General features: G+C 51.1%; 4 protein-coding genes across 8 annotated transcripts; 2 read left to right on the top strand and 2 right to left on the bottom strand.

Moving 5' to 3' along the window:
* Positions 1-6418: 6418 nt before the first annotated feature.
* On the bottom strand, positions 6419-11935 carry FAM217B (family with sequence similarity 217 member B). Its single transcript, XM_024559852.3, has 4 exons — positions 11786-11935; positions 9725-9836; positions 9521-9606; positions 6419-8159 (listed from the first exon to the last, which is right to left on the bottom strand). Exon 4 carries the CDS (start codon positions 8153-8155, stop codon positions 7025-7027), a length of 1131 nt encoding a protein of 376 aa, XP_024415620.2. The 5' UTR covers positions 8156-8159; positions 9521-9606; positions 9725-9836; positions 11786-11935; the 3' UTR covers positions 6419-7024.
* A 105-nt stretch (positions 11936-12040) lies between these two features.
* Positions 12041-15817, top strand: PPP1R3D (protein phosphatase 1 regulatory subunit 3D). Its single transcript, XM_053926879.2, has one exon. The coding sequence runs from the start codon at positions 12431-12433 to the stop codon at positions 13328-13330; it is 900 nt and encodes a 299-aa protein (XP_053782854.1). The 5' UTR covers positions 12041-12430; the 3' UTR covers positions 13331-15817.
* A 6599-nt stretch (positions 15818-22416) lies between these two features.
* Positions 22417-71925, top strand: SYCP2 (synaptonemal complex protein 2). Its single transcript, XM_045195040.2, has 42 exons — positions 22417-22479; positions 24295-24438; positions 25290-25418; positions 26196-26300; positions 26599-26623; positions 28758-28843; positions 29302-29387; positions 29655-29689; positions 30739-30881; positions 30969-31021; positions 31808-31853; positions 32392-32487; positions 36125-36185; positions 38718-38866; positions 40030-40104; positions 40577-40723; positions 42578-42677; positions 43548-43705; positions 46006-46075; positions 46311-46368; positions 46858-46994; positions 47432-47859; positions 51726-51853; positions 52598-52634; positions 54685-54755; positions 54848-54905; positions 55543-55598; positions 56329-56386; positions 56871-57042; positions 59854-59891; positions 60646-60816; positions 62526-62724; positions 63785-63990; positions 67111-67201; positions 67457-67603; positions 68151-68275; positions 69153-69247; positions 69324-69423; positions 69780-69838; positions 69987-70062; positions 70174-70230; positions 71174-71925. The coding sequence occupies exons 1-42, from the start codon at positions 22456-22458 to the stop codon at positions 71255-71257; spliced, it is 4383 nt and encodes a 1460-aa protein (XP_045050975.2). The 5' UTR covers positions 22417-22455; the 3' UTR covers positions 71258-71925.
* Positions 71926-81131: 9206 nt separating this feature from the next.
* On the bottom strand, positions 81132-210287 carry PHACTR3 (phosphatase and actin regulator 3). Of its 5 annotated transcripts, none has more exons than XM_045194687.3 (13): positions 210156-210287; positions 130557-130718; positions 129129-129206; positions 122322-122504; positions 118583-118795; positions 116329-116503; positions 115448-115695; positions 105523-105676; positions 90553-90608; positions 86578-86639; positions 85222-85362; positions 83542-83618; positions 81132-81660 (listed from the first exon to the last, which is right to left on the bottom strand). In XM_045194687.3, exons 1-13 carry the CDS (start codon positions 210265-210267, stop codon positions 81645-81647), a joined length of 1677 nt encoding a protein of 558 aa, XP_045050622.2. In that variant the 5' UTR covers positions 210268-210287; the 3' UTR covers positions 81132-81644. The 5 variants fall into 5 exon arrangements, with proteins under 5 accessions (XP_045050622.2, XP_053783365.1, XP_045050620.2 ...); XM_053927390.2 differs by lacking the exon at positions 210156-210287 and adding an exon at positions 195558-196034; XM_045194685.3 differs by lacking the exon at positions 210156-210287 and adding an exon at positions 178877-179249.
* Positions 210288-286591: the final 76304 nt, after the last annotated feature.

A 286591-nucleotide genomic window follows, 5' to 3' on the forward strand; every position in this document is an offset into this window, starting at 1 on the left:
GGGGCTGCTGCAGCCTTAAGCTTTGACCTCCTGAACAACTAACCCAGTCCCTAGGAAGGGGAGTGGAGGGGAGGACACTGCCACCCACAGCGCCGCCTGGGCATGCAGGCATCACCGAGCCTGACCCTGGAGATCAGGGCTCGGCGGAACCGAAACCAGCATCTCTGGGAAAGTGGGGCTTTTCTTTCTTTGTTTGTGCTAAGTCTCCAAGTCGAACACCCCACTTTCTGTAGCAGGGTCCTTTAGGACTATTTCCTATAACCCCTCTCTTTTGTAACAAAAGATCTGGAAAAGAACTCCAAGAAAAGTAACTTCATTAAGGAAAGGAAGATGGAGAGAAGGAAGGAAGGAGGGAAGGAAGAGAAAGAATTACCTTTTCAGAAGGAAGGAAGGAAGGAGGTGGGGAAGGATTACCTTTTCCTTTCCAAAGCACTAACCATCTGCATCTGGACCATGTCTCAGGGCTCTGGGGTTTACAGACTTTTTCTACCAAAATCTCTTTTAAGCTTAGACGAGTGTGCCTTTTGGAGGTTGGGATTAAAGAAGGAGGGAGGAGAGAGGGGGAAAGGACTCCCCTGTGGGAGAGGGTCTCTGTGCCACCAGGGGTCGTGTCTGCATTAGAATGCTGGGAGGAAAGAACAAGCTGGGAACTCTAAGCCATCAGCACTGAAGGTTGCAGTGATAAAGTTTAAAGCGAAATCTGGGACCCATTCATGCTGATTACCTTAGTGTTTAACTGTGCTGCCGCATTTCCCTGTTTGAAGTAGTAAGCAGCTCTGGCCCGGGCCAGGTAGCTCTGTTGGTTAGCATGTCATCCTGATGGGCGAGGTTGTGTGGGTTTGATCCCTGGTCAGGGCACATACAAGAATCAATCCATGCGTCAATAACTGGAACAACAAATTGATGTTTCTCTCTCTCTTTCTCTCTTAAATCAATAAATAAAACAAATTAAAATAGAAACAGTTCTTTAGCAGGTGAAACGGGAGGTAAATTCCAGTTTCTTACTGGACTCCCTTAGCTCTATGAGATGTTGTAATTTGAATAGCTTATTATCTTAGTCTGAATTAATAGCTTATTATTGAAGAGGGTAACCAATGCAACTTTAAGGTCTGTAAATATTTCCTGTGCATAAAGAGTAGCAATAAAAATTACTGCATTTACAACTTGGTGCTCGTTTTTAAAGCGGATATTTTTATTCCATGGTGGTCTATTGGGAAACTTGACTGAATGAGGATCACTCAGGATTTATAGATCGGGTAAGCTAAACCACGTTGAATGTTTGGGGGAGTGGGGGAGATGCAGGTTGCCACCCCCCTTGCGAGAACAATGATGAGGATGGAGTCCTCATCACTCCAGGACAACATGGAGTGAGAAAGACTGTGTGTGACCTCAGGGATCACGGCAGGGGGAGGGGAGCTGGGGAATGCTTGTGAAGGGTTCCACTTTTCCATTTGCTGTGAGCGCAAAGAAACTGGTACATTAAAAAACAACCAAATTTTCAACATCCACAAGCGTTTAAAAAGAGCTGAGCAGGAAGCCAGTTTCCCACACGGCAACCCTTCTCAGTGAGGCTGTGACTCCCTCCACGGGTGACTCTGGGCTTCCTCGTCCGCCTGCCTCTCAGGTGAGACTGAACTGGGGGACCTAAAGCTTCCCTTGTTCCCGGGAAGCCGGTCTGGCGTCCCTGTCCCTAGAGCCGCAGTAACGCATTGCAGCCACAGGGTGGCAGCTCGCAGCTCAGTGTAAGCTGATACCTGGCGTTGATGGCTTGGGAGATAAAAGTGAGGGTGATGGAACGGGAGGCAAGTATGGGCTGCAGTTTGTTCCCTAGACTCAGCCTTCTCACCTCGGGTGTCCAGAGTGCCCGCCGACCGCCAGTTCTCAGTATTTTCTTCACAACGATGAACACGTCAGGCTGGGTGAGGAAGGAGGAGCTGGCATGGTGGTTCAGACCAAATGGCTGGAGGGTGAGGAACTGCCTTTGTTTCACCGGAACTAGCCTGGGAACTGACCCTTTGAAGTTTTCAGCTGGGCCTCTATGCCTGGAGATAAATAAATCCCTATAGAGAACCCTCGAAAGTCTTAGAAAAGACTGTTCCCCCCACATGGTCAGATCCCCCCACATCCAGCACTGCCAAGGCCGCCGCACACCTACAGCTCACTAAAGGACCACAGCATGAGTGTGAGGGACCTATGTGCGAGGTGAGCATGAGCAACCCCCACTGAGTAGCACCCGCTGGCAGCCCAGATTGTCAGAGGCCAGAGATCACTTGAGTGACCAGTTCTGGAGGCACAGAGCCAGCCCGATGCCTTCCAGCCCGGGAGAAAATACACACAGATGAGCGGAAGTCTCTGTCGGTGGCCAGAGCGTGAGGAGGAGACGGCCCCACAGGAGAAATGCAGTCAGAGCGGTCAGTCCCAACTTGCAGGTGTTGAAGTGCCAGAAAAGCAGGTTTCTCAAAATGCAGCCACCCAGGACCTGGCTGAAATGCAGACTTTGATTCTGTAGGGGAGGCAAACTTCTCCCTTTACCCTCGTGGGGAGGAAAGACGATTTTCCCTCTGCCCTCTGGGTTCCGGGCTGAGAGCCCCTCCCTGCAGTCAATAAAAGATCAACAGGAGAAAAGCCAGCAGCAGCTTAATAATGCGCAAACCTCCAGTCTACAAGGGAGAGACCCAGGGAAACTGCGGAACCCCAGAAACGGCCCAAGCTCGCCTTGAACACCATCTCCAGTCAAGACAAAAGGAGATCGGGAGAGGCGCCCGGGAAGAGCATCGAATTATTTATTGTGCGCTGAATTATTCATTCAGTACCGGAAGGTACGGCTGTTAGCCAGATTTCAGCCCTTGCCGGAAGGTTAGAGTTCCTAGCAGTTCCTGTACAGGGAGTCCCCTCCTCTTCCTGGGGCAGAGCAGACACCCTTCCAAGTGGAGATTTTCCGTGTGGTTGGAGAGGCCTCTCAACAACGGCTAACTCTACTCTGTTTCCAGAACTTCTCCTGTGGTTTCCGTGTCTTAGAAATAATCAGCCTAAAATAACCCTTACACCAAAAAGGCCTACTGTGGGGCAGCAAGCTCTGCTCCCCTTCACCTTTGAGGGCTCTTTTTGGGCCTGAGGTTTGGAGTCATAAGACAGATTGACAGGAGAAAAGCACCCCAACTTACCGAAGGCAAGTGTTACAGGCCACGGGAGCCTTCCTGAGGAATGGAGGCCCCAAGCACCGGTGGCACGGACTTGCTTTTGTGACTAGGTGGGGCAGAGGGGCCGTGGTGGACAGGAAAGCATGTGGTGGGCGAAGTGGGAGGAAGAGTGGATTTCTTGTAACAACTGAAATCTGCATAGACTTCTCCGGGTCTGGGTCTCAGCCTCTCGGCCTTGGTGATAAGGATGTGACTTTCTTTCTGGCCTAGGGACACCTTTCATATAGGGTATTCATCTGCTTTCTCTGTGCTGGAAGGGACGCTGCCCAATGCACACATCACTGAATAAAGCCAAGGCCTTTAAAATGTGCTCAGTTGAATTTTGTTTAACACACCCCCAAGCTGTAAACTGCCACTGTGTGGTGGGCTCTGAAGAATGCATGCCCTGTGGGGAGCGAGTTGAGAAGAGGGGCTAAGCCCCATCCCCCCCCCCCCCACCGATGTCAGGAGCAGTGGCCGCTCAACATGCCTTCTCCGAACTGGGGCGGGGCGGGGGGCAGGCACCGGTTTCCAGCTAAGGTGCCAAGCCACACACAGCCCGCCCTGGCGCCGTGGGTGTTGCTCACTCCATGTTTAGAAAGCAGTTGGCACGGAGTTTCCTCCTTGGCCCTTCTCTGATCGAACCAGGGAGACAGAGAGACCTTGAAAGAGAACTAACTGCGTGGAAAGCAAAGCAAAACCAGGAAAGTGCACCTTTCCACCACCCAATACTGATCTCAAGGAAGGAAAACTGCAGATGCACAGAGACTTCGAAGCATCGGTTTTATTGCGTACAGACCCAAGCACACGGTCACGGCCCCACAGCAAATAGCAAACATGCTGCGTGTTTTCAGGCTGTTTGGAATGGCACCCCGTACACGTGCATGAACAAATAATGAATAATGCCTCCCTGTCACCTTGAAACACACCACCGCCAAGAGTTCTGTTCCCATGTAACTGAGCAAGGAAGCGAGCGTAAAGGAAAGCGGAAGGAGGCAATATGCAGTGTATCGTGGAAGGGAGGAACTCTTACATCTTTTTGGGAACTAACCTCCCAGGCCTGAGAGGTCTCTGCCCCTGCAAACCATTTTCCCTTTAGCTGTTAGCTTCCATCTTTTCGTCTGAGGCCCCCGATGTCACCCCTGCCAAGTTAGTTATAAACCTTCAGCCAGTTCAGTCTATAAAGTTGGGAGAAACAGTCTAAGCCTAAACAGCTGTAGGTAATACTGGTATAGTTTGGTAGTTCATTTTCGTACATTTTTAAAACTATCCCCACTAACAAACAGATTCTAAGCCTGATGTTCTTCTGCCATTCTCTAAATGGTTTTGGTCATTATTTTTTTACACTCTGAGCTATTGTCCTTGGTTTAAATGCACCTTGTATGGAAACAACTCCCCAGAAATGAGAGGCACTTCTTAGAAACACAGTGGCCTCTGTGACCAGATTGGCAAGGGACTCAGTGGCTTAGACATGAGCTGCATGAGCTCACGGCTCCACTTTCCAACGTTGTCTCCCCAGAAAGGGCAGGGTTTCTCCCAACAGCATTGCGTGCAGTGCGCTGGGTCAGGCGTGTGCGAGGAATCACCCAGACTGTGTGTGCGTCCCCTGGTGGACCTGCACCAGTCATCGGCAGCAACGTGGGTAAAAGTAAACCATCCGCCTGAGGAAAAACGCAGGCAAGCAAAGTCACTTCCAGGCTTTTAAAACTGCCTTGCCACATGACCTCATGACTGTTCCCCAAATGAAGCAACGCCCTTCAATTCAAGAGCAAGGGACGAATGTCACATTCGTGGTGTTACCTCTGAATTTCTTAAGCATCATGGCCTTCAGCTCAGAAACACATGAGGCCTGCAAAGCCAACCACGTGGGCCTCACCCTGCAGGGGCCCCGAGAATGCCCACACAGATGGGTACCCTACTGGGACAGGCAGCAACTCGGCGTGAACCCTTCCGTATTAACATCAGGAGTGTGTATGTGTATAAAGGGCTTGCAGAGGCCCTATATCAGCCCGGAAACTTCTAAAGAGCTGTGTAGAAATCTGGCAGAGGAAGAATCAGGAGCTCGCTGCCAGCGTATAGGAAGGACTAACCCACCTGGGCTCACAAGGAGCAGGCAACCCTGGACATGTGGGGTGCCAGTCAAAGTACACAGGGAGATAAGTAAGAGTAGCTGTTTCTAGAACACAGTTCACATACCGGGAACAAAAGGATACTACCCTGGGGGCGATGGAAGTGATGCCCATACACATCCAGCCTTTGTCCCCACGGAAAGGTGTAAGACCTTAGGTAAGAGCACGCTTCCTCCAGCCGGGTGGGCTGGGAGGTACAGGATGTCAGACAGGAGCTGCGCATTCCTGAAAGTAGAGTCTGGGAAGGGAAAGGCTGCCGTACACATTTTATACATTGTTTCGTGTGATTGAAAGTCAGGTTTCAACACAGGATCTTAACATTTAACGTTGGCCCATTACTCTAATTATGTCTATCTCGTCCTAACGCTGTTACTCACAAAGTGCCCCGGAGGACGCTGACCGCTGGGTGACACGTCTGCCAGCTGTGATATATGTTCAAGTGAGAAGTGCCACGTTTTTCATTTGCCCCCAAAGTTGAAAAAAAAGAGAAACACATTGTATAAAAAAATAGAAAACAGGATAATCATTTAAACGGGTACAATCAGCTACATCATGAAAACACAGTATACAGCAAGAAGTAGTCCAGCAAAGGCTTTAAAGCTGTTCCGAGAATGTCGGCAGAAAGTCCCGGCACAAGCCCAGGGCCAGCTACATGTTACGTAACTGCAGTGACGGGAGGAGACTTCGGGACAGCCAGGACGCCACAGGGCCGGCTAAGGCCTCTGCAGACACAGGCAGGAACTTCGTGCATTTCCACCGCCCAGCCTGCCCCCAGCGAGGCTCTGAAACCCTGCTCATGCAAACTGGAAAGATCACTGTTTCCACTACAGACAGTGCTGTGATGCAGGTCCCAAATCAGTAACGTAGTAACTGCTCCGTTCAAAGTGGTTCCATGTGTTTCTACCATATGGGCTCTTTGTTTACAAACTCTGTGCAGAGGTTTTCCTGGGTGCCTCTGAAGGAGGGCTGGGGTGCCCCGGATTCCATGCTGCCCCACCGAACAGCAGTGTCGCCTCACCCCACGGACTTCCCCACCTGACAGGCTGCACGCTTCTGTCCCCAGCTTAGAGGACAACGATGAGCCGCCAGCTCTAAATTGAAGATGCCCTCTTTTATTTTTTTTTAACCCTCATCAGGGAAAGTATATGAAAACGTTAGATTCTGTGGTCTCTGTACAGTAGGTAGCTTTGTGATAAAAGACTGCTCAAAATACATGCTCCCCAACTTGAAGAGGAGCCAAACTTCTGGGACTGAATTGGACAGAGGCTCGAAGAGCTCCCGATGGGGACACAGGAGGCCTGCACACCTTGGACGCTGAGGCCCCACACGTGAAAACCGCAGGCGCTGCTTCCTGCAGGCACAGACAGGGAAAGTGGGAGGCAGCTGAAGGTCCCCAAACTGTTCTCCACACCCCTGCTGGTTCAGTGGAGGTGACTCTTCCCCCGGAAAGTTGTCACTTTGTTCCTTCACATGGCACAGACCTTGGTTAATTTTTATCCAAATGGCTGTCGTTTGCTTGAGATTGTGAATGAGGCCTTCCTGCAAGATGCCTTTTTAAAAAAAATAATCCGGGTGGGGGTAGGGTGGACTAAAGGACCAGTGGACTCCTTACATGGTGGTTATCGTAACATTTCCTAAAATTCACAGTATTGTTGCGTTTGGAGGAGCTCTAATACTTAGGCACCTGCGAGTCTCCGCAGTCCACCATCTCAGACGTCATTTGAATTTATGTGTGCTTTGCTTTCCTCCATTTGTTTTGAGTTTTTTCTCCCCAGACAGGGAGGCGTGAGCGCAGTTGTTTGCATTTCCCTTTTTCTTAAGATGTGCATGTGCCTGTGGTTTGCAGGCTTTGCGGGCCTCGGCGGAGTCCAGAGTCGTGGCGGACTGTTTGGGGATTCGGAGGTTGCCGCTGCTCTCCATGGTGGGGCTGCCGTCACCGCCCGCTAGGTGCCAGCGTGGTGGCCGGGGGCTCTTAGTGCATTTCTTCTTCTTCTCCTCAGTCCTCACATCGAGGGGCTGCTTCTGAGAACTCAGCCTGCTACCACTCAGTACCTCGAGGGGTTTGGGGGGAGTCTCAAAGCGGTAACAGGCTGGAGCTCCCTGTGTGCGGGGAAGGCCTTTCTTTCTCGCAGGGCCTGACCTGGGAGCCCCGTCCTGGGGGGGCCTGGACACAGTCCCGGCCGGGAGCTTGCCTCTCCCAGGGCTCTGCAGGGGTCCCCCTGGTGCAGCAGGCTGCCGGGCTTTGCTGCCCTTGGCCCTCTCGCCCTGGACAGTCTGGATCTGCAGCCATTCGAGCTGAAGCAGCCGGTCCACATACCTGCCCAGCAGCCCACCCGCGCGCGGCACGGCGCCCAGCCTGCGCTCTGCGTGCACAAGCAGGGCCATGCCCCGCAGGTCCCAGGAGTTATATGGCGGTGGGAGGAAGTCGGGGTACCGGCACTGGGCCCTCGCGTGGCCCTGACCCGGATGAAGGTCCAGATCGAAGCAGGCCGGGTCAATCTCTTCCGCTCGCAGACGGAGATCTGGAGGCGTGCGCGGCGAAGGAGCGATGGGAACCCGCTCTGAGTCGGAGAGGTCGCTGGCGCTGTCCTCGTCTGTGTCTCCTTTCAAGATCCCCATCGACCGTACGGTGAGAAACAGCTCGTTCCCCGGGGCCCCCAGTGGGCTCCTTTCAGCTTTGCCTTCCGGGGAAATGCTGCCTCCAGGTTCCTGGGTGGCCGGCCGGGAGGCACCCGCAAGGCTGCGCTCGGGCGCAGGAGGCACGCAGGGGGCTTGGGGCTCTCTCTGCCTTTTTCCTGAAGAGTTCTTCCCACGTGGCGCTTTAGTCCAAGATGGGCCGGCATCCATACCGCTGCGAGAAATAAAACTGCAATTCTTAGTACCTATGCCCACAGCTGGTCTGCCTCCCGTGACCCAGGAACAAGGCCCTCCAGTGCCCTAGCGTTAGAAAGGGGACAGCCTGGCGCCCTCCCAGAGCCAGCGGTTCCTGCAAGTTTCAGAGCTATGTCCACCCAGCACTCCAGCTAAGAAACACCCTGTTAACTAGCACAGGTGCCGAAGTACAGGCAGGGGTTTTACTTTATATCAAATGCCAGCATCGGAGGAGGACGTGAACATTTCTTCAAGTGTGCAGGTGGTCATCTCAGGCCACTATGTGGGCTTTGGAGAACACCAGTTGGGGAAGAGTCCTCCAGAGAACTCAGTCTGTTCTGTTAGTGCTGAGCCGTATTTAATTACATTCAGGAGTCAAAGCCACGGCTTTCTTTTATAGGCCTGTTTTCAAGGCAGTGTAAACGAGATGTCAAAGGCAAGTTTGAGAGAACGTACTAATGGGTGGTGTGATTCGGGCCAACTAAAGTCCTAATATGAAAAGGTGTAGCACATACCACCTGTACCTTCCACCAAAAACGTATGAGTGTTCTCAAACAGGGAACACTCAGGGGCACTGTCTTTAAAGGGACAGTCACGTGGTGTCCTGTGACGCAGTGTGGGTGAAAACCCCGGGCAGGTGCTGGCCCGGTGAACGGCGGGTGAAGGGAAATGCCGAGTGCTGTGTGCTGTCCTTCTGGCACCTGATTCTTTCCGGGGGAACTTAGTGGGAGGCAGGATCTCATACCTGAACTGAAAATGTTTTCTTTGCAATGGATTTACCTAGGACATGCATAGCATTTTACTAAGAATAATAACACTTCTCCATACCCTGGGATGGACAAGTCAGATGGAGGGAAGAAAAAAAAAGTCTGCTGAACAAGCTTTTTGGAAACCTCAGAGGTTCATTTATCCACACAAGCACATTTGAAAGTGTGTTACCTCTTGATTCATAAACAGGGAGGACAGGGAATCGTTGCCCATTGCATGCCAGCTGCTCAAGAGATGCTGAGCCAACGGCGGGAGGAACCGCCACTACTCAGCTTTCCTAACTAACATTGTGAACCTGTGACTTTACCTCTAGCTGTCCGACAGCGTCCACAGACGTTATTATCAGTTTCCTTTTTAGGGAAAAGGAAGCTGACACAGAAGGATGATTAAGGGGCTTGCCCGAAACGGACGATTCTGCTAACAGTGCCACAGTGACGACCTCTGGAACTTTCACCCCCTAGTAATGTTTAAACCACGTGCTCCCTCATCTCTGCCAGATAAAAAAAACCCGTCAACCCGTGACTGAGATAACCCGATTTCACGAGACAAAGCAGCTCTACGAAAACTGTTCACCTGCTTTTCTGGTGAGATTCATTCACCCCACTCCCTTTCGTGAGAAAATCACATGGCTGGTCATCATCTAGGGTTGGAGGGATTGTCTGAAAAACAGACAAGCCGTAATAAATAGCATGAACACATACACACACACACACACGAAGCAAACAAACAGAAAACAGGACAAATCTAAGGGAGACCCTCCTGCAAAGGTTACATCACCTTCTCTGCAGCGTCTGAAATACTCTTGCCCAACCCGCTGGAAGGTGATGACAGCTGCGGAAGTAGCTTCTTTATTCCTCTTATGTTTGGGAAGGGCTCCTTACCACCGGAACTGCAAGCAACAGAACGGTCAGTAAGTATTTTCTCAGTTGATTTTCAATCACAGTTGACCGGCACTATTACATTAGTTTCAGGGGTACAACAAAGCGATTAGACATTTTGTGACTTAGTGATCACTGCTAACAAGCCCAGCACCCCTCTGACACCGTACGGACACAGTGACTACGACGGTGTTGACTGTCTTCCCGGTGCTGCACTTTATATCTCCAGTGCTGGACTAATTTTGTAACTGGTAGTTTGTACTTCTTAATCCCTCCCCCTTTTTCACCCATCCCCCCCCAGCCGCCCGCCCTGCTCCCCTCCCATCTGGCAACCCTCAATTTGTTCTCTGTATCTAAGAGTTTGTTTCTAAAAATATGGAACACTTTGTTTCTAAAAATACGCAACGCTTCACAAATTCGGAATTTGCGTGTGATCCTTGTCTGGGGCCCAGGCTAACCTTCTCTGTACATCGGTCCCATCTGGGGATAGAAGCCTAGTCGGTGAGTATTGAATGCACGTGGTCCTGTATGCAAACCTGGGCTGGTTTTCACTGGCCTGTTCTTAAATATTTGCATCGCCTTAAAATATTGGTGGGGGAGATTGCCTCCTGTTCACAGCTGTGTTTTTTCCGCCGTGTTTTCACAGCGGACATTGGACACAAGCTCACACTACTGCACAAGCTGTGAACAGATTCGAGAGCACACGGTCTCCTGGGAGGCAGCACACTGAGGAGGCCGGCCAGGCTCAGGTCGGGTGTTGCTCCAAAGTGTCTGTATCCAGTCCTTCATTCATTCACAAATAAGGGCACAAGTGCCTAGAAAATGGCAGGACTGTGGCCACGTCCCGGCGCCCGTGGAGCTCCAATGCGGTTGGGGATGCTCCCTGTCAATTCCCACTATCACATCAACCCATTAAAAGATTACAAACATATCAGCACACATCATATCTCATCTCTTTGCAAAATGCCCTTGACTCAGACCTCTTACTGTGAGTGACCTAAAAGCACCCGGATTTGAAAGTGAATACTGACTTTGGGGATAGCCCCTGCCTCTCCATAAAATGAGAAAGTGGTGGGATTTACAAGATTTTTATTTTTCTCCCTGACACTTTGCTGTTACTTTTCACAATAATAGTCTGCCTTTTTGGTCAGTTTACACAGGATAGTGACAGAAATCCCATCTAGGCTCTCACAGCTCAAGCATTCTGCCCTCACCCACAGGCCTGACTGAGTTTTAGATACACAGAACGTTCTTTACCAACCCTCTTTCATTCGTTTGTTTTTCTTTCTGCTCTGGACAGTACAAGGGAACCCTCTAGAATTCCTGGCCCCAAACTGCTCCCTAGGCTTCTGTGTTTTCTGCACGAAGTTACCGAGATACAAGCCTGCAAGGCCCTGAGGATGCAGAAAACAAGCGCGAGTTTGGTTCCCTGATGGTTCAGGCTTGCCTGGGAAGAAAGCCCAAAGTCTGAGACTCTGGCTACAAAAATGTTGCCCAAGCACCGAAGGCAGATTAAGGGTAGCCGTGTAGTCTATCATAGGGTACTAACTCTTGTTCCCTCATCTTCCTCTCCAGCTGGGCGTCTAGAGAGGGACCGAAGCAGCACCCCCCTCCCGGCTTCCTCACCCCCAGGAATTGGCTGGCGGGCCTGGGAGGCAAAGCATTGTGGGTGATGCGTGGACCGGACGCTCCTCTATGCAGCGAGTGTCCCGGGGTCCGGCGGAGGGTCCTGGGGGTGGTGCACATGCCCAAAGAGCTAGCCAGCCTAGAGGCTTAAAATGAGCCTGGGGACCAGCTCCTGGAAAAGCCAGTTTTTGCACCCCCAACCCTCCCTGCCTCCGGTAATCCAGAAAACCAAGGACCCGCAGCATGCATTTTCCGTGTCTTCCGTTTGTGCAGACACCGATCTACGATCGAGAGGCGCGCGGGCCAGGCAGACGCAGACAGAAATTGATCAGACCTGTTTCTTGATCGCCGAGGACACGTGACGAGGCCGCCAGCCCTCCTTCCCCGCGCCGGGGCGGGAGGCCGTTCTGCTGCGCGCTGCTGCAGGCGCGCGGCAGGGGGCGGCGCGCAGCGGCGCGCGCCCGGCAGGACTCCCAGGCGGCGTTCCGACCCGCGCGAGCCCGCGCCCGCGCCCGCGCCCGCGCCAGGGCGGCGTCACGAGGGGCGGGGCGGAGGCTCGCCGGGAAGTTGCATCCGAACAAGTTGCAGCCATGTAAGTAACGCCGCGGAACAGGAAGGTGGGAGGGGCCGCCTCACCAACGCAGCCTCCCCATAAGAAGCTCTTTGGAGGCAAAAGGAGGTGTCACCCTGAGCTCTCTGGGTGGCCCCGAAAGGCTTGCCCTGGAGCCAGCACTCATCTCTTGGGAAACAGGTCCCTCTGGTTTCGCTGCAAGAAACGGAAGGTCTGGTGGAGAACTAGAGGGGCGAAGTGGCCGAGGAGCGGAGAGCGCAGCAGGCCCCAGGGTTTCCTCCAGGGTGCAGTTCCGGCGGACAGCCGGGGACCTCTGAGCACCGCCGGGGACGCCGCCAAGGTAGCAGAGGCGGGGTCGGAGGCTGCCCCTCGGATCCATACCCCCATCACCCGAGGGCCGGCTGGGCCATGTCCACAGGCTCGGGCTCCGCAGACCTGCCCCGCGCCCTGGGGTTTCGGAAGACCGCCCTGCGGAGCCTCAGCTGCCTCTCGGACCTGGACAGCAGCGCCGCCCCGGAGTGGCGGCCTTGCCGGCCCCCTGGGATCCGGGGGCGCGCGCCGCCGCCGCCGTCCGCACCGTCAGGCTGCGACCCCGGCCTGCGACCCATCATCCTGCGACGGGCGCAGTCACTTCCCAGCTCGCCCGAGCGCCGCCAGAAGGCTGCAGGCGCCCCGGGCGCTACGTGCCGTCCGGGCTGCAGCCGGCAGCACCGTGTGCGCTTCGCCGACGCACTCGGCCTGGAACTGGCCCAAGTCAAGGTGTTCAATGCGGGCGACGACCCGTCGGTGCCACTGCACGTGCTGTCGCGGCTCGCCATCAACTCAGATCTATGCTGCAGCAGCCAGGACCTGGAGTTCACCCTGCAGTGCCTGGTGCCCGACTTTCCGCCGCCCATCGAGGCCGCGGACTTCGGCGAGCGCCTGGGGCGGCAGATGGTGTGCCTGGAGCGCGTCACCTGCTCTGACCTGGGCGTCAGCGGCACGGTGCGCGTGCGCAATGTGGCCTTCGAGAAGCAGGTGGAGGTCCGCTACACCTTTTCTGAATGGCGCAGCGCGCAGGAGGTGGCGGCCAGGTGGCGCGGACCCGCGGGCTCCGAGGGCACAGAGGACGTCTTCGCCTTTGGCTTCCCGGTGCCACCCTTCCTGCTGGCGCTTGGCTCCCGGGTGCACTTCGCGCTGCGCTACCGCGTGGCCGGCGCCGAGTACTGGGACAACAACAATGGCCGTGACTACAGCCTGACCTGCCGCAACCACGAGCTGCACATGCCCCGCGGGGAGTGCGAAGAGAGCTGGATCCACTTCATCTGAGCAGCGGGGCCTGGGACCTGGCGCCTCCGCACCCCAGCCACACCTGCGGTGACCTCCTCGCTGGGCTCTCAGGGAGGAGGCTGTGGCTCTCACCTATACTCCATCTCCAAACCTAAGTCGGACCTCGCGCTCTGCTGCAAGGTCCCCTGGCGGTGGCCATCCTGTCATCTACTTGAAACGTCTGTGTCACTTGGCATAAAAAGTAGCCTCAAGGTGGTGGCCAGAAGGCGGAGTGTGTAACACGGTGGGGGGCGGTTCTGGGTGGTAGATGCGCGGGAGTGATGGGCCCTCTGGGCGGGGCTCTGGCTGGGTTTGGGGGAAAGGCCTGACGCTTTTGCATGTGTCGTGCTTGGGTCTCTGGGAACGTGGATGTTATTTATTATCATCGTGACACCGGGACTTGGACTCTTAATGGAAGCCTTCTCAGGAACATTCTGGATTTAATAAGCTAAGAGGAAAAAAAAAATCGGTCTTGTATATTTGTGCCCCGTGTAATCCCCTTTACGGTCCCTGGAGGCATTCCTGCCCTGGGACGAGGAAAACTGGAGACCACGTGTGTTGCCAATGTCTGTGGACCTCTCACAGCGGGAAACTATTAATAGGCAGGAAATTTATGCCTCATCAGTCATCACATAACCATTCCTAGGAGTTCAGGCTGCCCTGGTTAGGCTGAGCGCCCCCTGCATCGCAGCAGAGGCAGAGGGAGAAGCTTAAACCTTTAAACCAGCGAGACAGCCCCTTCTCTGCAGCGCCTCTTCTCACTTCATGTGTCTCTCTTGTGCGTGTTTGATGATAATGTATCTGCATGGTATCAGGCCATTCTGTTTAGGTTTGAAACTGCCTAAACATGATGAGAAACTCTGCCTTAACTTATTCAAATTTTCAGGCGACTCTATAGGATTTAAGGCAACTGTGTCCTTTTCAATTACCTTTCTATGATTAAGATGACGTCTCTTGTCTCCTTAAGTGTCAGGGGGTCCCAGCCGTCACCTTTCAGTAGTTAGGGTACCAAGTAGACGTAGGTGTTTTCAGCAATAGTCAGAGAGCACTAAGGAAAAAGAAATCACAAATATTTATTCTTTTAAATTATTTTAAATTGTATTTATACATGCCTGTTTTTTCAGCTACCTGCCAACTTCATTTGTGACTTCAGATCAGAGAGTTTCTAACATTGGATTGGTTTCCCAGTTTTAAAATGTTAAATGCTTTTCTTTTGTAAAAAATTGCCAACGGAGAAGTCAAGGCTGGTGTCCTCTGCAGAGAGCTACAGTGACTTAGAACTGCCGGCAAGGGGCCGTGATTTCTCTTGGTGCTGAGTGGTGGTTTTCTCTGACAGCAGGTGCTGGCGCTGAAATGGGAAAACCCAGCCCCGGGGTTGAGGCCTCCAACTTGCGAAGTTCAATTATGATACTGTTGAAGCCAGAGTGGTCAGTTTTGTGACAGCTGTCACCAGTGAATTAACTCTAAATTTTTCAATGCTTGTTGACATTTCTTAAGTCAGTATGTGAAGGATGTGTTTCGCCTTTTGACCAGGTTGTTCTTTTACAATGGCAACTTTTGTGTTTTTAAAATTCCAAGAAGGAGGAAGCTTTCTGATCTAGAGGGAGTACCTTCTGATTTAAGAACACTGACTTTTGATTTCGAATATTGTGATTAAGTTGAACAGCCTTTGGCTATTAGCACTGGGCACTACATTGACATGCAAGAGAGAGAGAAGCCTGGTTGCATTTCCTGTTGTTTAACAAGCTGTCCAATTAGGTCAGCAAGCCTGTGAGAGCCCTGGACGCTATGCCCTTGGCCCCAGCCCAGGGTACTAGACAATTATCCTGAGTATTCACATACAGAGGTGAGAGCTGCCAAATGTAGTGCTGTATAAAGGCACGTAGAGAATCTCACAATCCGGAAAGTCACTTACCAGAAAGGTTCTGCTCATGGGGTATAAAGTAAATATTGTATCGTCAGAATTAAGAGAACCTCAACTTGCCTTTAAAAAAACCAACATTTTTTATTTTTATTTAAGTGCTTAAATATACTTGCCTAGTATCATCAAGTTCAGCTTAACAAGAACTTCCACACTCTAAAACAGTTATATTGGTTAGATGTTAACATTTGGTAGTGGAATGTGAAAATTGTTGGGTTGCCTCCCCAGACACATTTTAATGTCTGTCATTTATGATGATTTCACCCAGGCCTACAATTAAATTATATATGCACTAATTGGTAGCTGGAGTGAGTTTTTCTTGTCTCCTTATTACAGAAACAAGGTGTTGGAAACCTCTTTGAATCATTTCATGGTTAAGTCTTATTCTTCCTACAACAGTCAAATTTAGTGCCTTGCCAAATATTTATATATACTATTTATAGATACATTTGACATATATATGTGGTATGCCGGTACCTCAGTTTCAATAGCATAGTGCATATGTCTTTAAGAAAGTGAAGTACGATCAATCATTCGTGCCAAGTCACATATGAAGAAAGCTCTAGTAGGGGTGTCCAACCCAAGGCCCGAGGGCCACATGCAACTCAGGATGGCTATGAATGCGGCCCAACACAAAAGTGTAAATTTACTCAAAACATGAGTTTGTGTGTGTGTGTGTGATTACCTGTCACAATGTATTTAATGTGTGGCCCAAGACAACTCTTCTTCCAGTGTGGCACAGAGATGCCAAAAGGTTGGACACCCCTGCTAGAGGAATGTAGGGGATGGGATAGTATTGTATTTCCTTTACATTGCTTATTGAATCACATGTATGGAGTAATTAGTGTCTATCTGTCTCCCCCCGATTGCAACTTAAGTATTAAAGGCTTGCACATTAGGGAAAGGAAACGGACATTTATTGTGCCCTCTCTTATTTGCCTGCCCACGGTGCTGGGTGCTGTATTTCATTTCATTTAATTCTGAAAATTATACTACCTGGTGGATAATATCCCCATTTTTCTTAGTTGAAGAGAGTGGAGCTCAGAGAGGTTTAATTCATTCACCTAAAATCCCGCAGCTGGTAAACAGCAAAGTCAGCATTCAAACCTACACCAGACACCAACTTTGATGATGATTGATAACATTTTTTTCAGCTAGCACCATAAGCTACAAATCTATTTTAAAACAACTCAAATTAAAACAAAAAATGAGTGATTGGCTTTTTCTCTTCTTTGTGATAGTTCAGTGATGTTTAAGTAAACAATTCCTATGCTTTTTGAACACATGAAACAATAAAAGGACCAACCTCTCCACTACAAAGTGGCAGGCAAGGTGAGAAATCACTATCTTTAATTTTTGAAGTATCTGCTGCCTCCATTTCTGAATTGCTTGTATATTTTACGCAACAAGTATCATTGCTTTTATCACTTAAACTGATAGTTCAGATGGAAACATTGTAAAAAGCCTGGAATATACCGATGATTCCACTCGGTAAGTACCACGCCCAGACGGTCTGTCTAATTTCCTCTAGAGGTCTTGAGTTCTGGCTACTGAAGGAGGCGGCACCTGTTTCTAGGAAAGCCAGGCAGCAAAGCCGCGGGGCACGACAGCTGTGGGGAGTGGCAGCCGGCACGACAGGGCGAGCCGGGGCGTGGCAGTTGGTTGGAGGGGGCGTGGTCGGCGGAGGGGGAGCTTGACTGACGGGGGTGTCTCTTGGCCGGAAGCCGGGGGCGGGGCGCGGCAGTTGGGCGTTGCGGTCAGCGGGGACGTGCCCGGGCATGACTCTGCTGCCCTCTGCGGGCCGGTAGCGAGGGACTCTATAAAGGGAGTACAGTCCTCGCGACCTCGCAGGTTCGGCTGCGCCTCCGCGTCACTCCGCCCTGTGGCCTCCCAGGCGGGCGGTTTTGGGGAGCCCGGGGGTTTCCTTGGGCCCGCAGGTCCTGTCTGGAGTCCTGCCAGGGCGCTCAGGCGCGTTCGCAACCACGGGAGGAAGGGAAGAGACACTGGCGCCTCTAGGGGCACGTCCGTGAGGAGCGGCCTTCACAGCGAGGCAGGCAGGAGTCAGGGCTGGGGGTTGGGGTAGGGTCCCGGACTCGGAAGCCCACTTTCTTGAGGATCCGAGCCACGCCCACCGTGGCACGCCTGGCTCGGGCCTCGTGCCACCCTGCGCACGCGACGGCACGGGGGCGGGGCTTGGCCGGGAGGCCTCACTGATTGGACGCGGTGCCGACCGCACGTAGTGCTGATTGGGCGAGCGCTTCCCGCCTTTTGTCGGCTAGCTCAAATAACCCAGCGGTCGCTCAGGGGCTGAGGCGCGACGCCCGGCGATCGTTGGCTTCGAGGCTTGACGCGGATGCCTCCCAAAAGCTTGCAGGTTGAGCCAGCCGCCGGGGCGGGTTGCCTCTGTCGGCGGTGCGCCCGGTGGGAGGCGGGCTGGCGGGGGGGGGGGGGGGGGGGGTCCGACTGTGAAGGAGGAGCCGTTGTGGAAACGTCCGCGCCGGCGCGGCGTCCGACCTGAAGGAGTGGGCCGCGGCCTGGTGTCCGAAGGACCGTGCGCACCTCGCGCGGGTCATGGGAGCGTGGGGCTGTGGGGAAACGAGGTGGGCGGTACGCACAGCGCTGGCCCCCGCCGGCATCCTGGGCGGGGGCGACAGCGGTCAGGAGATGGCGTGGTTAAGGGCGGCCGAGGACGAGAGCCCTCTCTGTCCGGGCTGTAGCCGGGAACCGCCACGCCGGTTACACCGCGCGGGCCGGCTTCGGAGGTGTGGTCGCTATGGTGTCCGGGTGGAGGGCCGAGGCGGGTTCAGGGCCCCTTCCCCGTTACCCACAGGTTAGCTTTGGAAACCGCCGGACTGTGCTGGAGGCGGGGCGGGACTCCGCGCGGCCCACCTTAGAAAAGACTAAGTCCCCTCGCACCTCCCCTCCTTGGCCTCGCCCCGCCCCAACCGCCCCCGGCCTTGGCCCCGCCCCGCCCCCTGCTTAGGCCCCGCCCCACCCCTCCTTCTTGACCCCACCACGCCCCCTGCCTCGCCCCCAGCCTGGCCCCGCCCCGGCCCCGCCCCTGCCCTCGATGTCGTTTTGTACCTGAGCTTGTCTTCTTGGGTTCCTCTTTTCCACTCTGTTTGATTCCCCCTGTATCCGAAAAATGATACAAATAAAATGGACCCGCATGCTGAATTTCAGGGGAGGGCATTACAAGTGTGTTAATAGATGTGTTAACATTTCCGTCGTTACAGAAAGTGGTGTTTCTCGCCTCCCCTTCCCCTTCGGTGAGCCTCTCATTTACCTTCGGAAACGTTAGACATCTGTTCGGCTGGCAGAGAGGACCTTGTATTGATCTCTTGCTGCTTGCATTCGTTCGGCTCCTGAGGGAATATGTGCCTCCCCTATTTGTCAAGTTGTTTAGTTTTTTTTTTAACCTTAGCCTTTTTCTGAGTGCATATACACGTTGGTCTTCTTGCTGGTCCTCTGTTTTGCCTGTAAGCAGACCAGAGCTCAAAACCTGCTTTTTGACACAAAGGCCTACCCTCTTGAAAAATTATTCTGTGCTGGGTTTCCTGGGTCGTTCCGCTGTCCCTGGTGCTGTGACACAGTATTTCGTAAGGATACTGGTCTACTCGTGACAGTGAAAAGATAAAGTGTTACTGGCTTGCTCCTAGAGGTAGCCTCTCTGGGGGGTCGCACGGGTTTGACGCTGTGAATGGATCGCACAGTGCTACGTTTTTGCCTCTGTTGAATTCAGCCTGGGGGCGGGGGAGGGGAGAGTGACTGGATTGTTCAGTCTTCCCACTTTGAAAGATCTGCTTGTGTAGACACTAAACTTCCCTTTTCTTCTGCTGACTTCTTGCATAAAAGCAGACCTAGAAACTAAACCAACTCTTTAGTTTTACGTGCCTCTTGGCTGTAATTCTTCTGTGCTATCTATGTATTTCTTGTCTCTGAGTACTTTGTAAACTACACTTAAATTCCAGTTCTTTCAGCTGTGAGGGCCTGCACCAACAGTTGCTGGCTCTAGGAAAAGAGTACTATCTAGTCAATATATTTTGAAAATGCCATTAAGTTGGGTCTTTAAAATTTGTTTTTATTTATTGATTTCAGAGTGGGAGGAAGGGAGAGACATATATTTATTGTTCCACTTATTTATGCATTGTGTTTAAATTTTTAATATTTTAAAATTATGAAATAAAGTGTTCTAGTCTTCAATCTCATAAATTATACCATCATTGCTACAAAGTAGAAAATATATGGAAAGCTATTTTTATGACTGAGTGTTGGGGAAATACCCAAGATAAATGAATGCATTTCTGGATACTTGGTGATGGACTGGTGAATTTGGATAAGTAATAAAATAATGACTTACATAGTTCAGAAATTAGTGTACCATAATTTTTTCATTTTAGCAAAATCAGTAAATATGTCATCAAGACTTTCACTTAATTTATGTTCTATTGACTGTGATTTAAGGATCAAAATGATATGTAATCATTCAAAATATATTAACTTGAATATATTTTTATCAAAAACATGAAATAAGCACAAAAGTATTTTTCTTTAAAATTCCCTGAAATATCAAAACTTTTTAAATTAAGGTAAAATAAAAATTATTATTGAACATTAATATAAATTGTTTTAATAACACTAAAATTATTTGTTATTGAATAAATCTTATTAAATATTTTTTAAAGATTTTATTTATTTATTTTTAGAGAGAGGGGAAGGGAGGGAGAAAGAGAGGGAAACATCAATGTGTGGTTGTCTCTCGCACACCCCCTACTGGGGACCTGGCCTGCAACCCAGGCATGTGCCCTGACTGAGAATTGAACCGGATACCCTTTGGTTTGCATGTGGGTGCTCAATCCACTGAGCCACACCAGCCAGGGCTTGTTAAATATTTTTATAAAAGTAAACAGTCACCGTTCTAGTGTTTGCTTGCCGTCTAACTGCCATTTTTTTTTAAAGAGTCAATATCATGTTCATGCAATTTTGTCTAGATTTACATAGATACAAATTAAAGAATAATAGGAATTACTTAGAACTACAAATATTCCTCAGTCACTGTGCAACTGTTGCAAATACTGAACACAAAGTTGCTAGTGCTTCCTGGACCACAGGTTGGAATAGGAAGAGGAGAAAATGGACCTTTGGCATTATTAAAAGCAGTTCTTCCTGATGCAAGAATCAACTGTGAACTCTGCCAGAGGAAGGATTTGACAGTTGATTACTGTCTTTTTCTCTTTCCTGAGAGCACTCAGATTGCTCAAACTGTAGCTTCATTCTGAAGCAAAGACTGAAATGTCAGTGTCAGCACAGCCTCCCACCTCTTGGCATTGTTTTAGCCTCCCCTCCACCCCTGAAATTCTTTAAATTTGTTTTTATTTGGGGAGATTTCTATCATACACAAAATAAACAGAACAGTGTAACTAACTGCAGTTCCCTTCTTTCAGAGGCACATGCATGGGAAGTGTTCCCCTGGGGCTGGATGGCTTGAATTAGGAGCATGAAGGTCTTCATGGTCCTAGGACATGCTGGGCTCTGAGTGACTAGAGAGTCCTTTGTGCTTCCTAATAAGATCGCGTGTGTGTGAGTGTGTGCAAGAGACAGTGATGTCCAAAAACTTCCTGTCTGTTATTTTTCATGATTTGTGCATTTTATGTCTTAAATCTTCCCATACTGTAAAGTCTGAGAGATATCCTCCTGTATATTCTTCTAATAGTTCTTAAACATTATCATTTTACATTAGGTAGTTAATTCATCTAGAGTATTTTTGTGGATGGTGGGAGTTAGAGGTATAATTTTTTTTCCATATGGTGAGTTAATTTCTCCATACCATTTATTAACTAGTTTGCTTTTTCCCCTTTGATTTGCAAAACCTTACCCATATGTGAACTTTCAGTATGTGCTTGGGTGGTATGCATTTGAATTGTTTTGTTTTATTGATTCTTGTGCCTGTTTTCTATTCTTAATACTTTTTTTTTAGTAATTGTGACTTTGTGATGTTTTAGTATCAAATGAGATGATTCTTCCCTTTATTTTTGAATAGTATTTTTGCTGGCTATAAAATTCTAGTTTTCACTTTTTTCTTTCACTGCTTTGTAATTTCTTGTCTTGCACTTCATAACTTCTTTTCTTGTAGCTTCCTTGCACTGACTTTGATATCACAGTAGTGATGCTTCTTAAAATGAGTTTGGAAGTATTTCTTCTATTTTCTTTTTTGGGGGGGGAAGAGTTGTAGGATTGGCGTAGTTCTTTAAATGTATGACAGAATTCACCAGTGAAGCCATCTGGTCCTGAGCTTTTTATTTGCTGAGAGGTTTTTGATTACTGAATTGATCTCCTTTTGTAATTGGTCTGTTCAGGTTTTCTATTTCTTTATGATTGATTCAGTATTAGTAGATTGGTTGTTTCTTGTAGCTTTCATTTCTTCTAGGCTGTCCAACCTGTTGGAGTGTAATTATTCATTCTAGTCTCTTATGATCCTATGCATTCCTGTGATATCAGTTGTAACGTCTCTTTTATTATAAATTTATTTGTGCCCCCTGTCTTCCTTTTTCTTGATAACTCTAGCTAAAGGGTTTTATGTTTTCTCTCTTCTCAAAATATCTGTTTTGAGAAGAGAATCTATTATTGATTCACTTGCATGCTTCTTTTTCATTTTGCTCTGGTGACTTAAGAATTTCTCTTTTATTCTTATTCAGGAATGTCCTCATAATGTATCTAGACATACTTTTTTCTTATTTATCTTCCTTGAAATTCATTGAACTCTTTAAATTTGTGAACATTTATGTTTACTTTGGGAAACTTGTTGGCTATTTAACTGTTGTCACCCCACTACTTTTTTTTTTAAAGAATTTATTTATTTACTTTTACAGAGCACAGAGGGAGGGAGAAAGAGAGGGAGAGAAACATCGATTGGTTGCCTCTCACACACCCCCAACTGGGGACCTGGCCTACCACCCAGGCCTGTGTCCTGACTGGGAATCAAACCGGCGACCTTTTGGTTCGCAGGCCTGTGCTCAATCCACTGAGCCACACCAGCCAGGGCACTACTTTATGTATTTTTAAAAAATAAGTAGCAGTGCTTATCTATGCACACAGCATTAAGATTTGTAAACTATAAATATGTAGAACAAACTGTAAGATGCAGAAAGTATATGTTTTCTTTTATAGGTGTTTGTTTTGACCTGCCATTTTAAAATAAGTCAAAATGCCAATAAGACCAGATCTCCAGGTATGTAGTTCTGGACCAAAAGCAAGTATTTTAGTTCCTAAAATCACTTTGTGTTTATTTACAGGCATTAAGTGCTATATTTTTGGGAAAGACAAGCTTTCCTGTTTTCATGAAGTGGACAAAGGAGAATAATTTAAATTAAAATGTTATACTTTCATTTTTTCAATAGATTTATTTTCAAATCTATATTAAAAGTATGTAAAGTATAGACGCTAATTACATATATCTATGTCTATATATCTTTTACATTGAAAAGAATAGTGTGCTGGTTCATGTGTAAAACTTATGCCTGGGTATTATCATATCAAGGTTTAAAATTGTAAGACTTCATTTAGGTAAAGAGTAAGTTTTAGCTATTTAACTTCTGTGCAGTTCACACCCAAGCCTGGTGATCTGATTGTAGTATGAAAATTCCTTATTAATGATGTTCACGTTAATACTAGGGATGGCAGATTTTATAAAGGTTACACAGTCAGGCGCTGCTCACTGACGCTTTCTGAGAAATGCATCATTAGGCACTTCTGTTGTGGGCACATCATGGCACTTACACAAACCCAGATGGGGGGCCTACGACACCCCGAGGCTACGTGGCACGGAGCCCGTTTTTCCTCTGCCATAGACCTATATGGCACGTCACTGTACTGCGTTCTATGGCAGTTATAAGACAGTAGTAAGTATTAGTGTATCTAAATATAGAGAAGGTACTGTAAAAATATGGCATAAAAGGTGGAAAATGGCACAGCTCTATAAGCACTTACTGTGAATGGAGCTTGCAGGATCTGGAGTTGTTCTGAGTGAGTCAGTGGGTGAGTGGGATATTACTGTATCTGCTAATGTAGACTTGATGGACACTGTACACTCAGGCTAGACTGAACTTGTAAATAAATAACTTGTAAATCACATGAGATTAAGTAACTTGTAAATCACATGAGATTAAGTCAGACATGAGAGAAAACAGTGCAATCAAGAGGTGTAGTAAATACGAGATGTTTGAAGCTGCTGCAGGCCTGATGGAGCACTGTTTCACAGCAGCTGTCTGTAAGTGGAAAGAGTTACTCTAAAATAATGACAAGCATAGTGTAGTAGATATATAAACCAGTAACATAGTCATCTAGTGCCGTTATCAAGCTCCATCTACTGTACATAATTGTATGTGCCGTAACTTTATGATTGGCAGGGTAGTGGGTTTGTTTATATGCCCTGCCTGTTATATGAGGTTACAATGGCTACGATGTCACTAGGCAACAGGAACATTTCAGCTCCATTATTTTATAGGACTACCATCGTATATATATGTGTGGTCATTGTTGACCCAAACCTCAATATGAGGCACATGACTATAAACCTGTAATACATTATATATATATAAATGCTTAAGTCTACTGGTTGGTGTAGTTTGTAAATAGTTCTTTTACCTGTCTTTATGCAACTTTTTTCTTTTTTTACTATTTAAACCTTATTAAGAAGTTGATAGATATGTTAAGGCTTTATCAATGGTATTATGGATTATTTACTACAATGTTTATTTTACTTCTTTCATTAACAGATTTTTGTTGAATTCAACATAATGATAACTTTCCAATAAGACATGAAGTGGAAATTAGCAAAATACATTTTTTCCTATATAGAGTCTTGTCAAAGAAACTTAACTAACTACATTACTACAAATTAAAGAGTGGGCAGTTTTGAAAAAAACTATTATATGAGCTCTTTTGGGAATTTTCATGTAAAAACAATTCTCAAACTACTAGATTGCTTAAGGTGACTAATTTTGGTTTTGATTCAATATACGTGCCATTATCTGTATTTCTCTAGCAGTTGGAAAAATGCATTGATGATGCCTTAAGAAAAAATGATTTCAGACCTTTGAAAACACTTTTACAAATCGATATTTGTGAAGATGTGAAGATTAAATGCAGCAAACAGTTTTTCCACAAGTTGGATGACCTTATATGCAGGGTAAATATTTATTTTTGTTGAATGATTGTTAAAATCATTATATAGCAGTCTTCTTTTGAGGAGGAAGTATCCCATTGGAAGACATGAATAAAAAGGCTTTGGCAAGCTTGCTTATAATTATATAAATAAATGCTTGTTTTACCACTTCCTTTTCTTAATTTTTTTATTCGATGAGCTCCAAATAGCATATTGGACCATTTTCTGAATATAATATACAAATAGCTGTGTTTACAGTTACCATTAGGAAAAAATAGGTTAGCTGTTTGGAGTTTAAATAACTTGATCTGTTCTCAAGAGAAAGAACTCATGGACGTGACAGCAGTGGAGTGACTGGGGTGGAGGAGGGTATGGGGGAGTAACTGGAAACACTAACATACAAATAAATAAACAACTTGACCTGTTTTTAATAACCTGTCAGCATATTCTTCATGTTCTGTGGACAATGCTTGGTGCTTACAAATATGTTTTTTTAATTTTCCAAAACCTTGGACTTGACTTACATATGTAAGGCAGTTTCATAGGTGAGAAATGTGATTATTGAAAATCAGTATTTGAGATTTGCCTTATTGTATCTGTTAGATACATGGAACTTTCTAGAACTGGAAGGTTAACTTTGCATCATAGTCTAAAGTTTCTTGAATTTATACAGCTCTGCATTTTTGTACTGAGTTTGTCATTCACTGGCTTTAGGCGTTTTTTAAACTATATTTTTGTCTTTTATCCTTAAAGATTATGATAATGGCTAACTTTTAGGATGTATGAATGTATGAGGATTATAAAGCTTCTAGCACAATGCCAGTTCCATACTATTTTGTGTTAACGGATGTTTAAATGTATGCTTTTCATTTTAGGAACTTAATAGAAAGGATATCCAAACTGTTTCAATCATTCTCATTTCTTTTGGGAGATGTGGCAGAAATATCAGTATATTGGGGCAAGCTGGACTTCTAACTTTGATAAAACAAGGGCTAGTCCAAAAGATAAGTATAGAATATTGTAACATTCATGTGAGAGAAATATGATTAAAGCTGGTCTTTCTAATAAGATAAATGGTATCAACTGTTGAAAAATAAATATAGGAGTTCATGTCAAACTTTGAGATAAATATCTGTATAACCTGTAACGTATGTTACAAAGATAAAGATCACAAGGAAACTGTGCACAGGCTCCTTGATAATCATGTGAATTTAGGGTCACGAGATCCTTAGGGCCCTTACTTGCTTTATTTTCTCTTTAGCTTATCTTAGTCACTAACTGACTTTATTAATTTTAATATTTATTGTCTGTCTGCCATGCTAGAATCTAGGATATTGAGTTTTATTTGTTTTCTTCATTGCTTTATACCCAGTGCCAAGCACAGTGTCTGAGATGCCTTTTATACTCAACTATCTGAATTAATTGAATGTAAAAAATACCAAAAATTTTCCCATAGTAACAATGCTAAAGTAATCTAACTCATGATAATTTATTTTCACCTATTATTTGAATGTAATTGAACTAGGTATTTGAAGGGAGAAATAAGGGTCTTCTATCCCTAGAATTAGGATTAACTTCATTCCTATTTAAACAATGGGAAAATATAGTCAGTTACCAAAACCCAAAACAATAATGATGTTTGAAAGCATACATTTATTTCATATAATAGTGGAATTTTTTATTTTTTGTTACTCCCTTATTCCTAGGATTACTATTTATACTGATAGATAAGTACATTCTCAAAATTGAATTCAAAGTGACTAGTATATATTTTTCTCTACATGGTTGCCTGGTTTGAAAAATCCAAGGAGATACTTCTGAGTCAAGGAAATTCAAAAGATGAAGCTCTTACAAATGTCATAGAAGACTTACTTGATCTTTTGATGGTAAAATCACATTGATTAACTGATGTTATGAAGCACATGTTTATTTAAAAACAATTTGTGTTCTATATGCCTTGAGCCTAAAAGTCACTGAAAGATTGGTTTGTGACTTAGTTGGATTAACCTGTTCAGATTGTATAAAACATTTATCCTGAGTAATGTAATTAAATAATTAGTTAATATGTAAAAGTTAAATAATTATATGATGAGTTCAAATTTAATGTTATTTTAATAATATTTATAATAGTTTATAATATAAGACAGTAAATTATAAATTAAATATTATTCACTTACTTTTCAGGTCGTATATGACGTCAATGATGAAGGTATAATAAACATTTTATTTCTGTGGAACAATAATTTGCAGTTAGAGTTTAGTATAATTTTGCAATTAGCATAGTGTTTTCCTAATATTAGAAATTCATTATCTAATTCAGGGGTCAATAAACTTTTTCTGTAAAGGGCCAGATGATAAATATTTTAAGTTTTGTGGGCCAAGAAAAATAGAGCATAACAAGAAAGAAAACAAATTTCCACAAATATTTTATTGATGCAATTCAAAACATAGTAATTGAGTACAATGTTTTTGTAATATGGCTATATTAACAAAGAAAATAGCACTCTTTTGAGGAGATGACATTTCACTTATTCAGGTGCAAAGTTAGTTTTTACTTTTGTCAAAATTGATTACAAATGTTCATTTGCTGATGCTTATCTGTGATGAAATTTTATTTGTATCGCATTAGAAAATGTCTTTTCATGCAGATAATGACAAACACTAATACCAGTTTGAAAGCATGATTTTTAATTGAACATGTTCATCACTTGGAAAGCATTTATAGAGTTACATTAGTTTCTCTTCTTAATATTTGCCTTTTAGAATGTCATTGAGTTGCAGATTAATCACTGTCGATTGAAGGTTAGGTGAAGGTCCTCAATTACACAATTAAATAGAGTTTGCCACAAGGGGCTTTTCTCTTGCACTTACATCAGTGTCCAGAAATGCTGCGTGGACCCATAGATGGCACTTGAAGAAAATACAGCCCCTGTCAACTCGTGTGGGAATGGAGATGTCACTTCTTGTTTTAACTCTTGATAACCTAGGAAGGACAGAAAGCAGCTTGGTATTACTTGCGATTTAGATAACTTTAGTTTCATTGAAACAACTTTACTGAAGTATAAGTTTCTCATACAGTGTGATTTTGCTTTGTAATTTTGGTATGCATTCATTGAAAACATTATCACGTCTGCAGTGCAAGCTATTTACCAAAGTCGTTCAATGGTAACTGATGATGACTAAGTTTATGAAAATGAATAAAATTCACCTTGACGCTGCTGGTTCAATAAAACATGATAAATTCAAATAATTTCACAGAGTACTTGCTAATGAATAATACAGCCATACAGAAACAGGCAGTGAGTTGAATTTAGTTCATGGGCCACAGTTTGCCAACCCTTGAGCTAAAATTTTCAATAGTCCACTGAGAATGTAGAACATGTTACAACTCTTCCTTTCACTTGTGGCTAGTCAGTATCTTGTGGTTAGCAATCAGTCCAAGTTATTTTATCTCTGTGTTGCTTAAGAAAGAATTACCTGGGATTGGTAATTGAGGCTGGTGAATTATTTATAAATAAAGAAACGGCTGCATTTTGCTGCTTTCAAAGCCAAAAAGTTTTAAAGATCAACTGCTTTCTATTTCAATAGTAATTAATGCCACTTTTTCAATGATTTCTGTGCAATTAGCATAACAATCTATTCTGAAATCTTACATTTTTAGGGGAAAAAGAGTCTTAAACTACCAGTGATTATAAAGTGATCAAACAGGGGTTTTTTTTTAAAGTAAATTATCACATCTTTTCCCCTAATCAAGTGATTTTTTTTTAAAGTGGTCACTTTGGAAGGTTCTGTTAAAGTATTGCCATTATTTAAAGTTTTTTTTTTAATTTGCATTATGGCATAGCATATGGAAAATTCCTTTGATTATGTTTAGTATTGATAGAGCCTAGTCTTTTGAGAATAGGGTTGACTCTTAGAAATAGCTCAAGGTATTTAGATCTTCATGAGTTGGAGAGAGATTGATGGCTATTATGGGGTTTTTGAGCATGACTATTAATGAGGCCAGTTTTCCAAAAACATCAATATAGAAGTTTCCACTTTTGAATTATATTTATTTCATCCACAAAAGTGCCTTATGTGCCTGAAAGGAGAAGCTGGATTTGGATTCCTTTTCCAGAATTGAGATCAGTCACATGTGTTGAATGTTTTTTTTTATTCGAAGCCACATAGCGAGTTAGTAGCAGAACCAGGACTGAATTTTATGCTTCCTGATGTCGAGGCTGGTCATATGGGCCTTCTAAACTGAACCAATACTTCCTTTATATTAACTCGTAAAAGTGAAGCTTGTCATTTAAAGAAATTTAAAATACACATTTATCAATAATTTTAACACTTTTACTCAGGTAAAAAGCAAGTAATGGAAAGTTTCATACCTCGAATTTGTGCCCTGGTTATTGACTCAAGAGTGAATATTTGTATTCAGCAGGAGGTAAAGTCATTTGTTAGATTTTCTTTTGAAACCTAAAAATGAGAAAGTGAAGAAAATTTGCTAGTAATTTATCAAATTGAGTAATATTTGTATCTTGGCATTATTTATCATGTAGTATATATGTACTCTTAACAATTCATTGCCTGACATGATGAATATGTTACCTAGTATTTCCTGAAAACTTATAACTGTATGGGTTTAGGTATACATATAGTTCATATGAAAATATATTATTAAGTATAATAATATATTTTTAAGTATAGAAATCACACTATATTCTTTTTTTGATATTGTTTCATGTTTTTTATATTAACTATTTAATACTTCATAGTCTTTCCTCTACCCTTCTCCGTTCCATGCATAAAGTGCTATGATTAAGAAAAAATAGGCTTCTAAGTTTATGTACCTAGAATATTTTTCTAAATATTTAAGGATTATCTTTTTTTTTTCTTTTCTAGACTCTAAAAAAAATGAATGCTATGCTTGACAAAATGCCTCAAGATGCCAGGAAAATACTCTTTACCCAAGAAATGTTAATTCTCATGTAATTATTTGTACTGTATTGCTTTAATAATTAGCGCTTAAAATCAAGAGTTTAAAGGATGTTTTATAAGGCAGTAAGGCAACTGAGTTGTATTAATAATTAAAACTGACACAACTGTTTTAGCTTTCTAATATAATTTATGGATATGTTTTCTGAAAATGTGTGATATTAGCCAATTGTAAATTTTAGTGAAGTCCCCCCCTAACATATGGATTTTCTCTTTAATTGATACTAGTCTAGTATATAATCTGTTATTTTGATTCATAGGAACAGTATGGGAAAAAGGATTTTAGATGCTGGAGGTAAGTTTTTTCAAAATATTTATGTTTGAAAGTATTACAAATTAATAGACAGTATCTTTTTAGTCAAAACATAATATTAACATTGTAATATAGTGAGATTATGTGAGGGAATTATAAACTACATAGTCAAGCAATTTTAATTACTTGAATAAGTAAATTATAAATATTTGTGGATTGAAATAACAAGCATGACAATAGGAGTTGTTAAATATAATTTGCACTTAAATAGTAGCATTATGATTATTAACTTCCAATGGATTTGAATTATTTTTGCCAGGAAGTTCCTCAAATGGTACTTTATGAAGTTAGGAGGTTATATATTCTTGGGATTGATAGATTTATTTTTAAATAATGTGTTTAATAAAAGAACTCAAAAATTTCCCAAGTTTTCTATAAGAAAATTTTGATGTGGTGATTTACGTATATTGTAGAATAAACCACTGGCTTAAAGTACTTTGGAATAACTTTAATCATATTTCACAAAAGGAAAACAAAGATTCTGTGATTTATAGACTATTATATGAGTTATTTTACAATTCACAACTCTGATAACAACGAAATGGCAGTCTTTGAATATTTAGGAATTTCTTTTTAAGTATCCTTTAAAAATTGTTTACTTCTTGTTTTTAAGATTTTATGTATTTATATTTAGAGGGAAGGGAAGGGAGAGAGAGAGAGGGAGAGAACATCAATGTGTGGTTGCCTCTCTTGCACCCACTACTGGGGATCTGGTCTGCAACCCAGGCACCTGCCCTGACTGGGAAGCGAACCGGCAACCCTTTGGTTCGTAGGTCAGCATTCAACCCACTGAGCTACACCAGCCAGGGCTAAAAAGTTATTTACTTCTGATAGTAAATTTGTTTTGTTATTTGGGCTGTATTCATTTCTATTATGATGAGCTAGTTCTAATTCATATGAAGAAAATGGCAAAAGGTGAGTAAATTACACTAATATTTTATCTTGCTTGTTCTAATACCTTATAAAATATATTGACTTTTATAAATTCTTAATTTTTATAATTTCAAATAACATATTACTTTTTTTTTAAGATTATGACTTACAAGTAGGTATCGTAGAGGCTTTATGTAGAATAACAACTGAAAAACAAAGACGAGAACTGGCATGTCAGTGGTTTTCAATGGATTTTATTGCAAATGCATTTAAAGGAATTAAGGACTCTGAATTTGAAACAGTAAGTGGTATAAAAAGAAAAAATTAACAATAGTTTTTGAAAATTACCATGGTTTGTTAAAAGTCTCTCTTTTTTTAAAAAAATTAGGACTGCAGGATTTTTCTCAACCTTGTAAATGGCATGCTTGGAGACAAGAGAAGGTAAATTTAATACAGATCATTTAATCTCAGGAATGAGCATGTAAGGATAGGTGACGTAAATTTTTATCACTTTGATAGTGACAGAAGAACAGAATATTTGCAGTGTCAGGCACCTCGTAGATGCTCAGGACACACTGGGTGGCTGAGTCCACATGTACTTTACTTACTAAGGAAATGAACCACAGGGTGAGGGTAAGCGCAAGGGGTCATACTGCTTGGATTTGAATCACAGTTTCTCTCCCCCTGTTCTAACCTTAAGCAGATTATTTAACCTTACTTGCTTCTGTTTCCTTACCTGTAATATAGTAATACTAATAATACCTACTCACTGTTTGTTGTGAAGATTAAGTGAGATAATTATATGGTAGTACTTGTAGCTGACCAAGGAAGTATTCACTAAATTCAGTCATTTTTATTAGGAGTATTATTCAGTTCTCTTCTTTTCCCATCTGAGTCCTGTGAGAACTTTCATTGTATTAAGAGTAAAAGCTAAAATAGGAATCTCTGCCCAGAGTCAACAGCATGGAATGCAATATGATACAATGACTTCAGTCAAAATGGTAGGTTGAGTAGTATCCTCAAAGTAATATGCTTTCTCTATAGAAACAAACTTTTATTAAACTTCTAAAAAGTAATAAAGAAGGACATATGATTTTATTTTAATTGTTATGACTACTTCCTGATTGATTTTCTTTTGATCCTAGATATGATTTGTATGGCTAGTCAATCTTATGCTATTGTAAAGGCTTATCAATTTATGTCTTTATCTCAAACTTTTTATTTCAGGGTCTTTACATTTCCTTGTTTATCAGCACTTCTTGATAAATATGAGGTAAGTTTTAAATTTAACATGTTTTAGTTATTGAGTGAATTTTGAGGGCAAGGGTCAAGTGAACTGCAGATTACAAATTGGCAAGAGCATTAAAAATAGTTATAATTATATCACACATACAGCTGGTCTAGTATCCTATATCTAAGACACATTTTATGACATGATGTATTTGTAGTTCAGAATAAATGAAATGCAAAGACTATTTCAAATCTTATCATTTCCTTAGTCAAGCCCATTATTGATTTATCATTAATGAATATATTCGAACTAATACTTTCAACCTTTATTTGCACTTGGAATATTTGTGATTGCCTGAAGCTAGCTAATTTCTGTCTGTAATACTAAACAGATTATTTTTATTCTTTCTAAATTGATTTAAATATAATACTTGTCTCCTTTACCTTCCCTCACCTTCCAGCTAGCCTCTTTTCAAAAAAAAAAAAAAAGAAAAACTCAACCATGAATATTACATGATTATAATTCTGTTGTCATTTCTGAGAGTATAGGATATATTACTTTTATACCTTTACTTTATTAGCTGCAAATACCATCAGATGAAAAACTTGAGGAATTCTGGATAGATTTTAATCTTGGGAGCCAGTCTCTATCATTCTACATTGCTGGAGATGATGATGTAAGTTTTATTCCCTCTGTACTATTTTTATATGTATGTATATGTATATATAAATGTCTTAATTCAGTTTAAGAATGTAGAATTCATTGTATATTTTTGTAGCTATTTTAATGTTTCAGTGTTATCCCAGCAATTTTGATTAGCATGGTAATGCATCGAGCTAATTAGACATGAAAACTATTTCTGATGTTTTATTGCAACAGGAAAATTAATGCTAATTTTAATACTAGTTGTTTAACATAAGCTTTTCAGAAATAAGTTACATGTTACTTTCAGATAAAATTTAACAATCACATGAATAAAGTGAATTGAATTTAGAAAAAATAAGTTACTCAAATATGGAGGCACTTGGAAATAATATTAATAGATAATGACAAATGGTCTTATTCATGTAATCTTCTGTTTGAAAACAGTGAGGAACTGACTCTCATGGGAGTAACTGGAAGTGAGTTTTAGTTCTTGTCCTCCTGTGCTACATTGTAGCTATGCTCAAACCCTCCAACTAGGTGGTATATTTTCTACTGACCTCTTTTTAACCTGAGGAAAATTCTTGAACCTTTGTTTTCAAATAGCTACTATTTAATATTTGGTATTTTGGGATACTTCTAGATGAAATTGTATAATCACTGTGCCAATATCTGAGTAAGAGTTGATCAGCATTTACTAATCCAATCGTGGCACCTGATAGTATAATGAAGCTTTAGTCCTTTTAGTTGATCTCTTATAAAATTCTGCTTTTTGTTCCAGTTCAACTCTCACAGATGAACATTAATCAGATGCTTCTTAGGATTGCCACATACCTTTATTTCCGTACATTTTATAGTGCCTTCTTAGACTGCTTAACTAAAATGGCGTTCCAAATACCAGCACTGCTTCTCAGGGGTACTGACAACTTTCCTTAGTGTATTTATTCCTGCAGGACTTATAGGAATATTTTTAACTGGATTTTATTCAGAAACTGGACTTCCATTTTGGGAGAAGAGGATAGAATCGGATTGATGTAGTTCCTGCCTTCACTCAGTTTGGTCTAATGGATGATTCAGACAAGAAAATAAGCAATTATAATATTAAACATGATTGGGCTAGTATAAAATGCATTTACAAGTATTTAATGACTATTGTGTTCCAGACACTGATGTAGAGATGCTGGGGAGATTCTTCTTCCCCAAAATATATATATATTTAGAATCCTCTCTCCTCTGGTTTCTGTAGCAATATTACATTATCTCTGTATTCTCTTACCAGAATCCATTCCACATAAAGTGGCTGCTTAAAACCCTTCTTTTGTCTCTCTGTCATGCCCATCTTAGGGCTCTCTACTTGCTGGTTCTTCTACGTAGGAACCGCCTCCAGTTCTTTGTGTCTTAGTTCCTTCCCATGTATATTTCAGCCTAAAGATTGCCTCCTTATAGCAGCCTTCTCTGGGAACTCAGTCTGAAGTAGCCCCCAGCCACATCGTACCACACTGTCCTGTGTTATTTTCTTTATAGTAGTTATTTATATTAAAATCACTACATTTATTGTTTGTTGTCTGTTTTTACCCCATTGAATGTAAGATTCATGAAATCAGGGACCCATCTTTCTCATTTACAGCTATCCATATTTATTATAAGAATGAATAAATAGAATATTCAAAGAACTGAAAGATACGTAGTGTGGTTGGTGCAAAGAGTGCAAAGGAGAGTGGAAAGCAGTAAGGCAGTGTGAATCCAAAGAAGGGTTATAAGTCAGAGGTAAGGACCACATTCATGTAAGAGAGTCTCCTGGTGGGGACATGCATTAAAAAGGGACAAACCTGGAAGCAGTTAGGAGACTGGCAGTCAGTCATGTGAGAAGTCATGGTGGCAATGGCTTTGGAAGGTTACAGTGGGGGTGGGTGGGAACGCGTGGGTTCCAGGAAGACTTGAGAGGAAGTCGAAGTGAGCAGACTTGGTGATTTGTTTGTAGTAAAAAAGAGGAAGGACTCATCAAACTGAGTAACTGGATGGCCCTGGCAGAGGAGGATAAGTTTTGTAGGGGAGAAATGATGAGTTCAGATGTGAGGGTTTTCATTTGGAGATACTTGTGGGATATTCAGCAGGGGGGTATCTGGCAGGCAGTTGGATATATCAGTCTGAGGTTCAGGTAAGAGAACTGAGCCATAGTGGAGATTTAGAAGCCATCTATATACATAGGACAAAATCATGGGACTTAATGAATGCCTAGATGACAGAACTGTGAAGAACACAGATTTATACAGGATAGGTAGAAGAGACTCTAGTCTGAATGAAGAATACTTGAAGAATCAGCCAAGAGAGACCAAATTAAAAAGGTATCATGTTATGGAAGGCAAAGGAATGGTGTTTTCATGAGCAAATGATCAACACTGTCAAAAAAGCATTATCAATGAGAGCAGTTTCACTGGAGAGACAAGGATTCAGGCATTCCTGGAAAGCCGAAATACATGGAGAAAAGAAGACATCAAGTTAAGGGAAAGAGCACAATAGCGAAAATGCAATGTGGATTCAAGGGAGGGATTTGTGTGAGGTTCTTTATTTTAAGGATAAGAGCTTTTTAAAATTGATGACTAGAGTGATGGAGAGGCTGAATAAAAATTGATGCCAAGAGGAAGTGGGTGTAATGCAGGGGGAGTAAGGGGTGAAGATGAAAGAAGGTAAGCACAGTATATTGGCGACTGTTTAGGCTAGGTAAACACACATTTTGGGTTTGTTCTATTATGGTTTCTTCTCTTAAAAAATCTGTTTGAAAATTTCCATGATATAAAAAAATTAAAGGAAGGCAATGAACCAGGTGCCTCCATGTACAGGAAGTCATTGTGAAGGTAGATGGCAACAACCAGTAGGTCCTGGCACATGCTGTACGGGCCTCAGAGGAGCCAGTTTTTTACGGAGAAACAGCCGCTCAAAGCAGTGGGGAGAGATGAGTCCAGCCCTTTCCTCCCGCCTGGAGCTTTTGGGGTATGGGGGAGCCAGCACCCTACTGAAGAGGGCTGTCAGGGCGGGATCACTATCGGAGTGCAGACTGGCTTCAATTCAGGGCAATTTCTGTAGAGTGAGAGTGAGTTGTCCTTGAACAACTAAAAAATTGGATCTGTTTTTCTCACAAGATTACTGGAAAGTTTTAGGATCCCATCTTTTAGGAATAGTATGTCATGTTTACTATGACTTTTTTGTGGATTCAGTATTTTATTCAGTTATACAAATTTTCAATTAAAATACTTAGAAGAGAAAAAAACATTTTAGGTTATTACTAATGTACATTCAATCTATGAATCTGAGGACAATAGCTGGCAATTAAGGAATATGTATTTCACAAAACATTTCAAAGAAAGAAAAGATAGGATTTGGTAACTTTTATTTAAAAAAGGTACCTTCAAATATTAATGGACAATCACACTTTTTTGGTCAAGAATAGGGAACCATAAAATTACTTCCATGTAATAGTGAACAAATAGATTAAATGTGACCTGTATAATGTATTATGCAGTCAATTGATGGAGCAAGAATTGTGTTATATCAACTGGTTACTTAGTAATAAATAACCATTGTTTGTATAACTGAAAAAATGGTGTTTAAAGAAACTTTAAAGAAAGAATAAATTATTTGTGTATGGTCAAAACCTGTCTTTAAATTTTAAGGATCATCAGTGGGAAGCAGTCACTGTGCCCGAGGATAAAGTACAAACATATAGCATTGAAGGTACGGATCTTTTCTAGAAGTCTCTTCTTATACCTCTGATACAGAGTAGAAATCGCATGCTTTCTGGGAAAAGAAATAAGCTAATGAAAGCAAAGTCACCATTCTCCTTATGTTCACCATCCTAAATTTGTTACATTTCCCCTTCCACAATCTCCCGTCTTCCTCCTATACGTATTTCCTTCACTGTCTGGTGTGAAACCCACGACCAATCACACTTTCTTGTTCCTATGTTCAAGGCTCTTGCTCTTCCATCCTATTTGTGTGATTAGATCCAAATATCTCAGTTGTCCACTCATACAGCTGGGATTGCACAACATTGCTGGACAGAACCATACAGCTGGGCCAACCGGTACCACTACAATTTTAAGTATCAAGACACACTGGTCACTTCAGTGGGCCTGTAGTGGTATATCATGATAGTTCTCGTTCGTGTTTCCCTAGTGACCGGTTAATGTTGGGCACTTTCATGTGCTTAGTAGCCATTTATGTATCTTCCTTTGCAAAATATTTGTTTAAATATTTTGTCCATTTTTTACTGGACTGCTTATTGCATTAAGTTTTTGAGTTCTTACACTTCTTACACATACCAGATACCACTTCTTCGACAGATACATGTTCTATGAGTATTTTTCTCCCAGTCTGTCTCTTGCTTATGTATTTTCTTAATGGTTGTTATGAAATGACCCTCTTTTGCCCATGGTAGTATTCTTTGCTCTGTAATCTACTTTATGTAACGTTAATACATATGTGCACGTCCTTCCAGCTTTGCGTTGGTTAGTTATAGCATGGCATATGTTATCTTTTAAACTTATTTTTGTGTTTGTGTATTTAAGGATCATCTATAATATATAGTGGGTTTCTTGTGGGCAGCATATACTGGATCTTGTTTTTTAAATGTAATTTGTAACTTGTAAATGTAATTATTCATATGCTTTAAATTTACCATCTAGTTCTTGTTTTTTCTACCTGCCATGTTTTTCTTTTTCTCTTTTTCCTTCATATTAATTGATTTTAGAATAATTTCATTGCATCTCTTTTGTTGGCTTTATACTCCTTTTTTTAACAGCTGATTTAGACTTTACTTGATGCATCTTTAACCTGATAGTGCATATGTTTAAGTAACATTATACCCCTTTATGTATAATATAAGAACCTTGTACTTCCAAAATAGTATGGAATGTTTCCTCACCCAATTTTTTTTATTGTGGTAAAAAAAATACATAACATAAAATTTACCATCTTAACCATTTTTGAGTGTATAGTTCAGATAATGTTAACCATATTCACACTGTTGTGAGACAGATCTCCAGAACTTTTGTCATCTTGCAAAACTGAAACTTTATCCATTAAACAACTCCCTTTCACCCCTCCACCCAGCCCCTGGTCACCACCATTCCACTTTCTGCTTGTATGCATTTGTCCTAAGTGGAACAAATAATCTTCTCTAAAGCCTGACGACTTAATGTTGAAACTCCTGACTTTTTTGTTTTCAAAAAAGCCCACCAGCATTGTCTGAGTTGGAAAGTGTTGCCACCGTGTTCAAGCAATTAATAATTCTTAGTCAATCAAAGGACATTACTCTGAAAGCTTTATGACTGTATAGTTGCAAATGCAAGCAAGACATTTCCTGTGTGGGTTAGCCTCACAAGAATCCGAGTACTCTAATCTGTCTGGGTGTTTGCCCTTTAAGTTAGGTCACTGAGTGACCAAAGCTTTTCCTGATGTAGAGACAAATTTTTCCATTTGGCGTGGCCCTTCTCCTTCAAGATGTTTTCCTCTTGCCCAAAATTATACGGGGGTGGGTGTGGGGCAAGTATAGAGTCCTCTCGGTCAACAAGAAGAGCACCACTTGCGGTGGGGCAGGGCCACAGTGGCCGTGAGCCCATAATACAGGCACCTTCCCTGAGTGCCAGGTAATCTTTTGATGACTTCTTGGAGTAAGGGAGATGAATGCCTCTAATAAACTGGCATTAACAGTGTTTTTCCCTCTGGATTGATAGTTTCATTGAAGGTGAGCATTCATTGTATTCTTACCTCACAGTTTCCCAGCACTCACGTTTTTATCACTTGTTTGTTTACTATCAACATATTTGTAGTAACTGTGGATTTAATAGAACTGGCACGAATGCACAGAAATATGGTTGTTTAAGGAATTAGCTATTTTTTGTTTGCTTCTTTTAAATTAAGAAAATAGTTTTCTCAGATGTGTTCAAGGAATATTTATTGAGAACCTTTTGGTGTCCAGAACATATTCAGGCTTTAGTTCATTAGTTATTGTATTACCCTATAATTGATAGATCAGGAAACTGAGGCTCTGAAAAATAAAATTCACCTAAAATTTTTTAAAAATAAATTTACTTTGTTTTTACACAGGTACTATTAGAATTAAATACTGTTAAATCCTAAAAGTTAACTTTATTAAGTTATTTTATTAATATGCTGTATGTTTTTCCTATTTATAATATACCTATAGAGTGGTATCATAGAAATGAATATAAAGCAATCTGTTTGTGTGTGTGTGTATGTGTACAGAGAGAAAATCAAAGAAGCTGCTGACTGTAATTCTGAAAAATATTTTGAAAATTAGTACAAGAGAAGGGAAAAAATTGCTTTTGTATTTTGATGCATCATTAGAAATCACTGATGTTACACAAAAAATTTTTGGTGCACATAAACATAGGGTAAGTGTTTAAATGTTTTTAGTAAAAATTTATTTTCATATTCTGGAAACTTTTGTTTACTTGGGTTTCTAAGTTTTTTTGATTTTTTTCTAGAATTCTTAAAATGACATGTAGATTTTTAGTTCTTTAAATTTGCATTGTTCCTAGTCATCAGGTTGTTAGCCATACCCTTTGATGTACTACCTGTCAGGGAAAATCTCAGATGACAAAATTAGCGGCAGAGACTCAAAACATTTAATGAATTCCTGCTAGGTGGTTTAAAACGTGAAATGAGACAAAGCCCTGTTTTCAAGATAAAAACATAGTTGGGAGAATTACAGGCTATACTTCCAAAGATGTAAATAAGTGGAATAAGGAAAATGAAGCATAGAAGTTGAGGAAAGAGAATATTTGTTAGGAATCAGATTTGAAGAAGTTGTAGAGATGGGGTTTGACTGGCCTTTGAGGTCAATGGATAAAGTAGGTCAGACCCTTCCTATGACTATGGAAGACATGAGTTGGATACTGTTTAACTGGGAACCTAAGGTGACAATTCATATTATGTTTAGGCAAGATATTCACTTGACAAGTCTGGATAGTTTATATCTTTGTTCAGGCTGCTAAAACAAAAACACCATAGACTGGGTGGCTTAAACGACGACATATCTCATAGTTCTGGAGGCTGGAAAGTCCAAGATCAAGGTACCAGCAGATTTGGTTTCTGGTAGGATCCCTTTCCCTGGTTCATAGCAGACATCTTGTCACTGGGTTCTCATGTGGTGGGTGGGAGTGGGGAAGGAGTTCTCCTGGGTCTGTATTATCGGGCACTCATCCCACTCGGGAGGGCTGTGCACTGGTGACCCAGTCACCGCCTGAAGGCCCCGCCCCCTACACCGTCACTGTGGGGTTTAGGTTTCAACATGAATTGGGGTGAGGGAGCGCGTGTTCAGTCTGTAATGACGCCAAAAATTTATGGTGAAGGGTAGCAGAGATGATGTGTGTGAGGGGTCCTTACCAGAATGGCATGCTAGGAAGTTCAAGTGTTCTGAGAAAGGCATTTATACATACAAAATAATAACGTGAGATGATTTGGCAATTTTGAAAGGAAACAGGTAGGAAATAATTGCATTACAATGGAAAGAACTAGAAGAAAATGACATCACTTTGAATTAATTTAATTTTAGGAATTTATCAGAAAACAGGGTATTTCAGTTGCCAAAACATCTGTGCACGTACTTTTTGATGCGAGTGGATCACAGGTATGTATCTAACTTCCTTGATTTTAATCATTGGTCTAAGTTTAATCCAAATAATAACACAAATAAAGTCTATGCTGGAGGTTAAATATCTGAAAAATAAATCATTTCAACATGGATAGTGCTTCAATGAGATGTATGTGATTTTTAAACATGTTATTAATGATAATTTATTTTAGTACAGGAGGTAGATATTTAGTTCTTAATCAAATACTACTGTTTTTTAAGTTTAAAAATTAGAAGTATAAGTCCTACTAATGCAGAAGCTTGTGTAGGGTCTGTTAACATTTGAAAAAGTGGATACTTTTAGTTGGGTTACTTTGTAAGACTAAAAATTCTAACAGTATGTGGAAGATGGAAAGAATTGACCATCAGAAGTGTGAGATGAATGGGTGCTTTATTAAGACATCTGATGGTTTTTGAGGACACCCTATGGTTTGCAGTTTTAAGTATTTTTTTCCACATTCTCCTACAGATTCTAGTGCCAGAAAGTCAAGTCTCCCCAGTTGCAGAAGAACTCGTTAGTTCAAAAGAAAAACATAACTCCCAAAAGGAATTTGCTAAACCTCAAAAACACATTGAAAACAGTACTCAAGGGGACAGAAAAAATAGTCAGCCTGAGGTAAATGCGGTGTCTAAACAGTTGTCCATTTAGAAAATACATCAAATTGTTGCTATGTATAATTACAGAAAAAAAGCCTCTATAACAGTTCAGAGTACTTTTCCTCCCTTTTACAAATAAAAACAGAAGATAGTGTTTTAGCAAATTGTATGTATGTGCAAGGGTTAGTACAGGGTATACTCTACGTCTGGAAATTCCAAATGAGAGATGTTTAGGAAATTACCACTTTTCCATACAACCTTTCTGTTCTGTTTCCCCCTCTTCCTGCTCCATCTCCTCTTGGAGATCTCCTCTAGGCTGCGTCCCATGGCAGCATTCCTCAGACGTCTTTGTCATAACCTGCGGTGACACTGGGCATTGCTAACAATCCTCTATGCCTTAGTGCCCTCTTCTTGTTAGTGTTTTCATTCTCCACCTCCTTCTATTACTGTATCAGAAATACTTGCTCCCCACCTCCTGAAGGTACATTTGCTCAAAAAAGCTTCACACCCAACATCTCTATGCCTTCTCCACTAGCGAGCTTCCTTCCTGTGCATAAAATTTAAGCTCTTAAAGTTCTACAGCTGCTTCTCCACTTACTGTTCTCATGTTTTCTCCATGTCTCTTCGAGCCCTTTCCTGAAGTCTGACAGCCAACTTTATCTTTCACCTCAAATTTTATCTGCCTCCGTACTTCCATAATGCACCATTGATGGTATCCTTGATTCTAGCCCTTCTCCCCGACACTGACCGAGGTGCTGGCCATTGTTTTCCACTGTAGCCCCCACATCCCACCCCCCCGTTTCCTTTCTGCTACTCAATTTAGTGAACCTCAACCAGCACAGGAACCTCTGAACTGGTCTTCACCACACTGTTTCCATTGACTTGTCTTAATATAGTTTTTTTTTTTTTTTTGCTCAGAAAACTGTGATCTATGTCTACCTTACTTAGTCCAAGCTTTGACTGTTCTGGGACTACACTTTTATTCTATCAAAATGTCCTTTAAGTAGGTTGGTTGCTTTACTGTGTCTTGGTTTTACCCGCTGACACTCCTGTCCCATCTTGTCTCTTCTTCTACTTATCTACTTCGGCGGCTCGTAGTGGTCATTCCAGGGTGAGGCTAAAGGGTAGGTCTTCAGTGGGGCCACAGCCTGTATGTCATTGAGCTTCTGGATTCCTGTAGCTACTTGTTATTCCAAGGGCAGTTTAGTCCTCACAGGGTAGTAATACAGTTTTTTAAATGTGAGAAAGTTTTAGACAATGCTTAACGTTTTGAAAGCTTTCACAAACAAGTTTATATAAATATGTATCCAAATATCATCTACATGAAATAGAATAGGAAACTGGGCCATTGGTTAACTAGATAAACCCAGCATCAATTTAAAAAGGTTTTTTACATTTCTAGATGTTCTATAAATATTCTTCTCTTTTTTTTTTTTTTTTTTTTTTATCTTTACCCAAGGGAAGGGAGGGAGAGAGACAAACACTGATTGGTTGCCTCTCAGCCGGCCATGCGCCCTGAAGGGGGACTGAACCTGCAACCCCCAGGCATGTGCCCTGATCTGGAATCAAACCCATGACCATTTGGCTTATGCGATGATGCTCCAACCAACTGAACCATACTGGCCAGGGCTATAAATATTGTTTAAAACAACAATCCTTACCTATTTTGGCTACTTGATCAATATCAAACATTAGAATAAAATCCTTAGTGAAAATTCAGCCAAAAACAAAAAAATTTCTGGATATCATGCTGTCTATGAAATGTTACATATCTTTTGTATATAGTCAAGGTAAAATGTTATGAATAAAATTGTAGGATATTTAATTTCAAAAGATACTGTGTATTTACTATGGTTGTTTCTCATGGTTTAAGATAATTACTCCTAGCAGAAGAAAAATGTCGGAAGCCTCAATGATTGTTACTGGTGCAGAAAGGTACACCGTGAGAAGTCCATTACTTTTAATCAACACACGTGAGTTCATGGTCTTAAAAGATTTCTAACAACTGTTACTGTATTTTAAAGTAGGCGTTTTTAAGTTCAGGGATATTCTGGACATAATTTACCTAGAGGATAAGTTGGGGATATAAAAATGGAAAACTATGAACCACAAATGTCTTCTAATTGTCAAGAAATTTCAAATGTCTAAGAAAGTTTTAATGGGTATTGACATATAAACATTATTCAAAATATGAATATCCAGCATTAACTAGTTTATTATAATTTAAGTGGGAGCAGCTTAACATAGTGGATAAAACATTGAATTAGTCTGGCTACTTGGGCTTGTTTCGCCGCTCCCGAGTGTGTACTTGGTACCGATCACCCTCTAGCTCATTTTAGAACCAGTTTCCTTTCTATGAAATGGAACTAAAGTTTGTCTACCTCGTCAGGTTGTCTAGAGGTTTAGGTAAAAATCACTCACACGACATTTGGACAGTACCTGGTACATACTAAGAGCTAAGTAGATATAATCTGATACTGTATACGAGTTGCTACAAACACCTTCTTATTTAATCGCTCTGACAATTGAATAGCTACCTTCTGTTCCCAAAATCAAGTTGCCTACTGGGCAGTTATCTAATGTCCAACAGGCTCCCCAAACTTAGCAGGTCCAAGAAAAATTCATCTTTCCACGCCCCACCCCGCCAACTCTCTGCCAGTTTTTTTCTCCATTTCTTACCCCAGTGAACAGTATCTACATTCACTGACTCATCTAAACCAGAAAACTGGAGCTCATCCTAGAACCTCCCTCATTTGCCTTCCTCATCTAAAGAGGATCTCAATAATAGCAATATGTAACTTTAGAACCCCACAGATGTACCAATCCTTTGTCCTCCTTTTCAGCAACACCACGAAGAGGAAGAATTAAACCACCACTGCAGATGATGAGTTCTACAGAAAAACCTGGTGTTTCTAAAACATTGGAAAATGAAGTGGACAATGCTGTATCACATCAGTCTAAATCACCTGCAGGAAGAAATAGAGGAGATGATACAGACAAAGTAACTTGATTTTGAAAACATTTTTTTAAATAAATTTTTATTATAGAAGTGCATATTACACTGACTTCTTTTACAGGCAGTGAGTGTCTCCCTTTAAGGCATTGCTTTTTTTAAAGATACCATTTGTTGTTCTTGAACGTAAAGTCATTGTCAGATACAACTCATTTACTGTGCTGACGATAAAATTTAGAAATATCCATTCAATGTAACTCTGATTTACACATTTGGTAGAAGAATGAGCTTGCAATCTTTTTTTTTTCTTTTTTCAATCCTCACCCAAAGACGTTTTTCATTGCTTTTGAGGGCGGGTGGGAGAGAACATCAGTTGGTTGCTTTCCCATACGTGTCCCAACTGGGGATCAAACCCACAACCTGGAAATGTGCCCTGACAGAGAATCGAACCTGTGGCCTTTTGGTCTATGGGATGACCCTCCAACCAACTGAGCCATACTGGCCAGGGAGTCATTCTTTGGTTATATAAATTTAGTGTCTGTTACGGGGATGGTTCTGGTATAGAAATATAAAATACAAGTGGAGGTTGTCAATCAATATCTCCAAGTCTACCGTGGGAATTAGACTAATTAATAAGATCACTGTAACATTGGGTGAGTTTTATCAGATGTACCTATGGGGTGCAGTAAGAACCCAGTGGAGGGGCTGGTGCCTACCCCTAGAGCTGGAGGGGAAGGGTGAAGGTCAGGAGTGTCTTTTTAAGGAGATAGAGAATGCATTGATTTTTGAAAGGTAAATGAAGGTTATGCAAATGGCTATTATGGACAAGGGACAGAGCAGGGAATGGATAAGAGGAAGCTGCTTCTGGGAGAAATAGGAAGTAATCAGAGACACAGATAAGTTTGTAGATAAAGAACACCCAGTAGTTTTTGTTTCCTCTGAAGTGTGAGGAGGGTGAATTTCTCTTGGGGACATGTTGACACAGAGGATTCAGGGACAAGCTAAGAATGAGTACAAGTGTTAGGCAATGTGGAGGGCCCAGTTTAAATTAGAGACTGAATTTTATCACAGCATTGGTTCAGAAATGTGTCATATTCTGTCAAAGCTCAGTGGCCTTGGCGTAAAGTACCATAGAATAGATGGTGATTTAAAAAATGTAAATGGTTATGTGGTGGAAAGATAAAGGGTGCAAGAGTTGAAGACGTTAGAAAAACAGTTAAAGTGATAGTTCCAATCCTCTAGTTGAGTGTTTCTTTCCAGGGGCACGTCAGTTTTGTGGTGTGGCACTGACTGCTGTAGGGCGGTAAACATGCTGGGCTTGTGCTTGCTCATTGTTGGTGGGGGCGCTTCTGTCCTTGCGACACCAAAACTGCCCGCACATCTTCCTACTGCTCCCCTGCCCCCCCCACCCCCCACCTGGTGAAGAGCCACCGGACCAGTTAAGTAGGAAAGAAAGCTAGGGTGAGGCAAACTGTCTTAGTCTAGAAGGTTTATGTTTCTGACAGTGACGGCAGATTTTTATTTGATCTGGGTAAGTGTCTGTGGCTATGGAAAGAGGGAAGCTTGCTATATATGTATAGGCAAGAAGTTACCTGTGTAATGGGCAAAACTTTACAAAACATTTAATGGTTCATAATTTTCAATGCCTTTATGCATATTAGTGAAAAGACAAAATAAATGCATGTTATCAGATCAAAACAATAGGAGATGTGCCTTGGAGGGTCTTAGAAATTGTCAGTTACACAGGAAGATAGAATTACTTTACTAGATATGGAGAGATCAGAAAACTTGTAGGATCTTCTGCCTCCTTTCTCTGCAGTGAAAGTTATTTTCTCCTAGTTTAGAAAAGGTAATATTCGAAAACGGGTATAACCTTAATGAGATACAGTTGATACTTGAACAACACGACTCTGAACTGCACAGGTTCGCTTGCGCATGGATTTTTTTTTTCATAAATACTGTAAATGTATTTTCTCTTAAGATTTTCTTAACATTTTATTTTTCTCTAGTTTTACTGTAATAATATAATATGTAATGCCTTTAACATACAATATATGTACTAACCAACTGCTTATGTTCTCAGTAAGGCTTCCAGTCAGCAGTGGGCTATTCGTTAAGTTTTGGGGGAGTCACAAGTTACACGCAAATTTGACAGAGTGATAGGTTGGTCCTCCTAACCACCCCCCCAAGTTGTTTTAGGGTCAACTGTAAATAGAAATATTATCCAGCTTTTAATAGCAAGGCAGATTGATGTTAAAAGTTTTACTCTTTAACACTCTGACTTTTAAAAGTTGTTTTCATGAAATACCTACTTCAAATTTACATTAACATGTCTCCTGTGTTTATAGCATATCAAAACTGCTGATGTTGTAGAAAAGACAGAAAATAAGGACACTGAACTCCTAAACCAAAATTTTAGTAAGTACTTTTTGGTTTAATCTCAGTGACTCTGATCAGAAATATATACTTCTCTCTATACTTCCCTTTTGCCTCAAAATATAAAACAGTCTGTTTCCAAGATGTTTGGGTTTGGGGGGGGGAGGCAATCAATTAATTTCTCCATCCCAGTATGTAAACCTTGATCAAAATCTATACCAATTTTACCTTGCCAATTGCACAAAAAATGAAAATACCATAAATTTGTTTTATTTAGATGAACCCCAGTATATTGTTCCTGATTTGCAGGCAGTAGGAAAAATAGACAAACCTACGTAAGTATGAGAAAACCCATCAAATCTTTCTGTGTGTATTGTTACTTTTAGACAAATGTAACAAGTTTAAAAGAAAAGGCCTTTATAGTCTTAAAATATGCTATTGCTTCCAGCATTAATAATCTCTCAAGTGTTAAGATAGCACATTGGGGAACAGTCTATGCTTTATCCTGATCAACCAACATAACTCCTTTTAAATTGAACCTTAAAATGAATGAGATTTAAAAAATAATAAAGTATGAATGTAAAGAAATTTAAACTAGTTTGGGAATATATAAATACGTTAGTGATAATGGAACTTTTTAATCTTTAATCTGATCAATTCTGTGGTAAATTTTAACTTTCATAATGACTTACAAAAACATTTTCATACTTGATTGTTAAAAAATTGTCATCAATTAACATTGATTAAACTTTTAAAAATCAAGGTCTTATGTCAGTCATAGCTAATGTTTTGTGCTACGTTAGGCAAATGAATTTATTTTCCAGGTTTCCTGGTGTTTCATGCAACAGCCATGGAAATAAAATGCCCTCTAAGTGGGCATGTTGGACACCTGTGACCAATATTAAGTTATGTAATAAGCAAAGAGCAAGCCTTTCTTCACAAGGAGACGCATTTAATCAAGGTGAGGCCTACAGTTGGCCCTTAAACAACACAGGTTTGAACTGCATGGGTCTACTTACATGCTGATGTTTTTCAATACATTTTGTGTTCCTCATGATTTTCTTGACATTTGACCCCCAAACGACATGGGCTTCTCTAGTAAGCTAGAGAAAAGAATACATTATATAGTAAACATGGCATACAATATATGTGTTAATCGACTGCTTATGTTGTTGGTAAGGTTTCTGGTCAGCAGTAGGCTATCAGTTGTTAAGTTTTGGGGAGTCAAAAGTTCCATGTGGACTTTTGACTCGGTGGGGGTTGGCATCCCTAACCCCATGTCATTCGGGGGTCAAGTGTAGTTTTCTCTGAATGCTTAACAATCTCTTTGGTTTTAACACATTTTATACATTATCAGTTTATTAACTTATTAAGGATTAGTTTCTTTTTCCCCACTAGACATTGCTATCAACAAAAAAGTTAAAAAACAAAAATCATCCTCTTCATTATCTGATGATAATTCCGAAGAAACAGAGAAGGTGAAATATAAGAAAGGAAGGATGCAGCATAATAAAATGGATACAGCAGAAGACGTTTGCAGAAGAAACAATCAACAACTCAATCACTATTCAGAGCAGAAAAATATTGAAAATACTGAGCAGAGTGATTGGCATATTGAATCTGAAACTACTTTTCAGTCAATTCTCCTAAATAAGACAGTTGAAGAATCTCTCATCTATAGGAAGAAATACATATTGTCAGAAGATGTGAATACTGCTACTTGTGATAAAAGCCCTTCTCCTAGTAAAGATGCAAAGAGTCATAGAAAATCAAGGAAAAGATTAATGTCTGAACTTAATTCCTGGGATTTGAAACAAAAAAAAATGGTGAGCTTTCAGTATGTTTTATTTCCACATACCCATAATAAGCCTACTTTATAACATAAGAAAGTGAAAGAAGCTTGACTGATCGCTGCAATTGAACATTTGTAACACCTTGTCCCTTAACACAGACTCAGAGCGAGCGCCTCCTGAACGCACGCACTGCACTCCAGGCCCAGCTCTGATAAACCGCCTGTGCCCGCTGGTGCACAGCAGGCGAGTACACAGGCACAGCATGAATGAGCCCTGTAGGTCGCTTTTCATTCTCTAGTTACGTTAAATTTTCTGTTACACATTTTTCAAGTTTACAGGTGAAATTAATTTTACTAATCCATATTTTTATTTTCAGTTACAGTTGACATTTAATATTATATTAGTTTCTGCCTTGTCTCTTCTTGTTGGGTCTCTCCCACTCTGTACCTCAGATTCTGAACAGGCACATAGAACTGTCTGTGCCTGTGCCTCTCAAATGGCGCTCACCTTTCTCTTTAATAAAGGGTTGTTTCTGTGTGATTTTTCCATTTTAAACTATTATTGTCAAGACTGTTTGGCTCAACATTTGTTTTACTGCATGGCCTAGCACAGCTTTGCACATAGCCCATTCTGAAGTATTCCTTGCAGTATTGCAGGAAAGTTTTACAAGGTTTTCCAGAAAGGATGTCAGTGGGATGGAGGGATACTATCTCCTACTATCACTGTGCTCATCCCTATCGGAGCCTCCACTTCTGTCAGCTCAGTCATCGGCAGGACGTCTCCAGGACCGTGCGAGCTCTTTTGTGCCGCACCCTGTAACCCATATCATGAGTCTTTTTTTTTTTTTTTAATGAGGTGGGGTGTCACTTCTATCAAGATGCAGATTAAGAAAACTTTTAAATGATAATACATTTCTAAGATACTGCCAATAATGTGGGGGTTTTTGTGAGGTTTTTTTGATGGGTTTTTTTTTTTTTTTTTTGCTATTCTTTAAGGACCCAGGTATATAGGCTGTCATGTCATTTTCATATATCTTCCAAAGTATTAATACCTGGTAGCCAAATTTCTAATTTCTAAATTTCTAAAATGTAAAATGTTCACATATTGTTAACATCTCAATGTACAAGTGAAATATTTAATAATTGGCAATTATTGTATGTAATTAGATATCACTTCATTTGTCTTGACCAGACTACTCTTCATTTTGTCTTTAATCTGCAACCTACTTTCTGAGCCTAATTTGTCTTCTTTTTCTTTTTCTATCCTCACCTGAGAACATTTTTTTTTAATTGCCTTTGGAGAAAGAGAAAGGGGGTGGGAGGGAGAGAGAGAGAGAACACTGATGTGAGAAACATTGGTTGCCTTCTTGTACACACTCCGACTGGGGACTGAACCCACACAACCTGGGTGTGTGCCCTGACCAGGAATCATGCCCCACGGCTCCAACCACGTGAGCCACACCGGCCAGGGTATCTCCTTCCTTCTTTAACCAAATCCTCTTGGGCTACTTTTTTCTTGGTTCTTTGTATGCTATTCTTCCTTCTTTCTAGTCTTAGCTGCTATTTAGTTCCTTTAGCCCCAGGGGAGGTAAGACTTTTTGTTTGGTTGTTGGTTTTGCTTTTTTTTTTTTTAGTCTGAATACTGATTGGGTTTTTTTTTTTTTAGTTTTAACTTTAAAACTGTTTTCTTTGACATTTAGAATCACTTCGCAGAATTTCCCTGAGCTAGTCATTCCTTTTTCCTGGAAGCACAAAACCCTGATCATCTAAACCGTGTTCTGCCTTTTAAAAATCAACTTCCTGCCCTGGCCAGGTGGCTCAATTGGTTGGAGCACCATCCCACACACCAAAGGCTGAGGGGGTTCAATCCCCGGTGGGTCAGAGTGCCCACAGGAGGCAACCTATCGACGTTGCTCTCTCACATGCCTCTCTCCTTCTTCCTCTCCCTATCTCTCCCTCTTCCTTCCTCTCTCTAAAATCAGTAAACATATCTTTGGGTGAGGATTAAAAAATTTTTAAAAGTCAACTTTGCATTTTCAGAAGGTCTCTTCAGTCTCTCATGGTGTCATTCCTTGTATTAGGCATGACTTCCTGCCACTCCCATGCATGGATTCCTCTCCTCTGAGGTCTGTCTCCATCCTGTCTTTCTGTTCATTGAATAAACCCAGAGAAATGGAACCTCTGTAGTTCAGTGGTACAGATTTCCCAAGCTGGCTCCAATTATACCAGAAGTTCTTAAATCATACACTGTCTTGGGGGAGTTCATTTTCGCTACACTTTAATCAAGCCAAACCTTGTTTTCATTATGGTAATCTTCAGAAGGCTAATAAGTAAAACTTTATTATATATATTAAATATATGAACTTAAAAAGGTTAAAATAGTAAATTTTATGTTGCTGTTTTTATGTTTAGGCTGTATTTTATTACAATTTAAAAAATCCATATGCCTGATTCCCAGAAAACTGAAAATAGTATCAGGAGAATTGAAGAAATATTGGTAGAGTTTTCTAAAACTATGCAGATAATAATTCTTTGTATTTGTTCCAGGTTTTTAAATATTAATACAGCTTTCTTAGAGAAGTTTTAGGTATACAGGTGAACAGTTTCTCCTATTATTATCTTACATTAATGTGGTACCTTTGTTACAAATGATGAGCTAATATTGACACATTATGGTTAAGTAAAGTCCATAGTTTACATTAGAGTTCACTCAGTATTGTTTGTTCTATGTGTTTTCACAGATGTATAGCAACATGTAACAAAGACAGTTTTATTTCTTCCTTTCCAATCTGTATACCACTTATCCTTTGCTCATCTTACTGCATTAGCTAGAATGGCCAGTATGATGTTGAATAGGAGTGGCGAGAGCAGACTTCCTTGTTGCTGATCTTAGTGGGAAGGCATCCAGTTTCTCTCCATTAAGTATGATGTTGGCTGTGTTTTCCGTTTGTAGAGGATGTTGCCCTGTGTTCCCTAGTTTTCTGAGAGTTATTATCATGAATGGATATAGGGTCTGGTCAGACTTTTTTGTTTTTCTATTGACATGATCATGATTTTCTTCTTTATCCTATTAATATGATGGATTACATTCATTCATTTTCAAAAGTTGAACCTTGCTTTCCTGAAATAAATTCCACTTGGTTATAGAAGGTAATTCTTTTAATACATTATTGGATTCCATTTGCTAATATTTTGTTGAGGATTTTTGCATCTATGTCCATGAGGTGATACTGGCTTCATAGAATGACTTAGGGAGTGTTCCCTATGCTCCCATCCCCTAGAAGACTGTAGAAAATCGGCATGATTCTTTTTTAAATGTTTGATGGCACTCACTTGTAAACTGACCTGGGCCTGGTGCTTTCTGTATTGGAAAATATTAATTATTGATTCAATTTCTCTGTGAGTTTCAAGGAACTGGTTCATTTAATCTAGGTTATCAAATTGTGGGCATAGAGTTGTTCATTGTATTTCTTTATTATCCTTTTAATGTCAGTCAGTAGTGATAGCCTCTTTCATTTTTGATGTTAGTAATTTCTGTCTTTTATATCTTTCTCTTTTTTCTTAGTTAACCTGACTAGTGCCTTGTCAATTTTATAAATCTTTTCAAAGAACCAACTTTTAGTTCCCTTTAGTTTTTTATATGATTTTTGTTTTTCCATGGATAGAAACTTTTAAAAAGTAATATCTACAGAGCACTTTGCACAGTTCTTTCTATATGTTAAATAAGACTTACCCTGACTTATTTTACTGCCTAACAAAGCCCAAACTTATTAAATAATTTCTGACCACCTTTATTTCCCTTTATGGTTATACATACAACATAAAAAATTTTTTTCAGCCCTTATTTTCATTTGAAGGTTAACTTGTTGAGTGTTTAAAGTAAATTATAAATTGTTTCAGAGAGACAAGTCAAAAGGGAAAGAACTTACTGTTGCAGCAGATTCCTTGATAAGCCAAATTAATAAGCGATACAAACCGAAGGATGATGTACAGTCTACAAGAAAATTAAAGGAGTCTTTGATTAACAGGTATGTTCTTAAATTTTAGACATGAATATTTTTCTGACACATAAAACTAAATTGTTTTATACTGTTTTAAGGTTTTCAACATGTTAAAATAATGTAACTTTCCAGTAGATAATACATATTTACTTTTATAAATAGTAGCTGTTTAAATTAGAACTAAATTTAACATTGGATATTTTAGTATCTGATTACATTTTATAAAGGATCAAAAACATCATATTTATACAGCATACCATTTCAGAAATAAATCTTTAGGATATAGACTTACAGGAATTTTTAATTGAGCCTACTGATTAGTAAAAAGAAGAATATTTAAATATATTGCTTAATGAATGAAATTTAAATGAGCTGAGTTACTTTCATATAGTAAATATGTATTCCTTGTTTATAATCTTTCTGAAGACTAGTTCTTTTCTTTTTACAAAATGTCTTTTTATAGGATGCCTGTTGATTAATTCACATTTAAATTTATTCCAGTCTTATTATGGGGCATGAAAAAAATTACTCTCATAACAGAACCGTTCCATTTAAATTGCTTGGCACCTCCTGCCACATGAATGAGTGAAGTATTATTGTTGCTATTTACTATGAGTGAAATTGAAAAAGTATGAGACATGAGACTAGTGCTGTCAGTTACTTACAGCATTTTGAATGTAGACTTAGTGACCTTATATGAAATGCCTTTTATGAAAAACATTCTACTGATATTTAATTGCTTTTATAATTGTGACAAAACTTTTTTTATAGTGGTTTTTCAAACAAATCTGATCTACAGCTCAGTAAGGTAGGTTTCATTTATTTACACCAAATATACATATAGTCAAACTTTATGATAGCTAGCTGACTGTAAACACTAAACTAGAATAGTGGTAGGATGGAATGAGGTTTAACGTTTTTGGCATATGGAAAAGTGGATTAAACTAATGACGTGTTTAGTGGCAAGTACTCAAAGAAGCCCTCTAATCTGCTTTTCAAAGCACAAGCTCCATTACATGTGCGTGTGATACCTTTACTTTTTTATGATTCAGTGTATCTCCATCATTTTCTAGCTACTTCTCTCTCTCCTGACAACTAGATAATTCTTAAATCCCTGTATTTGTTAAAAATCATTATTTATCCAGGCTTAAAATATCAATTATCTTTTATTTATTCCTCACAATTACTTTCTCCACTTAATTTCAAATTTTGAGGTTTACCTTTGTAAGTTCCTCTTGAATCTTCCCTCTCCTGCCTATTCCAGCTCCTGTTTTTCTAGTTTGAGTTCTAAATTTCTAATCTGTGGATTACTACAATAGACTTTATGTAAGTCATGTTGCCTCTTATAGTTCTTTGTGCCAATTCATTCAATACCAGCTGTTTTCTTTCTAAATTGCACAGCTGCAAGCTTGTCATTCATTCCCTTGTTCAAAACCTTTCTTTGATTCCTGTTGCTTATTGAATTGAGTGTGGAGAATTAGTCTGGTTCCCTAGTCCCTTTAAAAGTCAGTCTTGTTTCCTAATACTAGTTTCCTGGGCATGTTTTGTGTAGCTGAAATATAACTTGAGATTCCTTTAAGTGTTCATTTTCTTCTTCTTCCACCTTTGGAAAGAATTTGGAACTGACTCAGCAGGCTCTCACCTTCTTTTCTGATTGTGAAAACTTTTATTCCTCCTTGCAAGAATTACTTGAGTCTATCTTCTTTACAAAAAATTTCCAAGGTACCCTGATTCAGAATCCAAATGAGTAAGAATTTTGAGTCTGCACAATTTCTTTTACCTTTTTGATATTTTCCTCACTATTGCAGTTCTTTTTTATTTTGTGACACCTCAGTCTTTTACAAGAGTGTAACTGTTTAGTCATCTTGCTGTCTTGTACAACACCTTTGCTCATTCTTATATCTTCTGAAATACCTAGCACACACTGGCAGGCAGAAGATGAACACATGTGTCTGAACACTGGTAAAAATCATACGAAAAAGGTTAAGTCAGATAAAGTGATCAGAGAGGCAATACATTGAGAGAGAAATTTTTTGGAATAATGCAAATCTATATAAAACAGCCAAAATAAATACTAAAAATTAAAGATGATTATGGTTGGGTGGCTCGATTAGTTGGAGCGTAGTCCTGTGCACCAAAAGGTTACAGGTTTGGCTCCCAGTCAGGGCACCTACCGAGGTTGCAGTTTCTCCATCCTCGGTTGGGCACATGTGGGAAGCAACTGATTGATGTTTCTCTCTTCTTCTCTCCTCCCCCACCTTTATTCTCTCTCTAAAATCAATAGAAACATGTCTTTGGTGAGAATTAAAAACAATTATTTCATTAACATTTTATTTAACAACTTCTCTACCCTATTTTTTGATGAGGTTGAATATATTTTGAACAGCAGGCTACAGGAGTAATCTTACACATATTTTTCCCTAACAGTCCTCGTTCATTGATGTAATTTTGAGTCTTTTACATCAGGTTTTACATACCTTTACCTTAGCCTCTCCGAAAGTTTTTCTATTTAAGAAGTTAAAGCAAATGAGTACAAGAAACAAGTGCTGTGTGTGTGATTCCACAATCACCAAGATTCGGCTTGTCGAGGGCCAGTGAGGTCATTTTACCTATGTACAAGAAGCTATTGGATTTATACTTTCATTATGCTTTTAGTTAATACTGAAGTCCTCAATGTTTTTAACTATGGATGTTTAATACTTTTATTTAATTCACATTAAGGATACTGTTACAAGTGTAAAATTTATGTTAGTGGGAAAACTAGAAAATAATGTGAAAATTTAATTGCATATGTTATTTATTTGCTGAGTGTAGGAATGTACAAGTTTGAATGGTCTTATGTAAACTTCTGTATTTAGGAAAAGGTTCAGAAAAAAAGTTATAGACAACTGAAGACTACTTTTGTTAATGTTACTTCTGAATACCCACTGTAAGTAATTTTTCATAAAATTTATAATTTTCTTCATATTAAAAAATAAAGTTATTATATAATGGAGTTAATGTTTCTTCTCATTTTTACAGGAATGATGTTTACAATTTTAATTTGAGTGGAACTGATGAGCCTATTATAAAACTTGGAGTAAGCTAGAAATCTGTTTTTATATTTACTTAATATTTATTTTGTATTTATCATGCAGTTACTAGAGTGTATTTCTTTTATTTCCACCCTTGTAGATATCCTTTAAAATATTTAAAAATATACATTCTATTTTTATTAAATATATTGGAGAAACATTGGTTAATAACATTACATGAATTTTAGGTGTGTACAACTTTGTAATGCAACATTTGTATACTCCATTGTGTGCTTACCACCCAAAGTCTAGTCTTTTTCCATACAGTTTTAAGTATTTTTAAATTTCTGTGGTACTGACATAGGTGTATTTAATTTCCTTTCAAGTCCTCTGGACTGAAGTAGAGAAAAATGAGTAATTGGGACACAGAGGAACTCAGACTACTTCATCAAGAAAATCACTTTTCTAAGATACAACAATTTAAGTTTTTTACAATTGTTTTAAAATTTTTAAACAATTACCAATTTTTAGTATATTTTACAGTACTAGCTTTCTTAAATATGAAACCATTTTAGTAAGCTTAGTTTTCTGGTTACATCTTATGGCTATATGGCGTGATAGAAACTATACTTGATTTTTTTTAGTTTTCGTTTACCTTATTTTGACACTAAAAAAATTTTTTAATGCTTATTCACAATATAGATCCAGGAATTTCAAGCTACAACTAGAGAAGCCTGTGTGGATAAGTCAATAAAATTGTAAGTGCTTTATTATAATTAGTTTAAAATACACTTACCTCAATTGTTCTTTTTCTTAAATACTTCCTCCCAGTTTATCTGAGAGTTTTTAATATATGAAAAGAGTGAATTAAATGGCCATTGTCATGATTACTCCCATTATGACCCTGTTCTTTCAGCATTTATAGTTGGCCCTTGAACTACATGGGCATTAGGGGCACCGACCCCCCATGCAGTTAAAAATTTGTGTATAACTTCTGACTCCCCCAGAACTTAATTACTAATACCCTACTGTTGACCCAGAAGCCTGATTATATAAATAGCTGATAAACACATATTTTGTATATGCATTATAGACTATATTCTTACAGTAAAGGAAGAGAAAAAATACAGTATTTGTTGCAGTATTTATTGCAGTATTTATTGAAAATGATCTGTGTATAAGTGAACCTGTGCAGTCCAAACCTATGTAGTTTAACAGACAACTGTACTTCTAGATTTAATAATGCAGACTGTGCACTTTTAATATTAGTTATATATCTTACATGATAAAGCCAAAAGGATTTACTAGTAATTTTATCTAACCTTGTAACTTTATAATTAACTGAGGTCAGAGAGGAAAAGTCACTTAGCCAGCATTACATAATGAATTAGTAGAGTAAGGCTGAAACCCAGGTCTAACTGTTTAGTGCATGCTACCTTAGGAAAACAGGTACTTAATAAAAATTAATGAATGCATTTTTTATTTAAGGGTTGGCTTAAGGAATCATGATGAACTTGAACCATCTCTCAAAACAAAAGATAAAAGAGTAAGTTATAATATCCTGATATGTCTATTAAAATTACTATTTCTTTCAATAATTTTCCAATACCAAAGTTTATCACAGAACTGCAAAACAGAAATAACTGGGCCACTTGTTTCCCTCAGAGGTTACGTGTTCTCATTATGACTTTTCTGCATGGTCTGTGAGCTGCTGTAATCACCTAGTGATGCATGTGACAGCTTCGCCTTCTCTGATGGTGACTGAATGTTTCTGTAGCAGCAAGCTGTTTTGATTTTACCTTTAATTAATAACAACACTGACAACAAAATACAAATCTTGCTCTCTGATCAAGATTTCTAAGTGACTTTCTTGAATAGGTCCCTTAATGCCAGGTAGATTAGTATACTTAAAAACATGCGACATTAGTTTTTCTGGGTTTTCGGTGGACCTTTTTTTGGCTGATCTTACTTTACATGACATGTACGACACATTTCTTCATCCTTTACAAGAATTCTTTTTTTTTTAATAGATTGTAACAAGTCACAAAAAGAAAAACCTCTTTAGTGATACTGACACAGAGTACAGATGTGACGGCAACAAGACCGACATTAGCTGGCTGACAGAACCAAGACCAAAGCCACAGCTAACGGTGTACAGCAGAAATAAAAGTGTGAAGAAGAAACAGAAAAGTGGGAAGCCAAGTAAGAAATCACTTTATAGAGAAATGTTGCAGATGATTTTCCTGTTTCAACTACATGAAGTGCTGCTCTGTTGATTGATAAGTCTGGTTTTGTATGTGGACAGTATTTTAATGACACACCCTTATGAGGAGAAAAAAAGTGAACACACACACACACTGCCATGGCTGTGCTTCTTACTGCTGTAGGTGATACGGTTATATTTACATCACTTTTTTACAATGGGGCCTCAGGGATGTCAGCTCGGATTTCTCATAATCTTCAGTTCACAGCAGACTCTCATCATTTGTCTATGTTTGGCCTACTGTTTTGCTTTATTGTGATGAATATATTAAGTACTTATGAACCCAACACCCTAAACAAAATCAAAGCTTGGATAATATCCCCATTCCCTGCCTCACTGACACACATACTTTTTAGGAATTCATATGGATGCAGTAAAAATATACTGAAAGGAAAACAATTTTCTTGCAGAAATATTTTTGCCTAAATCTTTCACAAAATGTTTGCCTAGCAAATGGCTTCTGCTTTCTCTAAGCAAATCTCTTGATGTAGTTGGATGAGGGTTTGAGGTATGAGTTTTGGGCTAGAAATAATGACCTTTTTCATTGCTTAACATTAATTTCAATGTTTAATAAAACAGATTTTATATATTCCACTTTTAATAGAAGACAATGTAATTCTGCACTGTTAAATTTATACTTATTTTAAAGAAATCAGCTTTTTTATTTAAGGTTCTCTTTTTCAATTATAGTTGACATACAATATTGTATTAGTTTCAGGTGTACACTCTAGTGACTGGATGTTCTATAACTTACTAAGTGATCATGCTTATAAATCTGGTACCCGTCTGACACGACAGTTATTAGAATAGTATCGACTGTATTCCCTATACTGTACTTTACATCCTCGTGACTGTTCTGTAACAACCAGTTTGTACTTCTTAATCCCGTCCCCCTCTCACCTGTCAACATGTTCTTTTTGTCTATGATTCTATTTCTGTTCTGCTTCTTTGGTTGTTTTAGATTCACTTGTTGTTTGATATGTATTTATTGCCATTTTATTTATATTTTTCATCTTTTTTTCCTTAGAGAAGACCCTTTCTCATTTCATGTAATACAGGTATGGTAGTGGTGAACCCTTTCGCTTTTTCTTGTCTGGGAAGTTCTTTATATGTCCTTCAATTCTAAATGATAGCTTTGCTGGGTGGAGTGACTACTTTGAATCTTTCTTGCCAATCCTTTCTGGCCTACAGAGTTTCTGTTGAGAAATCAGCTGACAGTCTTAAGGGAGTTCTTTGTAGGTAACCAACTGCTTTTCTCTTGCTGCTTTTAAGATCTCTGTCTTTAACTTTTTGCATTTTAATTATCATGTGTCTTGAAGTAGGCCTCTTTGTGTTCATCTTATTTGGGACTCTCTGTGCCTCCTCAACTTGTCTGTTTACTGCACCAGATTAGGAAAGTTTTTCTCTCATTATTTCTTCAAATAGGTTTTCAATTTCTTGGTCTCTTCTTCTTTCAGCATCCCCATGATGCAAATGTGGTACACTTGAAGTTGTCCCCGAGGGCTCCTTACACTATCTTCATTTCTGGGGATTTTTTTCTGGGAATCAGCTTTTATTTTATTTCAGGATAAAAATAACTAGTAGTGACCTGTGGGGTGGGGGAGGAGTGATGGCTTAAAAAGAAAAATAGAGACATGGAAATGAGCTTTGGCATGTGTTTAGAAATGAGGCTGAGTCTTGAAAACAGATGAGAGGCGAGTCATATATGCATGGGGAAGAGAAGCAGAACTATCATATGTAAGAGAGACTGGAATATGAAATAGCATAGTGCTCAGGGAGTGCTCAAGAACGTAGATTAAACTTGTGGGGCAACGTTCAAAGATGCAGCTAGACGCAGTCATAGTAAGGGACTTAGACGCACTGGAGAAGCAGAAGGTTCACATGCTCTCAGGGAGCTTACAGTCTAGTGGAAGAGTGTACAAATAAAGGCATTTTTAACAAAGTAGAAGTAATCAGAGATCCTGGAGCGACATGAAAGGCTAGAATGCTATAGTCAGTGAGCCCTTCTGAAGTTGAACTTCTGAGTGAGCTGTTTAAATGTCTGAGTGACGACAATGTCCGAGCTGTCTCACTGCCAAGACTGGGGGCTCTTTCTCCTAGAACCTCATTGCTTCCTTTGCTTGGATAATCCCACTTCTTAGGCTTCAAAAATTTTTAGGAAGTTGAAATTGTGCTTGAAGGGCAAAAAAGGGATTAAGGACTAAAGCTGCTCTCAAGCATGTGGATAAATCTTAGAAACATAATGAGTGAAAAATAAAGCAAGTTACAGAGCATTACTTATGACATGATTCTGTTTTACAGAGTTCATTATATTGTTTAGGGATAGGTTTCAGTGAATTAAAACTTTCTTTGAGATCGAGTGACTGAGAAACAGATTTCAGGATAATGGTTACCTTTCAGCAGAGGAGGTATGGAGGGTCACATAAAAAATACAAAAATAGATTCAACATTAGTCACATTCTAGTTCTTATATCGAATGGTAGAACCAATGGCATTAACTTTATAGCTTACATTACATATTCTCTTGTATGTTTAAAAAGTTTTATATGGAAATTGGTAATTCATATAAAATATTATAAAGTTATCAATGTCAATTTAGCCTCAAATCATCTTGAAATTTAAAGTTTCAATGAGTTTAAAGATGTATTCTTATTTTTTATGATTTTAACATATGCAGAAACATTCTAATAAATTTTAATGCCAGTTTTTATACACTTGAAAAAATTTAACCTTATTTTCTTGAATTGCAGGACCATTTTTGGAAAGAGAACGACCAAGATCTAAAATGGTAAAACTCGGAAGTTTGTGTTCAGAGATTCATTTAAATACCATTTTTCTCCTTGTCATGAAAAAAATTGTCATCTCATAGTTTTATCCTTGTTATCAGTTACTCGTTTCCCATAACTGTTTCTGTATCTGCGCCCTTACTTTTACCTTATGCCTGTTTGAATGTTAGCCTGCTTTAGGTCTATTTTATCCTACATTGATAGGTGTATTTCATACCTTTTTTTTTTTTTTTTTTTTTACTCTCTCTCCTCTTTTTATACATTAGGACTCTCAAAGCTTTAATGACAGGGATAAAAAGGTGATAGAGAAGATATTTGGAACGGAAATATAAAATCCAGTCCTTTTTAAAAAATGTGTAACTGGAAGTTTGTGCCTTTTAATTCCCTCGCCTTTGGCAACCATCAGTTTGTTCTCTGTATGAGCTGCTTGCTGTTCTGTTTTGTTTCTGAGATTCCACATATAATAGAAATCATACAGTATTTGTTTTTCTCTGTCCAACTTACTTCGCTTAACATAATCTCTAGGTTTATCCATGTTGCAAATGGCAAGATTTCTTTTTTTTTTATGGCTAAGTAATATTCTGGTATATACCATTTTTTAAAAACTGTCTCTCCAGTCATTTTAAAAATATTTCATGAATCTTTTTATTTCTAGAAAGTTTATGTAGGTGTTATCACAGTTTCAATTTTAGAGCAAATAACTTGTACTTGTATCTCAAATATTGATATAACATTCAGGAAATTTTTTTCCCAAAGATACCCAAGAAAAACATCACCAAAAAGGCAGATGAGATCATTCCAGATGGGAGAACCAGACATCCACGAAGAGCAGCAAATACCAAAATAAATTATAAAGATCTCTCGAATTCGGAATCAGAATGTGAACAAGAAGTTTCACAGTTATTGAAAGAGAAAGTGCTAGTAAAGGTAAATAGAAACAATTCAGAGTAATTTCTAAAATACTGAAATATAAATACTGAATATAAAATATATCTTTATAAAAATGTTAAATTTATCTTTTCACTTCTTTTTAAGATTTAACCCTCTATTGGAAAACTTATAAAATTCTAAAAATTGATCCTTAGGCAATATAATGTTAAAATTTGTAATAAGTTGGCATTCCTGTTATAAAACCGATGTTTGACTCCAGTAGAATTATAACTTCAAGAAAATATCCTTTTTTTCCTGGCTGGTGTGTCTCAGTGGATTGAATGCCAGCCTGCAAACCAGAAGGTCGCCGGTTCCCAGTCAGGGCACATGCCTGGGTTGCAGGCCAGGTCCCCAGTTGAGGGTGTGCAAGGGGCAACCGATCAATGTATCTCTCACACATCGATGTTTCTCTCCCTCTCTTCCATCCTCCTTCCCCCTCTAAAAGTAAATAAATAAAACCTTTAATAAAAAAATAATAATAATATCCTTGAATTAGAGAAGTAATGGATCTTTCCAAAATTATGCTTCCAGAAAGTGCAGACTGTTAGGAAACTGTGGATCTCTCTTGGCTGAAAGTGAAAATACGGGATTGAGTTCTCACACACACTGCTCTAAGCACAGACAGCGAGCGGTCCTTGAACCCTACCCACCTGTGCTTGAAAGCTTTTCTTAACGAAGTTTAAAAAATAATAGTGTTAATAACGTGCCAGGTACTATCTTAAGTGCAGACAGTCCTCAGCTTACAATGATTCAACTTAAAATTCGACTTTATGATGGTGCGAATGCAATACACATTCAGTAGAGGCCATTCTTCCAGTTTTGAATTTTGGTATTTTCCCAGGCTAGCAAAATGTGGTGCGATACCTTTCCCATGAGGCGGACAGTGGCAGCGAGCCGCAGCGTCCAGCAGGCACATGGTCACCAGGGTCAGCGGTCCACACTGCAGTGCACTGTGTGGCCAGTGTCTTTTGGATGTTTGGTTCGGAACACAGTTAAGGTAGACTAGTGAAGTTCAGTAGGTTAGACGCAGTAAATGCATTTTTGACTAAACCATATTGTCAACTTACATTGGGTTTATCGGGACCCTACTTCACTGTTAATCAAGGCGCATCTGTACCTTACAGATTTGACTTTTTAAAAGCTCATAAGTATTGCAGGTGACTGTGCTATTATTGACGTCTCATTTTACAAATGAGAAAATTGAGGCTCAGAGATGAAGAAACTTGCCCAAGGTCGGCACAGGTAGGAAATGGTGAAACAAAGGTTTGAACCCAGAGAGTCTGGCACTAAAGGTAGGTCTCTGGACACCACGCCGTTCTGAGTTTAAATCATTAACCCTCTGTACCCCCTCGTTGGAACCTCTTGCCACCCCTGTTGGTGCGCGCCTCTCGCCACTCTCCTTTCCGGACCCTGAGCCAGAGAACCCAGAGCCCTCTCTCTGCTTCCCCTAAACAGAATGTCATCTCCTTTGAACCCTCAGTGTTGGCTTGTATCTCATGTGATATTCGTAGTATAGCGTATGTATTATACTTCTTGTGAGTTTCCAGCATGTTAGTCTTTCACCGCTCATGTTGTGTGCCTGCCATGCTCATATGTAGTAACAGAAGACATTTAATAAATACTTCGATGTAATTTAAATTGTTTTATGTGCCCAAGTGTAAACCACTGCTATTCTAGTATAATTTGAAAGTTATCAATACATTTAGGAGGAGAATACCTATTCCAGAAGCAAAACTGTGACACTGCCAAAGCAAGAGCAGGACGCTTTCTCCACCGAGACACAGAAGGATGTTTCAAAAGAGAGGGCAGGCGCACCTCTTCCAGAAGACACGGGAAGAGAGAATGGCCTTGACTCGTCTCCTGTATCCTCATCCGGGAGTTCACCGTCTATAGAAGTAATGAGATGTCAGTACCTTTTTATTCTTTAGTTGAATATTTAATAATTTTTATTGTAATTCTATATGAAAATATAATTTGAAGGCTAATTTGGAGGGATGAATTAAGATTGTAGGTAGTCAAAATTTTGTTTTAATTAATGCTCAGAACTTGGTCTTTGCTAAGTAGATTTGGGAACAGTGCTGCTATGACACTGAAATTTGCACTTGTTCCATCTGTCAGTTCCTTTTGAGGGTGTTGTAGAGCACAGGTGGCAGACACCAGGCCTGCGGGCCGAACCCGGCCCTCCACCTTGTTTTATCCACCCGGCACCTTGTTTCTACCCTGAGGCAGCGCCGAGCTCTCGCTTAACTGTTAAGGAGCAGTTACATGTACACGGTCCTAAAGTTACATTCGGCCCTTTGAAGGCAATCGCTAGGCTGATGTGGCCCCGGTGAAAATTAGTTTCACACCCCTGTTGTAGAGCATTTCTAAGTTTCCATAATTTCAGTTAACATTCAAGACTTACACGAGTTAACACATATACTTCCTCTAAAGTAGCTATTCTTTTCTAGAATATTTTAGTTGTGCTTGGTACCACAGTCATCTGAGACAAGCCCATACTCAAAGACAGGTGCACATGCCTTGATTTGATATGAAAACTGTCTGAAAATTCATTTACATTAAGATTTATTAGTCATGAATTTCCTCATCTATACATGAAGCGATTAGAGCAAATGATTTCCTGAGCCTTTGCAACCAACGCCCTGAGACTTTGCTACGTGACAGCACCGGTTGTGACAGTGGAATACTCAGCTTGCTCAGTACAGCGCAGCTCACACTACAGATGGTTTTGTTTGAAAATGTTTTGAATGTTCTTATAGTTACAATTACATTTTAAATGGAGTCATTTTAATATTTTTAAGTCTCACACAATATTTTAAACATAATTTGGTCTTGACTTAGTAGTGAAAGTTTATCCTTTTTAAATATAGTCAGACCTGAGGATTTGATAAATCACACCACTTCTAAAGCAGACATCAGTAACCCCTGCCATCTCTGTTTTTTGTGTGTTTTGTGAGGAATACAGGTGAAGAGGAAGTAACAGACCAGGATTTCACTCAGGATCATGGCTGCATAACAAAAGCTCTATCACCTAATGTGAAAACCTTACCACCCGAGTCCTTAAACAGTAAATATGGTGTTGGAGATCCAATCGAGTTACCGAAAAACAGTGAAAAAAATTTACTGTGTGTAAGAGAAAGTTACTCACCCATTCCACAATCCCTCTCTTCGGTAAGATTGTATTTTTCCTTTATCAGATATATTTGAGGAGGGCAAATCATTTTCTCTAATCAAGTGCATATTGCTTATCTACGTAGCTTAAGGTTTTGTGTCTGGTCTGGAGAGGAGGGACCTACTCACCAGTAAACAGCCCCAGGGAACCCCAGAGACTGGCTGCCGCTGCTGTGCACGAGGAGGGGGTGGTCTGAGAACACGGGGTGCCAGCGGGAGCCCTGTGAGGGGACGGTGGCTTCTCGTGAGGTGCTGCGTGTGTTTGCACATCAAACCGCATCGCTCACTTTCTAGATGTGAATCGGCTTGAAACCAGCACTGCTTTTGGATTTTACCCTAACTCAAGTCTGCAGCCTATAGGGTTGTAAGTCACAGGTTGACAGAGCAAATTGATAAGAACTGTAGTTGAAAACAGTAGGACTATAGCATTTGCTTTAGAGTTTTGTAAGGAACTTTGAAACTAGTAGGTGAATGGTATGAATGTTAAATTCAATATATTGAAAAATTTATGTGTTGTTATATGTACCATTTCTTAATAAAATATGTAGGTAGGCTCACAAGTCTTTAAAAAAGATATTAGAATTAGGAATGAATTATGGGTTAAAGTGAGAGAGATATGTAAAAATATAACGTCTCCAAGGAGTAGATTTGTATTGAATTTTTTTTTAAGTTGTGCATACTTTGGTACCAATTTATAATTGCCCCACCTGTTTTTGCTTGGGTTGTATTGATGGCTTAATTTGGAGAATTTTGCAGTAGTGACAAAGTTACAGAACTGCTCGCCAAGATAACAGAATTCACTATAACTGGACACAGCTGAAAAAGATGTGGGTCAGACACCACTACATTTAATCCTGGCCCCACTATTTGCTGCCTGTGTAACATTTTACAAGTTGTTGATTCCCTCTGCATCTCAGTTTTCCCATCTGTAAAATGGGGCTGTGAAAAATTAAATAGGCTTATTATGTAAGCATGCTACCTGATGCATTATAAATACTCAAATATTTTCATAGTAAGTTATCTTAATGTGTACTAACCTCTGTATACAAAGATGTTTCCCCAGCTTTCTCTTTGCATATGGAGAGTGAATTAGTGCAACATCATGCTTGGCATCCCCCTTCCTCTGGCATCATTTATAATGTTGGTTTGGTTACAGCCGTGGAAACCACTAGGTCTGCTCTGATACTGGCCAGTAAAACCCCAATATACTACATTGGTGCTTTAACTAGTGTAGGCTTCACACTTCCGGGAGTCTCCCCACCTCACCTCACCCGGTCTTGCTCTTTTACTTACAAGTTCTCTTGGCCCTTTACTTGTCCACACAAATTTTAACACTAGTTTGTCTAAGGAAATAATTGCCATTTCGACAGTATTGATATCGAGCTTTCTCATCCACATATTTCGTTTTTCTCTCTACTTTTTGGTCTTATTTCCAACAAAATTGTACCAAATCTTCCACAGAGAAAATTACACTACTTGTTAGATTAATCCCAAAGTGTTTTATGGGTTTCCTTTTTACTGTATTGAAAAGAAAAACTTAAAAAACCTGTTTTCTGGGTTTACTTTTTGCTTTTCTGGAAAAACACTACTGATATTTTGTATCTCCCACAACCTTGACAATGCTACCAGAATTGCCTGCCTAGATTTTCCTGGATTTTGAACATGCAGACAGTTATAACCTGTTATTCACAATAATTCTGCATTCCGTTCCACTCTTTATACTCTCCAGTCTCTTTATGGTTGAGGTGACTATGACCTCTGGCAAAATGTGAAATAGATACCATAAGATCAGACAAGCTTAGCCCTGGTTTTTTGGTAGATGCTTGGTATCAAATTAATGTTCTAGTTGTCTACGGGCTTTTCTTTTTCTTTTCAGTTTTGAATAGGTGTTGAATTTTAGCAGTAAAGGAACTGGTCCCTCAAAATTTAAGTAGTTTCAGTTTAATTTTGGGAGGCTTTAATTTTTTTACTTTCTTTGGATTTCTCTATGTCTTGTTTATTCATAGTCCAGGTATACTCCTATTAAGAATAACACTATTGTAAATAGAAAAAAATGTAAATTCTATGGTACTTTTTAAAAAACCCACAAATTGCATTAGCTATTCAGATGTAAGCAGTTACAGTTCAGAAAAAACTGTTCATGGAAATTAAACCTCCAATTATCAATTAAAATTATATACAAAGCAAAAGGGAGATACTATGATAGCATAGCATCAAACTTTCTTTAAATTAAGATGGTCTGATAAGAATCGATTCCTGGCCTGTAATAATTATCATAATATTTTAATATTTCCAACTGTTATTATCCATAAATGTGTTGTTTAAAATATGTAGGATAATTTGATCACAGAAAAGAGCTGAAATTTTTTAAATGGTAAGTAGCAAGGTCTTAAACAGAGTAGGAATACAGCTGTGAACCACCTCCTTACATATTTGTAACTAGGACTTTCTGGCTTCATGATTATACAGGAAATTGGTTGAGCTTTTTGTCACTGACAAAGGTCTATCACTCTAACAACAAAATATTTTAATAATCTGTAAAACACAGAAAGTTAAGAGTATCTCATAGTACGGAGAGGGCAGGGTCCAGCCCAGCCCGAGTGGAAGGGTGGGCACCTATAGACTAAGTGGACAAAGGACAGTAATTTAAGTAAAGGAGGGGGACTGGAGTGGACACACATTGTTATGAAATGGGAAAAGAGCTACTTTGAGTGGAAGAAAGAAACCTGTATGCCAAAACAGTAAAACATAAGGTTAGATGAAAAAAGATGTCTTAAAGATACAGCTTGAAAGAAGAGTTTAGACTTTCATTTTCTACAGTTCCCCATTTTCTGACTCAAAGAAATCAAAACCCTAGTGAGGAAGAATTGAAAAGCAGGGGTAGTCACACAAAAGCTAGCTGAAAAGTGTTACTGAAACTTAAGACTGAGATTTACCAAAGAATTGAGGTTACTACCCAGTAGTGTCAAAGATGAAAAGGGAGGCAGAGAAACAGAACAGTCTGAAAAAAGAATTGACAGCGTTTGCAATGTACTGACTTTAGGGCTTGAGAAAGATGGTCAAAGGTGAGTCCAAGAGTACTTATGGTATTTTTCCTTCAATTTTTGATGTGTATTTTAGGAGACTCACTCAGCATCTCCATTGTCCACGTCCAGTGAAGGAGGAGAGAAGACAGGGTGCGATCTGCCTGCGGGCTCTGCTCACGGATCTGGTTGGTGCTCACAGCATTGCTTCATTTTTCAGTTACTCGCTGGGATGCGCTGACTTTTCGCCTAAAGGAGTTGTGTGTTTTAAGCCACACTAAATTGTTCAAGTTAGTTAATGTCAAAATGAAAATGAGGAACTATAGATTTTAATGCACAGTTGTCTAAAACGATATAAATAATTAAATAAATGCTTTTTAAATAAAAGAACATATTTTATATTTTAATCAAGATTATAGCATTATTATTTAACTGTTCCTAAGGCCCGACACACCATCTTTGTCGCAAACGAATGTACATAGAAGATAATCTAATTAATCCTGACGAAATAAGATTGGAAGAGGACCAGGAAGGGAGAGCAGACTTGCTTCCCCAAAAACTGGCTAAAATTGAAGATTCAGATCACAAAAGTAGGTATAACAAATGCATGTGTCAAAATGCAATTATTTGGGAAGGCAGTTTCTTAGATCTCGAACGACTCCATCCACCAAACAAATCCCTTTGTGAAGACACTTGGGTTAGACCCAAGGAGGAGGATGCTTTGTCACAAAGTTGATTTGGTGTGAATGATGCAGCGGGGCTCTTTTCATTCATAAATGTCCTTCATCTTTCTGTCACTGGTGACCTCGTGCAGGTTGTGGTACTAGATTATGAACTTACTCAGAAATTAGTGTATTATTAAATACTTGAGTTAATACCATGAAAGTAGCTAAAACCAGTTAAAAATAACCTAAAAATGTTCCGTTTTCATGTTACCATTACTGCTTTAATACCCAAAAGGTTTTTTATAATTCAACTATTTTTAAATTAAAAAATGTTGTCTGTGCCTTTGATTTCATAATCCTTAGATTACACATAGAACCTGAAAATAAGATTTTGTTCTCAGCCTCATGACAAGTAAGGATAAGTTCATAAAAATGAGTATTTTAATTTTGGATGATTGTCTTCATTTTTTAGTGTCTAAAAGTACATCTTCATTATCAACAAATGACTCTTCTTCCGGGAAAAACTGGGGAACTGAAACTTCAGATGTAGGCGTGATGTGTGAGCAGTTTAATGCAGAATTTAAGAAGAAATTTAATGTGAGTTATTTAAATTATACCAAGTAATGTGATAATATACCATACTTTCTGCCAGACTATCCACTTGTTTGATATTTTGGCAACAAAACACCCATTCATGAACTCAACTCCCCTCACGTACTGGTGAGAACCTCACATTTCATGAGTTTCTCTTCCACAGTCTGTGCATTATCCCTCTTTCTTTTTCTACAGGTTCTTCTCTTTGTCCTATTTTCCTTTTTAATTTAATATTTTGACTCTCCTGTGATTTTTTTTCTTTTTGATCTCATGGAGGATACCGCTAGGGAGGGAACTGAAAGGCAAGCGGCCTGAGCCAGAGAAGCCCATCTGCCCGTGTCTAAGAAGCCCTGCACTCAGGCGTCCTCAGTTCCTGAGGCTCCGGTGTGGGCGTGTTTGGTTTGGCCAGGGTTGGCCTAGTCTGAGGAGAGGGGCCCGGGTTCCTGTACAGGGTGGGGCAAAAATAGGGTTAGAGTTGTGAGAGAAATAGTGTATTCTTGTGTTATTTTCCATATGAACAACTGCAAACCTACTTTTGCCTGTATTGTTACGCATCTGCTAGGTGTGAATGAAATATGTTTTTGTGGAAAATGATAGTAAGTAATTCTGACTTTGACTTTGAGGCTGTGTTCCTGAAGAGAACTGTAATCACTAGCATTTTTAAAAAGTATCGTAGAGTGTGGTGTCCTTATGAAAATAGTTACCATTTCAGCTCTCAGTCAAAGCCTGCTCTGAGCTTGCTTAGTACACTTTGGTTTCAATCACTGAGTTCTTAATTTTTCCCTTCTCTACATTCTTAGTCCTTTACATTTCACGGAAAAGGCTTTGTTCTTAATATAGTCTTTAGATTATTTATTTTGTAAGAATGAGTATTTTTCAGATCCACCAAAAATTGATGGATTATTTCACTAAGCAGTCTTGGAAAGCAGCTCAACAGCATCTGAAAACAATGAACCATCACATTCAGGAATATAGGTATGTAATCAAATCTCTTCTGAACACAATTTGCTGAGTGCTGTGCTTTTAAAAATAAACTCATTTTGTTTAATAGGGTCCAAAAACTTGATAAATTCCAGCTCAGCATCATAGAAGAGTTGAAGAATTTTGAAAAAGATTCACAGACTTTAAAAGATTTGGAGAAGGAATTTGCGGTTTGTGCTTTTGAGAATTTAAAAATAATTTTAAAACCTCATTTTTAAAGAGTTACACATAGGAAAACCTCTAGAGACCTTCTGCTTTTAGAGCCTCCATACAGATCGGTTTCATATAAACGCACTTCCGTTGCAGACTCCAGTGTAGGATGGATGCCTATGGCAACAAGGGAGAACTCACGAGAAATTTCACCTTCAGTATTTTTATCTTAACAAGTTTATGACATCTGGAATATTCTTAGCACGTAGCCCACTTATTTATTTAAATTAGAAATAAGAGGAATATAGTAAATTCTACGGTTAAGTTTGCGTTTTTAATCATGTTAAAGTATAACTAGTTTTGTATTAAAATTTAGGACTTTTGGGAAAAGACAGTTCAGAAGCTCATCGCCTATCAAAAAAATGAACAGGAGAGGTTAGTATGATATCTTTCATGACTGGAATCTATATATTTCAAGTTAACAACTTTATATTACTTAAGATTTTTAAATTACATGAACTAGAGCAATTTAACTTGAATTCCTGGTAAATACAAAGGTAACGTCTCACTGCTTCACTTTCAGGCTTCACCTTCTGAAAGCCTCACTGGACACAAACGTCTTCACCATCGATCAGGAAGAAACCATTTGTGCGTCTGAGGTGCGCATTTCCTATTTTCATGTCATTTCTCTCAGTATTGGTGAGTCTGTATCTTCACCGTGAAAATTTTATAGTAAATTTCATGGGGCAATATATATATTTATTTTACAGATGTGTTTCATGAAAGAAAACATGAAAATTCTACAAGACAGGCTTCTTAAGGAAATGGTAAACCAATTGTCCAGTCTGGGTTTTTCAAATGGAATCATCAATCATGCTTTCTTTCTTTTAATGGGAAGTTCTTTCACAGGTTTTGTTTCTTTTTGGATTGAGAGGAGGCAGTTTTAGCTCAGTGATTTGTTATTCAAATTAAACTAATGGGAGCATGTTTATGGTAAAATAATAGGGGTGATTTAAATAGTCCCTCATAAGAAATAAAAAAAGACTATCAATTTGCCAATTGAACAGTTCTCTAGAAGAATGATTTCTTTGTACCATGGCTAAGCACCACCTTCTCAAGGAGAAGGGTGTCAGGGTGCCCGAAGAGAATTATTGTGCACTCGGACAAGACTTTGTTTACATAGATTTGGGGATAAAATTAGTTGATTTTCCTAAGGTCTAGCAGAGCAGCAGTGCTTTCTGGGAGGAAAAGTACAGCTGTGTGGGGTTGGAAGGCACCGCCCTGAGGGTGTGTCTTTGGCGGTTTCCCAAAGGCACAGGTGTTTCCGTGTACACCCGGGCTCTGCCCTTTGTATACGGGACCTATCAATGTCCTTAATTTCAATAGAAGCTCAACGCACTGAAATAGTTGAAGATCAGGATGTTTAGCTTGAAACAGACTGGCTAGATTGATCCTTGTTGAAATTGTTTTCTAGACGACACTTAGTTTAGTATTTTCTTTTAAATATTAAATCCAAATTCCATGAACTTGGGATTGAAAAGACTGATGGTCTTCTCTCAGTCGGGCATCTGGAAGATCAGTGATGACCAGGGCTGTGTCCATACCCAGGACCAGGCCCTGGGGGACGGGCCAGAATGAACACCACTACACGGTGGCTTTATAGGAGGGGTGCTTCCAAAACCAGTCCCTGATGATAGCTTCATTTTTTCCCTATGTTACTTGGTTTGACAATGGGCATTTAAAATGTAACTTTCTTTTTCTTGGCCACAGCAAGAAGAGGAGCTTCTTAATGTGCGCAAAGGGCTGTTGTCATTATTCCTGGCTCATGAAACAAACGTGGATGTGGAGATCTAGCTGTTAACCACGTTTTACCCAGTTCCTTTTTGTATATACTGAGGAACTACCAGAATAGCCCTACAAAGAAAAAATACATGTCACTCAGGCAAGAGTACCTTTGACCTCTGAATTCAAGGAAATGTCTTATGGATGAGCAAAATCATTGGCTCCAAGACCCTGAAACGTGTCTGTACAAACCACAAAAATGGAATTGCCTTGTTTTTGTAGTAGTGTTTGAATTAGATAATTATTACTGAGTTAACTATATTAAACTAGTTTTTAAAGTATAATTAAATAAACTAAAATTTATCATATAAAAAGTATTTTACATGAATACAGTTTGGACTAAACTATAAAGTATTATTAAAACTTGCTTACTAGTTCAGAATATCTATACATAATAAAAAATTAAGCCACACTTGGAAGTCTTTGATTTAAAATATGTCAGTGTAAACTGGTACTTTGGCACACTGTGGGAGAGTCTATTTATTCAGTTATGGCTTCCAGGTACTAAGTGGCCTGAAACAGTTACTGTACTGTCTCTATTTCAGTTCTACGTAGACATCTTAACCCATAGCAGGCTGTTGTGACAAGTACTTATTAAGCTTTTATTCATTGTAGTAACTTGCAAGATTACTTTATAAAGATGAATACACAGTTTGCTTTAATTGCATAATAAAGTTCAAATAAATGCTCTATCATTTGGATAAATATATTACTTCCTAAGTTATTATTTTCCTATCTTATGAACATTGGGTCAAACAAAATATCCTTCTCCAATCATATCTGATATCCAAAGTATAGACCCACGCAGCCTTACTCAATCCCGCATGCCTGCTGGATGGTGGCAGCGTGTACGAACACTACCAGAGCTTAAATTCGGTGCCGAAGTGGCTTGTTCCTAAGTCAGCTGCGTTCACTTACTACCATCAGCCAAGACTGACTGACAGGGTAAATAAGCAGGGCCTACTTCAAGGGACCCACAACTCAGTGCTCTAACATTCAATGCTGCTCAGGAGTGACTTTCAGAGCCCTATCCAGGCATGTTTACCTTGTCCTTGGCCAGACTTACACGGCCCCTAACTCAAACGTCACACCTACCCCCTTTCCACGCCATCTGTGTAAGCCAGCCCAAGTTCCCCTGCCCTGCTGCTGTGACCATGGGTGGCCGCTCGGAGTCTCAGTGTCCAGCGTTCTTCCCATGCTCCCTTTCCAGCTTTCCAACCTGCTCTCCAGAGCAGGCCCAGGCAGTGCGCTGTGCCTGCGCCCTCCCCGTTCTTCCTTCTTTCCCCATCCCAGACTCCTTCGTACAAAGCTACACTCTCGCCCTCTCTCCTCTCCTCAGCTTTCCCCACTAATTCACGCTCCTCCTTCCACCACCTGAACACCCCCGGGGGAAACTCACACCATCAAGCTTTACTTCTACAACCACATGTTTCAAATGGCTTCCCAGCACGGCTTAGCAACCGCAAGCTTACTGCATTTTCAGAGTGTGATTGCATATCAATGCCCCTTCGTAATTCTTCACCTTCCGGCTGTCGGCTTCTTCTCCAAGAAGTCGCCATGGTAGTGAAGTTGCCGCAGTAGTAACAGCTCAGTGAGACTCCAGCCCGGCAGACCTGCCTCCGGTTCCGACAGCCCCCTGCTCTGTGTGCTCCGATGCTGTGGTCTCCGACTTCTCTCTAGGGGTGTGGGTTAGGGTCATTTTTTAAAGCCCTCTAACCGCTGCCCTCCCTGTGTAATTCTCTGCTCACCTATTGGACATGTGGAATTCTCTCCATTGCTGCCTCAACTTACACACTTCTTTCTGTTCGCTCCTTACCTCCCCGGTCCTGCTTCTGTCCCCGCACTTGAACTGAAACTGCTCTGATCAAAATCACCAGTGATCTTACTAAATCGCCTTCCTAAACGCAGCTTCTTGGTTCCATGCCCCCGGGCTGGCAGGAATTTTCCACTCCTGGTATGTTTTCTAGCTTCCGTTTTACCTCTTACTCCGAGGCTCCTTCCTAGTCTTTCACTTTCTCCTAGTAATTTCATCGGGTCAAGTCACTTTTGCGTCCTGATGACTTTCAGACGTGTGAAAGTTCTGACCGTTCCTCTGGGCGTCACCACTGCTTCACTGACGGTGCTCACAAGCACCTCAGTTCTCAAACCAGCCTTGATTTCTCTGCCTCCATCCCCTTCCCATCACCAAAGAAAAATAAACCCTGTTCTTCCATTTCAGTAAATGTTACTTTTATTCACCCAGTGACTCATGATGAAAACCTGGAATTCGTTCCTGATTTCTCTTCTTCCTATGGCCAGTTAGTTGATCAACAAGTCCCACAGACTGTACTACCAAAATATGTCCCCATGCATTCTTTCTGTCACTTCACCACTGTCACTGCCTTTGACAGTGCCAACGTCATTCCCACACAGACAACCGCAGCAGCCCCTGGCCTTCGAGGCTGCCTTTCCGTAGCCCTTCACCCACTGGCAGCCGACCGGTGCTCGCTGGCGCTCAGATCGCGTGGGACACTGCTCCCTTCAGCTCCCCAGGGATGACGACGCACTCTGATAATCAGTGGGCTGAGGGAGAAGTCACAGGGAGATTAGAAAGTACTGCAGAACAGACGAAAATGACATACTGAAACTTACGTGATGCAAAGCACTGTTCACAGGGAAATGCACATACCCTCAAAGTGAAGAAAGCGCTCTCCAATCAGTAACCTAACTTTAGACTGTAACTAGGAAAAGATGAAACTATGATATTAAATACTACTCAGGAGCTGCAACTAAGATGTCAGAAAGAAAATAATAAATATTAGGCTGTTACTGTACAAAATAGAGAAACAACAGAGAAAATCAATAAAACCAAAAGGTGATTCTTAGAGAAGATCAAGACAATTGACACTGTTAGACCGACTAAGAAACGCTTCCAGATGAATAGAGGAGGAAACACTTCTAACTCATTTTATGAAGCCAGAATAACCTTAGTCTTAACTTGGTCCCAAAGCCAGATAAAACATCACAAGAAAAAAATAACAGACCAGTATCCCTTATGAATGTACATGTAAAAGTCCTCAGAAAATACTAGCATACTGAATTCAGCAGAGTATTAAAAGAAATTTAATGAAGGGAGGTACAAGATTTGTACAGCAGGACCTCGAGGAACATTCTGTTAAATGGTTCATTTTACTGATGAGATGTCTTCGGAACTTCACTCTGGTTATGTTAATTAACCTATGGTAAAATTGGTTTTATCGCTCCAAGTCATTTCACTGGAAGTCATGAAACCTTATCAATGACATTGGGGATTTACTATACACTTAAAACGACAAAACGTGATGGAAAGAAATGAAGGAAAACCCAAGTAAGCAGAAAGACATCCCACGGTCATCAATTACAAGACTTAATATTGTTAAAATGGCATGAAGCAAGCCACAGGTTTAATGGAATCCCAATCAAAACCCTCACTGGCCTTTTTGCAAAGTGAGAAAGCCATTCCTAAAAGTCACATGGAAGTGGAAGGGACCCTTCATAGCAAAACAATCTTGAAAACAGAATAATAAAGTTGGAGGATTTATACTTTCCAATTTAATACTGCAAAGCTACATGAGAACAGTGTGGCACCTATGGGACAGACTCTGGCCAATGGGATGGAACTGAGAGTCCAGAAAGAAGTCTATTTGCCTTTGGTCACTGAGTCTCATCAAAGGTGCCAAGGCCATTTGGTGGGGAACGAATAGTTCCTTCAACAAATGGTTTGGGGACAGCTGGAGAGCCACATGCAAAACAACAGGTTTGTACCCTTACCTTACGCCGTATATAAAATTAACTCCTAAAGGATCAGAATTTAGAAATAAGAGCTAAATTATAAAACTCTTAGGAAGAAACATAGAAGTGATCTTTATGACCTTGGATTTGGCTATGGAATCATCAACAGGGGGAAAAAAAGGTGAATCAGACTGAATCAAAAATGTAAAAAACTTGTATGTCAAAAAATACATTCATAAAAATGAAAAAACAAGAATGTGAGAAAATTATTGCAAATCATGTATCTGATTAAGGTCTAGTGTCCAAAATATATAAAGAATTCATACAACTCAACAACAAAATAAATAATCCAATTTAAAAATAGGCAAAGAACTTGGGCATAAAAGATACGCAAGTGGCCAGCAAGCATGCAACATACTGGACATCGTCAGTCATCAGCAAAACACAAACCACCCCCATCATGAGATGCCACTTCACACCCTCCAGGACGGAGAGAATCAAGAAAGAGAAGCTCAGTGTCAGCAGGACGTGCGGGAGCTGAAACCCCCGTGCACTTCTGGGGGATGTAAATCAAGCAGCTGCTACAGAAAACTGCCGGGCCCTCCAGAACTAAACACGGAATTACCGAGTGACTCAGCAAAGAGCGTATAATGAGTGTTGAAATTTGGAACAGATTTTGATGTTAAAAATTTTTAAGCTTATTTATAAACAAAATTTAGTTGTTTTACTTCTGCATAATTCATTTTTAACATTTTGTTCTTTAAACATTTTTTGAAAACGTTTTACAGGAGTTGGCAAACTGTCTAAAGGCCATACAGTAAATGTTTAAGTCTTTGGGGCCGAAAGGTAAGTGTGAGGCTGTCATGTAGTTATTTGTATAAACACAGCAAATGTAACCATTTAAAAATGTAAGAACCATTCTTACCTTGCAGTCCATTAAAAAAAAAAAAAAAAAGTGGACCAGATTTGGTTTGTGAGACCCAGAGTTTAGAAAAAAAAAATTTAAAGATCGTATCTCTGGTCTTTATTATAAAATTTGTTCCTCAATTCATCATACTATTTAACAGAAATAGTGATTTAAATCAGCTTTGCATTAGCAGAGGCTAAAGATTGTTAATGAATAAAACTTCTTGATTTTCCCTTTTCAAACATTTAAAAACAAATGGTCGCTGCAGCTACTGACTCCTCCTCTTACCTGGACCACGGTTTCCTGCGAGGCTGCTATAGTTTACCGCGCTCCATCGACCGCACGGCGCTGAAAGGGGCACCTGTTCCAGAGGAACGCGTGGAAAAAGGCCTGGGAGAGAGAAAATTGTGCGGTGTGGGTATAGCCAGGCCGGAACGCACATATCGACTCTACAGACTGCTGCAGAGACCCGAACGCCACCAAATCCTGACCCGGTGGGCGCCCAGCAGAGCCTCCGGCCGGGTGAACACTCTGGTTTTCACCTCACGTTTAACTCTGGGTTAAGCTGGCCGTCCACACTGACGAATTCTGCCAACTCTCAGCTCGGGGCCTAGGGCAAAGCTCCCCGGTTGCTGGCGGTCGCTCTTCAGCCACTCTGTTTGTTACCACCACCTCCAACCAGTGAACAGTCACGGTCACTGTTCACGAATTCACATTCACTTCTAAGTCCTTAACCCATCGGACTCAGAGACAAAGTATGGAAGGAATCATAAATGCTACAAATAAGCAACTAAAGTAGAATTCTGAGCAAAACAACCTACCAGGAAATACTAGCAATGAACTAAGGTATCTAGGAATGTGAAAAATGGAGCAAGTTATGTTGGTCCCTGAGACTGGGCCTTGTGCAACAGGAGCCGCTGCTGCCGCCGCTGCCGCCACAATGTTCCTGGGGTGGGGGGAATGGGCTGGGGGTGTGGACCTGTTTTTTAGGGCACACGCCTGGATTGCAGGAACATTTTTAGTATGCGCATCTTTGAAAAGGGAGAATAAATTGCATTTAGAAAATAATGATGTATAATAAGTGTCTTCGACTTTAAGAATTATTAGCATGTATGTCGCATCCGGAAATCACCGCTTACTGTCAAGAAACTGAGATTTTTCAGAATTCCCCTGTCCATATGAAAGGAGATGCATGGCTGCTACGGAAGGCAGACTGCCCTGGCCGGGCGGCCCAGCTGCTGGAAGCGTCATCCCGCAACTGAAAGGGTGCGGGTCCATTCCCAGTCGGCACACGCCCTGGGTGCGGGTTTGCTCTCCGATCTGGGCGCACACGGAAGGCAGCCAGTCAACGTTTCTCTCACACCGATGTTCCTCTCCCTTCCCCTCTCTCTAAAAGCAGTAAAAAATGTCCTTGGGTGAGGATAAAAAAGTAAAAAATGAATGACTTTTTATGACTGTGAACATAAAATACCATCGCTTTCACAGCACTACGGAACAGGTAACTGGCAGCTTTTCCGGTGCTCATTCCGGAAAACCATTGTCGAAATATGGACTAGTGATACTATGCTCCTGCCATCAGCACTATACTCAGAAAAATAGGTAGTTCAGGTTAGTTCACCCTTGAAAGTACCTTCCTACGTTTAGTTTGACTTTCAATTCGTTCAGTTGCTTGTGAGCACCTTCTGAAATGCCTCTTTCACGTGAGAAAATCCAAAAACTGGGTAAATGGATATTGGGAACACACGGGACTAAAAATTTTAACACTGCAGTTAGAATTTCACATTTCTGGACTTGAACTGGTTGAAGAACTGTGTATGTAGCTAAAAACTCCACCTCCAATATATGCCGGAATAAATTTAAACTTGTAATTATCACACATGTCCACAAGATGGAGCTCTTGCTGCTGGATGCTCTTCCTTATCCATTTCAAGAGTCCAAAAATTACATGATTTCAAAGTACCTTTACAATTTTTAAATGCACTTTATAAAAAGTTGTGATCGACTGTTTCCCCATCAGTTTGGCTTAAACTTAACGGACACTCTTAGAAGTCGTTTGTCTTTCACAAAATTGCCCATTTTTCTTAAACTTTTAAAAATCCTTAAGGACAGAATTTCTTTGATGACTTAATGTTGTTACATTAATAGTTCATATTTTATTTTGTGAAAACAAACAAATGAGTTGTAAAGTCAATGCCTAAAAACCTCACTAATGACCACTAGTATCAGTGAAGAATCCTCATTCAGATACTGTATCCGTTACTAAGGCAGAAATTGTTTCTTCAAAGCCTTCCAACTCTAAGTATAAAAACTCTCTCTTCAAATGTACGCAACACAGGTAAATTTTCATAACATGCATGCAATTGCCTGCACGCCAGTGGGACCACTAACGAGGGCAAGGGGTTCTGAGATACCGTGTCGAATACTCAGCCAGTTCAGGGCCGGGCAGACTTCCTCGGCGCACAAGACGTGTACTGGGTTATGAGTTTTAGTTTGTCTCTTAACCTCCACAATACCTGGTAAGAACAGGAAATATGGAAATACAATTTAGAATACTTACTTATGAGTAACAGTACAATGGTAGAAGTGACATACTATTGCTAAGATTTTTTCATTAAAGTGGTTCTATAATATCTTAAACCCTGGAGTCTGGACCAAACCACACCCCTCCTCTGGGTAGCCTGTGCCGAATCTTCACTTTCCATGTTACTTGTCCGGTAGTTGTGGGACTCGACCCGCTCAGAAAACCTAACGTGTCCCCCCCGCCAGCTCATCTCTGACCGTGCGTGCGGCTGAGCGCTCTCCTGGGCCTGACCAATCCCGTTCGCTTTGGGGGCCAGGACAGTTTCCAGAACACAGGCACCCGCTTCCCTCGATTCGTGGTCAGCATGCAGACATCTCTACGCGAGGGAGGTTGACATGTAGTTTTACATCATTGGAGCTCTAAATAAGTAGAAAGCTGCTACCATGTAGCTAAAAATAGAAGAAAAACTTCAGTGTTTTGGAGGTTGGCCACAAATAATTGGTTATGAACAAAATGAGGTACATACATAGGTATATATTAAATATATAATATGTACATATGCATAAATGTTTGTAAAATTAAGGACCTGCCTTCTAGTTAGAAAGGGTTAAATATCTCATTCCATAGACGAAAAAACAGACTCAGAGAAGGCAAGCAATCCATAGAGGTTCACACAGCAAGTGAGAGGGAGAGAGCTGGAGTTTTTCTCCCAGGACAGTGATTTCATATCCAAGATTAATTCAACATCTGCATCCAGGAGTGATCCTAAGTCCCTTGTGACCAAGGACTAGCACAAGGGTCAGGCAGTTCCCACAGGCACCTGACCCACTTATAGCAGAGCAGGGAAGGTCACGGAAAGAAGTTGGGGAGGACGCTCAGGGACTCCAGGCTAAGTGGCAATCTGGCAACTACGCCAGCGGCTCCCATTTATCAGATCCTGGGGGTGTGCTGGGTGCTGTGCAACCAACACTTTACCTCCTTTTGTCACCTTGAGAAAAGTTGCTCAGTACCACTGACCACCAGAGAGATGCAGATCCAACCCACAGCAAGCTACCCCCCTCGCGCCTGCCAACAGCCATCGTCAATAAACCAGCAAGTGCTCAGGAGGGTGCGGAGGAAAGGGAGCCCTCGAGCACTGTTGGTGAGAATGCAGCAGACTGGTGCAGCCGTGGTGGAAATCAATATGGAGGGTCCTCAAAAAATTAACAATGGAACTGCCCTGTGACCCAGCGATTCCACTAATGGGAATGCATCTGAAGGAATCCCAAACACTGATTGGGAGGAACATAAGCACCCCTATGTCCATTGCACAGTTATCTACCATCACCAAGATCTGGAAACGGCCCAAGTGCCCACTGGTAGATGAGCGGATAAAAAAGCTGCAGTACGTTTACACAGTGGAATACTACTTGGCCGTAAAAAGGAGGAAGTCTTACCTTTTGTGACAGCATGGATGGACCTGGAAATTATTATGCAAGTGAAATAAGTCAGTCAGAGAAAGACAAGTACCACATGATCTCATTTACACGTGGACTCTAACAAACAAAATAAACTAAACAAAACAAAACAGAGGCATGGACGCAGGGAACGGACTGATGGCTGTCCAGGGCCGGGCGTGTGCGGGGCCAGGCGTACGAGGTGAAGGGGCTGAGCAGTACGAACTGGTAGCTGCAGAACAGCCTCAGAGGTACAGTTTGAGGCATGGGGAACAGTCAATAGAGTCAAGGTAACGGGGTGTGGGGCCCGGTGGGTGCTTGGGGCGACAGGGGACCTCTCTGTGGAGTGTGGTTTCCCAGTCACTCTGTTGTGCACCTGAGACCAGCGCGGAACGACACTGAGTCCGCACTGTGGCTGAAAAACAGCGGCATCGGAGCCGTGCGGTCAGACAGACGGGAGCGCTCCCAGAGAGAAAACGACCGCCCGGCTGAAGGGGCAGACCTGGGTCCGAGTGTGGCGGCACTCCGCCTCCTGCTGTCCTGGGCGGTGCGGGGCGTCATTTTGTGAGGCACATTCAGAATCTACATGAACGTCTCCTCTGGGGAATCACAGGCTTTGACATGTGCCCCCTTTGTGCTGCATAAGTTTCCTCCCTGTGATCCCCACTCTGTCTAACCTGTTGTCTCTCATAACAGTTTTTAATGTTTTTAAGTGCGCTCAAAAAACACCCTTAAAGAGGGTGGCATTTTCATCGTGGCAGAATTTTTCAGCAAGCTAGCACCTATTTCTAGGTTTGTTACTTAATGATACATAAATTTAAATTAACTTGAAAGAGAGAATTTGATTTTCCCAAGACACAACCATACACATTAACAATTTATAAAACAAAAGACAGAGGCCCTGGTTGGCAGCTAGTTGGTTAGAGCACTGTCCCCATATGCCAAGATTGTGGGTTCAATCCCCACCCAGTCAGGGCACGTGCAAAAATAAACCAACAAATGCATAAATAAGTGGAACAAAAATTGATGTCTCTTTTTTCTCTTTCTCTCCTTCCCTCCAAAAATCAATCAATAAAAACCCCCCACAAAGAGTTGGAATTTTCTTTTATGTATTTGGATTCTGATGGCTCAAAAATAATAAAATTGGCTTGTTTCATAGAACATTATTCAAACAAAACTCTTATCCCAACCCCAAGAAAATATAAAGCCCGCAATAAGTAGTCATTTCCTGCAATAAGTAGTCATTTAATTAAAGAACAAAATTAACAGGAATCAAAATGTCGCAGCTGTATTTTTGTTAGACATTATATAAAAAAGGAAAAGTATCATACAGTAAATCATTTTGTGTAACATGAACTTAAAGAGTTCTCAACTCAATCACAATCAGAAGAAAAATGTCTTTTGAACGTAATCCTGCGTGACGCCACATCGAGGGTCCCTCGTGTCTGAGGCCTGGGCGTGCGGAGCCCATGGGGGCACGGCGCCCGCCCTCTGTCGCCCCGCAGAACGGAAAACGGGGCTCAAAGGCAAACGGTTTTCTTCCGGCAGGTTCTCTGGGTTGCAGCCGACTCGGGCAGTTCACTCCTCGGACACAGAAGAGGGGCGGGGCGTGTGTCCTGGTGTCTCGCCGATCCGTGTGTCGCACCCCTCCTGCACCTGCCGCCTGGCCTGTCTGCTCCACTCGCGGCAGGGTGGGGAGTTGGGTGGAGCTTCAGGAAAGTTCCCTGATGAATGTTCAGTGTTGGTATCAAAAATTAAACACAAATTCTTCTCAGAAGAAAATCTCTATGGCCTGTGGAATCTAGAAATTGTTTGGAAAAAAAAATATAACAAAGTATAAATTTCTAAGTTAAAATTGCCAAGACCTTTCACAAAAGAAATCTGTTGCTAAGCTTCTCAGAAGTCCACCTTGGAAAACCTGCTTCGGTTAAAGTGTACGTCACACCTCAGAGGGCCCCCAACTCTCAGCCCTGTGTCCCCCAAGAAGGAGAGACATCCTCAATTCCTAAGGCCGCCTAAAACTTCGTTTGAAAGCGGCTGGTAAACACTGAGTGCGCAGGCGCAGCGCCCAGGGCTCGGGAGGCCCGCAGCCCGGGGCGAGACCCGCCACCGGGAATCACGCTGAGCTTTCGGATTTGCCTGTTGGTGCAGATGTGTTCGTGGTAATGTTTCACACACTTAAGAAAATCTCATCTGACTAAAAGTAGTTTCCACTTTTAAAAACTGACAGTAAATCCTAAAACGTGGTAGTATAAAAACCTCATCATTATTTCCTAACAGCCAAGTATCGGGCTCACTCCCCAAACGCCGTCATCTGAGTCAGCTCTCCAGGACTCAGGAGCGAAAAATACACATCCTCAGTAAACATCTCTCTTAATAATGTAAAACGGGAAAACATACATAACCTTTTGTCCATACATAGAATGTGTACGCATCATATCCAGTTTAACACAGAGTGAACGTTAAATATAAGTTTGAATGTTTCACTGGGGGATATTTATTTCCTAAACGCTTGGGTGTTTTGAACGATGGAACACACGACGACCCGCCCCTTCCTAAATGCACGCGGCCACGAGCAAACTTCAAAAACGTCCGACAATGTCCTGACTCGCGTCGTTCTCTCCCGCCCCTGCAGCCTCCTCTTCCTCCCTCGATCTCTCCCCCATTTGATCTCTCCCCCATCAAACGGCCACGTGGGCGCAATTCCGCGGCACGCTGTCTCAGTTCCATACCATGCCGTCCGTACAGTTAATCCCTAAAGGACCACGGCCGCGGCCACTTGATGACCGACAGAAAGGAAAGGACCCACTACGTCAGGTTAGGGCAGGGTGTCCTCTCTGTTTGTACCCGGGGCTCCAGCATCTTGAGACCAAGGGAGAAAGGACAAAGCGCCTGCTTTGAAGTCAAAAGCTCACTGCATCCCAGGCCACCCTTTGGGATGAAAGGCACACGAGAACTTCAAAGGATGACTACTTGGCACAGCCACGGAGGAGGGGGCAGGTGCTGACGGAGTGTGCAGCCCAGAGAGCCAAGGGAGGAGGCCTCCGCTCTCCACCAGCAAGAAAGCGCGGGGCAGGGAAGCGGCGCTCCCTGAGGGGAGGTGAGAGGTCCTCATTGGGAAGAGTCAGCCAGTCCCCCCCACCCCCAGCACGAGCACCAGAGAGCTGGGAGCCTCCTCTGCCTCAGCCCTAGAACAAGCAGGCATGTGCCCAGGTGTTTGTAGAGGAGACAAGTGCCCTTTAGGCCTTGGGGCGGTGGGAGCTTGGGGTAGAGATGCAAACAGAAATTCAAACAAGATGGGAAAAGGTGAAGCAGAGGGTGGAGAGAAGTACAAACGGGATTCTGTAAACAGGGAATGTGTGAATATTGGAAGAGGGGAATTAACTATAGAAGCAAATTACTTTCATTGCCTTGGGACTAATTTTCTTAAACATACATGAACCACGTGGCTAACCCAGTGACCCGCACAAGACTGTTCTACACAACCACCCTTCACTGGGCCCGGAGAGAGCTGGGGGGCAGGCAGTGTGTTTAAGGGGCGCACATTCTGACTGCTCGATCCGGCTCTCTGCAGAAATGCTGAGTTTGTTCACCGGAATGCGTTGCTCTTTGTGGCACTTTCCTTTTTTAAGGAAATGCCATGTTCTGAGTGCCATGCAAGTCACACAAATAGAGACCTGACCTTGTCAAATGCTTGCTCGACGCGTGCACCTCCATCTCATTGCTTTTGTATTCGTTGAGCTCCTTCCGGATCGCCGCCTGAAACGTCAAAGAGTGCACCAGTTATGGGACATGTAAAAGTGAGCACCAGAAATCACAGCCACGGTCAGGGATTGACCACCGTCCCGAACACTCACTGACTTTCATTACTCCGTCATACATTTCAAAAGAGAAAGGAAGAAACAGCTTTCCGTTTGGCACTGAGACTCCGACTCGTCTGCGGAGTCCTGCCCAGCTAGCGTGTGGCTGGCACTGTGGAAGGGCTCCGTGAATTTGCTGGCTGTGGGGACGGGGGGAAATGCCCACCCCACCCCGCCACGATGCCCTGCAGATCGACTGAGTGCACGCTTAGGGCTCGCGCCCAGGAGGAACGGCGAGGTCATGAATCAAATGCAGCTTTCGGTGCGCTTACAGAGACGTCCCTCTAAGTCCAGCGTGCGTTTACGTCTGTCATTTGAAAACGTGGTCCTTGCACGTGGGGGCTGCGTGCCTCTTGTCTGGCTCACGCTCCCTGACCGCCTCTCTCTCAGGTGAGCCCTCCCGGCCAGGTGACCCAAGAGCAGCAGGCAGGGCCTGGCCTTGGGAGCGAGGGAGGGCTGAGTCGAGGATTTCGGGGGGGTGCCGCTCCCACACTCCCTAGCTCTGCCGCCTGCACTTGTTCTTCAGCCTTAGCATCCCTGGGAGCACATTGCCTGTGGGTGACCGACAGGCAGCCCAAGCACGTGCCTGTACTTCTCCACGCTGTGCAAAACCCATGTGCATTCACTGACAACCTTCTCACTCAGCACAGGAGAACACTTCGCGACCCCAGCAAACTCACTGGCCAAATGTGTGCCCGTCCATCTCTTCCTAAAGGCTTTCAGAGCTCGGGAAGACCACTCGGGCCGGCGTGCGGCAGAAAGACCAGACCCTGCCGCTGGGCTTAAAGCCTGCCATGCACTCCCCAAGGCACCTGTCCAGGGACCACAGCAACACCTCTCCTATGGGGATTATTTTGAGGATCACATGAAACAACAGCTGCGAGGCAGGGTTCAGCACTGGGCAGAGGAGGACATGGTGCAGTTCGCTCTCCCCTCAGCACCAGGCCCACCGCCTCCTAGCTCTCATCCTGCCTCTCTGGCCGTGTGGCACAGACAGCTCAGGAGGGCCCAAGGACAACTCCACTGGATGGACCAGCATGGACCCCTGAGCCACCTCCGTCCCCACTGCAGAGGCTCTCCCGTCCCTGCCCCCACCCTCACCATAGCCCCCTATCTGTAAGTCCGTGTTGCCTGGCCTCTTTCTGGCCAGCCCGGCCTACCTGGGATTCATCCCCCAGACCAGCTTCGCCAGCTTCTCTAGCCTGGGCCCTTCGGACTGGAGGGTTCTCTGAGCCAGGCTGTCCCGTGCACTGCAGGGTGCTGAGCAACACCCTGGGCTCCACCCACTAGAGACCAGTAGCAGCACCCCCACAGGTGACGCCAACAGTGTCTCTAGGTATAGCCACATATCCCTGGGGCCAAACCGTCCCCAGCTGAAAACACGAGCCTGACCCGCATTATCTTCAGGAGACCCACAGCTGGTCAGGCAGGCCTTCACTTCACAGCGGGCAGCACCGCCATCTGGGGACACGCCCACCGGCAGGCTGTGGTGTGGCTTGTACCTTGTCTGCAGCCGACAGCCTCGTCCAGGGCTTGTCCGCCCGCCTGTCGTAGTCCTGGGCTTTCGCCACCTCCACGTAGTCACTGAACCGTATGAGGATTTTTCTGTCTCTCAGCTCATCAACTGTGGGCCTTTGATTGAGCTAGAAGAAAAGGTCCTCACCATTAGGTAGGTGTCACGCGCCAAACTGGCTCCCTTGGAGTTCTGGGAACACACGGCACGTTTCTGTAAGGACATGAAAACTCTGGAACTGCAAAACGCGGGGTCTGGCAGAAGTGACGCCTGCGTGAGTGTGGTCGGCAGGGTAATGACATGGGTATAATAATGTAGTTTTAATTTGAACATTTCACCTACAACGTCATATGGTGTGCTTGAGTGTGACATGGTTATGTTAAAGGATTCCATGCTTATGATTTTGTACTAAGATTTTGTACTAATCAAGGGGCGTTATTTAGGCTGGACCCTGTATGGCCCTAATGCAAACCACCTCGAGCGTGAGAAGGACTTAAATTTTGCACCTAAAAGCCAAGCCCGCCCCTTCACACACACATTATGGGGGGTCACGCCTCCCGCACGTGGCCACATACACGGAGCAAGGGCTCAGGGACAGGGTGACACATTTACTGAGACACATTTTAGCGCAGAAGCTGCTGCTTTTCAACGACCGTTAGGCAGGCGCTCTAGGAAAGCTTGTGACAAAGCTAAAAGGCTGAGTGCGAGTCGCACTCCCAGTCTAGCTCCAGCTCAGGAGACACTGATTCTCGCCAAACAGGACCAGATTTTACTTATTATCATGGTGATGGTGACGAGGAGGATGAAGCACAGCGGAGGCCCCGGAAAAGGAAACACCTCATTCAGAGACAGCCGGGCTTTAAAAGGCAGCCCAGCGGCAGGGCTGCCACCCGGACTGGCCGTACACTAGTGGTCTGAGGTGCACGCACAACCCCGGGGCTGATGAAGCCTTCTGCCAGCAGCAGCTTCTAGACGAGGCGAGGCTCCCGGAGAGGCTGAGAGGGAGCCTACGCCCTGACATCCGGGTGTGCTTTCGTAGGCTGGGTGCTACGGCCCGAAATAAACAACAAAATGCTCCGTTGACACCGGGCTTCCTGGAAACGCAGGGCAAGGCCACCAGCGGCCCTGCCACGCCAGGCAGGTCCTGCGCTGGGGGAGGCCCTCGGCTGCAGCCCAGTCCCAGTGGCCTACCAGTGGTGCATTTGGGGGGTCTGGTGAGCGAGGGCACCGCGCCCAGGGAGGTGCGGAGTGATGTCCTGCATCCCCCCCTGCTCCAGACCAGCTTCTCTGCCCTCCCCCTCCTGTCCCTTAACCTTCAGGAAGTAAGACGCTTCCACGACTGCACCTTTCTCGTCAGCCTTTGCTTGATCTCCCGCCTTTCCTCCTGCTCCGTCTGATCGTTCCTTTCTGAGAGGGTGAAAGGGGAGAAAAGGGAAAGAGTGGGTCAGCAGGTCATCCTCCCTGGGGGGGGAAGGGGCGTGCACTCAGGACCCCTGAATCTCTGGGAGCTGGAGGGGTTCGCGGGCCGCCTTGGGGACAGTGCCTTGCCGTTTCACAGTTTCTTTTCCCCATTTTGTCGGCAACTGCTCAGGACACTGCAGTCTCCCTGAACCCCAGAAGCACCTGCAGAAGGGGAAGTGCGGCCAGCTGCCCCGCCCCCTGCAACGAAGTCCCTCATCTGTGCGTGTCAGCTTGCTCGTGGGGACACAGACAGCGGACAGAAGCCATTGTGGGAGCCGTGTGTAAAACGCGCATCCACACGCGTGGATGAATGAGTATTAGCAGAGCTCCTTGTTTTCCTTCCCCATTCACTAGGTAGACACACTTTTATTTTTAGCCAGCCAGCGTAAGCTAAGGAACACCCTCTTTAGACTGTGGGCAACACATGCTCGCCTGGCATTTGGATCTTCAGGGTGTATTTCCAAGGCAAATACACCCGTGAACCCAGCTGACTCTCCGCGGCGGGAGCCAGAGCCCTCACCCGACACCACAACACGCCTTTTCGCGGAGGCCGAGTCTCTCACCAAAACTGGCTTGGCTTGTGCACTGTGATGATTAGCATTCAAGCAGCGCTCACACCTCCTCTTAGGAGCTAAAAATAGAGCAGAACGCTGAGACGGAGTGGAAAGCCTGTGCTGCGCCCTGGGATACGAGATGATGGATGCCCTATTTCTGGCGTTGCACTGCTAAAGAAAGCCTGTCTCCCTGACCCAGGCGGCACTGCACGCTCCTTCCGCGGAAAGGGGCCACCGCCGCCTCCGCCGTCAGCATCAGCGCTCCTGGGAACGCCCCAGTGCCCCAGTTTCGGGAAGGGAAGCCCTGCTGCTTGCGCTTAAGGTAATCTCTCACTATCTGCCTTTATCTAAAACAGGCGTGTCGGACTCATTGTCACCGGGGCCACATCAGCCTCACTGTGGCCTTCAAAGGGCCGAATGTCATGTTAGGACTGTATACATGTAACTGCTCCTTAACTAGGGGCAAGGAGCTCGGCGCTGCCGCCGGGTAGAAACAAGGTGCCCAGCCGGAGAAAAACAAGGCGGGCCTTGTGTTTGCCACCTGTGCTTTAAAACATTTCAGGCCCAGGACAGGCAGCTCCGTGGGTTAGATTAGAGCATCATCTGATACGCCAAGGTCAGGGCGCGTTCAAAAAGCAACCGAGGAATGCATCAATAAATCGAAGAACAAGTCGGGGTTTCTCTCTCCCTCTTGACGCCTCTCTCTCTCTCTCTCTCTCTCTCTAGCTTCCCCTCGCTCTTAAAAAACACACACACAATAAAAATTTAAAAGATATATAAATAAATAATTCCAATGAGCGCATCGGGGGACCAGGTGGCCGGGCGTGTAACACATTAGCCCTTGGGCAGTCCATGATTGTCTTTAGAAAGGAGAAGCCATCCCACATCTGTGTGTTTTATGAAGGGAATCCAAGTAACAGACCAGAAAAAACCAGTTACAAGCCCTGATAACAAAATTAGGACAAAAACGGGTAAGTACCGGGTACCAGGCCAACCCCGAGGGACTTCCATGACAACAGGAGACAACTCTCCAAGCACAGCCTCCGTGTGAGGACACCAACAGGGAACTGACCCTTCCTTCTCCCGCCATGAACTTGGGCAGCCCAGCATCAAGGCCACGCAAGCGCGGCGGGTGCTCTGGAGAGCTGAGCTTTGGAAGCGCCGGCCGGGCCTGCCCTGGGCCCAGCGCTCTGCTGTGCACCAACTCCAAGCCGCACCCCCACCCCCGGGAGCCTGAGCCACAGCTTCTCTCCCTGAGCTACACTGGGCGATGGGTTTGCAGGTCTCTGACCCCCAACCCAGGAAACCCTGTGCACGGGGCCTGGACAGTCCCACACACATCTTCCACCAATGGTCAGGGGCGTGTTATCCCTTGCAGCGGTCAGGGCATGGACAACGAAGTGGGGGGACGTGAACTTGAGCTCTGTCTCCTTGCCAGGAGTCACGTTAAAAAGTCCCATGACCCCGGCTGCGTCCTCGCATCCTCCGAGGCAAGTGGGGACAGCAGGACAAACATCATGACTTCTTGGGAAGCGGAGGGAGGGAGCGCCACGTTCAGAGCCATCCCACGCACTGGGTCTGTGGAGCCTCACGCTCACGTACCCACGAGTCCTCTGGCCGAGCTCGCAGCATGCCTGCCTCAGGTCACACGCTCCCAACTCAAAGGAAAGCAACGCCATGGGGGCCTTTCTCAGAAGGGTTCTGAGCAGGTTGAGCCACAGAGCAGGGGAGTCTGAGGCCTGTGTGGGGCTCACAGGCTGGACAGGGAGCACAACGTACACACACCACAACCAGCAGGGGATGCTCAAGGCCCCCTAGGGATAGGAGGGGCCACCAAGCTGGGACATATCTGCAGAAGGGCCTGCCACAGCCACACACAGGACCCCCATGCCTTCCTTGCCTGCTGCGCACTGAAGGGCAGTGTGGCCTGCCCCCCGCTGTCTCCAGTCACCAAGCACCGTCCTGTTTGAAAGGCTCTGCGATGACGTGCCGAGACCAGCACACTCAGAAGTGATGGCCGGGGGGGTCCCTGGGCCGGCCACCACCACAGGGACGGGTCACCATGGCCCGGAAGAGCAGCTCCCCAGAGAGTAACTGCCTGAGTCTGGTCCTTAACTTGTCCCACTCACGTCTTAAACTATGACCTTCAGGACACCTGTGACTTATGCTTTATAGATTAGTGACTTCCATTTTTTAAAATTCAAGTATTTGGTAACGTAGCTTGACTTGTCCACCTGTCCATGTGAGTGAGCATATTGCCCATGCAACGCTTTTCTTTACACCCCCCACGTGGCCCATGCACACAGCAGAGAAAAGGGTCGTCCTCTCTCAAGTTTAAAAGGTAAAACAAAGGATTTTTAATCTTCAGGTTAAATATTTCCAACGGCCTATAAAGGGGGGAACTGCTTGAGGCAACGGAAGGGGAGTAGCCCCGCTGGGACTCACACCCTGGATGGCGGCTCTGCCATTCGCTCTCGGGCCGATAGGCAGCCTGGGTGTGGGAACACGTCATGGGGCAAAAACCAAACCCAGGGAGCGCCTGCAGAGCTCCTCGAGTAAAGAAGGAAGTAAAAATACTTTAAGAATCCAGTCTTAAGATGACACTTTTTGCAGAAAATGGTTTGAAAACTAACGCCTGTTGACCAGGTATGGGAGAGCCAGCTGAAACACACTTCCACGACCTGAATGAGACAGGTGTGCGAGATGGGTGTGCTCTCCGTGCCGGGGAGGCTGCTGGCGGGCACCTATGTCCAGGACACGGCAACACCACGTGCCTAACCGGGACACCAGCCAGCAGGTGTGAGGCCGGGAGGGGTCCTAAAGGCATCCCCAGGCCTCACTGTCCCTCTGAGCTGTCTGCATGTCCCAGGGGCGGGACATGTCCACCAAGGCAGGGCTCTTGACCCTGACCACACCCTCCCAGCCTGTGCCGTCTGTGGCCCTGGGGACGGAGACCCACTGGAGCTGCCAGGAAAATCTGCCTGGAACCAGGCACCCAGGGACGATGTCGACGCAGCTCCCGTAGGTTGACGTACAGGATGGACCGATGGCCACCGACAGGGACATCGTCAATGGTGTCAGGGGGAGAACCCCACTCCCCGTTTTAAAAGGGGCTGTTTCTGAATACACTAACTTTCCTGTGGGGCTTGCTTTCCCAATCGCTCGGCTGCTGGGACACCCTGGGGATGCAGACAGAGCTGGGCTGTGAGGGAGCGGGCAGCGCACCAGGGACGCATGGCCGGCTGCTCAGCCACAGCCCCGCACACGTGCGTGCGGGGGCACCAGGGCCATCGCCAGCTACTCACGTTTCAGGATGTTTCTCCTCTCCAGCTCCTCCACGGCGGGTCTCTGGCTCAGCCGTCTGCGGAAAAACACCAGAATTACATTTTGCACCATGGTGGCCGCCTGCGAATTCCACCGGTGTCTGCGGGGTCACAGGGGGCTGGAGTGCCCCTCAAGATCGCTCCCCAGCAGCTGCAGGAGGAAGGGGTCCTCTGCTGGCCGCCTCTTCCCGGCAGGTCGAGTCAAGACTCCCTGTGGGAGGGAGGCCCCCCGCTGTCACAAGGCTCTGGGGGCGGCAGCGCGGGCAACCCCTCTCCACGGGCAGCTCCTCATGTCCGGATCCACGTCCAGCCTGGCCGTCTGGAGGGTCTGGGGCCCCACGTTTGCGCAGCGCAGAGACCGGCTCAGGGACGACAGCCTGCCTGGCGGAGGGAGGGGCGTCGGGCTTGGGCTTCTTCCTCCGGAGCTGCGGACCGCGCCTGGATCAGGGACACCCGCCAGGCTCCCGGAGGCTCTGGCTGCTCCTGCCGCTGAACCAGCCTCCGGCGCCAGCGTGACTGAGCGCGCCCCGCCTCCCCGCCCGGAGCCCCCAGCCCTGGAGGGAGGGCGCCCACGACAATCGGGGTCTCCTGCTGTGCCCCAAGCCCCGCCCAGACCCCCATGTTCCTGCAACCTGAAGACAAACTATGATTTCCTTTCAAATGGCTCCTCAAGGAGGGTGTTGGAGGATGCATTTTAAAAATACATAAACAAACAAAGGGCTTGTCAGGAGAGGGAGGCATAATTAGCCGAAATTAACGCCAAGCTCCAACTGTTTTTGTAACTCAAATAAAAGTGTCCTTGGGTCCCGGCCAGACACCTCCCAGTTCCGGATCTGGTCGCCACTGCAGGGAGAGGACAGGGCTGAACAGGGTGCACGCCAGAGCTGGGGGCGTGATGTTCTGCCCCAAAGAGGACGCTGCCTCCAGAACCCGTCTGCTCTTCACTGCCCCTATCCCAGCGGGAAACCCAGGGTTTCCCCATGACACAGCCGCTCCTCCCTCTGCACTCAGACGGGACAGCTGGCATTTGTCCCCTTGGGGCTCTGTGTGTTCACTGGTTCTGTGGGTGGCTGCGATATCTCAAGAGGACAGGAACCTGCCCCCAGACTGTTGGCTGGGACCCAGGGGCCGGCCCCACCCACCCCACCATGACCCAGGCCCTGAGTACAAAACTGGCTCACGCACTGGGGCTCCCTCAGCCTGGCCCAACCCCCCAATGCCACTCACTGTCACTCTGTGGCTGGGAGTGTGTGCCTGGTATCAGGCCTGTCCCATGCCCCAGGGCACAGTGGGGATGCAGAGAAGCCCAGGAGGGAGACAGACAGACAGACGATGCATGAACAAGATCGACCCAGAGAGAGGCCAACGCCACCAAGGAAATAAAATGGGGGGGGGCAGAGACAAGTGAAGGGGCAGGGACGCAGGTGAGGGCCCTGAAGGGAGTAGCCAGCCAGGGGACGGTCGCACCTCTCCACAGTGTCTCCTCACTGCACACAGGCTGGGCTTGCAGTGGGGGGTGAGGGAATTGATCAAGGCAGGCTTCATGGAAGAGACGACTTTCAACGGAGTTGTAGAGAATCCGTAAAGGACACCACCTGGCGCCCACTGACCGCCAGGGGGCCAGCAGGGGGGCCAGCAGGGAGACCCGCGGGGACACAGGAGGAGGGAGACCAAGAGCTTCCTCAAACCTCTGAAGTACCCTGACCCCCTGCCAGTGCCTCTGAAGACCCACGTCACTGCTCTTCCATGAAAGAGGCGGCACGACGGCTCCTCCCCAAGAGTGAGGCTAAACGAGAGCACACGAGCGTGTCTGCTGCACGCGTGACACAGTGACTTAGTGAGAACCGACTCCAGAGGCCCTGGCTGAGCAGCTCCATTGGTTGGAGCGCAGTCCCCGAACACCACAAGATTGCAGGTTCAATACCCGGGAGGGTAGCCTATGAGCACAACCAACCATTGTTTCTGTTACGCCGACGTTTCCCTCTCTCTCTAAAAGCAATGAGAAAAATATCCTCAAGTGAGAATTTTAAAGAGACCAAAAACTAAACGTCTCAAGAAAACTCAACCTGTAAATCATCCGCTGGCTGTGGAGCGCGTTCCCAGGGAGGCATCATCATCCGGTTCCAATGTCTCAGGTTCAAATGCCCATCTCACCACCAAAATCCATGCCACCAGCCAGAGGGGTGAGGGCAGGCAGAGTCCCACTGCCCAGTGCAGGTTCAGCGGGCGGCTATACCACCCCCCAGGCTGAGAGCTCGAAGGGGCAGTCCTCTGGGGGGTGTGGTCCCACAGTTGTTCACAGTGGGGAGCAGAGCCAACTGGGGTCCTGCTGGGCTGTCACCAACCTGCCTGGCACCCAGACAGGGCTCAGGAGCCCCAGGCTGGCTGGAGGAGAGGACCCTCAGTCCCAGGGCCCAGCACTGCCCTCTCCAGAGGTTCTTTCAGGAGAAAGGTCCGGTGTCACCAGGGAAGTGGGAGGGGCTGGCTTTCAGGGAAGCGCCCGAGTCCTGAGCTCCCATCCAGACTCAGTACATCCCAGGAAGACCACCCTTGACCCAGGAACTCACTTCACGGAGCTTCCAGCTCCTGCCCTGGGTTAACCTGGCCCCTCCTAGAAGTTTAGCGAGCACTGATGACATCCCTCACCTGGGGGACACGGCAGACAGAAGTCAGGGAGCACAGGTTCTGGGGGCACAGACACTCTTATCACATAGTCCCCTGGGAGCTGCCCTGGTGACGGGTGCAAGGAGGGAGAACCCAGCCACACTGTAAGAGTTGGGCTGGGGTGCCCCCAGCAGGGGAAGCTTGAGTCGAGATCTACAGAAGTGGGGACCACTCAGCACTGAAGGGAGGGAAGAGCCCGTGCAAAGGCCCGGGAATCTGAGGGCTCTGGAAGCGCCATCTGCCACAGTGCCGGAGCAGAGGCGCACGTGGGCAGGAGGGCTGGGGAGGGTGGGCCAGGCTTGGGTCCCCCTCAGAGGCTTGCTCTGGACCCTCCAGGTCACAGACCAAGCAAAAGCAGAGCAGAACCAGCCACCAGAGGCCAGGGGCAGCTCAGGGCCACGACCCCCACCAAATAAGAAGGGCAGGCACCCCAGGCCCGAGGCGCAGCCATAGCCCCTACATGGTCCAGGCGAGGGGAAGCTAGCAGTTCCAGCCTCAGGACACTGCAGACTCTGGATCTGCACCCGTCAGACTACACACAGAACCCACAGCGCGTAGTCTACTCGCTCCCTGCAGCTCAGCCCGCTCGCCGCATGGGCAGCCTTCCTGCAGGCCAGGCAGCTCCACGCCCACGGGGATGCCGGGCTATTTCGGCAGCTTCCTCCTGGAAACACCATCCCAAAGCAACACCAGCCTGAGTCACCAGGGATTCCCCCGGGATGGCCCTGCCACGGCCACTCAACGGTGACTCTTCCGCCACTCATACAGGCTGCAGGCTGGGCGTGGGGTGGGCAGAGCTACTTCACATTGGGGACCAGCAGCATCCCCCAAACCAAACCTTAGCCCTCTTTGTTCTGCCACTGTGCCCAAGGACAGACATCAGCCTGCTCAAGGCTCACGTGGGAGGTGTGGGCTGCAGACGCCCACACCAGGGTGACCCGCCCCAGCAGCGCATGACCCCAGGCACTGTGCAGGCGCATACTGCTCCTCCTCATCCTGAATCCAGTCTCGGGGCTCCACTGTCCTCTGGCCACTTGCCCCTGGCCCCTGGGCAGCCCTTTCTATCCTCACCCCCAGCCTCCACGGGCCAACACCTCCCCCTCATCTGTCTCCCTCTCTCCATCCCCGCCGCCTGAGCCCAGCCACCCTCTTCCCACCTGGTAGCCTGGGACAGCCTCAGAGGATGCAGCCACCCCTGGCCCCTTCTACCAGCCCCACAGCAGCAGGCTGGTCTTTCTGGGACTTGACCCCCACTCCCGTGGTGAGCCCGAAACCTGGGCCCCCACTGAACTCAGGACAACACCCAAGGGCCGTGAGGCCCGTGGGTCCACAGGGACCCCTTCCCAAACACTGTGCCCCCACACTAAGCCTCTCACATCATCCCCTGGGGCACAGACACCTGGCTCCAACTCAGGGGTCCCCAATCCTGCCACCCCTACCCTGCTCTACAACAGCAGTTCCGTCGCACGCCCTCCCCTGCAGCATGCCTGCCACACTTTAAAAACCACCGGGCACCCCAGCTGTAACATCAGGAGGAAGGCCAGCCGCTCTAACCCAGTGACCGTACACATTCGACGTGTGCGTGTTCAGACAGCAGCGTCTGAGCTACGTGGGGAAGGTATTAAGCACACCCAGCTACACAAACGATCCCTGTGACAACATCAGCTACCAAGGCAGGGTGTGGGAGTTGGAAGATTTGGCGGGGTAGGGGGGGATCCAGGGGCCCCCTACCGGTCACGCACAAGCTCTGAGAAACACTGCTTCATGGGAGCCATTCCCGGAACCAGCGATTCTTGGGGGGGCTGGAAGTAAGCCAGGTGACAGCTGCTGTCAACGTCCCAGGTGCCCGCGCTGGGGGCCGCACCCAGGGATACCGCCCTGGCCCGGCCCGAGGGTCACCGCACCTCAGGTGGAGAGTGCGTAACTCGGCTGACCTGCCAAGCCTCAGGGCTCCTACATATGCTGTTCCCTTTGTCTGGACAGCTATTCCCCCAGACCTTCCCATGACAGCCTAAATGGCTCCTCTTCCAGGAAGTCCACTGGAAGTAACCAACCAGCTTATAGCTGAAGTAACCAACTCTTCTCTGCAGCATTTGCTCTCAACTGCGTATTTTTTGTTTTGAGGCCTTTATGGCCTGAAGGCTCCAGCTTTTCCTGAAGGCCCGGCCCACAGACCCTGGACCCGCCCAGCTACTCTGCACAGTTTCGCCTAAGCCTGTGCCTGCGATACCTCTCTCTCAGCCCTCCACCACTGGCTCCATCTCTCTCGTGTCCTACCCGCACAGCCCCCTCCTCTGTAAACGAGGATGACGCTACTAGAGCAGCTCTCAAGTGGTCGCGCTCAGGCCACCCCAGGCTCACGAATGGGCCCAGGCCCCTGGAAACCAGAACCTGACGACCACACTTGGCAGGCAGCCCCTGCCCCGGTCCGTCCTCCCCGGGGAGCTGTGCCCGGACAGGAAGAGGGCCCTCTGTTCCCTAGCCTGTGCACCCCAGGAGCACCTGTCCTGTAATTAGGTGATTCAATTAAAGCTTCTGCATGTCGATCAAATGATTTAATGTGGACGTAAAGAAAAAATGTTATTTCTATAAGAACCCAGTGGGATGCTTTGGAGCCAGTCACAGCAAGAAGCTAAAACACTGCTGTCGGTTCGTGGGGGGGGGGGGGGGAGAAATACAGGGCGCGGCAAGGATGGCCTCCATGTGCCTTTCAAGCCTCACTTGTCTCAATGAGCAGACACCAGAAACCACCAGAAACCATAGTGATGGCCCCACACACGGCGCTTCGCAGGAGGGCGCTCCCCCAGGGAGACGCCCCGACCCTGACCCAGAAGACAGCCATCCTCTCTCCGTGCAGACAAATGTTCAGATGTGTTTACAACTTCTCCTATTCCCCAGCTCTCTAACCACCCAGGGCCACCTGTGGAGGAGTGGGGGAGTGGGGGAGTGGGGCCTGCATCCCTGAGGGGATGGTGGCCCCTCCAGGTGTCAGGCTCAGCCCTGAGCAGGGCCTGCGGCAATCGCTTGGTAAATGGGTAGTGCACACTGGTGACCTCATAGTCATTTCCACAGGTGAACGGCCCCGAGTGGTGACAAAGAACTCTGTTCATAACGCAGCAGCTGCTCTGGGCGCAGGGGTGGGGGTGTGGGATCACGGGTTTGCTTTGACCACGAACACCTGTCCCTTACTAGGACTTTAAAGCTTAAAGCAGCCTGTGATGCTGGCCACTGCCTGCCCCCGGCACCAAGACCACTTGGCCGTCTGGCGCACACACGTTTGTGGAGCACCCTCTGGTCCCTTCCTCCTCCCCCCTCCTCCAGAGGCACCTGGCCTCCGCCCCCCTCCGCCAAGAGGCTCCCCCCACTGAGCCTCACAGGGGCCCCACCTGCCCTCTCCAGCAGGGGTGCAGGCCAGTGTCTCAGCCCAGGGCTGGGGCCCAGCAACCCCGGGGTGAGCAAACTGACCCTGGACGATGAGACACTGAGGCTCAGAGGGACACACACTCCATCTGCCCTTGATTTCAGAGGAGGAAACAGTGTCACCTACCCACCACCGACTGGTGAAGAGCACAGACCACCATGGGTGCCACTGAGGGGCAGCAGAGCCTCAGTAGCCTGGCGAGGGCAGACTGGTGACCCCTGGAAGGAACCCAGGGCCCCAACAGCACCTGGGCACTGTGGCCCACTAGAAGCACGTCTTGTGTCCACCCCACAACATCCCACCTGTCCCCGAGTAAGTCACACATCCTCTGGCTTGGCCTCTCCCGCCATGGCACGCAGAGGTGGCTCAGAAGTGTCCTTGAACCGAAACATCGCATCAGTTACCACAGAGGAGGGAACAGCCAACTGTCCATATGACCCTCGGGGTGGTTAGAGTTACCCTCCCCCGCTTCCTAGCTTCCTGCCCCCTGCCAACCTGCCCCAGCCCAGCACTGGATGGCCAAGAAGACGGGCCTCTGGTCATTCTCCACATGGCCGCCTCCAAAGAAACCGCCGCTCCCGACAGGAGGAGTACGTTTCACTCACTCGCCCATCTGTTCGTTCATCCCTGTCTCATACTTTCGATCTGTCCATTCACAAAGTTGATCTGAATACAAAAGGACCAGAGACTGCTAGTTTCCAGCCAGCCTCATTCTCTGTAAGTGGCACCAGAAAGCTGTCTGTATTCAGTGCAGCCCCTCTGCCAGCTAGGATGGTCACATGAGGAGGCTGTGACCAAGTTGCTGTAGATAGAGGTACCCTGAAGAGCTTCTGGGGAGGGCCTTTCTGAAGTGCTGCCTTAGCTGAAATGTATGCAGCTTCGGGACTTGAATGTGATGCCTGGTGCTCCTGTAGCCATATTGGACCATGGAGGATAATTGAGCAGGGAGATAAAGGAGCCTGGGTCCTCGATGACTGTGGAACCACCATGCCCGGCCTGTCTACGACTATCCCATGAAGTAGGGTGATTCCAGTCCAGCCTCCAGAACCAGCCAGCCTGGGTCCAAAGACTAGCTGTGTGACTTTGTACTCTGAGCATTTACATCTCAGGCTTGAATGACGAGGCGAAGCGCAGCCCCTGGCGCGTAACGGGAGCCTGGTCAATGTCAGGGAGCTATCACTGTGTTAGCATCACTACCTCAACTACGGACACAGGAGGAGCCCTGAGCAGGGTGGGGCAGAGCCAGAACCCTTGATCCCTGCAGCCCGCTGAGCCGGCAGGCGGCACACGCCCAGTTCACAAGCTCAGGGCAAGTGACTCATCTAGGTGCACTCAGGCCACAATACCAGCGGGGAGACCTGCAAACCCTTCAGACCACCTGCTCCCCTGGGGTTGGGAGTTGTGTTTATCGACACTGAATGGAGACTGATGTTCTCTTTCATTTTCTTACGAACCAAGCTGTACCTTCCTGGACAGATTCCCAAGAAACCGAGGAAAACAAACAGCAGCTGAGGTCGTGTGCTGACGTGAAGGATGTGGGCTCACTCTGAACCCACCCCACAGGGACCGCGGAGCCCACCGCATGCTCACCCTCCCTGCACACCCGGAGACCGGAGACCAAGGCTTGCACTTGTGTCCTGAGGCTCAGATTCCATCCGATCCGAGTCAGAAGTGCTGTTCCCTGTTGCTTAGTTCCCTCCCTCTAAAACCAGATGTGCAGGACCCACACTACCCATCCAGGACACTGCTGGCCTGGCCTGCCTCCCACCACTGTGGAGGTCCCCTCCCCACTACGTCCCCCAGGCCCACGCACAGCCCTGTCCCTTGAGTTCCTTCTGCACTGTTGTAATGACCCCTACACGGTGCCCTGAAAATCCCGGCACCCTTCCTGACCCTGGGGGCTGTGTGACAGTGGCGGGCAGGCCTCTCCCCACAGCGACAGCAGGCAGGGGGCACCAAGCTGGGTCCCGGGGTGTGGGTTTGTCTGGAGACACACCTGACCTCAGTGTGCCCTGAGGTTTCTAAGCAGAGAACCTGAAGGCCTGGTCACAGCCGGACGCTCGAGGGCTTGGGAAGCAAGTCAGGTAAAATGCGCTTCTTCACAAAAGGAGAAACTGCTGAACACAAATTGTCTTTATTCCTAGGACCTCAGCATCCAAAGAGCTGGACATGCTGCCCACGCCAGCCAAGGGGGAGCGACCCCTCAACATCGCACCAGGTCGCTACTGCCCTGCCCTGCCCTCAACTGCCTGCTGCTGCCGAGCCTCCCTTTCTGTCTGGCAGGACTCCTGGCTCCTGACCTGGCTGAGAGGTGGCTGCCACTTCCTGGGACCCGGTTTCCTTGTGCTTCCTACGAATCAAAGACTGGACGTTAGTGCTCGTGATGAAGACGATGAGGAGGAAGGGAAGGAGGAGGAAGATGGCGAGGATACGGAGGAAGATGACAACAGTGACACTTAGGAACTTCTGGGACAGGCCTTACATGGAACATCCCCTCCGCCCTGGTGACCACTGCAAGCACACCCACGTGGCCTGGGTGCTTCTCAGGGCCTGGGGAAACAGCTAAGGAGTGAGGGGCTTCTTTTGGGGGTAATGAAAATCTTCCAAAATTGTGGCAATGGATACACAACTCTGTGACTGTGTGAGAAGTACTGGATTGTGTGGGGAAATCTCCTATATTCTAAAAAGGCTGCCATAAAAACATATCTCTTTATTAACTTTCTTATAATAAAATTGAGAAATAGATATATCACATATAAAAAATATACTCCATATGCAGAAAAACAAAATTGAGAAAACTCAGGCAAAAGGCACACAAAAAAAGGTCGAACACAGGCACACCCCCCAAATGATGCAACAGTTGCCACAGGTGGCTGCACCCTGGGCTCTGAGCTTCCCGATGGCCAAAGCAAAAAGTGAAACCCAATTAATTACAAAGTGTACACTGTCAAGATGCTAACAGGCTGCTGTTACGCAGAAGCACAGATTATTTAGAGACTCAAGCCACAGAAAACAGCCTTCCAAGGTCCTACACATGGCTGCCCAGGGCAGTACACATGGGCAGCTACACTCGGGAGAGCAAAGCTCTATTGAAGGACAGACTCCTACACGGGAGACTGTGAGTGGGGTCTTGGAATCTGTGTCTGTACAAGCTCCCTGGTGATGTGGGCACAGGGTCGGGTGTGGGAACGGGCGTGGACCAGGTGACCAGAGGGACCAGGGACCCACTGCACATCTCCTGCTGCGTGAGCACGGGAAGGCGACTGCCCGGCTCTGAGCTGGTCCTCCTTGTCTGGGAAGCAGGACAGGAGGAGCACTCAGCAGGGAGCAGCGTACTGGAGACGCTGCGTAACTGTCAGCCACAACCACAAATACCAGCCATGCTTCTCTGGCCCCTGGCCTGGACAATGCCTGGGGGACTGGATTTGAGTCACTCTGCATGAGCTGGGATCCCGCCCAGCAGAGATCGGGCAGGGGGAGTGGGGAGGGCGGTGGCTGGCTGTCAGCATGTCATCCCATGCCCTGGGCAGTGAACCCCCACACTTCCCCAAGGCGTGGCTACCTTTCTGGCCATTGAAAAAAGTCTCTATTTTCCAGACTCTGGGTCCACAGGACTGAGACCCTGGCTCCACACCTCAGCTTTTCTCGAAGCTTCACTTGGAAGAAGGAACAGAGTCCAGTGCTCTGGGCCTGGCCCCCCACGAAGCTCTGCCCATTCCCTTCCCGCCCTGCAAAGCAGCAGGTCCCCTCCTCGGAACTCTGCAGACTCAGGCGTCCTCAGCAGACGGGTGGGGGTGGGGCAGAAGCCCACGACCCTTTCCCCAAGGAACTGGTGTTGTCACGCTGGCCCGAGCACAGTGGCCTGCCTGTTCCAGACGCAGAACAGAATGTACGAGGAAGGGACAGGCTGGAGTGTCCTCTCACGCCTGTGCTGACATGCTAAGCACCTGCTCCTGAAGGATGCTCCTAAGCATTAATCAGCTCCTCAAGATGCCACCGGGTCCCGGAGAGAAGAACACCCCCAGGTAGAGTTAATAGAAGGTTTGAGCATCACACAGGGCCCCTCCCTCCTCTGTCTCCAGGCAAATCACACACCAGCCCCGAGTAACCACCACCCTGCCCTAACTGACAGACCACGTGAGAACACATGAGCCTGGCCCCCGGCCCCCCGAGCTGTTCCCAAAGCAGCTCCCTCCACCCACCATCCTCCCTAAGGGTGCCGCAGGGCCTCCATTCGGCACAGTGGCCGCCTGCCTGGGGCTGTGGGGCCGGGACCAGCACAGCAGCAGCCCCGCCCCAGAGCGCCTCCTGCCAGAAACACCCTTTCGTGCGCTTCCACAGGGACTCACCGGGAGCCTCCCAAAGGGCCCTGGGCAGGAGGGGGGTGGGTCACAGTCACCGTTTTGCCACCAGAAGGGAGATTCGAAGGTGGCAGTGTTTGCACAAACTCACACGGCTGGGGTGGGAAGCCCAAGCTCAGCCAGGAACGTTGGTCTGGGCACCTGTACTGGCCCCCCCAGGGCTCCCCGCTGGGGGGCACAGTCATCATTTCTGGCCACCGCCCCTGGCACGGGCACAGAGCACCTTGCACCCAGAGGCCCAGCGTGCTGGCTGGAGGTCTGAATGCACCCTGAGGAAGCTGAATCAATGCGAGAGATGCAGAGCTGTGACCAAGATAAATGGGGGTGGGAGCGTCCCCACCAGAACGCTGCACTTGAGGCCAGGTGGCACTCCAGGGGCTGCCCCGCCTCCTGCCCGCTGCGTGACCCTGGGTGGGCAAGTTCCTTAACCCCTTGTTAACACTTCATGTCCTCACAGCATGTAGGATCCTGGAGAAATCAAAAACATAACTCCGGAGAACCTAGCAATCCCACTTCTGGGGGTTCATCCGAAGACACCCAAAGAATGAATCCAAAAAGATGTGTGCACCCCACACTCATCGCCAGGACAGGAGAGCGGCCCAGCGGCCCTTGGACAGACGCACACTCGGTCATAAAAAGGAAGAAATCTCGCCACCTGCACCAGCATGGGTGGACCTAGAGGATATCATGTGAGTGAAGTCAGTCAGAGAAAGACAAGTGCTGTGTGACGTCACTTATATGTGGAATTCAAAGACCAAAACAAACAAAACAGAAACAGACTCCTAGACTCAGAGAACATTCTGGCAGTTGCCAGTGGGAGATGAGGCTTGGGAGAAAAGATAAAGAAATATGGACTGAAGGTGACTCGACTTTACTGGGCCCCCAGGTCCAGCACAGAGGGTGTCATGGGGGCGGGTAGGAGGCACATGGAGTGCTGTGACCAGAAGGGCCCGGGGAGTACCCAACGACCGGATTTTAAGGGTCTGAAAATAAAACAAAAACATTAACTACCCTTCAGGACACAAGGGAAAAGGGTATGTTGCCATGGCAACCAGAGACTGAATTATTCAGCAAGTGATGGCAGAGGAATCTCCCTAAAGGAGGCAGAACAGACAAAGGGACCCAATGAAAGCATTTCCGTAGAGTGGGGAGGCCTCGCACCCGGGGCCCGGTCTCTCACGGCGTTGAGTGTCTGACTCGGCCGTGTCTCCACGTGTAACGTGGTGACAGATGCCCCAGGAGCTGCTGCTGCTTCCCAGTCCAAGGCCCAGGGTTAGTCCCAGTCGCTGCGGGTGACGGAAGAAACCGAGGCCCTACCGGCTCCCCACCGCCCACTCCGCCTGCAGGCTGGCCGGGGTCCCCAGGCTTCTCTGCATCCCGCACCGCCACTGCTTCCTTTTATTTTTAACCGCAGATATTGTCACAGTGGACTTACTATTCATTCTTTAAATCAACTCACTGAACAATACTTTATAGGAGAGCTTGGTTTCTCTGTCAAACAGAAAACCGTCACCCACTGGCACCATGGGAAGGCGACCACAGCAGCAATTCCAGGAGTAAATGTTCTTGTCACCTGTGGGGGGGAGGTTCTCTCACACGGCAGAGACAGTATGAGCCGTCCACTGGAACACAGTTCTCCGAAGGCCTGTGTTCGTGAATGAAGTTTTATTGGCACGGTTCCTCAGGACATGCCATCCACTCGTCCCGTACCACCTACAGCCGTGGTCGTGCTGGAACAGCAGAGCCACGTGGTTATAGGAGACACACGTCCACAAAGCCACCCAGTCATATCCTGGCCCCTCATGTGACAGGGTGCAGCCAAGAGGGGGGCCCCAAATAGGGATTTGTAATGGGGTCCAGAACTCAGGGTGTCCAGGAAACATTAGAAAAATATATATAGGATGTCCTTACCCCCCACAAGCCTGAGCTGGGGGAAGGGACACATGGAGCAGGGCCATTCAGAGCTGTTTTGTGTAGCAACAGCTGTGCAGCTAACCCCTGGCACAGTCATTTAACATATCTCTAACCTTTAACTGGTTTCACAGATATGTTGAATAGCTGTGGCCGTGCTTTGAGCCAGGGAGATGGCAGTGACTTCCACCCAAGATGTAACTGGGAAGCACTTCCCCCTGGTTATAGCGCCTGCCTGAGAGCTTGGAGAAGACTGGCTCCATGCCATGGGGCCACACCTGCCCGGACTTACTGTGGCAGCCCAGCAAAGCTGGAAGGATAGGGAATGCTGGCAGGTGTAACTGATTGTGGGAGGAGTCAGAAATGGGGCTGCAGGGCAAGACGGGCGCTGGGATTTAACCCCAGGCGCAGCAGCCATACCAGAGAGAGGACCACATGGCTTTGGCAGAGAAGGGAGAGAGGACCATGCAGTTTTGGGGGAGAAGGGAGAGAGGACCACGCGGCTTTGGCAGAGTGGGGACCTCATGGCGGCGACACAGCTGATGGTGCCGGGAGTCTGAATCACGGACTTCTACTTCTTTTCCTGAGATCCGGTACCCCAGACTGGGCAGAGGGAGAAGGAAGGACTGTGCATCTGTGGGTATTCTGAAGGACTTCAGTATTTTAATGAAGACATTAAGTCATTACTCTAAGTCTGTATAACTTTTAAATAATTCCTTTTCACCAGTCTCTGGCATTGAGAGATGTCTTTCCTCTGGCAGCGGGCGAGGCGAACCTAGTAGGGGGGGACCCCCGGAGAGAGAGGGGAGGTCCTTTACGTAATAGTATATTCTCCTCCCCCCCACCCCGGGTCTGTTCTGTAACGCTCATAGCAAAAGTCTGCTGACGCCCAAAGCATGTGACTGGTGACCCACGGCACGACCTTGAAGGTGACAGACTCTGCACACGCACGGAAAGTGTGGACAGAACGGAAATTCAAGCCTCCCACAGGCAGGGCCGTGTAACCCACAGAACCAGGAAAGGGTTTGGAGACCCCACTTCCAAAGCAACCTCCATTGTCACCACAATGAAGAAAACTGCAGGTAAAGGACAAGAGACGAAGAGACCAAAAGTTTACAAACCCTGAAGAGGACGGTTGCGCTCTCTAGAAGCGAGAAATGACATACACTGAGCCTCACGCAGTCGCAAGCGTGTCAGCGAGACCAGCCACGCGGCACTGAGACAGGTGGGCGTCCTGACGGGTCGGGCAGCAGAGATGCCAACCAGCACCAAAACTTCGAAGGCCACGTAGCCACACCTGTGAGGGCGGCAGCACGCTCTGTGACACCGTTCCCACCAGGAGGGGACCCCGGCAAACGCTCCCTTGAGGACGACAGCATGAGAACGTTCATTTCACTGCTGATGTAAAAGCAGAGACTTCGAGGGAAAAAAGAACTAAGTGTCAGTGGGGGATGGGCCCCACAGTGGCCCAGAGACTCTCCTGAGATGCCCGGGGACGGGGGCCTCGGAAAGACAATGCCTGTGGGGGGATGGGCCTCAGTCTTGGGGAGCCCTGTCTCACTTTGGGAGCCACTTCACTGGCCACCACGGAGCTCCCAGACAGCAATCTGTGCTGCAGGGGGCCTATCCACACAGAGTCCAGGCAGGAAGGTCCTGGGAGGACCTGGTTGCAAGCGGGTGATAAACTAGGTGACCAACCGCGTCCTATTGCTAAGCGTGAGACCTGGCACGCACCGCCCATGCCTGATCCCCCCTAAGATGCATGATGGGGCAGGAGAGTCAGTACCCCCTTTACAGATGAGAGAACCACGGGCCAGGGAGCTCTGGATCCCTCTGCTCTGGGTCTTCAAACTCAACCCAAAATGATGTCCAGGAGCGAACCCATCCCACCTTCACCTCCACCCCCCCGCCCCACACTCACCACCAGGTGTCTGTGTCAGGGGCACAACTGCATCCCAGCTGACCTTGGCACTAGGGTGCACACTGCATGTTATCCTGTCCCACGGCACGAGGGCCTCCAGTCAGGGACCCCAGGGACCGCCTCGGGTACCCTTGAGGGCTGTGAGCAGAGGGTGCTCACTGGCGGGCCCAGCTCCCTGCCCATCAGTGATGGGCTTGGCTCAGTGCACAGAACGCACCCCAAACACACAGGATTCTAGCTTTTCCCAAACACTCAGGACACGTGGTGACACGGGATGCACAGTCTCGCAGGAAAATGACCCAGTGTCAGTGAACAGGGACGCTCACCTGCCCCTCCCCCAACAAGGCACGCCCTCCCCACCTTGCCACAGTCCCTCCCAACTGCCACCGCCCTTCCCGCCTCAGGCCCTTGCTTCGCTCCCAGAACCAGGGATCTCCACCGGGGGCACAAGGCGCCCTCTGGGGGCGGTCTGGGTCGCCACAGGGGGATGTAGCAAGTGGAGACCAAGGATGCAGCTGAGCAACAGCACCCAGGATGACCCCCATGACAAAGGTCCCACGTGGAGAGCGCTGAGACTGAGAAACCGCCATGGGTGCCACGTGGGGAGCCCGGGGATGAGGAGATGGTGCAGGGGCCCGGTCCGCCTCTGCTTCTGTGCCTGCGCAGCTACTCACTTGGAGAGCTTCATCTCAATCTGCTGCCGGATCTCCTGCCGTTCTTCATCCGTCCTCCTGGGGAAAATATTCCGGTCCTCTAGCTCCTGCTTGCTGGGCCGGTTCCTCAGCCGCACGGCCAGCAGCTCCTTCTTGCATTTCCTGGGCAGAGTTCCTAGGGGAACGGGGAGGGGAGGGGGCCGCAGAGAGACAGGTGTTAAGGAGGCACTGGCTTGTCACAGCAGCCACCCCCCTGCTGGAGGGGACTCTGCCAGCTTGTGCTGACCTCCAGGGGACAGTGATGGTGCCATCTCCTGTGACCTATGGTTGGGGGGTCAACCACACAGCCCAGGTGTCTGGGGACAGTGCTGGTCGAAACCAGCTGCCCCAGGGTGGCTTACTAAGACCACCCCATTTTTCCTTCAAGAGTGTCCACATCTAGATCACAACTTAGTCGTCTGACCCACGGCAGTGCTCCCTGCTGTCTGTTGGCCTCTGCCCAGGTGGGTCTTTCCGTTCCTGGGACGTCCCACCTCGGTCTGTGCCCGTATCTGTCCTCAGCCTGGACCATCTGGGGTGGGCCTCTCACTGAACCCTGCAGCCAACCTTGGACCATCTCTGCAAACAGGCCCCACAGGGCCTGCCATCTCCACCACGCCCGCCACCAGCTCCGCCCCCACCAGCTCTACCCCACCCGCCTCTGTCTTCTTGGTTTTATTCTGTCTCCTCCACTAGACTCAGTTCAAGCGCAGCCTGCCCTCGGGGTGCTAGGTCAGTGTCGGCAGAGGTTGTGGATGGCTGCTGCTGTGTGAAGAACGGGGGGAGGCAGTGTTGACTCAGGGTCCAGAGCCGGTGGGCTGGAGTCCAAGGCACGAGTCAGACCTGGGGGAGCAGAACGCCCGCAGACTTGGAGTGGTCTCAGGTGTGGCCACTTTCACAGGTGGAGAAGCGTCCTTTGTCAGCGTGCCAGGAACTGGGGGTTTGGTAACGGGGGCTCTCAGAACAGTGGTCCCATTGCCCTCCCCCTCCTCTCCCCCCCCCAGAGACATCGACTGGGGGAAGTGCGACCTGACTGCAGGTTTGGGGGGTGGGGCTGCCGAGGTACAAGGGGCACACAGAGGAAAGTCAGCCCCCCCGTGTGGGAGATGGAAATATGCAAAGTGAGAAATAAGTCAGACAACACGACAGTTTAGTAGAAGGTCTTGGGATAAAGACCCAAGAAGCTGGACTCCGCTGAGGCTTGAATTTTGAATTCAACTTGTTTCATGCGGAAAAGAAGAAAGTGGTTCCAGAAACCAGCTCAGCAGGGGCTCCGGCCTGCGTCTGTTCTAACCGCTCCATGCAGGACAGAAGCCCTGTGTTCCCAGAATTGGAAGGAGCCTCAGTCAGTGGGTCCTGGCTGCACGTGCTGGGGGCACTGAAAGCTACACGTCAGGCGTCTGAGAGTCAAGGGCATGTCCAGGGTCTCGGGACCTACCCACTGTGAAGGTCCAGGCTCAACTCCTGGCAGGAAAGGACTGCCACTTACAGAGAGCTGAGATCTGTCCAACCACAAAACTGTACTGAGTGCAGTTTAAGTGGCCCTAAGCCTGCTGCATATGTCTCAGGCCTGTCGTTACAAAATGGGATCACATCTGTCCTTTCACCAGAGATTTCTAGATGGGACTGGGAATTCACTGCATGGGAAAGCTGGGTGTGGGGCAAGCCCTCCCCTGCCCATCACCCAGCCTCCATGAGCACAGCGGGCCCACAACAAACACATGTCAGGTCTTTCTCCCAGGCACCAGGAATCACCGGGCTTTGCCTACTTTAAAGTCAGAAAAGGAAATTCCCAGACAGATCACTTAAAATGAGAGCTTTTCCTGAACTTGAGTGGTGCATCTCTCCAAAGGCTGATGGGATTCACCCACACGAGCACGCATTCCCAAGCGGGACACTGTGCACCTGGCAGCGGGGAACCAGCATGCGGTGGAGCACTGGGCAGGTGGGACGCCGAGGGGCAGGCCGGGCTGCCCTTCTGCCCAGACCACAGGCAGCTAGCAAGCCTTCCTCCCAAAGGCCCCCAAACGGCATGTTGTCCAGTCTTTTGACCCAGAAATTCTGCTTCTAGGAGTCCGCCACCCAGAGCAACGGGGGTGGGCACGCACAAAGCATCCAGCCTCATCTATGGCATTAGGGACTTAACAACCTGGACACCCAACAAGAAGGGCCTGCTAAATGGTGGGGCACCAGCGCCGCCTGAATTTTGTGACCTACGGAGACAGTGGCCTGTTCTTGGGGACAAAAGGACAGTCACAATGTTGCTGAGAAAAGCAATGTGTAGACAAATACATTATACAAACAAATACTTGTGTGTGTGGCTAATTTTGTAAGTGTGCATAATCTTACTCCCTACTGGCGTAGTAATGCCAGACATGCGTCATTTAAGTTCCTAGTGTTAGTTTGTCATATTTTTTATCCTAAACATGGTTTTCTTAAATAATTGTTTAGAGTATAAGGAACTGTAAATAAAGAGACACAAGTAGACTGAAAGTACACAGGGAAAGAGATTCCACTCTAAGACGAGTCCAAAGAAAGCGGAAATGGTCTGTGGACATCAGACAAGGCAGGTTTCAGAGTGGAGGGCTTGTCCGGAACAATGTGGGGGTCCCTGCTAGTGGTGACGGGACACCACCTCAGGAGGGCAGAACGATCCACGGTGTTCATGACCCTCTTAAGAGGGCCAAGCACGTGACGCAGAGACTGGTGGGCCTGAGAGGGGAAAGAGTCCGTCCATAGTCCCAGCTGGAGGTTTCAGAACCTCTGAGCAACAGGCAGACACGCAGAGCGTCAGGGTCAGGGAGGCGTGACCACCGTTCCCAAACTGTATGACCAGCACTTACAGAAACACGCTGCCCCCAAACCAAAAGACACACATCCTTTTCAAGCACACGTGCGACATCTGCCGAGAGAAACCACATTCCGGGCCATATGGCAAGTTTTAGTAAGTTTAAAAGCACTGAAATCATGCTCTGTATGGTGTCTGCCCGGAGTGGGATTAAATTGGAAATCAATAATAAAACGATCTCTAGAAAAATACCAAACTCTTTGGAAATGAAATGAAGAACTCCTGAACAACCACAGCTCCCAGGAGTTGCCGAAAGGGGAATGTGGAGGCACTGTGAGGTCAGCAGAACCTCAGCCCGCCGAAGGCACTTGGGAGAGCACTCAGGCACTGAGTGTCGTCCTTGCAGGGAGGTCCCCCATCAGCGTCCTGACACCCCACCTTAACTAGGAAGGGAGAACAAAGTAAAATCAAGGAAGAAGAAAAAACAATAATGATCAGAGCCGAAACCAATACAACCAAAACCAGAAAAACAATGAAGAAAATATTTGACCCCACAAGCTGGTTCTTTGAGGGGAGCGGTAAAATTGATCAAGCTGTAGCTGGATTTACCACGAGGGGAACGACCAACGCCTGGAGGTAGAGGGGCTGACGTCCATCTGAGCCTGGACCAACGGCCAGGGCTCATTCAAGAGGAAACGTGACCGGAACTCACCTGTATCCACTAAAAATGTAACTTAGTTAAAACCTTCCTGCAGGGCCAGGTGGACGTCCTGATACAGTCTATGAAAGGCAGTGAGAGGTAAGTAATACCAACTCAACACACATTTTTCTTGAAGATAGGAACGAAAGAGCCACTTAAACTCACAGCAGAAGTTTACTGTGATGTCAAAACCAGAAAAGACATTTAAAGAAAACTAGACTAACAGCTCCTACGAACACTGATGTAAAATTCTAAACAAAACCTTAGCAAATCAAATTCGACAATTTATGAAAGTGTTAACCCACCAAAACCAATGGGGACACAGGTGATCTATCATATTTAAAAAGCCACCAATATCATCTGCCAAATTAACAAACACAAAAGGAGAAAAATCACAGGATTGCCTCAAGAGACTGCCCTTCGACTGCCTGACATTCGGGGCCAAGAGGGCCCCCTGGCTCCCCCCGGTGAGTTAGTGAGATGCACAGTGAAGTCCCCTGAGCCACAAGCTCGCCAGGGTCCCAGCTCAGACCTGGCTCAGAGGAGCATGATGTCCCACCCGCTACAGGAGCTCCTACACAGGCTCACCACCTACAGCTTAGGGCCAGCAGTGGCAGCAAGGGCCGACCCCTCCCCCCACCCACATCTCACCTCCTGACCCTCTGCCCAGTCTCCTCCCAGACCTGTGTCCGCAGGATCCACAACCCGCCTGACCCCCTTCCCTGCCTGTGGGCTCCCACTGCGCCCTCATGCTGTGTCTGCTTTGGGTTCCAAGCCCGAGTGAAGGGCCCCATGCTTCCCTTCAATGGTGATACATTCTCCCAGTGTGGGCGCCCCAGTAATGGACATCCAGGTGGTGTCTGTTTCTGCCCTTTTAACTAAAGCTGTGGGGACTGTCCTCTGTACTTCCCTGCACACATGACTAGTCCCATCAGCACCGTCCCTGGAAGGGGAGGACTTGGGGCCAAGACTGCTGCCTATTTTAGGTCCCGACAGGCGCTCCTGGCCTTGCTGCTCCCCATGCCCTTGGCTCGCTGGTGCTTACACTATCTGTCCTAGGCACCCTCCAGGGGGGGGAGGGGTAAATGTAATGGTCCCGTACAATTGAGGACAGGAGGCTGAGGCTCTGGAGTTAAAAATACTCTCCACAAGCTTTTTTTTTTCGATTAGTCCCACTTCGGGCTTCATTCGAAGGATAATTATGGAGATGCAGGAAGGCTTAGCTGCCAGGTGCCTGTGTATCTCCACATTGCTAAGGCAGCCGCTTTCCACCCAAAACAGCAACCCTGGAACCGGGTGCACTCGGACGGCTCCACGTGGGCTCACGTGCGAGGCTTTGACGTTGAGTGCAAGGATGGGGGTGGGGGCTGGGCACCGAGAGAGAGAGAAGGGCAGCAGGGTTCCACGCCTTGTGGGGGCCACAGAAGTCCCCTGTGAGCCTGGTCCCACAGCCCGTCTGACAGCAGTAGTGCCATGGGGCCGCCTACAATTGGCCAGGAAGTTCTCACTGCGGAGATTACACTCTAACTCTAGAATGTGTACTAGGCTCTCTCCGAGAGTTTGTTCCTCTGCTAAGGTCCTCCACCTATTCATCTTGTCCTGAAAGACCCCAGACACACACGAGGGCAGGTCTGCTGTGCTTCTGAACAGGACCCTTACTCCAAGGCGCTCTCCCTCCTTAGCCCTGGCCTCTCTCGGGCTTCAAGACACTGTGTCTCAGGGAGGTCTCATCTCTGTCTGGGCTGGACCCCCCACCGCACACCCCTGACCTCGGGGCTCACTATTCAGCTCCAGGGGTGCCGAGCCCTATGGCATTCTGCCCCCACCAACAGAACCGCCAGGCATGGTTCCGGGGCCCCTTCCCACGGCTCTCTCTGTTCCAGGACCCTGACCTGCAAACTCCAGCCGCCTTGATGGCCCAGGTGCGGTCTCCACCCAGTCTCAGCGAGACCACGCTGCTTGGAGGCCACACCCTGCACCCCAACGGGGGGCTGCAGGTGGAAAGAACAGCCAGCTGTGGGACTCACTCTGTGCATCCCATCTCTCCAGGAGGACAGCCCTGCACACCTGTTGCTCGATGCCTCCCGACAGCGGCCCCTGCTTCCCGTCCAGGTCTGTGTGTGGTTTTAGCAGGAGGGCAGCTGCCAGAAGCAGCGGGGGCTGACCCCTTCTAAAAGCAAGCAACACTGTTCTAGAAGCTACCCCCAGACTCAGTGTGTGACTGATATTTTCTGAGTGGTTAATGAATATGATGGTGACAGGGAGGGAGGTTGGGGATGGGGAGAAGGGATGGCTGTGGTTCAACGTTTGCTATCATGGCAAGAACGTTAATTGGAGCAGGGACCCTGGAGGCTGAGCAGGTTTCCTGGGCAAGGGGACAGCACTGGCTTTGGTTCATGTTAGGGGCAGCTAGGACTCTACAGGGACACACAGGCTTCCACGTGAGCGTGCCTGGGGACAGGGACACAGATTTGGGACCGTCCACTCACAGGGACACATGGGGACAGTGAGTGGGATGAGCCAGAGAGAACGCGCAGAGCTGGGGGAGGGAAGAAGCTAGAACTGGGGGCACACCCCAGTGAGGGCAGGGCAGCGAGAGAAGCTCCATGCAGGTGGGGGAAGGCAGAGAGAACCAGGCTCTATCCTGGCTACAGGGCCAGACACCTGGGTTCAAAATGTACATGTTCATTACCCTCTCTTGGCCTTGACTTCCTCAACTGTAAATGAGGGACAGTAGTAGTACCTGCCTCACCCAGCTGCCCCAGGGGCTAATTAGGTAAGATGAGGCATGAGAAGTGTTCAGCAAGGCTCCTGGGTCCACAGCAGTGACTCAAAAGAGAAAGCAGCTCTGTGTGGCACCTTATCCCCAGGCCAGAGTCCCCCTGCCACAGCCCTGCTTCTCCATATCAGCAAGAACCACCCAGACCCCGATGACAGGCTCCCCCAGGTTGTCCCAGAGGCCAGGCTCTCCAGAGCATCCCAGTGACTGTTGACAGCGCCACCTACTGCCCATGGGGGGAATGGCCAGGTTTCCAGTTAAGTTCCGCCCCAGAGCCCCACCTTCATGCCGGGGCACAGTGGTGAGGACAGGTGAGGAAGGAGCTGGGACTGCTCTGTCATCACGAGGCACTCACACCACCTGTGAAGTGGTATGGTGTTAGTTAAATGGGGACCTGGGCAATGAAATAAAAGCAAACAGAAAATTCAAAAATAAAAAAGTCAACCTTGGTGTATACATGTAGTATGAACTCCAGGGCAGCCACTAAAATGGTTTAAAGAAACTATAACTGCTATGCCCAGAAATAAAATAAATCATGTAAAATGCTCAATTAAAAGCCCAAAGGGTAGAAAAAGGGGGGAAAACAGAGTAATAAAAACAGTAACAAATACGGTAGCAATGACCCCAACTGCGCCAATGATCACTCGGAGCACCGGCGGTCCGACTGCACCAGATGGAAGGCAGAGGGTCTCAGAGTGGACGTAAGACCAAGACTCAGCACCACGCGGTCTGTGAGAAACCCACTCCACACACAGATCCTCACAGACGAAGAGTAAATCGATGGGGAAAAAACATACCCTCCTCACCAAAGGAAGCAGAAGGAGCTACTTTCACTTCAGGGGAAGCAGACTTCACTAGCAAGCAGAACAAGCCCATTTGGGAAGGCTGCATGCCCGTGGTTCCAGCTGTGACACTGGAAGAGGCGGGGCAGTGGGGACCCTGGAGAGGTCAGTGGTTGCTGGGGCTGGAGGGGGAGGGCTGAACAGACGGAGTGCAGAGGGGCCCTTGAGCAGTGAAAATACCCTGGGTGACACTGTCACGTTAGACGCCTATCTCTATACAGTCGTCCAGACCCACCGAGTGAGCCCAAGGGGAACCGCACGCTCGGGTGACGATGACGTGTCACCTGGAGTCTGCCTGCTGTAACACGTGTGCCATCCAGTGAGGGGGGGGGTGCTGGTGATGGTGGGAGGGCGCTGTGCAGGTCTGGGGCGGGGTACATGGGAAATCTCTGTACCTTTCACTCACTTTTGCTATGAACCTAAAACTACTCCATAAAACAAAAATTTTTTTTAGAAGTTGCCTTGATGGATGTGAGAACGTCCACCAGATGGATTTTCTGCCCACCCCACTTTACCCGGCACCTGCGGCTCACACATAAAGGTGCTGTGTGCGTGGGAGCATGCGTGCACGCTGCAGTTCCCGGTGCCGCACCTCTCCACATCGGTCAGGACATCGGACGTGCCCTGCATGGCGCCCACCTGTCGCCCTCCGACTGGCACAAGTGCGACTTCACCACAGCCTGGCACAGTGGGTTCATGGGGCCAGCCCTAGCCCCAGAAATTAGACTCCAGCATGGATACGTATGACGCTGTGAGGGAATTCCGGCTGACAAAACGATGACAGAAGTCACCGTGGAGTGTCCACGTGGGACAAGACAAGGGCCACAGAGGCTCTGCCAGCAACACGTTCAGCGGGAGGAAATAGAAGCAAGTGGCGGCGCAGTCTCCATGATTCATGACAGACGGACGAGCGCCGGACGCCTTTCGGCGGCAGCACCAGAGACCCTCCAACAACGAAGCAGCCATGACGGGGGGACAGGGTTCGAACTGAGAGAGGCAAATGCCTTCCAGTCCTTGCCAGGGTCCTGCTGGCCAGGGCGGAATACTTTTGTTGGCCTTTCCTACTGTGAGTAATTTTTCCCTGAAAGTAACAATTTATAGACCTTTTCTAGAACCAATGTTGCATCTTTTCCTCCCAGGACTCTCTCTGACATTCTTGACTACGAGGGACTTACTGACACAGAGAACCTGCCTTCCATGCTCGGCTGCAGGTTCCGGGGCCCCAGGCTCCACGGGACCAGCGCTCAGAGGCTCGTGTACAGAGGGCAGGGCTCCCCAGGCAGGCCTGGGAGTGGGCCTAGCCTCAGAGTGACGCTGTCCAGGCTGAGTGCGGGACTTCGACCTTGAGCCCCAAACACGAAAGGCTCCTGGTGGGGAGGAGGCTCTCCTGGGAGTTTGCTGTCACAGAAAGTGGCAGTAAGCTGGGCGCAGTGGCCACAGCTGAGCTTCTATGAGTGGACCCTCCCTGTGTCCCTGTCAGACCACAAGCTCTGTGTTCCATTAAGGACATCAGGTTTCAACACACAAAAAACCCCCAGGAAACTCAGGTTTGACCCTGGGAGAAGTGGCTCCTTTTCCACGGCACGGCCAGGACAGGGGCTCCTGGGTGACACTCTTCCTACTTACTAGGCTCTGTGTCCTCGGACGCCCCTCAGGCCGTCCGCACGTCCAGTGCAGAGTCAAGCGAGCGCCCAGTGGCTCCAGGCCTCGGCAAGGTTGGAGGCCCCGTTCACAGGGACGGAGCATAGACCAGGCTTGGAGACAAAGTTCCAGCACTCAGATCTGAAGACAATCCTCCAGCCACACCTACACCCACACCCAAGACCTCACGGGGATGTGCCCCTCAACAGATGGATACCCGGTGCTGGGGAGTCAAGGGCTGGAGGAGTGACAAGGGCCCAGGAAGGAACGGTGCCGGCAGACGCTGGCCCTGCCGTGTGCAGTCAGTCAAGTGATGAAGTAAGAGGGGGACAGGCAATAGTCAGATTACGACAAACGTCAGTGTAAAACAGCAGCTGTGTCAGAGTTATGAAGGGACATGCCAGTGCTGTCACAGAAGCCCAGGAGGAGGACACGGAGATGACACCATGGGGACCAGGCTGCCCAGGTCGGCCCCTTCTGAGCCAGGTGCATTGGCTGCACTGCAGAGAACCCCAGGCTCTGTCCTGGGCTATAATGGTCCTGAGGAAGAGCTTCCAGGAGGAACAATGCCCTTCACTCCATAACAGTGGACCCCCACAAAAGGCCTACGGCTGTAGCCACCCCAGACTCCTGCCTACGAATGACATTGCCGTGCGGCACAGCCTGCAGCAGGCATGCAGGGGCCCTCTGCGCTCCCTGCTCCTGGCCTGCGCCCCTTTCCCCTTATTAAGGGGTGTCTACAAAGCCCTGTCTTCCCCAGTCCTCAAAGGAAGGACAGGACCGTCACTGTGACCTTGAGAACACATCGTGAGGGCAGATGCAAGCTGGACTTCCAAGGGCCTTGTGATGCCCGGCCCCGGCCGAGCACAGACTGTCTCACAGCCACCACGCCTGGGTGGCACAGGATCAACACCGACTGCTCCTCCTCCCATCAGGCCCTGTCTCACTCTCCCATCAGCGCTACGGCCACGCTTCTGCACCCCGGGCTTCTGAGTACACCAGGCATTACTTTTTGCCATGTCATCCAGAGGAGTGAGCCTGTTAAAGTCACCTGGTGAGATAGCGTTTACCTTCTCAAACACACATGGAGTTAACATGCGCTAACCCAAATGAAACAAGTCCCCTGGTGCCTCCGTGCCTGGCTGCGACCCGCTCACCGGAGATGATGGAGTCGTTTAGCGCCTCCTCGTCCTGGTACAGAAGCAGGTCATCCTTGAGCTCCGAGCTCATGAGCAAGTTCTCCTTGTTCTCCTCCGACTCCGTGGCCGCCGTCCGCTTGCTGTCCGAGGCCCCGTCGAAGCTCCAGGCCTCCTCCCGCTCCTTGCCCCGCTCCATGCTGGACGTTCTCGACAGGCGGACGTCCATCCGCTTCTTCGGGGACCCTTTACTGTCCCTCCCTTGAAAACTGAGTCAGAAAGGTAGATTAGGTCATACATTGTCCCTTTCACCTGGGAATACAGCAAAACTGACGGGAGGCCTATCATGGACATTGCAAAGGTGACCCCCGAATACAGACGGACTTAATGGCTTCTGTCCCAAATCACAAGAAGCACCAAAGGCACACACACGGCTTCGAGTTGCAGGCACGCAGCATAGAGGGAGGACACGTGGGTCTGAGCAGCATGCACACACACCTGCCACCACGAGCACTTCAGCGTTTCCACCACGCCCTGCATGTGTCTTGCCACCCACTCAGTCCACCAACAGCTCGCTTCTCTGTCTCACACTCTGAGCCTTGGAAACAGGCTCCCCTGTGCTCCAGCCTCTGCCCTCAGGGGCCTCTCTGGTGATGCCCCCCACCCCGCCAAGGGATCCTCTGAGGAAAGGCGGAGGCTTCATAGCCCGGTTCCCACAAGCCCCTCACAGAACGTGGCAACCAAAACCAGCTGCAACACAGCTGCAGAGCCCAGTGCCAAACCCAGAGGCTCAGCTCCTCGTTAGAGAATGACAGAGAATTGCAGGACAGTGACACGGTGCAGTGAGCGCAGCCTGGAGACGGGCCTGGCTGGGAACCCTTGAGGCCAGGCCCCAAGCCTACCTGTCCTGGCGGTGCTTGGTGGCCAGCGCACGGTGCAGCTCCTCAATGACACGGCTGGGGGGCAGCGGCCGGTGGACAGTGGCAGGATGCGGAGACCCCGTGGGCGTGGATATCTGTCCTCGGACAGGAGGGTCCATGTTCTTCCCGCTGGTGTCTTGGAAGAGCATGGCCTGGCCTGGGGCGAGAACCGTCAAGGGCGTGAGTCCGCGGGGCCAGGGCGGTGGAGACACAGGTGAGGAACAGCCAGGATGCCGGCCTGCAAATGTTTGCCCAGCTCAGACGCCACCCAGGGCCCGGGCACCACTGTCCCCTGTAGATACACTAAAGAAATGCCACACAGCTGAGCACTTCACCTGCCCAGGGGACCTTTTGTCACTCCTCAGGGAAGGAAACTGACATTCAGAAGCCATGTCCAGGTCGTGTACCTCCAGGGCAGGGACTGGAACCTGGCACCCAGGCAGTGACCCCAGGGGCACTTGGCAGAGGCCAAAGGACCCCATACCAGGAGCTGGCTGTCACCCAGCTGGGCAGGGCCAGGAGAAGCTTGCCCTGAGGGTTAAGTCTTGAGTCTCCATAGTCCAGGCAGGTGAAGCATCGGGGTCAAGAGGCAATTCATGCCCCAGGGCAAAACAGGAGAGGCTGCCCATCCTCCCGGGGCTGTTAGATGCCATGACTTCTGCCCTCACAGCACCCGGTCAATGCGCCCCGCCCCCGCTCCAGGACCACTTCCTGACCAAACTCCACAGCCTCACACACTTTGCCAGAAAAGCCACAAATCTAGACTAAAGATAAAGTTTTCTTATGTCTTTATACATACTAGTACCTAATACTACAACACACTTTAATTATGTTTTAATTGTTGGCAACCCCGTTTAAAATTAAATGCCACGTGGGCCCAGCACAGCAAGGCTGGGTGGGGCCTGGGGTGGGCTGGGCATCCCACACAAGAAGGCGCCTGGGGGGGAGACTAAACTAGGGGGGACTAAACTGGGGGGGACTTCCCCATGCCCCAGGTAAGCCCAGGTGAGGGGCCTTTCTCCTCCTCTACCGCCACCTAGTGTTCACAGGATGAAGCAAACATTTCCCCAAAGAAAAGGAAAAATGGCAGTGAAGAAAAAGACGGAACTCCGAAAGGGAGTCTCGGCTGTGAGAGATCTGGGCCAAGGCCCAAAGCCCCCTCCTTTCCCTTCCACTCCCACTCCAGTCCCCGCGTCAGTGGGGGCACATCCGATCAGTGCCCCTGACACTTGTCCACACGGTGAAAGGGCCCAGTGAATGCTGGCAGGCCAGGAGCGTGAGGCCACGGGCGTCTGGCCAGGAAAGGCTCCCAGAAGGGGGTGGGGGTGCACTGACCAGGCGACCTGAGACGAAACATTCCAGCAGGGAAAGCAGCAGGGCAGGGGGTGCTTCGGGCCCCAAACGGGGTCCCCATCTTCACTAGCTGGGGCCCTGGACAAGTGCCTGGAACCCCTGAGCCTCAGTTCCCTGCAGTGGGAATTGGGCGCCTGTCCTGTCCCTTGAGGACTGTGAAGGGCCGTGTGTATTCGGGGTTTCTTGGGGTGCCTGGGGCTGGTGCACACCCAGCAGGTGGTCAGTAGTGTCGTGGGTGGCGGCCAAGAGCTCTTCACTCCCTCTGCCCTCAGGGGCAGCATGTCAGGATTTTCCTCAATGCCCGTCTCAGTCAAGGGGCCAGCTTTTCCCAAGACCAGCAGTGTCCCCGACTCTGGGTCTCAACCACCTGGGGCTGCTCAACCAGCATCCTAAGCCCCAGGAGTGAGGCCTTGGGGGGCCTCTGCGTGGCCACGCACCCCTCTCTTTCTGAACCCACCCGAATCTGCCCGCCTGGACTGAGCTCACCAGAGGAATGACTGGTGAATGAAACAGAGATGAGCAGAAACAGTGAGAAACTGGCAGGGGGTGGGGGGGAAGCAGAGATAGAAAAGGAGATACAGGACACCCGCACACCAGGCAGACAGAAAGACCTCATTCTGGGTCTGGCTGTGTCTCCTGCTCCGCAGACCGCCCGCTCCACATGCTGGAGGGAGCCTGAGCGGGCTGTGACTGACAGCTAGAGCCTCGCTGAGAACACCCCTCCTGCCCCCAGCTCTGCTGCCTGCACCAGCCCAGAGCCTGCAGATGCCAAGAGAGAGAGCTGGCCCCTGAGGCCTGGTCAGGGTGGTGGAAGCACTGATGGATGGATGGATGGATGGATGGGAGGGAGGGAGGGAGGGCGAGACAATGCGCACAGACCCACCTGTGATGCTTTTTGTGGCTTTGGCGACTGCCTTGGGCAGTGGGGTGGGCAGCAGTGGGGGACTGGGGAGTTGGCCCACAGACCTCTCCAGGGTTCTGGGAGGACTGTCCAGGGAGTCGGACCCAGCTAAGGCTTGGGGGGGCTCATCCGTGGGAGGCAGAAAGCCGCTGGCAGCATCTGCTTCTTCACCTCTGGAGGCTGAGGGTGTCTTGGCTGGATTAAAAGCAAAACAGAGAGTTTCCAAAGCATGGTTCCTCTGACTGGGGTGGGGGCAGGCAAGGACAACAGGGGGTGGGAGGGACGGCTGACAGGGAACCAAACACAAGGAGGTCACCTCACACATAGACTTGACTTCCTCTGCGTTCAACTGTCAACAGAACTGCCCACCCAACGCAGAGAGGAGGAGGAGAGGGAAAACTTAAGGAGCAGGAGCCAGTCCCTGTTTCACCCGCTAGGGGGTGCCAAAGCTCCCACCTGGCCTGGGCGGGGGTGGGGGGGGGGGTGGGTTCCACTGTCACAGGTTGGGATCAGACACACCTGGGCTCCAGCTGGCCCCTGTGCTTGCTCTGTGACCTTGGACAAGTTACTAGGCCTCTCTGCACCTGCGTTTACACTTGCGTTAATTGTCAATGACCTTGGACTAGGACTAATAAAGGGAGTCCCTGTAGATGAGGTGACAACGAGGTGCGGTGCATGCCTGGCACTCCTCTCAGCCAGCAGGCAGTGATGTCACACCAGCCAGATAGGCAGTGGGGAGGGAGGAGTCAGCCTGCCCGGAGCCCCCACCCCACCCACTCCTTCCAGCTGCTGGTCCAGGCTTCCCCAGAACAGCTCCTCCAGACCCTTGAGCACCACCCTGTACCCTGGCACACCTCCACTTTCAACCCACCCACTCTCCCTACCCCTCCCCACTTCTCTACCCAGCTCAACGTCCACCAACCAGCACAGCTCCCACCTCGCCACATCCCCAGGCCTCTGCCTCCCTCTCCACTGAACCAAGCAAGTGTCCCATCTTTGGATGAAGCCTCCAGCACCCCACCCCCGTGGGGGTGACATGGAAGCCCCAGGCCCTCAGCTCCGCCTGCAGCCTCAGCAGCTCCACATTCTCACCTCCCTCCTGACCTCCCTCCTGCTGGTCAGCCCCGCCTGCAGCCTCACAGGGGAACCAGAGGCCATCGTATGGGGACGCTCCTCGATCCCTCTAACACTGTCCCCGACACCCACCTCCTCCCTTCCCGCCCATGCTGACATGAGAGGCAGCCTCCTATCCCTACACCTCGGGACCCCCGCTGCCCAGGCCTGGGCGAGGCCCTTGCTGTCTCATCTTCCCACCTCCCCCCACCTAAGGGATGCTAACACCCAGAACCACCTCGCCCCGCTGGTCCTGAAGTCGGGGTGAGGCCAGTCCTCCAAGCACCGGAACCCAGTCTGGCAGCCCCCACCCCCTGCATGGCAGGGTGCTGTCCGTGTGCTAATGATGCATGCCTCCGGAGCCCAGTGGGGCCCCTGCCCACGGGGAGCGCCCCCAGAAACTCAACGAAGTATGCACTGTGAGCCCTGGGGTTCCCTCACTCCCCACTCTTCAATCATTTTATTGTCAGTGCCTCTCACCCCCAGCACCACCCAAGGGGACCTTGAGCCAACGGGGAGCATTCCCCCCCTGCCCTTCACAGGGGCCACTAGCCACCCATGGCCGCTGAGCGCCTGATGGGCGGCTGGTGTGACCAAGAGCAGGACTTCAGTTTAAGTTTTAATCAACAGCCACACAGTGGTGACGACAGGACAGTCAGTGGTCACAGCCACACTCACTCAACCTGACTGACCACAGCAGGGATTTCTGCCCCTCCCCAGGAGCCCAAAGTGGAATGCGGCTTCCTGCTTCTGCCCTGAAGGCCCTGGGACTCCGCGAACCCACAGCTCACCTCACAGCCCTCCTCCTAAATCTCTCCCCCATGTTCCCCCCACGGTGGCCCTGACCTGAGGGGTCTGCACATCACTTTCTAAGCCCAGACCTCCTCCTGCATTCCACACAAGTGCCTGTAGCCACCACAGTAGTTTGGAACCCCTTTGAAGCTGAAATTTTAATATCCCTCGAAATCTCAAATGCTGTACAGAAAAAAAATAAATGTGGATGACAGTGTGAGCTCTGCACTTGCCCTGATTTGGGGATCCTTCTTTGGGGCTCCCTGCCTCGCCCTGACCAGCAGAGGTCGCTGCTCCCCCACTGAACACAGCAGAGGCTCCTACATGGCCACAAAAACCCCTGGAGGGGCTCAGGTCTGGGAACAGGAGTCACGGAAGCGCACCTTCTCCCACCACTCTGGGAGATGACCCCCAGACTCAACAGCATGCCCCACCCACAAAGGTCTGTGATACGAGTTTGTGCTCCAGAAACCGCAGGTGCAGCCCTCAGAGGGGAGCAGAGCGGGCGGCAGGCTGGGGCCAGCGCCGTTTCCAAGAGCCCAGGGGGCGGTGGTGCTTCACTCAGCCACCAGAACCACACCAACCTCCACCCTCCCTGACATCTGATGCCCAGAGGGACGGCAGGACACCAGTGCCCCAGGAGGACCACTGAGGACAGGACTGTCCATGGCCACGATTCTTCAGACCCCTAACTCCTATGGTGTCCCATCAGGTGACACTGGAGAGGCGCAGTGGGCCCCTGTTGGCAGGTGCCTACCAAGCTGGAGGGACCCTGGGGACAGGGCACAGCAGTGAGCAGCACAGGTGTGCGCCAGGCAGGAGTGGGCCACGGAAGACAGCTGCCCACCCAGTTGTGAAGCTGAGCCCCCCTGGGCTGTCCTCCTCGACGCCTGGGTTTCCTACCTCCCACAACTATGGGACCCAGTTCAAGTCCAGCCCCCACACTATGCCTGACACGCCTACAGCTGCGACTTTACTGAGGAACAGGCTCCCTGCTCCACAGGGAGGCCGCCTAAAAGATTGCTGCATGGATGCCACTGGCCTGTCGGAGAGCGCAGGGGGACAGTCACCTCAAAGCATCTGCAGGCTTCTCTGAAGGGCTCATGCTTTCCTTCCTCCTCACCCTCCCAGTTGTCTCCCTGTTCCCCTAGCTGGCAACCATCTCATTTGATTCAACCAGAAACCACCCCCCACCCTCCTGCTTCATAGCCGCACCGCCAATTGCTCAAGGAGGCAGACCCTGGGCCGAGCCCTTCGCTCAACATAGGCCCATTTCAGGGAAGGAAGGAGACATGCTTGGGGCACTGCACCAAGCATGCCTGGTGGAGAAGCAGTGAGAAGCAACACCCCCGCCCTGGGGAAGGTCCCCCACCTGTGTGTCTCAGGACAGGCTGGGCTCTGCAACAGGGGGCAGCCCCTGCTGTGGGACTCTCCCCACCTGCACCCTACCCTGGGGTCTTGCGCCCAGCGAAGATGCTGCCACTGGACGCTGGCCCCTAGGGCAAAAGTCTCCCGCTCCGAAGCTCCCTGGGAGCAGGTGCAGAAGTCCAGGAACCAGGGCATGTGGGAGGGCTGCCTGGGAGCCTCATGTGCAGCACCCCCACTGGCCATGCAGACTCGGGGGAATGCAGAAGGGAAATGCTCCAGCCACACCTACACCCAACCTCGGGTCACAGTGTGGTGGGCTCAAGCCTGGGGCGTGGCTGTGCCTCTGAGGACGGTCTTCTGATGGCCCTGGCTGGGGACCCTGGGCACCGCCCAGGTCGATGGCCACCCTGGGAGCAGCAGGTCAGCCCACACAGTTGCCAGCTGATACCTGCATCATCCATGTGGCTCTCCGAGGACAGCGGCTGGTCCAGGGAAGCCTGCTCTGTCCCGGTGGCCAGGGGCCTTCCCGGCTGGGCATCCTCCGGAGCCTGGGCCTCCTGCCTGGGAGCGGGCGGCTCGCTCTGCGTGGCTCGGGGGCCTCCGCCAGGGCTGCCCACCTTGCTTTCAGCACCTGCAAAGAAACTTGGCTGTCAGCCTAGCCCGTCCGCCCTTCCTGCTTCCACAGGCATGCCAGGGCCTCGCCAGGCTGTGTCCCTCCCTGGGTCCCTGGTGCACCCCTGCGGTCCCCTCGGCTTCTGCCCTCATGCCTGCCTGTGCACTTCCCCCAGCCCCATGGAGACTGGACATGGACCGCCAGCTGGATCTGTCTCTCGGGGTGCCCCTCTGCCCCATCCCTGCACTCTGCTCTGAGGCTTCTTCAGTCAGTGGGACGTCAGCAGGTTTCAGTGGCTTCAAAAGTGTTTGCATACTCCTGCCTGCTGCCCCTGCCCCAAGGACACACCAGGGCATACCTAGCTGGCCAGCTGGGGGACAAGAGGCAGGTGGGGCAGGGCTGAGCTGCCCCCATCCTGCCAGCCAACACCCCCAAGGTGCTGGGGTGTTTGTTAGGTGACATCATTGTGGTCACAGAGAACACATTCAACTCTGCACCCACCTCCCCACAGCAGTGCCCTTACGCAAACATTTCTCAATAACCCACTACACATCTGGCACCTGAGACCCTAGGAAGGCAGAGAGGAATGGACCACGATCCTCACCCATCATGAGCTCCCACTCTGAGACTCATGAGCCCGGAACAGGGGACTGCCAAGGGCTGAGCGTGTCACAAAGCAGGGTGTCCCTGGGTGCAGACAGGTGGACATCCCAGAAAAACAGCACCAGGCCCCTGGCAGGGCTGAGAGGGGGACCTGGGCTCCCCTCATTTGGGACTCAGCTGCTAGAACCTTTGAGGGTCTGACCCTTGATCCCTCAGGGTCGCATCTCACTGATAAGGAGACCAGCACTCAGGAGCTTAACAGCAGGTTCGGATCCCACAACCACAAGGTGGCAGGTCCAGGCTGGGAGATTCAGCAGCTGATAGGGCCCCCCACCCTTCTGAGACACAGGTCCCCTTGCAGGTCTCTTTCAGTCCCCACAGCTGGTTCACCAGGACACTATGGGGCAGAAGGGCCATATGACCTGCACGAGTTCATGCAGCCAGCAGGCAGCGGCGTAGGGACACCAGCTGGGCTAGAGAACTGCTTCCATGCCGCTCCCCTCCACAGTGGGGAGCAGGGGAGAAGCCAGGGGCCCCTCTGCCTGCTGTCCTCAGGCCCTTCGGCAAGGCGTCCCTCCCACCACCAGAGTGCCATGACGGGACAGTAAGCGTAAGGTCACCCCAGCCGTCCACAGTCCCTCCGCCTGCACAGCTGCAGTGTCTCGTGCCCACACAGCGCACACCTGTGGGCCTCAGTCTCCTCCCCACAAAATGGGCATAAAAACAGGTTCTTAGCACCTGTATCCCCGCAAAGGCGTGAAAATGCGGTAAGTTAATGCACACAGCGTGCCTGCCCTGAACACCAGACACGTGTGTGCAGCTGTCACTGCTGTGGACGAGAGTCTGCAACTGGGAGGCAGTGGTGAAGGTCGGTCTGCCAGGCCCCGGCCTACGTGCCCAGGTGAGAACAGACTCCCTTAACAGGGCCGACGCCACACCCAGGGCTCAGGCCAGGCCTCCGACGTGTGGCCCCCCTGTGCTGTGACCGCTGCTGCACCCGTCTCCTTGGGGAGGGCAGAAAGGTCAGGCCAGCGGTCTGCAGCTTTGGGGCTAAAACGTCTCGTCGACACAGCATGTCACCTGACTAGGGCCCAGGCCAGGGGCCAGCCACCTTTTCCTAGAAAGGGACAGACGGCCAATGTCTTAGACTTTGGGGGCCACACGCCATATGATGTAAGCTGCATTTGCTTCCTTGATTTTGTGTTTTTACAGAAAGTCCTTTGAGAGTAAGAGCCGCTCTCAGCTCAGGCCCCGTGGGAATGGGCTCCTCTGGCCAGTGGCTCACAGCTGCAGTTCCCAGGCCAGCCAGTGTGTGACCGAGGAAAAGGCCCAGGCAAAGCCCAGAGCACTCACCCCAGGGACATCGGACACCAGAGCCCCAAACCGCAGTTCCTTGGACCCTCTCTCACGACTGGCTCCATCCTGATGCCCAGCTGTGACACCCTGTGCCCCCAGTGCACCTGGTCGGCTTTGGTAAAGAACAGGGGTGACAGCCAGCACCGCATGAGGGTGTGTATGCTACTAGCCATGTGCACAAGCACCATGCAAACACTGTCCCACCTGGACCTCAGGTGAGGCTGCACTGCCACTCCCAGACGTGAACCCTGAGTCCGAGAAGGCACAGGCCATCCTGCTGTGACCCTTGTGCACTTTGTGACAGCGGTCCCTCCACCTCATCAACTTGCACATGGGGAAAGAGTTGGTGGGGACACGGGGCCTGGAGGACCCCGAGGTCTCCAGGTTTCCCGGGACTCCGCAGAGCTGCCCATGGCCCAGCGCAGGCCCTGACTGCCCCCCACCCCTGCTTCCTCAGCTGAGCGGGCGCAGAGCCGCAGCCCTTAATCTTGTTCAATGAAAAGTTACAGTTCCCAAAATAGCCCCAGTGGCAGGGTGGTTGCTAGGAAACGCTGGTTGGGGTGGAGAGCTGTGGGTGCAGCCCCCCCCTCCTGCCCGGTTTCCACGCTGCCCTTTCCCTCCAGAGGGCTGGGCCAGGCCACAGAGGGGGGCACGGGGCTGAGCCTGTGTCGTCTACAGAGTGGCCACACACTCACCACACCTGCAAGCACACCCATGCACACTGCCCCCAGCTTCCCGGCTGCACGGGAACCAGACAGCCCCACTGCCACCACCCCATCCCCCACAAGGAAAGCTGCCTGTGTCTTGGGTCACCAGGCACAGCAGCAGGGTGACAAGTCTCTGTCAGCCAGTGATGGGGTGTAAACTCCTGGAGTTGTTCGGGGAAATGCCACATGGGAACAAATGGAGTGATCCAGGAACGTGCAGCATCTGGCAAAGACCCCTGACAGCTCTTGCCCTCACTCACAGCACTGGGTGGGGCGGCACGGAGAGGCTGGGGGCCAGCCCTCAACTGTCACTCATGTCAGACAAGGATGGCCACAGCCATAAAGATAGAGAAAAAAGGGTCCCCTCCCCATGCAGACCTAATCCCAGCTGGTCTGTCCACAAACAGTCCTTTCTGGGGTTCCAGGAACCGATGGTGGGACGTAAAACACAGGTGTAAATGTGTCATAAAACCACCCCCCACAGAGGGTGGAGAGCAAACTGTGCCCTGGACAGACCTCTGGGGTCAGCTCCCACGGTCACGCTGGTGACCACTGCACAAACTCCAGGGTGACTTAGACGTGAGTGGATGGGACAGAGAGCCTCCTCTCCTGGTGTCTGTCCTGGCCAATGAATCTCAAGTTCGAGGTCTTGGGGCTGGCTAAGGACCTGGGCAGCTCTGGGAGGGTCTGTGGCCTGAGACTGGGAACTTCTGTTGTCTGCTCAGCCTCCAGGCACCCACGCTGTGTAGGGTCTTAGTGACAGCATAGTGACCACAGAGTGGCGGGCCTGGTTGGGAGCAGGTGCTGCAGCTCAGGGGGACCCCGTAACCCAAACCCAGAAAACCACAGCTGCCTCCTGATGGCTGGAGGGGGGGGCACGCAGAGCTGGGGAGCTATGTTCTCACTCAGAGCTGCCGCCCACTGGGGTGCCTAGGTGCTTGCCTCCCATGCCTCCTGGCTCAGGGCTCCAGAACCCTGTCACCCAGCAGGACCTGTTGCCCCAACACCGATTCCTGTGAGGGGTACCCAGGCCCTGACCTTGAGCTTGGTTTTGTCCCCAGCGAGAAGAGGCCTTTCCCGAACAGGTGCACAACAGGAATGGCAGAGCAAGGAGGTGTCCACGCCGGGCGCCAAATGTGCCCACAGGCCCTGTGGCCAGGGTACGCCCACAGGAGGTGACACATAGTAAGAATTTGGCAGTACCCATCCAGGCTCAGCGCACCACCCTCCACTCCGCTCCCCGACGCCAGGGCCCTTCAGAGGCAGTGCCTGGGACCCACCCTCTAACACGCTGTCCAACTCAGCAACGCACTGGGCAGGCTGCCTGCAGACCCCCTCACCGCCGGCCCTGGGGCCACCCTGAGCTCCCGCCGAGGCCTGGAGGTGCCTGGCTGCTTCCTGGAGACTGTGACCATCTTGACTCCAGCCAAGCTGGAGAAAAGGGACAGACGACGCGATGTGCTGCTGGACCCCGATGCTGCTCCCTCTCCCAGTTCCCAACCTCATGCACCCCACCCACCTCCCTCTCGGTTCACTCCACGGGGCACCCCGCTTCTTCCCACCACAGGACCCTGCTCCTCGGGGCTACAGACACACACTGCTGCCCGGACTCCTGCACGGCAGCAGCTGGGAGGGTCAGAAAGCGTGGGAGCCACTGCACAGCACTTCGGGTCAGAGCTGCCCAGGTGGCCCTCCTGTGCAGCACACGGCGAACCCTTCGGGCAGGCGCCCATATCGCGTCCTCTGGGCACCACAGGCCTGGGCATCGCCATGCTCCTCTCCCCTGGGATTCTGAAATGCCAGAGCGTGTCACAAAGCTGCGCTCATAGAACTCCCTCCCCAGTGTCCGACCCCTGGACCAAGTCACAGACACACCCCTTTGCTTTCCATCCCCGCCGCTATGCATCCTGGGAGGGTGGTATGTGGCTCACCTGTTACCCTCAGCAGTGAGCACAACACTGCACATACAGCAGGTGCTCCTCCATAAAATGTCGGAGTATTAACTAAAAGTGCATTTGCAACGCCCGAGGAAAGACACTGCATCTCAGGCCCCTCTAGTTCCTGGTCCATAATCACTCAGAAAGAAGCGGCTGCCAACCTGCCCCCTGGGAGCGAGGGCAAAACCCAGCCTACCACCTGCTCCCATGCCTGAGCAGAAAACAGACCCTACATCCTCACACAGTTGAAAAAGTCAAAAGAAATCTCATAGTCCATGAGTTACACAAAATCCAAACTTCAACGTCCACAAATAGTGCCCTGCGGCAGCCACGTCCACTCTGCTGCGTATGTCAGCATCTCCTTGCCTATGGCAGAGTCAGCAGTCGTGACAGGACCCTGTGGCCCCCAGAGCCCAGAATACGAACCACCTGACCCTCTGCAGGAAAGGGTGGCTGACCTGCGTGGGCATCAGCACACGTGCAGGGGCCAGGAGCCTCCGCAGCCGCATGGCCTGGCAGTCACCCTGGCACTTGGGCTGCTGCCACGGTCTGTCCCCAGGTCTCTGCTCTCAGCCTGTCAGACAGAGCCGTTAAACAAAGGTTTGGTATTCAGGAGATGTGAGCTGCTCTTCTAGAAGCTCCTTCCTTCAGTCGTCCCCCTCCCGGCCTTTCCCAGGGGTCAGTCCATACCCTCATTTAGTCTCCAGTCACCGGCGATCCCATTTTCTATCATGGCTGATAAACGGACCTCAGTTCTGTTTTCATTTCCCTTCCCCAAGATCCAAAGTCAGGTTTGCTGGCAACACATTCAACATGCCCCGAATCTGCAGGACGGTTGTCCCGTCCAAGCTGAAACAGCCCAAACCTCTGTCTCAGCAACAACATCCCTGCAAACCCACGTCTGAACATCTTTCCTGTCATGCGCGAAGTCTGTCAGTACCAAGTATGTGTCTGCGTGGGCTTCCTTCCCCTGAAACAGCATTGTCAAGATACCCCAGTCCTGGAATCTGAAGAGATGGGGACAACGGCAGTGGACTGCATTGGTCTGCGAGCAGAGGGCCTGGTGGAGCTGAGTGCTTCACAAACCCGGATCCCTGGGGCTCCCGCTACAAACACGCGGCCCACAGTGGGAGGCTGCGTGAGTGGGGGGATGGGGACTTTGGTAGAACTTCACCCTGCCCCCCAAAGGCCAAGTTCCTTCTATCAGAGGGAAGAGTCCCCGTCTGCTCCAGGAGGGAGGTTTGGTGAGCCCTGAGTGGTGTCAGGGAACTCCAAAAACCACCAGGACCCACGTCCTGGGCCTCAGGCCTTCGGGACTCACCAGGAGAGGAAGACAGGGACATCAAGAACACCATGAATTAATTGTGCTATGCATCATAACCAGTGTTTGCCAAAGAGGCAGCTAAAGGTGGCTGCACACACACCACCACCACGATCTCCAGACCAGGGACTGAAAGGCGTCTCCGTCCTGCGGCTGTGTGACCTTGGCCCCTGCCTCCTGGACCCCCACTTCCCTTGTCTGCACTTGGGGACAGGGGTGGGTGGGTAAGGACATGCTGGCCAAGGATGCTGCAAGGACCAACAGGATGAGGAGGGGATAGCCCCCAGCCCTTGGCACAGACCCAAGGGGACAGCAGCAGTAGCCACAGTTGGCAGTACAAGTAACTCGCCCAGATCAGGGACTAAAAGTGTGAGCGTGACAAAAACAAAGCCACCACTGCCACTGCTGGGGCGGGTCGAGCCACCAGCTCATCGTCACCCAGGTCAGTGGGAGGGGTCAGCTGGCCCCCCGGGAGCTGACTGTTCTGAGCTCTGTGCCCCACGGCAGGTGGCCCCCAACTCCCTGACAGGCTCTCAGAGGCCCTGGGGGGCTGAGCCCGTGGGTCATGACTGGGGGCGTTGCTCCCACCATGGGGTCCCCCACACAAGGGTACTGGACTTCCCCAATTTCCATTCTGCCTGATGGCTCCTGGACCCAGGGGGGCCTCCCAGGAGAGACTACCTACTTCCCAGCCCCCACTACCCCTGCCCCCCCTTACCGTGCTCCACCATCTCGAGCAGCCCCTTCTTGATGAGCTCTTCCCGACCTTGCCGGCCCGCCACCTTCTTCTCCAGCACTGCACACACGCAGCCAGGGGAGCCAGGGTGCAGCGTCCAGAAGACACAGAGAGGCAGCAGGTGAGGTGGGGTCAGGGACCTGGTCCCCAGGGAGGGCTGTGCTCAGCAGTCCCAGGCCTCCTCACCGACCCTTCTCCTGGCAGGCCCCCACTGCCCCCGGCTGCCCTCCGCCACACGCTCCTTAATCAAGGAGCCCCAGACCGGCTTCCCTCTGCCCCCAGTCCCCGGGGCACTCTTCTGCGGTTCCTATTATCGGCTGCTGAACACATCCTGACCACTTTCTGTTCATGATGCAGCCTCTGTGCAGCCATTCACCAGATCTTCCTCCATGACCCCCAGGTTAATGCTTTCAAAGAACTCACCAGGTGCAGGGAAGGGAGAGGGCCAAGTCCTGCCCCCCAGACCACAGTGCAGGCACCAAGGCTCCTCCCTGGGAGAGCCCTTCCTGCCCCCGCTGGTCACCCATGTGTACAGGCAAGCACTCTGCCCGAGCTGGCTGCAGGGGCACCAAACAGAGCGACCCACCTGTCTCAGCTTCAAGTTCAGCAGCAGTGGATGAACAAGTAAGGACAGGACACTGAAGTCAGTTCGTTTGTTTGCAATTATTTACTGAGCACCTACTATGTGCCAGGTGCTGAGCAAGTACTGGGGGTACTCACTGGGGAGGAAAATCAACTCAGGACCCCTTCGGGTGGCTCTGAATGTCCTCTTGGTCAGAAACAGGTCATCACTACTGGCTGTTGTGGCCAGTTCACTGCTGTCACCATGAGTCCCCTACTGTTCAGCCTAACGGTCAGTTCCCAGCACGGACTGCGAGGGGCGCAACCCAACTTCCCCCAGAGCTGGGACAGCCAGATGTAAGGAAACGGCCAGAGGTGAGTGGGGGGTCCCTTGGGGTCCTCCGAGGGCGGGCGTGGGGATGCAGGGTCCCTGGCTGGAGCCCCTTTAAGAAGAGCTCAGACCTGAGGCCTGACCCTCCACATCACCAGCTGCTCTTTGGGCCCCAGGGCCCAGCACCAGAAAAGTGGGCTCTCACATGGGGGCAGGGGGCTTGTGACTCGAGTGGGGTTGGCCAGGAGAGCTTGTAAGAAGCCAGGGTCTCAGTGCAGGTGGCCCTACCTCTTTGACGGGGTCCCAGGTGACATGTGTGCCCTTAGGGTCTGGGTGCTGACCTGTCTTGGCCAGGTAGGTGGGACCTGGCAGGGCCCTAGGGAAGGAGGTGAACCTGAACTGAGGTGGCTGAGCAAGCTCCTGGCTGCCACAGGCCACTGAGTGCAGCCTGCCCTCTGGTGCGGGCCAGGAAGACAGTGCTGGCCACAGACACACCACGGCCTCGCCCTCATGCTCACCGGACGTTGTCTGCTTCAGTTTCTCATTTTTCTTTTTCCTCCATTTCCAGGGTTTGAAGATCCTGCCCAGGGTGGCCAGCTTGCTGTTCCTCCTCACGGGGGGCGTTCGTGTCCCTGAGACCAGATATTCCGAGCGTGCTGGGGGGGCGGGGTCCATCTCATCTGCAGGACGGAAACCGAGGATGACTCAAATGACCACCCACCCTGCACCACTCCCTGAGGAGCCACCCTGGTTCTCCAGAGCCTGGGGCGCAAGAGGCCCTCAGAGGCTTGTGCAGTCAGGTGCACCTACAGGGGCCACGTACCAGCTCGTGAGTGGGTGGCTGCAGTTCCCTCCTGTGAACCCCCTCTAGCCCATTAGAGGCCCTCGCCCAGCCTTACCCTCAGTCACGCCGTCTGAAGAAACTGAATTCTGAGAAGTCCCTCCCACCCCAGCACCTTTGCACATGCCACACCCCCTACCTGTGCCCTGCAAACTTCAGCTGCTCCACAGAGCCTGCCTTCCTCCACGAACCTGTCCTTTCCTGTCCAGATAAGGTCCAGCCCCTGGCCCTCTGCTCCTAAGGGAGCTCGATGTGGGCCCCCCACCCCCAACCCCTGCTCAGTGCCAGGGCACACACCTGGCCATGCCCCTCAGTGGGCAGCTGCAGAATAAGTCCCTGAGCGGAGTGAAGCCACTTTGGATTCCTTCCTTGTTCAGAAAACAAGGCCATTTTAAACTCTGTGGGGTGCAGAGAGACAGGGTCCAAGGAAGTACACAGCACAGGTGCGCCCCCAGGAGACTGGCAGCAACCTGCTCACCCATCGACAGGGCACTGCAGGGTCACCGTCCTCTCAATGCGTGACCGCTGTGCGTGGCACAAGTGGTGGGAAACAAGGACAACGCAGGTGAGCAGACGGAAGCCCAGCTGGGGTGAGTCGCTGGGTGGGACAGTCAGCACACAGAACACACAGCACGTGTCGCAGGTGGGCGGGGCCGGATGCATGCACCTGCTGGCACACCAGGGAAATGTCAGTGGGGCCCCCAAGGAAGGGGATGCCCTGCCTGCTGCAGTCCCAAGAAAGAGGGTGGCGTGGGCTTCCCACAGGACATATGTGAGGTGTACTTTTTTTTTTTTCAGCGAGAACGGAAAAAATGTGACGAACAAAATGGTGAGGTGCAGACCCGTATAAAATGGGGCAGTGTGGTCTGCCAACTCTCCTGACCCCTACCCGACGGCCAGAGCTGGGGCCACAGTTCAGACACAAATGCCCAAGTGACACCCCAAACCCCTCCTGGGCAGGGGCAGTGAGGGGACCCGAGTCCCCTACAGGCTCTCAGATCGACACCCCCAGCATCATGCAGACGAAGGTGGCCACTTGCAGTCGGAGGGGTCAGGGGCCTGTGACCCACACCTCCAGGAGGTGCTGCTTCGCCCTCAGAGTGGGTCTCCAGGGCAGACGCTGCCATCACGTCCACGTTACAGATGGGCACGGTGGGCAGTGAGCCGTTTTGTTAACTATCACCGAGCAAGGAACGCTGAGGTGAGGGGCAACCTCAGGCAGCCTGACTCCAGAGATGGCTCTGCAACTCTAAGCTGCTTCTAGGGTGACCACATAGATTTGTCACCCAGGTCAAGATGCAGTGAGGGGACACCAAGACATGAGTCACGAGCCAGGATGGACCCAGGCCAGCCAGGAGGTCTGCCTGCTCGCTCGCTCTCAGGCACGAGCGGTGTGCGCGGGGACTGGGGCCACAGGCAGCCCACGGAGGAAGCCCTGGACAGAGGCTTTCTCATCCAGGATGAGCAGGGGGTGTCTTAGCTCAGAAATTGTCCCTGGAGACTCAGCAACCAGGAAGACACCGAGGCAGCAACATTCCCTACTTGCTTCCCACTGCAACCCTGACACCCGGCACCCAGTGTGTGTGTGTGGGGGGGGGGGGGGCACGTGAGGGAGTGACCGAGCCAGGGATACCCATAGGGGCCAGTCAGGATCCCTCCTGCCCTCATCACCCAGCTCCACGCCTGGCGTGCGGGATGAGGCCAGTCCTCCCTTCCCTAGGCAGTTTACCCCGATACCCTCGCCTTTCCTTCCTGTGCCCATGGATGCCAGATGGAGCGGCACGGCCAATGCCACCTGTTCCCAGGGAAGCTGGCTGTCCTAGAGGCATTTGGGATACCATTTGCCAAGAACTAGCCTGGTCTCCCCAAGCCTCGGGGCTCGTCTGACAAGACGAAGGCCCGCAGAGGTGAGTCTGGGGATGATGGGGTGCTGCCACAGCATTCCTGCTTCACCCCTCACAGGGCTCCATGGAGGGTGGGGGGCCATTACGAGAAACACGCATGCCCCACAGGACAAAGTCAACATCGGGGAAATCTGGATGGGGTTCTGGACGGGGCTGCAGCATCTTGGGCTAGAGACCTCATGTGGGTGGCAGAGGAGAGCCCACATGTGGCTCTGAGCTTCCTGGCAGCCAAAGAAAAAAGGAACAGCACACAGAATAAACGACAGGTCAGACCACAAATCCCACCCTATTTGCTACCTGCATTGCTAAGACCGTGACCCAGGTCACGAGAGAAAGGAAGGGGGAGATCAAGGGCTCGGAGAAAGAATACAGTGGGTGAGGACCATGGATGTGGCTGGGAGGCAGGCAGAAGCTTGAACTTGATTCAAAACACAGCAAGGAGCTCTGGGGTACTGTCAGTATAGAAAGGCTGATTTGTTCACACCCTGAATGGGCAGCATGTGCAGTCTGAATGACCCCTCGGGGCTGCTCTCATGGGGAGCAAAGACCCCCAAGCCCAGGGGCAACAACCTTCAGAGGCCAAAGGAGAGCGAAGCCCCTCCCCTTACGTCCCCGGGTGGCTCAGGCCCAGAGCCAGGCCAGTGAGGGCCTCTGAACACTATGACATGCGACCTAGGAACAGAAACTTCAGGAGAGAGGCTGTGCCCTTTGGTGAAGGGATTATGTATAAACACCTCAACGGCACGAACGTGTCACCAACTGTGTACGTGGGGGTCTGAGTGACCAAGAGGTGGGCATGGGTCCTGTGGGCATGGAGTGGCCCCCATACCCTCGGGGGTGACTGAGTGTGAACATGCATGCGTGTACACCTTCAACGTGGGTGGGTGTGTACCTACACGAGTGAATGGGTATGTACATGAGTGGGCATGCAGGCACCCCAACGCATGCATCCGCAGAGAAGGGTGGACTGGGTGTGCCTGCCAGCCTCCCTCCAGCTCCAGCCTGTGGAGCTCTGAGCCTGGAGCTGCAGAGGAACCCCCTTCCCACCCTGGGAGGAGCCGAGGTGCCAGCACATTAGCAGGTTGCTCTGCCCTCCGGGTGACATAATGTGCGAAGCCACCTGTGAGACATTAGCGCTTCATTAATGAAACAGTTTCCTCACGTGTATGAGGCGGCTCAGCACACAGGGGCAGGGCAGGCGGGGCCTCCCAGGCTCCCAAGTGAGGGATGGGGCAGGCGGCGCCCTGCTGACATGACACCCCTGGAGCTGAAGGCATGGGCTCCAGCCCCGCCCAGCCCCCCAGGCTCAGGGCAGGCTGTGCACTTGCCCCCAGTACTAAACCCTGCCTCCCACCCCTCATCGATGGGTCCTGCAAACCCGTACGTCAAACCCTGACGTATGTCAAGCACATTCCAGAACAAGGCAGTGAGGATACCGCTCCGCTCCCAGGTGTCGTCCCGGGGTATATGGTTTATTGTCATCATCTGTCTTCCCTGCTGGAGTGGACATTTGCCCCATGAGCACAGACACTGTGGCTGCCTTGTCCAGCACTGAGTCCCTGGCATCTTTACTGATACCCTGCACCCAGGAAGGGCTCCAGCAGGCACCTGCCCAACCTGTGAATCTGGGATGCGGAGCTGCCAGGGCTGCAGCCAGGATGTGGCCCCGCACATGTGGTTCCAAAGTCCACCCCTCAGTGACGCTTGTCCACTGGCCCATCCCCGTCTTCTCCTTCCACATCACCAGGACACCTTTGCCCTAAAACACAGTAAAAGGAAAGCCCCACCCTCACTGGGGCGTGAAGTCAGGTGCCGGGTGCTGCACGCTGACTGGCCGGCCTCTGAGGAAGACAGGCACCGTCTGATTCAGACAGTGCTGGACCATGGCTTTTGCTTGCCTCATTCATTCATTCACAAGCTCGTTCATCAAGCGTCGGTGGAGGCCCGCTGGGCGCCAGCCCTGCTCTAAGGCTCCTGTGCAAAGCTCACCTGCTTCAGAACAGGCAGAAAATAAGGTGGTAACTTCCAAATGTGGCACAAGCTAAGCCAGAGGCAAACCAGAGGCTGGGATGTGGGACCCCAGAGCACAGCGCTACTTCTTCCATGAGCCCGGCCCTGCCCCAAGGAATCCGCCTGGCACTAGTCACCATCTTCTGAGGACAGAGCTCCAGGCCAGGCCTGAGGCGGAATGAAGCAGTACCAGACATACCCTGCTGACCACAGAGAAAACCATGGCGCAAGGAATAACCAGGAAGAAGCCAGACAGAGGATTATAACTGCAGAGGCAGCACATCTGGTTTCAAAAACTCCAAGCAGGCTCCTGTGGTTGGGCTACTGGAGCTGGGCCTTGGGGACCCAGCAGGAGTTGAATGAAAGGTGCAAATTGGCCAGGAGGGAGGGAGACCACAGACACACTGCTCATCGTGGACAAAGGAACTGGTGTCTGGGGCGTGGAGCAGGGAGGGAGGGAGACAGAAAAAGGGTTGACTTCTCTGAAGGGAGAGGACTCTCAGGGGCGGTGGAGGCCTTCCCAGGACCTCAGCGGGCTCTTTCTGGCAGTTCTGAGAGCAGCTCCATCAGAACCCATGACCGATGATGGCCCTGATGGAAATGCTGCCACCGTCCTGGGGCAGAGCGAGGACCAGGACCTGAGCAGCACCACCCCCTCCTCCTCTGGCTCCCAGCACCACGCTTGGCACGTGGAGCAAGGACCGAGGGCTGGAATGAATGAATGAACAAGACTGATCCTGAGATACAAAAAGTGAAACAAAACTCCAATGCAGGTCAGTGGTTACCAAGGGTCACCACCGTGCTCCTCACAGGCAGAATTGTACTTCCTACACTGGCCCACCCTTCACCTCCTTCGGCTGCCACCTAAGCAGCTCTTAATACAGACGGCACCTCTCTCATTTCCCTGTTCATGTGTCACGGTGCTGGGAAATGTAGAGGAGAAACATAGACACAAGAGCCTGGCTAAGCTTCACGGGCTCCAGGCCCCAGACTGCTGTGAGTCCGGTCCTGCCGACACGGGGGTGCAGGCTGTTGAGAGCCCCGGCAGGGCCCCCAAGTGCTTCGGAGTGCACAAACAGCCCCAGGAGGCAGCAAGACCTTCTCCACTGCGTGTCACAGCCGGGAAGTGCCTGCGAAGGGCAAGGAGCCCACGGGCGAAATATACAGCTGGCGACCAGGCTCCCTGAGCCAATGTACACCATCTGAGCTTGGTGCCAGTAGTTCCCAGAGCGTGTTCCCTGGAGCCCTAGCATGGGAGATGCTTTGTGGGTGGAAAACACTATCTACATGAAAAGCCTTCCCTGAAGGGTCCCACCAGCTACTACCACAGCCAAGGCTCTGGCGGGTCCTGTGGTGAGCACTCCTGTGCAACCGTCGAGCCAGCCTTTCCAAAACAGACGGGCCAGGCCACCCTCCTCATGCCTTGGCGCCACACAGCAACCACTGCACAAACGCCGTCGGGTGGAGGAGGAGCACATGCCCGACATGAAGCAGGGTGAGCCTGCTCCTGTCAAGTGCTGGCAACGGCCTGCAGTTTGGGATAGAGAAGTCTCCTCCCCAGTACCTGTATTCCAAAGACAACAGGACTGTAAGATCTTAGCAGAGGTTGGGATTCAAAATTTCCCGAATCTCTAGGCCCCTTCCAGCTGTCTGAGGCCCTTCCACAGCAAGGACACTTGACACTGGGCCTGGATAACGGTGTCATGCACGCCCCGGACACCAGCAGAAAAATCAAGACGTTATTAAAGTGGCTCTTTTTCCTCACACGTACAGTGGAAAAAACAGCGCGGTTCCCTAGAAGGCCCATCTGTTTCATATCAACCCCATAGTTCTGCCAACGGTCCCCGGTGCCTGCCAGACACATGGCCAGCTCTCCCAGAGAGAAGGAGCTTGGCACAGTGCATCAGGGGGTCTGGGCAGCGGTGCGGGAGTGCAGCATGACAGGTCCGGGGTCGGGGAAGGTGCAGGCGGAACCTGGAGAGGCGGCTGCGCCCCGGCCTCGTCCTGGCCCTTCGCTGTTACGAGCCTTGGGAGGGCACTAAGTATTTGCACGTGTGGAAATTCTTACAAAAATGCTTTGCAAGACACTCGGACTTTGCAAAGATGAAAAGCTGTTTTTGGAGACATTCTTCTAAAGATCCTATTTGACAGGGGAGAGAAATGAGTGTTTTCCGAGCGCAGATAAGCCGTAAACAGCACGTCTGGAGACGTCAGGGAGTGGCGCCCGCTCAGACCAGCCGGTGCCACTCGTCAGCTGCAAAGCCGCATCCCGGACTGACTTTCCGAAGCTAACAGCGAGGTGAGGTTCTTCTATGATGTGTGAGTCAGGGCTTAAGGACAAATGTCAGTTTTTTTAAATATGCATACTTTAGCATTTTTCAGAGGAATTAAACACATCTAAACTGCTGGGAGGACTCTGAGCCAACAGATTTGGATTTTCAAAAGGTGTCCCACATTTGGTTTGCTTCCATCAGAAATAGGTGGATGTTTCCTGGAAAGGGCCCAATAGCAAACACCTTAGACTCTGCTGGCCACGCAGCCTCTGCCACACAACCTCCCTGCTCTGAAGCTGCAGCGGGGAGACAGGGCTGCACTTGAATGCTTTTTATTTCACAGAAGCCAGTGGTAGGTGGGTGTGGTCCGTGGGCCCTCGCTGGCCAGCTCCTGCCTCACATGGTCCCTTCAGAAACGTCTTCAGGGAGAAAGGGCCAGCGGACACTCCAACAGAGCGAGGGAGAGAAGGAGCAGTCTCTCGCCCTGATTCACTTTCACACCCATGCCCATGTTAACTGGGGGCCCCGGCCAGCGTCTCCCCACCCATTCTGCAGCTGCTAACCCTGCCCCACCGCGCAGCAGGGCCTGGCACCACTGCCATGCTTGATGCCACAGTGGCTGTCAGGATTAGACGCAGAGCCCCCCTGTGACCCCAGAGTCCTGATCTCGGCTTTCTTAAGCGTATTTCACACCATGTCCCTCCCCCATGCTCCAATTCTGTTTCTGTTCTGCTCCTGACTCACCAAGCTCCCTCCCATGCCAATCCCTCTGGAGGTAACACTTTTCCTTGACAAACTCCTATTCATCCTTTGCAGTCCTATCCTCCATGCCCATCTGTTAGGTTTCCTGTTATTTTTTTCTCCACCCTAGTCTTCAGGGCAGTTTATAATTAGCTGGCGACTTGTGTGTTCATCACTTTAACATCCGTCTTGGCTATCTGACCAGGAGAGCAGAGACCAAAAGCATCCCATGTGACCGGGTCCCCAGGCTCTAAGACAAGAGTCCAGGTGGGCCTAGCCAGGGTTTGGCAGGTGTCTGAGAGCTCAAAGGAAGGGGCACTGTCAATTCTTCTGTACTCATGTCTCAGCCCCCATGCACGGGGAGTGAGTCTGGGCTGGCCTAGGACTGATGGAGCTCCCAGAACAGGGCACGTTTCTCAGGCTGTGTGACACTGGATCGCCCAACACTTCACCTGGCTCTGCCTTCTCCTGGCCCCTCAGGAGCTGGTTCGGGGCTGCTCACTGATAACCCACACCACAGAGCAAAGGGCATCAGGCTTGAGGGCCTGCGGTTGCCATCGTGGCTGCTTGCTTTGGAGTGACAGGCCCTGTCCTGGCCCTGGCTCCTCTGGTGATTGTCACAGAAGCAAAGACTGAGGTGGACACAACCCCGCACGCCGGCGAGTCTCCACCGTGCACTTTATGGGAACAATCCCTGCCGGTGCCAAGGGCCGGTCCTGGGGGACCTGGCCCTGTAGGTGGAATCTGTCGCTCGCAACATCCCTAAAGGCCCCCCTGCTGTTGGGGTTCAGCACCCACTGCAGCGTCCAGGCCTGGAGGCTTCCCTCCCACACTTCGCCCCAGCCCTTTGCAGAACTAGGACTCAGGGGTCCAAGGAGCTGGTCAGGATGCCACACAATGACCCATGCATACATCAGGACCATGAGTCATGCAGATTTGAATGAACCAGAAAAAAACAAGTCTCGTGCAGTGTGCCGACTTTGAAACCAGCCTCAAGTTAGGGGTCTGGAAGTGTGGCCCGTCTCGCAGCACCTGGCTGTGGGAAGTGTAAATGGGGCTCCTGCGACCACTGCGTGCATGCACCAGTGTTACTGATGACTAAAGGTTGCTGTCAGGTCAGAGCTTGTCAGAAACTGCAAACTCTGGATGAGGTGGTGGCCTGTCCTGCAAGGCAGGATCAGGAGGCCCAGGCAGAATGTGGGATGTGTGCTGACCTGTAGCCAGCACAGGACGCTGGCCTGAGCTGGCGACCGACATGGCACAACAGAGCCCAGCCCTGGCCTCCATGTGGGACAAAGTCTGAGGGGCTGCTCACACCCCGAGTCCCCTGAGGACCAGACTGCAGTTGCCCCCTGCAGCCTCACCCTGGCCCCTGCCCCTTCCCTAGTCTGCCACCAGTTCTTCCCGGGAGCACTTTTTTATGAGTTACTTGCCCTCTAACTCTCAGCCCGGGGTCACCTGGCAAAAACCCCGAACTAAGACAACCCGCTGCTCTGTGCAGGGTGCTGGGGTGATGCAGGTGAGCAAAACTAGACTTGATACCCAAGCTTGCTGAGCCCACCACCCACCTGGGGTTGGACATCAATGAACTGCCCTTTAAAGACGAGAAGAAAGCGAAGTTCACCCCAGCGTGCAGTTTGCCCGACGGCACCTTAGGGAGGCCCCTTAGTAATTTTTTCATCTGGCATTACTGAGAGCTAACAACTAATTGATTAAAAAGAAGCCCTCCTGCACTGCACTTTGACATGTTACGTTTCCACAGGACATGACGGGGTCTTATCTAGAGGAGGAGTGGCCCTCATGAGCAACAAGATCCCTGTCACTTTCGGGGTGGAAGGGGCTCTCTGGTGATGACAGGAGGCAGGACAGGCCAAATATGGTGACTTCACCACAAACAACTGCTTGTAGCACATGACAGAAACACAGACGAAGGACGCCAACATGCTTTTTAAACCACCGGCTGTGTAAAGTGCAAATGTGCGTGCTCCTCTGGTTCAAGTAAGCGTGTTGTGTTAGCGAGGACCCCTGAAACTGCCCACATCCGCTGTTGCTGCCCTGCAGAAACGCCGGTCCTGTGCAGGCCCGCCCGACGGGGGTCATTCCCAGACCTTCGTGTGTGTCTAACAAAACAAAGACGAGAGCGTGGCTGGGGTTGTTTGGGGGAGGCTTTTTCCTACATCCTCACACCCCAACCCAAGTAACACGGGTGTCATCAGGCCGCACCTGGCCTTTCTTTCTGCCACCTTCAAGCACCTTGCAGATGGTCCAGGCAGGTGGGCCCACAGACCCTGGGGCTCAGTTCCTGCTGGAACTCCGCCACCAACACAGCACTAGCATCCCCCTTCCCGATGGGACCAGATGGGAAAGCTGGGCAGGAGAAAGCACTGGGCTCCAGCCTCCAAGGCGACAGCAACGCACTACGCTCTGCCCTTAGTAACAGAGCTAATGGGTGTGGGGAGCACCATGCAGACCCCCCGTCCCTCTGTCCCTCTGGAATGAGCCCAGAAAGTCAAGGGTTCACAAGGCTGTCCTGAGTCTCTGAACCTCAGGAGTCACGTGGGGACTCGACGTAGAGATGAGTCACGGCACAGGCCCTGGACAAAGTGCTGCGGGCTGTCACTGACTGGCATTCAGGGTTGACTCCTTGGGAAGGGGAGGAACTAAGTATTTGGGGACTGGCAGTCCAGCTTATCTCAGACTAGCATTGTTCACAGATGCTCAGTGCCTATCCTGGGGACAGAAGTCACACCCCCACCTTGCTGAAGTCAGCTTGTACAGGTGACTTGCTTTGACCAAGTGACTGAGTGAAGGGACACGTGCCACTCTGGGAGGGCACTTCAGGAGCCATGGCGCAGTTCTCCGTGTTCCTGTTTCCTGCCTCCAGGGCCCTGGAGGCACGTGACAGGGTGCAGCCTCTGCCAAGCTGGCTGTGATACACAGGGTCCTTTTGCTGTCCCTTCATCAACACATGGAATCAGAGAGGCATGAAGGTCACGGTTGTGGGCCCCTTGAATGTTCAGGTTGTTACAGCAGCATGAACCCCACTAATCCTGACTCATGTCCCGCCCCGCTGCCCCCCCCACCATGACCCTGCATCTAGACACGTGACCCCAAGCCTCACCAAATCAGAGTGTCACCATCACTGGCCACAGTGACTGGCTCCAGGCCCATTGAGACTCAGGTGGGACTGACGTGTGCTTTCCCACATGAGGACGCCTGGGCTCTGGGAGTGAGAGCCTTGGGCCCTTCACAGCCATGTGCTGCCTTGTGGGGAGTCTGCTGGGAGTGGGAACCAACCCAGATGCAGGGCAAACTGCGGAGGAGATTCCTGTGCATGTGGCCTGTGCCACGGGCTGGACACAGCGTCCACGCGACACCCTGGACGCGGTTCTGCGAACCCATCAGAGCCTCTGCTTTCACACTCGCCACTCAGACTCATCCCCGCACCTGTGACCAGACACGCAAAGATCCCGCGTGCTTCATGGGAAGAAAACAGGAGGCAGCTCTGGGGGAAGCGCCCAGGAAAAGGCTCTCCAGATCAACACCGACACACTCAAGAGCTAGGCCCAGGAGCCAGGCAGGGATGGTCCCCTGTCTGTCCAGCCTGGGTTCCCAAACAGAAGGGCCTCTCGTTGGTCTGGCTATCTGTGTGTGCTTGACTGTGCGCCCGCATTCTAAGCCAAAACAAGCCTGGAACAGGCACAGCAGAACAAACGCTTCTTCCCCCAATTAGCAGCTCTGGGGAAATGGCTCCACTGCCTTTCCAGCCCGGGCAGGACAGCCAGTAACGCTGATGGTATCCAGGCAGGAGCCCAAGGAGCACCAGCTTCTGGGAAGCGGGCCGCTGTCCTCTGCTCAGGGAGGGCCAGCTGGCTGGGGTCAGCAGGCCATCGTCACCACACCCACATTCACAGAAGCCTCAGGAAAGACAGTCCGTGTGCTCAGAAGGGCCCAGGAGGAATAAATATTTCAAACATGCTACAGTTCTGGAGCCTCGCTGTATCATTTCCTCGTAATGATGTAAAATCATAATTAACACATAATATACAAGTGCGTACTGAGGAAGACTAGATAAATATGTAACAAACCTGTAGTTACTGAAAGGACAGACCCAGATAAATGAAAGTCCAGAAGAACAACTAAGTATAAACAAGAGAAGCACGTGTACTGTGAAACACGCATTTCAAAACAGTGGCACTGGACTATTTACGGGATGGGACTGAGTCTCTGACCTAACTCAGGACAAAGGTAAAGAAAAGAAACCGAGAAACAAACTGGAAAGCACTAGTGGGCAGCTTGTGTATCTGGCCTGCTGACGGGGATGCCCTTCTAAGTATAAAAGCAATTAACAAAGCCTCAAGGGAAAACACTAGCACATGTGGCCTGACACTTTTTAAAACTTCTAAACATGGAAAGACACCATTTAAAAACACAGGGTGCTACTCAGTGGAGAAAATATTTGCAACATAAACAACAAGACTTCATCGGTACCCCAACACTGCTCTTAAGGGGGGATACACTGAGGAGTCACTTTATTCTTTGCTGATGAGATCCAGGCTGGGCACCTTCTCTCTGAAGAGTTGGTTGGCAGAAATGTATAAAAGCCTAAAACAGCCGGTGCCCGTCCACCCCAGAACCCCACTCCTGAAGACGGACTGCGAGGCAACAGTGAGCGTGGTCTCAAAGACCCTGGTCTGCGGCGGGTGTCCAACAACACTTTTCACACAACTGAAAGACTTCCGCTGTTAAGAACTGTATTTTCAAAGAAATCTTTTGAAAATGAGGAATTTAAAAGAAAAAAGCAGGACGTAAAACTAAACACAGAACTGAACAACATTTTGCTCTGAAAGATAGGACGCCAGCACGCCCAACTAGTCCATTCCGTTACATGGCCCTGGGCGTCTTCCCGGGGTGGGCACAGGGGGGCGTGAACGAGACAGGTGGGGGTCTGCGGGCTGGAGTTTACAGTCTTAACAGGATATCACTCACACACACACACACACACACACACACACACACACACACACACACGAAGAAAAGACACAAGGCTAATGACATTTGAAGAACTCTGGGTAGCAATTTTCTTCCTTACATTTATGTGAAAATGTTTCCATCGTTCACTTGTCCTATTTTCATCATTGGAAATGAGACTTTGGTTAAAACCTTCACCACTTCCCACCTGGGACATGGGGAGAGACGCAAGCACCTCCCAGAAGCGACCCTTCTCCTGGCCTGCCTGGGCGCCACCCAAGTCTTCTCTCCCTGCAGATCACTTCCTTTGTTAACAGCAGGACTGGACGAGGAGAAAGAACCCGAGACGAAGGTCCATCTACTGCACTTGGAAAATCTAAATGACCTTTCAAAAGGCTTGGACTGAAAACAAATGCATGCCTCACAAACAAGTGATTGATCCCACATGACTAAACATCCTCATAAAAATACCTTCAAAGTGTCCCAACTGTGGATAATTCACTACACCAGGAAAAGGCCATTCATGCCAAGTATCAACAAGAAGACACAAATTTTGTCAGTAAATTTCAAGACCAGTTCAAAACAAACCTACCTACCTAGGGCGCTGATCTGCCCCTCGGGATTAGAGGACAGAGACACTTTCAAAGGTGAGACAGACAGACGGGAAGAAAAAAGACACAGAGCCTTTAAAAAAGGATCCCTTTGAAACTGATCCTTGTGACCTGTTTGTTCTGTTCCATAGGGAGGGAGAGGGGGATGGACACACGTCCTGGTCCCACCCAAGCTGCCCGTGGCACAGCACACGTCACCGACGCTGCGCTCTTGTCTCTTTCCTTGTGGATGAATGTGACCAAGCACAGAGGTGAGGTCATCAGGGTGATCACTAATTACTTCACCCCACAGTCAGTCTGTGGGCCTCTGCACCATGTGGACCCCAGGTGTCTCATTCGAGGGCTAGGGGATGTGGCCAGCTGCGGTCCCTCCCTCTGTGGGGAACGGATGACAAATAAGCAGACGGGATTGTTTCAAGGAGTGAAAACGCGGTAAAGGAAATCAGAACAGGAGTCTGTGGCTGGGGGCATCTTCCTGGAAAGGGGTCAAGGAGGGCTTTTCAGAGGAGGTGTCGCTTGAGTTGCAACCTGGGCAAGGAGACTTGGGTTAAGAGCTTTCTGGAAGGCGGGAAGGTGGAGCACACACAGGTGCTGAATACAGGACCCAGGGTATTCTTCGGGAGAACTGAAGAAGCTGGAGCAGCCACGAGGGAAGGGGGGAGACAGACTAGACAAAGCCAGGTGGGGGGACGGGAGGTGGGGGAGGCAGCAGCTCCGGTCATGGGAACGCCAGGGTGATGTTCCAGGTTCAGTGAAATCTCCATGTGAACTCTAACCCCTTTGAAAACATAAAGAGGCCACATGCCAAAAATCATAAGCAACCGATTTTTAGGATGCGAAGTCCTTGAACAGGTAAGGGGGCAAGCTGCGATGCCTCTAGATAATGGATTATTATTTTTCAGTGACAAGAAAAAGTGAGCTCTCGACATGCAGGAGGACATGAGAAAAAGGCGTATGGCCGTGCAGTCAGTCTGAAAAGGCTTCACTCTAGACGATTTCGACCACATGACATCCTGGAAAAGGCGGAACTACAGTGAAACGACAGGCAGCTGCCAGGGGTTTGGAGAGAGGAACGGAGGAGGGACCAATAAGGGTGCTCACAGGACTCTCGGGGCAGTGACACCGGCCTGTGTGAGACCGCAAGGTGGACACATGATGCTATGTTCATCAAGACCCAGTGAACGCACGTCGAGCACAAGCCCTCACGTCACCCGCGGCGTTCCGTCAGAAGTAGCGCACTACGCGAGGTGTTACTCAGGAGAAACTGGCTGGGGGAGATGTTTATGGGAGCTCTACGCTTTCTGCAAGTGTTTTTTGTAAACCTTAAAACTATTCCAAACATAAAATTTTTTTTAAGTTAATTTGATAGTTTGTATAATCCATTTGGATCTGTCCTGGTCTTTCTAAATCCCACCAGGGCCCGTCTACTAACTAGACACCCAGGGTGACCAGTGCCCAGAGCCCAGTAGACGGGGGGGCACTCGGGGGCAGCCACCAGGCAAAAGGGCAATCAGTCAGAGGCAGTGGGACCCTTTGTTCGATGTCTGGGTTCCCTGGTTCTGCCACCTACTTTGTTTCTCTAAACCTTGGTTTTCTCATCTGTGAAAAGGAAATAAAACTATCACTTCCCAACCTCACAGGGAGCCTCCAGGAGGGGAGGGAGGTGACCGAGCAAGGCCCTTGTCTGCTGCCTGCCACTCCATGAGCTGGCACTAAATGTGAGCAGCAAGGTTAAAATGTATCGTAATTAACTGCCCACACTTCTATGGTGTGGGTCCCGTGGTGAAACTGTTGCGCATCAGACTTGAAAAGGCCTGTTTTTAAAATACAAGGAAACGTAACACTTCTAAGCAAACGGGGTCAGAAACCATGGCGCGCCGGGACCCAGCACCCAGCTGCTGGCACTCCAGGGCGGGCCGGTCTCTTTACTGTGCTCTCAGCGGCCTTGCCCTGCTGCAGCACTTTGAAGCAAATGAAAGACATCATTTCAGCCGCAAATGTGGCTTTAATCTAAACCCCAAATGACTTCTGCTTTCAAGCACTACTCTTGTTGACACATTTTTAAAAATTTGTAATGACCCAGCTTGGTGAGGGGTCCAGAAAAGGTGTCCTAACTAATTTCTGTGTGATTATAAATCGGTGTAAAACAGTTTTAGGTCAATTGTTTACATCTACTCAGACTCAAATTGCACCTACCTTTTGACTCAGCAGTTACATCCATCAAAGCATATGTTTCAAATAAACCTGAACCAGAGAATAAAGACGCCTACACGGGTAAAACCTCATTCACGGGAGAGCCGATCTTACTGACACATTTGGAACCCTCAGTCCCCCCAACAGGGCAACACAGAAGAATGCTTTGCAACATGCTTTCCTTAGGCTGCCAGGTGCCGAGAAAGGATGAGGAAGCCAACATGCACTGACTGGGAATGACCCGCAAGAAATCTTGGCAAGTGATAAAAGGTGTGCACCAGCGTGCGCAGAAGGCCCCCATCAGTCAAAGTGGGGCACACAGGCACAACCACATGTGTGTACAGGAGGTAAACATCTGCAGGGAGTCACGAAACAGGGACTCTCAGCAGAAGCTGCCTCAGGGACAGAGAGATGGCCAACTGTAGAATAGGGCTAGGAGAGACTTTCCACCGTCCAATAGAAGTACATCTTTCACGTTGGCAATGTGCACCTTCTCACACTGCTTAATTATTCACCACAGGCGTGAATTATCCATTCAAATTTTTTTTTAATAAATGTAAGGATGGGGGGAAAAACATTCGCCAGAACAAATGTAATAGCTGGCTCCCTCCAGAGACTGGGAGAGGAGCCCTAACGAGAAGGAGACAGGAGCCAGCAGAACCAGAACAGCACGGGTAACAGCACTTGGTAACAGCACATGGGGCGCTGGGGGTGGAGGAGTGGCCTTCTCAGATCATGAGGAGGGGCTGAGGGCTCCGAGATCCTCAGCAACCAGTGACTTCTAGATTTGAAGTCACTGCCTTGGGGGCCACGTTCCCTGCCCCTCTTGGCCCTGAATTTAGAGGACACCATGCTGGTCCCAAGACCTAAGAGAACACAGGAAGCCCTGCTGTGTCCTGGCAAACCCCAGCGCTGGGGACAGGTACGGACGGCAGCCCCTGGGCGAAGCCCCCATCCTTCCCAGACTTGGTTTGAGATGCTTCTCTGTTCTTGGAGTCCTTAGGGCCCATATAAAAGAAGGAGGGGCATCTCTTTCTACATAATGCCCCAGGAATTTGTTTTCATAACTCAGACGTGGCCTTGGGAAACTTTGGACCAGCAGGAACACAAGCGTAACCTGGGACAGTTGCATTTCTGCATGGACTTAGGCCCAGGCGCCGTGGCTCTGCTCGCAACATCCCACAGCTTAGATGGGCTGGAGTGTGACAATTTAACTCTTACCAAACACACAAGGAAAAAAACATTGTCCAAGACTTACTCCATTAGAGGATCCATTTGTACGCCAGTAGTGTATGAACTAGCACCACGGACAGCTCCTTGGGCCCAGCACACGCCAGGCAATTAATGAAACGTTCTCCAGGAGGTTAAGTCAGAGCAGACCTTGACCTTAAAATATGAATCGGCAGCTGTCTAGCCTTTTCCATCTCCCTCTATGCTCCTCCCCAAATACATCACTTTTAAAGATATTTCTCAAATTTCAGAATAGTTTTTGAAAATTAAAAACAGCATAGGGGAAGGTATATTACACCAAGCAGGCAGTGGGTAAGGCTGCTGCATGCCTGGGGGGCGGGGGTGTAATGATACATGTGCTATGTGTAAGATGAAGCACTGGTAACAAACAGGGCAAACTCCAACACCCCAGGGGGTGGCACCTGTCTGCCCAGCCCGGTCCCTCTCGGGTGCTCGCTCACACTCCCCCTCCTGCCCTTCCTCACTCCACACTCGCAGGATGAGTGTGACATGACTTAACTGGGGGTTCAGGTATGCAAACACGCTATCACACTGCACACACTGCTACAATCTGCTCTTGCCATAGAGATTCAGTTCACTGCTTTCAACCATGGGACAGTGTCCCAAGGTAGGGACGTACCACCTGGGCCCTCACCGATGGCCAATCAGGCCATGTGCGGTCGTCCATGAGCACACACGACACCCTGCTTGTAACGATCACCCAGCATGTGCCTCCGTGCCCACTTCCACCTGCCTGGAAATGGGCGTGGGCAGCCGGCACCCTTCCAATGTTACCTGAATTGCAAATGGCTAACTCACATCTGTAAGGTATGAAGCTGTTGCCCCACATTTTTGCCAACACTTGATATTGTCAAGTTAAAAAAAAAAATCAAGTCCTCATCTGAGAATATGTTTGATTTCAGAGTGAGAAGGGAGGGAGGGAGGAGGGAGAGAGACACATTGATCAACTGCCTCCTGAATACATCCCAACTGGGGATTGAACTTGAAACCTAGGTGAGTGTCCTGACTGGGAATCGAACCCATGACCCTATGGTGCACAGGACTGCACTCCAACCCACTGAGAACCTGGCCAGGGCATCTAATTCAAATTTTTCTTGGAAACTTCTTGGGTAAAAAGTGTCCTGCCTTCCCCCCCGCCCTCTTCCTTCTAACCTTCGCTCCTCTTTGGCCTCAATGCTGGATGATGACGTTCCCGGTCCTGGTGGGTCCCTGACAGCAATGGCCACCACCTGAGGCCGAGGCAGCGTGGGGGACTCAGCAGTCATGCCCTGGCTAAGACAGGGTGGAGTGGGGTAGAGCCACGTCTCTGGCTCCCAAAGTCCTCTCACCCACCACCGATATCTGCAAGAGCCTTTGTCTGTAAGGACAGGGACAGAGGCAGCCAGGGCCACCAGGAAAAGAGCACACCTTTTCGTCTTGCAATGACATCATGGCGGGTCCCTGAGGTTCCTGAACTGGGGCTCCTGCCGCAATGAATGAAGCGTGACATCACACACTGAGGAGACTGCCAGGAAGCTACCCACAGGGACCCCCATGCAGCATCCCTGGTAGCTGCATCTGGAGAAGCCTGCTGGGCCCTCGACCCCAACTCTCAGAGCCTCCGCTTCATAACCTGAGAACCAGGCCGCACTAACCTCCCAGGCCCCAGCGACAGTCCTTGTAACTGTGCTGTCACTCACCGCGTTTGTTACCCAGCCCCTCCACCCCCCTCTGCCTGAACACCTGGGATGGGACCCAGGACCCTCTCCTCCATTCTGGGTCATTTTACTGCATTTACTGCCAACAGATTCAGCATTCCTCCACCTGGTGAACCGGAGACCAAGCAGCGGGAAAGCCTGACATGCTCCCACGTCCCAGTGTTGACTCAGGGAAAGAATGCGGCTGGGAGAGAACTCAGTGGCCTGTGAGGTTGCCCACAAGCACAGCCAGGCATCCTCAAGGACAGCTGAGTGTCCCGTCAACCCCTAGTGACCGAATGCTGGCCAGCCCTCTTCAAAAGCTGTTGGCTTGCAGTCTCTGTGGGCAGCCGCCCAGGCAGCCAGGCACCGCTGAGCCAGGGCAGTGGCAGCTCCTTAGTAGTCACCACGTCGCTGCTGGGCCCCTCAAAGCCAGGAGGGCCAGCACACAAACACCCTGCCCATAAATGCGCAACTCCGCCGCGGCAGGAAAAGCACCCTGGCGAGACAAGGGAACACAACCCACCCGCACAAGTGGACCCCCGCCACACGCAGCCATGTGGAAGAGTGGGTGGCCCCCCACCCCAGAGACACACCAGCCCCCAGGAAGGTGGCGTCTGGGAGCAGCTCTCCACTGATGCTGGTGCCGCTCTTCAGGGGCCCTGGGAACCGGTGGCATGTTCAGTCAGGCAGCCCATCGGCTGGTTTCCTGCCAGCCCCAGTCACACGGAACACTTTGGGGATCCAAAAGAAGGCCCCGCTTTGACCCCCAACATAATTTTGTCTTCTGGTGGCACCAAAGCATTCGAAGCACTTCTTTCTGCGAATGGCCTTCCCAGTAACCTAGCACACTGCCCTTCTGAAATACACGCACCTGTATGAAAACTTAAGAGCTGATGGTTACAGAGCAGGGTCAAGGGCATCCAACCATTCCCAGGTCAGTGCAAACAAAAAAACAAACACCCCCTCAGATGCAGACGTCACAATCACCCCTGTTTTCTACACAGAAACTGAGTTCAAGAGGGAAAACGAAGAACACCGGCCCCAGTGATGTTTGCTTGGTGAGACAGTCGTACAAAAACGCTCACAAAGTAGCGTCGGGTTCAACACAAAGGCTTTGGCATGAAGAGCGTGATTCCGACTGTGCTCACGGAACTGGCACGTGCGCACTGGAGAACGTGTGTGTGGGGACAGTGTGTGACGAGCCGACCAGGACGTCTGCAGCGCTGGGCTCTGCGTAGTGGGCTTGTGTCTCATGTTTCTGCTGTCACTTGTCTACGTCCTAGAGGGAAGCTGTGGGCAATGGGTGACTGTCATCCCCTCTATGGAGCTGTTTTCTCGTCCGTAAAACGGAGATAAAAACAGCACCTCCTGCAAAGGGCTGTTGGGGGCTAAGGGTTAATCTGTGGCGAGTGCAGGGAAGGGCACCAGGCACCACAGTCCGAAATGTGAGTTGCAAGCATCAGCAGCATCCCTTTTAGCCTGCCGTCCCTCCTAGAGGTCACGGAGACCAGGGCAGACTCATGACCAGGCCACCCAGCCTGGCCTGCAGCAAGGGACAGTCAAAATCATCACCGGGCAGTTGGCCAGAAGCTATTATCAGCCGATGCTCACTCAGGGCCAGCACACTCAGGACAGCTCCGGAGCTGGACCAGGGGTGACCTTCTGATTCTCACCCAGTTCTCTCCGTTGCGATTCCACTCCCATGGACCTGCTGGGCAAACACTCGTAAGGCCTTTGTTCCTCAGACTGGATTTCATGCCAATCACTTGCTTGCTCAGCACCAAGCCCCGGGTCCTTGTAAGATTTCCTCCCAAGTTCAGTGGAGCCAACCCCTCTCATAGAGCTTCCTTCCGACACTGAAACAAAGAAGCGGTGTTGGCTGCGTTGTAGCTTTACTCAGAACATAATAGCAAAGTGGAAATCCGGGCCGAATTTCCCAGCTCCCACCTTTCCTCTAAAAGCAACACTGCAGAAGGAGGTGCTTTGACTTAAAAGATCAAACTTGAATCACAGGGAGTACACCAGGTCACGTGTTGATTAAACGCCTCCTTGGCAGTGGGAAGAACAGCTTCAGAGCTGGCGGCTCTGGCTGAGGAGCGGGGATCTGGGGGGCGGGGAAGGAATGTGGGGGATTCCTGGTTTGTCACCACCACCAGCTCACAGCGCCACTTTGATAAAATCACTGTACTCTCTAGAAAATGGAACAGAGAGAAGGCTCTCTGAGCATCCTTCCAGATTGAAATCCAGAAATTCCTATGATTAAAATCCTGCCAAAGTCACCAGACGCTAGGAAGACATACAGTAGATAAGCTAGCATTCGAGTGAAAAAAAAAAAAAAAAAAAAAAAACAGAAAAGGAAGAAGGAATAAGGGATGAGGAGAACAAACTTCTTTGTTACTACAACATAAAACAGTGGTAATTTAAAAACATGGGTTTGATGCAACATAAACAGATTTCAAAAAGGAGGGTCCCAACACAAATCTGCACTCACACGGGATTTAACGTGTTTATATAGAAGGCTGTGAAAACCCAGAGAAGGCGGGCTTGCTCCCTAAATGGAGACGGGACAATCGGCAGGAAACCGGAGTAAAAGCAGGTTGGATCTGACCACTACATTCAACACCCAAAAAATTCCAGATTCATCAAAGCCTTCAACATTTAAAAGAAATGAAAGCATGAAGAGTAAAAGAACTGAGAAAGTAATCTTGAAGGAGAGAAGGCCTTTCTAACTATGACATGAAACTCAGAAGCCATTGAGGAAAGAACATCTTGATAAACTCACATACGTAAAAACAACAATTTCACTGCATGTCAAAATATGTAAAAATGACAAAATACACTGCAGGCAAAGTTGAAAGACTAACAGCAAACCAAGAAAAAATATTTGCAACTCCTGCCTCCGGGAAGAGCAAAGCTCCTCACATGTGAGCATACAGAGTTGCGGGAGGTGGGGCGGAGGGCGGGCAGGGGAGAGAGGAATGAGCGACAGAGGGAGCGAGGTGAGAGCCACACCTGCTCACACCCTAATCGGGTGTCTGACAGGGAGAGACCAGGCTCTGCCAGGACACATGGCAAGGCCAGATGGACACTGCAAAGGACCCCCTCATGGGAGCAAGTCCGGTTTTCTTACCCACAACGTCCTGACCCCAATTTGTCCCCCCAGCAAAGACCACTGAGATACCCCGTTGTGGAAGGGCCCCCTTTCTGGCAATATCCAATCCAGTTCCAGCTTTCACTTCTCTTGTTCCTTCTGGAATCATCCAGCTCATGCCCTGACCCCAGAAGAAGCCCCTCCCAGCCCTTGTTCCTGGGACGCTGCCAAGAGCCCCCCGTCCTCCCACCGTACAGCCAGCTAGTTGAACCAAACTGTGACTATGGGAGCCTCACTGGTGGCCTCTGGCCACATGACCCATAGCAAGTCACAAGGTCCACAGCGGTCATTAAAGATACTGGCTCAGAGACCCTGATGGCAACCGAAGATGGAGCTCTGGCATGATGGACCAGGGAAGGGACCCTGGATCCGAAGCTCCCCCACAACAAGAGGCTTCAGTGACCCAAGAAGGAGAAAAAGGCCATTTCCTGCTTGGATCTCCAAACAGGAAGCCATGGTCCTCACATAGCCTTGAGGCTCCACCTGCATACCCCCACCCGGACTGGCTGCACCCTGGGAGGGTGCTGTGCTGAAGGCCCAGACGCAGGGGCCTGGAGTGGGTGAGCTGGGCTCTCAAGGAGCCCACAGCCCCTGCGGGTGAGTGCCAGAGCCACCCAGGACCCCAAGGCAGACAGCAACAGTGTGGGGTGTCCCAAAGGACCAGGAGGATAGGATGTCACGGGGCCTGGTGAGAAGTGATGCTTGAACCTGGAAGGGCCGGCAGGACCCACCTGGGAAAGACCTGATCCATACCTGCTGCAGTGGGAAAAGGCCACAAGTTCGAGGTCCAGCGCAGATTCTAACCTGTGGCAAGGGCCCAAGGCTGGAAGGGCTAAGGGGTGCTGGGGGGGGGGGTGCCAGGCTAGGCCGGCCTGAGGAGGAAGTGGGGTGTTTCTCATCTTACAAGTCACAAGTGGCCCCCAAGGAATTTCAGGCAAGACGAGAACACAGGAGGGAGCGGACAAATGCTGCCGCCCTGATGAGATTTGAGGTTTTGAGAAGAACGCTCCAATTACCCAGCAGAAAGGGTAATTTATTTATTGGTTACCAGAAAGGGTAACCAATTACCCACCAATTAGGTGGGGCTGCTGGAGGCAGAGGGGGTGGGTCAGGTTGCGGCTACACCCTCCCAGCGTAGGGCCCAGGGAACCTGGACCTGCTGGTGGTGGAGGTGGAGAGGTGGGCGCCCAGGGGTGGGGTCTGTAGGACGTAGTACACTGCAGGGGTGCAGGGCAAGGAGGGAAGTGGTGGAGGCAGCAGAACCCCAAGCTTCCAGGTTCAGCGGTCAGGTGGAAAGTGCTGTCACCCCCAGGGGACACTGCAAGGGATGAGTGCGTGCTCTCAGTGCCCTTCTGAGCCTCAGTTTCCCCCAGTGTCGAGGGAGGGGCTGGGTGACTGCAGGGTTTTCCAGCTACTTTCACCAGGTAAGTGGCAACTGCAAACCAGTGCAGAGTCCGGCTGCCCAGACACGGCAGATGAGAGGAGATGGGGGTGGAACACTCAGGCTGGAGCACGTGGTGTGGCCAGTCAATTCTGACTGGGCCCTTGGGGAACCTCCACGAAACTCTGAAAGATCCCCAGACAAGCGTGGGGGTGGGGGGGAACCAACCAACCAGGACTCAACAATCTCGCCAGCCCCCGCTGCCTGTGTCTGCCCTGCTCTCCCATTTGACAAACCCACTGCCTCCTGGCCCAGTTGTCCCCCAGCCTGGCCTCCAACCTGCCTGTCCTCCAGTGGATTTGGCCTTCTGGCCAGTCAACAGCCCTGAGGACCATCACCAGGGCCCAAGGTCTGCCTGCTGGGGGCCGGCACACAGGCAGCGATCAGAGTGGTGGCCCCAAGGACTCTCGTCTCTGTTGTCAGCCCTTCGAACTCTCCTGGTGCCGTGGTGAGCCTGAGCCCCGCAGAGTTGGCTCTTAAGACATGCGTTTAAAAATACCCTGGATGGTGTGGGTATATATAGAGAGAATGAAGCCAGGCACCTCAGCCCACACAGAATGCAAATATGTGCCTTGGAGAAATCTATGTTGTATCTTAAACACAGGCCTGAGATATGAGCACAACCAAATAACAGAAATCAGCGCTCAGAACACCCTTGGCGTCACCCAGCCCAGCTTCAGAGAACAAAGGCTCGCGCCCCATGGCGTTCTGATCACTCCCCAGTATCTGCAGTCACGAAGCTGCCCCAACGTCGGTTTGCGGACAGTCTCCTCATTCTCCATTCACTCAGCACTCATTCGCGACCCCCGCCCTGCTCCAAAATGGGGGTAAGGTAGCTCACAAAAATGCTCCTGGCATTAATAAAAAAAAGTCAAGGAAAGGTCAGAGAATAAACAAGTGGAGGAAAGAAATGCATGACTCCACAGCTTAAGTACACACGCAGCACATGCGTCAGGGTCTGTGCGGAAGTCGGCGGGCTGACTGAAAGTTGGACACCAAGCTTCCTAGCAGCCCTGGTGAAAAGACAAACACGATCAAGTTAAGCCAGCCTCAGAATCCAAAAGACAGAGCAAAGCACGCCTCCCCAGGGCTAAGACGAGCGTGTTCCTGTGGCTTCTTCATGCTGTCCCACCAGCAAACATAGGGAAGGGGTCCCACAGCCCCAGTGAACCCCAGGCTCCCATCCCCCTCCCCCTCCCCACCCTGCCTCACAAAGAGCCCTCTGCACACCTGTCAAGAATCATGTACCACTTTCCTGATTTTTGTAACATGTACACAAGCAGCTGCATGATACGTTATACTTTAGTTCAACTGACTTTATGCACTTAAGTCAATTTATTGGTTAAAAACTTTATACCTCTTTCATAAAAATGTCAGAATCAATTTCCAGAAATGCTAAGTGACCACAAAATAAGCACGGTGGTAACAAGTCAATGTAATTACATTCTGGCAGACACCACACCCTTCAAGGGCTCCGAGCCTGACGCTGTTCAGTTGTCACAAAGGGGAGACCAGCCAGCGCCTGGCATCAGACACAGCAACAGCCACAAAGCAACACCTTCCCCCTGATACACCTAGCCAGACACTGAAAGACTCCAAGGGAGACTTCTGTCTGACCACAGGATTCCGTGACTCTTGAAGCCCCTGTGAGCTGCATGGAAACAGTGGCGCTCACAGGTGACCTGGTCCACCACCCACCCGGGAAGTGTGTGCAGCAGGTGGCAACCAGGTGAGGATTGTCCCAGGTACCCACCCACTCCCATCCTGCCCCTTAAGATATAAGGGTCACAGCATTTCTCTCCACATTAAAGGATCATTTTGTGACAGACTGAAGTTGTAAAGCAGGTCCTGCTCACAGAGGGTGTGGCATGCATCACTGGGAGACCCTCTCTGAGCCGCCGGGGCCATGCCCACACTCCGGGAGGGAGGTGCCCCGCCAGCACCTCGGCACATCTCAGCTTCAGTGCAGCCCCCGAGTCTGAACACACCTCCTTTCGCTGGCAGGCATTCCCTGTGCGCTTACTCGCTCCTCACTGACTCAGCATTTTGAAACCAACAACAAAGCATTATAACGATCACTGTCACTGTCACCTTCATCAGTATCATCCCAGCAGTTCCTGCTTACAGAGCAAACACCAGGTGCCAGGCACCGCCACCGTTATGTAGGACCGCTTGCTTGAACCTTCCCCGCCGTGTCCAGATAGCTGCTAACTCTCACCAGTCCCACTTTACAGGCGAGGGGACCAAGGGACGGGGGATATGACAGCTGAGGTCATCTGGACACTCCTCTCAGCCCCCACCCCCACGCATCTCATTCCCAACACCGCACTGTGCTCTGTGAGCCAGTCCCTCAGCAGGGGGTCTGCCACACGGGGTGGAGATCGGACCTTATAAATTCAGAAAAACCCTCAGACAGGAAAAGCAGGGTCGGGATGCAGGGTCGGTGATACTGCCCCTCACACCACGGTTCCCTGTCTGAGCGTGTGAGCATGCGCGCCTTCCATCCTTTTTTCGCTGTACCCCACGGGGCGTCACCGGCAGCCTCTGCTCTAGGCCCTAATGGTGGAGGAAACAGCCAGCAAAGCTGCCACCCTCCAGATGGGCAAATTCTGGCCCCAGCAAACCACACACCAGCAAACAAAACCACTGTGGGTTGCGACAGAGAATGTGGGATTGGGGGACCCACTTTAAACGAGGTGTCAAAGGGGGCAGCTTAGAGGAGGTGACATTTAACCTGAGACCCAAAGGACAATGGACTGACCAAGTGACAAGCCAGGAACAAGTGTTCTCGGCCAAGGAGCAGGAGGAGCAACCGTGCAAAACAGTCTGACAAGTTCTAGGACATGACATAAGGACAGAGTGGCTGGGAGGCTTGGGGCAGCTGGGAGAGAAACCAGGGCAGCAGGGGACACCTAGGGGGCACCAGCCCTGTGCCCAGCAGGGCCCTCCTGTCTAGACTCCTCTGCCCTCGGAGCCACCTGTGAGGCAGGTCTTTCCACCACCCACAGCTGATGGATGAGGAAGAGGAGTCACAAAGCCGGCCAGTAGAGCGGGAGCGGGGTACATGCAGGTGGTCTGGGGTGCTGCATCCACACTCCCGACTGCCACCCAGGAGGATGAGGAGGAGCCCAAGGAGGGACCTCAGAGGCCTGGTGGGGAGGTTGGTTTTTCACCAAGGGCCCTGGAGGCAGGAGCAGGAGGAGGTCTGACTTGCACTATGAGCCTCCCACAGCTGGCGGCAGGAAGCAGCCCCCAGAGGGCCAGAGTGGGACGGGAACCCAGCAGGAGCCAAGTGACAGTGAAGAGCAGAACCATGACCTGGGGGCAGAGACGGAGGAGGAGTCAGGATTTCATAGAACGGGGGTCCTGGATGCATGGGCAGGACTTGGAGAGCGGGAAAGAGGGGAGAGGCCGTTCCCCCAAGGCACGGGGGCTGCGCCCCAAGTCAAGCAGCCCTCCTGTGATGGCAGGCCCTCTCATCCACCCAGGCACGCCTTCAACGTTTTCAGAACGTCCCCCGCACACCTGGGCAGGGCTGGGTGGGCTGTGACAACAGGTCACAGACCCTACCCTCCTGGGGCTCTGGCCCAGGAAGCTTGGGGACTCCCACAGGAGACATCGCAGGAACAGCACTACGTACATGTACAGCAGGAAGGGCCTCGGAGAGCCCCAGTCCCTCCCGATGCCCAGGGGCCCCAGTTCCATTCAGCGACTGCCCTCTCCTGCCACACTGTGGGTGGACAGTGGACAACATAGGTAGTTCCCATCTCTGGGCACAAAATGTGGGTCACCTGTGCCTGTCCCCAGGTCACCCACAATGAGAAGACTCTGCAAGGGCCCCTCGGCACACAGGCCGCTCCAGGCCAGGCCACCCTGAGGCCACTCTGCAGCTGGGAGTCTGGGTGCTGAAGCCAAGAGGTAGCCAGGGCTCTGCAGGCATTCGAGGGGAGCCTGCCTGCACATGAGGGGGCCTCGATATGCAGACAGGAAGAAACAACCAAGGAGAAAGACGAGGCAGGAAGCAGATCTTTAACTGAGAAGTACACGCCCCACGAAGCGTGCCCAGAGGGGAAGTGTGGGCTCAGATGCAGCTGAAGGCTCCCCACCTGTGCCCCCACCACCACCCACGGAACCCCCGGGGGCACACTCCAACCTTTCTTGCCAAGGCCGCCGTCCTCTCAGTCCGTTCTAGAACAGCGCAGTCCCTGTCCGTGTTCCTGCAAATTCCAGTGTGACAGTCTTTCAGAAAACACAAGATCCTAAAGTGAAGCCACCTGCTGGCAGAGGGTCCAGCGGACCCCACGCTCTGTCATCCCGCACGCCCCATCTGTCGGCTGCTCAGCTCAGCTTCTGCCCGGGGCCGGGCACCAGGCTCAGCGTGGTCAGGAGGTTGTGGGGGTTCACAGACCCTGCGCAAAGTAGCAAGTGTCAGTCCCTCCCCAGGTCCCCTCGAGTCTTCCAGAGAACATGAAGGGAGTTTGGCACTATGACGACACTGACCCCCTCCCCGAATACGTGTGAACCTTGAGGTTCTAACAAGCAGAGAGGGCCCCTCTGGGCCCAAACCTTCGGCAGGAGTCCCTGTCTAGTTTGAACTGAACTTTTTATATTCGTTGTTCTTACTTTTACAATTACCTTATACTAAAGGTAAGTGATCCCGTTTTCCACTGAAGGCCCCAACAGAAGATTTCCTCCTGAAATGAGTTTAGGTAAAAATAAGCAAACTTGGATTACAATACTCCCCAAACAATCCTCAAGGGGCAGACAAGTGACTGAGTGAGGGAGGACACATTCGCTGACACTCAGTTGGCGTTCTGACTCCCTACCAGGCCTCTGAGGTCCGCCGCCCTCCTTGGGGCCCTCCTTGGGCTCCTCCTCGTCCTCCTGGGTGGTGGTCAGGAGTGTGGATGCAGCACCCCAGACCGCCTGTGTGCACCCCACCCCCTCGCCAGGTGCCAGCCTCCTGTAGCCAGCAGCCCATCTATCCACAAGGACATCTGACAGATACATCAAGCTCAACGTGGCCAAAACTGACCTTCTGTCCCCCTTAACCTACTCTACCCAGGCCTGCCTGGATAAAATTCTGAGAGCCACCCTATGGTCCGCTGTCCCTTCCCTTTCCTGTCCTTGCCCCTCAGCTGACGCCACTGGCTCCACCTTCTACCCTCACCTACGTCCACCGCCCTTCCAGTGGCCGTCTCTGGCTGGGACCAGCGTCTCTGGCTGGGCTCAGCAGTGACTTCCAGACCAGTGTGCCATGCCCACACGTGTTGCTGCCAGGGGGCGGGGCACGGTGCCCAATCCCACACACTGGAGTGCGATTCCCCTAAATGTGAGCCCTGCAGCCTCCACTCCGGTCACACACCCCTCCGGGAGCAGGACTCTGGCTGGTACCTGGTCCAGCCTCCTCTCGTCCCCAGGCAGGTTCTAGGAGGTTCTCCTGCCATGCTCCAGGTCCTGCACAGGTGGAATTCTGTTAACTAAGGACTTAATTCACAGGAAGCAGGGAGCTTATACTTCAGAAAAGAAAACACAATTTATTTTAGATTTTACTTACTTTTAGACAGAGGGGGAAGGAATGAAGAAAGAGAGGGAGAGAAACATCAATGTGTGGCTGCCTCTCGTGCGACCCCAACTGAGGACCTGGCCCGCAACCCAGGCGTGTGCCCTGACTGGGAATCGAACTGGTGACCTTTCAGTTCACAGGTCGATGCTCAATCCACTGAGCCACACCAGCCAGGGAAGAATCCACAAACTTTTAAACCCAGCTCCAGGAGAGAATGTTATACCAGGAGCAGTGAGACCAGCCCTCAGGCACACGGGCCAGGGGCATAACCACATGGGAGCACTGTCCCTGCCGATGACCGACAGCACACCAGAGCTGTGTGTCCGCATGCCATGCAGAACACACCGGGGCTCAGCCCTAAACCCGCACGGTGCGTTGATTCCCTCACTTGTATCACGCGCGGAGAGGAAATCTGCACCCGAAGCCCCGTAAGCATCTTTAATGCCACACGACTTTCGAACTTGCAGAAACGTGTTGATAGTGTAACACCCAGGGCTCGCAACTGTCACTCTTCCGCCCGCTGGGCGTCACGGGTGCACACACCTCTTCTTATAGACTGGCCTGCTCTCCGGTCTCACTGGCAGGCATCTGAAGCAGAGAGACTTCACCTCTGAAGGGTGGAGCCTTCATCCCACTGAAGCAACACGGTCACATGTCACACCATTAAGAATAAGGACTTTGACAACCTAAGAAATACCCAGCCCCTATTATTAAGTAAAGGTTTTATCCAAATTTCAAATTTCTCTTCTAATGAAATTCACCTTCAACCACATGGACACAACACACAACCCACCAGAAACCTCCCCTCCACCTCCTGAAGACATCTGAGCTGACCCCCAATACTCAGACCATCTTCTACCCCCGAGTTTTACTGATCCTGCACAGGGACTGCAGGAGCGGGGCGGGCCAGCGGCAGCCCCTAGGGACACATTGGAGATGCAAGTTCTCACTCGGACCCCAGACCTGCAGAATCAGAAACCCCAAGGGTGGGCCTGTGATCCCAGGGGACGCTGAGGCAGGTTCTCCAACCCTGAGGGCCAGCAGCCCAGGGAGGAATGTCCCTCCCCCCCAGCTGCCCAGGGCCCACTGGGGGCATCAGCATACACAGGAGAGAAGAGATTCTATTTTGCCTGCACCTTTAGGAGTTAACTGGTAATCTCTCAACTTCCTGCCTGAGTAATGACAATGGGATGTGCTCTGGGGAGGACTGTTTCTGCCCCCAAAACACAGATGGCGGGGCCTCTGCAAGCAGACAAGATTCAGCTATGACATGTCAAATTATGTCAAGATCCAGGGGCAAGACAGGGCGCTAAAAATAGCAGCACACAGCTCAGCACCCAGGGCCGGGCTCAGCAAGCCCAGGACCAGGAAAAAGCTGCCCGCGGCCACACCTCAGCTCCCAGACGTGGTCCCTAGGTCACGTGTCTGCGTGCCACAACCTTAGGCGTGCAAAGCCTAGGACTCCAGGGGAGGCAGGAGTGAGCAGGTTCCTCCTGAGGAAGACATTTCATAGTTTAAAAATAGAATGTTCTGCGTGCATGCCTTATGATCAGTCACCCCGCAAGCAAAGCTCCTGCCTTATGTAACAACAATGTGATGAAAAATCCCACAAAGTCACAGGCTTCTGGTCAATAATATGGACTTGGGGCTCAACTGATTAGCAACCAAAAACATGGGGCTAGGGGGAATCTCTATTCTTTGTAGACAGAGAACCACAAACAGCTGAGCTCCCAATGGGTGTGGCTGAGGGATGAAGGATGGAAGGTCACCCGTGGGACAGATTTTAGTTGGCCTGGGGAAAATCGTGAAAATTAAACGGCAGCCAATTTGCAGACTGTCTTGCTGGAAATGTTTGCTCCCGTCATGGTGGCACGTAGGTGACAACTATAACGATGGCTGCAGGACAACTGTCCCTGCTCCTCTCCTCAGGGAGACAATATACCCTGGTTATTTCTGAATGGACAACAAGCACACTGTTTTTTTTTTTTAATGGGGCATATGCATAATCCTGTCACTCATCCTCGAAAAATAACAGGACAAGGACACTCCACAGAAGGGCTGTTTGCTAAGTGACCACCTGTCCTTTCCCCTTGAGACTCGAGCAAACATTTCAACGGAAGGGACCTGGCGTTCAGACAACTGCCCCTCCCCGATTCCCTGTGATCCAGAATCACCGTTCCCTCTCGGTCCAGCACAAGCAGCTCAGAAACACAGCCAGGCGCCGTCCGGTCCAAAACCAATCTTGCTTCCTAGAAGCTCAAGTGGCCCATGCTAACCCCCAGAAGCAGCTTCCCCATCTGCCTCTTCGGCCCCACCTGCAGATGTCCACCCCCCACTTGCAAAGCATTTTTCAGAACTAAAACTCCACCAGTGATCCTAAAGGCAAAAATCAGAGGAAGGTCCGAATGTACACCCCTCCCCACCCCCAAACCAGGAGTCTGTGGTGAAGACTCCCAAGGGATAATGACCTGAGACTCGAGTTCCTTCCAGACACTAAATGAAGGCTTCAACCTCTGCTGCCGGAGACCTCCCCAACTTCGAGTTTTTACAAACCTGGCTTTAGAGTAAGACCCCATGCAGTCAAAGGCACAGTGACGACAACCTATTGAGTCCCGGGAATCACCTTACAAACTGGCGATTAAGGAGCATCCAGGTGGAATTTTTATTTTTAACATGGAGTAATAGGTTAAAATAACATTCACCTGAAAACAAAGACTTTTTCTGGGCTTCTGGCTCCCCCTCCCACCGCCCCCTATCCCAGAGACTAGAGGCAGGGGAAGGTCCTACTCCTCACCCCAGGCCCCACTGTGGCCATTTGATTCAAGACGGGAAAAGGCCATTCTCCTTCTGCCAGCGCTGCTGCTGTGAACATCTGCAAGGCCTCTGCCTTTAAGAGGCCCCCAAAAGACCCTCAAAGGATATCCCCTCCCCTCCCTCACCCAGAGAGAGGGGCCTGGAAGAATTCCACGTACCTTATGATGAAGGAAGGGTTCAGCACGAAGGTCCTCATCATTCCAAGACGGTCTGCGTCCTGGGGGACCCTACACCCTATCTCCGCAAACCTCCCCCCAGAGGTCGAGTCTGGCAAAGAGCCCCTTGGGCGCTCAGGGCTCGAAGAGCTGCGGGAACCACCCCAGCCCTGCCCAGAACTGCAATTGTCGGGAAGCTCCTGTCTGCCTTTCGGGGCTGAACACCGTTATTATCTGTAAACGTTTTTAAGTATAGACGTTGCAGGAGCGCAGGGCTGGGGTGGAGGTGAGGAGAGCCACCCAAGGCCTGAGGAGTGAGCCCAGGGGACTGACACCCCACAGAGCCCCAGCTCTGCTCAGAGCCGCAGACCAGCAGCTGGACGGAGCCTGGCAGAAACTGCTGGAATCAAAGCCCTAACCCCCCTGGCCTCAGGAAAAGTCCGTTAAGTACAAGGGTGCTCCACTCCCCTGTGCCCCCTCGGGGAGAGGGCACCTCGGCCCCGCAGTCGTGGGGTGGGTGCTGCAGTCGCAAGCAGGGCGGCTGCCCGGAGCTAAGGCCCAAGGGACCGCAGCGGGAGAACGGGGTCCTGACCCCAAGCTCAGAACCCAGTGTGCGGACGGCCCCTCACCGCACCTGCTGTCTCAGGCCCAGGATCCGCAGAGGCAGACGGCGAGGTCAGGCCCGTAGGCCCCCCCCCCCCCCAGTCCCATGTACTCCAGGTGCCTGTGGTCGGCTCAGGGGCAGGAGCACGGGTCACCCAGGGGCCACCCGCCAGGGGGCGCCCGGGGCAGCGTTCTCCGCCTCGGCGCCCTCTCCCCCGCTCCGCACACTCCCCTCCCGCCGCCCGTCGGCGACCCGAACGGCTGGGGCTGGCAGCACCCGACGCCGCAGACGTCCCGGGGGCGGACCGCCCCTCCTCGCAGAGCCCGCGGAGCCCGCGACAGTGCGGGCCTGAGGCCCGGGTCTGAGAGCCGCCCCCACCGCCCTAGGGGCTGCGCAAACGCAGGGAAGGGGCCCCACCTCTCCGCGCCTCAGACGGCGCTCCGCACGCGGGCGGCAGGCTGTCCAGGCTCAGCCCGGCCGGGAGGACTCGCGAAGCTCTCGCACTAACAGGCGGTTGCGCTGAGCACCCGGAGGGGCCCAGGTCCTTCCCGCGGGTGGAGACGAGCTCCAGGGACGGCCTGCGCTCCGCTCCCACCACGCCGGGACGGGGCCTCCCGCGGAGACGCCCTCAGCAGGCGCCAAGCTCCCCGAAGGGGGCGTTTGCGCCCCGGTCCATCGTCGGATTTCTCCCCCAGAAACTCCGGAGCTACCGCTCCGCCCGGCATTTCCACCATCAGGTCGGACCGGGCTCGCCCCGGAGGGAGAGAGTCCGTCCGCGTTCTGCAGAGCGGGAAACTGAGGCCCAGAGAGGCTCCGCCCAGGCAGCAGGTGGAAGGGAGGTCTGACCTACTTGGGAACACTCCTGCCCCCGACACACAAATCGTGAGGTGACGAGTAGTCGGCATTGTCCCAGAAAACCCTACGTTCACTTAAACCCATAAACCACACTGCTTTGGATGCTGGGGAGACGTGGGGTGCCCCCCCGACACCTCACAACATGCAGCGACAGACCGGTCTGACCCGCGGTGAGTCCTCGGGTCAGCCGCCAGGACCTCGGCTTCACCCCGTCCTCGCCAAGCCCACGGTGACAGTCTAGTGACCCACGCTCACCTTGGGCCTGGAGCCCAAGCGGCCTCCGCCTAACTCCCCACGTCCGTGCCAGCCACCTGGATCCACTCACACGGTGTGGGAGAATAGGGGGGACGCGGGGTTGAGGAGCAGGGATGGCGGAGCGGGAGAGGAGAAGCCCCTCTGGACTGCAAGGTGCACGACGAGGGAGCCGAGGACCGCAGGCTGAGCTGGGTGTGACAAGGGCCACAGGACGCAGCTGCCCACAACCCCGCGTCACACGCGCACCGCTACACGCCCGCCCCCACGTATCTACAGGTCTTCACGTGCCTGCCCCCACGTACCTTTACGTCTTCACGTGCCCGCCGCCATGTGCGCACTGCCGCGTGCCTGCTCCCACGTACCTTTACGTCTTCACGTGCCCGCCGCCATGTGCGCACTGCCGCGTGCCTGCTCCCACGTACCTTTACGTCTTCACGTGCCCGCCGCCATGTGCGCACTGCCGCGTGCCTGCTCCCACGTACCTTTACATCTTCATGTGCCTGTCCCTGTATCTGCACGTTTTCACATGCCCCGCCCCATGTGCCTTCGCATCTTGTGCCTGCCCCCAAGTACCTTCATGTCTTCACGTGCCCACCCCCACGTGCCCACCCCCGCGCATCTTTCCCGTCTTCACGTGCCACGTACTCCTGCCGTCCCGGGGGCACGCGCACGCGCCCGCGCCCTCGCCCTCCCTGAAGTCCCGGTGAGGAAACGGAAGCTCAGCGAGGTCAAGCCCCCTGCCGAAGCCGCAGTGAATGGGCTCCCAGAGTCCAGGTCTTAACCGCGCCCACCGCCCAGGAAAACGAGAGCCACATCCCCGACTGCTTGTCATGTCCCTGTGCCCAGGCTGTCTTATCAAGGACTGCACGCGCCCATGAGAGGTGCTCATTCTCTTTGTCCCCCATGTTAGAGGTGGGGAACAGAGGCTCCGAGAGGCGAGCAGACAATGGCGCCCCGCGTCTCCCTCCGCCCAGACCTGCCATCTTCCCACCTGGGGCCGGCCTCTGCCACTCCCCCGCCTCCCCTTCATTTCCGAGCAGTTCGGCCCGCCCCACCCCCACCTGGTCCGTGTGGCCAGCTAGCACGAGGGACTCCATCACTCCCGGGACCCGCCTGTCCGCGCCCCATCACCCACCTTTCTCATTTCTGCTTCCGAGCAGATTATCCGCTGGGGAAAAGACACGACTCCGTGCCCCACGGAGAATTCACCTCCTTGGACGGCCGCTGGTCACTCAGCGTCTCCAGGGCCAGCGGGCTTTTCTGTCCTGTCTGCCCATCCCCGTGGGGTGCGGTGGAGCCACGCAGCCTTGTGTGGCGCTGTAAATGAGCACACCCCTTCGGCGTGGCGATTCTGCAGTATTTTTCCACAGACTTAGAGCATTTCAACATCTTCAATTCCCGTGTCAGAACCTTCGCTGGAGAAAGAACCCCAAACGGAGAGGGCCCACGTGTTACGAAGGCTTTCCTGCTTCCCCGGGAGTCACACTGAGCACATTGAAGCGGGGAAAACATCCAGCAGAAAGAGACCCGGCAAGTAAGTTTTACCGAAGTGTGTGTTCTATGGAAACATTGCTTATGCCTGCAATTTTGGAAGTGAACCCTCAATTTAGACTGCTTGAAATGAATCCTTTTATTTGATTACAAAATAAAACAAAGTGAGCCAGGTGCAGAAGAAGCGCGTTCTGCTCTCGGGGTGGGAGGCAGAGCGCCTGCACATAACGCAGGTGTGAGAGCCAAGGACGCAGGGTGGCCTAGAGGCGCCTGCATCCGGACTGCGATGGTGAATGGGGCACTCTGTCCCCCCGATGAATGAGGGCAGAGGCTTCGCGGAGAAGGGTGGGTTCCGGGCGCTGACGCGTGGAAGACGGCGTGGGGTGGGGGTGGGGGTGAGACGTGAGCCAAGGTCTTCACGGGCTTTGCGATATTGGGATGCACGGGAGGATGGGCAAGCAGCCCTTTGGCCCTGGCTGAGGCTGGGAAAGAGGATAAAAGCTGATCAGGTGATTTGTGCCATCAACAGGGGCCAGCTCCTCAGCACCAGGAGAGGGAGAGGGATGCTCGGAGGCTGGAGACGCAGGCTGCAGGTCAAGGCTGAGATCCAGGTGTCCAGGCTAGGTCAGTGAGGACACTGTGCTGGGGCATGGCTAGCAGCCAAGGAAGAGGGGGGCTGGGGGCAAGATCACAGGGGGATGCGAGCCGGCAGGACTGTACCGGAGAATGGGCTGCTTGGATTTAACAGTGAAGGAAGCACTGGTGCGATGAGCCGGGCCACGGAGGTGCGCTGCTGGAGGGAGGAAGGTGGCCGCACTTCTGACACCTGCCAGCATTGGACGTTCTGGTCCTTGGCCTCCTTTGTGGGCTTCTCCCTTCCTTGTTCTCTTTGGGGCAGGGTAGGGGGGAAAGGATGTATCTTTTTCTTATTTTATCATTTATCCACCCACCCCCAGTGGCCCAGACTACCAAACAGTGTTTCCTTGGTAAATAAGAACCTACAGTTCAGTGGGGCTGTTCTCTCCTGGGTGTTGAGGAGGCGAAGCAGCTGCACCGGAACACAAGCACCTGTTAATAATTTGTAATAAAGAGTAAGGTTCCTGCAAGGACCTGTTAATAATTTCTGCTAAAGAGTAACGTTGCTCCAAGCCCCGTATAATCGTGGTATTGGTAGAAGATAAAATGCGATCCTTACACCTACTTCCTGTGTGAAAAGCCAAAACGAAACAAAACCCAGACGGGCTCTTCATGGGGCACTTCCAAAATCATGCGATCCTTTCTACACCCCAGTCCTCACCATTTATATCTCCGTGTCCCAATGATGCTCAGAGGCGCTTAGAGGCGTCCCCGTGGCCACACGGCTGCAGAATGGGGCCAGTCGGTGCTCCAAGCCCAAGTCAGCAGGGCCCAGAGCCAGGCCCCCGCTGCACGGCCTCGGGCGTGGCGCAGGGGGAGGGCTCAGTGGCCATCATGCTGTTGAAAGTATACAACCTTTGTTTGCTGAGCCGAGCCAATGGTCTACACATCAGTTTTACAGAACAGCTTTCACTTAAAAAGGGTCATTTGTTGGGGCAGAGGGGGGTGGGGGAGAGAGAAGGTTAACCTCAGGAGACCTGAGGCTTTTATTTACTAGGTTCGGTCATATTGCCTGTGCACGCACCAACATGTGTCCCTGGTCCAGTGGCCCGGGTGGCTCTGTGCCAGTATCCACCTGTCCTACACGTCTACCCAGTGCTCGAGCAGGAACCCTGGAACCACCCTTAACCCCTCTGGTCTCCAGGCGGAGGGCGCAAACGTGTCCCCAAAGGTCATGACTGATGGAAGCTCACGATGAGGCCTTATTTTGAAATGGAGCCTCTGCAGATGTACTTAGATAAGTTACAGTGAGGTCACCCTGAGTTACAGTGGGCCCTAAATCCAATGACGTGTCCGTCTCAGAAGAGGAGAGAACACAGAGCCACTCCCAGGGAGCAGCCCATGAAGACAGCAGCAGAGATCACAGTAACACAGCAATGAGCCAGGAAGGCCAGCAGCCACCGGGAGCTGAGGCGGCAGGAGGGACTCTTTCCTGCACCCTGTGGAGGGGACACGGCCCTGTCCACACCTGGATGTCACGCTCCCAGGTTCCGGGACTGTGAGGCAGTACGTGTCTGCTATGTTGTGGCGGCCCCAGGACTCTCATATGCTCTCCTCCCTCCTGTCAGTTCTGCCACTGAGCCACACGAAGTTTGCCTCCTAAATCACTCTGGTTACTCCAAATCCCCCACCCTACTCTGCACCCCCAGCCCCAGGCAGGCCCCCAGAACCTCCTGCTTGGGTGTTCAAACAGGCCCCCCTTCCCACCAGCCCCTTCTGCAGAGGGTTCCCTTCAAGATGCAGATCTAATCATTGAACTCCCCGACTTGACACCCTCCGACTTCTTTCCCCTGGTTTTTGGTATAAAGTCCACACCCCTTCGCACACAGATCTCCCTCCTTCTCTCATCTCCCCCCTCTCGCTCCTCCTCTGGGAATGTCACTCCTCTGGGGAGGTGGGGGGGTCCTCCGTGGAAAGGCTGCTTCCCCAGGGAAACCAGCTTAGCTGGCCCCTGCCTCAGGCGCAGTCAGGTCTCCCTGCTGTGTCCAACTGTCCCCTGAGCTGCTCCACACACTCCGTGTGTCATTTCTCCTTCAGTGTCTGTCTCTCCCTCTAGACTGCAAGCCCCTGTGGGGTGGGACTGTCTCCTGTTACCCCCATAACCGCAGCACCATGCACAAAGCCTGGAACCCGGCCGATGCGCCATGCAGTGGGGTGAGGGAAGGAATGAATGAGAGAGTGAGTGATGACTGTCTGCAGACGCACACAGAAAGCCCTGGGGTACACGCTGATGTCTCCAAAGAGTCTCCCAGGCAGCGCCGAGTATAGCAACCACCACAGTTCCCTTCTCCAGGGGTCACAAGAAGCGGATTCAACCCAAAGCCATCCAACCAGGAGACAACGGGTCCAGAGCATGCAGGACGGTGGCCACCGGTCACCATGTGGGCAGGGGAAGCCAGGGCCGAATGGGTTTTTTGCATCATCTGACTGCCAAAGCCAGTCGTGCATACAGGCCAGATTTCCATCTGATTAGACAGCCTGACAACTCCCAGGGAGAAGCAGGTCTGTTGCTCGGTGGACAGCGTGGAGTCCCAGGGAGCCAGGGCCACAAGCGTGTTGGAAATGACACGTGATGGCTTCTTTGGCCACAGAAAGAGTGCCCCATGGAAGGTCAAGCTGGACACGCTTCCAACGTGGTTCAGAAGATTCGGCCAAACATATTGGCTGACACATGCTGCAACCCCGGGAACCAGAGAACAAAGCCCTGACGTGGGGACCCTGGAAGCTGCCCAGGGAGCATGGTGACAGAAACGGCCACTTGGACTTGTCCTGACACAGGGAATGACTTTGGGACCTCACACCCGATCACACAGCAATAAAACAATAGTCCCGCCGGAAGGGCGCACTCCCTCTCGCTCAGACTTCCTCAGGTCAGAGCGCAGTCGTGGCACCTGCTGCCGCAGAGGATCCCGGCCCTGAACCCGGTGTTCTTTCGTAATCAGGGAATGAGGGGCTTGAACACTGGGACAAGCCACCGCCTGCTTTACAGTTTTGAAATTTGACATCAGGAAAATGAGGGCCACAGTAGGAAGAGGTTCCATCAAATAGACATTCAAGCTGCCACTTCCTCTTCCTTGTCCATCAAAATATTGAAAAAGTCACCCTGGCAGTGGGCTCAGTTGGTTGGAGCAACATCCCTTACACCAAAAGGTTGCAGGTTCCATCCCTGGTCAGAGCACATAGAGGGAACAACCAATTGGTATCTGTCTGTCTCTCTTCATGCCTCTCTCTCTTCCCCCCCCCATCCCTACCTCCCTTCCCCTCTCTAAAATCAATGAGCATGCCCTCCAGTGAGGATTAAAAAAGAAAAACGCTTTTTCCGGAAGGGAAGAGATGATCTGATTCCCCTTCTGTAACTTTAACAGCAAAGGCAATGACTTTTGTAGTTTCCCCCTTTTACAAAAAAAAAAAAAAAAAAAAGACTAAATTATAGACGCTTCATAAAACAACTCACTCTCCAAGAGAACGCTGCCCTTACTGTGGATATGCAGTGCTTGCATATGACTAACATCGGCATGAAATCTGGAGTGGAAATAGTGACGAAAAGTATTATTTAAGGAGCGTGGCAGCTGACTGCTCTCACCCCTGGTGGAGTGGAGAGGGAAGTATAGGAAGGAGAAATGTGCTGCTGTGTTAATTACTTTCTGATGGCCAGGTGACACAGTACAATGTGGGCAGCCCCAGCCACAGAGAGTTTTTCCCCACTGGCGACTCCTCCCCACAGGTAAAGCAGCAAAACCAAACAACCCCTAAGACACGAAGTGCCCAAGTGAAAGGCAGCAGCCCTCAGAAGGTGGGGGGCCGAGGATGCAGCTCAACAGAAATCCATCCTGGACACTCCAGGTTTTCAGCTGATGACATCTGGGTCGCAGGGGAGAGCTGGAGGAAGCCCCTTTGAGGCGTTGCCAGCTTTCGCCAGGTGTAAGAAAGTTGCAAAGTCTGGAAGCAGAGAAGCAGGGAGACGGGCTCTTCCATGGAACATACTCTCTGACCCCTACACCTTCTGGCCAGGCTGCAACGTGGAGGAAGAACTCTCAGGGGTCGGAAAGCTGGTACCAAAGATGCAAAGCACAAAGAGACCCCTCAGGGCTCAGAGCCCACGCCATGCTGAGGGAAAACCCCGACCCTGCTTTGAAAACACTGGAAGCTAGTAGTGAGCTGAATCAAAGTATATATATACACACACACACACACACACATATATATATACACACACACATACATATATATGTATATATAGTGGTATATAGCAATATATAGCAATATATAGTGATATAACTATATCTATCTATATCTATATCTATATATATTTTTTTAAGCCCAGACTCAGTTCAACAACAGGCAAGATTGACTCAAGGCTCTGCTCTGATAGCCTGAATGAAGAGGAACATACTGGTACATGATACAAAATTTCTGACATGTAGTAAAAAAATTATATAAGATGCATGAAAAGGCAATAAAATGTTCCAGGATCAAGAGGAAACAGGAGAAGACCCCGAAATAGCCTCGCTATTAAAATGATAGATAGGGACTTTAAAATAACTATGATAAAAGTTCTAAAGAATGGTGTGTGACAGGTGAGCAATGTGTCTGAAGGGATGGAGAACTGAGATACATAGAAAATACAACAATGATCCACGTGGAAATGCTACAATGAAAGGCACAGTGTTGGAAATGAGCCATTCCTTATGTGGGCTGAATTACAGACTGGGAAGAGCATTGGAAATGATTGGTGAACCTGAAGACCGGCGTAGGAGGCTGGTAGATCCGTGATAGCCATAAGCTAAAGAGTAGGTCAGCTAATTTATCAACAAAAGAGACAGCTAAGAATAGCCCTCTTGGCCTTGGCCTCAAAAAATAACTTTGCAAAGGAACCAAACTTCATCGAATCAGGCTGTGGAGGAATTTAAGCCCCTAGACATTTTGACAATTGCAGAGCAATTGGCTGGCAGGTAATGGAGCCTAACAGCTTGGCAGAATAGCAACAGAGGCAAACAGATTGACAGAGAAATTAGGAAGAGAGACCAGCGAAAACCTCCACCACCTCAGGGTGACTCTGTGCACCTCCAAAGCTGTAACTTCTGAGACTTCACACCAAGGGCACCACACTGTCGGGGGAGAAAACCATAAAATCGCCAATCTAAGTCACAAAACGTGAACAAGAAAACAGTTAAGTGCAAGGGAAGGGAAAAATCAATATCCAGTGTTGCTGTAAAATAAAATGTGTAAACAGGAAAATATGACCAATTCATAAGGAAAAAAGCAGACAACAGAAACTGTCTATGAAACAGCTCAAATGTCAGGCTTATCAAAGATCTCAAAGCAACTATTATAAATATGTCCAAAGAACTGAAAGAAACCATTCTTTTTTAAAGATTTTATTTGTTTATTTTTAGAGAGGGGAAGAGAAATAGAAAGAGAGGGAGAGAAACATCAATGTGTGGTTGTCTCTTGAGTACCCACTACCAGGGACCTGGCCCGCAACCCAGGCATGTGCCCTGACTGGGAATCGAACCAGCAACCCTTTGGATCACAGGCCGTCACTCAATCCACTGAACCCACCAGCCAGGGATAAAAGAAACCATTCTGAAAGAGGAATTGGGAGGTATAATAACAATGGCTTATCAGAGAGAGACTACCAATAAAGAGATAGAAATTACTTTTTAAAAGCCTAATGGAAATTTTGGAGTTGAAAATTACAATAACTAAAATGAAAAAGTCACTAGAGGGGATCAGCAGGAACTTTGGACTTGCAGAATAATCACCAAACTTGATGAGAGATCATTCAATCTGAAGAACAGAGAGATAAAGAATTTTTAAAAATTGAGAAAAATAAACAGGCTCAGCAAATTTTGGGTCACCTTCAAGTGCTTCAAGTGCAGCAACAAACGTGAATCAAGGGAGAACCAGAAAGTACAGAGGAAAGAGCAGAAAGAACGGTGGAAGAAACAATGGCCAGAACTCCCCAAATTTGACTTAATTTACATGTCCAAGGAGCTTCATGGGCTCCAAACAGGATAAATCCCATGAGATCCAAATCCAGACACAGATGTTGAAAGAGAAAGACACAGAAAATCTTGAAAGTAAGAAGAGATGATGACCAGTCACACAGAAGGGAAACCCGAGAAGACAAACAGCTTCCCATCCGAAACAGTCAGCCTTCAAGGTGGCAGTGGGTGCCATATTCAAACTGATCGAAGACAAAGCCGTCAACCGAGAATCTAATATCCAGCAAAACTATCTTCCCAAAGTGAAGCTGAATTAAAGACATCCCCACATAAATAAAACAGAATTTGTTGTTGGCAGACCTGCCTTATAAGAAATGCGAGGAAAGATTTTCAGGCTGAAAGCAAGTGACATTAGACAGTCATTTAAATCTACACACGCACACACACAACACCCACACGAGTAATTATGTGATTATAAAAGCATGAATGTGTGTTACTTCTGCTTTCTTCTGTTAACTGATTTACAAACCAACTGCCTAAGACACAGGTGGCAAACACAAGGCCCGTGGGCCGAATCCGGCCCTCTGCCTTGTTTCTACCCCGCGGCAGCGCCGAGCTCCTTGCCCCTAGTTAAGGAGCAGTTAACGTTTGTACAGTCCTAACATGACATTCGGCCCTTTGAAGGCCACCACGAGGCTGATGTGGCCCCGGTGACAACGAGTCCGATGCTGCTGGCCTAAGAGGACACAAACACATATGTACACACGTGTAGTACTGGGCCGATAAAATACAGAAATGTACTGTGTGTGACAGTAACGATACAAAGAGAGTGTGTGGGCACAAAGCTGCGTTTGGGGTAAGGACTCACACCAGATGGCAACTTGCATTCACAGGAACAAATGAACAGAACCAGAAATGGTAAATTTTAAAAAAGGCAGTTAATATAACAAGCTCTAACTGTACAGTTACTAACCTTTATTCTCTTAGCTTCTTTAAAAGACGTAAATTCACGTAAAGTAATAATTATAACTGTAAGTTTGCAATACATATATATGTAATATGAGCTGGTAGCCTAGCAATATATAATGGTGACCAATTATTTTGAAAATACGTTGAAGGCATTCCTTCTTATAACTCTGACATCTTTCAATCAGTCCTGGTCGTCACTCTGTTTGGCATGCAAGTAGTGCCTCTTACCCATCAGGAAATCATTCAATGTAATTCCTATATTCTTTTGACATAACCCCGTTAATTTTGGATACTGTCCTTGCTTTTTAGCCTAATAAACTCTTCCCAACTAGGCATCACTCATTTCTCCAATGGGGAGAAATGACTGGGGAGGCACTCTGCTCCCCGGCTACCGGAAGTGGTGTCTGGTGCGTGAAATCTGGGCAGTTGTGTGTCTGTTGCTATATTGCTGCTTCTAGGCCTTTTCAGTGGACAGAGTCTACAGTAAACATTTTTAAGAGCAAAGAATATCATGAATTTAGACCGTTATTTCCAATCCAAATTTAAGGTTAAGCAATCGTGATTCCTAACATTACTATATTCCTATTTGCTCTCTCCAAAATCATTCATAGAACAATGTCAAAGTAACAATATCAATACTATAGCTCAGACCACTAATGAATGGGGTTTTGGGTTTCCTTGTGTTATTTACATGTGTGTGTCCTTAAACTACTCTCCAGTAGGGACGGGCAGTGACAATACTGGGTGGTAAAGTCGCTGGAAGAAATTCTCTCTCCAATGTTAAGCTACCAACTGAGGTTCAGTTTCCCTATCTGTTTCAGTTTGTCCCTTTTTTCACTTAACTCTTTGAATATGTAAAATAGTTACACGTTTCAAAAACTCAAGGTCATGTAATAAAGTGCGGTCACAGACATCTCCATTTTAGGTCTGGGCTCTACCCTGTGGGCTCCCTTTCCTGTCCACGAGCATTTCTCTTAGTTTTTGCTTTATGTTTCCAGTGTGGCTTTTGGACAGTAAGTACACAATGCGCATGCGCATGCACACCTCCTCCCTCCTCCTCACACAAGCGGCAGGGCACCACCAACACGTCCACCCGTTGCTGTTTCCCCCACTCGACGGTGCCTCCTGGAGTGCATGCACGCAGCGGGGGAGCGTGCAAGCCCTCCCCCACGTGTGGGCATACCATTGTTTATCCCACCAATCCACTCTTCGGGAACGTGGGTTGTCACCGACAGAATGAGAAATTGAATAGCCTCGCGTATGTGCTGTTTTATAATTTGCCAAGGTATTTTGGGATAGATTTCCAGAAATGGGATTGCTGGTTCTGAGGATAACTGCATCCGTAATTTTTGCCAAACACAACCAAATTTCCTTCCCTAAGTTTATATGGCTAGTTTGTAACGACAGTATAACATGGTGTTTTTAATTTTTTAAATACCTATTTTTGTATTTTTTACTGATTAATACATACTGGCAGGATATTTTGGTGACCAATTATGGAGGCAATACAATAGTTCATAATTCACTACACACTCCCGTGGCTTGGTGTATTCTAGCCTCTGATGTAAAAAAACAACTGCACTGCTTTAAAGATGTGACCGGAACGGGTCGATTTTTTAAAGTAATGCACACGCACAGAAAGTAAACATATGTAACCAGCAGCCAGAAGGGGCGAAGCCTAACCTCTGGACACAGCTGTGCAGACGGGTGTTCATTTTGTTGAAGCAGCAAACATCACAGATGGAGTTAAGCCCCAGGGCAACCCCAGGAGCCCAGTCCCAAGTCCCACCTTGTGCAGAGGCAAAGCCTGCAGCAACTGAAGGGCAGCTGCCTGCCTGCCTGCCTGCCTCCCTTCCAAGGCGATGGCCTCGCCCGAGTTTTGCTGTTGAATCCCTGCTATGAGAAGCACCCTTGGGTTTCCCCTGGGTGTGATTTTCTCCAGGGCGACGGCCTGGATAGGTATCGCGGGACTGCAGTGATTTGAATCCGGTAGAGACACCATATCGCTCTCCAAAGTGGTCGCACCCTCTTACGCTAACATGGGCGGTGCATAAAGCTTCCATTTCTCCAAACTTCGCCAACCCTCGCCAGGATTATATGCTTTTACTTTTGCCGGTCTGATGTGTGGAAATGGTATCTCATTTTAATTTGCATTGAATGAGATCCCATTTTAAAACAAGCATCTCTCTTTAATGGTAGAAGTTGCTTTCAATTGGCTTTTTAAAATTAATTTTTACTCCCACAGGAAAAATCAACACAGTGCAAAAGACAGAGAACAGCTTTCTACATTCATTTTCTTCCCCAAGAACTTAGCATCTTCCTAGCTGCTACTTTTTATGTAAATGTTAGGTGCGTGCCAATATAATGCACACACTTTATTAATTTTAGAGAAAAATGCAGGCAGAACCAGGCACACCCACTTGGAATTCCCCCCAGTTGGTATTTGAATTGATGACTCTCTCGATGTTTAAATGTCTCTTTGTTTTCCATGTTTCAGAGCTGAAACACGGGTTTCCGCCATCCCTGTCTTAGAAAATGCGGCTGAAAACTGCTCCACGTTTTGCACTGTGAGTCCTACTCTGTACCCAGAGCCTGACGTATCTCCCTCTTCCTAGTGCGACTTTTGTACGCTCGCTTTCCAAAAGGAAATTCCTCCCCTGCCCCTATATATTTCTATACCCATAAAAAAGAGGTGTATATCTATAAATTATTCAACTATACTTTGACATGTGCGCCAAATTTACCTTTGACCTCCAGGGGAAATACTCAGTATACAGGAAAATACCACGTGACTTTCAACACTGAAAAAACTGGAAATCTGCCAGTTAGCAAGTGCGCAATAAAACCTCTGAAAAACTCAAGTCGATCAAATGAAAGCTGACGCATAAAAGCATGTTCTCACTGCAGACAAAGGCAATGTGGAAAGCCACATTAGGAGGATTTTGCTTCTTATTTTTAACATGTGAAGGTAAATAATGATCGGCGCTTAGGGGGCAATTTGTATCTTGTAACGGAAGGTACTGCAGTTTATTGGTGGCACTTCTATCCTACAAGAAATGTTGTACTATTAAATATTACTGAGTCGTGAACTGTAAAAACTCTTCAAAACAATCAATTTGCACTGGCATCTGAGTTTGTAATAGGAATAAGCACTTCTAACTTTGATTCTAACAGAGCGATGCTTTTTAATAGGTTGAAGTACAGAGAAATTCTTTAAACCCAAATAAAAATAAACAAAGTAAACAAAACTTCAAATATCCATTATAGTACCACAAAAGCCATCTTGTCTAATTGAGCCCCTAATTTACAAGAAATACATGAAGTTAGTTCTCACTTCACATCACCAATAGCTTCTTGGAAACAGCAACTTTAAGGAAAACGACATAGAAGCCAATTTGACCACAGGTTAACGGACAAAAACAAGAGTTAATCTCCTACAGCTCATTCATGGTCATAGAAACACCACCAAACTTCCAAATAATCTCCCAAAACGCTCCTAATATTAAACATTGAAATCAATGTGAGTTATACATCCATTTAGGAAAGATTCATGAAGACAAGTAAAATTCTTTTCCAACCTGCTTACTCCAGTTCAGCTCCAGTGTGGGTGACCGGACCCTCTCCCGGCATCCCAGGAGACAAAAGGGACCCACTCTGGAAGGGGCACCCTTCCGTCCATCACTGGGTCACGCACACCCACACGCACTCACACTGGGACGAGTCTGACACACTGGTTCCCCTAGCGTGCACATCTGCGGGCGGTGGGAGGACACCCACGCGGGCACGTGCGGGCACGCAACGGCACACAGATCACGCTGACCGAAACGGCGTTGCTTCAGGACCTGCTGTGCTGTGTTCAGAGAAAGAAGGCACGAGGCTGCTGCCTGTGGTTGATCCTTTGTCCAGTTCCCACCATTCATGCACATGACTGTGTACGAGAGAGACCCTACTATAATGTGCACCTTGAAACATCTTTTAAGAAAAATACATTTCTCTGTCTTAGCTGGATCTCTATAACCGTCAAGCGTTAAATAGGGTCATTTTGCTCTAATCATGGCTATAATAACTTTTATAACAATTTCATAGATGGGTTATTTGCTATTTGCTTTTCCATATGCTTACCATAAAATTTCAGTCTCATTAGTCTGTTTTTTTAAATGTGAGGCCAACTCATAGAAATAAAACTCAGAAATTAACTCAACCAAGTGAACAATTACCCAACACATAGTAAACTCTGGGGGGAGATCATCTGATTCTTTATCGTACTCCTATGTCGACGACGCTCAGCTTGGTGGAGCTGGAGAAACTGGAGCTTCAACGTCCACACATCATGGCTTGTCATTTCAGCACGGGGCTGGCAGTCAGAGGGACGTGAGCTCTCCCAGGGACTAGCAAGTCTTCAGGAGGAGGGAAGGACCAAGTCATCCTCCCGGGGGCAAAGCGGCAGGTCTGCCCACACTCGGAGAGTGAGTGGCTCTCTCCCCCTCCCCCCAGGATGCAGAGCACCCAATCCATCACTTTACTAATCCAGTGTGTCCTCTTTAATTGGTGCCAAAAGGACGTGACAGTGACGGATGCTCGTGAGCTGAGGAGAGGACAGACTCCGCATTCAGCACCAAGGTCAGCGCAAGCTTGTTCTGGGGCAGGGACACGGATGTGTCCTCAACCCCAGAAGGTCAAGTCTTCCAGCTCCCTCTCCCCACACCCCAGCCCACACTGGCCCTGGGCTCTCCAGTCCCAAGCCATCCTCTTGCTGGTTAAGGAGACACGGGGTCCTGTGAAAGAAGACTTACGAAGACTCTGAGATAGACTTGTCATTGCTACTCGACAGCCACAACTCCCTTTCTGGTTGCAGCCCCTGGGGTCCCCACCCTGGCCCACTTAGTTCATCTGACTTGAGAGAGGCTGACCACCTCCAGGCAGACAAAACATGGTTCCCTGGAGTTATGGCTTGTTTTGATTTTGAACTAATAGGAAACAGAAACTCTCTTATGTCCCCGAGTTGGCTGGCTGGAGCCTGAAGCCGGTGAGGGTCCCTGGAAGAAGGAAGAGCTTCCCTGGACTAATGGCATCCGTCAGCCAATAAACACCTTCCACGGCGAAGTGAGAGTGGCTTGGTTCTCAGAAGCCACTAAAGCCACGTGAAGCTGAAAGCATCTTGACTGATATGATGAAGGCGCTTCTGACGGGAAGGCACCCAGCCTACCTCCCCCATAAACAAGCCAGGAGAAGGTTTCAGCCCTTGAAGGAAAGGCAGAAACGAAAATAACGCAAACCCTGGAGTTCAGAGATGAGGAAATGGAGCTGAGGAAGTGCACTGACAGCCACACGCACAGCAGGGGTGGACTGGGACCTAGATTCAGACCCTGAGCCTTACTGCGGCATTCAGGAAGCCCGGCAGCAGTCGGGACGGCGTGCAACACGACTTTGGACAGGGTATGTGAGGCACGTGGGTGCGTGTGGCGCTAACACTCTCCTTTCCCTCCAGGAACGCAGGGCTCCTCTGTCCAAGGGGTTAGTGGGAGCAGGAGCGGAAGGGACAAAAAGGGAAGAAGGGACTGGGGCCCCAGGCTGCCTCTCCATCGGGCTTTCACCAGGTGAACACTGTTACTGTCCTCATTGTCCCAAACAGGGCACTGAGCCACAGAGGTGAAGTAACCAGCCCCAGTGGAAGGGCTGGGACCCCCCTGTAGGACACCTGGTTCTGGGGCTCCCCGGGCCACCACAGCCAGAGTCCCTCTGCAAAATAAGATGAACCCTCACTGTCCAATTCTAGCCACTCAAAACCTCAAAATGTCCCCTTGGGCTACAAACCCTTCCATGGGCTTCATGAAGTCCACTGAATGTATTTCACAGGCGATAAAATGAAGACCCAAAGCTTTGAACAGAATAGCTACAGAATAACAAGAACATGAGTGGGTCAACCTAGCAAAGAAATAATGTAAAAATTAGACATTTCCAATAACTTTATACAGTTGAGTAGTTTTGGAGAAAACATTGTCTGGAAAATTCAAAATGACAAGGTAGGAACCTCTTCGTTAATCTGTTACAAAGTCTTCGCTTTGGTAGGAATCTCCTGTCTTCATGTTCTAAATAATTAATCGTGTTATCCATTAACCTGCAACTGCTACCCCGCTCACAGAACCACTGTCTAAAGCCACGGGGGGCAATAAATTATAGCCTGGGTGTCTCACTGTTACAATCAACCAGGTTCGAGCAGCTCCCCAGGATGCCTTTCACGGTGACTTCCGGAGCCCCCCGTGATGCGCAAACCCAGGCAACAGAAAAGCATCCAAGCAAAACCCCACTTTTATGAAGAAAGCCTGAGCCCCTGGCACCCCGTACGTCACAGGGAGTTCTACAGGTCCTTCCAGAAACGGGTCCCCCACAGTTGTCCCTCTCATCCCCTCATCCACTCCCATGGTCCTGTGAGGATGCTCTGCTTTCAAAAACCTTCAGGAACTGTCATCAGGCAGTACCTGCAGACAGGCAGGGAGGCGAGTTGTCTTCTGGGGTCTCCGGGGTCTCCAGGCTCGGAAGGACAGAGCGCGATGGCGGGGGAGGGAGGCATGTACTTGGATGCCATCAGGCCTGCAATGGGGGCAAAGCCCTTGCTTCTTCCCCGGGCCTGCGAGTGGTAGAGCCCCAAGGGAACCTGCCACTTTGTCTTGAGCAGTCCCACCTGGGCACACCCGCCTCACACACACCGCGGCACCCGGGCCAGCCTCACCTCCAGGAGACCAGCCTTCTCATCCCCTCGCAGCTTGCCTTCAGGCTGGGTCTGTCCCCAGGCTGGCCCACCTGGGCAGGTAGGGCAACAGCCATGCCAGGCTCACCTCCTCCCAGCTCAGTGCCTCGTAGTGGACAGAAAATACCTCTTTCCCAAACCTCCAGCTGAACCCTGGAATGGACTCGATGGTTGACCTAAGTCACGTGTCATCCAAGGTCCACTCACAACAGGCAAGGGCCATGGAGGGACACAGGAGGTGTGTTCTTCACAACCGGACAGTAAGGGCCCGTGGGGAAAAGGAGTGTGCTCCTAGGTCTCCCGGCTCTGCTGCTCAACCCCACAGATCCTGGCAACGGGAAACCGAGTTGGCAGTGCCCAAGGCTCCCTGAGGCCTGTGAGGGGCACACAGATGAGAGGCCAGAGTGGACACAGCCCCCGAGGATGAAGGTGGGGGCGGGAGGGACAGCCAGGAGGGCGCCCCGGCTCACGGCCCCTGCTCAGCCCAGGCTGCTCCCCTCGGGAAAAGACAGAGTAGCCACAGACTGCACGTGGCTTCTGGGAGCATGAGGACATCTCCAAGGCATGGGAGTCCCGGTTTGTGCAGCCACACCCACAACCCTCAGCCTGTCAGTCCATGCCAGCCTGTGGTGACATTCCCCAGTCCCCACGAAACGTTCTTGGCTCTGCCCACCTTAGAAGACGCACCTTGATGGAGCGGGTAGCTTTCCTGATTCACTGGATCTGAAATTCCGTTTAGGAAATGATCATTGGCTGTTTCTTTTGTTTCTTCATCATTGTCTTTTTGTTTTTAAACATCCTGATTTGACCAAAATGCAAAAGCTGGCCACCTGGGCTCACCCTCCCTTGCCACGGAGCCGCCTTTGACAACAGGACGGGATGAGTGCTCCTGTCCCCTCTCCGCCCTCCACTGTCCTGCAGGGACTCTGGGCTCCTGTCACTGGAGAGAGGCTGGCAGCAAGCTTGCATGGGGGTGAGGGTGCAGGGACTGAAGACGAGAGCACTCCGGCCAGCAGCCCTGTGCCCTGGAAGCTCATTGGAAATGCAGAGTCTCGGGCCCCAGCCCAGGCCAGGCCAATGAGTCAGAATCCACATGCCGACAGCGTGCCCGGGGCACCCTGTGCACAGACAAGTTTGAGAAGCACTGGGCCAGCCTTTAGCTGTACCTCTTCTTGCTAATGAGGCCACAAAAAGGCCCTTGAGTGTGGGCACTTGCTTCTGGATTTTTTGCAGAGACCACACTTCCCTGAGAATGCTGCTCTCCCAGCACGGGGGCCCATTCCACACCATTCGCTCTGCTAAACCCACACACTGACTTCCATTCTGTTCAGACGGCCAACAACAGCCCCAAAGCCCACCTCGCACACCAGGTCCTGTGCCTAAGGTCACCTCACCCCAGGATCCTGACAGACTGATCCCATGTCCTTCGTGACCTTCCCATCAGCTCCCTCCACCCATCCCTGTCTCCACTGCAGACATAACTTCCTTCTCGGACTCCCGAGCACACCAGGAGCCTCCTGAGGCTTACCACCCCATCACTGTGCCAACGTCTCCTCGACTGAGGGGCGTCCTAGTAGAGGAAGGAGATGGACGGTCTCTTCCCTCTGTGGGACAGAGGGGAGTACCGGTGGCGAACTGAACTGTGTGTCCCCGACACTCGTGTTGGGGCCCTAACCCCCAGCACCTCAGGGTGTGAGCTTACTGGGCATCAGGCCCCCAGAGGTGCACCAGTCAGAATGAGGATGTCCAGATGTGGCCCAGTTTCTGCTCATGAAGTCACCCTTCTGTGCTGTTGTCACAATGGCCCCAGAAGGGGAGGGGACAGAAAAGGACAAGCCATCTCTTTGGCCCTGGTCTTTCTACGCAGTAGGGACCACGGAAGCAGGGGCCTGGGGGTTGAGAGGATGTTGTCACCAGCCCCGGGACCATGGGGGCAGCACAGCGACCATGGGGGCAGCACAGCAGAGAGTCGGGAAGTGCCAGCTTCAATCACCCGGGGCCAGGGCCATCGCAGGAGCCAAAGATGCTTTTATCTGAAGTAGTCTCACCTGACTGTGGCCAAGCTTTCAGTGCAATAACATTGCATGCAACCACCACCAAACCGCAGTGCACAGGAAGCTGGGAGCACCAGCTGTAGCACGGGCACAGCTGCAGGATTTCCCAGCCTGTCTGCTGGGGTCTGCTGGCGCACTCAGAGGGATGAGGCTCCCGTGGGCAGAAGCTGGGGGGCTCTGGGTTGTTTCCATATGAGTTTAAAACAATTGCAAAAGGAAAAGTTTAGAAAATGTGCAGGAATTCAAAAAGCCAAGCCTTGACTCCTTCACTCACCACCACCTCGGCTCAGGGCTCCGCTCACCTTTGCCTTACTAACATGCCCTCCAGTTTTCGGCAAAGCCAGCCTCCTCCTGGCCCATCTGAACACAGTGGTGGGGAGCCTCCAGAACGTGCATCCACCCACAGGCAGGTGTGGAGCCCCCCAGCAGCCAGGAGACAGTGGAGCAATCCCCCGGCCACTTCATCTCTTTGTTCACTTGTTCAGACGGAGCCCAGGAGAGGGCAGGGCTTCGACATCCCCAGGGGATTGGAGCCCGGCCCGGAGCCCAGAGCGAAGGGCTCATTCACGGTGGACACTGAGCTCCTGCAGAGACCCGGGCGCAGGGCTCCCTTTCTGTGAAATGCCTAATTTTATTTTCTAGCCATTGGTCCCTCTTCCAGAGCCGCCCTTGGCCTGCCTCAATGACGGGCCTTGTCCCCGGGGAGCACAAAGCTGCCTTTGCCTGGGGAGCCAAGAGGAGGGATACCACAGCTGGGGGGCGTCTCCCCGCGGTGACTGGCCCCATTCTTCCCCAGCACTCGGGGTTGGCCTGCCAGGGAGCAGGGCTCCCAGCTCCTCGGTGCCTCTGCCCAGACGGGCGGAAGGTGAAAGCAAGTCCTGGGGAGGACATGGGAGAGAGGCACAGTCCCTGGGCCATCCTGGGCTAACATGTCTCAGCAACCAGAAACTTCTAGGCAGAATCCATAAGAAGGAGGGACTCACCTGTCACCTAGGGCGCTGAAGCAGGGACAAGACTCTAACTGGACAGGAATGCTGAAGAAGGGTGAAGGGAGGCAAGTGATGGGTGAATGGTAGAATGGATGGATGGATAGACAGATGATAGCAGATAAACAGATATAGAAACTGTACATGGATACAGATAGATGATAGATGGATAGATAGATTTAAAAAAAGGAAAGAGAGAAAGGGAGGGAAAGAAGGAAGGAGAGGGCCAGTTGATGCTCCTTAAACGGGAAGGCACAGCTGAATTCTGGATGCCGGGTGGGCAGCCTAACTGATGCTGTCTGGTCCCAGGTACGTGCACACACCGCTCCCCAAGCCCATGCACCATTTCCACTTGGCACCTGCTCAGTCTCCGGGTCAGACCCTGCCAGACTCCCAGTCTGCCCACCCCCATGCGCCCCATCACTGTCCAGGACAGCCCCCTTCCCCAGGTGCGCAGGCAAACCCCCTGGTCACCCTTATTCCCTCGCTCGTTCGCTCGTTCGTTCACACACACACACACACACACACACACACACACACACCCCACACCCCACACTTCTCCCCACAGATCTGATCCTTCAGCAAATCCCTACCTTCCCAATCTTGGTTTTGGTTTGATTTCCCCTGAAAACAGCTCAAGGGGGCCTTAAGAGCAGGCCACTTAAATGGAAGGTGATGCCGGAAAGCAGGAGGGAGGGTGAAGTGGGAGGGAGGGCACAGCGGGAGGGAGGGCAGAAAACCTCCCTTGGGCACAGTCTCAAGATCACTGCTGGGGTGGGGGGAGGGTTTGATTGTGTAAGAGCTCCAAGAACTGCCTGCGGGAAGGAGGGGAGGCTGGGACGTGAACCCTCTCCCTCAGGTGAGGATGACCCCTCGGCATTAGCTCCCTGGGCTCTGGCCGCTTTTGCTGTGTGTGAGAAGGTCCGGGCACCGGCCACCCCTGAGCGAGGCCTGGGCCGCGTGAGCTGGTATGTCTCTGACCTCCCCCAGGGAGATGGGGGGTAACATCTGCCAAGTCCACGGTGCCAATTCCAAGCTTCCAGCATGAAATCCAGCAGCTCAAGACGCCTCTGACCACACAGGTCCAGCTTCAGGGTGCCAGTATGGGCGCCACAGCACAGTCCTCATCGCCCACTGTGCAGGCGCGGGCTGGGGCCACCACGGGGACAGGCCGAGGTGCTCCCAGGGAGGGGGCCACAGGCACCAGAGCCATCTGCTGCAGACAGCGTGCTCCAGGCTGCCACAATGGGATGACATGACCCCCACTCCTGCGCTGCCCGGTACAGCCTGATGTCCACCGTGCGGCCAGACCAACCCCTTTCCAAGTGTGAGCTCTGGGCCTCAGCCCATCCCAGCCCCTTGACCCCCAGCCTCAATCACAAATTCCACGGACAGAGTGTGGGTGAATTTCATCGTTGAGTTCCCCGTGAAGGGACTGTGAGGAACAAGTGGCTCGAAGTCCTGGATTGAGCCCCTTGAAAATCCGGTCCAGCCCTGGGACCCTTGGGGGCTGCCCCCCCCACCAGTGTGAGGGAAGCCATCTCCCAGTATTGGCTCTCCAGAGGTCCCTGAACCCTCATGCCACCCACCCTGCCCCTCTGCTTCCTGCCTCCTGGCCTTTATGTGGGCCACTGCTCTGCCCAGCACACTTGTCCCTTCCCACCTGGGCTGGCTCACTCCAACCACCTTGCAGCTCTCAACTCAAGCACTGTTTTCTTTAGACGTCTTGTCTGAGCCCCGCCTCCCCCCTGCCAGCCCCTTCACAGCCCCTGGGCTGCCCTTACCGGGCATGACTGGGCATCTGCCTGTGGGGTGCTAAGTCCAAGGCCCGCCCTGCCAGCCCACTCCATGGGGATGGGGAAGGGTCTCTTCTCTCTGCCATGTCCCTGCCCCTGGTGTCACACCTGGCTCAGCAGGGGGCACTCGGGGTTCCATGAATGGAGGAGGAAGGGGGAAGGGAGGAAAGAGAACCTCACTTCCAGTAAGTTGTCCATCTTGGGTATGACTTCTTTTTTCCACCCAAGCTCTTGACCCCTTTGGGGGCAGAAATCATCTGACACCCCCTCTCCAAGGAGTGCTGGCTCCTGGGATGTTGTCCCCAAGAAATGTTAACTGAGCCCCCAGGTGCTAACGGGAGAAATGGCCTCCCAGCCTGCCAGCCAGAGTTCACCAAGCAAGAGTCAGCTCCACCTGGGTCACAAAGCAGAGGCAGAAAAAGGCAAGTGCCGGGGTAGATGTTTCCCCAGGAGGGAACAGCTGCTCTATGCTAATATCCTCCCGGAATAAACTGTTACTAGTTGATTTAAAAACCACACAGAGACCAATTATTAACGCATTTGTAGGCTTATTTTCAGCAGGCACTGTCACTAACAAGTCGCCGCTGGAGCTCCTGGCCCTCTGGCTGCTCATTCGCTCCCGCACCTCCCACAGGGCGCGGCCGGTCCACCTGAAGCTAGCTTGCTCCGGCGTCGTTGGGTGGGGGGTTCCCCTTAATTACACATTTCTTATGGGTAAAAGCACATAGGAATAAGAAGGGTGTCACTGCCATGGACACAGGAGAAAGCCTGATTTCACAGAGCAAGGCTGTTCTGGAGCTGAGGACGGACCAGTGGACAATGAAGATGCTTAAAGAAAAAACATACAAAGATATTTCCCAAAAAATAAGAACTAGAAAAATATTAAAAGAAAAGCATCCGCCTAAAATGTCAATGCCGTTTGCAATTATTATCTTAAGGAAAAGACAAGTTGCGTCAGATTCCAGGGGAAGCAGAGGGGACAGGGTCCCCCAAATCCCCACCTAGCGAGGATGCCCTGCCAAGGAAGCCACGACAATACAATTTGCTTCTTCTACATTGTTTGTTATTAAATGTCCCCTGTCACACACACTTTCTTTAAAAAAAAAAAAAAGTTTTTGTTATTCTGTAACCAGCTACGTGCAAGGTTTAGGGAAAGAACCACAGTGGCAGTCAGGGGGTACGGGGTCCCCTCCACAGGCACACTCTTTCCTGAGTCCCACACCCTCCTCGAGAGGCCCGGGAGCCTGTGGTCCACGCAGCGCCATCACAGCGTGCCTCAGCTGGGGCTGACTCAGCCTTCCACACTGGCCTTTGGCTTGGGCCTGTTATCCAATGGTCACACTCGGCCCCGCCCCCTGCAGCCCAGCTGCCCCTGTAGAGGTCAACAAGGAGCCTGGATAGCGTGCCCATGGAGCACCAGCCACACGTGAAACAGCTCCCTCCCTGCAGGGGGAAGGGGGAGTCAGTCTCACAGGGATGCCGCATTGCACCTGGCAGTGCTGACCTCAGGCCAGAAGGGACCCTGCTTTTGGCATCAAGAGGGCGCCAGCAGAAGAGGCAGGCTTCTGGGAGCCTCAAAACTGCATGGGGTCAGAGCTTCCCACTGCCACAGCCCAAAGGGCAGGAGCCTGCAAGAGGCCTTTGCTGGCGGCTTCTCCGTAATGATGGGACGTGGCTAACACCCCTGCACAGCTGCTTGGCTCTCCCTGCATTCCAGGCCGGGTGCTCAGCGCCTTCCAGAAACCAGTCCATGGAATCCTCATCACCCCCTCCAGGAGGGCCCTGCTGTAAGTAACCCTCACGCCACAGCTGGGGAGCCTGAGGCTCCAAGGTGTCAGGAGGATCTGTCAAAGTCACACAGACCCAAGCAGTCTGACACCCAAGTGTCCATGCACCTGCCGGCAGCCCCCTAGATCTTGTCTGTTGGCCCCCCAAGGTCAAGACCCAGCCATGCAGGAGGCAGAAGATTCCGATGTGAAGCTGCTGAGCCTCTTGAGTCCTAGGAGCTCCCATTCTATGGGGGAGGGGGGGCGGGCAAAAAGCCCGCTGTGTGGACCAGACTGCACCCTGGCCCCATCTCCCCATCCCTCCTCCCGGAAGGAGAGGAGTGTACTTCCCACCCCCTGACCTTAACTTGGCCCTACACCCTCGAACAGGATTGGGCAGAACTAAAGGCCCTACACCCTCAGAGGCTCTGTGCATTTCTGCCACAGCCACGAGACGCCACTGCCGGGTCCCTGGAGGGTGAGGTGCAGCAGGCAGGCCGCCCAGCTGAGCCCAGCCCGGACCTCCACCAGGTCGTGGACACTGTCCACCCACAGACACGGGGGTGGGGCTAGCCTCCTGCGGCAGACCTCTGAGGTCTGGAGGGGGCCTGGGCAGCAGCCAGAGGTGCCGGGCAGGGAGTGAACTGGGTACAACACGGAAGGGAATGTGGTAGCAGCCTGTCACTTATCACAGCCTGGTCCCTAACCAGACTGTGAGCTTCCGGGATGGGCAAGATGGTTTACATCCCCCCCAACCCCACACCAGGCTCACCACACACACCAGTGCTGAACGTGTGGGCACTTAAACAAAACAGTAAGTCTCGCGAAGGTCATGACCACGTACAACAGCACCCTCACTTCACTGAAACCTGCGCCCCCTTGTGAGGTTTGCCACACCCCTTGTGCTTTCATACCCCTTCCCTAACACTCTCCACCCATCCTCATCTGGACGTATCCCCAGCCACATGAGAGGATAAACAGGGAAAGGAAGAAACTGCCAGGCAGACCCTGCCCAGCGGTGCCCGGGGGCTGAGATCTTCCCGAAGCCGGCGGGTGCTGGGCGCTCTGCCCAGAAGCCCCCGCTGTCAAAGGTGCCGCGGCCAGCAACAACATGACTCGTGCGACTGCAGACACACAGTCATCCCAGAACAAACGCTGCCCGAGACAGCGTTGTCCTGCCAAAGGGAAGCGAAAGATCAGTGTTGGCACATCTTCCCGACTTCATTTAAATCCCCCGAGCTAATGGTGAGGACGAGGCAAAAATTTTGTCTGCACCCGGATGCAAGCTTCCAAGAGGTAGGAGCCAACGTGTGAAGTAGTAACAATGTAACTCATCAGTGAGCCATGAGACCAGGGTGGCTTGGCAACACCCCTCATCGTAGGGCAAGACGACCTGAGTCGGCCTGACGTCGGTTAGTCGGCAGCCGTGTGATGAATGTGCCAGGAACCGAGCAGAGGGCGAGGGCTGTGGCTGCGGGACCTACCAGTGCACTGTTACACATTGTCACGCAGCTGTTTTACGTGTGACACCGTTCAAGCCAGTGACCCGCTTTAGCAAACAAGGACACCAACCTCAGACCATTAAAGACGGAGCCTTCAACAACTCTGCTACCACCTTGCCCGACTCCCAATAAACAAATCTGGTTCTAGTGGCCATTCCAGGGAAATGAAGCGGGAACTGGAAGAGCACATCTGTCTCTGTGTGTTCATGTGACTACAGATACGTGCACGCCTGGAGGATGCACGGTGTGAACCAGGAATGGGATGCAACACATCTGCCAGGTTCAGCGAAAGGGCACATGGCCTTCCAGCAAGACGCGTGATGAGGCCCGCAGAGGTGGGTGGGTAGCGAGTGGGCGGGTCACAGAGTGCGTGGGGCACACATAGGGTGGGGCACCCAGGGGTGGGTGGGGCAGACAGGGGTGGGCCTCCCCGACCTTCTGGCCCTCTGACCCCAACTTAAGAGTTTAGAGAAATTTCAAGTAAAAGGACAACAGCCCACAGTTAACAACAAGCACAGTATCACTCCAGCCCTCGATCATTTCCCCGGATGGCCAGCTCTGTGAGGGCCCCCGACCTCCTCCGCCTGTTCCCCTGATAAATGTGCTGAAGTGGAATTTGGACGGACACAGTGTCCAGGCCTGGATCGCACGTCTCCGTCCACCCTTTTGTTTCTTAGGAAAGGAAGGTCAGGACACACAAAAACGGTTTCGGCCCTCCTGAGACTCTCTCCCGTGAGATTCCCAAAGGCGGCCGTGGGCCACACGCAGCCCCAGATGCGCTGGGCTGGGGTCAGCTGCTTCGTTTGCTCTCAAGTGCAGGTGCAGTTAACGCAGCAGCCGGCCGCCACTTCCATTCCCCTCTGTGTCCTCCCTCCCTCCATCCCTGCTTTTGTTAGGGGAGCCAGGCAGCATCTAAAACAAAGAACAAAGAAACAAACAAACCGACCCTGCATTTCCCACGCCTCAGGGCTGACAGTGGCTCTGGGACGCCCTTCTGGCCACGGAGGTGTGAGTGCAGGTCCCTGGGTGGGGCTCCCAGGAAAGCAAAGTTCTGACTCAGCAGGCAGACGCCCCTTGACCTGTCGCTGTCCCCCTCTTCCCACCCAGACAGCGTATTTGTTGCTGGAGATGCAGCCACCGTCCCGTCACCAGGAGCCAGCAAGGACGAGCAGAGCCCTGACCTCGCGACACAGAGGCCGGGGGCCATCTGCACTTCCCGTCAGAGGTAAGTGCCATTTTACTTGTCTAGCTAGTGCTATTCAGGTTCTTTATCCCACGAAGCCAAGCCAATCCCTAACTGGTAAACTGGCCAGTATTTAAAAATCACGCTTCACATCAGACTACGGGATTCCAGCCTGTCTCTCACACTAGGATGATCCGGCCCCCTGCGCCCATGTTCCCAGGTGGCGAGGACCCGCTCCATGCAGCCTGACTCGCCCGCCTGCAAGAATACCGGCCCCTGTGGACACTGTGGGGGGACCGTGTTGGACAATTTCGTCACGTGTGGAATAGATTCCAGCTCTCAAGTCCAAGAGCAATCAGCCCCAAATCCTCTGGCACACCTTGGTTCTCTCCTAGCTGTTTCCTTTCACCTCTTCCCCCCGCACCCCCCGTGGCGTTTACCATCCCCCTCACCATGGATAGCTGGTTGAAGACGGGTGGGTTCCAGACCACCCCCACCCTCCACACCCACGCCTGCCACAGCTGCCGGGGCTGCTCCACAGGCCTGTGTGAAAATGGCTCACCTGTCCTTCAGGAAGGGGCCCTTCCCAAAAAGCGCTCACCAAGCCAACGCACAGGAGTGAAACAGGAAAAAAACACACACGCACATTCCCATCCTCAGACCTGCAGTGAGCTAGCCCACAGTCACAGGACCGGAGTAGGTCACTTGGAGCAGGTGGGGGACTTGCAGGGTGGCAGTCAGGGGACAGAGGCAGGCAGGGGCTGGGGAGCAGCGTCCCAGGAGGAGGGATCTGGGAGGGCAGGGAGCAAGACGGGGTGGGCAGCGATGGCCCCGGAAAAGTGGCAGGTATGGCAAAGTGCGGATGAGGGCAGCACCGCGCCAACCTGCAGGTCACAGGTCAGGGAAACAACGCCCAGAGAGGTTGACAGTGTGGCCCAGACTCGGGGCCAGCCGAGCAGGGCCGAGATGGGCCCACGGGCCGTCACCTTATGCCGCCGGCTCACCACAGGGTCCACCGCTTCCCAACCTTATTCACAGAAGACAGCACTCAGACCACATCAATCACACACGACAGCTACTCTCTGGGGAGCATCCCCGCACGGCACAGCCAGGGGACCTCGGACAAGGCCCTGTCCTCAGGGGCCCCCAGTCCAGAGCAGCGTGACAGAGCCGTCTGTGAGGATGGAATGTTCTAGCTCCACACTGTCCAATATGGCGGCCGCCAGCCCCATGTGGCTATTGAGCCCTGGAAGTGTGGCCTGTCAGGGAGAACTTTTAATTTTAATGTATTTAATTTAGATTTAAACTGCCACAGGTAGCCAGCAGCCACGGTACTGAACTGTGCCGCCTCGAGGGAGAGACAGATGAGAAGCTAGTTCACCAAATAAACAGTGAGATCGTTTCAAAGAGAGACACGTATGGAGAGGAAATTCACTAACGTGACACGGGGGAGCGCAGCTGACCTTCTCATGCTCAACAGCCACGCCTGGCACCTGGGAGGGTCCCAGGGACACAGCTGTCCCTTGTCACTGCCTTCTGTGTCCAGTTAGGGGAAGAGGGGGTGGGTGGAAACAGAAATTTCAAAAGCATCCAACCATTTTCCACAATGAACATGCTATGCTTTCTTAATCAGAAGTAACTCAAAGTTTTCAAACTCCGTATTCTTTCGGAGCAACCAGTTTTATTTTTCATAACCCCAAAGAAGCTGGCAAGGGGATGAGTGCGCAGTCACACTGCCGATGAAGCCACGCAGACACTCCGCGAGGGGCCAGGGGGTGATCCCCGGAACTCAGGACTCCAAGACAGAGAGGGTGTGAGGAAGAGGCCTGGGAAGACCCCCGCTGCAGAGGGAGGGGGCTTGGGTCTCCCCTCTTCACCCACCAGGGCAGGGGCACCATTCAAGGGCTAAGGCAGAGGAGATCAGACCAGGTGTGTGTTCTGGACAATTTCCTGTGTTGGGAAGAGAAGACCCCCGCCCAACAGCCAGTGCTGAGGCATCTAGGAGACAGGAGTTGGTGGATCTGGGACACGGAGGGGCTGCAGGTGGCCAGTGATTTCAGATGGGAAGGCAGGAAGGGAAGAAGCACAGCCACTGGGCAGATGACTCCAGTCCCCATGAAGAGTGACTTGATGAGGAAGGGGCCGGCCCGGGACACTGGAGCCTGCACTTTGGGGGCAGCCCTGTGTCTGTGTGTCTGTGTGACGCTCCAGAGGGGAGGGGATGCTCTAAACGGTGTCTCCCTCTCTGAGGTAGATCTGTCCCTGCAGGATGATGGGGCTGTGGCTTGTCTACACTCACCGGCTGTCACACAGCAGCCTGTCCACAGAGGCCTCGTCCAGCTGGCAGGAGGGCCCAGCCACCTGGGTGGCCCCACACCTGGCCAACTAGACACGTGCGTGTGCCCATTCATTCTCCAAATGCCCACGGAAGCCTCTTGTGTGTGAAATGCATGCTGGGCTCCTGGCCGAGAGGGGACAGGCCACAGGGAGGGAAAGAAAGCCCACCGCAGGGGCAGTGATGCACGCCCTAAGCCAATCAGAATAGAGGGGCGGGATCAGGCTGGCTGGAGGAGACCAGGGGATGGGGCAGCTACCTGAATCTTACCAGGTGGACTGAAGGGCCTTCTGCGGTGACAGGGTCCCAAAACCCAAAGGAGGAGATAGGGTAAGGACCCACAGGGACACACAGACACAGAAGCTGTCAGGAGAGACACCAGGACCATGGCTGAGGGCCAGCTCAGGACTGCCCCAGGTGTGGCCTCCTGGCCGGCGGCATCAGCAGCACCTGGTTGGAAATGCACATGATCAGACCCCCACAGACATGCTCCGTAGGGAACACGGGGGGCCAACAAGCCTGCGGGTGATTCCGATGTGCACCCAGGTTTGAGAATGAGTAACCTAAAACAGCGGCTCTCTGGGGAGACTTTCCCCCCAAGGGACACTTGGCAATGTCTGATGATGTTTTTGGTTGTCCCAACTAGGGGTGGGGCACCTCTGTCACCTAGTGAATAGATGCCAGGGATGCTGCTAAACACCCTACAGTGTACGAGACACCCCGAGTGTCGGCGGTGCCGAGGGTCAGACCCTGCCCTACATCAAGTGTCCCCCAACGACTTCTGCCCCAGACCCTCCTGGGCAGAATCTGTAAAAAGGCAAATCGCAGGTCGCACAGAGACATGTTTTGAAAAGCAGTCTCAGGTGACCCTTGGCCCCGTGTCTGGTCCTGGCGTCTGGAGCCAGGGAGACACCCCAGGGAGAGAGCTGGGAGTGGCGGAAGAAGGCAGGAGGATGGCCCTGCGGGCCCCCCAGTGTGATGGACCGGGGAGAGAAAAAGGAGCAGGGTTGGCAGGGAGCGGGACAGAGCAGTGGCCCAAGACCAGCGGCGAGGGCAGCCATGGGACAAGACGAAGGAGGCTGAGGCGGTGCAGGGGACCAGACAAGAAGGAGGTCACAGACTGTCTGCTCTGTGCTGAGCCAGAGCCAGGACAGGCCACCCAGTGGGGAGGCTCAGACACGTTTCCCAGGGCTCGAGAACAGATGGGGTGAGAGCGTGAAACACACTCGTGGTGAGTGCGAATCCCAAGGGCGGGGGTCGTGGCGGTGCAGCCCTGCCATCTGACAAGGTTCGTGTTGGGGAAGACCTGAGCAGGGTCTGCTGGTGCAGGGGCAGAGTAAGGATTCACAAACAAGAGCCTGGGTGAGGTGCACACGGGATTGTTAATGGAACGATGATGAAGAGAGTGGGAGGGGTGGCCCTCGGGGACATCCTCCATGCCCGCCACACCATCCCTGGCCACAGACGTGGCCACTGAGAGGTTTAATGCACTAATAATAAGAACACCACAGAAAATGCTCCCACCCACCAGCAATCAAGGAGCCGCAAATTAACACCAGGAGATGGCATTTGTCACTCCCTGTGCGAGAGAGAGACCCAGGCTGATGATCTCAGATGTGGGCAAGCTTGGGGGAAGGGACACCCTTGGAGATTCTGGAAGGAGTGTCCATTGGTACATTTTCCAGGAGTGCGCACGATGTCAGCAAAATAAGGCCTGGGGATCCCCTGGGAGCCCAGCCCTCCCGCTAGCGGGACACACCCTGGAGGAAGCTCACAGGTGACAGAAGGAAGCTCTGCCTGGGTCCTCACCACCATGTGGGCTGTTGCGGGCAAAACTGAATACAACACACATGTTTACCAGCTAAACTGTGAAAACATGTTCCTCAGAACACTATGTGGCTGTTAGGAGAGGGGGGAAGACCGAGACGCAGCGTGGGGGGTGGGCACTGAGCAGAAAGAGCATCAGAGGAACCTGGATCCCCTGCACTCCCCAGGGGTGCTGTGGAATGCCTTTTCCCAGCACATGCAGATCCAGCATGGGAACGGGGGTGAGGGGGGTGGGCAGAGGATGTCGCCCACTCCGGGGCTCCCGAGAAAACATCTGGAGAGAGAAAAGTGTCACAGCTCACCCCCGATCGTGTTCTGAGTTTTCACTAAGAGAGTGTTGAGGCACCGACACGCATTGGGGGCAAGGATAAAAGCCCCCCGGGCTGTTTCATAAAATAGAAAGTCTAGACAGCAGGAGGCTACTCTTCCACTTGACTCTGTGCCAGGTGAGTCCCCAGCAGGTGCCCTGGCTTCGATTCTCAGGAGTAGCTCTTTAGAGTGGCAGGTGGACTGGCAGAGAGGTCCCAAGGGAGAGCAAGATGAAGGACTCGGGAGCTTCACCCTAGAGCAAAAATTACTCGGGTCGCCATGACATTGACCTACAAGAGCAGACTCTCTGAAAGCCCCGGAGAACACACATCACAAGATGGTCCCATCAGGACTGATGGGCAGCAGACTCTCCTGAGCCATTTGGAAAAGCAACTTGAAAGAGCTCTGTCCAAAGAGCGGCATGAACTGCATCGGAAAGAAGTGGCTCCCCATCCACAGAGGTTTACAAGCACAGGCCAAGTCAAGCAGGCAAGGAGGTTGTAGAAAGTGCGCCCCTAGTTCACCCTTCTTGCTTCAAGTTCCCAGGTTACTTGCAACTTGAAGATTCTCTCTCTCTCTCTCTCATCCTCACCTGAGGATATGTTTATTGATTTTAGAGAGGGGAATGGGGAGGGGGTGGGGGGAGGAGGACAGGGGGAGAGGGAAAGACAGAGAAACTTCAGTGTGGCAGAGAAACATCGACCATTGCTCCTCGTACACACCCCAATCTGGGATCAAACCCACAACCTAGGTACACACCCTGACTGGGAATCGAACCCGCAACCTTTTGGTTCGCAGCCACCATGCCAGTGCCTGACTCTCTTTCTGCCAGAACTCCTTTACTCAACACAATCCATACAAACTTCATTGCTTGCTGCTTTTTCATAAGGCTTGGCCATTCCCAGAGCCATAGGTACTACAGACTGCGCACCTCCGACGTCTGCTCTCTGGGTCCCTTGCCGACCATGTGAACCAGAGATTATATGCTCAGGTGTTCCCCGTCCTGTGGCTTCATTTAATCACGGGCACCCAGGCCCTTTCTGTGCCCCACCCTGGTGGGCAGGCACCAGCCCTCATTCCCACCCACCAAGGCAGGCAGCCCAGAAGCCTACCCTCCATCATTTCCCTTTCAAGTTTGCTTCCTTTGGCTGCCAGGGAGACAAAAGGAGCCAGGAAGGACCCTCTTGTGCTGAGCCACCCACCCCGCATCACTGGGCCGATCACAGCTCTGCATCTCCAGCACAGAGAAAGCCAATCCAACATGGAGTGCCGGGGGCTTCACCCTCGGTTTCTCATAAAAGGATTAATTAAAACCTTAAGGGTCGGCTTATGGTAGCCTCTGCTTGAAACTCCGAGGAAATGAACTTGACCTTCCAGATAGAGCAAAGCCAGGGATTTCCTCTGGCTGGTACCTTAGTTTGACCGAATGATACAGTGTCAATAGTCCTAACAAAGAAATCTTACAAGCCTTGAATGGGCTTATTGTTTAAATTTTCAAATTGGGCTCTGGCGCCCACAGAGCTGCCTTTGATGGGTCTTTCTTTGCAGTGAGACGGAAAAGCCCATCCGTGGCTTTGAGGGAGGGGATCGCCCCCCATAGAGCCCTGTTCACTCAGCCCAGGGGTTGCCTTGACTTGGATGCCCACCACCTACCCTGATGGAGTCCCCGTTTGGGCTCCATGCCTGCACAGAGAACACTCCTTCAAAGGCACCGGGGACTTATTGTCAAAACAGAATCTAGGGAGAGACGGCGCTTCTCCAAGACCGAGTACCGGGTCCTGTGGCTTGGTACCAAAGCACCAGCTTTGGTTCTTTTTTTGAACCCTACATTCAGAAGCTCATACTTCTCCCTGTGAAGTGAAAATTGCCTTCTGGTGGAGAAAGGTTTTAATGATCGCTTTGCTTCCCGCGTCTCCATGGTGACAGGGAGCGCACAGCCCACCCCCCTCCTGCTTTATTAGGCCTTTCTTCCTCTCTGGAAAGTAATCAATCAAGACACATAGACGCCTTTGTGACCGAATTTATCACCTGAACAATCGACGGGGCCGCGGGGGTGGGGAGTGGACCAAGTCCCCGTGATTTAACGAAACCGGGCTCGGTCCGGGCGCACGCCCTTCACCTCCTCGCTGGCAGCTCTGGGAGCACACCTGTCGGGGAGGCGGGCGGCGCGCCCAGGTGCGCCAAGCCCCGCCGGAGTTGGGCGGCCAGAGGAAGCCCCTCAGCGCGCGGCGGCCGAGGGAGTGCTACCCTGCCAGGGCGGGGACGCCGGGCCACCTGAGCCGGGGCCCCTGGGAGGCAGAGCTCTGAGCCAGCCCTGGCAGAGGCGGCCACGGGTCTGACTCTTCTCACAGAGCTGGTCAGCACCCAAGGAAGGGAAGTCCCTCGGAGGGCCAGCCCTGCCCACCAGCCGGCAAGGAGGGCCTCTGATGCCGAGCACCTGGCTGTACCCGGAAACCAGCTTCTCTCTGCACAAAGGGCTCCGCGGCGCGCCCCAGTCACGTTACGGGGAACGCAAACTGTGGGGTCCGAGCGCTGGGTCCAAGCAGGGCTCCCCCAAACAGGCGGGGGCGCGGAGCACCGCCTGGGACGTGCACCCCGCGCCGCCAGCCCGGGCCTCCCCCACCTGCCCGGCCGCCCCCGCCTGGCCCCGTTACCTGGGTTCTCCCCGGCATCCGCGGAGGAGGTGGCCGAGGAGTCGGTGAGGACGGTGGGGTCACTCTGCGAGCGGCCCCGCGACACAAGGCAGCCGCTCCCGTCCTCGGACGCGGCCATGGGCCCAGCGGGCGCAGGGACAAGTTGGAGGGAGCCTCGTGGAATCAGAGCATCCGAGACGGCCAAGGTCACTGGTGAGGGGGCTGGAGGGGGCGCCTTTTTAAAAAGCAAAACGAAAAAGGCTGGGGAAAGGGAAGGAGCCAGAGGACAACGCCAGGGCCGCTTCAGGGCGGCGAGACAATAGCCTGGCGGCCGCAGCCAGGCGCGTCCCGGCGCGCGCGGCCTGGCTCTGTTATTTATTCGAGTTTATTCCCATTCTTCAGTCCGTATCCAGGAAAAAAAAAAGTTGAACCAGGAAATAAAAACTTTTTCTTGTCAGTGTTTATTGCGTGCTTGGGGCAGGGGTTGATGTCCAGGAATTTCTAAGGGCGCTCCCTCCCCCCACCCCACCCCCCACCCCCCCGGAAAAAAAAAGGAAAAATGAAGAATCTTTGCTCTTGCAATTGCTTTAATCTGAAAGCTCTTCTTGGAGCATCTGTTGGAAAACATTAGGATTCTCCCATCATGCCGCGCGAGAGGAGCATGACGTCACGAGAGAGGGGAGTGAGAAAGAGCGTGGAGTGGAGTCGGGGAGGGGTCTCAAATACCAAGACTGCACGCCGCCGCCCGGGGGAAGTGGGGGCTGGATCCTGAGTTATGAACCGCGCTCCCACCCCAGCGGCGCTCTGGACCACGGAATGCCTCCGTGTCCCCCTTCCGGCTTGTGGGGACGGGAATCCTAAGGGCACCTCCCTTGGAGGCAGGGCCAAGCTCCCCAGCGGCTCAGGCAGCTGGTTTCCTGGTCTCTTCCTCTTTCCGGGATTTGGAAGCCAGTGGATCCCCAGCCCAGGCTCCACCATTGCAGGGGTGGGGGCGCCCCCAGCTTTATCCCCGCCCACCTCAGGCCCTCCCCACTGCCTACCCCTCCTTCTTCCAGGCCCTCAGCCGCTAACCTGAGAGGAGAGAGCTAGGCGGGGCCCCTGGTGCCTTCCAGGGAGCTTCCCCAAACCACTGTTGATGAAGGTGGCGGGGCCAAGCAAGGGAGGTGTCACCCCTTGGGCTGCCACTCGCAGAGGTGTCCTCCAAGGTGCTAAGGAGCACGGCTCTCAATTCTAGACGGTGGTGTGGGAGGCAGGCAGGCCACAGCTGTGTGCAGAGTGCTGGCCCTGTCCAGTTTCAGGCCCTCAAACCACCCCAGGGGGCAGGGGCTGGGTCCTTCCTGGGGCAGCTCCTTCACATCCTGCCAGCACCTGACGCAGGGCGGTGGCCCCAGGGCAGCACCCTGGCTGAGTGGGATGAAACCCCGATGCAGGGCCACAGACAGAACTGCAAGTGGGGGAACAGCAGGGATGCCCGTCCACGGGGAGACCTGGGCTCTGGGCGCGGTTGCCTCCAGGGAAATCACCCCTTCATTCATTCATGCATTCACTCAAAAGGTGCACAGACAGCCTCCTGGGAACCCGGCACCAGGAGGGATCCAGCAGTGAGCATGTGCAGAAGCGCTGCCCCCTGGGTCTTCCAGGAGGGAGGATGGAGCCGGCAACAAACCAACTGACAGCCCTCCACCGCAACATTTAATGCAGTTGACAATAGAGTGAAACAAAGAGCAAACGAGGGGGACGTTTTACTGGATACTTTTTATCCACACAAAAATGCTGTTTGGTGATGTACACAGCTCCCGGCTGAGCGCTTTAGCCCCAGGTGAAATTCTTACTCACACTGCCTAGCAGGTGGGAGTGACTGTAGCCCCCATCTTAGAGCTGAGGGTACCTGCCCAGGTCACAAGCCAGGTCGTGGTGGGGCTACAGCCAATGCCCCTAGACTGGTGTCTGTCCCAGTGGGTCCTGGCACGGCCCCCTGCCCAGAGCTCCACAGCCACGCTGAGGTCTGGCCCCATGGGCAGGTTCCAGAAGCCGGCAGCTCACACCTCCGGCCCCTCCACACCTGGAAGAGAAGGCCTTTGTCTATTTGGCCAGTGGCAGGTGCAGAGACGGGCCAGTGGGGTGGGAGGGCAGCCCAGGGGCATTTGGAGGGCAGCCCAGGGAGGAGAAGAGGGGGAAGCTGACTGCCACTCTCCCACCACCCTCAGCTTCTCGGCCTCCCCTACTCACCACCCACCCTGCTACCAACATGAGATTTTTCTTCAGACAAACTCTTTGCACTTAAAAGCAGTTTAACAGAAACCATCACCAGCAACAGAAATGCAGCCTCCCTGTCATCACTGGCTGGAGTGGCTCAGTGGGTTGGTCATCGCCCTCGAACTGAAAGGTCACCAGTTCAACTCCTGGTCAGGGCACATGCCTGGGCTGTGCATTTGGTCCCCAGTCAGGGCGCTTATGAGAGACAACGGACCGATGTTTCTCACATCGATGTTTCTCTCCCTCGCTTTCCCCCTCCCCTCCCCTCCCCTCTCATATATCTATAAATAAACTCGCAGGGGCCAGCGGAGTGACGCCTGCTTGAGTGTGGCTGGCAGGGTAAGAATATGGGTGTAAAAATTTATAGTTTGAATTTAAACACTTTACCTACAATGTCATAAGGTGTGCTTGAGTGATATTGTTATGTTACAGAATTCCATGCTTATGATTTTGTAATAAAAGGTTTTATAATAAAAAGGGGGCGTTATTTGTGCCAGATGCTGTATACACATATACATATAAAACATATACACACACATACACACACACACACACACACCAAGTACTGTGATTGGTTATAGCTGGGTTGGTATGGGGCTGGCCATTTTATTTGTCTTGGGCTTTGAAATGCTCTGTAATAAAAAGTTTTAAATTTAAAGAAATTTAGCAACCCCAGGTCTCTTGGTCAACAGAAGATAAAGTCTCCTGGTGAACTTGGCCTTTGAAGTCACTCACCCCCAACCAGGACCACCAAGGCCTGGGAAGAGCGGGCCAAAGATAGCTGTCTGCCAGAGGGTCCCAGCCTGGGGGTCCTCAAGGGGTCTTTGTGAATGTCACCAACTGTCCCTCTGCAGCAAGATCCCTGGCAAAGGTGGGACCGATTGGGAACACTCTGCACCCCTGCAGGAGCCACCAAGGCTTCCTAATGGCCCCAAACAGAAGCCACCCTAATGCCCATCAACCAACAGACAGATACACGAAGTGAGGCCCCTCCATCCCGCCAACGTCACCTAATTCAGCCACAAAAACCCTGACACCTGCTACGACATGGGTGGACCTTGACACGTTACTCCAAGGGAAAGGGCTCATCACAAAAGACCACACATCACATTCCAGTTACGTACATCAGTCCAACAAAACTATTTAAAACCAAACCAGGCAAAGCAAGGTGCCCAGAGCCACCCGAGCTGAGCTTTGGCTGGGGGCGGGGGAGTGTCCACCTCTCATCTCCACGGAGAACGATCCACTGAAAGCCTCTCCTGTGCCTTCCTGAGGCTCCGAATCAGAAAAGCCCTCCCCAGGGTTGCCCTTCTGGCCCCTGGCCACTCAGTGAGTCCAGGAAGCCCTGGGAACCCTGGTGTGGTTGCCTCAGAGAACTACAAAGAGCCAGACAAGGTCAGGAAAGCTTCTCCCTTCCAACAACACAAAGGGAGAGTCTTCCTCTGCCCAGGGCAATCCGGGGGGACATCATGGTGGAGGTGACCCTGAGGTTGGCAGGGTCACCCACAAGTGTGGGATGTGCCCGTCGTCATCAGGGAGTAGGGGGAGAGGACTGCATGGGGGCCCAATTCCACCTACCCACCTCTCCGGAGGTGGCTTTATTCTCACATCAAGTTCAGGTTAAATCTTTCCTGAGCATCTATTTTGTACCCAAACACGTGACTTGCAGGGACTATCACAGAGCACAAGATGGGACCACGCCTCAGCTTGGCGGGGCCAGTGACCTCATAGAGAAGGCAGGACCGATAACTAAGCCTCAGTCAGCCTGGGACTTCAAAGCACAGAGTGCGGTGCCAACCCAGACTTGAGGAGGGGGCTCTTCCGGAGGAGGGAGGGTGCCTGCTGGTGGGAGGAACTGGCTGGGCTCTGGCTGGGCTCAGGCAGAGAGGCGCAGCAACCTGGAGCTCAGAAGCCCCCAAAAAGGGGCAGAGTGAGGGGCCAGGGCAGAGCTAGGCTGGCGAGAGGGGCAGGAGCCAGGCCATGCAGTGCTGTGCAGTCCTCGTGACCCACCGTCAGGCTTTTGTTCTGCTGGAGGCAGACGTGAGTCTCCAGGGGCCTCTCTGGCCGAGTGGGGCAGGGACCTAGGTGAGGGAAGGAGCGGGAGATGGGTAAGGAGGCTGGTACCACACAGGTGGATGGAGTGGAGGGGTGAGGGAAAGGAGTCACAGGAGCCATGTTTTTGCTTTTTGATGATTGTCTGGGTGTGGGGGAGGGGGTTCAAGGTAGCCATCAAGTCTGATATTTACAATGGGATGGGGGGGTCAGAAAAGGGGGCGTAGGGCAGAAGAGGAGGACCCCACTGGGACATGTGGCATTAGACGTGATGCCGACCAGCCTGCTGCCTTAGAATCACAGCCCCTAGACTCACAGACAGCGTCTGCTCTGTCGGGGCTGGGTGAACCTTGCCCCTCTGGTACCAGCGGCAGGCTGGCTGACCCCACTCTGAGCCTCCTTATCTGGCAGTGAGCACGATTGCCCTGCCCGGCCGATCCAGGATGGCCCCTGCAGGGGACAAGGGGCACACGCGTGCTGAACCAGCTGGGGTGGTGGCTCTCATACATCACCTCCCTTTGGGATTCAGGTCCTGCCACTCTGGCTTCTGAAGGCCCATCCCACTGCGACCACAGACACTTGAAAGGCCCCTGGGGAACCCCACAAGCGGGGATCGAGCCATGGTTGAACACGGATATAAGGCTGCGATGTGGAGGCGTGGGGGGAGGGTGGTTATAACAATGTTGCACTTTTGTTCTGCTACAGATGACTTCTTCCCCAGGACCCTTGGATAGCTGACACCCGGGGCCTGGGCCACTGCCACATCCTCACAGCGAGCTCAAGGACCTTGGTCTGGTCTGCACCCAAGAATGAGGCTGGCACCTTGTGGGTACCCAGAAACAAATGTTTGCTGACTGACTGAATGAATGAACTCACATGGTGGGTGGCCTGTCACATAACATCCCTGCTCCAGCCCTGAGGGCTCAGCTTCCCCAGGGCCCAAGTCACCTCCAATCTTTCAGGGACTCAGAGAGGGCTGCCTCCTGCCCCCTTGGACCACCACGTGGCTGTTCCTCCTCATCTGCCAACAGAAACAGAATTAAACCAGCAAACTCATAACAAAACTGCTCAGGCCGGCGTCTCTGCCCAAGCTCTTAGGGAGCCAAGTGCGTGGGACCACACCGCAGGGTGGGAATTCCAGGTCAAAGCAGAGACCTCCAAGGATGAACACAAAGCCGCTCCAGCTGGAGCAGGGTGGTGAGGAAGGGAGCCGCGCCCTCTGCTGGCCACGGGAGAAACTGCGCCCAACGCGGTCGCCTGCCCGTGTGCCTCCTGCTCTTGAGGGTCCTGTGGGGCCTGGAGCTACCGTGGCCACCCTGTGACTTTGCAGCGACACTCGTGAGACTGGAAGGCCAACACCTGAGGATGGACCTCGGACCAGCCTCCCTCCAGATCTCCTGTAATGGCAGCAAACACCCTACAGCATGAGCCTCTGTTGGCTGGGTTTCATTTACTTCATTTACTTAAAAGTAAACGTTCTAAGGACTCATCATTCTGAACCTGGCTAGTGCTAAAAACAGCCAAACGAGGTGGGGACTCTCATAGTCCCATTTTGCAAGTCAGATGCCAAGTACTTACCTGCCCCAGGTGCAGGTCCTGCACTCCAGGGCTCAGGCTGCTAACGCATCCATCAAACATTTCCTCAGGGGCAGAGCCAGGGACCTCATGCCTTCTAGGGTCCCCCTAAAAGTCGGTGACCCGATGGGGACGATGGGGGAGGAGCAGGAGACGGCAGTGGTGGCACTGAAGGATGACACCGTTTTTGCAGCTTCCAGCGGCCCACACCTGCGTTAACTATGCCGTGAAGTTGGAATCACTGTTCTCTTCTCATGAGGAGTGAAGTTGAGGCTCAGAGAAGGTCCCACATCCAACACGTGACAGGGACAGGACAGGAGAGGACTGTGACATTCTTTCCCCTGGGCCTTCCTGGTGCCTCCCCATCCGGCCAAAATCTCTACCAGAAAGTCCAGATCCGAGGACGCCGTCTGCCTGACCGAACCCCTGCCGAACCCTGGGCCTTCCCTGGCCGCGCCCCGGGGACCCCGTGCAGCCCTGCCTCGTCCTCTCATCTGCAGAAGCCCACGCACACGGCGGCGTATGAAGGAGGCAGATACAGTAAAACAGCGACCTCCACGTGGCTGCCCCACAGACTCCCACACTCGGGACTATTACAAGCAGCTGCTTCTTAACGACCTACATCTGTGTATTCCAGTGTCCTCGGAACTGACGGCTTGCTGGGGGCGGGGCGCGTTGCATGTGACGTGTGACCCCCACCGCACAAATACCGACATAGCCACGCCCACATCCCCTGCACCCTCCGGGGGCTCACGTGAGCATGAAAGTGGCGGGTGGGTCTGGGCAGCTCTGTCCTCGAATGAGGGAGGGTTCGCCTCCGGGGCGGGGGAAAGGGCTGGAGACCGATGATGGGACCCCCCTGCATGCTTTCATTGTAGCAGGATAGAGATTCTGAAACAATTCCCCCATCCGAATGTTCACCCCGAACGCAGGGGCGAACCCTTCAACCTCTTCTCAGCGATACTCCTCGTGGTCTGAACCTTCAGGCCACTTTGGTTTTCGGGGGTTTTGTTTGTTCGCTTTTTAAGATTTTATTTTTAGAGAGAGGGGAAGGCAGGGAGAAAGAGATGGAGAGAAACATCAATGAGTGGTTGCCTCTTGTGCGCCCCCTACTGGGAACCTGGCCCACAACCCAGGCATGTGCCCTGACCGGGAATCAAACCGGCAACCTCTTTGGTCTATGGGATTCTCCAACTTACTGAGCCACACTGGCCAGGCACTCCTACTTTTAAAAGAAGATCACTCATGGTTAAAAATGGTCTGTGTCACCCAAATGCTCTCTCATTTGACGTGTACATTGTAATATGTTTACTGGATTTATACTCTAAAGAGGCGTCTCTTTCCCCATGGGAGACAGCAGAGATGGACGTACGGATGTACCGGAGTCTGGATTTATGTCCCCCGCCAGCACCCTGTCACAGAAGCAGCAGGCTACTGTGTAGTTTACAGCGTAACACTTCCAACAGCGTCGTGCCTGCTCCGTAAATTACAGAAAGGCCATAGCGCACGGTTATAGGTGGCACTTTATAAAAATACATCATCGGTCCTGTGGCGGGAGCAATACTTCTGAGGGCCCGCGTGTGCACACCTATAAATAACGACGGCTGTGTCCGTATTTTCACAGGGGCTGTGAGCTCTTGCAGGGCCCACAGTTCATGGAAGCTGCCCCGCACTTTGAAGCTGGAGCATCTACTGGGGTTTCGTATTTGGGGGCGGTAAGGATTTAGGCACTTAGATTCCTTCCCTGGTCTCCATTCTGGGTATTATAATAACAGTGCCAGGAACTTGGTCACCTGCAGGGGATAGCACTCCTGTCTGTGTGCAGCAGAGGCCATTTCTCTCGGAAGGTCCCGGGGCCACTGGCAGGAGAATAAAGAGGAGGGTGGCCAGATGGGGCCGGGAGATGGGGGACGGTGCAAGGGCCACTGCACTGGACAGGGAGGGAGAGGGATGCGGCCTGGCCTGGGGCGGGGACAGTGAAACGCAGAGCCATGGATGGAACCTAAATACATTGTGCCTGTACCCACACCTCCTTATTCAAAGGTACCCAATTGCAGCTCGACTGTGATAAAGGGAAAATCCCTGCACATAATTACTGTTAAAATTCAGACAATTACCACCTTGGCCGGGTGGCTCAGACAGTTGGAGCGGCATCCCGTACACCAAAGGGTTGTGGGTTTGGTTCCCGGTCAGGTGCATATGGGAGGCAACTGACCTATGTTTCTCTCTCGCTTCGATGTCTCTCTCCCTTCCTCTCTCTCTAAGAACAATAAAAAAATGTCCTCAGGTGAGGATTAAAAAATAATCCAGACAATCACCAACTGACTGATATGCTCTGTAAGCTACAGGGAGGTTCTGTTTTAAGGTTGGGGCCCCTCCAGGGAGGCCCCAGCCGTGCCAGCCCCATAAACTCGAGCAGCAGATGCAATGGGGTAGCACCACAGCGGTGTCCCCGCATGTGTACCTAGCAGCTTGTTGGGGGCGGGCCCTGGATAACCCATGCACCCACAGCGTGGCCAGCAGAACTCTAACCCCAGGACTCCCACCCCATCAATGGTCAGCCCGTGCTCCAGGCCCTGCTGGGGAGGCTTCCGTGCAAGGTGACAGTGGACCAGCCAGGACTGGGGTCATTCTGGGGGGTCGGAGGGCCCAGCGGAGTCGTGGGAGACCTCAAAGCAAAGGGGAAGACAGAGGAGCTGTGGCACGCCACCTCCACCCACAGTGGGACTGCGTGCCAGGCCCTGGGTTCTGTGTTGTGCATGCAAAACTGGGCAGGTCCGCAGCATCACTACCAGGAGAGGACACGGGTGACCAGGGGGGCCGGCGTCGCCACATCCCCCGGGTTCGGGGCCCACTAGGGGGACTCCCAGGATCAGGCACAGCCATACTCACAGCTGTAATTAATGACAGTGACGGCAGAGGACACCTGGCCTTAAAAACGGTGCACGGGGTGAAGTCCAGGGGAAGCTGAGTGGGAGGTCCGAGTCTCCCCCCGGGGAGTCATGTGGCACCCACTGTGACAGCCCGTGGGAGACTCAGCACCCAGGGTTTGCTGAGGGGGCTGGTCCCATGGGCACCCTCTGCGGGGCCCCAGAAGGCAAGCCTGGGTCACCCTAAATCGTATCGATCGGACTTGCCTTTAGAGCTGGGTCCTACCTCACACTGTCCACAAAATTAAACGACAGTGGATTGGAAAATATGCATAAAGGAAAGAGCTGTACATGCACTAAAATGAAGCACGGATGGGTGTTATGACCTAACGTCCGGGTTTGCCCGGGGCCCAGGTGCGGACGCCAAAGGAGCTGCGCCCTAAACCCAAGCAGTTCAGGGGAGCCCCACAGGGCGGGCCCTATAAACTCAGAACCGAAAGCAAGCGCGCAGGTTGGCCGGAACACACAGATGCCTGACTCAGAGCAGGCTGTGGCTGCAGTCTGTCCCAGGCCTGAAGCGTCTGGGACAAAGGTCAATCTGGACCTCAAATGACCCTGTCTATCGTCTTTCTGCATCTCAGATAACATGCCTTTGAAATGTCGCAATGCTCTCCTTTCCAGACCCCGAAGGGCTCTCCCATGCTCCCGAGCAGAGGCCGTGGACCCCACTGCTGTCTCGTTCCCAGATACCATCCCTACGGACCATGAATGTTAACCGTCCTGCACCCTTCGGTGTAAAAGAAATCTGTGTCTGTCTTATTCTGTATCCAGCCCCAGGGACTTCCCCGCTTTGCTTTCTCCCGCCCCTGTAATCTACCACGCACAGATTTCACGCAACCCCCTTACTCCTCCTTTGATGCCAGTGTATAAAATATGCTGCAAAACTGCCCTTCTCCCGAGCCTGTTCTCAGTCCATTGAGATTTTGCTTCCCTGCCGTTTCTGTCAGTTTGGCTCAAGTAAACTCTAAAAACTCTCCAATTTGGACATTTCTTACATCAACACGGGGTCCTCAGGAAATAGGGCTTCCAGGGCTAAAACCAGATCGTCCTGGGCACACTGGGAGAAGGTATTGGCTTTGAACTTGAGGCCAGAAAAGATTTCTTTCAGAAGACACAAAAAGCAAACAGAAAGAGAAAGCTTGATGAATTTACTCCATCAAAAGAGAAGATTTGGGCATGTAGCGTGGGGCGTGGTGGCTGCAGTTAAAAGTGCTATACAGTATCTTTGAAAGTGTCACGAAAGTCCTCATCACGAGAAGAACGACTGGTAACTATTAGTGGTGGCCGTTTTGCAGTGTATACATATCTCACATCATTACATGGTACACCTGAGAGCGACAGAATGTTACATGTCAATTATATTTAAAAAAACAAAAAACCAAACAAAAAAGCTTCCACTCAGCCCGAGACACTATAAACCAAGTGAAAAGACAAGCCACGGAGAGACCAAAAATATCAGCAGCAAACGGAGAGTGAGAGTCCAGGATACATAATAGCCCTTGCAAACCAATTAGAGAAAGACTAACAAGCCCACAGAAAGATGGGCAAAATGAAAGAGAGGCAAACTCGCTGAAAGTGAAATCCAAATGGTCAATTAACATCAGAAAAACCCTCTGGAGCAATCACGGGAATGCAAATGCGCCCAGGGAAGTTCCACTTCTCCTCTGTAGGGTTGGTGGTCACACTTAAGAATGAGAACTCGGCTGAACACAGGGGACAGGGGAACTGCTCCTGTTGCTGGAAACAAGTTAGCAACCTTGAGTGAAATTCACACAGTGCTCCTTCCTGCCCCAGGGAGCCTGAGGCGGAGCCCCTGCGGGCTGGTACAGACGCACCAGCAGGTCCTCACTCCGCCTGCCCGCAGTGGAGCAGGTCTGAGGATGACCTCCCACAGCCATCGGCCCCAGAAAGGCTAAGATGACACGCAATGGAAGATTCTACAGCAATTAGAAAGAACCTATTAACCCAGATACATCTCCAAGACACGCAGTTGAATAAAAACAAGATGTTTCAGAACAAGGTGTACTGTTCTCAGATGCCATCTCTTTAAAGGACTTACAGGAAAGAACCCCGGACGCTCCTCCTGAGACCCACGTGCGCGTGAGGACTGTCTGGCGGGAAACCCCTGAATAGGGGCAGTCGCCTCTGGAGAGGGCCGGAGAGGCTGGCGGACTGGGGATCCCAGAGTCAGCCTGGCTGGCACTGTCTGCGCCTCACCCCTGGAGAAGGTGTTCAGGAACCGCTCAGTGTAAAATTCTGTGTTCCCTCAAACAAACCCACTGCCTGAACAGACCACGCTATGCATGCACCACAGATACTGCGCAGTGCCAACTAGCAACCAGGCCTGGCCTCTCAAGCCTGAGGATCCCTCATTTCCCTTAAAACAGAAATGGAGCGATCTGTTACATCAGCCGAGTTCACCAGCGGACAGCACTCCTTATGGTAATGGGACGGCAGATGCATGTGGGGAGGGATGAGTGACAAGAAAAAGGCCCCAGGAAACCCAGGCAGGTGACTCACGGTCTTCTGCTCTGCCTGGACTTGTCAGGAGAGGAGGCTGAGGCCAATGGGGTGACCCCAGACCAATGCTGGAATGTGCAGGTGAGGTGAGCACAGGTATGGGTCCCCGCACTGTGCTGGAGATGCTCGGCAACCCCTGGTTTTCTTCAGTGTTCTCAGGCCTGGCCTGTGGGGCCTGTGGACTGGCCCCTGAGCTGGGCCTCCGCCCTTAGCTCCCCCCAATCCCAGGCCACAGCAACGGATTTAAAGACAGGCAGTGGGACCCAGCCAGGACCGGGACAGACCAGGGGATGCTAGTCAGAGCTACCGAGGCAGCCTGGCTTCGGACACTCAGTTTCCTGAGCTGACAAATGCTCCATTTGCTTCCAAAGGTCTGGTCACTTGCCACCGGAAAAGCCTGCTAATCCAGACGGTTGTCATTAGGATTTCAGGATTGGGCGGCAGCAGCGCTGCCCTCGGGGAGCCTGGCCCAGCCCCAAGCTTTGAGCCCCCAGCTGAGCCCCGAGTTGAGCCCAGGACACAGGCATCACTTCCCGCTGCCCCTCGCAGCCCCCAAAGCCACAACTTCTAACGAGTCTCAGCTGACACATGTCATGATGTCATCGATCACGCCTTTCCCTTCAAAAAGAAAATTTTTTCTTTTTTTAAAAAAAACCTCATTTGGTGCAGAAATATCCCAGTATGAGCCAGAGCCTCCAATGAGAAGTTGCAGTTGGGGAGAAGGGCTGGCTAATTTGTTACTAAATTAAAGCGGCTCCGGCCACAGAAATAGCGCACTGTCCCTCCATGGCGGGGAGCCAGGGCCCACCCAAGGCGAGCTTAGGGCAGTGGCACAGAACTCACGGTGCCGAGCCTCTGGGGAAGCTGCACACACTCTCTGGGCACAGGTGGACAGGGCAGGTGACCTCAGCAGGCGACCTCATCAAGGCCTGGCCATCAGAACGCCCAGAATTGCGGGCACATGGCTGGGCCCTCGCTTCAGACCAGACCTGGTATTTGGATGCAGTCTTGTCTCACGGCACACGGGTGAACCCAAGCTCCAGACTCAGACACGGCAGGGCCTCCTCCCTCCCACCCCCGCAACCAGCCCCCCTTCTCCAGTGCCTCTGTCTAGCCTTTGCCCCAGGGGCTTAGACAAGAAACACCTAGGGCCTCCTGGCTTTCCGTTCCCCAAGGCGTCAGCAGGTCCTGTTGGCTTGGCCACCTGAACCTCCCACGCCACCCACTGTGTCCCCCCGGCGGCAGGCCTCTCCCTTCCCCACGAGAGCCCGCCGCCCCAGGACAGCCAGAATCTCTCACACACAGCAGGTCAGGCGGCTGCAGCCAAAAGCCTGTCCCTGGCCTCGCACGTGAAATGCCCACGGCTTACCCTGGAGTCCAGGGCCTCCCCTGCCGCTCACAGGCCTGCAGCCTCACAACCGCTCTGCTCCCCAGTCCCCCTAAGCCAACGTCCACCTCAGGGTCTCCGCCTGCTCCTCCTCCTGCCTGAATGCTCACCACTCCCACCCTCCCAGGGCTCCCTGCGTCTCCCCACTCAAGTCTGCAGCCGGAAACTGTCTTGGTAGAGCCTTCTGCCTCCCTTTCCTCGTCTCTCCTCCTTCCCAAAACTTCCTGTCTCCTCTCACTGGCTCCCAGGCAGGGCCTTTCCCCCCATGAGAAGGAAAGCTCCCTGAGGCCAGGACGTGGACCTGCGGGCTCCCCTCCCCACCCCCAGCATGCAGGTCCGCACCTGCCCGGATTTCAGGGATTAATGAACATCCGCTGACCCGCCGCCGCCGGGTGGCCGGCTTTCGCCTGGGCCGAAGTGGGTTAGCTGTGGCTCAGCCTGCCACCCTTCCCAGCTTGACAACGGCCACAGAACTATTTTAAAATCGCCCGACAATTGAAGTGAGCGTGTGCAGAGGGAGCTGTGTGATGTCCTCGGGCAGGTCATACACTTGCAGGGGCTCTGAATGTGCCTGTGAGCTGGTGACGGTCCGCGTGTGAAATGTCCTTTCTCAAAACCCAACCCCAATACACCCGGCTGCAAACTCAGTACCCAAGTACCGAGGGGAGGCCTGTGCACCCACTGTGCACAGGTGTGAGGGAGCTCGGTGCCCCATAGAGGGTGCATGCCCTGGGCTCACTGCTGTGTCCCGGAGCCCAGCACAAGGTCCCCCACTTTGTGGGGGCGACAGAAGGGCCGTCCATCTCCATGCCAGGCCCCCAGGGCTCCACTTGTAAGGGGCCCAGAGCGTCCCACCCACAGGGCACAGTAAGCTCCCGCGGGCACACCTGCTGGGCCCGACGACCCCAGAGCCCTCCCTTCTCCGCCCCCGTGACTCTGTGCCTCAGTTTCCCACCCTTCACACCCTAACCTTGAGACCATGTCACTCTGTTCTTTTTTCTTTTCTCCTTGGGGGCGGGAGGGGGCTGTCCAGCAGCATCCCGGTTTCTCGGCAGATGCCAGTAGTAACTGGGGGGAGTTGTAAGAAAAAGCAGGGAGCAGGCAGAATCACCCCTTTTAGGAGCCACTGATAAGAACCACTGACCACCTAAACCAGAGTTCCCAGACTGGCCTGACCCCAGAACCACCTGGGGCACCTCAGATTCCAGGAAACTGAGGGGCAGGTGGCGCCCTGCGGCCTTGGAGCTGTTTGCACCAAGTGCCCCAGGAGATTCTCGTCAGGGGACAGTCAGAAACCGCCTAATCCTCCTGTGCCTCCAGGGTTCAGCCTTGCTGCTCACGCCCCAGGGCTCTGGCCCCCTCCCCCGTGACCTCAGCCCCCTCCTACTCCCAGGCCCTGGCCCTGGGCCAGGTGGGCCATCACAACTGTCCAGCTTCCTTGGTCCCTCTCCTGAGATCCTGTCCCTTTAACTGTGGCTGGACGCACTCCAGGGCCAGCTGTCTGCCTACAGGAGCCCTGGCCACTCCTGCCCCGCACAGGTGGAGGCCCACTTGACCCAGCAAGCGTGGAACTCCCCCTGGGTGGCAAGGAGGGCTGACGTGATCCCAGCGGCTGCCCCACGACTCAAGTGTAAGATTGCCCCCATCTTACAGATGGGAAACTGAGGCCCAGGGAAGCCCAGGGCCGTGCGCACGGGTCACGCAGCTAGCACAGGAGGGTTCCACACCCCGGACGGCCAACGACACCCGTGCCCCGGACAGCTGAGCGCACTGCCCTTGTCTGGGGCCGGAGGGGCAGCGGGAGCCAGCAGGCGCCACCTCTGTTGGGAGAGCCACGGACATCCCGGCTGCCCCGCAGCGGCCAAGGACAGGGCACGGGCTCCTCACGGCGTCGCTTACCTTGCTCAGGGCCTCGGGCGGAGGAGGTGGCGGCGTCCCGGGCCCCGAAGGCGCGCAGCAGCGAGCGCACCGGCGCTGGCCAGCGGGCGCGCCCCCCACCCCGGCCGCGCATCCCGCCGGTGGGCCGCTCGGGGCCGCGTCCGCGGGGCCGCCCTGCGCCGCACAGAGCCGGGGGCTACGGGAGGAGCCGGCGGGGCGGGGGCGCCGGGCCCGGGGCTGCGGGAAGCGCGGGGCGGGCGGACTCGCGGGCGGGAGGGCGGGGCGGGGGCGGGGCCGCACGCGAGGCCGGCCCCTCCGCCGGGCGGGGGCGCGGAGGGGCACCGCCTTGACCTTGATCTACCGGGACCCGGCCAGCGCCGCAGCCCGCGGTGCGGGGCCTGAGTGCCGGGGACAGCTCCGGAACGTTAAAGGGACAGCCGGACAGGAGGGGACGCCGCCTGTTCAGCACGCTGTGAAGAGGCTGCAGAGTTAGAGCCGCTGCGGGACCCTGGGCCGATCCCCTGACCTCTCTGAGCCCAGTGCTCCGGGGCGTAAAATGGACTTGGGAGAGTGAAACGGGGTGGCAGCGAGCCCGGCTTTAATTGTCCTCGTACGGGAACCGCCTGGGCCGCCTTTGCGAACTGCCACACGTACATTCTCATAAACCAGTGAAATGTATTTTTACCTTTTTCAAAAATAAGATAAAACAGAACTATTTGCCGTACTTTCCCGTGCATAATACGTACTATTTTGCCCAAATTTTTGAGGGAAAAATAAGGGTGTGCATTATACATGGGTAGTACTAATTCCATATCTATAGCAATGTTTTAAATTCTTTTATTTATGCTTATGTGTTAAAAGTGTAACTCTAGAAAGCAATAGCGTTATCAGTATGCAAAATAATACCTTGGGATACAATAATAGTTTGTTTCTAAATAGAAATAAATTTAAAAAATTGAATTAAAAAATCAAAAGACTTTTTTCCTGAAAGTGTGGGGGGGAAACGTGGGTGCGCATTATACACGGGAGCGCATTATACACGGCAGACTATGGCAGCTCAAGGAGCACTGTGTGTGGGACCCATTGTGTGTGTTGCGTGGCCACCACCCGACTCAAGAGCCAGGACTGCGCCAGCCGCACCCACCCCAAGTCCATCCCAACCCTCCTGCGCCCAGGAGCATCCTTGGACTCTGGGGCCTGGGGAGGGTGCGCGGGCCCTGCTGACTTTGACTCCGGGCCTTTGGCCTGAGAGGGGCTCAGCCCGCACCAAGGTCCCCTGGAGATTCCCAGGTGTCCATCAGACTGGCTGAGTGCGGCAAGCGCAGGAGTCAGAGGCCCAAAAGGACGACAGCACCCTCCCTGCCGCGCTGGGAGCTCTGGGGGCAGGGGGGAAACTCTGCTCAGGCCCGGACCCCAGCAACTCCACCAGCAGGAGGTTTTGTCTGGCCCACGGACACACACAAAAGTGCAGGTGGCCAGGAGGAAGGAGTCGTTCCCGGCCACAGGGCGGCGTGGCGGCTGGGTGCAGCCGGGCGCCTATCCCTGCCGGCGCTCTGGGGTACACGCCCCCTGCCGGCAGCACGTCAGGCCGACCAGTCTTTGGAACGTCGAACCCACAGTACCGGCAGTTGTCACTAGCTGACACTAGGTGGCGCTGTGCCGAGCAGGCACCCTTTGAAACTTCCTGACCCCTGGGAAAGGGTACAGTTACCCCCAATTCACAGATGAGAAACAACAAACTCCGAGGCAGCAGGGATTTTTGTCACGTCCATTGCTGTGTCCTGTTTCCTCCTTTAACTCTCGTGGGAGACACTACGATCGCCTCCCCCCGCCCCCTACTTTTTAGAGGAGGAAACTGGGGCTCTGCGAGATGAAGTGCCTTGCCCTGGGAAGTGAGGAGGGGGAAGCGTGAGGATTCAAACGCCGGTCAATGTCTCAGGGCCGTCGCTCCGTGCCCCGTCCATCGGGCACATCCTGGTGAACTCCTACTCATCCTGCGCGCGCCAGCCTGAGCGTCCGCTCTGCTCCGATGCCTTTCCTTCAGCATCGCTGCTTCTGCTCCCGTGCATTTGGCGCCCGTGTCCGCGCCCACGGCATTGTGTGCTCCCTCTGCTGGTCATGCACCGCATTACAGTCCATCCCAGGCATCTGCCCCCAGCATCGCCACGCTGGGATTTCAGGGGCAGGCACTGGCCCTGGTCACTTCGCTCCCAGGCCTGTAACTGTGGGAAACTGTAACTCACCCCACCAGTCTTTTGACATTGTTTCTGTGAGGGCTGATTCTGACTAATATGTAGCTGGTAGATGAACAGCACGTGTGTATAAGAATCCTAGGAACTAACTTCAAAAGATACAAACTCCAACGGGCAGGCATCCCAGCTCGGGGGGGATCAGCTGACCTTCAACCTTGGAGCCAGGATGACTAACCAGGATGACACACAGGCCTGTCACTTGCCTTATCGGAGTGGACTGTGCTCGTCTGCACGTAGAGGACTTTTCAACCCCTCCTTGATCTCCTCGCTCCATTCCCCTCTCCCGCCTTACAAAACCCTGCCTGCACTGAGAGGGGGGAGACAGGCTTGGAGACGTGAGTCCCCATCTTCCAGGGGGCCGGCACCTGAAAATAAACCTCTTTCCTTCACATCAGCACCTGCCTCTCGAATACTGGCTTCCGTAGTGAGCATGAGTGAGTGTGAGTGTATGTGAGTGTGTACGTGACTGTATGAGCGTGTGTGCATGTGTGTGTGAGTGTGTGTGGCTGTATGAGCGTGTATGCGTGAGTGTGTGTGTGAGTGTGTGGCTGTATGAGTGTGACTGTGTGTGACTGTGTGAGTGTGTGTGACTGTGGGTGTGTTGAGTGTGTGTGTGCGTGTTGTGTGTGTGAGTGTGTGTGAATGTGTGTGACACTCTATGAGTGTGTAAGCATGAATGTTTGTCTGAGTATATGTGGCTGTATGAGCATATATGTGTGAGTGTGTGTGAGTGTGTGGTTGCGTGAGTGTGACTGTGTGAGTGTGTGACTGTGTGTATGAATGTGTGTGTGACGCTGTATGAGTGTGTAAGCATGAATGTGTGCCTGTGTGAGTATATGTGGCTAGTATGAGTGTGTATGAGTGAGTGTGTGACTGTGTGTGAGGGGGTGTCTCTCCTGGCACTCACACAGGAAATCCATTTTCCCCTTACAAAGCCAATGGCAGGGGTCTCAATGTCCAAACCCAGGTCAGGAGCAATCCTGGGGTGCCCTCACCTCTCCCTGTGACACTCCACTCCAGGGACTGGCATCCCCCGCTCCTGCCCAACCCCAGCCACCCCTGGACCAGGAGCCCAGAACGGGACCGACAGGAGGGGACTCCTCCGAGCGCAGAGCAGTCCGTGCCCCTCCCCATCACGGCCGAGTTTGTGTCCCCGCTGTTGTTTTCCTCTCTCCGGGCACCAGCCTATCTCTCTGGGGCAGCATGAGCCCAAAGCCCACCTGCGCTTGTGTCTCCTGCTGCTGAACTTTGTGAATCGCTCCAAATGGCCCCAAACACTGTGAGTCAAACGGCAACTATGCATGCAGGCAACGATGGTGGCCGTCTCGGGGGCACCTGCCGTGGCCATGTGCTGGCCCTATGCCATCCATCAGCCCCCCTCCCCCCGCTGTGCCCTTGCTTCTCAGCATCTCAGAGAGCTGGACACAGGTTCAAGGTCGAGGGGCCACAGAGAACGGGTTCCAAGGACAGGCTGCTCTGCGGTGAGCTTTGCCTCCAACAGAGGGATCCACCACTTCCCTCTCTTTCGTCCACGTGCTCACTCAGGTTAAGAGTCTAAGCCTGCCACAGATCCCCTTGGGAAGTTTGGGGTGAGCGCAGTGGATCAGCTCTGCTCCCTGCCTTGGCAAGAAACTCAGAAACCACATCATTTCCAGGAACTTGCAACCCCGGGAGTGGTCCTGGCGCCCTCTAGTGCCCTCTAGGGAGCATGCAGCCAAGCTTTGCTGGGTTCCCCAGCTCTTGGAGGCACCCCTTAGAGGGATCTGACCTCGAGAGTGAGGCTGGCAAGGGGCTACAGGGGCCACTTGCAGGCACTGGGTCCCTTTGTGACCTCTAAAACTCACCCAATGTGTCATTCTAGACAACACGTGCCCACATTTTCCTGTACAATCGTTTCCTTCTCTCTTCCATGTTCCACTGCATTTCAGTGTGAGTTGATGCTTCCTCAAAACCTCTGCAGGTTTCAGGCATATGCCACCCGCAGGTAGGTACCCAAGAGAGGTGGAAATGTGCACCCGGGAAAGGCTTCAATGCAAATAGATGGTGGAAACAGCACCAGGGTCCATCACCGGGAGAATGGGTGAGTGGAGCGTGGCCAATCTGTACTGTGGACAGTCGTTCGGCAGTAACAGGACTTCAGTGCCCGGCACGCTACAGTGGACGTGCCCAGACCACGCTGCGTGAACGACAGATGCTGGCCACACAGAGCCACACGGTGCGTTCACACAGAAGGTCCAAACTCAGACGGGAGGTCAGTCTCTGACTCTCTCCTCTTGTCTGTCCCTCTCACCCACCTCTCTTCCAGCCTCCCCCCCGTCCCCCGCCAGAGCCTGCACCCCCTTCCCTGCAGCTGAGGAAGAAGTCAAGGGGCTCCTTCTCCTGCCCAGACCCCCCAAGGAGTCTCCGGGTGGCTGGGGATGGACGAAATAGTCCAGTCCCCTCCAGGGGTCTCTGCTGCCTGCAGATGGGGGCCCCTCCTCAGGCTTGCTTCCCCTCACCCTTTGCATGGACAGGAAGACGCCCCAGGCTGGGATTTGGGGGGTGGGCAGCATGGGTGGAGTCATGTTCAGGCTTTTCCAAATCTTGGAGTTCAACCCTTTCCACCACGCCCCCCGCTGCCTGGAGTGCCACCAACAATTCCCATGGCTTGCTTCTCCTTGTCCCCGAATGTCCCCTCCTCAGAAAGCCCCACCCCCTTGCTTCTGAGCCATTGCCCTGTGGGTGCCTCCTTGGAACTGAGCCTGCTGTGTCCCTGGCTCAGATGTGTCTGTCGCTGCCCTTCCTAACACCTTGAAGGGCTCCTCTGGTCCCCAGAAACCAACAGGGGGGGGGCCCAGGAGCAGGGGGAGGGAGGCGGGGGCAAGAAGGGAGGAAAGCCCCCTCCCCGATCAATGGCCACAGCCCACACCCTAGAGGCTGAACGAAGACAGTGAGTGGGGCACTTACCCTACAAACCGGACCCTCACCAGAGCAATAGGGCGCTGTCTTACTGGCACCCAGGAACAGCATTCCTGGGGCTGTCCCAGGCCCTCGGGGACGCGCGGCCACACTGGGCATAAAGGACTGGAGAGGAAAAGGACTTTCCACTGCCTCCCGTATCCCGCTGGCCAAAGATTCACCCCAGTGGCCTTGAACCCGGCATGTGGCGGCTTCGAGGAGACCTGGGCAGCAGCCAGCAGCAGGGGATTTGAACCCTCGGAGCTGCTGGGGGAGGGGAAGGTGGTGAGGAGGAGAGAGACAAAAATATCTACGGAAACCACAGAAACAACAACAACAACAACAGACAAGAGTATCAGGGCTGCTTTACTTCCCCCAGATGGTTCTGATTAGAGTTGGCAAGCTGCGAACCCCATCAGGTCGCCCTCTCGTGGCCATTGGGAGGATTGCAGCCTCGCGTCTCCATTTTTCCCCACAGAAGGAATTTTGTGACCTGCAGACCTGGGACATAAAACTCGGGGGGAACAATAAGTTTATTTAAAAAGACTGCTTTATATTATAAATTTTATTTTAATTCCAGGTGTTAATACAACATGAAGCCATGTTGTTGGGTTGTTGTTGTTGTTGTTGTTTTTTAATAAAACACTGTATTTTGTTGGGTTGTTCTGTTTGAATGAAACTGCCCACCCTAAGGGCCCTTGGGGTGCATCCCCCACCGCCTGACCAGGCAGGCCTCCGAGCCAGTTCCTGTCCCTTCTCCAGAAAGTGGGGAGGACCCCACCGTGCAGGGCGCCGGGGGAAGCACTCAGCTCCCAGTGAAAGTGGAACTTCAGATAAACAAGAAGCGTTTTTCCGGTGTAAGTGCTTCCCGAATGTCGCGCGGGATAAGCGTGGAGATGAGGCCTGCATTCCACATCCCACAGGACGATCATCTGCCCCCAGCTGGCGGGTGAAGCTCGCCTGAAGGGCCCCTACCGCTCGTGTGTGCCATTTGCTTGCAGGGACTGTCTTGTTGGGGGACAGCTCTATGTTGGGGTTCTTAGCGCCAGACTCGGGGAGCACCATCCAGCCTCCCTGGAGGGCGGCCTTAGCCAGGATACCCACGTGCCTGCAGCGAGGCCTGAGTGAACAGCGCCCCCTTTCGGCCTGGCTGCAGTACCACTTTGGACGAGAGCCCTCTGGGGCAGGGCAACTCAGGGGACTGGGTGGGTCGGACACACCCCATTGTTATGACTCAAACCCTTTGCCGAGGACGCACCAGGGGACAGCGACGTTCTGTGTCACAAGCAGCCAAAACTTCAGTGTCCGTGACACACTCAGCTGTGGGAACCCTGGTCGCCACCCCAAATATGGCCCAAAGGCCCCACCTGCAAGCATATCAGCACCCATTGTCTGCCACTGGTCGTCCCATTTGCCCCCAAACCCTCCAATGTCATCCGTCTAGCCCTACCCTAACGGGGGGCCTGGGCATGTAGTCACAGGGACGCCAGGACCCAAGGGCCCTGGAGGAGTCTGAATTCTCCCATCACCTCCTTCATCCTAATAAGTGGGAAGGGCTGCCAGTCCCTGGTGGGGACCTGGGACCTCGGGCCCACCCCGTCTGCACGGCCAGGCTGCCTGGACTTCTCCAGCTCTGTCCTTGTCTGCCCTTCAGCGCAGTGGTTCGTTTGCGGAGAAGGATGTATGTCCATGGCTTCCTGCCCTGCAAGGCCACCCGCGGTTCGGTGCTGAGTGACAGGAAGACACGCCACCACCCGGCCTGGTGGAGCTCGCTGGACAAGGTCCCTCACTTCCCTCGGACACTGCCTGGGACCCTGGGACGCCAGGGAATATCCCAGTGGCCAGAGAGCTTGTAGTCCCCACCCCTGGAGGCTGGCACCGTCCTGTGGCATCGAGGCCGAGGGGCCCTAGCATTTCAGCCAGGCCAGGCGGTGCCCCAAAGCGTCAAGCAAGTGGCATCGGTGGCCTGTCACCAGGAGCAGAAATTGAAACAGTTCGGCCCCACTGTATCTTGGTGTCAGAATCACCAAGGAAAGAACACAATCAAGCGCTGGATGGAGCCACACGGAGGGGAGACAGCAAGACTAGTGTCAGCATGGGTGCCCGTCCCCGTCCGTGGTCAGCAAGTCCCACCCGGAAGCTGACTCGGGACCACCAGCCCGCACCTGCCCCTCTGGTGCTGTGACAGAGGGGCCCATCCCCTCGGCAGGGGTTGGAGCCTGAGGTGGGGTTGGCCAGGTGCCATAAGACACACACGTGGAAGGAGGACAGAGGAGCGAGCATTGAGGAGGGGACAAGCTGGCCACATGCAGTGAGTCCCCTCTGTCCTTAAGTGGCCAAGTGGGGGTCAAACATCTGCATACTATTTGCCTTGTAGTCCAGAATCCACCCCCACCAGGTGTCACCCCCACAACTGAGAGCAGGGTCTTGGACAGGTGCTTGCCCCCCACGATCATGGCAGCATCACTCACAACCGGCAAAATGTGGATGCTGCCTAAATGCAACTGCACCCCAAACCAGGGGTCCACCCACACCATGGGACGTCTTCAGCCCGAACACGGCGAAAACGCTGGTGCGCTACCTGCCGCGAGCCAGAGCCGCCAGGACGCGGTGCTCAGGGCAGCTGGCTGACCAGGTGACGAACTCCGCCCTCTGCCCTCTGTGAGCCAGACTGGCACAGAGGCATGGCAACCGCAGCTGCGGCCACCGGGGCGGTTGAGGCCGGGGATTGCTCCCCGGGGGCCGGCAACAGGCTGGTCGCTCAACAATGCGCGTGCAGCTTGCGTCCTGAGCTGCTCACGTCACAGAGGTTAGGCTGGTGAGCTTTGGGTTCCGGGTTTTCAGTCACAATAGACAAGGAGTCCCCCTGCATTTTCGTCCTGAAACTCCTGCTTTCAGCCCTCGGGGGCAGCGACTCGTTCGTCCGATTTGCCGTGGTCAGTGGAATGAGGGCCTCCCCAAGACGTCCAGTCCTGGTCCTCTGGCCCTGTGACCACGTTAGGCCACATGGCAAAGGGGACAAAGGCCGAGGCGGCACCAAGATTGGCATCAGACACGCGGAGATGACCCTGCAGGGTCTGGGTCTGCCTGGCGTGGTGACAAGGGTCCTGGGAGTGGGCAGAGGGAGGCTCAGAGGAGGCCGGGGGGCGGGTGTCATGTCAGAAGGAATTACCCTGTGTGAACCCCCAAAGTTCACAAATTGAAGCCCTAACTCCCAACGTGACTGCAAGTGCCTATAGGAACTGGAGGAGGTGATTAAGGTAAATGACATCACCGGGTTGGGGACCCAATCCGATGGTACGATGGCCTGAAGAGAGGAAGGGAGGCAGATGTCAACCTACCCACCATGTGAGGAGAAGCAGAAAGATAACCATTTAAAGGCAGGAAGAGAGGTCTCACCAGAGACCAACCCTGAGGACCTTTGACCTTGGAGGCCCACCCCCAGCACTGTGAGAGGACACCTATGTGTTACTCAAGCCACCCGTGCCACGATTTCTGTAACCCCGCCCCCCCAACCCCCCAAGCTGGCTGGGACAACCCGCAGCTGCTGGCCTGGCCGGTGGAGAGAGGGCCAGGAGCCGAGGACCAGAGAGAACAAGGAAGCAGATGGACCCCCAGAACCTCCAGAGGGACAGAGCCCGCCGACACCTTGACGTGGGCCCGGGGAGACCTGGGCCAGACTCGTGGATGTAGAACTGGGAGGTGACAGGTGCATGTGGCTTTAAGCCATGGATTTAAGCCATTACAACAGCGATGGGAAATGAATGTGCGTGCCGAGCCCGAGTGAAGAGGTTGGGGGGCACCCTCCGAATCCTGACATCCATGGGGTGACATTCCACCATGTTCCCATAGCCTTTCCAGAACGTGGTGGGTGGTTATGCCACAGCGGGGGCTAAGAATGTCCCCCAAGAAGGGACTGGTTGAGTACATAACACTACAGCCACCCAAAGGAGCCACCTTCTCTGGGGAGGGAGTGAGACGTATTTCACAGGCCACTGGGGAGGGATCCAGGGAAAAGGCAAATGGAGAAAAGTGTGTGTGTGGGGGCTAGTATTTACCTAAGAAAGGGGCAAAATATGTGTATGTACTAGCCTATATTTTTAAAAGGAAGGAAAACCAAAAATGTTAAAAACATCCGTCTCCCCACAGAAAGACGAGGGAAGTGGCAAGGCAGCAGCGACACCGCCAACAGGCCCTGTTTGCACAGCTGACCCCCGAACCCGGCGACTGTGTTTACATAACTGCACAGCATCATTCCCCAGAAGCAGCCAGGGGTCACATCCACACTTTGTAATTACGTACGGGTGATTAGTTTCAAGGGAGCCCCGAATAATCACAGTGAAGGGGAAACCAGTGGCCGGCGCTGTGCACCGAGTGGGCCGGCCGGCCTCACTCGGAAACACAGACCTGCGATGGCCGCCCTGCCAACCTACAGCAGCGAGGAAAGAAGTCTGGGGAAAGACCTGAAACTGCTTTCAGGAACCCCGGCTTTGCTGGTGGGGCTGTGTTTTTATCCCGAGGGTTCTTGGTGTCTGGGGGCAGGAGGCAGATGGCTTTGACTAGGCTCTGGGATTCTTGGGGGTGGGGCGGGGGGAGAGGACAGGGATGGAGGCCCGTGAGGCCCGTGAGACTCCCAGCTGAGTCTGAGTTGAGAGTGTCAGTTGGCATCCAGGGAGTATTTCGTCTTTAAAATGCGCATATTTCCAAGTTCCGTCCCCCGACAGGCCTAGAAACTCGGCCTCGATGGCGAGCAGAGCGATGGACACCCCAGAGACGGAGGTGGCTCCTGCATTTTCCTCCAAAACGAGCCAGAACTCCTTGGAGAAATAACCGATTCGAGGTCTGCGGAGAGAAATGTTCCAGCTGATTGTGGGATAATTACATTATCAAAGCCCGCGAAGGTCGTGTAAAACAGGCTCTGGTGCCAACAAAACAGGCTAATTTAAGCATCAATAATGAGAAGTGCAATGAATTGAAATACACAAACAATGTTTAACTCAACCAAGTCATAATGATACCAAACACCACTTGATGGTGACATTTTATGGAGCCAAGGAGACTAACTCGGTATTTTGAAACTTGGTATAAGAAAAAAGAGAGAGAGAGAGAGAGAGAAACCAACTCTTTCCCTGCCTGTCCTATCGGAACTGTACCACAAGTAACTGGTGAGGAAATCTCCCTCGTAAGGCATTTCCGCTCCAGGTAATATTGAAAATGAAGGAGAAGTGATGGAACTAGAGTGCTACTGTGTTGCGAGGAAAGAACAGGTGCGGGCAGCAGCTACAAAGAGCTGCGAACATAACACAGCGAGGAGCAGACGGTATACGCACCAGACACATGCAGACAACCTCTCCTGTGAGACACTCTTGTCCCCTACCTCCCCGCAAACGAGTCAAACTTGACCCTAACCCAGACTCGAAGTCTAGTGCAGTTTACAGGAAGTGCAGAAACACAGAGGAGTACATGAAAAGACCACCCAGGGGTGCCGTCAGCAAACACCTAGGCTGCGGGAAACATTCTGGACAAATGACCTGACTTTGTTAACAGATAGTTGGCAAGAGGTGATGGATGGCAGATGAGAAGCTAAGAGACATCCAATTGCAGTGCAAGCATCTTACTTGCGTTCTGATGGGAAGAAACAGCCAGTCAGAAAACAGCTGGGGCCATTGGAGGCGGGAGGCGAGAGACCACCGACCGGCAGAATCGGGGCCCCGCCACCCGCAGAGGAATCACCGAAGTTTCTGGGAGTGGGAGGCAGGAGGGTCGGAACCAGAGAGAGAGACTGAAGATGCTCCTACGCTGCTGGCTTTGAAGACAAAGGAGGGGCCAGGAGCCACGGGAGGAAGGCGGTTTCCAGAAGCTGGAAAAGGCAAGGACAAGAATTCTCCCCCAATGCTCCCAAGGGCACACAGCCCAGCCGACCCTGCAGTTTCAGCCCTGGGGGGCTGACACGCGGACCTCTGACCCCCAGAATTAGGATAGAATGCCTTTGTGTTGTTAAGTCCCTGAGGTTGTCATCTGTTACGGCGGCAGTAGGAACAGATACATGGGGACATGGGACATTCCAGGCTTGCTGGGACAACCTGGTCACCCCAGGCCCCGGGGACCTTTGGGTAGTTGAGGTGGAGTTTGAAAGGCAGCTGTGACCTTGTAGGGCACACGGAGGGCTCTCTGCTCCCGGCTTTGGAGCAGGAGAGGACCGGTGCCGAGTGGTGGCAATAATAATGCTGGGGACAGTGTTGAGTCGGAGAGCCACCTTTGTCTCATCTTCCTGAGTGTCGCAGTTGTCCTGGGTACCGTGGACCCTGGGATTCAGGACTCCCCACACCCACACTGGGACCCGAGTGTGGGCGGGGGGTTCTGGGGGGCAGGGGGGTGGAATGTGCCAAAATGGTGGGCTTCTTTGCTGCAGGATTTTTAAAAAAAGCTTTACAGAACCTCTCGGTTACAGTGTCGGTTCACAATGGAGACACATGTAGCCTATGTTTTAGATTAGTAAACCAGTGCCCTCCAAACGGGGTGCCAGACTGTCCAGGCCGGCCTTGACAGCTGAGTGTCCTTAGGATGCAGTGCGGTCATCTGGGACATGTGCTCCAGTCGCTGCTCCGGTAGCTGCTCCAGTTTCCCAGGCGGCGACCAGGGGTCCCGGGCTGCGCTCATCCATGGTCCCTCTTCTTCCCTCCGAGAGCCACGGAAGCCGGGCTGCCTGTGAGGTCCTGAGGGGCAGAGTGGAAACACCTACCGATAATAGGCCTCCCAGAAGATAAAAGCACGTGCAGACATGGACACGCATATGCTTATGTTCATGATACATTTCACTGGCCTAAGGGTGAGTAGCAACCAACCCCCGCGTACTAAGTTATAACACTCTGTTGTGAATCCCACACAACTGTAACTTCAGTGCCGCTTGTATTTCTGGCAAAAGCCATCGTCGGCTTTTGAAATCGCACCGCGGACGGGCGGAACAGGAGCAGGCTGTGCATGAACGCTCGACAGAGGTCTGATTCAGCCGAGAAGCTGGTGCTCGTCATCGACAAACGATGACAGTTCCGACCCGAACGACGGGTGGTGTCTCGATTCATTGTAACTGGTACCTCCAAAGGGGACTGATGAAGACACCTGTCACCACTTCGCTGGCTCGGCAGCGTGTGAGTAACTGCCTTGCTGAGTTATATCACCGTTCTCCGGCCCTGAAGGAAGGTCCCCCCGGTGTTTTTGTGCTACTCACGGCGACGCAGCTACAAACCTGACACACACACTGAAGGCTGATTTGCATTATTAGCATTTTCCTGTCACCTCCTAGACCATCGACACAGTGTCAGCGAGGACTGACTCCCCATCGCAGACGGCGTCGGGCCTGGTACAGCACATCCTCCTTACAAACACACCAGGCACAGCGACCTCGAATGTAGCGAGATCATTAGGAAGTGATGGCTTTTAAGTAATGAGTTGCTTTTTTGTAATAAATAACTCATTTCATTATAAGTTTGGACTTTTTCATTTTTAATAATGTGAAGAGGCACCTTAGAGCGCTCTCTCCTTCTGGTTTCTTGAGGTGTAAAGGACAAGTAAGATGGTAAGACACAAAGTGTACATTGTAATAATTTGATATACCTGCACATTGGGAAAGGGCTCCTCCCTTTAGTTACTTAGTATCTATCCCTTCCAGCTCTTAAAAAGAGAGATGTAGTAACCCTCAGGAAAAAAGTGTGCGAGGTCTCATTGTTACTCTTTTCGCTTTGGGACCCTATTGATCTCCAAACACATGATACTGCCCTCTAGTGGCCACCAGGAGCACGAGCTGGAGCCTCCAACTTTTCTACCCAAAGGCAGGGATGAGATGCAGCCAACACCTGCAGCAGGGGACCTGGGAGACGGTGCCGGGAGCAGGGAGCACATACCAAGTGCTTCTGAAGCCCCTTGTTTTAGGTTAGAATTGCAAGTGCTTTCTCAGTCTACTCCAAACTGTGCATTTGCTTAAGAATAAAAATCAAAGTTCCCCTCAAATCTTCCTGTGAGGGTGATGGTCCAGGAAGACACACTTTGCTTTTCCTGGAGCTTCCTGAACCCCCTTTGGCACGGGCACGTGTCCCTGGGTCCTGAGACTGTGATTTGACAGCACAGGGCCCTGGCCTGCTCCCTGGCCACTTCTTGGAAGTGTGCGTATTCCAGGCACAAGGCACCCTCCTGAGTCTCCCAGTGTCCCTAGCCTTGTTCTGCCTCTCCTGTTTCTAGTCCCTGCCTCTTTTCTTTTTTCTTTTTTCTTTTCTTTCCTTCTCTTCTCTTTTCTCTCCCTTCCTTCCTTCCTTCCTTCTTCCCTCCCTCCCTCCCTCCCTCCCTCTCTCCCTCTCTCTCTCCCTCGCCCCTCACCTGAGGACAGTTTTTCATTGCTTTCAGATAGAGAGGAAGGGAGAGAGAAAAAAACATCGATGTGAGAAACATTGATTGGTTGCCTTCTTGTATGCGCCCAGACTTGGGATCAAATCCAAAACCTAAGTATGTCCCCTGACCGGGAATCAAACCAGCAACCTTTCAGTTATGGGATGGTGCTCCAACGAACTGAGCCACTCTGGCCAGGGCAGTCCCCACCTATTTTCAATGGTCGTGTGCTGAGCTTCGTAATAATTACAGCCAATATTTCCTGAGTACTTATAATAGACACTCAACTAATTTATCCTCACCTTTGAGATAAGCACGATGTAAAGCTCTCTGTAAAGAGAGGAAAATGAGGCATGGAGATGTCATGTGATAGCCCAAGGCCACACAGTAGCAAGAGAGAGACGAGAATGCCAAGCAATCTGAGACAAAAGCCTGCCTCTTAACCACTGACACATTGTATCGCTCCTAACATGTGCGGGGACCAGCGGCCTTCAAACTCTTTGTAACAAAGAACATGTCAGCATTATTCCCAGGAACCCCACACCGACAACCCCAATGTCCACAGACTCCAGAATGGATACATTTTGGCTACTCATGCATGGGAGTATTACACATCGGTGAAAAATAATGCATTACTGCTGCAGGCAGTAATGTGGGTGGGCCTCACAGACATAAGGTAAGTAGAAGGAGCCAGCAACAGAGGAGTGTACCTATTGTATGTTTCCTCTTTAACAATTTCAAAACCAGTTAATACAGCTTAGAATAGTGGGTATCTTTGGGGTTGGGGAAGTACAGAGGAACAGGCGAGCAACGAGGGAGCCTGCAGGGCGCTGGGAAGGTTCTGCACACTGGTCAGGTTGCAGGCGTGGGGAGACTCACCCAGCTGTGCTGAGAATTCTGCTCAGGGTTGCACCGCCCTGTGGGGGCAGGAGGTCGCAGAAGGTGGCCACACCCCAGTCCCCAGAACCCGTGGAGATGTTCCATGAGGCAGCAACAGGGACTTTGCAGATGTGGTTTAGCCTACAGACCTTAAAATGGGGGTTCTCCTGGATTACTGGGGGAGAGCCTGATGGAATTCCACGAGCCCTAACAAGCAGCGATGGGGAGTGAGATGTGGCAGAAGCCAGAAGTTCAAAACACGTATTCATGTTCCAGCACTGCCGTAACAGACCCCAAACTCAGCAGCTTCCGACCACCTCACCCATACAGGAGTGTCACTCGGTGAAGTCCGCGGGTTCTGGGAGTTTAAGCGAAACAACGGAGAGTGAAACCAGTCTGACCACAGCTGAGAGAATAAACAAGAGTCCAGCTCCTGCCACATCTCATCAACCTGAGGAGGCAGGGCGCCAACCAAAATGACGTTATTCGGGGACCTGCTGTGTGTCAGCTTCCGTAGGTAGGAAGTCTGGTGGGCTCTGAGTCCTCTGCCTGGGGTCTTATGAGGCCAAAACCAAGGTGTCGGCCAGGTGTGCCCAGCTGGCAGCTGGGAGGGGGCTCTCCACTCTCCCCAGCACCCAGAATTCTCTCCCTCCCCCAAGCACTCTTTCCCCAAATAAACCCAAGTCTGCAGACCTCACAGTTAGCTGGCAAGTAAGGCATCAGCTCAGCGGGCCTGGGACCAGGGACCGGGGACCAGGGACCAGGGACCAGGGGGAGGTAAGTGCCTCGGGCTGAGCATTGAGGAAGGCCCTGCACCCCTGGGCTGGCCGCACCCCGCCAGAGCCACTCGCAAGTACTCACAGGGCTCGACCCAACGCCTCTCACTCACTCCTGAGCTCCTTTCCGGGTGGGAAAGAAATGCCACTTAGGGTTAGGGGCTGGGGGCTGGGACCCCTCCCTGCAGAGTTACCCACTGCGACTGGGGTCCCTCTTCTGCGGGGAGGGGGGCGGTCCTCTGTGGATTCACCACGTTTTGCAAATAAAAATACAGAACACTCAACTCAATTAGAATTTCAGATAAGCAACAAATAATTATTTGAGTAGAAATATGTTCCATGTCACATTTGGGACATACTTGTAGGAAAAAAAAGTGTGCTATCCATTTGAAATTCAAAGCTTCCTGGGCACTCTGCGTTTTGTCTGACAACCCTTGCTGAGGCCCCTCCCCCACTGCCACCAGCTGGAACAGTCACCTCCCACTCCCAGGAATCCCTCCAAGACATAGCCCACCACACAGGGACTGCCACCTGCCGGTCCCTCCCCCACTGTCCTGTTCCAACTGCCCCCGAAGGTCTCCAATATGGCTGCCCGTGGAGTCACCCGGGGGGACTTAGGGACCTTCTGCCACCCCGGGGGTTCAGATTTAATTAATCCAGAGGCAGCCAGAAAAATGTAAAAGCTCCCGCAGGGAGTCAAGGTAGAGTCAAGTCTGAGACCACCCGGCCAAGAGGCTGCTCGGACTCGGGACCCCTGTATGCGGACCGCTGTGGCAGGAGAGGCGCACCCCTGTCTGTGGTCGGTGGCCCCGGGATCGGCCAGCCTGGGTCCCAATCCTGCCCTGTTGGTTTCGGTGCAGCTTTGGGCCAGTGGCCTCCACTCTCAGAGCTTCCGTTTCTTCCTGGTCCCTCACAAAGCCGCTGTGAATGTCAGTTGAGACAGTGGTTCCCCCAGTGTGGTCCCCGGACCGGCCTCACCGGGGCCATGGGAGATACACACATTCCCCCACCCCCACCCCAGGGCTCCTCCATCAGAACTGGGCTGGGGATGCAATCCGCAGGCCCTGCAGACGCCTACGCAGCCGCTGGGCACCTTAGGCCAGTGATGGTGTCAAAGGGAGATTGGGGATGAATGAGAAGTGAGTCCCGGGCTGTCTCCTCTCACCCCCAGGTGCCCTGACGCAGCCCTCCCTCCTCCTGCCTGCTGCCAGCAAAGCCAGAGCTGCTTGATGGGCAAGAATTTGTGGGGGGCCTCAGGGCCCAGGTGTCTTTCCTCCCTGGCCTGGGAGCACTCACCTGGGACCTCTGAGAGATAAAGGCTCCATCAGGCTCCTGCCCTCCCTTCTCTCCAGGCCGATAATTCTGCCGTTGTGCCCAGGGCAGCGTCCCCTCACCTTCCCCGAAGCCCCAGGGCAAGACCTTCTGGCTCCCACGGAGTTCCACTGAATGTCCAGTTTGGGCACATTTCAGGGAGAGAGCTTTTAATCCCCGCCGCCCCCCCCCCCTGCTTTAAATCAAGCAAACTGCCTGCTGCTTGAAATGTAAAGTGGTTGCTGGTTGTGGGTTAGAATGAATGATACAGTTTCTTCCTTGGGCTGTTAAAACAGCCTCCATCTCAGCCAGGAGTTGGAATTGCAGAGAGCTGGGGGCTCAGCTCAGAAGGGTGGTACCAGCTGACTTCTCTGGGCCCCCATGTTCTCCCCTCAAATGAGAGTAATAATTGCTATTAGAATGATCAGGATAATAAAAGAATTTGTAAGTGCTTTATCCTCCCAGGCAGTCTGAGTATGGCGCTTCTTAGGATCACCTGTGGAGATTTTAACATCTGAACATCCGGCCACCTGGGGTAGGGGCTGCTTCTCAGCTTTTCCCAACAGCCTGAGATTGCCAAGTGCGGCCCGGGTGGGGAGCCATGGCCTGGTGGACCTTGGGGTGACTGCCCACTGGCTCTACCTTCCCGTCTTTGGGGAATGGTACCTCTGTCTCCCTGGGGGCCCCCACTGCAGGCACACGCACCTCGGCCACCTGGGCTGACGCACCACTTTGGGAGCGTGGGTCTCTGGCCTGGGCTCCATGAGCAGCTGAAGCCAATATACAGCAACTTGCTGGATTTCAGGAGTTAAAACACCAGCAGAACAGGCGGGGCTGTTAATTGGAAGCAGACCAGTGGCTCTGGCTCTTCCTCGATGGTCCTCTTGTTAGGTCTGTCCGTCACCCCCGCCTGCCCAACCCCTGCTGCCTGAATGAGGCTGTCCCCCCTCCCCCCACCAGCCAGAGGTGCTGCCCTGGCTCCTGAGCCCCTGGTGGCCTCGGTATCCCTGTCCTCATGGAACGTCTGCTGTACGGAGCACTCCCGTGTCTTTGGGGCCTGGCAAGGCCACGAGTCACCCCTACATCTGGCGATGTCACAAATGCTCCTTGCAGCCCCACTCCAGCTGGCCCGTGAGGGGTGGGCTGGCTCCAAGGCCCCCTCCTGCCCCTGTGTCCCCCCCGTAAGATGGCCTGGCAGCTGCCCCTTAGCCCAGATGACCCTGGGGTTGGTGGGACCCAGCAGGGCCTAGGAACAGGCTCTTCCTGGCCCTTCCAATGGCGGTCACCAGCCCCACCACCTGAGGGAAATGGGCTGAAACAGCGCGGCTCCTCGGGCATGTGGCCTGGGGGGTCCCTGGAGGCTCCCACCTCTGCTGCTGCCATCTTGATATCTGACTACTTCTGAACAAGGGGCCCCATGTTCTCATGCTGCCCTGGGCCCCCCCAAATTCTGTGGCTGCCCTGACCTAGAGAGGGGAGGTCAGGCACACAGCAGCCTGCCAGAGCCACGTAAGGTCATCTAGAGTGTTGCCTCGGCCCCCTGAGTGGAGGCCTGGGGCCCCCGACATCCACTCACCCACCGCCAAGGACTGGTCACGCAGGGGCTCCAGGCTTTCTCGCTGCAGCTCATCCTCCTCGGTCACCACTGGGGGGCGCCCTCCAGGGAAGGCGTTCTCATTCACCACTTGCCCAAGTGGGAAGCTGGTTCCCTTGCTTCCTGTCCTGGTGACCAATGGTGTCACAAGGAACTCGTGAATCTGAACGTATTTGATGAGTTTCTATCCACTGCATGAGCCGTATAGCTCTTCTTTCAAATATAAAATATGTGTGTGCACAGTGTGTACACATCATATACACATGTGAGCACTGATGGGCTATTTAACGATAGCAGAGCATTACTGGTATGTTTCAGATGTGCTAACAGTCTTGCATGTGAACCGTACATTGCTCAGGTTTCTCCTTGGTTCTTGGTGCTCCATGCCGGAATATTTATGGATTAAAGGGGAACAAAAATAAAAAAACACAGCACACCCCCTGGCACCCTGGCCTAGGCACAGGGTGGCCTCGAGGCCTCCCCTGGGACCTCAGGGGACTTGGGAGCTTGTGACTTCTGAGCACCCAAGGCTCATCTCCTGAAGAGACCACAGGCCGAGCGGGCTGCTTAGTATCTAAGTCACCTCTGGTTACAGAATGTTGGGCTGGGCGGGAGGGCCCTGGGCTGCCATCCACTGGGCAGGGGTTCCAGCAGGAGGAGGGAGACAGATGAGGGGCAGCAGTTCCGTGACCTGGAAGTCCCGTCAGGCAGGTATGAACTGCCTTGTCCCTGCCTTTTGGGGGGTCCCTGACCACAGCTGGGTGGCTCTCAGGTGAGAACCAAGGCCCTGAGCTCAGGGCCTTGAAAGCTGTGACACCCTGAGAAGTTACTTCCTCTCCAAGGGCGGGGAAGGGACCTTATCTTCCTCATTCGCTGTTGCGTCCCCAGGGCCAGGCACATAGTAGGTGCTCAGTTCGTAAGTGAATGAAGGTGTCTCCAAACCTCACTCCTCCATCTGCGGTCTCTATCACACGGCAGAAAATGTGCAGGTGAGAAGGTCATCACCGGACCGGCCCCCAGGGGGCAGCAGGAAGCACGCGGCTGTCCTTAGGGCCAGGCTTCCCTGAGCTGCGGGCAGAGGCGAAGCACTTTCTTGGCTCCATAGGAAGGGTGCTCAGGGCGAGGCTCCTTTTGGCTTCAGTTTCCTGAAAATGTTGCACGTGAAGGTGGTTTATTTGACTACCATCACCATTATCATTACTGATACCATTTCCCACCATTACCAGCTAGGCCCGTGAAACAATGTAACTGGACATGTAACTTTAGCTCTATGTATCTTTACATGTGTATCTGTTCCCCTGTTTCTGCATCCGCACTCACATCCGTCTCCGTATAAGATGAGCAGCATGTACGGAGCAATTAATTACCCAGCATTCTGCACACAGCCGCGGGTTCGGTCTGCAGGAGGACCTCTGAAGGGACTGGCTGTGTGCCAGGTTTCTGATAGAAGACGGGGCACACACACAGGAGACTGTAAGCAGGAGATCCGGATGGGACCTGCCTGGAGAGCTGGCCTGCACCCTCTCCACCAAAGCCAGCAAAGCCAGGATGCGGGCTGGGACGCAGGACCAGGCAGGGTGCCCGGGCGGGGGGCTGGCCTGATGTTTGCTGAGGCAGTGGAGGGAAGATCAGCCTCTGGGGCCAGGATGAGGCAGGAGAAGGAAGGAAGGAGCTGAGCCCCGCCCTGCAGGTGGAGGCAGGCAGACTCAGGCTTCTCTGCACAGGAGCCCAGTGGCCCTTGGGGCAACTCAATGCATTCTGCTGTAGAATGAGCCACCCCACAACATAACGGCTAAACCCCCATTCAGGTGTTTACCTCTTCACCACTTAGGGCTGAGTTCCTGGGTGGCCCTGGCCAGTGTCAGCTGGCCCAGCTCGTCTCTCTGCATCCAGCAGGCCCCCCCCTCCCCGCCCCAGCAAAGGTGAGACACGGTGGAAGGTCACAGTGACCCCTGAGACCGAGGTTCAGAATGACTCCATCTCTCCTGACTCCTTCTGTCTGTCAAAGCAAATTCCAGGCCAGCCCAGGGTCCAAGGTGCGCAGCTCTACCTGTTGACTCTACCTCTTGATGGAAGAGACAGCGAGGTCACTTTGCAAGGAGGGTGGAGGGTCAAGGATGGGGGCAAATTTGCAATCACCGGAGCAGCCTTGAATCTTGACTCCTCCACGTAACCTTGTGTAAGCAAGCAGCTGAGCCCCCACATCCTCCTGGGGATGAGAAGAGATGACCTGCAAACAGCCAGGCCTTCTCTCCCGGTCACTTCTCTGCCCCTTGCCCCTCCGGTCACGTGCCCGCCTCCCATTCCAAAGACCCAGGCCCCATGGGAGGGCCTGGAATCAGGGACAGGCTGTGACAGGGGGCCCTGCCCTGCGGTGACTAAGCATACGCCTGAGCTTTGGAGATCAGCGCCCAGTCTCCCCCTCCGATGGCACCCTAACATGCTGAGAATGAAATCCAAACTCCCCACCGTGGTCCCGGAAGCCTGTCCCTGCCACCCCCTCCCTCCTGTTCCCCATCGATCCCAGCTTGTCCCCCCTCCAGGCCTCAGCAGGACCGCTCGCTCGCCACGGGGGTCTCCTGCCTCCTCTGTCACACATGCCAGCTGCCCCTCCTCTGCTTGGGGATTCTGAATATCATGGGACAAGAAACAGGCTCCATGACTAAGATGTTGATTTGCGGCCCCTGGTGACAGCACTATTTTAGGCACAGGGGAGGCATGGTGACTTAGCTGGGACCTGGAAGGCTCCTTCAGGGGCTTGTGGGGGACGTGTACTGACTCATTTGGGAGCCGATGCCAAGCCGGGTTCAGATCCGAGTGGGCGTGGAGGGCAGGCTGGTGCCAGGCTTCCGAGATGAGCCAAAGCCCAGGTGGAAGGGGGCTCAGGATGCTGCGGCTCTGGGGCAGGGTTGGCGGTGGGGTCCGGGAGGATGCCCACCATCCCAGGCTCTGCACCGTTCCCTGAGGCAGTGCCCCCCATAGCTTACTGAGCTAGAAAGTGTCAGTGGAGCCTCGCTTTGGAAACCACCTCTGCCATTTCTAGCTGGGTAGAGCTCTCTGTGCCTCAGTTTCTGTATCTATAAAGTGGGCACGAAGCAACCTCCCTGTGGGGGTGATTGGAAAGATAATACTTGGAAACCACCCTGCAACATCATTAAAAACCACAGGAGCCATGTAATGAACAGAGCAATGAGATCACAAAGTATAGAGGTGAAGAGCTGGGACTCGAGCTGCCCGAGTGGCAATCCCCGTGGCTGTGTGACCTTAGCAAACCGCCCACCCTCTCTGAACCTCCATTTTCCAAACTGTGAGCCAGGCTGGTGGGAGCCTCTGGTGTGTTTCTGGACGGATGGGTCGTGAGTGCAGTTGCAGAGCCTGCATCACCATCATTAGGGTTCACAAAATTTAGGTAACTGCCTGTAGAAGACCCCACGGGGACCCACAGCGAAGGTACTTCTGACCACGGTCTGTGAAGAACTGAGGCACGTGGTTCTCTGCCAGCTGGCGCAGGAGGGGGCAGGGGCGAGGCTGGCACCGGATTGCGTGAGGTGTTCTGTGTGTGGCCCAGGGGCCAGGCCTGGCAGCGCACCTTCTCCCTGCCCCACAAAGGCAGAAAAGGGTCCCGGTGAGGTGATGCGGCCTCCTCTAGATCACAGAGCTGGATTCGAATGGAGCTAGGTCACCCTACTCTTTAGGGACTGTCCAGGGACCCCGAGCATGCTCTGCAGGCCCCAGGAGGCTGGGGGGGAACCCTGAGAGGGAAGACTCATGCTTCTCTTTCTTCAGACATTGTCTGGGAGTCTGACAAATAAACAGACCCCCCCCCACCGTCCCCCACCCCGGAGAGCCTGGCTCTCAGAGGTTTCGGGGACTCAGGGCTGGCGCTGGGTGCAGTCAGCACCTAGGACTGAAGAAGTCAGAACAAGCGAAAACACCAGACTGTTACGTGTGTGCTGGGCCAGAAGGAACGGGATGGGCGGGCGCTTTGCCCACAGAAGTTCAGAAGGAATAATTAGCAGGTGTCAGAGGTGGAATGAGCGAAGGCGGTACTCGCCAGTATGACAGCGGGGAAGCTGAGGCTGCCCTTACACCCCTGGGTGAACGCTGCCCTTGGTCCGCCACACACTGACTGGGCACATTGTCCCACTCTCTGGGTACAGACCCTCAGAAACCCCAGAGAAAGTTCTAGAGGAAATACTGCTTTCTGACCAGAGGCGGTGCTGTTGCCTCACAAATGTGCTGCTCATGGCGCCCGTGGGGGGAAAAAGTGGGGAAAAAGTCTGCAGAGCGTACAGCTGCGGCCCGCTAGGCGCCCGGCCAAGGGCCTCCCTGTCCTTGGCCTTTCTCCTCCCTGCGGGTGCCCACGAGGCCCCTCTGCACTCCCACAGGCAGGGGGTGGGGGCCGGAGCTGTCAGAGGGAGGGAACGCTGATCCTCCAAGGGGCTACAACCTATTGCAACATGCCAGCCTGGACCTTGAGAGCAGCCCTGAGTCCCAAAAGGCTACAATGTGTCACAATGTAGCAAAGCCCGACCCTGTGCTAAATGCTGTGCAAACATTCCCTCTAACCCTCACAATGTTTCCGTGTAGCAGGTCACCAGCCCAAGGTCGCAGGCATCTCCTTAGTGAGAGCAGGCATTTGGACTTGGGCCTACGTGGCTCCAGAACCAGGGGCACACCTTGTTCTGCTGAGGGGAGTTTGTGTGTGACTTGCTGTCCTGGGGACGTGGCACAAGCTGGGTCTGAGATTTGGGTCCTGGCGTGCCCTGCCTTGCAGGCTGGGCTGCAAGCTCCTCTTAGCCTTCAAGCGGCCCTGGGGTAGGGTGGGGTGGGTTGGGGGGGCGGATCTGGCAGGCAGAGAACACTTGGAGAAGTTTCCATGAAACAATCAGCTCCGGCCAGATGTTCTGGTTTTCAGCCACATTTTTTTATGACCTAAGTGGGACCCCTTCCTCATTTGGGGGGAAGGGGAGGACATAAGTGAGGAACTCGGCTCGGGTCACTGGCTCCTATTGCAGAGCAAGACAGCCGGCCAAGGCCTGGGCCCCAGCTTTAGCTGAGCCAGCAAGAAGCACTGTTTGAGTCCATGAGTCAGGCGGGGAAGATAGCAGAGGAAATATGTGTTTTCTTTTCGCGTTTACGCATTTAAGTGGGGGGGGGGGGGACGGAAAACGGACGAGGCAGCCATTAGGCCGACTGCTCCCACGCCTGGGCTTATGGACAAGCAGACGTCAGCTCAGCATTCGCGAAAGCTGACTTTTTTCCAAGGTGGACCGCTCTGTCAGCTAATCTAGTCCGTTTCTTGGGGCCACTCTGAGTTTTTATAAAGAAAACCGATGAGGATTGTTTGCAAAACAATGAAGGGTATTAGGCAAAAATTGCCGATTTGATGCCAACTAGAATTAATTGGGCATACCGAAGTCCCAGGAGGCTGCAGGTGACTCTCCAGATGGGTTTTGCCAAGTGACTCGATGCCTGTCTAGGGCTGCTCACTCTGTCCCAAAAGGGACTGGTCACCAGCGGGCCTTGGCCCACGTTTCGGGTCAAGAGAAGGTGGACGAGATGGCAGCTGAGAGGTTCGCAGGTCCTGGAGGGCCTCGGCAGGCCCTTCACGGCCACATGAAGTGTCTACAGGCCACATATGCTCCGGCCCCTTTCCTCACTTCGCCAGCTCTTCTTGACACCATTCCTATTGCACCTGGAGAGCCACCCGGCACAGGGACGGGGACACTGTGCAGATGGCCTCCTTCTCTGCTATCTGCCGGCAATTCGAAGGTCCTTGCCTCACTGGAGGGGCTCCTGCTGGGCCTGCTTGGTTTCTAAATCAGTGAACGACCCCCCCCCCGCCCCGGGCTGTAGAATATGGTCTCCAATGGAGGGGGGTGGTTCTGCCCTCCAGGAGACGTCTGGCAACATCTGGAGCCATTTTTGGTCAGCACAGCTGGGGCGGTGGGGGACTGGCACTGAGTGGGTACAGGCCAGGGGCGCTACTGAGCCTCCTGCAATGCGCAGGACAGTCCCCCATGGCCAAGGATTGTTCAGCCCCAAATGTCAGCAGGGCCAGGGCTGAAAGTCCCGCCCTACTGTACTCAACCCATGCCCTTCCGATGGGCAGGCATGCTGTTCCAAGTATCCTGCCGCTATAAACATGGCTGCAGAGACGGCTTTTGTACCTTGGGCCCTCTGCTGCCTGTGAATGCAGCCGATGGTGTTTGTCCTGTGGTACCACTTGGGCAAAAGAGACAATAGAACCACGTGTCTGTTCATAAGACACCTCTGAGGGGAGCATGAGAAAGGAGCACTTTCAGGGCAGAGAACAAAGGCAAGCAGCCACCTCAACAGTAGCGCTCACCCTACCCATGGGCCCCCCTTTGGTCCTTCCTGACCCAGGGAGGACGAGAAGGGTCAGGAGGACTGGACCCAGAGGGCCCAGCTCTCAGCCCTGCCCCTCCTGTCCAAAGGCAGAGGCTGCTGTCTTCAGACCAGCGCTCCTAACAGCCTCACTCTACTGTCTTCTCCTCCCAGCCCCAGGGGGTCTGCACATCGTCTCTGTCCTCTTTACACAGTGAGCTCCGGGAGGGCAGAACTTCACCCCCTACTCACAGCTCTGTGCCCAGAGCCAGTATCATGCCTGGTCTGTGACAGGAGTTCATGATGGGTGGGTGGGTGGGTGGATGAATAGATGATGGATGGATGGGTGGATGGATGGATGGATGGATGATGGATGGATGGACGATGGATAGATGGATGATGGATAAATGGATGAATGGATGGATGGATGATGGATAAATGGATGAATGGATGGATGGATGATGGGTGGATGGATGATGGGTGGGTGGATGGATGATGGGTGGATCGATAATGGGTGGATGGATGATGGATGGATGGATGATGGGTAGATGGATGGATAGATGATGGGTGGATGGATGATGGATGGATGGATGATGGGTAGATGGATGGATAGATGATGGGTGGATGGATGATGGATGGATAGATGATGGATGGATGAATGATGGATGAATGGATGGATGATGGGTGGATGGATGATGGATGGATAGATGATGGATGGATGGATGATGGATGAATGGATGGATGATGGATGGATAGATGATGGATGGATGGATGATGGATGAATGGATGGATGATAGATGGATAGATGATGGATGGATGGATGATGGATGAATGGATGGATGATGGATGGATAGATGATGGGTGGATGGATGATGGATGAATGGATGGATGGTGGATGGATAGATGATGGGTGGATGGATGATGGATGGATAGATGATGGATGGATGGATGATGGATGAATGGATGGATGATGGATGGATAGACGATGGGTGGATGGATGATGGATGGATAGATGATGGATGGATGGATGATGGATGAATGGATGATGGATGGATGGATGGATGGTAGATGGATGGATGATGGGTGGATGGATGATGGATGAATGGATGGATGATGGATGGATAGATGATGGGTGGATGGATGATGGATGGATAGATGATGGATGGATGGATGATGGATGAATGGATGGATGATGGATGGATAGACGATGGGTGGATGGATGATGGATGGATAGATGATGGATGGATGGATGATGGATGAATGGATGATGGATGGATGGATGGATGGTAGATGGATGGATGATGGGTGGATGGATGATGGGTGGATGGATGGATGAGTTAGTGAATGAATAAAGAGAGAGCAGGAGACGCACAGGCAGACTTCAAGCTGGAACTTTGCACCTACACACCCCTTGGATTCTTGCCACCACGTTAGTAGTTTTAATCCATTTCATAAATTATGAAACTGAGGCCTAAAGGTGGTTTGGCTTGCCCCTGAAATAATCCAACTGGTGAATAATGGAGGCTTTCCCCTTCTCAAAGCCTCTGGCTCCTCATCCTGCTGCCTTTGGAATTTGGTGGTGATCAGCCAGTGAATCTCCCTGCCCCTTTGAGGATACCAGTGCTAACTACTGAGGTGCATCACCTCTCGTGTGAGGTGAAGCCATAACTCCCTCCCTGCCCTCCCCAGCTGCATGCTCATTCCCGCTTGGTGTCCTCAGAGAGGAAGGAGACCCAGGTGTCTCCACGCCAGGGGTCATCACCTTTGCCTCTGGAGCCAGACAAAGGCTACTACGCTCCTGAGTCATTCCATCCTGTGCAGCAGGCGTCAGCAGCACCTGTGGACAGTGGCCCATGGGGCACATGGAAAGGTGAGTGGCTGTGGGGTGGAGGTGGCTTTGGACACTGTGGATTTTAAAAACTATCTCAGATGTCGTCGAAACTTTACATCTCAGCTATTTCAGAAGTGACATGACAAGCATGTGTTTGGACTTCGCTTGTTCAAAAGAGGAAGAAGGAGGAGAGAGACAGACAGAGAGGGAGAAGAGAGAGAGAGAGCATGGGAGGGGGGAAACACAGAGAACAATCTGAGACGCTGAGCGGAGCACGTCCTGGAGGCCATCTGGGGAGCGCAGAAAGCCGGAACAGGCCAGCAGCCCCCACTCCCCGCCCCGACACCTGGCACAGGAGACCTTCAGTTTCGTGCTTGGTTTCCCAAATCCCGGTCAGCAAACTCTAGTGCCTGATGACGGTGTTCTCTGCAGCCGGCTCTCTCCTTTCACTCTGCCCAGTCACTCATCCTGCTCTTCACACCCCAGGGAAGACTTTTCCATTTCCCAAACCCCAAGAAAGCTGTCTGAACAGAAACACAGTGATCTTCGAGCCAGGCCAGCTGCAGCTTTTAAATTAAAGTAGAAAAAGCAGCAGCCCAAGAAACAGGGCCCAGGCTAACTGCAGATCCGTTTGAGGGCAGGGGCCACACTGGGGTTGCTGAGGGCGCTCACACCTCCCTTTCCCGTGTGAGTTTCTTGTTCTCAGTCCTGTGTACCAACCAGGAACGTATGTGGCCCTCCACGTGCCCCTGTCCGGTCACTCCTTCAGCGTGAATTGAACAGCACAGCGTGCCCAACGGGGCAGCTGCGCTTTCTAGGGCCATGGAGGGGTTTCCCAGGACCACCACGGCTGGTCCTACAAGGGGTGAAAACCCGGGGGAAATCCCACCAGCCCTGCTTCCCCCTTCTCTTCATTCCAGAAGGTCAAGCCCAGAGGAGGGAAGGAAGGGCCTGCAGACCCCGTCTGGGTCCTCAGGCTCCTCCCACACAAACAAGCCTCAACCTCCCTGGCTCCACCTTCTGCCTTTTCCTCCCCATGCAGCACAGTCTGGGGAACACTGATGGTGGGCAGAAGTCCTCTGCCAATTGCCCTCAGCAATCCCACATCCCACAATGAGGGGCACCTGCTGGGGTGCGCTGAAGTGAGGGGGGTGGAACAGGGGTGGTTCCATCTGGGTCAAGGGCAGCCAGTCAGGAGTCTCAGCCCAGTTCAGGGGTCTCAGCCCTGTTCAGCGCTTCCTGCCTCAGTCTCTCGCTCGCTCCCCTGTCTGGTCCAGCCTTCGTGTCACCCAAGCGAGCTCGCAACAGTGGAGAGAAGATGGCCTCCCACCCCGGCCTTGGCAGGAGACCCAATGTCCTTAGCCTGGTCTCCCAGGGTCCTCGTGAGTTTGCCTCGACCCGCCCTCTCCCACCTCCCTGCTCATAGGGGTCAGCGCCTCCACCCCAGGGCTCTGCCTCGGATGGAGAGACCCCTTCTCCACTTGCCCAAGCCTCCTCGTCCTGCTCTGAGTCTGTCCCTGACCCCTCCCCTGTGCCCAAGGAGCCTGCAACCCCTCCTCTGGGCTCCCTGCTCTCCCTAGACCCCTCTCAACATAGGCAGTGCCACCTGCCCCCTCAGCGGTGAGCTCCCCGAAGATCAAGGGCGTCTCTCCACGGCACCCCCTCACTATCCCGGGAGGAGCGAGAGTTGACTTCTAAGTGAACGAACAAGAGTTTTCTGCTTGTGTCTTCATTGTGTGACCCACGCAGGCAGACAAGGACAAAGGCCACCCATTGCTTGGGAAGGACAGTGCGCTTGCAGCCATCTTGATGGGAATTACATGCTGCTTGAAGTGGCACCATTGACACAATCTCTAATGGCCTTGTTGATCTTCCCCACTTGAATCAGGGGCACCCAGGAAGCTCCAGGATGGCCCCATGACATTGGGGACAGAAGTTGAGCCCCGCTCAGCAAGGAAAAACAACCTGGTTTTCACTTTCCTTTTCAACAAAACACTAATAGTAATAATAAAGACCACTTCATCTTAACTCACTTAATACAACCCTATGAGACTGATACTACTATTACCTCCATTTCATAAATATGGAATTTGAGGCACAGAGAGGTTAAGTGCCTTGTTAAAGGTCACACAGCTGGTCCCAGGAGAAGATGGGACTCTGTTCGCAGTTTGCTTTACATTTGCCCTTTGCTTTCCCACCTCCCATGCCTTCAGTCAGTCCCTCCCCCACCTCGAACGTAGGTAGATCAGGTGCATCACCCCATTTTACAGCTGAAGAAGTGGAGGTTCAGAGAGGGGCAGTTACTCTGGCCAAGGCCGCACAGCTGGTTGGTGGCAGAGCTGGACTTGAGCCAGGTCCCTGCTATGGAGACACGTCGCCGAGCGTGCTCAGCACCGAGTCCCACTGTGCGTCCCAGTCGTGCACTGGTGTGATGGTTTGTGCCCGTCAGCCGAACCTACCTTCCAAGCGTGACACCCTGTCTATTGTCTGTCTGTCTGTCTGTCTGTCAGATGCTTCAGCAACTTCATCTGGAAAATGGTGCTGGCCTTGGACCATTTTAAGCCATTTTCAAAAGCCTCTAGTCCACGATTCAACATGCATCAGGCCCCGTTCAGTAAAATGTTGCGGCCCCGCTAGCTAGAAGCTGTGAAAGGAAAAAGCACAGAAAACCACAAACAGAACATCCTCCAGGCTTAATGAAAAGGCCTGATTTTGGTTGAAGCATTTCAAGGTGCACGGGCCTTGCCTGGGCTCATCTCTCCGGCCGCCTTACAGGCAGCCTCTTAATTGGACTTTTAAACCCGAGGCTTTTCCACTGCCCGCCTCCTGTCCACACCTCTGAAGAGAGACTTTAATTGAGTCTCTTACTTTCTTATAAGTAGTACTGTTTTCATTGCCACGTGTCCCGAAAATAATAGCTCTGCCCGGCAATTTGGGCATTCGCTCCAGCTTCATTTCCTCTGGGGTCAGAGTTCAGGGTTCAGGTGATGGGTCTTCAGGGAGCGTTTCAGCTGGAGCAGAGCAGCATTTTTATGAAGAGCAGGCAAAAGGGGTGATCACAGCCGGAGGGCAATTGCGGGGGGAGGGGTTCAAGTCTGTGTTAATAGTGCACATTCTCAAGGCTACAGTGTCTTCAGTTACAGGGCCCCGGGAGAAGGCCATGAGGTGCCCACAGGGCATGTTCGGAATCTGTCCTCATTCATCTCTTTTGCTCTGTCGGTGAGGACTTGGAGGGTCTTTCCAGTAGAGTATGGGCTGGTGACGGGGCGAGAGGGGCCAGTGTCATCTTCAGATGTCAGGGGCCTTGACGGTCATATCACAGACACACATCTTAATGGGCTTCTGGTTTCCCAGGACAGGTCCCAGCTTGCCTGCTTCACGAGGGCGAGGCCGTAAGCCCCACAGGCTGCATTATCTCATCTTTCCTGGAAGTTCAGAGAGGAAGGACTTTGGGTAAAGCTCTTTGCTATGTTTTTGCTTTTGTGATCTTTGTTGATGGCATTCGCCTCCTGTGACTCAGAATTCTGTCATTTTCCACATTTGGCAGAGACACAGAAAGCAAATAAATCAATATCGCCATGGAGACTATCACTTCTGGACCAGACTTAATTATGAATTATTGAGAACGGTTGGGTTGGATTAAAAGAATTAGGAGGGCCCTCTGTTTAATGCGGCCTCCGGCAAAGTGTGTGAAGCTAGGTTCACGACCAAAAGCTGGATTCATTAGGTTATATAATTTGCAAGTTTCTATTCTTAATTTCTTCTAGACAATTCCAATTATTTTCTTGAAATAGCATAATTAGTGGCAGGGGAAAAACCCACATTAACATGCCATGAAAATACCACATTTATCTTTCCACTTGGTTACAAAAACCTTTTGAACGTATGTTTGGCCCGTATAGAATATTAGCGCCCTGACGTCCACGGACCTACGTTAGAGGTGTCTCTTCACGGTCCTGTACACAGCCCGCCCACTCACCTCCGTCCTTTTTATTAGTGACCTGTATCCCGAGTCAGCACTTTCATCCTAGCTTTTGGAAGAATCTGGGATTTGCGTTGGCCTTTTGGTGCCTAATTAAAACCTCCACAGAATGTCTTGGTGGCTTTTTTCCGCCCTCTTCTCCTTTGACAAGAAAGTAATTGGGCCGCCAAGTGCACCTCACAACTCGGCCTTGGCAAACCTCCATGTGCGGCACGGAGCCCTAGAAACTTGAAGGAGGGTGGCAGCTGGCGGGAAGAAAAAGGAGGCAGGAACTCCCAGAAGTGACTTTATTTTACTGTATTTATTTTACTTTAAAAAAAATTTTTTTAAATATGTTTTATTGATTTTGCTATTGCAATTGTCTCAACTTTTCCTCCTTTGTCGCCTTCCACCCAGGACCCCCCTCCCTCCAGCAATCCCCTCTTAGTTCATGTCCAGGGGTCGTGCATATAAGTTCTTTGGCTTCCCCATTTCCTATACTGTTCTTAACCTTCCCCTGTCTATTTTGTACCTACCAATTATGCTTCTTAATCCCTGTACCTTTTCCCCCATTCTCTCCCTCCCACTCCCCACTGATAACCCTCCATGTGATCTCCATTTCTGTGATTCTGTTCCTGTTCTAGTTGTTCGCTTAGTTTGTTTTTTTAGATTCAGAGTTGTCCATTTGTTGCCATTTTAATGTTCATAGTTTTGATCTTCTTTTTCTTATATAGCTCCCTTTAACGTTTCATATAAGAAGGGCTTGGTGATGATGAACTCCTTTAACTTGACCTCCTTTGGGAAGCACTTTATCTGCCTTTCCATTCTAAATGATAGCTTTGCTGGATAGCGTCATCTTGGATGTAGGTCCTTGCCTTTCATGACTTGGAATACTACTTTCCAGCCCCTTCTTGCCTGCAAGGTTTCTTTTGAGAAATCAGCTGATAGCCTTATGGGAACTCCTTTGTAGGTAACTGTCTCCTTTTCTCTTGCTGCTTGTAAGATTCTCTCCTTATCTTTAATCTTTGGCATTTTAATTATGATGTATTTTGGTGTGGTCCTTTTTGGGTCCAACTTGTTTGGGACTCTGTGCTTCCTGGACTTGTATGTCTATTTCCTTCACCAGATTAGGGAAGTTTTCTTTAATTATTTTTTCAAATAAGTTTTCAACTTCTTGTTCTTCCTCTTCTCCTTCTGGCACTCCTGTGATTCAGATGATGGTATGTTTACAGATGTCCCAGTGGCTCCTTATTCTATTCTCATTTTTTAAAATTCTTTTTTCTTTTTGCTGTCCTGATTGAATACTTTTTTCTTCCTTATGTTCCAAATCATTGATTCAGATCCCAGCTTCATCCCCTCCACTGTTGGTTCCCTGTAGATTTTTCTTTATTCCACTTAATGCAACCTTCGCTTCTGCCTGGGTCTTTTTTATGCCATTGCCGTACCCAGTGAGTTCTCTGAGCATGCTGATCAGCAGTGTTTGGAACTCTGCAGCTGGTAGGTTGCTTATCCCCATTTCATTCTTCTCCTGGAGTTTTGTTCTGTTCTTTCATTTGGGCCATATTTCTTTGTTTCCTCATTTTGGTGGCCTCCCTGTGCTTGTTTCTGCGTATTAGGTAGAGCTGCTTCGACTCCCTGTCTCAGTAATGTGGTCTATTGTAGAAAAGGCACCCATGTGGATGAATGTGGCTTCTTTAAATCCTTGGTTGTCAGACTCCATACAGCTCAATTGTCTGATGGATTTGGGTGATGTTTGTTTTGTAGTTCAATTGTAATTTTTGCTGTACTAGTGTGTGGAGGCGAAGCGTGTTTACCTACACCTCCATCTTGGCCAGAAGTCTCTTAACCTGGCATCGGTGGGTCCAGAGAAACACAGATGGCTGTCTCAGAAAGCAGGAAGGGCGCAGTAATGGACAATCCAAGCAGACATTTCTAGAAACCCAAAGGCTGCCTCTAGGAAGCCTGTATGGGGCCTAGCGAGGGGTTCTTTGCCCAATGTCCATGGGCTCTCAAGCTATCTTCTAAGTGAAGATTTTCACTAGTTTCTAAATGAAATTCAGCATTTTCCTGCCTGCGGCCAGCTGGGTGTTCAGGGCAGTGGCCGCTTGCCCACACTGTGCTCCAGTGCCCCAGAAGTGACTTTAAATTTGAGTTCCTAATAGGCAATTTTATAACTTGTGTGTCTCCTCAATGCTTCTGTGGCCTTCTGAGCACTTTATAATCCTGCGTGAACAAGCATTTGGCTCAGGTGAGACACTGTGGATTATGAAGCAGAGTGAAAAACTAATAATTAGACAGTGGATTTTGGCTATGTAAACAACTGAGCCGAAATGTTCCAGCCAAGAAATTAGAGAGGAAAATAAAAAGTGAAGGGAGGGAGAGGAAGGAGAAGAAACCCACTCTATGGATCTAGCAATCCGCCTGTCTGCTGTCAAAGGGACGATGTAATCTCATCTCTGTCACACCGTCTCTTCTTTTGGGTCAGACAGAATTAAAATGGCACCTCATCTTGACAGCTGTGCCCGTTCCCCGATGTTGTGGGCTCTGGATCGCGGTGGGCAAGGGGGATCTTGGGGCCTGGGCGGTGTCTGTCTGGGAACTTTCTCATGTTGGAGGAATCATGCTTCTACACAGCTCTGACTTGGCATCTAAGGATGGTTTTGCTATGAGCCTTTTTCCCTGGGATGGAGAGGCCCCCACAAACATACCCCTGGAATTCCAAGACCAGATCCAACCCCAGCTCCACCCAGATGCATGGAGTCATTTATGCACAGAGCCAGGGAAACTGGGAGGTCCAGTCCGAAGAAGTCAGAAATGGGAATTATGCACCAGGGCGATCTGTCCCCTAAACGCAAAGAGAAGAGTAGCTGCCATTTACCTATAAACCGCACCCTCCTCATAGGATGCCTCTAGTAATTTCAGAATCCTCTAGAGACTTTCTAACTCCAAGGGGAGAAAAAGTCCTGGTGGGGAAAGTGGTGAGCCAAAAACTCTACCTCCCCAGGGTTGTCCTACAGTGAGATATTCTCATGACACCTCCTCACTCTCTGACCAGACTCTGGGCCCTCTGTCTGTGGCTCTGCGACCTGCTGGAACCTCTGCTCAGCCACAGACGGACACATGGCCTCCCATGCCTGGCCAGGTAGCAAAATGGGTCATCCATTGTGTTTTCCAAATCGGAGCAGCCTTGGAAATCTTTCTTTTACAGTAAGAGACAAATGCTCCTCACACCCCGTTTCGACACCATATCTGAGCTAAAGAGACACATGGTCGAATTTAATCGTTTGGTCCATTAGCTGGGTGTCTGAAAGTGTTTTTAATGGTCTTTTCCTGCTTGCAAAAGAATTAGATGGGTCAGCAGGACAGATGTGTGGGGCGTGACTTCTGTCGTGAAAGCAGAAGGTCTTATTTTCTTTTCCAGCTCTATGGAGGCACCATTGATAAGCAAACTCGGGCCACATTTAAGGGGCTCGCGTCATGTTTTGATAGACCCATCCACTGTGAAGTGATTTTGCAGTTGAGCTAACAAACCTCTCCATTACCTCCACCATTGCCCTTTTGCGTGTTTTTGTGGTGAGAACACCGAAGATCTTCCCCCTCTCAGGAAGTCTCACATGTGCAATAAACTATGGTTAACCAGAGTCAGCACGCAGCCACTCCTGTGCCAGGGGACCCACGTCTGGGGTGAGTGCCCACTTTCTGGAGGCTGTCTCCCCCACCATGCTTTTGCAGGCCAGCTCCCACGCAGCCTTGGAGCCGGGGAGCCTCAGGGGAAACCCATCTGCCAGGCACCCAGGTGCTGCTGGCCTGCCTGCGAGCATGGCTTCCCACCTCCCCTGATTGCTGCACGCAGCTCCTTGGCTTGCCAAAGAGCGCAGTGAATCATGGGTGCTCTGTCCTAATTAAATCCAGGCGAACATATGTGAGCTGAGAAGCAAGGTAGAAACGGGTCCAAAGATGGAAGAAACTCAACCCAGGGAAGAGAAGAGTCAAGGTTATTTTCTCTTTGGAGACTTACAGGCTCCAGCATTTGGGAGGGACCGTGCTTGGCGTGGGAACGCTGTAATTCCAATCTCTAGGAACTTTTTTATGTCACTTACATCTTATCAGCAGGCTTAGCGGCCAAGAGCTCTGAGCTGTGGAGTCACCAACTGACCTCCCAGTCTCTTTGCCTCGAGAAAGGGCCACGTAAACTGTGTTGGAGTCTGTGCTGTCTCAGCTGCCCAGCTCCAGTTGCGGGGAGCCTTGCATGTCCATGGAGAAAGCTGGTTGGCCCTACATCACCGTCAACATCCCCACATAGGAGACACGACTGGCCCGATTCCCAGGTGGGCTCACCCCCAACCCAGCTTTGCAGAGGGCTCTGCTCTAAGCTTAACCAGACACTGAAACATCAACACCCTCAGATGAGAAAGTTGCAGAAAATACCTGTAAAATAAACTGCTCTCCAGGAGGAAGGACCCTCTTTTTTAGGCTTCTGTCTTTGAGCCCTGTAGGGACCAAAATGACCACCGTGACTGCCAGCCTTTATTACACACTCGGGCTGCACACTGAACGAGCCTCACGACCCTGCAGGAAGGTCGATATTGGTATTCCCGCGGACCGATGCGGAAATGCAGACACGGAGGTTGTTAGATCGGTCACCCAGAGCCCCGCAGCCCATAACCCGTGAGCTGGGGTTTTGAATCCAGATCCACCAGAACTCCCCGCGTGGGGTCCAGCTCCACTTCCGAAGCCCCGGTGCCAGAGACCGCAGCCCAGCTCTCCTGGCCGGCCCTCCCTCCAGACTGCCGCACAGAAGAGGCTCATGCCTCACGTCTCCTTTCCCTAGTCATTGTCACATTTAATTTGGCTGCTGCAAAGACACTGGCACCCTCGGAGGACTCAAGGACAGAATGCAGAGGCCAGAGGCCCCCCCACAGGGGGCGGGACACAGACACAAGTCCCCTCAGATCATGGAAAGCAAGCGTAGGTCTTTCAAAACCTCTCCTTCCTTCCTTCCTAGTCTGGCAGGCAAAGAATTCTTTCCAACCTCCCCGATGGCCTTGCCCGTGAGGAGGGAATACTCGGACTCGTGAGAAAAGTTTTGCAAGCCTGGGGCGTGAGTCTCACACTGGAAACGCAGTGGGGGACCTGCATCTGGCCCAGCGTGCAGCATTCACGGGCCCCAGGCTGATGCACTGCGCTGGATGGGGTGGCGGAGCATCCCTCCCAGGCTTGCAGGGCCAGCGGCTCTGCCGCAGCCTCACACGGCGTGGAAAGACGTCTATTGAACACAGCCCCCTCTGGGACGGGCTGTTCAGGCGAAGATACAGCTGGCGAACGAGGCGATTTTCCACTGTGCATTTGTCACAGGTCAGCCAAGTAGAGGCAGGACCGGGCGGCCTCACTTCTTCCCGGGAAGGATGCAGCTGCTCTTTAAGGGACCCCGGGAAACACGAGGGGGTGAGCAGACACTTGTGCTCAAGAAGAGTTCCACAAGTGTACGTGAGCTACCCTTCCTTCCGTCTCGGTGACTGGAGAATCCCAGAAATGACGAGGCCAGCGCCACCCCACCAGGTCCACCAGCCGTGAGCACTCACCCCACACCGTCCTTTGGAAGGTCCCCTCGCCCGGAGGTACTGGGGGCTGCCTCCTCCTCACCAGGGGAATCCCGTGTTGAACTACTGCGTGAGCAAGCTTGGCCAAGGTCAATGCTGTCTGCCATGGGGTCCGACAGTGTGGGTCTCTTGCCTCTGGGATCAGGGGTGGACAGCAAACTGGTGAGGACCTCATCTTTGAAATTCCCCTGAGGATCAGGTGGACTCATTCACCTGCACTCACCTCTCGGATCAACTCCTACCCCTGCCCGTCCCCAATCCGCCCCTACCCCGCCCCTGTTGTTCCCTCCAAAGCATGTCCTCGCTACAGGGATCCCCACCTCCAGAGCTGCTTCTAGGGATGGACTCGATGGCTCGGTCGCCCACTTGTCCAATGTGGAGTTGCCTGCAGACCTGGTGTGTGGCAGGGGCTTCTACAGACGTGCAGGAAACCGGCTGTCTCGTGTCTGCCTGAGACCCGGCCCGTACTTCCCATGACGACCGAGCGTGGCTTCGCAGGTGCAACCTGGTCGCCAGCTTTCTCACTTCCACATGGGCAAGTACAGGCACTCAAGGTCAAAGGCCCTGCTCAAGGTCACACGGCAAGCTGGGGGCTGAGCCAGGTGGGGAGAGGGATGGGTGTCTTCCAAGTGCACCTCGCCGGCTCACTGTCCACTGGCCTGTGACCCGGGGCACCCTGCTTCTAAAGCCAAAATCCAGCTGGAGGAAGAGACTGAGCCTGTGGCTGGAGCTTGCTGACCAGTGGCCTCCACTTCCAATGAGGCCGGTGCCCCAATTCACTCCTCGTGGCTCCTCAGGAGAAAGCCCCTGGAGGCTGTTGGAGCTGGAGACTGTTCCCCAGGTCCTCCACGCTTCCCCCGCCCTCCCCTCCCCCACACAGCCTCCTCTGTCCCCAGTCAATGACCTGTGAGCAGACACCTCAACCCCCTACCTACTGAAAGCTGCTCAGTGGCTCGTCGGGGGAGTGCACAGTTCCCTGTTCACGGGTGAACAATCGCCGCCAACCCTACCTTGTTCTGTGCATGGAAGCACTCACGCTGCCCCGTGGAACTTCCTGCATTTCTACCACTTCGCCGCCACTGGCCACGTGTGGCTACGGAGCACTTGAGTTGTGGTGGGTGTGACTGAGGAATGGGATTTTAAATTTAACTTCAGTTTGTGTAAATTTTAGGGGTCGCCTGGGGCTGCAGGCACTCCAAGGGGTGTGGTTTTAGACAGCAGGCTCAGTGGCTGTAGGGCCTTAGGAGCCAGACTGCCTGGGTTGGGATCCCCTTTTTCCCACCGCCTTTGTGACTCAGTTTCCCCACCCTCAAAGATGGCCCCACCACAGGAGGATTTAAGGAGATGACCCCTGTGAAGTGCTCAGCGGTGGTGGGGTTGGGTCACAGATGCCCTGGCTTATAGGATGGGCCTGGGCAGGACACGCAGGGGACAAGCAGCTCCCAGGGTGCGGGAGTGAACAGCTGCTCAGACCAGCACGGCGATCGCTAAGGAAACCAGTTTCTTAACTTGCTCTACCCCTTTCTTGGGACCCTCGGCACAAGCTGGCAAGTAGGCATATTCCTCTCATGTTAGTGAGGGCAACAAAACCAAGACACAAATAAAGGCACTTGAGTGAGAAAAGGAGAGTGGTCCTCTGCAGCCAGACCCCTGACTGCCAGGCCTTTCCCATCCCTGCACCGCTCACTCCAGCACAGGTAGGTCATGCCAGGCTGGATGCCCCGGGCTGGGGGGTCTGTCTCCCCACTGATCTGTGCCCAGCCAGACTCTGGAAGCCCTCTCTCCCCTGCTGTGGCCACAGGTGCTTCTGGGATCTGGTCTTTGTGCAGTGACACATCCCAGCGCACATCAGAGAAGACCGTCCTGATACGGAATTACCGAGGTTAGATAAACAGAAGAATCTACAAAGCAATATTGCAACACCCCAGATTAAGGAAAAAACCCTGCCCTCTCCCACCCTGTTGACTCAAATACTCTGGATTCTTGAGACTTAGGCCTCACTGGTCCCCACCCTGCCCACCCCGAAGCATGAGCCCCCTTCCCCAACAGGCCCCCCGCCTAAAGCGGCTCTAGGTCTCCTGGGCCTGGCTTTTTCCAAACGGCATCTCACTGTCTCCATCGTGTATTGGATTTCCACGTCAGAAGTTCTGAAGCAAACGTGTTTCTGCATATGGTCTTGGCGATGACATTTTTGTGGTTTACAAAATCTGGATTCAATATGTTAGATAAACTGTGGCTCCAGATTTTTTTTTTTTTTTTTGGTATGGCTTGGAAGTTTCATTCGAAGGGCTGAAGCCTGCAGGATTGTGCTAACATTGCCCTTGGACCTGAACTTGCTTTCCTAGCATGTATCTGTCCGTTGAAAACACAGTTTGACATGAAAAAGATCTGGGACCAACTCCTCTGTGTGGGTGTGTTTTCAGTGATTTTTTTCCTATCATGTACCTGTTGAGCCAGAGGCTTGAACAGAGAGGAGTGAGGGTTTTCTTCCTTTTTTTCTTTTTTTCATCCCCACAGTCCTGCCCTGAAATCAAGGTGCCCTGAGCCAGGCCGGCTCCCAAGGAGACCGAGCTTGAAAAGCCAGTTTGTTATTCTTTTAAACTTCCCTGAGAAGTTTGCCGAGGTGGTTCTGATGGGCCGGCCGGTGAAGGCCCAGGGGCTCATACACATTCGCTTTCTCAGACACTGGAACGAAGAGCCAAAAAGTCACGTATGCACCCGGAAGGCATGAAGAGCCTGCTACAGAGACAGGGCCCTTCCTGGCTGTCCCCCACAGGTGACGGGCTGTCTCAGCAGGGACATGCGTGCAGTCTCAGGAGACAGAGAGGCTGGCCAGCAGAGGGAGTCTTAGAAGACACACGGCAGAGTTGGTGCAGGAGGCTTTCAGAGAGAAGGGGAAGCAATTTGGGGGCATTTCCCCATCACCTTTTCTGTCTGGGGGGTGGGGGAATAAGAATGCCTCCCCGCCCTTTCCCGGGCTCTTGAGTCTGGCTTGAACTTAGTGAGGTGGTCCCTTCATTCCAGCGTTCTCTGACTTGTAAGTCCGGTTGGAAGTTTCGGTGCAGGAGGAAGCCTCCGGGGCTTTCACCTGCCTGTTATTACAGTTTCATGAAAGACGGATCGGCCAGGTGTGCCTTCAACAGGCAGAAAGGCCCTGGAAAAGCAAAGAAGACCCCTCCTCCAGTCACCCCATGATATACAGGGGTCCCGGGACTAAAGAGTGTCAGCAGGGACACAGGACCACGGGATAGACACACACGCACGGGCAAGTGACTTCCACATGTGCATTTTCATGGATAAAAAAACCCCACCATCCTTGGTGGTATTTTGTTTAAAAATAAAATGCGTATTTGAAAAATTCAGAGGAAGGTCATCTCATCCTTTCAGGTCTATGACAGTCACTGTTAGTGCCAGTCTGACCGCCGTGCTGTTTGGCACCAAAGGGAGAACTTGGTGAAGGCCAGTTGGAGCCCGTCCCGCTGTTCACACAGGCGACTGGTGCAGGACCGGGGCCACAGAGGATCACAGGCAGGGAAGGAAGGAGGGAGAGGACGGGGCACTGATTTCTCTCAAACGTCAATCTGTCCCCTCATTTTAAGTGAGCAGCATCGAAGAACACTCCTGAGGAAATGCTATTCAGTGGCCCTCCAACCCCAAGAGGGTTGCCGTGGAGCTGCCTGGTGCCCCCCACCCTCACCCCTGTGTTCGCCTCTGCACGCCAGGGCTGCTACCCAAACATCCTCAGCTCTGTCTCCACAGCTCAGAGCCCTGGGGGTGGCATTCAAGCCACTGCAGGCCGCAGTGTGGAGGGTAGAGGGCCTGCGTTGTCCCACTCAGGAGCAATGAGCTGGCTTACTGTGTCTCTCAGTCCCTCAGGGACAGCTCCACTCTCACCCTGGGGGGCCCTGCCTGCCCTTCCCAGTCTCGCCCCCCACCTGCCCTCTGTGTGTCCTGGGATCACCTTCCAAACCGGCTGCTCACAGTTGATTCCCAGGGTCGAGCTTGGCTTCCAGTGGGACAGGATATGAGGCCTGACGTGAGGGGATGTGGCCTGAGTGGCACCCAACCTGCTCACACAGCCTATGTGCGCCCCCTGGTCACCTCATCTCTGTCCTGTGAGGGCGGCTGTCGGGCCAGCTCCACCCCGTGACTTGGCAGGGACAGCACACAGCTCATGACGGGCAGTCCTGACTCCTGACCACATGAGGTCCCACGGTCAGGCATGCCACCTCCACCAGAGCAAGCCAGGGGTTGTTTCACGCCAGGTGTGGACTTCTCCAGTGGGGGGCTTGCGCTGAGTGTCCTGTTGGGCCGGTCTTGAGCCCCACATGGCCCCCTCCCCTCCTTGGACACCCCCGACCCCATCATGTCCGAGGGTCCCAGGGTCCGTGCAGCAGGGTGGCTTCCATCACAGCGGGGACCTGCCGTAGAGCCCGCTCCAGCTCCACATGCCTGACTGCTGCCACACGCAGGGGAAACGGCACAGATCAGGATCTTGTTGGGAAGCCCGTGCCAAGGCCAGGAGACAAAACGGGCGCTGTGTTCTTGGCAGCCCTGCCGCGCCAGGAACCGACCCCAGAGCCCCTCTCTGAGCCCTACCTCCTGCCCCCGGGCAGCATGCCGTGTGGGTGGGCTAGAATTCATCCATTACTGTGCTCAGGGCTTGGAAAATTGGAGACAATACTATTTTTCAGCATGGTAAAGAAAAAGTCCTAGCTAGCCAGTTGGGATCAAGACAGAGGCACGGGACCGAGTGCCCACGGACCGGGTGGGTGGGCGGGCATGGAGTGCATGTCGCAGAGAACAGGGTCACTGGGGCGTGGTAGAAGGCAGGGACATCCAAGGCACAGCAGTCCCCTTCCTCAGAGGAAATACACATAGGTGGCCACACCTGCCTGTTCAGGGCCATTAAACCTGACACCTCTCTCCCAGCGTGAAAGACAAATGAAATTATTTCTGTGATTATCTCTGAAAGTGAAGGAAAAATGAGCAAAACTGCACAACCAGAAGGCCCTTCAACCAAGTCTGGCTCCAGCTACAGATGCCCCGACACCTGCTGGGGCTCTCTTCATAGGAGCCCCTCATCTCCAGGCCGGCTGTTCGATTCCGGGGTGCTCCTGACAGTTACAACCACTGGAAAACCTGCTCTTCAGGGTCGGCTCATGCCCTCCCAGCATCTGTGACAAAGCCCGTTATTTAGAGAAACCTTGCATCCTTCCAGGTCTGGCTGTTAATCTGAGCCCTCCACTCCCCGGGGGCAAAGATGGAGCAATTGGCAGGAGACAGCCCCGGTGGTGGAGGTCTCTTTTCTCTCTGCTCCCCTGTGGAATTCCATCTTCCCCCATGTTTTCATCCTCCCCGGGGTCCAGTGCCAACCATGGACAAGGAATTTTCCTAGAGCTTCCCCACGCCCTCCTCCTGGGAAGCTGAGACCAATTTCTTTTTCCAGGCAAGCTTCTCAGGAAACTTCACATTTGCCATTATTAAAAGAAATGGAAACACACAGCCATTTCATTTTCATCGAATTGTCTTACAATCTGGTTAAATGAAATTGCCTGGGCCGCCTGTCCACCGCTCCAGCAGCAGCCCCAGCCAATAAAAGCCATCCAACCTGGACCCAGGCCCTTCCTCCTCCACTGGAAAGAGACAAGCTGGGGGCCTCTGGCTAGTGTCTCCTCTACCGGGCCACCCCTCCCATGCCCCTTCCTTCATTCCATGTCATCAGATGTCAGAATATATTACCATGCACACAGTTGGGCTAAGCTGTTCTTTTTTAGTTTAATTACCAAGCTCCCATTACGGACCCCTTGTCTGTTTTATTAAGGTGGTGCTGCAGATTTTGAGTCATCGGAGAGGGGAGAAACTCCAGTTTCCTGTTTAGCTGCCTTGACCTGAGGTCCTTCCCAACCTGGAGACCAAACTGCTGTATACCCTGAACCTATCCGATGGGAGGAACTGGCTGCGCCCCTGAGCTCGCCGCCTGCTTCGTGGGCGAAGGTAAAGCACTGGAAATGCGTTTGTTATTGCTGGAAACACTAAGGAACCAACTGGAATCAAGTCCCTGCTGTAAGGATCAAAAGTTATCACGAGTTCCCTGGAAAATGGGTCGTCCCAGCCACAGGGACTTGGACGTGAGAGCCTTTGGTTCTGCCCTGGCTGGGTGGCTCAGTGGGGTGGAGTGTCGTCCCATATGGGAGGCAACTGACGGATGCTTCCTCATAAGGATGTTTCTCTCTCTCCCTCCCTCTCCATTCCTCTTTCTTTAAATCAATAAACATACTTTTAAAAAATTTAAAGTTAAAAACTGGGTTCTGCCCAGTTTTCAAAAGAAGAGCAATTCTGTCCTAGACTGTCTGCCCCTTGCAGGCCCCGCACTTCCACAGGGAGGGATGTGCCATAACCTCACCCACCTCCCTCCCACGCCCCCCCCCATCAAAGGAAGGCACTCTGGGCCTAGTAAATATTATCAACATTATCATACCCCCTCCCTGGGCACTCGGGCAGCATTCTCACACTGATAAAGTTAGCGCGTGAAAATTCGATTACATGAGGGAGCAAATGAGATGTGTTTCATGAGGTGAGTCTGCGATGGTCCATTTCAGCCGGGAATAGCTGTGTCTTCCGGCGCACCTTCCAACAGTTTACCGGAATGAATTCATTTGTGCGGAAGGCAGGAGGCAGGCATGGTCGCCTTTATTTCTCCAATTAAGAAGCTGGAAAACCTCATGCGGGGCCCTGGGGGCTCGTGCACACTGTGGATGTCGGTTTGCGTTTTGGCGCCGGCATTTCGGGAAGCAGGTGCAGGAGACTGAGTATTCCCACTCTGCTGAGCTCCATGGAGATTCACACTTGTGTATGGGGTACCGCAGTCATTAATTGCACGTTGGGGAGAAACTTAGCACCCTTGGGGGGGTGGGTGGCTAATTCTGCGGAGAATTCCCCAAACCCGCGCTTTCCCCCCTTTCTCCCTCATCGGCTCCATCTCTGAGTACAGCACCCCTTAGCTCCTCACCATCCTTCTGACACCCTCCTTTGAACTTGGCCTGGACTTCTTGTCCACCTACCAGTGGCCCTGGGGCGGTTCCCAGCTAGACGCTCGATGCAAATACCTTCAAAGGAAGGGAACTGTTGCAGCAAGAAAGGTTTGCTCCTTTCGGCTGGCGGCCAGCCTGCTCACCAAATCCATATTTCAATACAGTGTGCCCCGGGTGAGAGTTCCAACTCCCACTCAAGAAATTAATTGGTTGTTTGGCTGCCCCAAATAAAGCCGAAAGACACTAACTAATGAACCCTCAGTAGGAATACGCTCCCTTCCGCCAAAGCTCAGACACCACTGCCATCCTCAACAGATCTGTAATCTCAGTGCTTGGGATTCACACCTCACGCCTCCTTTTTTCTACTGTGTTATTTTATTCTGATCTGCAAGGTATGGCCAAGGTGAACAGCAGTGCCAGCTGCTGGCTTAAAGCCACCGCACAACACTTCCTCAGCCCCGGGCCAGCGGAGTCTCCGTGGTGGGACCTGTCCCGGTCATGGTGTAGCCGGACCGATGGCTTCCACCCACAAGATACCAGTAGCACGTCCTCCCCCTGATTGTGACAACCAAGAGTATCTCCAGACAGGGCCGAATGTCCCTAGGCTGAGGGCGAGGGCAAAGTCACCCCAGTTGAGATCCACGCTAATAGAGAGCTAACACTCTGAGAAGTTAAACCTTCAAATAAATCTGGGCTGTTCACTGAAGACTTGACTCCTGCCCCCCAAGAGCAACACACACGTATTGTGCTCCCGTCTGCATTTCTATTCTCGGGACCAAGGACCTATTTAATTAAATCCTTCTGGCTTCCTCAGACTCACAGGTGACACCAGAGTATTGACAAAACCCTGGCAACCTGGGGGTGATGTCTGAGGCAGGGACACTGAGTCCGCCTCGGGGAGCGGAGCCCACACTGCACTCGAGAGCTGCTGTTTGATGGCTGTGCGACAAAGTGGCTCCAGGGAAGCTTCTTGTGTCTGAGCCAATCTGTCCAGGTTCTGGTTCTGGTTCAAGGGAAGAAGTGTGGTGGGTGGGGAGGGGGGCCCCACCCTCAGCAACCAGCACATAACCCAGCAAAGCCCTTCACTGTCACGGTCCTCTGTCCTCGTCCCCACAGGGAGGCATCTCAACTACCATCTGCTCTTTCCCACACGGTGACCAGCAGGCTCTCTCTGTTGATTGTTCTTAAGGAAGCACCTTGAGCTGTAGGGCCCTTGGAGCCAGTGAAAGGGTTTTGACTCTTCTCGTCTAGGTCCCCATCTCAGACCCTGGAGGATGCCCGGCCCTGCAGACGATGGCATTTCCTACTCAGTCAGCGAGAACTCTCTTTCTGAGGGCATCATGGTGTGTTAGTGAGGAAAGTGTCACGTTGCAGGAGAGAGCTCATCCTTTGCCGCTTCCGACACCCAACAGAGGACCGGCCCAGGAGGTGTCGCCAAGTACAGATCTCCAGCTGGACTTGAACGTGATGGTGGTGCCCTGGATGCATAGGCGTGGTAGATCAGGGGAATATGGACTTTATGATTTGCATTTATTTAAACAATGCAGTTCTTAGGAAAACCAGTTCCTGCAAGTTTCTGTGAGTGCCGTGGAATAAAGGGACCAAACGAAGCTAAGCTGGAATTAGCTGTAGGTGTGAGCGATGATATTTCTCTTTAACTATGTATTGGCCCAATGGCCCTCAAATGCTACCGGGAAGAGGTTCTCGCACTTGACCGTTCATGAGCACCTCCGGAAGGCTTGTCAACATCCACAGTTTCTAATTCAGTAGGTCTGGGATGGAGTGTTTCTAAGCAACTTGCGGGTGATGCCAGGGTTGCCAGTCTGGGTACCAGGCTCTGAGAATTGTGGCAATGGAGCCAAGACAAAGCACAGGGGCTTCCAGGCAGGATGGGCGGGATGTGGTCGAACTGACAGCGGCCGATTTGAGAAGTCTGTGGGGCGGAGAATGAGAGCTCCTCATCTCGGGGGACAAGTCACTTCTGCTTTGGTGAGACAGGGCTCTTTGTTTGAAGTCCCCAGTGTGTGGCCCTGGACCAGATGCAGGGTCCCCCCCAGGGTCGTACAGGGATAGGAAAAATGATCTTCACCGGCTATTGAACAAAGCGTGTGATTCTGCATGCACGTTTTTCTGTGAATTTCCCTATGTTGGTTATTACAGTTAATTACAGATATAAAAAAATTAAAAGTGCCCTTTCAGACCTCCACTGCCCCCTTCCTTCACAGTCGCCTTAGGGGCTGGCCACCCTGTCGTGACCTCTGACCTATGTGCTGTGGGAGCTTCGGCTGTGATTGCTCCTCTTCTTCGTCCTCTGCGTTTTCATTGGTCACGATGACGTAGTTTTAAGCCAAATCAAGGGGAGAAGGCCTCCCCTCAGCATCCCACACATTTGACACAGTAGCCTTTCCCCCTTTTTCCAATGGTCCAGGTGCCTACAATTTGAGGGGCTTGGGTTTCTCCCCACGTCATCCCCTGAATGTTTCCGTATGTCTGGACAGTCTCTTTGACGGCCGCCGAGGAGTCTGGGTCACAGGTGCTCTTGCAGCCTGGCGGGGGCATCCAGCAGTCAGCTCATTTATCTACTGTGCTCAACCCCCTTAACCATCTTCACACATGCAACCTCTGTTCCTTCCTCAGCACTCTTCCTACAGGTAAACACCCAGGAGACAGAAGACACCCTGGGATCCCAGGACATGAGCTTCTGAAGGCGCACGATGAAGTCAGCCTCAGCCTAGAGACTTTGGGGGCTCACTTCACTGTCCGGAATTTTCTCTCGGAGCATTATTTGCCCAGCTCATCCCTCATTGGTGTTAGCTCCAATGGCTTGTTTTGAAACACTTGACCTGCCCACAAAACATGTAACGATGACACTACAAGAAAGATTTTTAAAATTGGGCTGAGGCTCTTGGTTCTCAGAAAACAATGTTGAAGAAGGAGGCTCCGGCTGCCCAGACCCGGAGTTGGCGTGCATGCCTCCAGCAGCCCCACCAGCCCCTCCATACCTCACACCCGAACCCCATGGACCTGCACGACCACGGTGACCTTTCCTGTAGCAAGGACGTGCCGCCATAAAAACATCGTGAACCAAAAGGTCTTTCATTTTTAAGTTCTCCATCCAATAACACCAAAATCAATATGAAACCGACAGAAGCCTCCAGAAACCCAACTCTTTCTGCCATAAAAAGTCTGGATTACATTTTACACAATTAAGAAGCCCACATTTTAAATATAATTCTATCGCTTCAGCCAAATGCTCTCAAACTGTAAGATCCGTCCTCTGAAACAAAGGAATACATCTTTCTAATCAATATAATTACATTTTTAAATGAAAATTTTTAGAGTGCCCTTTGCAAATGCTTGATTAAGTTATTACTCTCCTTACCTTCCTTAGCACTGCACTTGAAGAGGCTACTTTATATCAAGTTCACATTAATGAAACAATTAAGATGATTAAAGATAATATATCATTTCAAAAATACACGATTCCGGATCCCCAGCAGCCTCTCGTCAAAGATCCAAGGACCTCACTGCAGAAATCACCAGTGGAACATGTCTCATGCTGTCGGAAGGACTCAGATATCCTTCCAGCCCTGGGTGTTTTCTGCCACAGCCACAGTTATTGAAAATAGTTCTCCCTTTTATTGCTCCTCTGAACCATGTTCTGGAATCCCAAAGACCAGAGTAATCTCCAAGAGAAGTTGGAAAATTAAATATAAAATCCTTCTGAGATAAAATACTGCTACAAATGTGCCTGAAGCGCTGGGTTGTAGCTGACTGAGCACCAGAGAACCTTCCGAGGGACAGAAATGTTTACCGTCTTACTCGTCAACACATAAAAAAATCATCGACGGAGATTTTGGGGTTTTGCTGTTAATATGTTATACCTTCCTTTAAAAGCCCAGACAAATAAGAATTAAGAGAAAAAGAGACCAGAATGGCTATCATCAATAAATCAGCAAACAAGTGCTGGTGAAGATGTGGAGAAGGGGGAAACCTAGTGCATTCTTGGTGGGGATGCAGACAGGTGCAGAAAACAGAATGGAGTTTCCTCAAAAAATTAAAAATGGAACTGCCTTATGGCCCAGCGATTCCACTGCTGGGAATATATCCTAAGAATCCCGAAACACCAGTCAGAAAGAACATATGCATCCCTACGTTCATAGCAGCGTTATTTACAGTCACCAGGACCTGAAAACAGCCCAAGCACCCATCAGTAGATGAGAGGGTAAAACAGCTGTGGTATATCCACACAATGGAATACTACGTGGCCACAAAAAAGAAGGAAATCTTACCTTTTGCAACATCATGGATGGACCTGGAGATTGTTTACTAAGTGAAATAAGTGAGTCAGAGAAAGAAAAATATTACATGATCTCACTTCTAAGTGGACTCTAATGAACAATATAAACTGAGGAACAAAATAGAAACAGAGGCATGGATATAAGAACAGACAGACAGCCGTCAGAGTGGAGGGGAGGAGGGCTGGACGAAAGAAGGTGAAGGATCAGCCAGAGAACATACATGCCTGACCCATGGACAGGGACGACAGTGTGGGGACAGCCAGAGGGAAGGGGAGGCGGGAGCTGGGTGGAGGTGGGCAAAGGGCGGGAAATGGGGACATCTGTAAGAGTATCAACAACACAAAATAAAGAAAAAGAGAAAGAGAAAATGCCACCACCAAATCACCTGTCTGAACATTAGGGACAGAAGCCTGTGTATGGGGAAGAGAAGCTCATTTACAAGGAGACATGGAGGGACAGGCCAGCTATGGCGGCCAAATTCTGTCACCAGGCCCTGTGCAACGACCACGCGGCCCCTAGTTCTGAACAGCAATAGGGGTCCGCTGCCCGCCACCACCCTCGAGGCAAAATCCAGAGGCAAAGGCTTGGTGATCAAGGAAAGGAGTCTTTTCAAAAGCTTCACCGTTTTGGAATAACAGCTTTCCACAGGCATTAGTCACTTAAGCCTGTCAATTAATGCTAAACTCTTTAACACCTGAGTTCTCCTAGCCTTCCCCGTTAGTGGTTATCTTATTTCTATAGCGTTAGTTTACAAACTAAAACAGCATAAGATACAAAAGCTGCACAATTCTGGAGGAGCGGCAGGTTTCTGCCTCACAGCTCGTCCCTCTAGGGCACCTAGAGAACAGACCTGCCACCCTCTGCCAGGCCAGCCAGGCCCTCGGATGCGCCCAGAGTTCCTTCCCATCCAAAATACCGTCTGTTGGGAGGCGTGGGCAGCTGCAGCTCCATCCTGCAGGCATCCTCGAGGGAGAAGAGAGAGCCAGAGCGCCGGAGCCCACCAGCACGGGAGCCCTGGAGAGCTCTCCTTTTATTTCAGATCTTCTCTCCCAGAATGCCATGCGCTCTGGAGGCCTTCAGCTTCTCAGCCAGCCCGGTCCTAGACTTTTACCGTTGCCTCGGGCAAACTCCTCCTGTGGCCCCTTTCTACTTCTCCCACGGGATCCGACCTGATCTCTGGATCTGTTCCACAGTTGTCACAAATTCAAGGAGGTGACAGCCCAGAATGAAGGCCAGCGCAGGCACTCTGAGCGTGGGTGCACGTGTGCCCACCCTGCTGCCGTCTGCCCCAGTGGCCCACAAGGCTTCTGAGGTGTGGCTTTCTTCCTTCTGTTTTTAAATTTTAGCCTAATACACTCACTCGTTGCCATGGTTAATCATCGCTGCAACCTGTGTCCCTATTCAACGTAAACTGACCAACTCCTGGAGCCGTTCCTTGGTTTTCAAGGACCTGCGGAGGTCTGTCTCTGCTGAGGCAGGGGATGGCAGGGCAGGAGGGGACAGAGTTGACAGGAGGGGACAGGAGGGGACAGGAGGGTCTCCTCCGGTGCTGAGTGTCCAAAGTGCTGCCGCCCCTGCTCAGACCTACTCTGGCTTCCAGTGCCTCAGCCGGAACACGCAGGCGCCTTCGAGAAACAGGTCCCCAGCGGCCATCGTTCCCTTAAGCATCTCCAGAATCTTCCCGGGACCTGTTGTTGACGTTCTTCTTGGCCAAAAAATTGCTTTCACAGAGGGACAGGTCCGCAGGGCCCCTCTCTCGGGCAGGACATGATGGTGGTGCTCCTGGGGGCTCCGGAAGTCTCCCTTCTCCATCGCTTACTTCTTGTGCTCAGGTCTGGTCTCCACAGTGTGGGGGAGTGCAATCCTCAGAGAGCCACCCCCAGACTTGGAAGTCTCTGGAATTCAGGGATGGTTTGACCAACACCTGCCTGTCCAAGCAGGAAGATGGCCCTCGCTGCCCCACCTTAAATGCACGGCCAGGTGCCCATGCTCCTGCCCTCTCCCACCCCCACTTGACAGCTTCCCCAGGTCTCAAACACACCTCTAGCCTCCTGGCTGCTGCCCACGCTGTTCCCTTTGCCCGATCACTTCTTGCTGGGCCTCCAACCTCGCTCCTCTCACCTGATTCACTCCCTCCTTCTGCGGGGAGAGCCATCCTGGGAAGCCTGGAGAGGCCGGTCCCACCAGCCCACCAGCAGGGTACGCCCCTTCTGCACATGCCCACAGAGCTGGCTTGTCTTCATGTCTACCCCACCGTGGCCAGTGGGGCCGTGACAGCTGGACCACGCAGTTCAAAGGGCTGAATGAATGAGTGAGTGAGTGAGCTCAGGGTCTCTGGCATTTGCACGTCTTACCCGCCGGAGAAGCTCCCCTTGTTGATAAAGGGTCAGTGTTTCATGACCAGCAGGGGACTGGCCGGGAGTGTAGGACAAAGGCCTCACACCATTTTAAGGATCTTCAGCATGTTTTTATGGTTGGACCCCTCGCAATTCCAAAGGATTCCCCCCAAACACCGGGGTCACCTCATAATTACAAAGTCAGGGACAAGCTGAGGTTCCCAAGTCCTGGGGTGACAGCTAGGCTTCGGGCCCTGGAGGAGCCCGAACACTGCCCTGCTCCGGAGACAGGACGTGCGGGGGAGAGCCTGCAGGTCTCACTTTGCTCTGGGCACTTAGGGAAGCCCCAGGCAGCTGACCCTGCTGACGTGACACAACCTTTTAGGTACTGACCCCTCCTTCCTCCTAGTCTGCTGCTCTACTGTTACCTCTCAGGGGACTCTGAGTGCCTGGGCACAGGGCCTGTGGGGTCTATTCAAGGTCAGACAACAGGAAGGACCAGTCAGAAGAGAGTACCCCCAGACTTGGCCCCTGCATCCCTCTGGCCTCCTTCAGGCACCAGTTCAAACGCTGGGGACCCTTGGCCTGGTCCCCATTTGTCAGGAACCCTGTCTATGTCCTTCTGGGACCCCAACAGTCTTGAAGACCAACCCCAAGTCCCCAAGCTTGCCGGCTCGGTCCCCACTCTGCCCTTCCTGGGGCTGGAGCGAATTGTGTGGGTAGCAAACTAAAATGTCAATACGAAAAAGAAAAAGAGCCTCTGCCGTTTTAATTCTGACCCTGTAGCCAAAGCAGCTAATGGGAATTATAAAACAATGTAATGATTTAATAATTAGATCCAGAGCCTAATGCAGACCTCATTGTTACCACGATTACTTTTCAGTAATATGAGGAAAAACATAACTCTTAAAGTAATTCTCAATAATTAAATTAAGGTCGACCTTCCCCTAAAGAGCTGTGGCTTTGCTTTGGGGGGGATTTATGAGAAATCCCGGTAATACAGAATTAGGTATTCAGAGCAGCTCTGGGAGACCATGCGCTTTTCAATAGAAGCCAGGGTGGTACATTTAATTTTTTCTTTTCTTTTTTTTTTTTTGGTTGTTGTGGCAGTTGTTTCAAGAAAGAGAAATACAACCGCGTTCCCAAGTGTGTTAATTGTATTGAAGCCCAGCTGTGGCTAAGCAGGTCGGAACCCATCAGCAGTAAATGGAACCCACTCTCCGTTTCGTGTGGAACGCTCTGTGATTTCCTCGCACTGCAGTGGCATTGGGGTCAACCGGCCATCCATTGATCCTTAGGTTCCATGAGCTAAATTAGTTTCATTTAGCCGGAGCTTGAGTGGGAAAGTGTGCTCCAGTCTCCCCCACGAAGGGCAGCAGAGGTGAGACAAGGCCCATTCCCGCTCATGCCGCCCCTACGGTCCACTTTCCACCCACCAGCAGCTCACAGGCCTTTCTAAAGTGGAACCCGGATTCAACGAGCGATTCTAGCATGCGTGGGTTTGACCCCAACTGCCCGCTGCTGAGCCCCCCACCGCCACCCGGCGCCTGACCCGCCCACCCACCCGCATCCTTCCTCTCCCTCCCCCCTCCAACCTTGGCCATCGTCTGTCTCAGGGAGCTGCTCCCCTCCGGCTTTGGGGCCCGCAGTTCTCAGCTCCAAAGCCACGGCCTCCTGGGAGGCCTTTCCCAGCAGCCTGCCCAGAGCACCCCCTCACCCCTCCCTCCCATCCTCCAAAGTAGTTGCCTGTATTCTCTTTTAATTTTTTCCATTGTCGTCCCCCACCGACATGTAACCTCCCTAAAAGCCCCGTCTCCTTGGTCAAGGCCATTTCCCCAGCATGCAGACAGGCGGGGGCAGGGCATAGAAGCCACTGCGCAGAGAGGACACACTTTGTGCACGAAGGAGACTGTCTTCAAGGCCAGGGTCAGGACCCTGGGGACAAGCCGGAGTGTGCAGGGCCTTGAGCCCAAGAGAAAACTGCAGGAGAGGGTCTCCTGGTGGGAGCTTTAGGAGGAGAAAGGCAGGGCTGCAGCCACGGGGGTGATCACCCCCATTTTCCATACGAGGAACCTGTGCCTTAGAGCAGCGGTTTTCACCCAGTGCACCACAAAAGTTTTACAACATGCGACACCCTCACTATTGAGTCAGGGGCACCGACCTCTTCCCTTAGGTGGTCAAACACCAAAAATGACAACAGCCAACACAACAGTAGCCAGCCGGTGAGAATGAATCAAAATTATACCTGTTCCTTCTGTCAGGTCGGCAGAAAGTCGACCTTTTGCGTGCCGAAGAATTGCAGCACTCAGGTTCTGTGCTTCGTGAGACAGGAAAGGTCAAAAGTCGCTGCCTGGGGGAAGTGAAGCACCTTCTAACCGAGTGTGGGAAGCCGGGTCTGGGAGCTGTCGGACAGGTTAGAACTGGCGGCGGATGCTTCGGACCACGAGAAACGCAGGTCCAACAGGGCTCAGCACCCCTTTTGCAGGCAGGCCAGACACTCTTGGGACCTTGGGAGACACTGTCATCGAGGCCTGCCAACGAGAGGCCACAGTCACAGGGGAACGGGGCCCTTCCTGCCCCATCTCAAGGCCGTTCGCTCAGCCTCTCCAGCTCCCCCTTTGCTCTCTCTCCAGTCCTCGCAGCAGCTGGCAGCCCACCCAGCCCACCTGCCTCAGCTTCAGCCTTTACGAGCACACGCCACGTCCAAGCTCATCTGACTTTCGGGAAATCGAAGGACAAAAGCTGGGGCCCCAGGCCCTCTGCCAGTCCCCCCCCAGGATGCCCTTTTTCCCCCACCCCAGCCCCCCATGCCTGATATCCTCAAGGTCATGCGGGGCATTTCTGCACGGGCAGGCCCGGAGGAGAGGGTGCGCCCTGCCCTGTCACAAATCACAAAGACTTCACTGTATACATTCCAGACGGGTAGGAAGAGATTCAGGTTTTTCCACCCCGACAAAGTACTGTGGAGTATTTGAGAGAAGTCTGGGGAATTCCAGACGTCTGTTTTCAAAAGACTCCCACTTGGCCACCCGTCACATCGTGAATAATCCCTCAGTCAGGTATAGCAGAGGGTGTGTTTTGCTGAAGTTAACAGACCCCGAGCTCAGCTCCTTGGGTGGAAAGACCTGTCCGCCCTGGCGTTGCCCCCAGGCTCCCAGGAGCCGGACCCACGCCTCCCCGGTCACCTGCCCAGACCCACACCTGGCTTTGGCGGGCATCCATCCGCCAGAGTCCCAGCGTCTGTTTCTCATTACTTTAATTCCAATTCTTCTCAGTTTCGTCGGGCCCCCTTCCTCTCCCCCCTATAATGTGCCTTGGCCTCTGCATGTAAACTCTGAGATCAAATTGAAATTCCAATTCGCGGACGTAAATTGTCCGTGTGATTTGAACAAGTGGGACAAGGGCCCTGGCCGGCGCTTTTGCCTGGATTCCTAGACGGGTCATTTACAAGTTGGAAGGCACCCACTGCATAATTGGGCGGTTTCCCTTGGGTGGGTCTATACGTCGTTTCTATGATGAGGGAAAGTAAAGTAGGTCTCCGAATGGACCTCGGGGCCTGGATTAAGTGAATTTGTCGCTTGTACCTGGAAACTATTTATAAAGATATAGAAGGGATTTCACAAAACACACAAGCGTAAGAAAACCTGAAACTGAAATCTTTTCTTCCCAAATAATGTAGGCTGGAACTGAGGCGAACGCTCCGAAGATTTCAGAAGATGGCCGTGGCAGCTCATTTTAAACACATAATTATAGCGTCACTCTCAGGGTTTATAATGTGGGTGCAATTATTCCATCCCTAAAGCTTTTTTTGTTCTTTTATAAGGTAATTTTTATTTAAAACATGTTCAATGCAGAAAAGTTCAAACTCTAATAAAACCAACACCTGGGAACCCTCGACTGAAATTTGATGGCTGTCAACATTTCTTCACTTCGCTCCAAATATTTGTTGTTGTTGTGTGTTTTTTTCCCGACGAGATGGAATTTGGGGATCGAGAAAATTTCACACCACTTATTCCCTGTCTTTGGACTCCCACTCAGAGACAGGCTCTGCCTTCGACTTACATATCTTTCCAACCAAATGCCTGCGTATGAAATCCTGTTGGGAATATATATTTACGTTTATGTATAGCTCAAAATAGCAGGGAGCAAGGGAGAACAAGCTTCTCCTGGAAATGGCCTGCAAATAAACACTCCGGCTTGGTGGACCAGATGGCCCACTCTGCTGCTGAGCAGCTCAGCCGCTCAGGTGTGAAAGCAGCCACAGGCAACGAGTAAACAAATGGGCATGGGTGTGTGCCAATAAAACTTTATTGACAACAACAGGCAATGGGTGGGGCTTTGTCAAGACGTGGTGTACTATGTTATGCTCTGTGGGCATTTAAATGTATGTCAATGGAGCTGCAGTTCATTGATTTGAGCTGCTAATGAGAATTCCGTCCTAGGCAATACTTTATTTTGTTTAGCCAGGCTTCTATGGACAGGCATTTAGGGTTCCATGAATCTTTTTTTTTTTTTTGAAGACTCTTCCCATACAGCCTGGGTGCGCCAGGGTCGAGCTGGGTCCAAGCCAGTTCCTGAACTGCTCCGTGTAGACTCACGCCTCAGAGGGTCAGCTTGGGCTCTGCAGTGAGTGTGGTGGGGTGGTGGCCACCTCATCTGCCAGAACTCAACTCCCCCCTTTTAATCTTCCAGGCGGTTCCCTCCGTCTCTTATTTTCTTTTGCCTTGAAGATATGGAAGAGCACTTGCCCCAAATAGGGGGATCCTGGCAGAGAACAGGGGTCCCCCACCTAGGGAGGGCAGGCCAGAGACGAGGCCAGAGCCAGATCCAGAATGAGGGAGGTGAGCTGGGGGTGGATGTGCCACCAGGGAGCACATGCCCCCTCCGGCCCCATGAATGCCAGCACCACGTTGGAGGATGTGGCCGTGGTTGCAGACCTGTGGGCCCTTGGAGGGTCGCTGTATGTCTGCACAACAAGAGGAATCCTCCCGATTTTCGATGCAACTAAGTCAGTGAAAGGGAGGGAGGCGGAGAGAGAGGAAAGAAAGAAGGAGGGAAGGAAAGAAGGGGCCACTTTGACATGCCATGGAACAGTTCTGGTCCCCAACCTCCAGAGGAGAATAACCACACAGAATTGCTGCCTGGAAGGCAGAGGGAAGCTTCTAGGAACTCAGAAGCCCTTGGCTCTGCCCCTGCCTCCACCTCTGCCCATCTGGGCAAAGGTTCCGGCCTCAAGGGCCAAGGCTGGGGTTGACTATCTGTGAAGTGGGGGCTGAGGACCTGTGTGGCGCTGACCTATTTACAAAGCTGGGGCGCTTTGGGAAAAGCAGAAAGGAAGATGTTATCATTACCCTACAAAACCTCTGAAACGTCACGTAAGAAGCAGCCTTCTCGTCTGACAAAGCCCCATCTGCTGGGTGTCAGGCCTCAGGGTGTGAGCTCTGAGCTCTTGCCACGCCACATGCTGATAGGGCTGGATTCCTGTACTAATTCCACAGGGCGTTTCTCCGGAGCCTGCTGAGCCCCGGCTCTGTGATGGATCCAAGACACCCTTCATGAGCTTTCCTGGAAGACGTTTATTAGAGCCTGGCCTGCCCTTTTCCTGATCTCCAGGAAAACATGTTTTCTCTACTCCCCACCCCATCCTCAGTTTGAAGAAAACATCTTTGCCATCATTTCCCACCACTTCTCCTTCTTTATTGTTAATTTCATTAGGGTCCCAGCTTGCTGTGCAGCCCGGGCATCTCCCCAGCCTTTTGTGAGCATCCTTGTCCATATTTCCCCTAAGACCCTAAAACACAAAACAAAATAAAACAAAAATCCTCTAATAGAATGCCAGGTTTCCAACAGACTGGAGGGGCTGTTTTCCCCAGGGACTTTCTGGAGCCTTCTTGAAGAAGCTGGGGCTGTCCAGGGTGGTCCTGTGTCAAGAAAACCCATGACATGTTCTCTTCTTCAAAGCCAAGGAGAACAGCTTCTTCTAGAAATTGAGCGTGGATGCTGGGCCCAAGCCACAGGGTCAGCTGCACTTCAGAAAGAGCCAGGTGGGGTCCCCAAAAGGGTCATTACAACCGAACATGTCATAGCCTCAATGACAGACTAAACACTTCCCTTCCCATCACGTTAAGCCCCCTTTCCAGAACCCGGCCCTGCCTGCCTCCCCATTATCTGCCTCTCTGCAGCTGCCCCTCTGGGGGCCCTCTGGACCAAGCAGACCAAGATGAAAAGCAAATGCATGGCAGAAATACACTTGATTTCCATCCCAGCATTAAAGCTAACCTGGGAGACAAAACTTAGGCAGATGTGGGCCCCGCACTGGCCCAGGGAGGAGAGGAGAAGACTGCACAGGGCGGGAAGACAGGTCCCTGTGTGAGCTGGCCTCTGCTTCTCCGCATTCTCCCATTTCATTCCCAGGCCAGGGGGACTCAGGGGTTTGGGGCTGTGGGGCAATCCTGGGATAGACTCCTGTCCCTTGACATCGGCAGTCTGGCCTTGGGTAGGTTACTAATGGCACCTCTTGAATCTGCAATAACCCCATCTGTGAAAGCCACCTCCCTGGGTGGTTGTGGCAGCCGGCTGGCCTGGGGGCAAAAGCATGAACGCAAGGCCGAGACCGCACAGCAGGGCCCGGAAGGAGCTGCTGCTCTCCCTCTCTGCGTCCAGAGACAGCAGACTTGGGGCTCTGTCTCACTGAGACAACGCCGACGAGGAAGCTCAAGCTGGGGGCGGGCAGAGGGAGAGAAGCATACCTGAAGCTTCTTTCTAAAACCCCAAGGTCCTCTGGGCACTGCCTTACCCATTGGCTTTCTGTGGCTCCCGAAGGCCTGCGGAATGAAGCCTGACCACCCAGTGTGGGGCACCTAGCTGTGGCTGGAAGGGTTGATGAAATGGAGTTCTCCAGCTGCCCTTCAAGGCCCCCTCACACACCCAGAACTGCAGCCACCAGAAGGCCCTGGGGCTCACCTGGAACACTGCCCTTGCCACCCGAACTCTTCAGCTCTGGACCAGACCAAAGCAGACACCACATGTGTGCTGTCTAGCTCCGTGATCTGGGGTGGGTCACACGTGGTGTGTGCACAAAGTCCCCAAGTCCCCAGACACAGGGAAAGCTCCCCAAGTGGAGACCACCCTTACACGTGGGTCTGCTCCCCACTGGGACTTCCCAGCCTTGGATTTAGGCTCCAGAATCCTCTCTGACTGCTCCCTCTTGGGTGTTTGATCACAGTTTATGTAAATGGGACCTTTATACTGTCATTCTTTTCTCATTTCCTCCCTGTCCTCCCTACATCTATCCATGAGATTTCCCCTTTGCATATTAGTTCCCCAACTCCCCACTGGTCTGGCCGCACCTTGACCCTCATGGAAGCCAGCGATCAAGGTCAAACCATCTTGAGGAGCCCCGATGGATGGCAGGGTCATGTGGTGGGATAAGCACCTTCCAAAAAGCAAGATCAGCAGCAGCAAGAGCCCCAAAGAACAACAGCCTACGAAACAACAAGAAGAGCTGGTTCTGCAGATGACTTCATGATTGACCTTGGACTTGGCTCTGCCATTTCTCAACCCCTGAAACCATCTGTAGAGCATTTGATGGGAAAAAAACAGACAGCCTTTGAAACCTTCAGACAAGAGGCGCCATCTAAATCCTATGTGACTTTTATTCTTAAATGTTTAATTGTACCTCCTTCTGGGATAATACGGTCAATTTCTGAAACACAACCATAGCAATAAATTTCCTGTAAGAATTTACTGCCAGATTAATAGTTTTGTAGTGCAGCTATTATTGTTTAATAAGAAAAAAAACATTTGAGGAGGCTCTGCACACAACATATGTATAGTCCAGGGTGAGCTCATAAAGGCAGGCAGCCAACCAGACCTGTCAGCCAGAGAAACAGCGAGGACTGGGGTGGTCTGGCCCTGTGGGTCTCACAGGGGAGGGGGCCGCATGCTTGCTATCTACCCTCAACCCCAGCAGGACTTCCAAACACAGAGCTCTTCACATGAGAGCCTCTGAATACAAGAAAACAGAGAAACTTCTCCCGAGCATGAGCCCTAGCCCCTGGCCTTCTGGGGAGTGGCCCCTGGGGCTCCCCACCAGACGAAGTTATTCCCACGTGACCTATCTGTGCCGTTGCTCCCTAGAACTGGGAAAGGCTTTCCCGAGGCCGGGCCGGGCCAGGGCGCGGGGTGCAAGCCTCCGGTTGGCAAACACTTGGCTCATCTGATGACTGACTGGTGCCCCCGCCTCTCTCTAACCTTCGCTTATCTTAGACCTAACAACCACCATGCTCACACGCTACCTTAAAAGTCCACAGGCCCAGCAAGCTGCGAAAACACATGGGAGGAACCTTAAAGCCCATTGCTAAGGGAGAGAAATGGTCTGACAAGGCTACAGGTTGTCTGATTCCAAGTACATGACATTCTGAAAAAGACAAAACCACGGAGACGGGAAAAGATCAGTGGTTGCCTAGTGGCGGGGCCGGGGCCTGGCCCCCCTGAACCTACACCCTAGCACTAAACATAATGCATCACAAAGAATTTCAAAGGCCACCTGTCTCCCGTAGATGGTGAGCTGCAATTATAACCAGAACTGGTCACTCTTGAATCCTAGCCTTGACCTTTGCCTCTAGCCCCCGAATGTAGGTGCTTCACTCAGTACTGTTGGATAAAGGGGGGAAAGTGCCTGTTTGTCACCTCCTATCCTTAAAGTCTATACTGTTCTAGACCTATGGGGCAGCAAGCCCTCGTCACCCCCACCTCCCCAACCCCAGGAAGACTGTATATTAGTGCTGGGGGCTTAAAAAACCGTGTTCAGCATCTTAAAAATTCCACCATTCACTCCTCTACGAACATATTTAATTACTGGCATGCGCATCCCCTCTCCCACCCCCCTCTCTCCTGTGTTAATGTGACTCTCTGGCTGTAGAATAACCACTTCTCGCTCTAATTAAGTTCTGGTCCTTTCTAAGCAGGGCTCGAATATTCAGCCCAGGAATTTCCCTGCGGCTTTCTAGGGGTCCAAAAGTGTTGGCGCTTCTTTCTAATTGTATCAGCATTTCATAGGCAGCCTTTAATAAAGAGAGATTGTCTCTAAAAACCGTTTGCCCTAAGAAATGGCACATTTTTTTCTATAGCAGTATAAGTCGGAATAGTGCTGGGAGAGGTATTGGAGCATGGGCACCCCGGAGCCTGCTGGATCTAGATGTGGTTTTATTTTGATTGGAATGTATGTGTGAGGATAAAAGTGGCCCCAAAGAGGTGTCACACCTGGGGACAGGTGTCACAGTCTCCAGAACTTCATGGCACAGGGGACTTTGCAGATGTGAAAAGGGAAGGACCTGGAGGTGGGGAGGTTGTCCTGGGTCACCCGGGTGGGCCCACTGCCATCACGAGGGTCCTTATAGGAGGGAGGCAGGAGGGTCAGAGTCAGGGAGAGACTGGAAGGCGCCGGGCTGCTGCCTTTGACCATGGAGCAAGAAGGGCCAGGAGCCAAGCAAAGCAGGCAGCCCCTTGAGGGTGGAAAAAGCAGCAAACAGATTCTTCCCTAAAACCTCCAGAAGGACCCAGCCCACCGACACCTTGATTCGAGGGCTTCTGAGTGCCAGAACTGCAAAATCACACATTTGTGTCCTTGTCAGCCACTGTGTTTGTGGTGCTTGGTTGCGGTGGCCTTAGGAGATGGAGACAGGGTGCCTACATGTGACTATCCATCAGCAAATACACTGGAGATTTGCACACTTTGCTATGTGTCAGGGCAGACCTCGGCCTCAGCATTATGGACGTTTGGGGCCTGACATCTCTCTGTTGTGAGGGGCTGTCGTGGCTCTTGCAGGGTGTTTAGTGGCATCCTGGGCCGGTAGCATCCCCCACCCCCAGATGTGATGGCCAAAATGTCTCCGGACGTTGCCAAGCGTCCCTAGAAAGGCAAAACCAGCCTCGGAGGAGAGCCACGGCCACGGGAGCATTATACTCGCGCATTGTACACTCCTTCATGAATCCCACGTAAAATGAAATGACAGCAAGCAGACCTGCATCTTACCCTGAGCAGGCGGCTCCCGTCACTGAAGGCGCAGACAAGTCCCTGCCTTTTGAGGGGCTTCGAGGGGATCAGCTGGTGCTGTCTTAGAGGAGCCTCCTAAGATCCCCCAGGGTTCCCGGGGGTGCATGAGGAGAGAGGGTGGATGGTGGCGTTCGCTGGGGGCATGCCAGCCTCTAAAGGGACTCGAGTTGGGCTGAGGCCCTGCAGGGCTGGGAGCTGGTGGACAACCCACAGTGGCAGTCCCTGAGGGCCCAGGGTCCTTTCTGTCCTTCCTGACTGCTGAGTTAGACAGAACCCTGCCTCGGGGCTGCTGAAACCCAAACCCGAACCCGAGCCCAGGCCCAGGCCCTTCAGAGAGGTGCTGGGGAGGCCCAGTCTGCACAATGTAAAGGCCCAGGGCTTTGAACGGTCCTGTTTGTCACTTTGGAAGGACAGTTCTGGGTGGCTGATTAGTTGGAAAAAAAACTGGGTGAGAAGGGACAGCTTTCGTAAACAAGTTTCTGTCTAGCGATTTTCCTCTTACCCCCAACCTTGAACTAATTTTCCGGAGGCCTACCTTCCCTGATTACTCAATTGCTGCTGAGTGACTTCGGAAGAGCTTCCAGAGGCCCAGGGAAATACAGGGTCCTTAAAGGAGGGAGGGAGGAGGGTCAGAGTCCCTCCTATTTCTGCAAGGGTGGCTGGCTGGCTCAGATGCCACCCAAGGCCCTGGGCACATTCCTACTGGACTGGAGTCAGTGGGGTCGCCTGGGAATTCCAAGGGAAGCAGAGGCTGGGAAGCAGGAGACGGAGAACAGCCGTGTTTGGGGTGATAGTCCGCCGTCCTGACAAACGGGGACAGCAGTTTCTGGGTGCTCTGGTGCTTCCCAGGGTTTGACTCCAGGTGGCACCAGAGTGCTTTGTCAGACTGCCAGCCATCCAGCCGGGGACCCAGTCGGCTCCAGCCTGGGCTCTGAGGGGCTGTTTTCCAGGGCTTTGAGTGTGAGCAAAATGCTGATGAGAGAGGACTGTGGCCCCTGGTCTTTTCTGAATTGGGGGTCCCATTCCCACACCCCCCGTTGGTGGGGTGCATCCTCGCATACCTCCAAAAGTCAGTCAAATCCCACTGGAAAACAGACCTGCCCTCATGCCTGTCCTCAGGCACCCTGACCCCAAGCTCTAATGCAGAAATGACATATCTGCTTCCCTCCCAGGGCCCTGGGAAACAAGGACCTCCGGGGAGTGGGTGGGGGGTCACGCTGCCATCACCAGCAGCTGGTGGCACCGTGTTTGCCGTGAGGCCCCATCTCTGTCCTCCTTCCGGGCTGAGGTGCCCGGCTCAAGCTGCCAGCTGTCGGGGAGGCTGTTTACAAGGTGTGGTCACTGTCCAGCTTAGCAGAATCAAGGGAAACTTAAACAGACCCTTGCACTGATAAACCCAGCGCCCTTGCTGACCCAGCAGGAAATTCTGCAATCCATACCTCACCCTGTGGAACAGCTGGGCTGTGGGGACCAACAGGCCTGGACAGGAAGGCTCCCCGAGGCCTTCCCTTGCCCCTCCCCAGCTGCCCAGGCCGCCACTGACCTCTGGGGACCCCATCTCCAGCTGCCACCAATTTTGCCTCTTCCAAAGGCCTATAGAAAATGGCTCCATGTTTCCAACTTGGGAAAATGTTGTTCCCAAGAAACTGTTATTGCAAAGGGAGATAGTGTTGCATTTGGAACGACAATGACCTTGCCTTGGGTGGCAGCTGCCTAGTCACCCCTGGGCCTGGTGAAGGGGACTCTGTGTTTCCCTGGTTCTATCACCCAGGCCCCGAGGAAGCCAATGAGTGCCCAGGGAAGAGCAGTGTCTCCCTGGGTGTGAATGAGCAAAGGGAGAGAAAACGGCCCAAACTCAAAGCCCCCATCAGGTGCTCCAAAACCTACGGTCTGCCAAGGTGGAGCAACATTGCCCTGGGGACCTGGGTCGGGACACCCACACCCTCACACAAAACCGCGTGCTATCAGTGCATCTGGTCAACACGTCCACAGGCACAGCCCTATGGGCCATTCCGGGAGAGGACGGCGGCATGTGGTCCCCACTGGGCAATGCGCCGTGGCCACTGAACTTGTGGGCCCCAGATGGAGCCCCAATTTGTGATATGCACCTTCTCTTGACAAGTCAAAAGACCTGGCACCCTTGGCCGAGTTCCCAAGAGGTAGAAGGTGGGGCAAGCTGATGGCAGCTGGCGAGGCGCTGGCCCCCAGGGCTGGGACCCCACCGGGGGCCCTCGATCCAGGCAACCGTGGATGGGCACCCGATTTTTCCACAAACAAGGAGAAATCAGCCGTGACAAGGCACACACTTTGAGGCGTCAATTTCCCATCATACTTTCAAAGCAAGTCAATGAACCGGGGGTGACGAAGTGGCAGCTGGGGAGGGTGGCGGGTCCCTGACAAGTGGGCCCTGCATGCTTATCTCTGCTGGCCTGCTGCGGTCCCCGGGGCCCGCACACGGGCCGCGTGTAAATAAACGCTCATCAGCTTCTTCGGGGCTGGTTTATTTGCTGAGCCAACATAAATTCTCTTGGCAATTTTTTCTAGATCACACTTGACCGAGACTCTCACGGCCTCTCAAACAACTGTCTGTTAAATCTGCACTCAAAAGCCTCTCTCTCTCTCTCTCTCTGTGTCTCTCATTCTTTTCCCCTACAATAACTTCATTAAAAGGATTTTAAAATAGATGCCAAGTTGTTGGGTTTTAAATATATATATAATATATATGTGTATATATATATATAATGACTAAATCTTAATGGTGGGAAACTAATTTTATGGGAAAAAAAAAGGAGAAGCTTAACATGTCATAAGGATGCCTGCCATGTGGGGTTTATAACCCAAAAGTCCTTTTCTTCGTCCTGGATTTGTTTTGTGATTCTCAGTTAGATGTTTTCTTTCCTAATTCATTACGGAGGGGATTTGCTTGTTCTCCACAAATGGAAAAGACGGTGAACTCACTTATCATTGCTCCCAAGCCTGCGGGTCCTCTCAGTGGGATATCTGATTTGAAAAGGTCCTGCCTGGACCTTACAGACTGCCTATGCTAACGAGGACCCAGCCTTGTTTGCCTGGAAATCACCGCACATGCGGACCACCTGAACAGGCTCCGCCTCATGAGAGGGAGAAGATAACTCACCCATAAAACGTGTGACCAGTTGTGTGTGGGAATCAATTTCCCAGACCACCATATTCAAAGATAATTCATTTTTTAAAAAATCCTCACCCAAGGATATGTTTGTTGATCTCAGAGAGGAAGGGAATGGAAAAGAGAGAGAGAGCAAGAGAAATACTGATGTGAGAGAGAAACATCGATCAGTTTCACCCTGTACATATCCCAACTGGGGATTGAACCTGCAACCTAGGTATGTGCCCCGACTGGGAATCGAACCCTCACCTGGCCGGGGCAAAGATGCTTTTTTTTTAAGGCACGTCATGGCGCATTACAAATATACAGTGCCAGGAACAAACCTCAAGAGGTGTAGATGGTGGGTTGTCGAATGTGCTCCTCGGGTGAATATAGCCCCAGGTTTCCTCTTTTGAATGGGGGTTCTTCTGTCTGGTCTCTTCTTCCTCCCCACCTCTCCCAAAAAGGGTAACTAAAGATCACTAAGATATTGAGACCTAGAAGCCTTCGTCGGGGAAGGGGGAGCACACCGCTGGCCCCCCGGGGGCCCAGAGGCAGAATGAGAGAACACAGTCCTCTCCGGTTCCTTCATTTCCTAGCCTGCAGCCCTAACTCATTCACTCATTGTTTGTTGTTGACAATGAAAAATTGTGACCTTTCTGGTTCTGTTCTTATTGACAGCGGAAGGATGGATCTGCCTACCAGAAAATAAGACTTACCAAGACTCTGCTCTGCCACTCGGGGAGGGTGCGGCCGGAGAGATCTCCTCCCACCAGGAAGCCTTGGAGCGGTCTCCTGCCCTCATGCATCACTCACACACTCATGCAGGAAGCAGTCCGAGCGCCATAGTGCCCCTGAATCCAAACCGCTGTGTCCTCACCTGGGCACTATCCCAGGATCCCTGAAAAAAAAAAAAATTTGACGAATTGAGGTGGTTTTCTGAGCCTCCGTGTTGAAGCTCCAAATTGGTGCTCCCAAACTATCCGATGGAGCTTCCAGTCGTACTCTGGGAGGCATGACAGACACACCGTTGAGTGTGAGGACAAGAATTTTGTTTCCATCAGGAACCCCACATGCCAAAAGGAAGCAAACAATCACTGAGAATGGAGAGAGAGAGTTTAGATGCACTGCACAATTACTCCCTTCTAAATGAAGGGCCACATGGGGCAGGCTCCATGCAGAAGAAACACTTATGCATAAAGAAATGCTTGAGCACTGTGGTCAAAGAGACACAGAGCAGGCTGGGAAGGGGAAAGTGAGATGCAGGACCAGGGCCAGGGGAATGGAGGCCAAGGGGCCACAGAGGAAAGGAGGAAAGTCAGGCGAGCTGCTTCAAACCGTTCCAAGGACTGGGATGTGGGTGGCCATGGGGGAAGCCAGGGCCTCTCTGAGGCCACAAGCCGAATCTTGCTTCTCTTCCTAACCTCAGGATGTAGCACAGCACCTAGTACACAGTAGGCACTCAATAATTACTTGAACAATTGGATAAGAAGCAGAAAGAATCTGACTTTCATGAAAAATACCCTCTGATTTAGGACTGTGTAAATATAACTACTCCTTAACTGTTAAGGAGTTGAAATGACATTCGGCCCTTTGAAGGCAACCGTGAGACTGATGTGGCCCCCTGTGAAAATGAGTTTGACACCCCTGGCTTAAATCATCTTAAGTCTCCTCTCCCCTCTGTCTTATTCTTAACTTCTTACTTTCTTTTCCTACTTCCTTCTTTCCTTCTCATCTTCAAGAGAAAATACTAAAAAAAAATTCAGTTCTTCTTAGATTGTAGCAACCAGGGGGAGCCATAGCTCCAGGGAAATCTTGCATCCAGGCAGGAGGCTGGGAGAGCCCAGCAAAGACCAGTGTGTGGTTGCATCTCTTCACCTATATCTTTCCTTGTTTCCAAGGAAACCAGATGAGGGGGTACCACTGGCCTGAAACCCGCCCTCTGGCTCCCTGTTGACAGAGGAGCTTGGATCAGAAAGAAGGCAAGGCCCACTCATACAGTCGAGAGGTTGAAGGTCCCTCTGGGTTTGTGCCGAATACATTCAGAAAGAATACAGCGCTGGCACTCAGTGGGAGGACCCTCTCACTAGCCCCATGTCCTTATCTGAGAAGCGGGACGTTTGGAATTCGCACTCAGGCCACTCTTTATGGGCCTGGAACTTGGCTGAGGTCACATGAATTTAGCATCTCTGCTTCCTAGGCAAGTCTCCTCTCTCTTCTTTGAGAAGTTCTTGCTTTAAGGACCAGCCCCTGCATTTCACTGAATGGCTTTCCAGACCCCAGGTGTGGGTTTCTGAAAGATCCTCAGAGACCTTGGGAGAGATCGTCATGGTCCGGAGCATATCCTGCCTCCAAAAGCCATCTCATTTCTTGAGGTTTGCATGGATTCACGGTGGAGAGCTAGAATGAGTGCCTCTTATTCTAACTAAAGTGTAAAGGGTTAATATAATGCCATTTCCACCAGGTGAATGTTGCAGATGAGGGTCTGCAACCAAGGCACATGTATTTGGGGAGGATTCCTGAGAAGGAGGTGATGTTCCCCCCAGTTCTACTTCAGTCCTTTTATGCAATGCAATCAAATCTCCTCTTAGGGAGTTCTAGCAAAAAAGCACTTCTCATTTGCAAATTATTGTGGGACTGACTGGAACTTCTAAAAATAAACATGGTAGGATTTGGCAAATTGAGAAAGTCTCCTCCTTGAAAGTAATTCTCAAGTGAGACCAAGTGAGAGCAACGGCTCTGGCCCGTCCAGGAAATGTTGGAGGTGGCCGTGGTTTCTCAGCTATCATTCTTGCATGTGACCTCTGGAGAGTGGCAACTTGGGAGTTATGCATTTGTATCGATGACTATTAAAGAACACACTTTAGACTATTGTTTTAAATATCATGAGACAAGCTGTTTAAATATTTTATTTCAAAGCTGGAGCCAATGGCCCGTTCTGTGGACCCAGCCCCTCTCCCTTAGAAACTTCATAAGGAAGCTGAAGATCTTTAAGTCAACGCGTAGGAATGTTGAGAAAACAACAGCACCACCCACAAAGAAATGGTTTCTCAGGGTTCAGCCCAGCCCTTGGAGGAGTGGCAGGAGGGGATCTGAAGGAAACCCCTAGGCGAGAGGTCTTCATGAGCTGACACCACTCACGGAGGGCAGGAGGCAGAGGCACTGACTGGTAAACCTCTGGCCATCTAGTTAACTCTATATGGCCAGATTAAATGTTGCATTCATTCATTCATTCACTCATTCATTCATCACACAACAAATATAAAGTGCCAACGACATGCCACGTACTAGTCTAGGCACCGGGGACACAGCTGTGGACAGAGCGGTGCCCTCAGGAAAGCTGTGGTGGGTCAGACCTTACAAGAGCTGTGGGGACGGGAAAAGGAAGGGACCAGCTCAGTCTCCAAGGGAGCTCCTCAGTGAGGAGGAGAGCAAGACACAGGGCAACAGCATTAATGCTCAACAGCGTTAACCGTACACGTGACTCCAGGTATCAGTAGAGAAGACAGAGACACAGGAGGGATAAGGGGAGGACCCACCCCCAGAGAAGAGGTGGGATTCCAGCCAGACCATACCACCTCACTTCACACTCCAGGCTAACTATTGGAAAAGTGGGACAACATTACTCAGGGATGAATTCCATTGTCTCTCTCTCCCCAGTACGACCACACCTCCCATCTCCAACATCTGCAATCATTACTTCTCACCCGGGCTACAGCGAATGTGGCCTAACTGATCTCCTTGGGTGGATGTCACTCCCCAGCCCTCAGCTCCGAACCTCTAATCCGATGCTGTGGCTCCCTGCCGGAAATCTACTGGATCCTCCCATACTTAGACAAAAACCCCAACCATTCATCTGTGTTCACATCCGGTGCAAGTGGGCCCTGTCTGCTTCCCAGAACTCAGTTCCTCATATGCACCCCAGGGCCTTTGCACGTGCTATTCTCACTCCCTCGACCACTCCCACAGCGATTCTGTATATGTTAGTGCCACCTTGTTATTCAGAGAAAACCGCCCTGACCCTCCTGCTTTAAAGGAGCCCCTTCTGATTATTCTCCATCTTATTTTGCTCAATTCCTAGGCTTTATATTCTTCAATGACCTGTTTACTTATTCATTCACTTGTTTCTTGCTCTCTCCCCAAGATCGGGGGCCTTGCCATGTTCAGGTCATATTCTCAGCAGCTAGCACAGTTCCCAAACAACAGTAGATCCTCAAGAAACATCCATGAGAGAAATGATGGTCTTAACCCACCTCAGCTGGCAAGTTTGAGAGACTAGTGGGATAAGACTCCGGGGTGGGGCTGTGTGTGTGTGGGAGGGGGGGGCATGAGGGTGAGGACGATAGTGGCTCTGCTTCCTCTCCCAAATGTGACTGAGAAGCCCCAGCGGAGCCCGCCCAGGGTGGGTCCATTAGCTACCCGAAGAGGATCTCGCTAGGATGACATATTTCCTGGTCTGTCTGCACTGCTGAGCTAATCCTCGTGGCTAGGAGACAAGAGGATCATTAGAACGAATTCCTCTTGAGTTAGAACTCCTTCCCGGGACACGCAAATCCCTCGACTGTCCACCTCCCCAGGAGCCTTCACGCTCGACAGGCACAGGCGTCCAACCTTCAACCAGCCTTGGAGGGGCTGGCGCCCCGAGGCCCCATTTCCTCTGTCTGGGAGCCCTGCCTGATAACGACCCCACCACGTCACCAACGACTTGCACAGGGCGTGCGGTTCACAGGTGGGGGAAACCAGGCTCGGAAAGGCCTTGCCCAGCGCCCCCTAGTCAGCAAGGGAATCCAAGTCTATGCCCTTGTCCTGTTTTCCCTCAGATGAAACGCTTGGATCAGACTTCTGGAATAAGGGGGGGGGGGGCGGTTTGCAAAGTGGGGGCATGCATTAAATGCATGAGCAGAGAGCAACGCTTTAAGTCCAAACATCCAGGAAGGGCGGTTGGAGATAAGTCCCTCTTCCTGGGGGTCCCAAGTCAGGCCCCTTGGACTCCTAAAAGGAAAAGATTGGTGGAAGCTTCTAGAAACGACTTCCTTACAGTCTTGCGACTGAGCATCTCCGAGGAGGAAAGGGTCAGAGAACGTTGCGCAGAGACCCCACTGCCGCAGCTTACATAAGGGTGTTGATCGCAGAAGAGCTGCTGAGAACAAGCTGCTGCGGACGGGCGGGGGTCGCGGACCCGCAGGTTGCGCAGCTGCCAAATGTGCTGGCTGCAGTTCCGTCCGTGGCCGCGTGGCTGCGCTGTTGTTCAACGAGTGAGCCCTCTGAGCGGGGGCGGCGGCGCTGGGACCGGCGAGGTCTTCAGACCTCAAGGCGCCGGGCGGGGGCGGCAGACAGCCTCTTTCCCTCCCCCTTCTTCCGGCCGCGTGCCCCCTACTCCGCTCGCGGGGCGAGGTCCTAGTCGTTGGCGTGGCCCCGCAAGAGCGTCAGGCTCCCCGCCCCCTAAACAGCGCCCAGATGAGATGGGGTCCCAGGAAGCGACCCCCTAGGAAAGGGGGCTGGAGGAGGGAACCCGGCCGGGGTGATTTGGCTTTGATGGGGTCTTGACCTGAGCGCCCTGAGGGTCCTGACTGCAGCCCGGTGTCCCCCTGGAGGGGAGGAAGGTCCCCGGCCCTCTCCGGCTGGGGGGCGCGGGGCCCTGGCACGCAGAAGTCTCCCTGGGACACCCAGTGCCTTGGGGGCGCCCAGGAGGACGGAGCAGCTGGCCGCAGAGGGGAGGCCGGTTCTCGCCCCGCCCCGCTGCTGCGCGAGGGCCAAAGACCCCGTAGAGGCCTTGGGGCCCAGGGGCACTAGAAGAAAATGTCCCTCCTTGTCATTGCCAAGGTCACCGTATGGTCTGCGGGGGTGCTGGGTGAACCCCAGAGACTTTGGGTCGGGACAGGGAGTGACAAAAACACTTTTCAGCCCGCAGGAAGTGTGTGTGTGTGTGTTTGTGTGAGTGTGTGTGTGTGTGTGTGTGAGAGAGAGAGAGAGAGAGAGAGAGAGAGAGGCAGACACAGAAAGATCCAGAAAGATGGCCCGTCAGAGAGAGAGAGAGGAACAGGTGCAGTCTCTTAACTGCAAAGACAAAGGGCAGGAGGGAGGGAGGGAGCCGGCCAGACTCAGATGATCTGCAAGGAGGGGAGGGGGGAGGGCCTCATGCAGCCCCCTGCAAAGGTTAAAGGAGGGAGGGGGGATTTCTATGGTGGTCGGGGGTCGGTGGGAGCAATAACCCACACTTTTCCACCAGAGGGTGGGAGAGAGATCAATTTTCTTCTTCTCAGCGAAGGCAGGCGCGCGCGCACGTGTTTTCCCCAGGAGCAGGACAGAGCCCAGGCGGGGGTCTGCCGCTCACACCCAGGAGGTGTCCTGTGTTCTTCCAACAGGATGTGTGTTCCCGGCTGCACCAGAGGGGACCTTTCCAAGAGGGAATGAGGGGGACAGAGGGCTGGAGAGACAGAGGGAAGGAGGGACAGAGAGGGAGAACATTTTCTGACACCCCCCACGCGCACACACACACGCACACACACACACATAATTTTCTGCAAACAGGAACAGTGTTTCTCAGAAAAGTCACTTTTCTAAGATGGCTTTTCTAAGGTGGCACACACTTAATGAGACAGTGGGGGCAGGTTTGCCTAGCACCGGACCCTCATGCAGAGCTCTGTGCCTCTGTGGGTGTGTGAGAAACAGACAGACAGACAGACAGAGATAGAGAGACATAGAAAATGACAGAAAAAAGATGTTTTTCTATTTGGAAAAACAGCTCATGTTTTTCTGCTTGTAGAGGGATGGGTAACATAGAGATCGTTTCTGCTTATAACCACACACATGTGAACACACGGTTTTCTCCTTTTCCAGTGTGGTGGGGTTTGGGGTTTGGTTTTTTTTTGTCTTGTGTGAGCTTTCCCGGCGAGAGGGGAGTTGTTTTGCCAGGGGATGAAAAGCTTTAGAGGGAGACTTTTTCTGAGAGGGAGAAAGAACATTTTTTGCCCGGAGATACATGTTTCTGTGAGCCGAGAATTGCAAAGCAAAGTGTCGGTGAGGCGTACTTAGTGAGGAAATGAACCCTTCTGCCTGAGTGTGTGTGCGCGTGTGGCTGACACACACGACAATTTGCTGCCTGAAAAATGACGCACTTTTTTTTTGCCTGCAAGAAGAGACAGTCTGATAAACTGAGCATGTTTTCCCATACATGTGCGTGCACACACACACACACACACTTTTCTGAGCAGGGAAAGAGGGTCTGTGGCATATTTTGGTGTGATCTTTCTGAGGCCGGGTGCATTGCTCCTAGTGATGTTTTAAAAGTGACTTTTCTGAGTAGAAAAATGAAACAAAATTTTCTCCTGGAGACAAGCACACATAATTTTCTGCAGGCTGAGGAACACCGTGTTCGTTCACTGTTCAGGCAGCACAAACAGCAAACAGCCCTTCTGTGTGTGTGTGTGTGTGTGTGTGCATGTGTGTTGGGAGTGTTCTTCCCCACGGGAGAAAGAACACGTATATTTTTCTGCTTGCAGGGAGTCGGCTCAACACAGAGACTTTTTTTTCTGCGAATAACCAAACACGTGCAAATCTCTTCTTGCTGACTCCGTGCCTGTGTGTGCCTATTAGTGGGGTGGGGGGTGTCATCTCTGCCCCAGGGATGGAGGGCTTTAGCGACAGACTGTTCTGAGAGACAAAGAAAAAAACATTCTCCCTAGAAACATAGACTTTTTAAAAATGATCTGACAGTTATGAAGTGCTGGTTTTTCAGGTGATGCATCATATTAGTGAGCAAAAAGGAGGCAGTCCTGCTAGAGTGTGAGAGAGACACACACACACAGAGACACAGAGACACAGAGACCAAGAGGAAGTTCTGCCTGGAACAAGGTACATATTTTTCTGGTTTGCAAGAAGGCAGACCCAAACCAGTACTTTCTCTCTCTCTCTCTCTCTCTCTCTCTCACACACACACACACACACACACTTTTCTGTAGGGGGGCAGTGAGGGTGTTTCCTCTGAGTGCCCTTCCCGGGGGAGGGGTCCTTTCTCTCCCGGTGGTAAGTGCTTTTCTTCGGAGGAAGAATTATTTTCTGTCTGGAGACAGGTTTCTGTGAGCTGAGAATTAGAAGGAAAGAGTTGATTTTCCGGTCGTGCACACTTCACGGGCAGAGGCCAAGTTTCTGTGCATGTGAGTGTGTAGAAAGGGAGATGGGGGGTCCATGTGCTTGTTCCACGCCTGTGAGTGTGCATGTGTGGAGGGGCACGTGTCTGCCTGTGGTCAGAGAGCTTTGGAGGTTTCTCAGCGAGCAAGAATCACCGCACACACTCGTGATTTCTGGAGGACCAAGTGTTACAGTTTGTTGGTGCAAATGTATGGATGTGTGAGCTCAGCGAGGGCTCTTTCTGCCTAGAAAAAGGTGCACACGTTTCCATCTGCAGGAAACAGACTCGGGGACAGGCCTCTTCTGTTCGTGCTCGTGTGTGTGTTCACACACACACACACACACACACACACAGTCACACGCACAGAATGAGTTGGCTGCTCTGTTGTGCGAGACGGTGGAGGCAGCTCTGGGACGGGTGTTTGTGAGTGACAGACAGCATTTTCTGCTCCTGAACAGGCACAAAATTTTCCATGAGCTGAGAAACAATGTTTCAGAGATGTGTGTGTGTGTGTGTGTGTGTGTGTGGCAGGTCTGCTTACAGGCAAAGAGTGAGATGACACAGGAAAGACATTTCTGCTTGTCCCCTCTCCCCGAAAACATGCAAACAGACCCTTCTTGCTGTGTGAGCGAGGGTGGGCATGTGTGTTTGAGGTGGGGGGCACATTTCTGACCTGTGACAGGCTTTCAGAAGGAGCCCTTTCAGAGCAGCAGAGAAAGCCTCGTGCCTAAGCCATTGGCGATTTTCTGTGAACCCAGAAACAGAGGAAAGCACTGGGGGCCTGGCAGGCTGCGCACACTGGGGCAGGCGGGGGGGGGCACCTCTTCTGTCCCCATTGCCATGCACACATGAGTGTGTGTTGGAAAGAAGGGTTGTTTTCCTGCCTGGAAGGGCATCTTGTCTTGCTGAGCCTGCAGGGAGACAGATCAGCACCTGACACGTGGGTTGGTTACACACGTGTGCCCGCACACTCACAGCGTTCTCAGGTGTGCCAGTGGTTAGGTGGAAGGGTTGTTTCTACTGGGCCCATCAGGGGGGCGTGGTCTAAGGGAGAGGGAAAGATTTCTGCCCGGAGACCCCGATGTGGCACGCCTCTCTTCCAGGGGCTGAGAGCCCCACAGAGGGCTTTTCTGAGCAAGGTCTGAGTGTGTGTGTGTGTGTTTGGGACAGATTTCGCTGCCTGCAGAAAGAGTCTCTCACACACACACACACTGTCCCCAGTGAGGAACGGCAACCCCAGTGCGGGAGGGGGTTCTCTCTGGTGGGCGCTTTGCTGGCAGGGGGTCTTTGCTCCCCAGAGACAAAGCACTGGTGGGGGGGATGGCGCTTTCTGAGGGACAGGAAGACACCTGCCTGGAGACCCCGACCCAGGCAATTTTCTGCGCATTGGAATACAAAACAAGTGTTGGTTTTCCAGGTGCTGCCTCTGGAGGGAGAAATGCAGACGTTGTTTCTGAGGGATGCTGCCTGGGAAGGAGAGGCTGTGCGGTGTGTGTGTGTGCATGAGTGTGCATGAGAGAGAGAGACAACACTCTCTCTGCATTTCCACTTTCAGAGAGCAAGACCAGGACAGCTCTTGCACACACGTGTGCACACACTTCCTCCCCCATCAGAGTGAGACAGCATTTCTGTCTGGAATGTTCTCTGGGTGTCTAATTCGTCTTGGGACAGAAACCTTTAGTGAGAGACCTCTCTGGGACAGAGGACACTGCCTGATTCTGCCCCAACACACAGGTGGGGAGGGGGCTCGGCCTCCAGCGGCTGGCATTCTGCGAGTGAGGGGGTGTGTCTTCTCTGGGAATAAAGACGGCACATTTTTATCTCACTGCATGGAGACACAGATGAACGCAGTGCCGCACACGCATGCACACACAGAGTTCTTCTTGTCTGCAGACGTGTGCGCGTGTTTTCCTCCCTGGCACGCACTTTCTCGCAGGAGACAGCACATCTGCCCAGAGAGAATGAACTTCAGGGAGGCCGTGTGAGAGCATAAGTGCTCACGCACACACACACACTTTTCTGTGTACTTGCACAAAGCGACTGTTGGTTTTTTCCCCTCACAGACTTCCCTAAACGAGGGAAGTAATTTCTGTCTAGTTTTAAATCCGAGACAGAGAACTTTCTTTCTGCCCGATTGTGTGCGTGTCTCCGGCGGAGGGGGGGGAGGGGGCAGCGTTTCTTCCTGGAAAATATCCTGCAGGCATTTTCGGCTTCAGGAAAAAAGACCAACAGGCAGAGTTGTCTTCCTAGCGCTGGGCTCCCCCGGGAGCTTCATTGAGGACAGGGGTGTGCTATTGTCTAGATGTAGAGATCTTCACGTACAAATTTTGGAGAGCCAGAGGGATCATTTCAATAGGACCTGCATGCTGTTCCTTGTCCTGAAAGCAGATCAAGATTATTTTGCATTGCGGGTGGTAGCTACTCAGCGAGAGGCCGTCCTGTGCAGAGCTGGTCTCTGATCAAGAGGCATCTACCTGCCAACGTGGGAGAGCAGGTATCTGAGGGACAGTGACATTTTAACCCTGTGGAAGGCCCATTGCTCTCTCTCTCTGCCTCTGCAGAGTTAGGTCTCAGAACTTGCCCAGGTATATCAGCTGGGTTGACACCCCTATGTCCAGGCAAGACAGAGAGAGACAGGCAGACTTAAGGAACTTGAAACAGACAGACTTAAGGTGAGACAGATCTTGAGGAAGGTTAGCGCCAGCAAGAGGTAGGCAGGACCTGCTGACCCGGCCAGGGCAGCCCGTCGCCGGGGGGGGGGCACCCCTGGCACAGAGTTGGCCCCCCGGGGTCTTTCCAAGCTTCCCTTTCATGGCCAGAAGTAAGTCCAAGTGCCCGTCCGCTGCACCCCTCCCACTTGCTCTCCATCCAACGACTCTTGTGTAAACTGTCCTCTCACTTGCCCCATCTCCTTTCGGTGGTCACTTCCCTGTGCCCACAGCGTCTGGACACGTGCGAGACCCGGGGCCTGTCACACTTCCCAGTCAAGAGGACTCAGACGCATGAAGCCTGAAGGGGCCCCAGACGAACAGTTGCCACCAGTCACTCTAAGTGCTCTGGGAGGGTGGGGACAAAGGGCACGACCCCGATGATTGGAAGGCATTGCTCTGGCCCAGAATATTGCAACATCCTTGAAGTATGCACTTAAGGAGACGCAGGAGTATGGGCCCTGGACCCTTCCTCCTGCTGCTCTGGGGAATGGCGGGGTGGGGTCTGTTTCTGGCTCCTCCTCCCCGGCCTGGCCTTGGATTCCTGGGATTCTGGGATTCGGGAAGTGGAGGAGGGTGTGGGGTCACTGGTAGGGCTCTCTGGTTTTCATTCCAGCCTTGGCTGACTGATGGGACATGAATGGTCTGTGAACACTGGGCTCCCCTGGGGGGCGGCATTGAGTGCCCACCCACTCCCCTAAAGATGGGAAGAAGCAGGGTGGCCTATTGGGTTGTGGTGAGGTTGACATGGCACTGCTCCAGGGACCTAACACAGACAGGCGGAACCTTTAACTCAGTGACTGGTGCACAGTAAATGCTCAACAAACAGAAGCTCTTTTCATCGGCATTGTTAGGATGCATTGCTGAGATATCGTCTGTCCACCCAGCGGTCAGCATTGTTCCCTTTGTTCTTAAGGACGTAACACTGATTTTGTGCTACAGAGGGCCCATCGCCACAGAGAGAGAGCTGACTCATCTAAGCCCTTGCAACCTTATTCTCCTCAGTCTTGATCGGGGTAGGGAAGGGCCCAGGAGCTACTCTCAGACAATAAAATATGAAAGAAAATTTGCTGAGGGGCTTCTGGAAGAAATCATCCCCCAGAATAAAGAGAGATCCCATAAGAAAAAGGCTCTTCAGCTTGTTCCCCCTTCTTCCCTGTTTGGGATGTCCCCATGTAAGGGTCTGATAGTCGGAGCTCTGGCAGCTGTAGCGTGACCAAGAGGAGGGCAGAGCAGACAGCCAGGAAGAGCGTGGGTTTTCATCACGTTGCTAAGGTATCTCTTTTCTCTAGACCGCTAGTTATATAGGATAAGCTCTGCAACCATGAGGGGTTTGACAAACACATTTTAGCAGTGCATTAAAGTCACTGCCCTGGAGTGTTAGAGATGGATGCAGGTCTTGAAACAAGCAAGCAGTTGGCAGTGGAGAGCCCAGCCTTGTAAAATTTCTTAGTCACCTTCTGGGGGAGCGAGCTGTCACTTTGATCTGACTCTCTGTCTTCAGAAGATAAGGGCTCAAAAAAGCTGTAAATCAACCCAATTTTCCTCAAATGAACCCTGTGCAGAGGAAGCCGGCCCCAAGGGCCTTCAAGTCTTTGAAGGTCCTGTGTGGCTTCAGGGTCTGTAAAGGTAGCTGGCATCCAGGGATCCCTGACTACAGCTCCATGAGGTCTAGTCACTGAACCCGCTTTGTGGGTGATGGACGTGAAGACCTCCACAGGCCCCCCAGCGAGGAGGAGTGAAAGACTAATTCCTCAAGTTCATGTTCAAGTCAGTCTCATTCCAAAACCCGAGTCTCAACATGGGCTCTGGGGAGAGCCTTTAAAAAACTGCAGGTTTTTCTTACACTGCCATTGGGGGTGGAATTGAGGCATGGTCAGGGGCCACGTGGGAACACAGGGGGTCTCTGCAGCAGGGGGGTGAGGTCACGAAAAGGGAGAGTCTGAGAAGAGGAGAGGGAAGATGGGAGTTTGGGGAGCAGGAGAATGGCCCAGGCACCACAGGGACCCGCCTCTGCACGGGGAGTCCCCTTAGCTGCCACAGCTCAGCTCTGGCAGCGATACCGCCCCAGTGCACACATCTATCAGCTGGAAGCAGTCTGCCCCGTTTGACCCTCTAAACAACCCTAGAGGGGTGGAGGTGTGCAAAGGAGCCGCCCTGGGCCCCAGTTAGTCCAAAGATGTGTTTTCTGGGGCTTGCAGAAGACTTTTTCCCTGGGCCCTGCAGGCCACGAACCCTGGTCCCTGGTTGTGTCTCCCATGCCTTCTGTTCCACACACTCCACCACCCACGGGGCCACTGTGGTAGGAAATTTGGGTCACATGCCCAGAGATATTTACAGATGAGAAAGATGAGCCTCAGAGAGTCAGAGGACCCAGCCAAGGCCACCATATCCACAGGAGCAGAATCTCAACCTGAACACAGTTGTTTTTCTGTAAGCTTGGGCTGAGGGTTGCCAGATGGAAGGTAGGAAGGAAGGCAGCAAGGAAAGAAGGAAGGGAGAAAGGAAGGAGAGGAAGGAAAAACAACGCAGGGCATCCAGTTAAATTAGAATTTCAGATAATTTTTGAATGTAAATATATCCCATGAAATACCTGAGACACACTTATACTAAAAACATTAGCTGTTTTTCTGAAATTCTGACTTAACTGTGTGTCTTGCATTTTAGCTGGCAACCCTAGTCATACTGCACCCTCCACTCCCCTGGAGAATGGTGAGGAGAAGAGTCCTCATCAGGGTCACTTGTTTGAATTACAGCCTCAAATTTCTTTCCGTTTCACCTCACTTTCCTTTCTTTTTTCTGTTCTTCTGACTGTGTTCTTCTTCCCTATGCAGATCTCTTTGAAGTGGTATGGTCTGCGTGGAATCCCACCTCTTACCATGAGAGAGATGGATA

The sequence above is a fragment of the Desmodus rotundus genome, chromosome 6, assembly GCF_022682495.2.
Source record: "Desmodus rotundus isolate HL8 chromosome 6, HLdesRot8A.1, whole genome shotgun sequence".
Classification (NCBI taxonomy): Eukaryota; Metazoa; Chordata; class Mammalia; order Chiroptera; family Phyllostomidae; genus Desmodus; species Desmodus rotundus.

Bases quoted from the DNA above. Each gene is read 5' to 3' on its own strand.
- FAM217B (XM_024559852.3), bottom strand. From the start codon at position 8,155: ATGGATGCCGGCCCATCTTGGACTAAAGCGCCACGTGGGAAGAACTCT.
- PPP1R3D (XM_053926879.2), top strand. From the start codon at position 12,431: ATGTCCACAGGCTCGGGCTCCGCAGACCTGCCCCGCGCCCTGGGGTTT.
- SYCP2 (XM_045195040.2), top strand. From the start codon at position 22,456: ATGCCAATAAGACCAGATCTCCAG. The intron at 22,480-24,294 runs GTATGTAGTTCT...GTATTTCTCTAG, and splicing joins CAATAAGACCAGATCTCCAG to CAGTTGGAAAAATGCATTGA. The intron at 31,854-32,391 runs GTAAGTTTTAAA...TTACTTTATTAG, and splicing joins CACTTCTTGATAAATATGAG to CTGCAAATACCATCAGATGA.
- PHACTR3 (XM_053927390.2), bottom strand. From the start codon at position 195,675: ATGGCCGCGTCCGAGGACGGGAGCGGCTGCCTTGTGTCGCGGGGCCGC. The intron at 116,504-118,582 runs GTGGGTCTGTGC...TTCTCGCCCCAG, and splicing joins AGCCACAAAAAGCATCACAG to GCCAGGCCATGCTCTTCCAA. The intron at 105,677-115,447 runs GTGAGCGGGTCG...CCGTTCCCCTAG, and splicing joins AAACGACTCCATCATCTCCG to GAACTCTGCCCAGGAAATGC.